The sequence below is a fragment of the Mustelus asterias genome, chromosome 13 (genome assembly GCF_964213995.1).
Source record: "Mustelus asterias chromosome 13, sMusAst1.hap1.1, whole genome shotgun sequence".
Classification (NCBI taxonomy): Eukaryota; Metazoa; Chordata; class Chondrichthyes; order Carcharhiniformes; family Triakidae; genus Mustelus; species Mustelus asterias.
This window is the reverse complement of record NC_135813.1, coordinates 63426061-63714418: the sequence shown is the minus strand read 5'-3', so window position 1 is coordinate 63714418 and position 288358 is coordinate 63426061. Positions and strand designations below refer to the sequence as shown.

The 288358-nt window shown below is 44.6% G+C and overlaps 3 protein-coding genes and 1 non-coding gene across 18 annotated transcripts; 1 reads left to right on the top strand and 3 right to left on the bottom strand.

Moving 5' to 3' along the window:
- Positions 1 to 63356: 63356 nt before the first annotated feature.
- On the top strand, positions 63357 to 112791 carry LOC144502705 (transmembrane protein 233-like). Of its 3 annotated transcripts, none has more exons than XM_078226932.1 (3): positions 63357 to 63820; positions 84269 to 84403; positions 112634 to 112791. In XM_078226932.1, the coding sequence occupies exons 1-3, from the start codon at positions 63638 to 63640 to the stop codon at positions 112640 to 112642; spliced, it is 327 nt and encodes a 108-aa protein (XP_078083058.1). In that variant the 5' UTR covers positions 63357 to 63637; the 3' UTR covers positions 112643 to 112791. The 3 variants fall into 3 exon arrangements, with proteins under 3 accessions (XP_078083058.1, XP_078083057.1, XP_078083059.1); XM_078226931.1 differs by lacking the exon at positions 112634 to 112791 and adding an exon at positions 84557 to 84659 and having other exon boundaries at positions 63542 to 63820; XM_078226933.1 differs by having other exon boundaries at positions 63543 to 63820; positions 112637 to 112791.
- A 13429-nt stretch (positions 112792 to 126220) lies between these two features.
- Positions 126221 to 151366, bottom strand: LOC144502703 (5'-AMP-activated protein kinase subunit beta-1-like). 12 transcript variants are annotated; one of them, XM_078226929.1, is made up of 9 exons: positions 151297 to 151340; positions 146928 to 147007; positions 145930 to 146132; positions 145261 to 145427; positions 143786 to 143879; positions 142750 to 142864; positions 136330 to 136463; positions 133008 to 133076; positions 126221 to 130567 (listed from the first exon to the last, which is right to left on the bottom strand). In XM_078226929.1, the coding sequence occupies exons 3-9, from the start codon at positions 146101 to 146103 to the stop codon at positions 130490 to 130492; spliced, it is 831 nt and encodes a 276-aa protein (XP_078083055.1). In that variant the 5' UTR covers positions 146104 to 146132; positions 146928 to 147007; positions 151297 to 151340; the 3' UTR covers positions 126221 to 130489. The 12 variants fall into 12 exon arrangements, with proteins under 12 accessions (XP_078083055.1, XP_078083053.1, XP_078083052.1 ...); XM_078226927.1 differs by lacking the exon at positions 151297 to 151340 and adding an exon at positions 147108 to 147259 and having other exon boundaries at positions 126222 to 130567; positions 146979 to 147007; XM_078226919.1 differs by having other exon boundaries at positions 126223 to 130567; positions 145930 to 146136; positions 151297 to 151366.
- Positions 151367 to 155136: 3770 nt separating this feature from the next.
- LOC144502701 (ADP-ribose pyrophosphatase, mitochondrial-like) lies at positions 155137 to 191414 on the bottom strand. Of its 2 annotated transcripts, XM_078226917.1 has the most exons (8): positions 191335 to 191414; positions 180661 to 180915; positions 170466 to 170570; positions 167911 to 167997; positions 166007 to 166115; positions 164950 to 165093; positions 160161 to 160245; positions 155137 to 158273 (listed from the first exon to the last, which is right to left on the bottom strand). In XM_078226917.1, the coding sequence occupies exons 1-8, from the start codon at positions 191397 to 191399 to the stop codon at positions 158128 to 158130; spliced, it is 996 nt and encodes a 331-aa protein (XP_078083043.1). In that variant the 5' UTR covers positions 191400 to 191414; the 3' UTR covers positions 155137 to 158127. The 2 variants fall into 2 exon arrangements, with proteins under 2 accessions (XP_078083043.1, XP_078083044.1); XM_078226918.1 differs by lacking the exon at positions 164950 to 165093 and having other exon boundaries at positions 155800 to 158273; positions 191335 to 191375.
- A 19218-nt stretch (positions 191415 to 210632) lies between these two features.
- Positions 210633 to 210703, bottom strand: trnag-gcc (transfer RNA glycine (anticodon GCC)). Its single transcript has one exon. It is a non-coding gene; the product is annotated as a tRNA-Gly (tRNA).
- Between the last annotated feature and the right edge of the window lie 77655 nt (positions 210704 to 288358).

Sequence of the window (288358 nt, the reverse complement as noted above, 5' to 3'; positions counted from 1 at the left end):
CACTAGATACAGAGAGAGAGAGATTAATAAACACTCGATACAGAGAGAGAGAGATTAATAAACACTAGATACAGAGAGAGAGAGATTAATAAACACTAGATACAGAGAGAGAGAGATTAATAAACACTCGATACAGAGAGAGAGAGATTAATAAACACTCGATACAGAGAGAGAGAGATTAATAAACACTCGATACAGAGAGAGAGAGATTAATAAACACTAGATACAGAGAGAGAGAGATTAATAAACACTAGATACAGAGAGAGAGAGATTAATAAACACTAGATACAGAGAGAGAGAGATTAATAAACACTCGATACAGAGAGAGAGAGATTAATAAACACTCGATACAGAGAGAGAGAGATTAATAAACACTAGATACAGAGAGAGAGAGATTAATAAACACTAGAGACAGAGAGAGAGAGATTAATAAACACTCGATACAGAGAGAGAGAGATTAATAAACACTAGATACAGAGAGAGAGAGATTAATAAACACTAGATACAGAGAGAGAGAGATTAATAAACACTAGATACAGAGAGAGAGAGATTAATAAACACTCGATACAGAGAGAGAGAGATTAATAAACACTAGATACAGAGAGAGAGAGATTAATAAACACTCGATACAGAGAGAGAGAGATTAATAAACACTAGATACAGAGAGAGAGAGATTAATAAACACTAGATACAGAGAGAGAGAGATTAATAAACACTAGAGACAGAGAGAGAGAGATTAATAAACACTAGATACAGAGAGAGAGAGATTAATAAACACTAGATACAGAGAGAGAGAGATTAATAAACACTAGAGACAGAGAGAGAGAGATTAATAAACACTAGATACAGAGAGAGAGAGATTAATAAACACTAGAGACAGAGAGAGAGAGATTAATAAACACTAGAGACAGAGAGAGAGAGATTAATAAACACTAGAGACAGAGAGAGAGAGATTAATAAACACTAGATACAGAGAGAGAGAGATTAATAAACACTCGATACAGAGAGAGAGAGATTAATAAACACTAGAGACAGAGAGAGAGAGATTAATAAACACTAGATACAGAGAGAGAGAGATTAATAAACACTAGATACAGAGAGAGAGAGATTAATAAACACTAGAGACAGAGAGAGAGAGATTAATAAACACTAGATACAGAGAGAGAGAGATTAATAAACACTAGAGACAGAGAGAGAGAGATTAATAAACACTCGATACAGAGAGAGAGAGATTAATAAACACTAGAGACAGAGAGAGAGAGATTAATAAACACTAGATACAGAGAGAGAGAGATTAATAAACACTAGAGACAGAGAGAGAGAGATTAATAAACACTCGATACAGAGAGAGAGAGATTAATAAACACTAGATACAGAGAGAGAGAGATTAATAAACACTAGAGACAGAGAGAGAGATTAATAAACACTAGAGACAGAGAGAGAGAGATTAATAAACACTAGAGACAGAGAGAGAGAGATTAATAAACACTCGATACAGAGAGAGAGAGATTAATAAACACTAGATACAGAGAGAGAGAGATTAATAAACACTAGATACAGAGAGAGAGAGATTAATAAACACTCGATACAGAGAGAGAGAGATTAATAAACACTAGATACAGAGAGAGAGAGATTAATAAACACTAGAGACAGAGAGAGAGAGATTAATAAACACTAGAGACAGAGAGAGAGAGATTAATAAACACTAGAGACAGAGAGAGAGAGATTAATAAACACTAGATACAGAGAGAGAGAGATTAATAAACACTAGAGACAGAGAGAGAGAGATTAATAAACACTCGATACAGAGAGAGAGAGATTAATAAACACTAGATACAGAGAGAGAGAGATTAATAAACACTAGAGACAGAGAGAGAGAGATTAATAAACACTAGAGACAGAGAGAGAGAGATTAATAAACACTAGAGACAGAGAGAGAGAGATTAATAAACACTAGATACAGAGAGAGAGAGATTAATAAACACTAGATACAGAGAGAGAGAGATTAATAAACACTAGATACAGAGAGAGAGAGATTAATAAACACTAGATACAGAGAGAGAGAGATTAATAAACACTAGATACAGAGAGAGAGATTAATAAACACTCGATACAGAGAGAGAGAGATTAATAAACACTCGATACAGAGAGAGAGAGATTAATAAACACTCGATACAGAGAGAGAGAGATTAATAAACACTCGATACAGAGAGAGAGAGATTAATAAACACTAGATACAGAGAGAGAGAGATTAATAAACACTAGATACAGAGAGAGAGAGATTAATAAACACTAGATACAGAGAGAGAGAGATTAATAAACACTAGATACAGAGAGAGAGAGATTAATAAACACTAGATACAGAGAGAGAGAGATTAATAAACACTAGAGACAGAGAGAGAGAGATTAATAAACACTAGATACAGAGAGAGAGAGATTAATAAACACTCGATACAGAGAGAGAGAGATTAATAAACACTCGATACAGAGAGAGAGAGATTAATAAACACTCGATACAGAGAGAGAGAGATTAATAAACACTAGAGACAGAGAGAGAGAGATTAATAAACACTCGATACAGAGAGAGAGAGATTAATAAACACTAGATACAGAGAGAGAGAGATTAATAAACACTCGATACAGAGAGAGAGAGATTAATAAACACTAGATACAGAGAGAGAGAGATTAATAAACACTAGATACAGAGAGAGAGAGATTAATAAACACTCGATACAGAGAGAGAGAGATTAATAAACACTCGATACAGAGAGAGAGAGATTAATAAACACTCGATACAGAGAGAGAGAGATTAATAAACACTCGATACAGAGAGAGAGAGATTAATAAACACTAGAGACAGAGAGAGAGAGATTAATAAACACTAGATACAGAGAGAGAGAGATTAATAAACACTCAGATACAGAGAGAGAGAGATTAATAAACACTCGATACAGAGAGAGAGAGATTAATAAACACTAGATACAGAGAGAGAGAGATTAATAAACACTAGATACAGAGAGAGAGAGATTAATAAACACTCGATACAGAGAGAGAGAGATTAATAAACACTCGAGACAGAGAGAGAGATTAATAAACACTCGATACAGAGAGAGAGAGATTAATAAACACTCGATACAGAGAGAGAGAGATTAATAAACACTAGAGACAGAGAGAGAGAGATTAATAAACACTAGATACAGAGAGAGAGAGATTAATATACACTCGATACAGAGAGAGAGAGATTAATAAACACTAGAGACAGAGAGAGAGAGATTAATAAACACTCGATACAGAGAGAGAGAGATTAATAAACACTAGAGACAGAGAGAGAGAGATTAATAAACACTAGATACAGAGAGAGAGAGATTAATAAACACTAGAGACAGAGAGAGAGAGATTAATAAACACTAGATACAGAGAGGGAGAGATTAATAAACACTAGGGAGAGAGAGATTAATAAACACTAGATACAGAGAGAGAGAGATTAATAAACACTCGATACAGAGAGAGAGAGATTAATAAACACTAGAGACAGAGAGAGAGAGATTAATAAACACTAGAGACAGAGAGAGAGAGAGATTAATAAACACTAGATACAGAGAGAGAGAGATTAATAAACACTAGAGACAGAGAGAGAGAGATTAATAAACACTCGATACAGAGAGAGAGAGATTAATAAACACTAGATACAGAGAGAGAGAGATTAATAAACACTAGATACAGAGAGAGAGAGATTAATAAACACTAGAGACAGAGAGAGAGAGATTAATAAACACTAGAGACAGAGAGAGAGAGATTAATAAACACTAGAGACAGAGAGAGAGAGATTAATAAACACTAGAGACAGAGAGAGAGAGATTAATAAACACTAGATACAGAGAGAGAGAGATTAATAAACACTCGATACAGAGAGAGAGAGATTAATAAACACTAGATACAGAGAGAGAGAGATTAATAAACACTAGATACAGAGAGAGAGAGATTAATGAACACTAGAGACAGAGAGAGAGAGATTAATAAACACTAGAGACAGAGAGAGAGAGATTAATAAACACTAGAGACAGAGAGAGAGAGATTAATAAACACTAGATACAGAGAGAGAGAGATTAATAAACACTCGATACAGAGAGAGAGAGATTAATAAACACTCGAGACAGAGAGAGAGAGATTAATAAACACTCGATACAGAGAGAGAGAGATTAATAAACACTCGATACAGAGAGAGAGAGATTAATAAACACTAGAGACAGAGAGAGAGAGATTAATAAACACTAGATACAGAGAGAGAGAGATTAATATACACTCGATACAGAGAGAGAGAGATGAATAAACACTCGAGACAGAGAGAGAGAGATTAATAAACACTCGATACAGAGAGAGAGAGATTAATAAACACTAGAGACAGAGAGAGAGAGATTAATAAACACTAGATACAGAGAGAGAGAGATTAATAAACACTAGAGACAGAGAGAGAGAGATTAATAAACACTAGATACAGAGAGAGAGAGATTAATAAACACTAGAGAGAGAGAGATTAATAAACACTAGATACAGAGAGAGAGAGATTAATAAACACTCGATACAGAGAGAGAGAGATTAATAAACACTAGAGACAGAGAGAGAGAGAGATTAATAAACACTAGATACAGAGAGAGAGAGAGATTAATAAACACTAGAGACAGAGAGAGAGAGATTAATAAACACTCGATACAGAGAGAGAGAGATTAATAAACACTAGATACAGAGAGAGAGAGATTAATAAACACTAGATACAGAGAGAGAGAGATTAATAAACACTAGAGACAGAGAGAGAGAGAGATTAATAAACACTAGAGACAGAGAGAGAGAGATTAATAAACACTAGAGACAGAGAGAGAGAGATTAATAAACACTAGATACAGAGAGAGAGATTAATAAACACTCGATACAGAGAGAGAGAGATTAATAAACACTCGATACAGAGAGAGAGAGATTAATAAACACTCGATACAGAGAGAGAGAGATTAATAAACACTAGAGACAGAGAGAGAGAGATTAATAAACACTCGATACAGAGAGAGAGAGATTAATAAACACTAGATACAGAGAGAGAGAGATTAATAAACACTCGATACAGAGAGAGAGAGATTAATAAACACTAGATACAGAGAGAGAGAGATTAATAAACACTCGATACAGAGAGAGAGAGATTAATAAACACTCGATACAGAGAGAGAGAGATTAATAAACACTCGATACAGAGAGAGAGAGATTAATAAACACTCGATACAGAGAGAGAGAGATTAATAAACACTCGATACAGAGAGAGAGAGATTAATAAACACTAGAGACAGAGAGAGAGAGATTAATAAACACTAGATACAGAGAGAGAGAGATTAATAAACACTCGATACCGAGAGAGAGAGATTAATAAACACTCGATACAGAGAGAGAGAGATTAATAAACACTAGATACAGAGAGAGAGAGATTAATAAACACTAGATACAGAGAGAGAGAGATTAATAAATACTCGATACAGAGAGAGAGAGATTAATAAACACTCGATACAGAGAGAGAGAGATTAATAAACACTCGATACAGAGAGAGAGAGATTAATAAACACTCGATACAGAGAGAGAGAGATTAATAAACACTAGAGACAGAGAGAGAGAGATTAATAAACACTAGATACAGAGAGAGAGAGATTAATAAACACTAGAGACAGAGATAGAGATTAATAAACACTCGATACAGAGAGAGAGATTAATAAACACTAGAGACAGAGAGAGAGAGATTAATAAACACTAGATACAGAGAGAGAGAGATTAATAAACACTAGATACAGAGAGAGAGAGATTAATAAACACTAGATACAGAGAGAGAGAGATTAATAAACACTAGAGACAGAGATAGAGATTAATAAACACTCGATACAGAGAGAGAGAGATTAATAAACACTAGAGACAGAGAGAGAGAGATTAATAAACACTAGATACAGAGAGAGAGAGATTAATAAACACTAGATACAGAGAGAGAGAGATTAATAAACACTAGATACAGAGAGAGAGAGATTAATAAACACTAGAGACAGAGAGAGAGAGATTAATAAACACTAGAGACAGAGAGAGAGAGAGATTAATAAACACTCGATACAGAGGAGAGAGAGAGATTAATAAACACTAGAGACAGAGAGAGAGAGATTAATAAACACTAGATACAGAGAGAGAGAGATTAATAAACACTAGAGACAGAGAGAGAGAGATTAATAAACACTCGATACAGAGAGAGAGAGATTAATAAACACTAGATACAGAGAGAGAGAGAGATTAATAAACACTAGATACAGAGAGAGAGAGATTAATAAACACTAGAGACAGAGAGAGAGAGATTAATAAACACTAGATACAGAGAGAGAGAGATTAATAAACACTAGATACAGAGAGAGAGAGAGATTAATAAACACTAGAGACAGAGAGAGAGAGATTAATAAACACTAGAGACAGAGAGAGAGAGATTAATAAACACTAGAGACAGAGAGAGAGAGATTAATAAACACTAGATACAGAGAGAGAGAGATTAATAAACACTAGATACAGAGAGAGAGAGAGATTAATAAACACTCGATACAGAGAGAGAGAGATTAATAAACACTAGATACAGAGAGAGAGAGAGATTAATAAACACTAGAGACAGAGAGAGAGAGAATAATAAACACTGGAGACAGAGAGAGAGAGATTAATAAACACTAGAGACAGAGAGAGAGAGATTAATAAACACTAGATACAGAGAGAGAGAGATTAATAAACACTAGAGACAGAGAGGGAGAGAGATTAATAAACACTAGATACAGAGAGAGAGATTAATAAACACTCGATACAGAGAGAGAGAGATTAATAAACACTAGAGACAGAGAGAGAGAGATTAATAAACACTAGATACAGAGAGAGAGAGATTAATAAACACTAGAGACAGAGAGGGAGAGAGATTAATAAACACTAGATACAGAGAGAGAGATTAATAAACACTCGATACAGAGAGAGAGAGATTAATAAACACTAGAGACAGAGAGAGAGAGATTAATAAACACTAGAGACAGAGAGGGAGAGAGATTAATAAACACTAGAGACAGAGAGGGAGAGAGATTAATAAACACTAGATACAGAGAGAGAGAGAGATTAATAAACACTCGATACAGAGAGAGAGAGATTAATAAACACTAGATAAAGAGAGAGAGAGATTAATAAACACTCGATACAGAGAGAGAGAGATTTATAAACAGTAGATACAGAGAGAGAGAGATTAATAAACACTAGATACAGAGAGAGAGAGATTAATAAACACTAGATACAGAGAGAGAGAGATTAACAAACACTAGATACAGAGAGAGAGAGATTAATAAACACGAGATACAGAGAGGAGAGAGATTAATAAACACTCGATACAGAGAGAGAGAGATTAATAAACACTAGATACAGAGAGAGAGAGATTAATAAACACTAGATACAGAGAGAGAGAGATTAATAAACACTAGATACAGAGAGAGAGAGATTAATAAACACTAGATACAGAGAGAGAGAGATTAATAAACACTAGATACAGAGAGAGAGAGAGATTAATAAACACTCGATACAGAGAGAGAGAGATTAATAAACACTAGATACAGAGAGAGAGAGATTAATAAACACTAGATACAGAGAGAGAGAGATTAATAAACACTAGATACAGAGAGAGAGAGATTAATAAACACTAGAGACAGAGAGAGAGAGATTAATAAACACTAGATACAGAGAGAGAGAGATATATAAACACTAGATACAGAGAGAGAGAGATTAATAAACACTAGATACAGAGAGAGAGAGATTAATAAACACTAGAGACAGAGAGAGAGAGATTAATAAACACTAGAGACAGAGAGAGAGAGATTAATAAACACTAGATACAGAGAGAGAGAGATTAATAAACACTAGATACAGAGAGAGAGAGATTAATAAACACTAGATACAGAGAGAGAGAGATTAATAAACACTCGATACAGAGAGAGAGAGATTAATAAACACTCGATACAGAGAGAGAGAGATTAATAAACACTAGAGACAGAGAGAGAGAGATTAATAAACACTAGATACAGAGAGAGAGAGATTAATATACACTCGATACAGAGAGAGAGAGATGAATAAACACTCGAGACAGAGAGAGAGAGATTAATAAACACTCGATACAGAGAGAGAGAGATTAATAAACACTAGAGACAGAGAGAGAGAGATTAATAAACACTAGATACAGAGAGAGAGAGATTAATAAACACTAGAGACAGAGAGAGAGAGATTAATAAACACTAGATACAGAGAGAGAGAGATTAATAAACACTAGAGAGAGAGAGATTAATAAACACTAGATACAGAGAGAGAGAGATTAATAAACACTCGATACAGAGAGAGAGAGATTAATAAACACTAGAGACAGAGAGAGAGAGAGATTAATAAACACTAGATACAGAGAGAGAGAGAGATTAATAAACACTAGAGACAGAGAGAGAGAGATTAATAAACACTCGATACAGAGAGAGAGAGATTAATAAACACTAGATACAGAGAGAGAGAGATTAATAAACACTAGATACAGAGAGAGAGAGATTAATAAACACTAGAGACAGAGAGAGAGAGATTAATAAACACTAGAGACAGAGAGAGAGAGATTAATAAACACTAGAGACAGAGAGAGAGAGATTAATAAACACTAGATACAGAGAGAGAGATTAATAAACACTCGATACAGAGAGAGAGAGATTAATAAACACTCGATACAGAGAGAGAGAGATTAATAAACACTCGATACAGAGAGAGAGAGATTAATAAACACTAGAGACAGAGAGAGAGAGATTAATAAACACTCGATACAGAGAGAGAGAGATTAATAAACACTAGATACAGAGAGAGAGAGATTAATAAACACTCGATACAGAGAGAGAGAGATTAATAAACACTAGATACAGAGAGAGAGAGATTAATAAACACTCGATACAGAGAGAGAGAGATTAATAAACACTCGATACAGAGAGAGAGAGATTAATAAACACTCGATACAGAGAGAGAGAGATTAATAAACACTCGATACAGAGAGAGAGAGATTAATAAACACTCGATACAGAGAGAGAGAGATTAATAAACACTAGAGACAGAGAGAGAGAGATTAATAAACACTAGATACAGAGAGAGAGAGATTAATAAACACTAGATACAGAGAGAGAGAGATTAATAAACACTCGATACCGAGAGAGAGAGATTAATAAACACTCGATACAGAGAGAGAGAGATTAATAAACACTAGATACAGAGAGAGAGAGATTAATAAACACTAGATACAGAGAGAGAGAGATTAATAAATACTCGATACAGAGAGAGAGAGATTAATAAACACTCGATACAGAGAGAGAGAGATTAATAAACACTCGATACAGAGAGAGAGAGATTAATAAACACTCGATACAGAGAGAGAGAGATTAATAAACACTAGAGACAGAGAGAGAGAGATTAATAAACACTAGATACAGAGAGAGAGAGATTAATAAACACTAGAGACAGAGATAGAGATTAATAAACACTCGATACAGAGAGAGAGATTAATAAACACTAGAGACAGAGAGAGAGAGATTAATAAACACTAGATACAGAGAGAGAGAGATTAATAAACACTAGATACAGAGAGAGAGAGATTAATAAACACTAGATACAGAGAGAGAGAGATTAATAAACACTAGAGACAGAGATAGAGATTAATAAACACTCGATACAGAGAGAGAGAGATTAATAAACACTAGAGACAGAGAGAGAGAGATTAATAAACACTAGATACAGAGAGAGAGAGATTAATAAACACTAGATACAGAGAGAGAGAGATTAATAAACACTAGATACAGAGAGAGAGAGATTAATAAACACTAGAGACAGAGAGAGAGAGATTAATAAACACTAGAGACAGAGAGAGAGAGAGATTAATAAACACTCGATACAGAGAGAGAGAGAGAGATTAATAAACACTAGAGACAGAGAGAGAGAGATTAATAAACACTAGATACAGAGAGAGAGAGATTAATAAACACTAGAGACAGAGAGAGAGAGATTAATAAACACTCGATACAGAGAGAGAGAGATTAATAAACACTAGATACAGAGAGAGAGAGATTAATAAACACTAGATACAGAGAGAGAGAGATTAATAAACACTAGAGACAGAGAGAGAGAGATTAATAAACACTAGATACAGAGAGAGAGAGATTAATAAACACTAGATACAGAGAGAGAGAGAGATTAATAAACACTAGAGACAGAGAGAGAGAGATTAATAAACACTAGAGACAGAGAGAGAGAGATTAATAAACACTAGAGACAGAGAGAGAGAGATTATTAAACACTAGATACAGAGAGAGAGAGATTAATAAACACTAGATACAGAGAGAGAGAGATTAATAAACACTCGATACAGAGAGAGAGAGATTAATAAACACTAGATACAGAGAGAGAGAGAGATTAATAAACACTAGAGACAGAGAGAGAGAGAATAATAAACACTGGAGACAGAGAGAGAGAGATTAATAAACACTAGAGACAGAGAGAGAGAGATTAATAAACACTAGATACAGAGAGAGAGAGATTAATAAACACTAGAGACAGAGAGGGAGAGAGATTAATAAACACTAGATACAGAGAGAGAGAGAGATTAATAAACACTCGATACAGAGAGAGAGAGATTAATAAACACTAGAGACAGAGAGAGAGAGATTAATAAACACTAGAGACAGAGAGAGAGAGATTAATAAACACTAGAGACAGAGAGAGAGAGATTAATAAACACTAGATACAGAGAGAGAGAGATTAATAAACACTCGATACAGAGAGAGAGAGATTAATAAACACTAGATACAGAGAGAGAGAGATTAATAAACACTAGATACAGAGAGAGAGAGATTAATAAACACTAGAGACAGAGAGAGAGAGATTAATAAACACTAGAGACAGAGAGAGAGAGATTAATAAACACTAGAGACAGAGAGAGAGAGATTAATAAACACTAGATACAGAGAGAGAGAGATTAATAAACACTCGATACAGAGAGAGAGAGATTAATAAACACTCGAGACAGAGAGAGAGAGATTAATAAACACTCGATACAGAGAGAGAGAGATTAATAAACACTCGATACAGAGAGAGAGAGATTAATAAACACGAGAGACAGAGAGAGAGAGATTAATAAACACTAGATACAGAGAGAGAGAGATTAATAAACACTAGAGACAGAGAGAGAGAGATTAATAAACACTCGATACAGAGAGAGAGAGATTAATAAACACTAGAGACAGAGAGAGAGAGATTAATAAACACTAGATACAGAGAGCGAGAGATTAATAAACACTAGAGACAGAGAGAGAGAGATTAATAAACACTAGAGACAGAGAGAGAGAGATTAATAAACACTAGAAACAGAGAGAGAGAGATTAATAAACACTAGAGACAGAGAGAGAGAGATTAATAAACACTAGAGACAGAGAGAGAGAGATTAATAAACACTAGAGACAGAGAGAGAGAGATTAATAAACACTAGATACAGAGAGAGAGAGATTAATAAACACTCGATACAGAGAGAGAGAGATTAATAAACACTCGAGACAGAGAGAGAGAGATTAATAAACACTCGATACAGAGAGAGAGAGATTAATAAACACTAGATACAGAGAGAGAGAGATTAATAAACACGAGAGACAGAGAGAGAGAGATTAATAAACACTAGATACAGAGAGAGAGAGATTAATAAACACTAGAGACAGAGAGAGAGAGATTAATAAACACTCGATACAGAGAGAGAGAGATTAATAAACACTAGAGACAGAGAGAGAGAGATTAATAAACACTAGATACAGAGAGCGAGAGATTAATAAACACTAGAGACAGAGAGAGAGAGATTAATAAACACTCGATACAGAGAGAGAGAGATTAATAAACACTCGATACAGAGAGAGAGAGATTAATAAACACTAGAGACAGAGAGAGAGATTAATAAACACTAGAGACAGAGAGAGAGAGATTAATAAACACTAGAGACAGAGAGAGAGAGATTAATAAACACTCGATACAGAGAGAGAGAGATTAATAAACACTAGATACAGAGAGAGAGAGATTAATAAACACTAGATACAGAGAGAGAGAGATTAATAAACACTCGAAACAGAGAGAGAGAGATTAATAAACACTAGATACAGAGAGAGAGAGATTAATAAACACTAGAGACAGAGAGAGAGAGATTAATAAACACTAGAGACAGAGAGAGACAGATTAATAAACACTAGAGACAGAGAGAGAGAGATTAATAAACACTAGATACAGAGAGAGAGAGATTAATAAACACTAGAGACAGAGAGAGAGAGATTAATAAACACTCGATACAGAGAGAGAGAGATTAATAAACACTAGATACAGAGAGAGAGAGATTAATAAACACTAGAGACAGAGAGAGAGAGATTAATAAACACTAGAGACAGAGAGAGAGTGATTAATAAACACTAGAGACAGAGAGAGAGATTAATAAACACTAGATACAGAGAGAGAGAGATTAATAAACACTCGATACAGAGAGAGAGAGATTAATAAACACTAGATACAGAGGGAGAGAGATTAAAAAACACTAGATACAGAGAGAGAGAGATTAATAAACACTAGATACAGAGAGAGAGAGATTAATAAACACTCGATACAGAGAGAGAGAGATTAATAAACACTCGATACAGAGAGAGAGAGATTAATAAACACTCGATACAGAGACAGAGAGATTAATAAACACTCGATACAGAGGGAGAGAGATTAATAAACACTAGATACAGAGAGAGAGAGATTAATAAACACTAGAGACAGAGAGAGAGAGATTAATAAACACTAGATACAGAGAGAGAGAGATTAATAAACACTAGATACAGAGAGAGAGAGATTAATAAACACTAGAGACAGAGAGAGAGAGATTAATAAACACTAGAGACAGAGAGAGAGAGATTAATAAACACTAGATCCAGAGAGAGAGAGATTAATAAACACTCGATACAGAGAGAGAGAGATTAATAAACACTCGATACAGAGAGAGAGAGATTAATAAACACTCGATACAGAGAGAGAGAGATTAATAAACACTAGAGACAGAGAGAGAGAGATTAATAAACACTCGATACAGAGAGAGAGAGATGAATAGCACTAGATACAGAGAGAGAGAGATTAATAAACACTCGATACAGAGAGAGAGAGATTAATAAACACTAGATACAGAGAGAGAGAGATTAATAAACACTAGATACACAGAGAGAGAGATTAATAAACACTCGATACAGAGAGAGAGAGATTAATAAACACTCGATACAGAGAGAGAGAGATTAATAAACACTCGATACAGAGAGAGAGAGATTAATAAACACTCGATACAGAGAGAGAGAGATTAATAAACACTAGAGACAGAGAGAGAGAGATTAATAAACACTAGATACAGAGAGAGAGAGATTAATAAACACTCAATACAGAGAGAGAGAGAATAATAAACACTCGATACAGAGAGAGAGAGATTAATAAACACTAGATACAGAGAGAGAGAGATTAATAAACACTAGATACAGAGAGAGAGAGATTAATAAACACTCGATACAGAGAGAGAGAGATTAATAAACACTCGAGACAGAGAGAGAGAGATTAATAAACACTCGATACAGAGAGAGAGAGGATTAATAAAACACTCGATACAGAGAGAGAGAGATTAATAAACACTAGAGACAGAGAGAGAGAGATTAATAAACACTAGATACAGAGAGAGAGAGATTAATATACACTCGATACAGAGAGAGAGAGATGAATAAACACTAGAGACAGAGAGAGAGAGATTAATAAACACTCGATACAGAGAGAGAGAGATTAATAAACACTAGAGACAGAGAGAGAGAGATTAATAAACACTAGATACAGAGAGAGAGAGATTAATAAACACTAGAGACAGAGAGAGAGAGATTAATAAACACTAGATACAGAGAGGGAGAGATTAATAAACACTAGGGAGAGAGAGATTAATAAACACTAGATACAGAGAGAGAGAGATTAATAAACACTCGATACAGAGAGAGAGAGATTAATAAACACTAGAGACAGAGAGAGAGAGATTAATAAACACTAGAGACAGAGAGAGAGAGAGATTAATAAACACTAGATACAGAGAGAGAGAGAGATTAATAAACACTAGAGACAGAGAGAGAGAGATTAATAAACACTCGATACAGAGAGAGAGAGATTAATAAACACTAGATACAGAGAGAGAGAGATTAATAAACACTAGATACAGAGAGAGAGAGATTAATAAACACTAGAGACAGAGAGAGAGAGATTAATAAACACTAGAGACAGAGAGAGAGAGATTAATAAACACTAGAGACAGAGAGAGAGAGATTAATAAACACTAGAGACAGAGAGAGAGAGATTAATAAACACTAGATACAGAGAGAGAGAGATTAATAAACACTCGATACAGAGAGAGAGAGATTAATAAACACTAGATACAGAGAGAGAGAGATTAATAAACACTAGATACAGAGAGAGAGAGATTAATGAACACTAGAGACAGAGAGAGAGAGATTAATAAACACTAGAGACAGAGAGAGAGAGATTAATAAACACTAGAGGACAGAGAGAGAGATTAATAAACACTAGATACAGAGAGAGAGAGATTAATAAACACTCGATACAGAGAGAGAGAGATTAATAAACACTCGAGACAGAGAGAGAGAGATTAATAAACACTCGATACAGAGAGAGAGAGATTAATAAACACTCGATACAGAGAGAGAGAGATTAATAAACACTAGAGACAGAGAGAGAGAGATTAATAAACACTAGATACAGAGAGAGAGAGATTAATATACACTCGATACAGAGAGAGAGAGATGAATAAACACTCGAGACAGAGAGAGAGAGATTAATAAACACTCGATACAGAGAGAGAGAGATTAATAAACACTAGAGACAGAGAGAGAGAGATTAATAAACACTAGATACAGAGAGAGAGAGATTAATAAACACTACAGACAGAGAGAGAGAGATTAATAAACACTAGATACAGAGAGAGAGAGATTAATTAAACACTAGAGAGAGAGAGATTAATAAACACTAGATACAGAGAGAGAGAGATTAATAAACACTCGATACAGAGAGAGAGAGATTAATAAACACTAGAGACAGAGAGAGAGAGAGATTAATAAACACTAGATACAGAGAGAGAGAGAGATTAATAAACACTTAGAGACGAGAGAGAGAGAGATTAATAAACACTAGATACAGAGAGAGAGAGATTAATAAACACTAGATACAGAGAGAGGGAGATTAATAAACACTAGATACAGAGAGAGAGAGATTAATAAACACTAGAGACAGAGAGAGAGAGAGATTAATAAACACTAGAGACAGAGAGAGAGAGATTAATAAACACTAGAGACAGAGAGAGAGAGATTAATAAACACTAGATACAGAGAGAGAGATTAATAAACACTCGATACAGAAGAGAGAGAGATTAATAAACACTCGATACAGAGAGAGAGAGATTAATAAACACTCGATACAGAGAGAGAGAGATTAATAAACACTAGAGACAGAGAGAGAGAGATTAATAAACACTCGATACAGAGAGAGAGAGATTAATAAACACTAGATACAGAGAGAGAGAGATTAATAAACACTCGATACAGAGAGAGAGAGATTAATAAACACTAGATACAGAGAGAGAGAGATTAATAAACACTCGATACAGAGAGAGAGAGATTAATAAACACTCGATACAGAGAGAGAGAGATTAATAAAACACTCGATACAGAGAGAGAGAGATTAATAAACACTCGATACAGAGAGAGAGAGATTAATAAACACTCGATACAGAGAGAGAGAGATTAATAAACACTAGAGACAGAGAGAGAGAGATTAATAAACACTAGATACAGAGAGAGAGAGATTAATAAACACTCGATACCGAGAGAGAGAGATTAATAAACACTCGATACAGAGAGAGAGAGATTAATAAACACTAGATACAGAGAGAGAGAGATTAATAAACACTAGATACAGAGAGAGAGAGATATAATACTCGATACAGAGAGAGAGAGATTAATAAACACTCGATACAGAGAGAGAGAGATTAATAAACACTCGATACAGAGAGAGAGAGATTAATAAACACTCGATACAGAGAGAGAGAGATTAATAAACACTAGAGACAGAGAGAGAGAGATTAATAAACACTAGATACAGAGAGAGAGAGATTAATAAAACACTAGAGACAGAGATAGAGATTAATAAACACTCGATACAGAGAGAGAGATTAATAAACACTAGAGACAGAGAGAGAGAGATTAATAAACACTAGATACAGAGAGAGAGAGATTAATAAACACTAGATACAGAGAGAGAGAGATTAATAAACACTAGATACAGAGAGAGAGAGATTAATAAACACTAGAGACAGAGATAGAGATTAATAAACACTCGATACAGAGAGAGAGAGATTAATAAACACTAGAGACAGAGAGAGAGAGATTAATAAACACTAGATACAGAGAGAGAGAGATTAATAAACACTAGATACAGAGAGAGAGAGATTAATAAACACTAGATACAGAGAGAGAGAGATTAATAAACACTAGAGACAGAGAGAGAGAGATTAATAAACACTAGAGACAGAGAGAGAGAGAGATTAATAAACACTCGATACAGAGAGAGAGAGAGAGATTAATAAACACTAGAGACAGAGAGAGAGAGATTAATAAACACTAGATACAGAGAGAGAGAGATTAATAAACACTAGAGACAGAGAGAGAGAGATTAATAAACACTCGATACAGAGAGAGAGAGATTAATAAACACTAGATACAGAGAGAGAGAGATTAATAAACACTAGATACAGAGAGAGAGAGATTAATAAACACTAGAGGACAGAGAGAGAGAGATTAATAAAACACTAGATACAGAGAGAGAGAGATTAATAAACACTAGATACAGAGAGAGAGAGAGATTAATAAACACTAGAGACAGAGAGAGAGAGATTAATAAACACTAGAGACAGAGAGAGAGAGATTAATAAACACTAGAGACAGAGAGAGAGAGATTAATAAACACTAGATACAGAGAGAGAGAGATTAATAAACACTAGATACAGAGAGAGAGAGAGATTAATAAACACTCGATACAGAGAGAGAGAGATTAATAAACACTAGATACAGAGAGAGAGAGAGATTAATAAACACTAGAGACAGAGAGAGAGAGAATAATAAACACTGGAGACAGAGAGAGAGAGATTAATAAACACTAGAGACAGAGAGAGAGAGATTAATAAACACTAGATACAGAGAGAGAGAGATTAATAAACACTAGAGACAGAGAGGGAGAGAGATTAATAAACACTAGATACAGAGAGAGAGATTAATAAACACTCGATACAGAGAGAGAGAGATTAATAAACACTAGAGACAGAGAGAGAGAGATTAATAAACACTAGAGACAGAGAGGGAGAGAGATTAATAAACACTAGAGACAGAGAGGGAGAGAGATTAATAAACACTAGATACAGAGAGAGAGAGAGATTAATAAACACTCGATACAGAGAGAGAGAGATTAATAAACACTAGATAAAGAGAGAGAGAGATTAATAAACACTCGATACAGAGAGAGAGAGATTTATAAACAGTAGATACAGAGAGAGAGAGATTAATAAACACTAGATACAGAGAGAGAGAGATTAATAAACACTAGATACAGAGAGAGAGAGATTAACAAACACGAGATACAGAGAGAGAGAGATTAATAAACACGAGATACAGAGAGAGAGAGAGATTAATAAACACTCGATACAGAGAGAGAGAGATTAATAAACACTAGATACAGAGAGAGAGAGATTAATAAACACTAGATACAGAGAGAGAGAGATTAATAAACACTAGATACAGAGAGAGAGAGATTAATAAACACTAGATACAGAGAGAGAGAGAGATTAATAAACACTCGATACAGAGAGAGAGAGATTAATAAACACTAGATACAGAGAGAGAGAGATTAATAAACACTAGATACAGAGAGAGAGAGATTAATAAACACTAGATACAGAGAGAGAGAGATTAATAAACACTAGAGACAGAGAGAGAGAGATTAATAAACACTAGATACAGAGAGAGAGAGATATATAAACACTAGATACAGAGAGAGAGAGATTAATAAACACTAGATACAGAGAGAGAGAGATTAATAAACACTAGAGACAGAGAGAGAGAGATTAATAAACACTAGAGACAGAGAGAGAGAGATTAATAAACACTAGATACAGAGAGAGAGAGATTAATAAACACTAGATACAGAGAGAGAGAGATTAATAAACACTAGATACAGAGAGAGAGAGATTAATAAACACTCGATACAGAGAGAGAGAGATTAATAAACACTCGATACAGAGAGAGAGAGATTAATAAACACTAGAGACAGAGAGAGAGAGATTAATAAACACTAGATACAGAGAGAGAGAGATTAATATACACTCGATACAGAGAGAGAGAGATGAATAAACACTCGAGACAGAGAGAGAGAGATTAATAAACACTCGATACAGAGAGAGAGAGATTAATAAACACTAGAGACAGAGAGAGAGAGATTAATAAACACTAGATACAGAGAGAGAGAGATTAATAAACACTAGAGACAGAGAGAGAGAGATTAATAAACACTAGATACAGAGAGAGAGAGATTAATAAACACTAGAGAGAGAGAGATTAATAAACACTAGATACAGAGAGAGAGAGATTAATAAACACTCGATACAGAGAGAGAGAGATTAATAAACACTAGAGACAGAGAGAGAGAGAGATTAATAAACACTAGATACAGAGAGAGAGAGAGATTAATAAACACTAGAGACAGAGAGAGAGAGATTAATAAACACTCGATACAGAGAGAGAGAGATTAATAAACACTAGATACAGAGAGAGAGAGATTAATAAACACTAGATACAGAGAGAGAGAGATTAATAAACACTAGAGACAGAGAGAGAGAGATTAATAAACACTAGAGACAGAGAGAGAGAGATTAATAAACACTAGAGACAGAGAGAGAGAGATTAATAAACACTAGATACAGAGAGAGAGATTAATAAACACTCGATACAGAGAGAGAGAGATTAATAAACACTCGATACAGAGAGAGAGAGATTAATAAACACTCGATACAGAGAGAGAGAGATTAATAAACACTAGAGACAGAGAGAGAGAGATTAATAAACACTCGATACAGAGAGAGAGAGATTAATAAACACTAGATACAGAGAGAGAGAGATTAATAAACACTCGATACAGAGAGAGAGAGATTAATAAACACTAGATACAGAGAGAGAGAGATTAATAAACACTCGATACAGAGAGAGAGAGATTAATAAACACTCGATACAGAGAGAGAGAGATTAATAAACACTCGATACAGAGAGAGAGAGATTAATAAACACTCGATACAGAGAGAGAGAGATTAATAAACACTCGATACAGAGAGAGAGAGATTAATAAACACTAGAGACAGAGAGAGAGAGATTAATAAACACTAGATACAGAGAGAGAGAGATTAATAAACACTCGATACCGAGAGAGAGAGATTAATAAACACTCGATACAGAGAGAGAGAGATTAATAAACACTAGATACAGAGAGAGAGAGATTAATAAACACTAGATACAGAGAGAGAGAGATTAATAAATACTCGATACAGAGAGAGAGAGATTAATAAACACTCGATACAGAGAGAGAGAGATTAATAAACACTCGATACAGAGAGAGAGAGATTAATAAACACTCGATACAGAGAGAGAGAGATTAATAAACACTAGAGACAGAGAGAGAGAGATTAATAAACACTAGATACAGAGAGAGAGAGATTAATAAACACTAGAGACAGAGATAGAGATTAATAAACACTCGATACAGAGAGAGAGATTAATAAACACTAGAGACAGAGAGAGAGAGATTAATAAACACTAGATACAGAGAGAGAGAGATTAATAAACACTAGATACAGAGAGAGAGAGATTAATAAACACTAGATACAGAGAGAGAGAGATTAATAAACACTAGAGACAGAGATAGAGATTAATAAACACTCGATACAGAGAGAGAGAGATTAATAAACACTAGAGACAGAGAGAGAGAGATTAATAAACACTAGATACAGAGAGAGAGAGATTAATAAACACTAGATACAGAGAGAGAGAGATTAATAAACACTAGATACAGAGAGAGAGAGATTAATAAACACTAGAGACAGAGAGAGAGAGATTAATAAACACTAGAGACAGAGAGAGAGAGAGATTAATAAACACTCGATACAGAGAGAGAGAGAGAGATTAATAAACACTAGAGACAGAGAGAGAGAGATTAATAAACACTAGATACAGAGAGAGAGAGATTAATAAACACTAGAGACAGAGAGAGAGAGATTAATAAACACTCGATACAGAGAGAGAGAGATTAATAAACACTAGATACAGAGAGAGAGAGATTAATAAACACTAGATACAGAGAGAGAGAGATTAATAAACACTAGAGACAGAGAGAGAGAGATTAATAAACACTAGATACAGAGAGAGAGAGATTAATAAACACTAGATACAGAGAGAGAGAGAGATTAATAAACACTAGAGACAGAGAGAGAGAGATTAATAAACACTAGAGACAGAGAGAGAGAGATTAATAAACACTAGAGACAGAGAGAGAGAGATTATTAAACACTAGATACAGAGAGAGAGAGATTAATAAACACTAGATACAGAGAGAGAGAGAGATTAATAAACACTCGATACAGAGAGAGAGAGATTAATAAACACTAGATACAGAGAGAGAGAGAGATTAATAAACACTAGAGACAGAGAGAGAGAGAATAATAAACACTGGAGACAGAGAGAGAGAGATTAATAAACACTAGAGACAGAGAGAGAGAGATTAATAAACACTAGATACAGAGAGAGAGAGATTAATAAACACTAGAGACAGAGAGGGAGAGAGATTAATAAACACTAGATACAGAGAGAGAGAGAGATTAATAAACACTCGATACAGAGAGAGAGAGATTAATAAACACTAGAGACAGAGAGAGAGAGATTAATAAACACTAGAGACAGAGAGGGAGAGAGATTAATAAACACTAGAGACAGAGAGGGAGAGAGATTAATAAACACTAGATACAGAGAGAGAGAGAGATTAATAAACACTCGATACAGAGAGAGAGAGATTAATAAACACTAGATAAAGAGAGAGAGAGATTAATAAACACTCGATACAGAGAGAGAGAGATTTATAAACAGTAGATACAGAGAGAGAGAGATTAATAAACACTAGATACAGAGAGAGAGAGATTAATAAACACTAGATACAGAGAGAGAGAGATTAACAAACACTAGATACAGAGAGAGAGAGATTAATAAACACGAGATACAGAGAGAGAGAGAGATTAATAAACACTCGATACAGAGAGAGAGAGATTAATAAACACTAGATACAGAGAGAGAGAGATTAATAAACACTAGATACAGAGAGAGAGAGATTAATAAACACTAGATACAGAGAGAGAGAGATTAATAAACACTAGATACAGAGAGAGAGAGATTAATAAACACTAGATACAGAGAGAGAGAGAGATTAATAAACACTCGATACAGAGAGAGAGAGATTAATAAACACTAGATAAAGAGAGAGAGAGATTAATAAACACTCGATACAGAGAGAGAGAGATTTATAAACAGTAGATACAGAGAGAGAGAGATTAATAAACACTAGATACAGAGAGAGAGAGATTAATAAACACTAGATACAGAGAGAGAGAGATTAACAAACACTAGATACAGAGAGAGAGAGATTAATAAACACGAGATACAGAGAGAGAGAGAGATTAATAAACACTCGATACAGAGAGAGAGAGATTAATAAACACTAGATACAGAGAGAGAGAGATTAATAAACACTAGATACAGAGAGAGAGAGATTAATAAACACTAGATACAGAGAGAGAGAGATTAATAAACACTAGATACAGAGAGAGAGAGATTAATAAACACTAGATACAGAGAGAGAGAGAGATTAATAAACACTCGATACAGAGAGAGAGAGATTAATAAACACTAGATACCGAGAGAGAGAGATTAATAAACACTAGATACAGAGAGAGAGAGATTAATAAACACTAGATACAGAGAGAGAGAGATTAATAAACACTAGAGACAGAGAGAGAGATTAATAAACACTAGATACAGAGAGAGAGAGATTTATAAACACTAGATACAGAGAGAGAGAGATTAATAAACACTAGATACAGAGAGAGAGAGATTAATAAACACTAGAGACAGAGAGAGAGAGATTAATAAACACTAGAGACAGAGAGAGAGAGATTAATAAACACTAGATACAGAGAGAGAGAGATTAATAAACACTAGATACAGAGAGAGAGAGATTAATAAACACTAGATACAGAGAGAGAGAGATTAATAAACACTCGATACAGAGAGAGAGAGATTAATAAACACTCGATACAGAGAGAGAGAGATTAATAAACACTAGAGACAGAGAGAGAGAGATTAATAAACACTAGATACAGAGAGAGAGAGATTAATATACACTCGATACAGAGAGAGAGAGATGAATAAACACTCGAGACAGAGAGAGAGAGATTAATAAACACTCGATACAGAGAGAGAGAGATTAATAAACACTAGAGACAGAGAGAGAGAGATTAATAAACACTAGATACAGAGAGAGAGAGATTAATAAACACTAGAGACAGAGAGAGAGAGATTAATAAACACTAGATACAGAGAGAGAGAGATTAATAAACACTAGAGAGAGAGAGATTAATAAACACTAGATACAGAGAGAGAGAGATTAATAAACACTCGATACAGAGAGAGAGAGATTAATAAACACTAGAGACAGAGAGAGAGAGAGATTAATAAACACTAGATACAGAGAGAGAGAGAGATTAATAAACACTAGAGACAGAGAGAGAGAGATTAATAAACACTCGATACAGAGAGAGAGAGATTAATAAACACTAGATACAGAGAGAGAGAGATTAATAAACACTAGATACAGAGAGAGAGAGATTAATAAACACTAGAGACAGAGAGAGAGAGATTAATAAACACTAGAGACAGAGAGAGAGAGATTAATAAACACTAGAGACAGAGAGAGAGAGATTAATAAACACTAGATACAGAGAGAGAGATTAATAAACACTCGATACAGAGAGAGAGAGATTAATAAACACTCGATACAGAGAGAGAGAGATTAATAAACACTCGATACAGAGAGAGAGAGATTAATAAACACTAGAGACAGAGAGAGAGAGATTAATAAACACTCGATACAGAGAGAGAGAGATTAATAAACACTAGATACAGAGAGAGAGAGATTAATAAACACTCGATACAGAGAGAGAGAGATTAATAAACACTAGATACAGAGAGAGAGAGATTAATAAACACTCGATACAGAGAGAGAGAGATTAATAAACACTCGATACAGAGAGAGAGAGATTAATAAACACTCGATACAGAGAGAGAGAGATTAATAAACACTCGATACAGAGAGAGAGAGATTAATAAACACTCGATACAGAGAGAGAGAGATTAATAAACACTAGAGACAGAGAGAGAGAGATTAATAAACACTAGATACAGAGAGAGAGAGATTAATAAACACTCGATACCGAGAGAGAGAGATTAATAAACACTCGATACAGAGAGAGAGAGATTAATAAACACTAGATACAGAGAGAGAGAGATTAATAAACACTAGATACAGAGAGAGAGAGATTAATAAATACTCGATACAGAGAGAGAGAGATTAATAAACACTCGATACAGAGAGAGAGAGATTAATAAACACTCGATACAGAGAGAGAGAGATTAATAAACACTCGATACAGAGAGAGAGAGATTAATAAACACTAGAGACAGAGAGAGAGAGATTAATAAACACTAGATACAGAGAGAGAGAGATTAATAAACACTAGAGACAGAGATAGAGATTAATAAACACTCGATACAGAGAGAGAGATTAATAAACACTAGAGACAGAGAGAGAGAGATTAATAAACACTAGATACAGAGAGAGAGAGATTAATAAACACTAGATACAGAGAGAGAGAGATTAATAAACACTAGATACAGAGAGAGAGAGATTAATAAACACTAGAGACAGAGATAGAGATTAATAAACACTCGATACAGAGAGAGAGAGATTAATAAACACTAGAGACAGAGAGAGAGAGATTAATAAACACTAGATACAGAGAGAGAGAGATTAATAAACACTAGATACAGAGAGAGAGAGATTAATAAACACTAGATACAGAGAGAGAGAGATTAATAAACACTAGAGACAGAGAGAGAGAGATTAATAAACACTAGAGACAGAGAGAGAGAGAGATTAATAAACACTCGATACAGAGAGAGAGAGAGAGATTAATAAACACTAGAGACAGAGAGAGAGAGATTAATAAACACTAGATACAGAGAGAGAGAGATTAATAAACACTAGAGACAGAGAGAGAGAGATTAATAAACACTCGATACAGAGAGAGAGAGATTAATAAACACTAGATACAGAGAGAGAGAGATTAATAAACACTAGATACAGAGAGAGAGAGATTAATAAACACTAGAGACAGAGAGAGAGAGATTAATAAACACTAGATACAGAGAGAGAGAGATTAATAAACACTAGATACAGAGAGAGAGAGAGATTAATAAACACTAGAGACAGAGAGAGAGAGATTAATAAACACTAGAGACAGAGAGAGAGAGATTAATAAACACTAGAGACAGAGAGAGAGAGATTATTAAACACTAGATACAGAGAGAGAGAGATTAATAAACACTAGATACAGAGAGAGAGAGAGATTAATAAACACTCGATACAGAGAGAGAGAGATTAATAAACACTAGATACAGAGAGAGAGAGAGATTAATAAACACTAGAGACAGAGAGAGAGAGAATAATAAACACTGGAGACAGAGAGAGAGAGATTAATAAACACTAGAGACAGAGAGAGAGAGATTAATAAACACTAGATACAGAGAGAGAGAGATTAATAAACACTAGAGACAGAGAGGGAGAGAGATTAATAAACACTAGATACAGAGAGAGAGAGAGATTAATAAACACTCGATACAGAGAGAGAGAGATTAATAAACACTAGAGACAGAGAGAGAGAGATTAATAAACACTAGAGACAGAGAGGGAGAGAGATTAATAAACAGTAGAGACAGAGAGGGAGAGAGATTAATAAACACTAGATACAGAGAGAGAGAGAGATTAATAAACACTCGATACAGAGAGAGAGAGATTAATAAACACTAGATAAAGAGAGAGAGAGATTAATAAACACTCGATACAGAGAGAGAGAGATTTATAAACAGTAGATACAGAGAGAGAGAGATTAATAAACACTAGATACAGAGAGAGAGAGATTAATAAACACTAGATACAGAGAGAGAGAGATTAACAAACACTAGATACAGAGAGAGAGAGATTAATAAACACGAGATACAGAGAGAGAGAGAGATTAATAAACACTCGATACAGAGAGAGAGAGATTAATAAACACTAGATACAGAGAGAGAGAGATTAATAAACACTAGATACAGAGAGAGAGAGATTAATAAACACTAGATACAGAGAGAGAGAGATTAATAAACACTAGATACAGAGAGAGAGAGATTAATAAACACTAGATACAGAGAGAGAGAGAGATTAATAAACACTCGATACAGAGAGAGAGAGATTAATAAACACTAGATACAGAGAGAGAGAGATTAATAAACACTAGATACAGATAGAGAGAGATTAATAAACACTAGATACAGAGAGAGAGAGATTAATAAACACTAGAGACAGAGAGAGAGAGATTAATAAACACTAGATACAGAGAGAGAGAGATTAATAAACACTAGATACAGAGAGAGAGAGATTAATAAACACTAGATACAGAGAGAGAGAGATTAATAAACACTAGAGACAGAGAGAGAGAGATTAATAAACACTAGAGACAGAGAGAGAGAGATTAATAAACACTAGATACAGAGAGAGAGAGATTAATAAACACTAGATACAGAGAGAGAGAGATTAATAAACACTAGATACAGAGAGAGAGAGATTAATAAACACTCGATACAGAGAGAGAGAGATTAATAAACACTAGAGACAGTGAGAGAGAGATTAATAAACACTAGATACAGAGAGAGAGAGATTAATAAACACTAGATACAGAGAGAGAGAGATTAATAAACACTAGATACAGAGAGAGAGAGATTAATAAACACTAGAGACAGAGAGAGAGAGATTAATAAACACTAGAGACAGAGAGAGAGAGATTAATAAACACTAGATACAGAGAGAGAGAGATTAATAAACACTAGATACAGAGAGAGAGAGATTAATAAACACTGGAGACAGAGAGAGAGAGAGTAATAAACACTAGAGACAGAGAGAGAGAGATTAATAAACACTAGATACAGAGAGAGAGAGATTAATAAACACTAGATACAGAGAGAGAGAGATTAATAAACACTAGAGACAGAGAGAGAGAGATTAATAAACACTAGAGACAGAGATAGAGATTAATAAACACTCGATACAGAGAGAGAGATTAATAAACACTAGAGACAGAGAGAGAGAGATTAATAAACACTAGATACAGAGAGAGAGAGATTAATAAACACTAGATACAGAGAGAGAGAGATTAATAAACACTAGATACAGAGAGAGAGAGATTAATAAACACTAGAGACAGAGATAGAGATTAATAAACACTCGATACAGAGAGAGAGAGATTAATAAACACTAGAGACAGAGAGAGAGAGATTAATAAACACTAGATACAGAGAGAGAGAGATTAATAAACACTAGATACAGAGAGAGAGAGATTAATAAACACTAGATACAGAGAGAGAGAGATTAATAAACACTAGAGACAGAGAGAGAGAGATTAATAAACACTAGATACAGAGAGAGAGAGAGATTAATAAACACTAGAGACAGAGAGAGAGAGATTAATAAACACTAGAGACAGAGAGAGAGAGATTAATAAACACTAGAGACAGAGAGAGAGAGATTAATAAACACTAGATACAGAGAGAGAGAGATTAATAAACACTAGAGACAGAGATAGAAATTAATAAACACTCGATACAGAGAGAGAGAGATTAATAAACACTAGATACAGAGAGAGAGAGATTAATAAACACTCGATACAGAGAGAGAGAGATTAATAAACACTAGATACAGAGAGAGAGAGATTAATAAACACTAGATACAGAGAGAGAGAGATTAATAAACACTAGAGACAGAGAGAGAGAGATTAATAAACACTCGATACAGAGAGAGAGAGATTAATAAACACTAGAGACAGAGAGAGAGAGATTAATAAACACTAGAGACAGAGAGAGAGAGATTACTAAACACTAGATACAGAGAGAGAGAGATTAATAAACACTAGATACAGAGAGAGAGAGATTAATAAACACTAGAGACAGAGAGAGAGAGATTAATAAACACTAGAGACAGAGAGAGAGAGATTAATAAACACTAGAGACAGAGGAAGAGAGATTAATAAACACTAGATACAGAGAGAGAGAGATTAATAAACACGAGAGACAGAGAGAGAGAGATTAATAAACACTAGAGACAGAGATAGAGATTAATAAACACTCGATACAGAGAGAGAGAGATTAATAAACACTAGATACAGAGAGAGAGAGATTAATAAACACTAGATACAGAGAGAGAGAGATTAATAAACACTAGATACAGAGAGAGAGAGATTAATAAACACTAGAGACAGAGAGAGAGATTAATAAACACTAGAGACAGAGATAGAGATTAATAAACACTCGATACAGAGAGAGAGAGATTAATAAACACTAGATACAGAGAGAGAGAGATTAATAAACACTCGATACAGAGAGAGAGAGATTAATAAACACTAGATACAGAGAGAGAGAGATTAATAAACACTAGAGACAGAGAGAGAGATTAATAAACACTAGATAAAGAGAGAGAGAGATTAATAAACACTCGATACAGAGAGAGAGAGATTTATAAACACTAGATACAGAGAGAGAGAGATTAACAAACACTAGATACAGAGAGAGAGAGATTAATAAACACGAGATACAGAGAGAGAGAGAGATTAATAAACACTCGATACAGAGAGAGAGAGATTAATAAACACTAGATACAGAGAGAGAGAGATTAATAAACACTAGATACAGAGAGAGAGAGATTAATAAACACTAGATACAGAGAGAGAGAGATTAATAAACACTAGATACAGAGAGAGAGAGATTAATAAACACTCGATACAGAGAGAGAGAGAGATTAATAAACACTCGATACAGAGAGAGAGAGATTAATAAACACTAGATACAGAGAGAGAGAGATTAATAAACACTAGATACAGAGAGAGAGAGATTAATAAACACTAGATACAGAGAGAGAGAGATTAATAAACACTAGAGACAGAGAGAGAGAGATTAATAAACACTAGATACAGAGAGAGAGAGATTAATAAACACTAGATACAGAGAGAGAGAGATTAATAAACACTAGATACAGAGAGAGAGAGATTAATAAACACTAGAGACAGAGAGAGAGAGATTAATAAACACTAGAGACAGAGAGAGAGAGATTAATAAACACTAGATACAGAGAGAGAGAGATTAATAAACACTAGATACAGAGAGAGAGAGATTAATAAACACTAGATACAGAGAGAGAGAGATTAATAAACACTCGATACAGAGAGAGAGAGATTAATAAACACTAGAGACAGTGAGAGAGAGATTAATAAACACTAGATACAGAGAGAGAGAGATTAATAAACACTAGATACAGAGAGAGAGAGATTAATAAACACTAGATACAGAGAGAGAGAGATTAATAAACACTAGAGACAGAGAGAGAGAGATTAATAAACACTAGAGACAGAGAGAGAGAGATTAATAAACACTAGATACAGAGAGAGAGAGATTAATAAACACTAGATACAGAGAGAGAGAGATTAATAAACACTGGAGACAGAGAGAGAGAGAGTAATAAACACTAGAGACAGAGAGAGAGAGATTAATAAACACTAGATACAGAGAGAGAGAGATTAATAAACACTAGATACAGAGAGAGAGAGATTAATAAACACTAGATACAGAGAGAGAGAGATTAATAAACACTAGAGACAGAGATAGAGATTAATAAACACTCGATACAGAGAGAGAGATTAATAAACACTAGAGACAGAGAGAGAGAGATTAATAAACACTAGATACAGAGAGAGAGAGATTAATAAACACTAGATACAGAGAGAGAGAGATTAATAAACACTAGATACAGAGAGAGAGAGATTAATAAACACTAGAGACAGAGATAGAGATTAATAAACACTCGATACAGAGAGAGAGAGATTAATAAACACTAGAGACAGAGAGAGAGAGATTAATAAACACTAGATACAGAGAGAGAGAGATTAATAAACACTAGATACAGAGAGAGAGAGATTAATAAACACTAGATACAGAGAGAGAGAGATTAATAAACACTAGAGACAGAGAGAGAGAGATTAATAAACACTAGATACAGAGAGAGAGAGAGATTAATAAACACTAGAGACAGAGAGAGAGAGATTAATAAACACTAGAGACAGAGAGAGAGAGATTAATAAACACTAGAGACAGAGAGAGAGAGATTAATAAACACTAGATACAGAGAGAGAGAGATTAATAAACACTAGAGACAGAGATAGAAATTAATAAACACTCGATACAGAGAGAGAGAGATTAATAAACACTAGATACAGAGAGAGAGAGATTAATAAACACTCGATACAGAGAGAGAGAGATTAATAAACACTAGATACAGAGAGAGAGAGATTAATAAACACTAGATACAGAGAGAGAGAGATTAATAAACACTAGAGACAGAGAGAGAGAGATTAATAAACACTCGATACAGAGAGAGAGAGATTAATAAACACTAGAGACAGAGAGAGAGAGATTAATAAACACTAGAGACAGAGAGAGAGAGATTACTAAACACTAGATACAGAGAGAGAGAGATTAATAAACACTAGATACAGAGAGAGAGAGATTAATAAACACTAGAGACAGAGAGAGAGAGATTAATAAACACTAGAGACAGAGAGAGAGAGATTAATAAACACTAGAGACAGAGGAAGAGAGATTAATAAACACTAGATACAGAGAGAGAGAGATTAATAAACACGAGAGACAGAGAGAGAGAGATTAATAAACACTAGAGACAGAGATAGAGATTAATAAACACTCGATACAGAGAGAGAGAGATTAATAAACACTAGATACAGAGAGAGAGAGATTAATAAACACTAGATACAGAGAGAGAGAGATTAATAAACACTAGATACAGAGAGAGAGAGATTAATAAACACTAGAGACAGAGAGAGAGATTAATAAACACTAGAGACAGAGATAGAGATTAATAAACACTCGATACAGAGAGAGAGAGATTAATAAACACTAGATACAGAGAGAGAGAGATTAATAAACACTCGATACAGAGAGAGAGAGATTAATAAACACTAGATACAGAGAGAGAGAGATTAATAAACACTAGAGACAGAGAGAGAGAGATTAATAAACACTAGAGACAGAGAGAGAGAGATTAATAAACACTCGATACAGAGAGAGAGAGATTAATAAACACTAGAGACAGAGAGAGAGAGATTAATAAACACTCGATACAGAGAGAGAGAGATTAATAAACACTCGATACAGAGAGAGAGAGATTAATAAACACTAGATACAGAGAGAGAGAGATTAATAAACACTAGAGACAGAGAGAGAGAGATTAATAAACACTCGATACAGAGAGAGAGATTAATAAACACTCGATACAGAGAGAGAGAGATTAATAAACACTAGATACAGAGAGAGAGAGATTAATAAACACTAGAGACAGAGAGAGAGAGATTAATAAACACTAGATACAGAGAGAGAGAGATTAATAAACACTAGAGACAGAGAGAGAGAGATTAATAAACACTCGATACAGAGAGAGAGAGATTAATAAACACTCGATACAGAGAGAGAGAGATTAATAAACACTAGAGACAGAGTGAGAGAGATTAATAAACACTAGATACAGAGAGAGAGAGATTAATAAACACTAGAGATAGAGAGAGAGAGATTAATAAACACTAGAGACAGAGAGAGAGAGATTAATAAACACTAGAGACAGAGAGAGAGAGATTAATAAACACTAGATACAGAGAGAGAGAGATTAATAAACACTAGAGACAGAGAGAGAGAGATTAATAAACACTCGATACAGAGAGAGAGAGATTCATAAACACTAGAGACAGAGAGAGAGAGATTAATAAACACTAGAGACAGAGAGAGAGAGATTAATAAACACTCGATACAGAGAGAGAGAGATTAATAAACACTAGATACAGAGAGAGAGAGATTAATAAACACTAGAGACAGAGAGAGAGAGATTAATAAACACTAGATACAGAGAGAGAGAGATTAATAAACACTAGAGACAGAGAGAGAGAGATTAATAAACACTCGATACAGAGAGAGAGAGATTAATAAACACTAGAGACAGAGAGAGAGAGATTAATAAACACTAGAGACAGAGAGAGAGAGATTAATAAACACTCGATACAGAGAGAGAGAGATTAATAAACACTAGATACAGAGAGAGAGAGATTAATAAACACTAGAGACAGAGAGAGAGAGATTAATAAACACTAGACACAGAGAGAGAGAAATTAATAAACACTCGATACAGAGAGAGAGAGATTAATAAACACTAGAGACAGAGAGAGAGAGATTAATAAACACTAGATACAGAGAGAGAGAGAGAGATTAATAAACACTTGAGACAGAGAGAGAGAGATTAATAAACACTAGAGACAGAGAGAGATTAATAAACACTAGAGACAGAGAGAGAGAGATTAATAAACACTAGAGACAGAGAGAGAGAGAAAAATAAACACTAGATACAGAGAGAGAGAGATTAATAAACACTAGAGACAGAGAGAGAGAGATTAATAAACACTAGATACAGAGAGAGAGAGAGATTAATAAACACTAGAGACAGAGAGAGAGAGATTAATAAACACTAGAGACAGAGAGAGAGAGATTAATAAACACTAGAGACAGAGAGAGAGAGATTAATAAACACTAGAGACAGAGAGAGAGAGATTAATAAACACTCGAGACAGAGAGAGAGAGATTAATAAACACTAGAGACAGAGAGAGAGATTAATAAACACTCGAGACAGAGAGAGAGATTAATAAACACTAGAGACAGAGAGAGAGAGATTAATAAACACTAGAGACAGAGAGAGAGAGGTTAATAAACACTCGAGACAGAGAGAGAGATTAATAAACACTAGATACAGAGAGAGAGAGATTAATAAACACTAGATACAGAGAGAGAGAGATTAATAAACACGAGATACAGAGAGAGAGAGATTAATAAACACTAGAGACAGAGAGAGAGAGATTAATAAACACTCGATACAGAGAGAGAGAGATTAATAAACACTAGATACAGAGAGAGAGAGATTAATAAACACTAGAGACAGAGAGAGAGAGATTAATAAACACTAGAGACAGAGAGAGAGAGATTAATAAACACTAGAGACAGAGAGAGAGAGATTAATAAACACTAGATACAGAGAGAGAGAGATTAATAAACACTAGAGACAGAGAGAGAGAGATTAATAAACACTAGATACAGAGAGAGAGAGATTAATAAACACTAGAGACAGAGAGAGAGAGAGAATAATAAACACTAGAGACAGAGAGAGAGAGATTAATAAACACTAGAGACAGAGAGAGAGAGATTAATAAACACTAGATACAGAGAGAGAGAGATTAATAAACACTCGATACAGAGAGAGAGAGATTAATAAACACTAGAGACAGAGAGAGAGAGATTAATAAACACTAGATACAGAGAGAGAGAGATTAATAAACACTAGATACAGAGAGAGAGAGATTAATAAACACGAGAGACAGAGAGAGAGAGATTAATAAACACTAGATACAGAGAGAGAGAGATTAATAAACACTAGAGACAGAGAGAGAGAGATTAATAAACACTCGATACAGAGAGAGAGAGATTAACAAACACTAGAGACAGAGAGAGAGAGATTAATAAACACTAGATACAGAGAGCGAGAGATTAATAAACACTAGAGACAGAGAGAGAGAGATTATAAACACTCGATACAGAGAGAGAGAGATTAATAAACACTCGATACAGAGAGAGAGAGATTAATAAACACTAGAGACAGAGAGAGAGATTAATAAACACTAGAGACAGAGAGAGAGAGATTAATAAACACTAGAGACAGAGAGAGAGAGATTAATAAACACTCGATACAGAGAGAGAGAGATTAATAAACACTAGATACAGAGAGAGAGAGATTAATAAACACTAGATACAGAGAGAGAGAGATTAATAAACACTCGAAACAGAGAGAGAGAGATTAATAAACACTAGATACAAGACCTACAGAGAGAGAGATTAATAAACACTAGAGACAGAGAGAGAGAGATTAATAAACACTAGAGACAGAGAGAGACAGATTAATAAACACTAGAGACAGAGAGAGAGAGATTAATAAACACTAGATACAGAGAGAGAGAGATTAATAAACACTAGAGACAGAGAGAGAGAGATTAATAAACACTCGATACAGAGAGAGAGAGATTAATAAACACTAGATACAGAGAGAGAGAGATTAATAAACACTAGAGACAGAGAGAGAGAGATTAATAAACACTAGAGACAGAGAGAGAGTGATTAATAAACACTAGAGACAGAGAGAGAGATTAATAAACACTAGATACAGAGAGAGAGAGATTAATAAACACTCGATACAGAGAGAGAGAGATTAATAAACACTAGATACAGAGGGAGAGAGATTAAAAAACACTAGATACAGAGAGAGAGAGATTAATAAACACTAGATACAGAGAGAGAGAGATTAATAAACACTCGATACAGAGAGAGAGAGATTAATAAACACTCGATACAGAGAGAGAGAGATTAATAAACACTCGATACAGAGAGAGAGAGATTAATAAACACTCGATACAGAGGGAGAGAGATTAATAAACACTAGATACAGAGAGAGAGAGATTAATAAACACTAGAGACAGAGAGAGAGAGATTAATAAACACTAGATACAGAGAGAGAGAGATTAATAAACACTAGATACAGAGAGAGAGAGATTAATAAACACTAGAGACAGAGAGAGAGAGATTAATAAACACTAGAGACAGAGAGAGAGAGATTAATAAACACTAGATCCAGAGAGAGAGAGATTAATAAACACTCGATACAGAGAGAGAGAGATTAATAAACACTCGATACAGAGAGAGAGAGATTAATAAACACCCGATACAGAGAGAGAGAGATTAATAAACACTAGAGACAGAGAGAGAGAGATTAATAAACACTCGATACAGAGAGAGAGAGATGAATAGCACTAGATACAGAGAGAGTGAGATTAATAAACACTCGATACAGAGAGAGAGAGATTAATAAACACTAGATACAGAGAGAGAGAGATTAATAAACACTAGATACAGAGAGAGAGAGATTAATAAACACTCGATACAGAGAGAGAGAGATTAATAAACACTCGATACAGAGAGAGAGAGATTAATAAACACTCGATACAGAGAGAGAGAGATTAATAAACACTCGATACAGAGAGAGAGAGATTAATAAACACTAGAGACAGAGAGAGAGAGATTAATAAACACTAGATACAGAGAGAGAGAGATTAATAAACAGTCAATACAGAGAGAGAGAGATTAATAAACACTCGATACAGAGAGAGAGAGATTAATAAACACTAGATACAGAGAGAGAGAGATTAATAAACACTAGATACAGAGAGAGAGAGATTAATAAACACTCGATACAGAGAGAGAGAGATTAATAAACACTCGAGACAGAGAGAGAGAGATTAATAAACACTCGATACAGAGAGAGAGAGATTAATAAACACTCGATACAGAGAGAGAGAGATTAATAAACACTAGAGACAGAGAGAGAGAGATTAATAAACACTAGATACAGAGAGAGAGAGATTAATATACACTCGATACAGAGAGAGAGAGATGAACAAACACTAGAGACAGAGAGAGAGAGATTAATAAACACTCGATACAGAGAGAGAGAGATTAATGAACACTAGAGACAGAGAGAGAGAGATTAATAAACACTAGATACAGAGAGAGAGAGATTAATAAACACTAGAGACAGAGAGAGAGAGATTAATAAACACTAGATACAGAGAGAGAGAGATTAATAAACACTAGAGAGAGAGAGATTAATAAACACTAGATACAGAGAGAGAGAGATTAATAAACACTCGATACAGAGAGAGAGAGATTAATAAACACTAGAGACAGAGAGAGAGAGATTAGTAAACACTAGAGACAGAGAGAGAGAGAGATTAATAAACACTAGATACAGAGAGAGAGAGAGATTAATAAACACTAGAGACAGAGAGAGAGAGATTAATAAACACTCGATACAGAGAGAGAGAGATTAATAAACACTAGATACAGAGAGAGAGAGATTAATAAACACTAGATACAGAGAGAGAGAGATTAATAAACACTAGAGACAGGGAGAGAGAGATTAATAAACACTAGAGACAGAGAGAGAGAGATTAATAAACACTAGAGACAGAGAGAGAGAGATTAATAAACACTAGATACAGAGAGAGAGAGATTAATAAACACTCGATACAGAGAGAGAGAGATTAATAAACACTCGATACAGAGAGAGAGAGATTAATAAACACTAGATACAGAGAGAGAGAGATTAATAAACACTAGATACAGAGAGAGAGAGATTAATAAACACTAGAGACAGAGAGAGAGAGATTAATAAACACTAGAGACAGAGAGAGAGAGATTAATAAACACTAGAGACAGAGAGAGAGAGATTAATAAACACTAGATACAGAGAGAGAGAGATTAATAAACACTCGATACAGAGAGAGAGAGATTAATAAACACTCGAGACAGAGAGAGAGAGATTAATAAACACTCGATACAGAGAGAGAGAGATTAATAAACACTCGATACAGAGAGAGAGAGATTAATAAACACTAGAGACAGAGAGAGAGAGATTAATAAACACTAGATACAGAGAGAGAGAGATTAATATACACTCGATACAGAGAGAGAGAGATGAATAAACACTCGAGACAGAGAGAGAGAGATTAATAAACACTCGATACAGAGAGAGAGAGATTAATAAACACTAGAGACAGAGAGAGAGAGATTAATAAACACTAGATACAGAGAGAGAGAGATTAATAAACACTAGAGACAGAGAGAGAGATTAATAAACACTAGATACAGAGAGAGAGAGATTAATAAACACTAGAGAGAGAGAGATTAATAAACACTAGATACAGAGAGAGAGAGATTAATAAACACTCGATACAGAGAGAGAGAGATTAATAAACACTAGAGACAGAGAGAGAGAGAGATTAATAAACACTAGATACAGAGAGAGAGAGAGATTAATAAACACTAGAGACAGAGAGAGAGAGATTAATAAACACTCGATACAGAGAGAGAGAGATTAATAAACACTAGATACAGAGAGAGAGAGATTAATAAACACTAGATACAGAGAGAGAGAGATTAATAAACACTAGAGACAGAGAGAGAGAGATTAATAAACACTAGAGAAAGAGAGAGAGAGATTAATAAACACTAGAGACAGAGAGAGAGAGATTAATAAACACTAGATACAGAGAGAGAGATTAATAAACACTCGATACAGAGAGAGAGAGATTAATAAACACTCGATACAGAGAGAGAGAGATTAATAAACACTCGATACAGAGAGAGAGAGATTAATAAACACTAGAGACAGAGAGAGAGAGATTAATAAACACTCGATACAGAGAGAGAGAGATTAATAAACACTAGATACAGAGAGAGAGAGATTAATAAACACTCGATACAGAGAGAGAGAGATTAATAAACACTAGATACAGAGAGAGAGAGATTAATAAACACTAGATACAGAGAGAGAGAGATTAATAAACACTCGATACAGAGAGAGAGAGATTAATAAACACTCGATACAGAGAGAGAGAGATTAATAAACACTCGATACAGAGAGAGAGAGATTAATAAACACTCGATACAGAGAGAGAGAGATTAATAAACACTAGAGACAGAGAGAGAGAGATTAATAAACACTAGATACAGAGAGAGAGAGATTAATAAACACTCGATACCGAGAGAGAGAGATTAATAAACACTCGATACAGAGAGAGAGAGATTAATAAACACTAGATACAGAGAGAGAGAGATTAATAAACACTAGATACAGAGAGAGAGAGATTAATAAATACTCGATACAGAGAGAGAGAGATTAATAAACACTCGATACAGAGAGAGAGAGATTAATAAACACTCGATACAGAGAGAGAGAGATTAATAAACACTCGATACAGAGAGAGAGAGATTAATAAACACTAGAGACAGAGAGATAGAGATTAATAAACACTAGATACAGAGAGAGAGAGATTAATAAACACTCGATACAGAGAGAGAGAGATTAATAAACACTAGAGACAGAGAGAGAGAGATTAATAAACACTCGATACAGAGAGAGAGAGATTAATAAACACTAGAGGCAGAGAGAGAGAGATTAATAAACACTAGATACAGAGAGAGAGAGAGATTAATAAACACTAGAGACAGAGAGAGAGAGATTAATAAACACTAGATACAGAGAGAGAGAGATTAATAAACACCAGAGAGAGAGAGATTAATAAACACTAGATACAGAGAGAGAGAGATTAATAAACACTCGATACAGAGAGAGAGAGATTAATAAACACTAGAGACAGAGAGAGAGAGATTAATAAACACTAGAGACAGAGAGAGAGAGAGATTAATAAACACTAGAGACAGAGAGAGAGAGATTAATAAACACTAGAGACAGAGAGAGAGAGATTAATAAACACTCGATACAGAGAGAGAGAGATTAATAAACACTAGATACAGAGAGAGAGAGATTAATAAACACTAGAGACAGAGAGAGAGAGATTAATAAACACTAGAGACAGAGAGAGAGAGATTAATAAACACTCGATACAGAGAGAGAGAGATTAATAAACACTAGAGACAGAGAGAGAGAGATTAATAAACACTAGAGACAGAGAGAGAGAGATTAATAAACACTAGATACAGAGAGAGAGAGAGATTAATAAACACTAGATACAGAGAGAGAGAGATTAATAAACACTAGAGACAGAGAGAGAGAGATTAATAAACACTAGATACAGAGAGAGAGAGATTAATAAACACTAGAGACAGAGAGAGAGAGAGATTAATAAACACTAGATACAGAGAGAGAGAGATTAATAAACACTAGAGACAGAGAGAGAGAGAGATTAATAAACACTAGAGACAGAGAGAGAGAGATTAATAAACCCTAGATACAGAGAGAGAGAGATTAATAAACACTAGAGACAGAGAGAGAGAGAAATTAATAAACACTAGAGACAGAGAGAGAGAGATTAATAAACACTAGAGACAGAGAGAGAGAGATTAATAAACACTAGATACAGAGAGAGAGAGAGATTAATAAACACTAGAGACAGAGAGAGAGAGAGATTAATAAACACTAGAGACAGAGAGAGAGAGATTAATAAACACTAGAGACAGAGAGAGAGAGATTAATAAACACTAGATACAGAGAGAGAGAGATTAATAAACACTAGATACAGAGAGAGAGAGATTAATAAACACGAGATACAGAGAGAGAGAGATTAATAAACACTAGATACAGAGAGAGAGAGATTAATAAACACTCGATACAGAGAGAGAGAGATTAATAAACACTAGAGACAGAGAGAGAGAGATTAATAAACACTCGATACAGAGAGAGAGAGATTAATAAACACTAGATACAGAGAGAGAGAGATTAATAAACACTAGAGACAGAGAGAGAGAGATTAATAAACACTAGAGACAGAGAGAGAGAGATTAATAAACACTAGAGACAGAGAGAGAGAGATTAATAAACACTAGATACAGAGAGAGAGAGATTAATAAACACTAGAGACAGAGAGAGAGAGATTAATAAACACTAGATACAGAGAGAGAGAGATTAATAAACACTAGAGACAGAGAGAGAGAGAGATTAATAAACACTAGAGACAGAGAGAGAGAGATTAATAAACACTAGAGACAGAGAGAGAGAGATTAATAAACACTAGATAAAGAGAGAGAGAGATTAATAAACACTCGATACAGAGAGAGAGATTAATAAACACTAGAGACAGAGAGAGAGAGATTAATAAACACTAGATACAGAGAGAGAGAGATTAATAAACACTAGATACAGAGAGAGAGAGATTAATAAACACGAGATACAGAGAGAGAGAGATTAATAAACACTAGATACAGAGAGAGAGAGATTAATAAACACTAGATACAGAGAGAGAGAGATTAATAAACACTCGATACAGAGAGAGAGAGATTAATAAACACTAGAGACAGAGAGAGAGAGATTAATAAACACTAGAGACAGAGAGAGAGAGATTAATAAACACTAGATACAGAGAGAGAGAGATTAATAAACACTCGATACAGAGAGAGAGAGATTAATAAACACTAGAGACAGAGAGAGAGAGATTAATAAACACTAGATACGGAGAGAGAGAGATTAATAAACACTAGAGACAGAGAGAGAGAGATGAATAAATACTCGATACAGAGAGAGAGAGATTAATAAACACTAGAGACAGAGAGAGAGAGATTAATAAACACTCGATACAGAGAGAGAGAGATTAATAAACACTAGAGACAGAGAGAGAGAGATTAATAAACACTAGATACAGAGAGAGAGAGATTAATAAACACTAGAGACAGAGAGAGAGAGATTAATAAACACTAGATACAGAGAGAGAGAGATTAATAAACACTAGAGACAGAGAGAGAGAGATTAATAAACACTAGATACAGAGAGAGAGAGATTAATAAACACTAGAGACAGAGAGAGAGAGAGATTAGTAAACACTAGAGACAGAGAGAGAGAGATTAATAAACACTAGAGACAGAGAGAGAGAGATTAATAAACACTAGAGACAGAGAGAGAGAGATTAATAAACACTAGAGACAGAGAGAGAGAGATTAATAAACACTAGATACAGAGAGAGAGAGATTAATAAACACTCGATACAGAGAGAGAGAGATTAATAAACACTAGAGACAGAGAGAGAGAGATTAATAAACACTAGATACAGAGAGAGAGAGATTAATAAACACTCGATACAGAGAGAGAGAGATTAATAAACACTAGAGACAGAGAGAGAGAGATTAATAAACACTAGAGACAGAGAGAGAGAGATTAATAAACACTGGATACAGAGAGAGAGAGATTAATAAACACTAGATACAGAGAGAGAGAGATTAATAAACACTAGAGACAGAGAGAGAGAGATTAATAAACACTCGATACAGAGAGAGAGAGATTAATAAACACTCGATACAGAGAGAGAGAGATTAATAAACACTAGAGACAGAGACAGAGAGATTAATAAACACTCGATACAGAGAGAGAGAGATTAATAAACACTAGAGACAGAGAGAGAGAGATTAATAAACACTTGATACAGAGAGAGAGAGATTAATAAACACTCGATACAGAGAGAGAGAGATTAATAAACACTGGATACAGAGAGAGAGAGATTAATAAACACTCGATACAGAGAGAGAGAGATTAATAAACACTCGATACAGAGAGAGAGAGATTAATAAACACTAGAGACAGAGAGAGAGAGATTAATAAACACTAGATACAGAGAGAGAGAGATTAATAAACACGAGATACAGAGAGAGAGAGATTAATAAACACTAGATACAGAGAGAGAGAGATTAATAAACACTAGAGACAGAGAGAGAGAGATTAATAAACACTCGATACAGAGAGAGAGAGATTAATAAACACTAGAGACAGAGAGAGAGATTAATAAACACTCGATACAGAGAGAGAGAGATTAATAAACACTGGATACAGAGAGAGAGAGATTAATAAACACTAGATACAGAGAGAGAGAGATTAATAAACACTAGAGACAGAGAGAGAGAGATTAATAAACACTCGATACAGAGAGAGAGAGATTAATAAACACTAGATACAGAGAGAGAGAGATTAATAAACACTAGAGACAGAGAGAGAGAGATTAATAAACACGAGAGACAGAGAGAGAGAGATTAATAAACACTAGAGACAGAGAGAGAGAGATTAATAAACACTAGAGACAGAGAGAGAGAGATTAATAAACACTAGAGACAGAGAGAGAGAGATTAATAAACACTAGAGACAGAGAGAGAGAGATTAATAAACACTAGATACAGAGAGAGAGAGATTAATAAACACTCGATACAGAGAGAGAGAGATTAATAAACACTAGATACAGAGAGAGAGAGATTAATAAACACTCGATACAGAGAGAGAGAGATTAATAAACACTCGATACAGAGAGAGAGAGATTAATAAACACTAGAGACAGAGAGAGAGAGATTAATAAACACTAGAGACAGAGAGAGAGAGATTAATAAACACTAGATACAGAGAGAGAGAGAGATTAATAAACACTAGAGACAGAGAGAGAGAGATTAATAAACACTAGAGACAGAGAGAGAGAGATTAATAAACACTAGAGACAGAGAGAGAGAGATTAATAAACACTAGATACAGAGAGAGAGAGATTAATAAACACTAGAGACAGAGAGAGAGATTAACAAACACTCGATACAGAGAGAGAGAGATTAATAAACACTAGATACAGAGAGAGAGAGATTAATAAACACTAGAGACAGAGAGAGAGAGATTAATAAACACTCGATACAGAGAGAGAGAGATTAATAAACACTAGATACAGAGAGAGAGAGATTAATAAACACTCGATACAGAGAGAGAGAGATTAATAAACACTAGATACAGAGAGAGAGAGATTAATAAACACTAGAGACAGAGAGAGAGAGATTAATAAACACTAGAGACAGAGAGAGAGAGATTAATAAACACTAGATACAGAGAGAGAGAGATTAATAAACACTAGATACAGAGAGAGAGATTAATAAACACTAGAGACAGAGAGAGAGAGATTAATAAACACTAGAGACAGAGAGAGAGAGATTAATAAACACTAGAGACAGAGAGAGAGAGATTAATAAACACTCGATACAGAGAGAGAGAGATTAATAAACACTAGAGACAGAGAGAGAGAGATTAATAAACACTAGATACAGAGAGAGAGAGATTAATAAACACTAGAGACAGAGAGAGAGAGATTAATAAACACTCGATACAGAGAGAGAGAGATTAATAAACACTAGATACAGAGAGAGAGAGATTAATAAACACGAGATACCGAGAGAGAGAGATTAATAAACACTAGATACAGAGAGAGAGAGATTAATAAACACTCGATACAGAGAGAGAGAGATTAATAAACACTCGATACAGAGAGAGAGAGATTAATAAACACGAGATACAGAGAGAGAGAAATTAATAAACACTAGATACAGAGAGAGAGAGATTAATAAACACTAGAGACAGAGAGAGAGAGATTAATAAACACTCTATACAGAGAGAGAGAGATTAATAAACACTAGAGACAGAGAGAGAGATTAATAAACACTAGATACAGAGAGAGAGAGATTAATAAACACTCGATACAGAGAGAGAGAGATTAATAAACACTGGATACAGAGAGAGAGAGATTAATAAACACTAGATACAGAGAGAGAGAGATTAATAAACACTAGAGACAGAGAGAGAGAGATTAATAAACACTCGATACAGAGAGAGAGAGATTAATAAACACTCGATACAGAGAGAGAGAGATTAATAAACACGAGAGACAGAGAGAGAGAGATTAATAAACACTAGATACAGAGAGAGAGAGATTAATAAACACTAGAGACAGAGAGAGAGAGATTAATAAACACTCGATACAGAGAGAGAGAGATTAATAAACACTAGAGACAGAGAGAGAGAGATTAATAAACACTAGATACAGAGAGAGAGAGATTAATAAACACTAGAGACAGAGAGAGAGAGATTAATAAACACTCGATACAGAGAGAGAGAGATTAATAAACACTAGATACAGAGAGAGAGAGATTAATAAACACGAGATACCGAGAGAGAGAGATTAATAAACACTAGATACAGAGAGAGAGAGATTAATAAACACTCGATACAGAGAGAGAGAGATTAATAAACACTCGATACAGAGAGAGAGAGATTAATAAACACTCGATACAGAGAGAGAGAGATTAATAAACACTCGATACAGAGAGTGAGAGATTAATAAACACTAGAGACAGAGAGAGAGAGATTAATAAACACTAGATACAGAGAGAGAGAGATTAATAAAGACTCGATACAGAGAGAGAGAGATTAATAAACACTAGAGACAGAGAGAGAGAGATTAGTAAACACTCGATACAGAGAGAGAGAGATTAATAAACACTAGAGACAGAGAGAGAGAGATTAATAAACACTAGATACAGAGAGAGAGAGATTAATAAACACTAGAGACAGAGAGAGAGAGATTAATAAACACTAGATACAGAGAGAGAGAGATTAATAAACACTAGAGAGAGAGAGATTAATAAACACTAGATACAGAGAGAGAGAGATTAATAAACACTCGATACAGAGAGAGAGAGATTAATAAACACTCGATACAGAGAGAGAGAAATTAATAAACACTAGATACAGAGAGAGAGAGATTAATAAACACTAGATACAGAGAGAGAGAGATTAATAAACACTCGATACAGAGAGAGAGAGATTAATAAACACTAGATACAGAGAGAGAGAGATTAATAAACACTAGATACAGAGAGAGAGATTAATAAACACTAGAGACAGAGAGAGAGAGATTAATAAACACTAGAGACAGAGAGAGAGAGATTAATAAACACTAGATACAGAGAGAGAGAGATTAATAAACACTAGAGACAGAGAGAGAGAGATTAATAAACACTAGAGACAGAGAGAGAGTGATTAATAAACACTAGATACAGAGAGAGAGAGAGATTAATAAACACTAGAGACAGAGAGAGAGAGATTAATAAACACTCGATACAGAGAGAGAGAGATTAATAAACACTAGATACAGAGAGAGAGAGATTAATAAACACTAGATACAGAGAGAGAGAGATTAATAAACACTAGAGACAGAGAGAGAGAGATTAATAAACACTAGAGACAGAGAGAGAGAGATTAATAAACACTCGATACAGAGAGAGAGAGATTAATAAACACTAGAGACAGAGAGAGAGAGATTAATAAACACTAGAGACAGAGAGAGAGAGATTAATAAACACTAGATACAGAGAGAGAGAGAGATTAATAAACACTAGATACAGAGAGAGAGAGATTAATAAACACTAGAGACAGAGAGAGAGAGATTAATAAACACTAGATACAGAGAGAGAGAGATTAATAAACACTAGAGACAGAGAGAGAGAGATTAATAAACACTAGATACAGAGAGAGAGAGATTAATAAACACTAGAGACAGAGAGAGAGAGAGATTAGTAAACACTAGAGACAGAGAGAGAGAGATTAATAAACACTAGAGACAGAGAGAGAGAGATTAATAAACACTAGAGACAGAGAGAGAGAGATTAATAAACACTAGAGACAGAGAGAGAGAGATTAATAAACACTAGATACAGAGAGTGAGAGATTAATAAACACTCGATACAGAGAGAGAGAGATTAATAAACACTAGAGACAGAGAGAGAGAGATTAATAAACACTAGATACAGAGAGAGAGAGATTAATAAACACTCGATACAGAGAGAGAGAGATTAATAAACACTAGAGACAGAGAGAGAGAGATTAATAAACACTAGAGACAGAGAGAGAGAGATTAATAAACACTGGATACAGAGAGAGAGAGATTAATAAACACTAGATACAGAGAGAGAGAGATTAATAAACACTAGAGACAGAGAGAGAGAGATTAATAAACACTCGATACAGAGAGAGAGAGATTAATAAACACTAGATACAGAGAGAGAGAGATTAATAAACACTCGATACAGAGAGAGAGAGATTAATAAACACTAGAGACAGAGAGAGAGAGATTAATAAACACTCGATACAGAGAGAGAGAGATTAATAAACACTCGATACAGAGAGAGAGAGATTAATAAACACTCGATACAGAGAGAGAGAGATTAATAAACACTAGAGACAGAGAGAGAGAGATTAATAAACACTCGATACAGAGAGAGAGAGATTAATAAACACTCGATACAGAGAGAGAGAGATTAATAAACACTAGAGACAGAGAGAGAGAGATTAATAAACACTCGATACAGAGAGAGAGAGATTAATAAACACTAGAGACAGAGAGAGAGAGATTAATAAACACTCGATACAGAGAGAGAGAGATTAATAAACACTCGATACAGAGAGAGAGAGATTAATAAACACTGGATCCAGAGAGAGAGAGATTAATAAACACTCGATACAGAGAGAGAGAGATTAATAAACACTAGAGACAGAGAGAGAGATTAATAAACACTAGATACAGAGAGAGAGAGATTAATAAACACTAGAGACAGAGAGAGAGAGATTAATAAACACTGGATACAGAGAGAGAGAGATTAATAAACACTAGATACAGAGAGAGAGAGATTAATAAACACTAGAGACAGAGAGAGAGAGATTAATAAACACTAGATACAGAGAGAGAGAGATTAATAAACACTAGAGACAGAGAGAGAGAGATTAATAAACACTAGATACAGAGAGAGAGAGATTAATAAACACTAGAGACAGAGAGAGAGAGAGATTAGTAAACACTAGAGACAGAGAGAGAGAGATTAATAAACACTAGAGACAGAGAGAGAGAGATTAATAAACACTAGATACAGAGAGAGAGAGATTAATAAACACTCGATACAGAGAGAGAGAGATTAATAAACACTAGATACAGAGAGAGAGAGATTAATAAACACTCGATACAGAGAGAGAGAGATTAATAAACACTCGATACAGAGAGAGAGAGATTAATAAACACTAGAGACAGAGAGAGAGAGATTAATAAACACTAGAGACAGAGAGAGAGAGATTAATAAACACTAGATACAGAGAGAGAGAGAGATTAATAAACACTAGAGACAGAGAGAGAGAGATTAATAAACACTAGAGACAGAGAGAGAGAGATTAATAAACACTAGAGACAGAGAGAGAGAGATTAATAAACACTAGATACAGAGAGAGAGAGATTAATAAACACTAGAGACAGAGAGAGAGATTAACAAACACTCGATACAGAGAGAGAGAGATTAATAAACACTAGATACAGAGAGAGAGAGATTAATAAACACTAGAGACAGAGAGAGAGAGATTAATAAACACTCGATACAGAGAGAGAGAGATTAATAAACACTAGATACAGAGAGAGAGAGATTAATAAACACTCGATACAGAGAGAGAGAGATTAATAAACACTAGATACAGAGAGAGAGAGATTAATAAACACTAGAGACAGAGAGAGAGAGATTAATAAACACTAGAGACAGAGAGAGAGAGATTAATAAACACTAGATACAGAGAGAGAGAGATTAATAAACACTAGATACAGAGAGAGAGATTAATAAACACTAGAGACAGAGAGAGAGAGATTAATAAACACTAGAGACAGAGAGAGAGAGATTAATAAACACTAGAGACAGAGAGAGAGAGATTAATAAACACTCGATACAGAGAGAGAGAGATTAATAAACACTAGAGACAGAGAGAGAGAGATTAATAAACACTAGATACAGAGAGAGAGAGATTAATAAACACTAGAGACAGAGAGAGAGAGATTAATAAACACTCGATACAGAGAGAGAGAGATTAATAAACACTAGATACAGAGAGAGAGAGATTAATAAACACGAGATACCGAGAGAGAGAGATTAATAAACACTAGATACAGAGAGAGAGAGATTAATAAACACTCGATACAGAGAGAGAGAGATTAATAAACACTCGATACAGAGAGAGAGAGATTAATAAACACGAGATACAGAGAGAGAGAAATTAATAAACACTAGATACAGAGAGAGAGAGATTAATAAACACTAGAGACAGAGAGAGAGAGATTAATAAACACTCTATACAGAGAGAGAGAGATTAATAAACACTAGAGACAGAGAGAGAGATTAATAAACACTAGATACAGAGAGAGAGAGATTAATAAACACTCGATACAGAGAGAGAGAGATTAATAAACACTGGATACAGAGAGAGAGAGATTAATAAACACTAGATACAGAGAGAGAGAGATTAATAAACACTAGAGACAGAGAGAGAGAGATTAATAAACACTCGATACAGAGAGAGAGAGATTAATAAACACTCGATACAGAGAGAGAGAGATTAATAAACACGAGAGACAGAGAGAGAGAGATTAATAAACACTAGATACAGAGAGAGAGAGATTAATAAACACTAGAGACAGAGAGAGAGAGATTAATAAACACTCGATACAGAGAGAGAGAGATTAATAAACACTAGAGACAGAGAGAGAGAGATTAATAAACACTAGATACAGAGAGAGAGAGATTAATAAACACTAGAGACAGAGAGAGAGAGATTAATAAACACTCGATACAGAGAGAGAGAGATTAATAAACACTAGATACAGAGAGAGAGAGATTAATAAACACGAGATACCGAGAGAGAGAGATTAATAAACACTAGATACAGAGAGAGAGAGATTAATAAACACTCGATACAGAGAGAGAGAGATTAATAAACACTCGATACAGAGAGAGAGAGATTAATAAACACTCGATACAGAGAGAGAGAGATTAATAAACACTCGATACAGAGAGTGAGAGATTAATAAACACTAGAGACAGAGAGAGAGAGATTAATAAACACTAGATACAGAGAGAGAGAGATTAATAAAGACTCGATACAGAGAGAGAGAGATTAATAAACACTAGAGACAGAGAGAGAGAGATTAGTAAACACTCGATACAGAGAGAGAGAGATTAATAAACACTAGAGACAGAGAGAGAGAGATTAATAAACACTAGATACAGAGAGAGAGAGATTAATAAACACTAGAGACAGAGAGAGAGAGATTAATAAACACTAGATACAGAGAGAGAGAGATTAATAAACACTAGAGAGAGAGAGATTAATAAACACTAGATACAGAGAGAGAGAGATTAATAAACACTCGATACAGAGAGAGAGAGATTAATAAACACTCGATACAGAGAGAGAGAAATTAATAAACACTAGATACAGAGAGAGAGAGATTAATAAACACTAGATACAGAGAGAGAGAGATTAATAAACACTCGATACAGAGAGAGAGAGATTAATAAACACTAGATACAGAGAGAGAGAGATTAATAAACACTAGATACAGAGAGAGAGATTAATAAACACTAGAGACAGAGAGAGAGAGATTAATAAACACTAGAGACAGAGAGAGAGAGATTAATAAACACTAGATACAGAGAGAGAGAGATTAATAAACACTAGAGACAGAGAGAGAGAGATTAATAAACACTAGAGACAGAGAGAGAGTGATTAATAAACACTAGATACAGAGAGAGAGAGAGATTAATAAACACTAGAGACAGAGAGAGAGAGATTAATAAACACTCGATACAGAGAGAGAGAGATTAATAAACACTAGATACAGAGAGAGAGAGATTAATAAACACTAGATACAGAGAGAGAGAGATTAATAAACACTAGAGACAGAGAGAGAGAGATTAATAAACACTAGAGACAGAGAGAGAGAGATTAATAAACACTCGATACAGAGAGAGAGAGATTAATAAACACTAGAGACAGAGAGAGAGAGATTAATAAACACTAGAGACAGAGAGAGAGAGATTAATAAACACTAGATACAGAGAGAGAGAGAGATTAATAAACACTAGATACAGAGAGAGAGAGATTAATAAACACTAGAGACAGAGAGAGAGAGATTAATAAACACTAGATACAGAGAGAGAGAGATTAATAAACACTAGAGACAGAGAGAGAGAGATTAATAAACACTAGATACAGAGAGAGAGAGATTAATAAACACTAGAGACAGAGAGAGAGAGAGATTAGTAAACACTAGAGACAGAGAGAGAGAGATTAATAAACACTAGAGACAGAGAGAGAGAGATTAATAAACACTAGAGACAGAGAGAGAGAGATTAATAAACACTAGAGACAGAGAGAGAGAGATTAATAAACACTAGATACAGAGAGTGAGAGATTAATAAACACTCGATACAGAGAGAGAGAGATTAATAAACACTAGAGACAGAGAGAGAGAGATTAATAAACACTAGATACAGAGAGAGAGAGATTAATAAACACTCGATACAGAGAGAGAGAGATTAATAAACACTAGAGACAGAGAGAGAGAGATTAATAAACACTAGAGACAGAGAGAGAGAGATTAATAAACACTGGATACAGAGAGAGAGAGATTAATAAACACTAGATACAGAGAGAGAGAGATTAATAAACACTAGAGACAGAGAGAGAGAGATTAATAAACACTCGATACAGAGAGAGAGAGATTAATAAACACTAGATACAGAGAGAGAGAGATTAATAAACACTCGATACAGAGAGAGAGAGATTAATAAACACTAGAGACAGAGAGAGAGAGATTAATAAACACTCGATACAGAGAGAGAGAGATTAATAAACACTCGATACAGAGAGAGAGAGATTAATAAACACTCGATACAGAGAGAGAGAGATTAATAAACACTAGAGACAGAGAGAGAGAGATTAATAAACACTCGATACAGAGAGAGAGAGATTAATAAACACTCGATACAGAGAGAGAGAGATTAATAAACACTAGAGACAGAGAGAGAGAGATTAATAAACACTCGATACAGAGAGAGAGAGATTAATAAACACTAGAGACAGAGAGAGAGAGATTAATAAACACTCGATACAGAGAGAGAGAGATTAATAAACACTCGATACAGAGAGAGAGAGATTAATAAACACTGGATCCAGAGAGAGAGAGATTAATAAACACTCGATACAGAGAGAGAGAGATTAATAAACACTAGAGACAGAGAGAGAGATTAATAAACACTAGATACAGAGAGAGAGAGATTAATAAACACTAGAGACAGAGAGAGAGAGATTAATAAACACTGGATACAGAGAGAGAGAGATTAATAAACACTAGATACAGAGAGAGAGAGATTAATAAACACTAGAGACAGAGAGAGAGAGAGATTAATAAACACTCGATACAGAGAGAGAGAGATTAATAAACACTAGATACAGAGAGAGAGAGATTAATAAACACTAGAGACAGAGACAGAGAGATTAATAAACACGAGAGACAGGAGAGAGAGATTAATAAACACTAGAGACAGAGAGAGCGAGATTAATAAACACTAGAGACAGAGAGAGAGAGATTAATAAACACTAGAGACAGAGAGAGAGAGATTAATAAACACTAGAGACAGAGAGAGAGAGATTAATAAACACTAGATACAGAGAGAGAGAGATTAATAAACACTCGATACAGAGAGAGAGAGATTAATAAACACTAGATACAGAGAGAGAGAGATTAATAAACACTCGATACAGAGAGAGAGAGATTAATAAACACTCGATACAGAGAGAGAGAGATTAATAAACACTAGAGACAGAGAGAGAGAGATTAATAAACACTAGAGACAGAGAGAGAGAGATTAATAAACACTAGATACAGAGAGAGAGAGAGATTAATAAACACTAGAGACAGAGAGAGAGAGATTAATAAACACTAGAGACAGAGAGAGAGAGATTAATAAACACTAGAGACAGAGAGAGAGAGATTAATAAACACTAGATACAGAGAGAGAGAGATTAATAAACACTAGAGACAGAGAGAGAGATTAACAAACACTCGATACAGAGAGGGAGAGATTAATAAACACTAGAGACAGAGAGAGAGAGATTAATAAACACTCGATACAGAGAGAGAGAGATTAATAAACACTCGATACAGAGAGTGAGAGATTAATAAACACTAGGTACAGAGAGAGAGAGATTAATAAACACTCGATACAGAGAGAGAGAGATTAATAAACTCTCGATACAGAGAGAGAGAGATTAATAAACACTAGATACAGAGAGAAAGAGATTAATAAACACTCGATACAGAGAGAGAGAGATTAATAAACACTAGATACAGAGAGAGAGAGATTAATAAACACTAGAGACAGTGAGAGAGAGATTAATAAACACTAGATACAGAGAGAGAGAGATTAATAAACACTCGATAGAGAGAGAGAGAGATTAATAAACACTAGATACAGAGAGAGAGAGATTAATAAACACTCGATACAGAGAGAGAGAGATTAATAAACACTAGATACAGAGAGAGAGAGATTAATAAACACTAGAGACAGAGAGAGATTAATAAACACTAGATACAGAGAGAGAGAGATTAATAAACACTAGATACAGAGAGAGAGAGATTAATAAACACTAGATACAGAGAGAGATATATTAATAAACACTAGATACAGAGAGAGAGAGATTAATAAACACTAGATACAGAGAGAGAGAGATTAATAAACACTAGATACAGAGAGAGAGAGATTAATAAACACTCGATACAGAGAGAGAGAGATTAATAAACACTAGATACAGAGAGAGAGAGATTAATAAACACTAGATACAGAGAGAGAGAGATTAATAAACACTAGATCCAGAGAGAGCGAGATTAATAAACACTAGATACAGAGAGAGAGAGATTAATAAACACTAGATACAGAGAGAGAGAGATTAATAAACACTCGATACAGAGAGAGAGAGATTAATAAACACTAGATACAGAGAGAGAGAGATTAATAAACACTCGATACAGAGAGAGAGAGATTAATAAACACTAGAGACAGAGAGAGAGAGATTAATAAACACTCGATACAGAGAGAGAGAGATTAATAAACACTCGATACAGAGAGAGAGAGATTAATAAACACGAGAGACAGAGAGAGAGAGATTAATAAACACTCGATACAGAGAGAGAGAGATTAATAAACACTAGATACAGAGAGAGAGAGATTAATAAACACTAGATACAGAGAGAGAGAGATTAATAAACACTCGATACAGAGAGAGAGAGATTAATAAACACTAGAGACAGAGAGAGAGAGATTAATAAACACTAGATACAGAGAGAGAGAGATTAATAAACACTAGAGACAGAGAGAGAGAGATTAATAAACACTAGAGACAGAGAGAGAGAGATTAATAAACACTGGATACAGAGAGAGAGAGATTAATAAACACTAGAGACAGAGAGAGAGAGATTAATAAACACTAGAGACAGAGAGAGAGAGTTTAATAAACACTAGAGACAGAGAGAGAGAGATTAATAAACACTCGATACAGAGAGAGAGAGATTAATAAACACTCGATACAGAGAGAGAGAGATTAATAAACACTCGATACAGAGAGAGAGAGATTAATAAACACTAGAGACAGAGAGAGAGAGATTAATAAACACTCGATACAGAGAGAGAGAGATTAATAAACACTCGATACAGAGAGAGAGTTTAATAAACACTAGAGACAGAGAGAGAGAGATTAATAAACACTCGATACAGAGAGAGAGAGATTAATAAACACTCGATACAGAGAGAGAGATTAATAAACACTAGATAAAGAGAGAGAGAGATTAATAAACACTCGATACAGAGAGAGAGAGATTAATAAACACTAGAGACAGAGAGAGAGAGATTAATAAACACTCGATACAGAGAGAGAGAGATTAATAAACACTAGATACAGAGAGAGAGAGATTAATAAACACTAGATACAGAGAGAGAGAGATTAATAAACACTCGATACAGAGAGAGAGAGATTAATAAACACTCGATACAGAGAGAGAGAGATTAATAAACACTAGAGACAGAGAGAGAGAGATTAATAAACACTCGATACAGAGAGAGAGAGATTAATAAACACTAGATACAGAGAGAGATAGATTAATAAACACTAGAGACAGAGAGAGAGAGATTAATAAACACTCGATACAGAGAGAGAGAGATTAATGAACACTAGATACAGAGAGAGAGAGATTAATAAACACTCGATACAGAGAGAGAGAGATTAATAAACACTCGATACAGAGAGAGAGAGATTAATAAACACTAGATACAGAGAGAGAGAGATTAATAAACACTCGATACAGAGAGAGAGAGATTAATAAACACTTGAGACAGAGAGAGAGAGATTAATAAACACTAGATACAGTGAGAGATTAATAAACACTAGAGACAGAGAGAGAGAGATTAATAAACACTTGAGACAGAGAGAGAGAGATTAATAAACACTCGATACAGAGGGAGAGAGATTAATAAACACTCGATACAGAGGGAGAGATTACTAAACACTGAGCACACCTCACACTGCAATCCGACAGCCCAATACCACCCAGTTAACACTGAGCATCATTCACACTGCAATCCCAGAGTGCATTGTCACCCAGTGAACACTGAGCATCTTCCACACTGCAACCCACAGCCCAGTGTCACCCAGTGAACACTGAGCACCCCCCACACTGCAATCCCAGAGCACAGTGTCACCCACTGAACACTGAGCACGCCTCACACTGCAACCCACAGCCCAGTGTCGCCCACTGAACACTGAGCACCCCCCACACTGCAATCCCAGAGCCCAGTGTCACCCAGTGAACACTGAGCATCCCCCACACTGCAATCCCACAGCCCAGTGTCACCCAGTGAACACTGAGCATCCCCCACACTGCAATCCCACAGCCCAGTGTCACCCAGTGAACACTGAGCATCCCCCACACTGCAACCCACAGCCCAGTGTCACCCAGTGAACACTGAGCATCTTCCACACTGCAACCCACAGCCCAGTGTCACCCAGTGAACACTGAGCGCCGCCCACACTGCAATCCCAGAGCCCAAACCACCCAGCGAACACTGAGCACCCCTCACACTGCAATCCCAGAGCCCAGTGTCACCCAGTGAACACTGAGCACCCCCCACACTGCAATCCCAGAGCCCAAACCACCCAGCGAACACTGAGCACCCCTCACACTGCAATCCCAGAGCCCAAACCACCCAGTGAACACTGAGCACCCCCCACACTGCAGTCCCAGAGCCCAGTGTCACCCAGTGAACACAGAGCACCCCACACACTGCAATCCCAGAGCCCAGTGTCACCCAGTGAACACTGAGCACCCCCCACACTGCAGTCCCAGAGCCCAGTGTCACCCAGTGAACACAGAGCACCCCCCACACTGCAGTCCCAGAGCCCAGTGTCACCCAGTGAACACTGAGCACCCCCCACACTGCAGTCCCAGAGCCCAGTGTCACCCAGTGAACACTGAGCACCCCTCACGCTGCAATCCCATAGCTCAGTGACACCCAGTGAACACAGAGCACCCCTGATGCACCATCAATCAAGCAAAGACTAGTTTGTATGCAAGAACAAATGGTCTTTTATTCGCAAAAGACTTGGAGCACACCCATGCTGATGAACTGGTCCAGAGACTGAGGCAGGGGGTGGGGAGCAGTCGCCTTTATACCTGGACCAGTGGGGGGGAGGAGTCCCGGGCAGGGCCGGCAGGGGCATGCCCAGGCATGTCACATATACAGGTAATAAGCTAACAGTGGTTTACCACATTCACCCCCTGTATAAAAAAGAGTCCGGCTGGGGTGAGGTGGGTGGAACGATATTTACAGAATTACAAATTTAGTCTCTCTGGGGGCTTGATCTGCCGCTGCGACCGCGGTAGTGCCGGTTGTGGTGTTGGTTCAGGTGGCCGCGGTGTTGGTTCAGGCGCCAGGTCGTAGTTGCTTGAGTCGTCTGTAGCCCCTTCAGATTGTCAGGTGCGTGGTGGCGGCTCCTGGGGCTCAGGCGTGCTGTATATGGGGGCTAGGGGAGCGTGCTGTGGCCCTGGTGCTGTATGGACAACGTTGGGGGCTGGGGGTGTGGGGTTGTGGGTCGTAGTGGTCCCTGGGGCACCAGCGGGTGCCAGGTCTCGAATAGAGACCGTGTCCTCCCGCCCGTCGGGGTACGCCACATAGGCGTATTGGGGGTTGGCGTGGAGGAGTTGGACCCTTTCAACCAAGGGGTCTGACTTATGGGTCCTCGCGTGCTTCCGGAGCAGGACAGGGCCTGGGGACGTCAGCCACGACGGTAGTGAGGTCCCCGAGGAGGACTTCCTGGGGAAAACAAACATTCTTTCATGAGGGGTAGCATTGGTAGCTGTGCAAAGGAGTGATCTAATCGAGTGTAGTGCATCAGGGAGGACCTCTTGCCAGCGGGTGACTGGAAGACCTTTAGATCTCAGAGCTAGTAAAACAGCCTTCCAGACTGTCGCGTTCTCCCTCTCTACCTGTCCGTTCCCCCTGGGGTTGTAGCTGGTGGTGCTACTTGAGGCTATGCCTTTGGAGAGCAGGTACTGTCGCAGCTCATCACTCATAAAGGAGGATCCAGTCGCTATGGATATAGCTAGGGAAACCGAACAGGGTGAAGAGGCTGTGCAGGGCCCTGACGACCGTGGCCGAGGTCATATCCGGGCAGGGAATAGCGAAGGGGAAACGTGAATATTTGTCAATGACGTTGAGGAAGTATATGTTGGGGTCAGAAGAGGGGAGGGGGCCTTTGAAGTCGACGCTTAGGCGTTCGAAAGGGCGCGTGGCCTTTATGAGATGTGCTCTGTCTGGCCGATAGAAGTGTGGCTTGCACTCTGCGCAGACCTGGCAGTGTCTGGTTATAGACCTGACTTCCTCAATGGAGTAGGGCAGGTTACGGGCTTTAATGAAGTGAAAAAACCTGGTGACCCCCGGGTGGCAGAGGTCATTGTGGAGAGTCTGCAATTGGACTATTTGTGCGCTGACACATATTCCCGGGGACAGGGCGTCTGGGGGCTCATTGAGCTTCCCGGGCCGGTATAAGATGTCGTAATTGTAAGTGGAAAGCTCGATTCTCCATCTCAATATTTTATCATTTTTGATCTTGCCCCGCTGCGTGTTGTTAAACATGAATGCAACTGACCATTGGTCCGTGAGTAGGGTGAATCGTTTACCAGCTAAGTAGTGGCGCCAGTGCCGTACAGCTTCCACTATGGCTTGGGCCTCCTTCTCGACAGAGGAGTGTCGAATTTCAGGGCCTTGGAGGGTGCGTGAGAAGAAGGCCACGGGTCTGCCCGCCTGGTTAAGGGTGGCGGCTAGGGCAAAGTCAGACGCATCGGTCTCCACCTGGAACGGGATGGATTCGTCTACAGCGTGCATCGTGGCCTTCGCGATGTCCGCTTTGATGCGGTTGAAGGCCAGGCGGGCCTCTGCCGTCAGGGGACAAGAGGTGGATTTGATGAGCGGACGGGCTTTAGCCGCATAATTGGGGACCCACTGGGTGTAATACGAGAAGAAGTCCAGGCATCTCCTCAGTGCTTTGAGGCTGGTGGGGAGGGGAAGTTCCAGGAGGGGACGCATGCGGTCGGGATTGGGACCGATGACCCCGTTTTCCACAACACAACCAAGGATGGCGAGGCGGCGTGTGCGGAATACGCACTTCTCCTTATTATAGGTCAGATTTAGGAGTGTGGCGGTGTGGAGGAATTTGTGGAGGTTGGCATCGTGGTCCTGCTGATCATGGCCGCAGATGGTGACGTTATCCAGGTACGGGAAGGTGGCCCGCAGCCCGTTCTGGTCCACCATTCGGTCCATCTCACGCTGGAAAACCGAGACCCCGTTGGTGACGCCGAAGGGGACCCTAAGGAAGTGATAGAGGCGGCCATCCGCCTCGAAGGCACTATATTGGCGGTCTTCCGGGCGGATAGGGAGCTGGTGGTATGCAGATTTTAAGTCGATGGTGGAGAACACCTGATATTGCGCAATCTGATTAACCATGTCAGATATGCGGGGGAGGGGGTACGTGTCCAGCTGCGTGTAGCGGTTAATGGTCTGACTGTAGTCAATGACCATGCGATGTTTCTCCCCAGTCTTAACAACTACTACTTGGGCTCTCCAGGGGCTGGTACTGGCCTCAATGATCCCCTCCCCTAGGAGCCATTGTACTTCGGACCTGATAAAAGCCCTGTCTCCACCACAGTCTGCTCTTGGTGGCAATGGGCTTGCAGTCGGGGGTGAGATTTTCAAACAGTGAGGGGAGGGGCGACTTTAAGGGTCGAGAGGCTGCAGGTGGTACGCGGTGGGCGATCTAAGAACTGCTGATTGCAAACGGAGAGCGGGGGAAAAGGCCCATTAAACTCCATGGTGACGCTCTTAAGGTAACACAGGAAATCTAGCCCCAGGAGTACGGCAGCGCAGAGTTGTGGCAGCACGAGGAGCCTGAAGTTTTTGTACACTGTGCCCCGTACAGTCAGGGTCGCCACGCAGTACTCGAGGACATCCACCGAGTGGGACTTTGAAGCCATGGAGATCGTTTGCTTCACTGGCAGTACTGAAAGGGCGTAGCGACTGTGGGGAACCATCGTTGGTTCCCACTGGATAGTACTGAGCCAGGGTCTGGCCAGTACTACATGTATGTACATATGTTGCTGTTGGGTTATGCTACTTGTTGCTGTTGGGGTTAGGGTGGGGTTGTTACACCTTTGTATTGTAGTGTTGTGGCACATCCCAGTCGGGCTCCGCCTCCTGGGAGAGGTATAAAGGTCCCTGCTCTGGCTGGGACCCCTCAGTCTGGGATCGTGTACATAATTGTTAGCTGCTTTGTTACAGCAAATAAAAGCCTTTATTTCCTGAGCATCAAGCCTCGTGTATGATAACGCGCATCAATTTTATTTGCTGTTGTTAAACTCTCGTTGAAGAAAAAAAAAGAGAGTATGGAGCAGATACTGAAGCCGGAACGCCTTACACTAGATCCACGTGCGGTGGGCGCCTCTAACACCTTCGACCACTGGCTGAAGTGTTTCGAAGATTACCTGGCAGCCTCCGCAGCGGTCACCACAGATGATGACAGACTCCGGGTCCTCCATGCGAGGGTAAGCGACACTGTCTACCTCGCGATCCGTGCGGCCACCGATTACACAAAGGCCCTCGAGCTTCTGAAGAAGCGTTATATCAAACCGCCCAACGAAATACACGCTCGTTACCTCTTAGCCACTCGACGATGGCAGTCTGGCGAAACGATGGAGGAATACGCAAACGAGCTCCTACAGCTAGCCAGGGGCTGTAACTGCAAAGCTGTGTCGGCTGAGCAGAGTATGAACGACCTCGCCCGAGATGCGTTTGTGGTGGGAGTCGGATCGTCGTACATTCGACTTAAGCTACTGGAGAAAGGTAACCTTGACCTTACCCAGGCAATCGAGCTAGCGGAGATGCTGGAGACGGCCTCCAAAAGCCTAGTATTGTATCCTGAAGACCACGTGGAGACAACGTGGCAGGAGCAGTCGCCAATCCCTCCTCGTCCCTCGGGTTCGAAATGCTGCGTAATGGCGTGCTCACACTCGGGCCAGACGACAGCAGCAGCCCCGGGCGGCCCGCGGTGCTGCTTCTGTGGGGGAGCGAAGCATACTCGGCAACGGTGTCCCGCTAAGGCTGTGTTGTGCTCCACCTGCGGTAAGAAGGGGCACTATTCGAAAGTGTGCCGATCTAAATCTAGGAACGGCAGCGCGGCCTGCGATTCTTCAGAGCCCAGTTCTTCGTCGTCGAAATCATCGAGGGGTTCGTCCACGTGCGAGGCCAGGACGGCGCCATTACGGTCGACGGAGTCGGAGGTGTGTGACCACCAGGGGTCACTGAGTTTGGCGCCATCACCCACGTGCGACCTATGGGAGCGGCCATGTTGGTCAGCACCGACCGCGAACGACCAGCAGGGGTCATCCTCGTCAATTTCAGCTGCCTGCAGTGGCGCTCATGAACCAACAGTGGCATCGATCATCCTGAACCAGGCCAAGCCTCATAGACTTGACAAATCTATGATGAACATCCAGGTAAATGACCACTTGATTTATTGTCTGTTTGACAGCGGGAGCACTGAGAGCTTTATCCACCCAGACACTGTGAAGCGGTGTGGACTCCGGATTCAACCTGCCAAACAGACAATTTCTATGGCATCGAGGTCCCGGTCTGTCACCGTGCTAGGGAGTTGCGTGGTAACTTTGACGGTGCAAGGCACAGTTTACGAGCGTTTCAAGCTCCTAGTGTTGCCATACCTTTGCGCGCCAATACTTCTCGGACTAAACTTCATGGTCCACTTGAGGAGTGTAACCCTACAGTACGGTGGGCCACTCCCTTCACAGTCAGTGGGAGAACAGCAGCCTCCAAATTGCCCAACGTGCCCCGCCTGTAGCCTCTCGACGCTGAAGATCACCACACCCTCCCTGTTCCAGAATCTTGTGCCAGGCTGCAAGCCCATTGTGACTAAAAGTAGGCGTCAGAGCGCTGAGGATCAGATCTTCATTCGATCTGAGGTTCAGCGGCTCCTCAAAGAAAGGATCATACAACCCAGCGCGAGTCCGTGGTTGTGGTGGTCAAGAGCGGGAACAAACCCCGGATGGTCATTGACTACAGTCAGACCATTAATCGATACACGCAGCTGGATGCGTATCCCCTCCCGCGCATATCTGATATGGTCAATCAGATTGCGCAGTACCGGATGTTCTCCACCATAGACCTCAAGTCTGCCTACCACCAACTCCCCATTCGCCCAGAGGACCGACAATACACAGCTTTTGAGGCGGATGGTCGCTTGTATCACTTTCTCAGGGTTCCCTTTGGTGTCACCAATGGGGTCTCGGTCTTCCAGCGTGCTATGGAACGAATGGTGGACCAGAACGGGCTGCGGGCTACCTTCCCGTACCTGGATAATGTCACCATCTGCGGCCATGACCAGCAGGACCACGACACGAATCTCCTGAATTTCCTACACACTGCATCTCGCCTGAACCTGACCTACAACAGGGAGAAGTGTGTGTTTCATATGCGCCGTTTAGCCATCCTAGGATACGTGGTGGAAAACGGGGTCATTGGCCCTGATCCAGACCGTATGCGCCCCCTTTCTGAACTTCCCTTGCCCACTAGTGCAAAAGCACTGAGAAGATGCTTAGGCTTCTTCTCTTATTATGCACAGTGGGTTCCCAATTACGCGGACAAAGCCCGTCCGCTCATTAAGTCCACTACTTTTCCCCTAACGCCAGAGGCCCAATTGGCCTTCGATAAATTAAAAGCCGACATCGCAAAAGCTACGATGCACGCTGTTGATGAGTCCATCCCCTTTCAGGTGGAGAGCGATGCATCTGATTTCGCCCTGGCCGCCACACTTAACCAGGCGGACAGGCCCGTCGCATTTTTTTCCCGCACCCTCCAAGGCCCCGAAATCCGGCATTCAGCGGTGGAAAAGGAGGCCCAGGCCATTGTGGAGGCCGTCAGGCACTGGCGCCATTACTTGGCGGAAAAACGGTTCACTCTGATCACGGACCAGCGGTCCGTGGCGTTCCATGTTTAATAACACGCAGAGGGGCAAGATCAAGAATGACAAGATCTTGTGGTGGAGAATTGAACTCTCCACCTATAACTATGACATCATGTATCGTCCAGGGAAACTCAATGAGCCCTCGGATGCCCTCTCGCGTGGAACATGCGCCAGTATACAGGAGGACCGTTTGCAGGCTCTCCATAATGACCTATGCCATCCTGGGGTCACTCAGCTCTACCACTTTATAAAAGCCCGCAATCTGCCCTACTCGGTGGAGGACGTCAGGTCCGTAACAAGAAGCTGTCGGGTTTGCGCGGAATGCAAACCGCACTTTTACCGACCTTGACCGGGTACATTTAGTCAAGGCCACTCGTCCCTTCGAAAGACTGAGTGTCGATTTTAAGGGCCCCTTCCCTCAACAGATCGGCATGTGTGCTTCCTCATCATCATTGACGAGTACTCTAGGTTCCCTTTTGTTGTTCCCTGCTCTGATACATCCGCTGCCACGGTTATCAAGGCATTCCGTGATCTCTTTACCCTGTTCGGGTACCCCGGCTACATTCACAGCGACAGGGGCTCGTCGTTCATGAGCGATGACTTGAGGCAATTCCTGCTCTCATACGGGATTGCCTCTAGTAGGACCACGAGCTACAACCCTAGGGGTAACGGACAGGTGGAACGTGAGAACGCTACAGTCTGGAAGGCTGTCTTACTGGCATTGAAGTCAAAAAGCCTTCCAGTCTCCCGTTGGCAAGAGGTGCTCCCTGATGCGCTCCATTCTATTCGCTCACTCCTGTGTACGGCAACCAATGCTACTCCCCATGAGAGGATGTTTTCATTCCCTCGGAAGTCTTCCTCGGGGACCTCATTACCGTCTTGGTTGACGTACTCAGGACCCGTCCTCCTGCGGCGACATGTAAGGGCCCGCAAGTCCGACCTGTTGGTCGAACAGGTCCATCTCCTCCACGCCAACCCTCGGTATGCCTATGTGGCATACCCTGACGGGCGAGAGGACACGGTCTCGATCCGAGACCTGGCGCCAGCAGGGGGCGTAGCAACCCCTGTCGCTCCCATACCCCCTGTTACAAACCCCTTAACTCTTGTTTCTCCCGCGGACATGGCCCTGCCAAATGCTCGCAACGCACGCAGGAATTGATCATCCTATCCTCCTGGCTGTTGTCTGCGAGTAGCCAGAAGATGTCTGGCGTAGATTACATTTGTCTGTTTGTTGTACTGGCCTTTTAAAAGTTCGATCGCATCCTCGTAAGTTTCAGCGTCTCTAATCATTGAGAATACTTGATCGCTTGCCCGGGCGTGGAGCACGTGTAGCTTGTCGGTTTCGGTTCGGACGACGGAGGAGGCGGTGGGGAAAGTTTCGAAACAGCGCAGCCAGTGATCGAAGCTGTTAGAGGCTCCTACAGCTTGAGGGTCCACTTCGAGTTTGTCGGGTTTCAGTATCTGCTCCATCCCAAAACTTTTGCTCATAAAATTGATGCACCATCAATCGAGCAAAGACTAGTTTGTATGCAAGAACAAATAGGCTTTTATTAGCAAAAGACTTGGAGCACACCCATGCTGATGAACTGGTCCAGAGACTGAGGCAGGGGGGTGGGGAGCAGTCGCCTTTATACCTGGACCGGGGGGGTGGAGCCCCGGGCGGGGCCGGCATGTCCAGACATGACACACACACAGGCAATAAGCTAACAGTGGTTTACCACAACCCCTCACACTGTAACCCCACAGCCCAGTGTCACCGAGTGAACACTGAGCACCCCCGACACTGCAATCCCACAGCCCAATACGACCCAGTGAACACTGAGCACCCCTCACACTGCAATCCCAGAGCCCAGTGTCACCCAGTGAACACTGAGCACCCCCCACACTGCAATCCCAGAGCCCAGTGTCACCCAGTGAACACTGAGCATCCCTCACACTGCAATCCCAGAGCCACCCACACTGGGTGACACTGGGCTCTGGGATTGCAGTGTGAGGGGTGCTCAATGTTCACTGGGTGACACTGGCTGTGGGATTGCAGTGTGAGGGGTGCTCAGTGTTCACTGGGTGACACTGGGCTGTGGGATTGCAGTGTGAGGGGTGCTCAATGTTCACTGGGTGACACTGGGCTGTGGGATTGCAGTGTGAGGGGTGCTCAGTGTTCACTGGGTGACACTGGGCTCTGGGATTGCAGTGTGAGGGGTGTTCAGTGTTCACTGGGTGACACTGGGCTCTGGGATTGCAGTGTGAGGGGTGCTCAGTGTTCACTGGGTGACACTGGGCAGTGGGATTCCAGTGTGGGGGGTGTTTAGTGTTCACTGGGTGACACATTGGCTCTGGGATTGCAGTGTGGGGGGTGCTCTGTGTTCACTGGGTGACACTGGGCTGTGGGATTGCAGTGTGGGGGGTGTTTAGTGTTCACTGGGCGACACTGGGCTGTGGGATTGCAGTGTGGGGGGTGCTCAGTGTTCACTGGGTGACACTGGGCTGTGGGATTGCAGTGTGGGGGGTGCTCTGTGTTCACTGGGTGACACTGGGCTGTGGGATTGCAGTGTGGGGGGTGTTTAGTGTTCACTGGGCGACACTGGGCTGTGGGATTGCAGTGTGGGGGGTGCTCTGTGTTCACTGGGTGACACTGGGCTGTGGGATTGCAGTGTGAGGGGTGCTCAGTGTTCACTGGGTGACACTTGGCTCTGGGATTGCAGTGTGGGGGGTGCTCTGTGTTCACTGGGTGACACTGGGCGACACTGGGCTCTGGGATTGCAGTGTGAGGGGTGCTCTGTGTTCACTGGGTGACACTGGGCGACACTGGGCTCTGGGATTGCAGTGTGAGGGGTGCTCAGTGTTCACTGGGTGACACTGGGCAGTGGGATTCCAGTGTGGGGGGTGTTTACTGTTCACTGGGTGGTATTGGGCAATCAGGGGCTGTGACTCCAGGCTGACACCCGGTAAATTTAGGTCAGTGCTGATCTGCTGCCAGTTAGTAGGACTGCCCAGTCCTCAGTGCGAGCTGGAGCCAGGCACTGAAATCTCCCAACCGTCCTGATGTCTGATCCAGTCAGCAAGTCTGTTCTGAAGGAATCTTTAGAAGGGGGTCCGGAGACGGATATTGAAAATGAAGTTCAGCCGCAGGAAGAAATGCCACGGAAATATATCTTTCTCACCATATTCTCCTGTCTCTGCCCATCTTATCCCATCAACATCGTGGCGTTCGTGTTTTCGATGATGGTGAGTTAAATGGGGAAGGAATCTGCGATAAGCAACAGTTATTAACCAGCATGAGCTTCTTTACATTGCCTGTTAAATACAAACTGTGTCATTCCTGTAATGATGTGGAGATGCCGGCGTTGGACTGGGGTAAACACAGTAAGAAGTTTAACAACACCAGGTTAAAGTCCAACAGATTTATTTGGTAGCAAAAGCCACACGGCTTTTGCTACCAAATAAACCTGTTGGACTTTAGCCTGGTGTTGTTAAACTCCTTACTGTCATTCCTGTAAAGCAGAGTTTAAAAGTTTTCACTTTGCAAACAGGAAAGTTTGATATCAGGACGGGAGATTGCTGTGATCTGTTGGTGTGAGTTTCACAGGCAGGAAGCCAGCTCCTGGAGTCTGGATTTAAGGTTTGGAGCACTCTGACTGCATGTGTTCAGGCAGCTGAGGACTCCCTCTCCTCTTGATCTGTTTAGTGTTCACCAACCAACCAACCATCAATAAAAGGCCACTGTCCACATTTCCCCGAAAATTCAACCCGACTAGTTTGTGCTGGCCTTGTCCAGGGAGCAGACCCATTCTAAAACTGTCTCACTCACTTATTCACCTCCCCTTTATTGCCAATTCCAAATAGCGGTCTCTGGAAGCTGTTAAAAGTCGATCAAGCGTCAGATCACGCCCAAGGTGCCTTATCTTGTCAGCTTGGATCTTGTTTGTCTCCCTTGTGGGGACCTTGAATTGGATTCAATTGGATTTTGAATTTGGTTTTTGGAGCAAGCAAGGAATGGAGTTGGGTTTGCCTGGTCCACTCTGAGCACTGGCTTTGTAACTTTAAGAATGGAGTAAAAATTAAAAAATTAAAATTCTGAAACATGTGCTAGTTAGGTGTACTGACCTGAACAGGCGCCGGAGTGTGGTGACTAGGGGATTTTCACAGTAACTTCATTGCAGTGTTAATGTAAGCCTACTTGTGACTAATAAATAAACTTTAACTTTAACTTTAAAAAAATCTTGTGGGAACCATGAATTGGATTCAGTTTGAATTGGATTTGGTTTTTGGAGCAAGCAAGGAGATGGGTTAAGTTCTCTCCCAGTCCGCTCGGTGCATTGGCTTTATAACTTTAAGAATGGAATTAAAAAGTTGACTGTATTAGTGTGGGACTGGAATAATATATAAAGACCTGCATCCATATTGTGCTTTTACCTCAGGAAGCCTCTACATGCTATAGGCAGTTTTAAAAAAATGAAATTTGAAACTACTTCAAGGTGTAGTCATTGTTGTGACAGTATGATGTTTCAGGTGAGGTGAAAGTGTCTCCTCCGGATATCAGGACCGTATTTGACCCGGATGTGTAATCAAGCAGCATGAGCAAACATTCAAACCATTGGGGTCAGGACTCACAACTGTTGTAGTCATACCTGGCACAGACAAGTTGGTTGTGGTGGTTGGGGATCAATCAATAAGGGCGGCACGGTAGCACAGTGGTTAGCACTGCTGCTTCACAGCTCCAGGGTCCCGGGTTCGATTCCCGGCTCAGGTCACTGTCTGTGTGGAGTTTGCACATTCTCCTCGTGTCTGCGTGGGTTTCCTCCGGGTGCTCCGGTTTCCTCCCACAGTCCAAAGATGTGCGGGTTAGGTTGATTGGCCAGGTTAAAAATTGTCCCTTAGAGTCCTGGGATGCAGAGGTTAGAGGGATTAGCGGGTAAAATATGTGGGGGTAGGGCCTGGGTGGGATTGTGGTCGGTGCAGACTCGATGGGCCGAATGGCCTCCTTCTGCACTGTAGGGTTTCTATGATTAAATCATCTCAGTTCCAGGACACCTCTGCAGGAGTTCCTCAGGGTAGTGTCCTCAGCCCAACCATCTTCAGCTTCTTCATCAATCACCTTCCCTCCATCATAAGGTCAGAAGTGGGGATGTTCGCTGATGACTGCGTAATGTTCAGTACCATTCGTGACTCCCCAGGTACTGGGGCAGTCCATGTGCAAATGCAGCGGCAACATTCAGGCTTGGGTTGCTAAATCGCAAATAACCTGGCACTTGTGTGGTGTGAATGTTATAACCTTCTCCAACAAGAGAGGATTGTCTTTTGACAATCAATGGCATTACCATTGCTGAATCCCCCACTATCAATATCCCGGGGTTACTATTGACCAGAAAGTTGGCTGGACCATCCATGTAGATCCTGTAGTTACAAGGGCAGGTCAGAGGCTGGGAATCCTGTAGAGAGTAACTCACCTCCTGACTCCACAAAGCCTGTCCACCGTCTACAAGGCACAAGTCAGGAGTGTGATGGAATACTCTCCACTTTTCTGGAGAGACTTTCCAGCTGCAACAACTCTCAGAAAACTCAACACGATCCAGGACAAATCAGCACATTTGATTGTCAGCTTATCCAGCATCTTAAACATTCACTCCCTCCACCACTGACACACACCAGCAGCAGTGTGAACCATCTACGAGATGCACTGCAGCAACTCACCAAGGCTCTTTCAATAGCACCTTCCAAACCTCAACCATCTAGCAGGACAAGGGCAGTAGGTGCAAGGAAACACCACCACCTGAAAGGTCCCTTCCAAGTCACTCAGCATCTTGATTTAGAAATATTCTGTTGTTCCTTCACTGTCGCTGGGTCAAAATCCTGGAACTTCCTCCCTAACAGCGCTGTGTGGATGTACCTGCATTACGGGAACTGCAACTGTTCCCAAGAGGATGACTCACCGCCACCTTCTTAGGGGCAATTAGGGATGGGCAATAAATGCTGGCTAGCCAACCAGCACATTGACGTCACATTCCACATCCTGTGAACAAGTAAGAAACAATTACAACAGCCGGATTGTACACAGCCGGGTTCCACACAAAAAAACATAAATGATCAGACATTTGGTGATGTCCATTAAAGGATAAACATTGGTCAGAACACCAAAACATCTCCCTTGATCTACTTCAAAAATTGCTATGTGATCTTTCACACCCAGCTGAGTGGTCAGGCAGTTTAGCGAACACGTCACCTGAACAACACTCTCAGCATTGATTGGAATGTCAGCCTATGCTTCAATTGCTGGAGTGGACTTGAATTCACAACCTTCTGGTACAGTGTCACAGTGGTTAGCACTGCTGCCTCACAGCGCCAGGGACCCGGGTTCAATTCCCAGCTTGGGTCACTGTCTGTGCGGAGTCTGCACGTTCTCCCTGTGTCTGCATGCGTTTCCTCCGGGTGCTCCGGTTTTCTCCCACAGTCCGAAAGACCTGCTGGTTAGGTGGATTGGCCATCCTAAATTCTCCCTCAGTGTTACCCAAACAGGTGCCGGAGTGTGGCGACTAGGGGATTTTCACAGTAACTTCATTGCAGTGTTAATGTAAGCCTTACTTGTGACACTAATAAATAAACTTTCTAACACAGAGTATAGAGCGCTACCACAGAGCTAAACCTGAGACAAAATATAGATGGTAGTCATGATGTGGAGATGCCGGCGTTGGATTGAGGTAAACACAGTAAGAAGTTTAACAACACCAGGTTAAAGCCCAACAGGTTTATTTGGTAGCAAAAGCCACACAAGCTTTCGGAGCTCTTAGCCCCTTCTTCAGGTGAGTGGGAATTCTGTTCACAAACAGAGCTTATAAAGACACAGACTCAATTTACATGAATAATGGTTGGAATGCGAATACTTACAACTAATCAAGTCTCGGGGATGTCCCGAGGCATGGTACATTGGGGAAACTATGCAGACGCTGTGACAACGGATGAATGAACACCGCTCGACAATCACCAGGCAAGACTGTTCTCTTCCTGTTGGGGAGCACTTCAGCGGTCACGGGCATTCGGCCTCTGATATTCGGGTAAGCGTTCTCCAAGGCGGCCTTCGCGACACACGACAACGCAGAGTCGCTGAGCAGAAACTGATAGCCAAGTTCCGCACACACGAGGACGGCCTCAACCGGGATATTGGGTTCATGTCACACTATTTGTAACTCCCACAGTTGCGTGGACCTGCAGAGTTTCACTGGCTGTCTTGTCTGGAGACAATACACATCTTTTTAGCCTGTCTTGATGCTCTCTCCACTCACATTGTTTCGTTTCTTAAAGGCTTGATTAGTTGTAAGTATTCGCATTCAAACCATTATTCATGATGCGCGTCAATAAGCACATGGAATCAAGGCTTCGGTATTGAAGGCTTTAATAAAGTAACAAGGGAACTACTAACACGAATACACCAGTTCAGACTGAAGGGGTCCTGCCGGAGCAGGGGGTCTTATACCCTGCCACCGGAGGCGGGACCCCACTGGAATGTGCCACGATAACTCTCATAACAGGTAAACACCCTAACCCAACAACATAGTACAACCCCCACAGTAATAACACCCTAGCCCAACAGTAACATGGTAACAAACCCCAGTGGTGAACCAACGATGGTTCACCACATTCACCCCTCCTTTAAGAACAAAAGGTGGCGGGGTGGACGAAAAACAGGTCATATAACAGACAATAACAGAAAAGTCACAGGATTCACAAGTCCAGACGGTCTGGAGGACCGCACCGACGCTGCGATCTCCTCAACACCGGTTGCGAAACCGGAGCAGGTGCCGATCTCTTCAACACCGGTTGCGAAAACGGAGCAGGTGCTTGTGGTGGCGCTCTTAAAGTAACGTCTGGCTGTCCCCTCAAGGACTCCCGGGCCGGCCGGCCCTGGTGAGGCGATGGTGCAGGGGATCCTGGAACGTTTGGTGGTAGTGGTGGTGGTGATGATGATGGTGGTGCCGATCTCCGAGTCTCAGGCAAGCTGTACATGGGAGTAAAAGTGTTATGCACTGGTCCCGGTGCTGACCGCGCCACGTCTGGGGAAGTAATGAGGAGTAGTGGATTTGTGACTGGGGGAATAGGAGCGACAGGGGTTGCTACGTCCCCTGCGGGCGCCAGGTCTCTAATGGAGACAGTGTCCTCTCGCCCGTCAGGATATGCCACATAGGCATACTGAGGGTTGGCGTGGAGGAGTTGGACCGGTTCGACCAAGGGGTCGGACTTGCGAGCCCTCACATGGCGCCGCAGAAGGACGGGTCCTGGGTACGTCAACCAGGCTGGCAATGAGGTCCCCGAGGACGACTTCCGAGGGAATGAGAACATCCTCTCGTGGGGAGTAGCATTGGTTGCCGTACACAGGAGGGAGCGGATAGCATGGAGCGCATTTGGAAGGACCTCCTGCCAACGGGAGACTGGAAGGCCCCTGGATTTCAGTGCCAGTAGGACAGCCTTCCAGACTGTAGCATTCTCCCTTTCCACCTGTCCGTTACCCCTAGGGTTGTAGCTCGTGGTTCTACTAGAGGCAATCCTGAATGAGAGCAGGAATTGCCTCAAGTCGTTGCTCATGAACGACGAGCCCCTGTCGCTATGAATGTAGCAGGGGTACCCGAACAGGGTAAAAAGTTCACTGAAAACTTTGATGACGGTGGCAGTTGACGTGTCCGCACAGGGGAAAACAAACGGAAACCGGGAATACTCGTCTATTATATTGAGAAAATAGACATTCCGGTCCGTTGAGGGAAGGGGGCCCTTAAAATCCACACTCAGCCTCTCAAAAGGGCGAGTGGCCTTGACCAATTGTGCCCGGTCTGGTCGATAAAAGTGTGGTTTGCATTCTGCGCAAATCCGACAGCTTCTAGTTACTGACCTGACATCCTCCACCGAGTAGGGCAGGTTGCGGGCTTTGATGAAGTGGTAGAGTCTGGTGACTCCAGGATGACACAGATCATTGTGGAGAGCCTTCAAGCGGTCCTCCTGCATGATGGCGCATGTTCCGCGCGAGAGGGCATCCGAGGGCTCATTGAGCTTCCCTGGACGATACATAATATCGTAATTATAGGTGGAGAGCTCAATTCTCCACCGCAAGATCTTATCGTTCTTGATCTTGCCCCTCTGCGTGTTACTGAACATAAACGCCACGGATCGTTGATCCGTGATCAGGGTGAACCGCTTACCTGCCAGGTAATGGCGCCAGTGTCTGACTGCCTCCACAATGGCCTGAGCCTCCTTTTCCACCGCTGAGTGCCGAATTTCTGGGCCTTGAAGGGTGCGGGAAAAGAACGCGACGGGCCTGCCTGCCTGGTTTAGTGTGGCGGCTAGGGCGAAGTCAGATGCATCACTCTCCACCTGGAAAGGGATGGATTCATCCACCGCGTGCATCGTGGCTTTCGAGATGTCGCTCTTCAAAACCTTGAAGGCCAATTGGGCCTCCGGCGTAAGTGGGAAGGTCGTGGACTTAATGAGCGGACGAGCTTTGTCCGCGTAGTTGGGGACCCACTGTGCATAATATGAAAAGAACCCGAGGCATCTCCTCAGTGCCTTCGTGCTAGCGGGCAAGGGAAGTTCAGTGAGTGGGCGCATACGGTCTGGATCAGGGCCAATGACCCCGTTTTCCACCACGTATCCGAGGATGGCTAACCTACGCGTACGGAATACGCACTTCTCCCTGTTATAGGTCAGATTCAGGCGAGATGCAGTGCGCAGAAAGTGTTGGAGATTCGTGTCGTGGTCCTGCTGGTCATGGCCGCAGATGGTGACGTTATCCAGGTACGGGAAGGTAGCCCGCAACCCGTTCTGGTCCACCATTCGGTCCATAGCACGCTGGAAGACCGAGACCCCATTGGTGACACCAAATGGAACCCTGAGGAATTGGTATAGACGACCATCCGCCTCAAAAGCCGTATATTGTCGGTCCTCTGGGCGGATGGGGAGTTGATGGTAGGCGGACTTAAGGTCTATGGTAGAAAACACTCGGTACTGCGCAATCTGATTGACCATATCAGAAATGCGCGGGAGAGGATACGCATCCAGCTGCGTGTATCTATTAATGGTCTGACTATAGTCGATGACCATCCGAGGTTTGTTCCCGCTTTTGACTACCACGACCTGCGCTCTCCACGGACTAGCACTGGCCTGTATGATCCCTTCCTTGAGGAGCCGCTGAACCTCAGATCTAATAAAGATCCGGTCCTCAGCGCTGTAACGCCTACTTTTAGTAGCGATGGGCTTGCAGCCAGGTACCAGATTTTTAAAAAGGGATGGTGTCGTGATCTTCAGGGTGGATAAATTGCACGCGGGGCGCTTTGGGCAATTTGGAGGCTGCGGCTGATTCCCTACTGCCAGTGAAGGGAGTGGCCCACCGTACTGTAGGATCACACTCTTCATGTGGACCATAAAGTTTAGTCCAAGGAGAATTGGCGCGCAAAGTTGAGGTAGCACAAGGAGCCTGTATTGCTCGTAAACTGTGCCCTGTACCTCAAGAGTTACCATACATCGTCCTTGGATCGGTACAGACCGGGACTGTGATGCCATGGAAATTGTCTGTTTGGCAGGGAGAACCCGGAGTCCACACCTTTTAGCAGTTTCAGGGTGTATGAAACTTTCGGTGCTCCCACTGTCAAACAGACAATTCACAGTTCTGCCACTAACCTTTACCTCCATCATAGAATGTTCCAGTCTGTAATGCCTGGTCTGATCCAGAGAGATCGACGCCACCGTTGGCCCCTGGGCGTCACTGCATGCTGCCGATGTGGATGCTGAGGACCCCTGCTGGTCGCTGCTGCATGCTGCCGATGTGGTTGCTGAGGACCCCTGCTGGTCGCTCCTAGTCGTCGTGGACCATGATGGCCGCCCCCATGGATCGCACGTGGGCGAGGGCGCCAAGCGCAGCGACTCCTGGTGGTCTTCCTCCTCCTCTGTCTGCCACGATGGCGCCGTCCTGAGATCGCACGTGGTCGGACCTCGTGGGTACTGCGACGCCGAAAGAGATGGTCTCCGTTCTGGAGGGTTACAAGCTGCACTGCCGTTTTTAGGTTTGGACCTGCAGACTTTGCCGTAGTGGCCTTTTTTACCGCACTGGCTGCAGATTGCCGTTCTTGCCGGACACTGTTGCCGTGGATGCTTGGCCCCTCCACAAAAATAGCATCGCTGGCCACCTGGAGCTGCCGCCGTCGTCGAATCGGTCTGGGAGCGCGGGTTCGTGGGGCGAGGAGGGAGCAGAGCTTGCTCCAACCACGTTGACTGCACGTGGTCCTCGGGGTACAGCGCCAAGCTCTTCGACGCCGCCTCCAACCTCACGGCCATCCCCATTGCCTGGGTCAAGTTGAGTTTCCCCTTTTCTAGCAATTTAAGCCTGATGTACGAGGACCCTACCCCTGCTACGAACGCGTCTCGGGCGAGGTCGTACATATACTGCTCGGCGGAGACGTCCTTACAGTCGCAACCCCTGGCAAGCTGCAGGAGCTCATTGGCATAATCCTCTATGGTTTCGCCCGACTGCCGACGTCGTGTAGCGAGGAGGTAACGAGCATGTATCTCGTTGGGTGGCATAATGTACCTATTCTTTAGGAGCTCGACGGCACCCTGGTAAGTGGGAGCTGCACGAATGGCTAGGTAAATCGTGTCGCTTACCCTCGCGTGGAGGACCTGGAGTCTATCACTGTCCGTAGTGATAGCTACCGAGGCTGCCAGGTAGTCCTCAAAGCACTTCCACCAATGGTCGAATGTGTTAGCTGCACCGACCGCACGTGGGTCCAGTGTCAGACGATCCGGTTTTAGGATCTGTTCCATACTCTCTGTTTTTTTTTTCTTCTTGTTGCACAGTTGTGAGTTTTCTGTTTACTTTATTAAATTGATGCGCGTCAATAAGCACATGGAATCAAGGCTTCGGTATTGAAGGCTTTAATAAAGTAACAAGGGAACTACTAACACGAATACACCAGTTCAGACTGAAGGGGTCCTGCCGGAGCAGGGGGTCTTATACCCTGCCACCGGAGGCGGGACCCCACTGGAATGTGCCACGATAACTCTCATAACAGGTAAACACCCTAACCCAACAACATAGTACAACCCCCACAGTAATAACACCCTAGCCCAACAGTAACATGGTAACAAACCCCAGTGGTGAACCAACGATGGTTCACCACAATTCATGTAAATTGAGTCTGTGTCTTTATAAGCTCTGTTTGTGAACAGAATTCCCACTCACCTGAAGAAGGGGCTAAGAGCTCCGAAAGCTTGTGTGGCTTTTGCTACCAAATAAACCTGTTGGACTTTAACCTGGTGTTGTTAAACTTCTTACAAAATATAGAGCCACACCAGGTAAGGATGAAAAGTGTCCCTTTCAGAATGGGCTTTTACAACAGTCTGACAGTCACTCTCACTGCTATCTGCATTTTTTTTCATTTCCAGAGTTTTTTAAAGACTGAATTCAAATTCTCAAATAACTAAAGTGGGATATGAATTTACATTGAATCTTCTGGACTGTTGAATTCTCAAATTCAAATTCTCAAATTACCCAGGTGGAATGTGAATTCACTTTGAATCTTTGAGATTATTAGTCTGGCAACATAACTAGTTATCATAAACTGAGGCACAAGTTGGTGAAAACCAGTTAACCAGTGCATCATCAGTGGGGTGCTGTGTGCTGCAAAGCTGTCAACTCAAGAATGGGATTACTGAAGCTGAACATCACCTGCAGTGACTTGATGAAAAAAGAGTGAACATATGTAGATACAATCGCCATACAATAGGGCGGCACGGTGGCACCGTGGTTGGCACTGCTGACTCACAGCGTCAAGGACCCGGGTTCAATTCCAGCCTCGGGTCACTGTCTGTGCAGAGTCTGCACATTCTCCCTGTGTCTGCGTGGGTTTCCTCCGGGTGCTCCGGTTTCCTCCCGCAGTCCGAAAGATGTGCTGGTTAGGTGCATTGGCCATGCTAAATTCTCAGTGTACCTGAACAGGCGCTGGAGTGTGGCGACTAGGGGATTTTCACAGTAACTTCATTGCAGTGTTAATGTAAGCCTACTTGTGACACTAATAAATACATAAACAAACTTTAAATAAAATAAATAAAAATACCAGCAGCAGTTTGCAGTACCGAAGCTCTGTGCTCTACTGGGTGCCTCGTATGGTTTCTGATATCTGCACAGGTCAGCTCGATATTACATCTCTCCATTCCAATCCAGCGAGTCTTTCCACCTTCAGTCACCTTTCCCAGACAGAAACAAGTCCGCAACCTCCCTGTGATTCTCATTATAACATCTCCAATCCTCCACCTCATTATAATCAGCCTCAGTGTTCCTCACTTTGCTTCCAGTTGAAGGTTTTGTCCGTCAGTTATTATCTTGCCCAATGGATTTTCACTACCTTTTGAACAGCTTCTGCCCACTTCAATGTTTAGTTTCCATCTGGGTACAACTTGGCTGAGCAGGAGTGATTTTTAGATATTCTCCTTTTTAACATCAGCAGGATTTTAGAGCAGATTAATAATACTCCATGACTGTGTGTATCTGAGTGTTATATACTCACATCTCCATTTGCACAAGTGCTGTTAGCCTGTATCTGACTCAGTGCTGTTTGTCTGTTCTGGAACCATCAAAACAGAAACTAGAAGCTGCAGAAGGCCATTCGGCCCTTCAAGCCTGCTCCACCATTCATTTTGACCATGGCTGATCATCGAATTCAATTTCCTGATCCCGCCTACTTCCATATCCCTTGATCCCTTTTGTCCCAAGAGCTATATCTAATTTCTTCTTGAAATCAGACAATGTTTTGGCCTCAGCTACTTTCTGTGGCAGTGAATTCCACACATTCACCACCCTCTGGGTGAAGAAATTTCTCCTCACCTCAGTCCTAAAAGGTTTACCCCTTATCCTCAAACTATGACCCCTAGTCCTGGACTCCCCCACCATTGGGAACATTCTTTCTGAATCTACCCTGCCTAACCCTGTTAGAATTTTATAAGTTTCTATGAGATCTCAGTGCCATGAGATCTCCCATGACTTTATCTGTTTGATTCAGTATTATTGACCTAGTTGTCAGACTGTATATTTACTCAGTGTTAGGCAGCAGCCTGTGTCTCTGTCTGCCTGACTTGGTGCTGTTCACCTGTCTCGTTCTGACTGTACTATCTGCTTGTGTCTCTGTCTGACTCAGATCTGCCTGTCGCTGACACATGCTGTCTGCTTGTGTCTTTGATTGGTGCAGTATTATCCGCCTGTGTCTGCCGGTGTGAATCATCGCTAACCACGGTGTCTCTGTCTGCCTGACTCAGTGCTGTGTTTTGTAGGTGGTTCCCAGCTATCCAATGTTATTGACAGGCTGCGTAGCTGCTAGGAGGCACAACTGATGCTGAAGCTGATGAATATTTCTGAACTTAAATTTTCTCTTTAATGTCCACTTATTTTTATTACTCGGTTTAGCTCAGTTGGCTGGACAGCTGGTTCGCGGGGGTTCAATTCCCGTACCGGCTGAGGTTCTTCATGAAGGTCCCGCTTTCTCAACCTTGCCCCACACCTGAGGTGTGGTGACCCTCAGGTTAAATCACCACCAGCCACCCCTCCCCCTCAAAGGGGAGAACAGCTTATGGTCATCTGGAACAATGGTGACTTTACCTTATCTATTTTCATTACTCTCTCTCCCAACCTTCTCGCACCCTGATGGTGCACATGTCAGACTTTTGTCTGTTTCTGGAGTTAATTATTCCCGGAACAGGTCACTAGTCTGTCGCCAAGGGCTCATAGCTTGAGGGGCATTACACAACACACACACACATAGATACACACACACACACATATATACACACACACATATATATACACACACCCACATTTACACACATATACACACACCCACGTATATACACACACGTACACACACACACAAACAAACTAAGGGGCAATTTATTGTCCCACATACTTGGACTGTGGGAGGAAACCGGAGCACCCGGAGGAAACCCACGCAGACACGGGGAGAACGTGCAAACTGCACACAGTGACCCAAAGCGGAATTGAACCTGGTTCCCCGGCGTTGTGAGGCAGCAGTGCTAACCACTGTGCCACCGCGCCGCCCATTTTTATTACCATAAGATGCTGATTAATACTCCAGTTTACAACACAAATTAGGAAATGCTAATTACATATTAACACTTGACATCCATTCCCTTTTTGGGTCCATGCACTTTCTCACAAGAAGTATGAGTTCCCTTGAAAGAATTATAGCATCATCGAATCATATGGCGCAGAAGAGGTCCTTCGGCCTATTTAGTCTGTGCTGACATGTGTGAAACACCTGACCTCCCACCTCACCCCATCTCCCAGCACTTGGCCCATACCTTGAATGTTATGATGTGCCAAGTGCTCATCCAGGTACTTTTTAAAGGATGTAAGGCGACCAGGCTCTACCACCCTCCCAGGCAGCACATTCCAAACCGTCACCACCCTCTGGGTAAAAAACATTTTCCTCACATCCCCCCTAAACCACCTGCCCCTCACCTTGAACCTACATCCTCTCATGACTGACCCTTCAACAAAGGGGAACAGCTGCTCCTTTTCCACTCTATCATTCCCCTCTTAATAGAGTGGGCACCTCAATCAGGTCAACCCTCAGTCTTCCCTGCTCCAACAAAAACAACTCAAGCCTACTCAACCTCTTTTCATAACTTAAATGTTGCATCCCAGGCAGCATCCTGGTGAATCTCCTCTGCACCCTCTCCAGTGCAATCACATCCTTCCTATAATGTGGCGATCAGAACTGCACACAGTACTCCAGCTGTGGCCTCACCAAAGTTCTATACAATTCCCATCCTGACCTCTCTGCTTTTGTAATCTATGCAAGTGTCTAGGAAGTGTCTCATATGCCTTTTTCACCACCCCTCTAACAAGCCCTTCCGTCTTCAGAGATTTATGTACAAACACACCAAGGTCCCTTTGTTCCACAGAACTTCCCAGTGTCATGCCATTCACTGAATACTTCCTTGCCAAAATACTCCTTCCAAAGTGTTTTTGGACTTTTCAGGTTTAAATTCCATCTGCCCATTTGATCATCCTGTAACCCAAGACACTCTGCCTCACTGTTAACCACCAGCCAATTGTTTGTTTCATCTGCAAATTTACTAATCCTACTCCCCACATAGTCATCCATGTCATTTATATAAGTGATGAATAATAGGGGACCTGTAGTACGCCACTGGACACTGGCTTCCAGTCACTAAAGCAGCCTTTTGTCATCACCCTCTGTCTCCGACAACTGAGCCAATTTTGAAACCAATTTGTCAAATTACCCTGTATCCCATGTGCATTTGCCTTCTTTATAAGTCTCTCATGTGGAACCTTGTCAAAGGCTTTGCTGAAATCCATATAAAGTATATCAACTGCACTACCCTCATCTGCACACCCGGTCACCTCCTCAAAAAATTCAATGAAATTTGTTAGACACAACCTCCCTCTGACGAAGCTGTGCTGATTATCCCTAATCAGGCCTTGTCTCTCCAAGTGGAGGTAGATGCTCTCCTTCAGAATTGTCTCCAATAGTTTCCCTACCACTGATGTGAGACTCACTGGTCTGTAGTTCCCTGGCTTATCTCTACAGCCATCTTATTGGAGTGACTCCAATAGCGTGCACTGTTGAGAGAAAGTTGACAACACAACTCCCTGAATGTGAATGACAGAACTAGTGCACTCCAGACACAAATGAGAATGCAACATGGTGGTTATGTTACTGGACTAGTATTCCAGAAGCCAGGACTAATGCTCCAGATACACGAGTTCAAATCCCACAATAGCAACTGGGGGAATTTAAACTGAATTAAATCAATAGATCTTGAATAAAAAACTCTCGTCTCAATTATATTAATTATGAAACTACCAGATCATCATCAAAACGTTTTGGTTCCCGAATGTCCTTTAGGGAAGAAAATCTGCCAGCCTTACCTGGTTTGGCCTACGTGTGACTCCAGGCCCACAGCAATGTGGCTGTCCTTTACAAAGTCCTAGTAAACCACTCACTCCCAAACAGAATAGCCAAAAAGGGATAAAATTAAAGAGACCACCTGACATCGACCTAGATACTGGATATGACAAAGGCATAGTTGTCCCTGCAAAGTCCTCCTCACTAACATCTGGGTACTTGTGCCAAAAAGGGACAGCTGTCCCACCAGACCGGTTAAACAACAAACTAACATGGTCATATCCACCATATCATATCTTCCAGCAAATGCCCCAAGCTCATCCATCACCATCCTTCGGTATGCCCTTTCTCACTGGCAGGATAGGGCCATCAGAGGTGGCAGCACAGTGGGGAGGGAGTGGCCCTGGGGATTCTCAACATTGACTCGGGACCATAAAGTCTCATGGCACCAAGTCAAACATGGGCAAGGAACCCTCCTGTTGATTACAACTTACTGCCCACCCTCAGCTGATGAATCAGTACTCCTCCGTGTCAAACACCACTTGGAAGAAGTACTGAGGGTGGCAAGGGTAGAGAATGTCCTTTGGTGGGGACTTCAATATCCATCACCGAGAGTTGCCCGGCAGCAGCACTACAGACTGAGCTGGCCAAGTCCTAAAGGCCATAGCTGCTAGATTGGGACTGCGAAAGGTGCCGAGAGAATACAAGAGGGAAAAAGCTACTTGATGTCATCGTCACCAACATAATGGCCCAGCACGTCCCTCAAACTAACACTACCATCAAGCCAGGGGATCAATACATAAAGCAAAATACTGCAAACATTGGAAATCTGAAATAAAAACAGAAATACTCTGCAGGTCGAGCAGCATCTGTGGAGAGAAACAGAATTAAAGTGTCAAGTTGATGAACCTTCATCAGAACTGTTGAGTTCCATTTGCAATTCTTTCGATGCAGTGCGATCTGGATGATATTTATGCCAAGGCTAGCTAGTGGTAAGTAACATGAAGTGTCATTGACCTGAAATGTTAACTCTATGGTTCTCTCCATGAATGCTGCCAGATCGACTGAGGTCCAACACTTCCTGTTTTAAGCTAGGAGGCCAACCCATGTTAAATGAGGAGTGTAGGAGAGAATGCCAGGATCAAAACCAGGCATACTAATCCAAAGATGGTGAATTGGCCATGCTAAATTTCCCCTTAGTGTCCTAAGATGTGTAGGTTGGAATAATGAGTCATGATAAATGTGTGAGGTTACGATGACAGGGCAGGGGAGAGGGCCTGGGTAAGATAATCTGTCAGAGATTCAGTGCAGACTCAATGGGCCAAATGGCCTCCTTCTGCACTGTAGGGATTCTCTGATTCTACCTAACCATGAGGTGCTAACCCAGTGAAGCTACAATAGAGGGACATCATACATGTTAAACGACAGAAGCAACTGGCTCTAGAGCAATCTCAGTTCCAAACAATCCTGCCACGTACAGTCAAGCATAATGTTGGACAATTAACTAATTAATCGGAGGAGAAAGTTCCACAGACATTCCCAGCTTTATTACTGACAGACCTTAGAACTTCATTGCAAAAGGCAAGGTTGAAGCACTTGCAACCATCTCTAACTCAAGTTGGCTGATCCATCTCAGCCTCCTCCTGAGGTTCCCGCATCACAGATAACAGTCACCAACCAACTCAGTTCACTCCACCTGATATCAAAAAATGTCTAAAAGCCCTGAGTACTGTGAAGGCCATGGACCCCGACAACAGTTCAACTGTGGAACTGAAGACTTGTGCTCCAGAAATAGCTGCCCCCCCAGCCAAGCTGTTCCAGTACAGCTAGAAATCTGGCATCTACCCAACAATTTGGAAAGTTGCCCAGATTTATTCTGTACACAAAAAGTAGAACAAATCCAATCTGGCAAATTACTGCCCCATTGGTCTACTTAAAATTCTCAGCAAAGCAATGGAAGGGTTTATTGACAGTGTTATTAAACGGCTCTGACTCAGCAATAACCTGCTCACTGACACTCAGTTTGGGTTCTAGCTTGGGTTATACAGCTTCAGAACTCATTATAACCTTAGTTCAAACTCGGACAGAGTAGTTGATTTCCAGAGATGAGGCTCTTGGCATCAGGCAACATTTGACTGAGTGTGACATCACGGAGCCGCAGTAAAATTGAAATCATTGGGGATCAGGGGGAAAAGGATGGCACGGTGGCACAGTGGTGAGCACCGCTGCCTCACAGCGCCAGGGACCCGGGTTCGATTCCCAGCTTGGGTCACTGTCTGTGTGGAGTTTGCACGTTCTCCCCATATCAACATGGGTTTCCTCCGGGTGCTCCGGTTTCCATCCACAGGCTGAAAGATGCGCTGGTTAGGTGCATTGGCCATGCTAAATTCTCCCTCAGTGTACCCGAACAGGCGCCGGAGTGTGGCGACTAGGGGATTGTCACAGTAACTTCATTGCAGTGTTAATGTAAACCTACTTGTGACACTAATAAATAAACTAAAACTAAGTCCCCACTGGTTGGAAATCATACCGAGCACAAAGGAAGATTGTTGTGGGCGTTGGAGGAGAATTATCATTGCTCACAGATCACTGCAGGGATTCCTCAGGATAGTGTCCTGGACCCGACCATCTCCAACCGCTTCACCAATCACCTCCATCATTAGCTCAGAAGTGGGGATGTTTGCTTATGATTGCACAAAGGTGAGCACCATTCACACCATTCCCAATGCATCAAGACTTGGACAATATTTAGATTTGGGCTGATAAGTGACAAGTACCATTTATGCCACACAAGTGCCAGGCAATAACCATCTCCAACAAGAGAGAACCTAACCACCTCACATTGGCACTTAGTGGCTCTGCCATCACTGAATCTCCACTCTTGGGGCTTACCATTGACCAGAAACTTAGCTGAACCAGTCACATAAATACAGTGCTTACAAGAGCAGAATTCGGAAGTGAGTAACTCCCCTATGGTCTCCCCAATGTCTGTCCACCATCAACAAGGCACAAAGCAGGAGTGTGATGGAATACTCCGCATTTGCCTGGATGAGCCCACCTGCAACACTCAAAAAGTGTGACATTATCCAGGACAAAGCAACCCAATTGATTGGCACTCTATCCCGCCAACTTAAACATGCACTCTCTCCGGCACTGATGCATAGTGGCAGCAGCGTGCACCATCTACCATTTGTATTGCAGCAATTCAACAAGGATCCTTTAAAAGCTGCTCCCAAACCTGTGACCTCTACCACTTCGAACTAAAGGGCAACCAATTCTGCTCATTGGAGCACCATCACCTGCCAGTTCCCCTCCAAACCACTCACCAGCCTGACCTGGAGCTCTATCACAGTTCCTTCACTGTTGCTGGTTGCTGGAGCTCCTTTCCTGGCCGTATTATAGGTCTACCTACACCAAATGGACTGAAGCTCTTCAAGGAGAGCGTCCATTCCCAAGGGCAAATCCAAATGAACAATAAATGCCAGAAATGCTCCCGCCCCATGAATGAATAAAAAACACCTTGTGGATCCATTGACCCCACAACCAATTCCATCAAATAACTCTATTGCACTCCCAAATGGAAACAATAGAAATGTAATACTTGATAATTAATACTTGTCAGCAAGGATGAGCTGTCTAAGAATGGAAATCCAGAGGATTGAACCTCCAATGTTTCAAGTAAATTCACTGGCAAATGCTGACAGGTTTCAACATTGAATCCTGGTGATAAATGGGACTATCTGTTAGCACAACATTCTCCAGCCAAGATAAAAGGAGTGATTTGAGTTTGATATTTCGCTAATTGTAGCAATGAGCAGGATTGGTTACCCTGAAAATCGCTGAATTGCCAAGGTATGTGCACATGATTTCCAAATGGTGGCACAGTGGCACAGTGGTTAGCACTGCTGCCTCACAGCACCAGGGACCTGGTTCAATTCCTGCTTCGGTCACTGTCTGTGCGGAGTCTGCACATTCTCCCCGTGCCTACGTGGGTTTCCTCCAGGTTCTCCGGTTTCCTCCCAAAGTCCGAATGATCATCATAGAAACCATAGAAATCATAGAAACCCTCCAGTGCAGAAAGAGGCCATTCGGCCCATCGAGTCTGCACTGACCACAATCTCACCCAGGCCCTACCCCTACATCCCTACATATTTACCCACTAATCCCTCTAATCTACGCATCCCAGGACACTAAGGGGCAATTTTAGCATGGCCAATCAATCTAACCCGCACATCTTTGGACTGTGGGAGGAAACCGGAGCACCCGGAGGAAACCCACGCAGACACGGGGAGAATGTGCAGACTCCACACACACAGTGACCCAAGCCGGGAATCGAACCCAGGTCCCTGGAGCTGTGAAGCAGCAGTGCTAACCACTGTGCTACCGTGCCGCCTGGTGTGCTGGTTAGGTGCATTGGCTGTACTAAATTCTCCCTCAGTGTACCCATACAGGCGCCGGAGTGTGTTGACTAAGGGATTTTCACAGTAACTTCATTGAAGTGTTAATGTAAGCCTACTTGTGACACTTTAATCCAATTGCAGGCTGGACCATGGGGCCTGAGGGACTGTTCTGTGATGATGTGGCGTTCATTAAGTAGCAAATGAGGTTTGCGCCGTGATATGCTGTTATACTCCATATCACATTGCATAATTACTTTTCCTTGTGGTTTTAAAGGGATATCGTCCTAATAAAAAATAGATCTGGCAAACTGATTTCATTTCAGAAGAAAGGGTTGTATTGACTGCGATCGTGTTAAGTGGGGAGTCAGCAGAAATAATCAAGAGAGATGCAAATGTTTATTTGCTATCTTGCCTCTCACAGTATAATGCATGAATACAGCGCCTTTGACATAATAACACTCTTCGAGACACTTCATAGGAGCATTGTCAGACAGAATTTCACACAGACCCACATCGTGACATAGCAGGAGAGGTGACCCATAGCTTGCTCAGAGAAGTTTCAGAAGCATCTTAATGTGCGAGAGAGGTCGCGAGCCAGGGAGATTTAGGGAGGAAATTCCAGAGATTACTGGCCTAGGCAGCTGAAGGCAGGTCTGCCAATAATGGCCAATGACATTGAAAGAAAAGCAGCAGAGCAGAATTGGAGGAGGACGGGGAGTTGTAGGGCTGAGGAGGAGGTTAGAGAGATGGGGAGAGGCGAGGCCATGGAGGGACTTGAATACAAAGATGTGTTGCTGGACTAGGCGCCAGTGTAGGTCAGTGGGCACTGGGTGATCAGTGTAGGTTAGTGGGCACTGGGTGATCAGTGCAGATTAGTGGGCACTGGGTGATCAGTGCAGATTAGTGGGCACTGGGTGATCAGTGTAGGTTAGCGGACACTGGGTGATCAGTGTGGGTTAGTGGCCACTGGGCGCCAGTGTAGGTTAGTGGGCACTGAGTGCCAGTGTAGTTTAGTGGCCACTGGGTGATCAGTGTAGGTTAGTGGCCACTGGGTGATCAGTGTCAGTTAGCGGCCACTGGGTGCCAGTGTAATTTAGTGGGCACTGGGTGATCAGTGTCGGTTAGTGGGCACTGGGTGATCAGTGTCGGTTAGTGGGCACTGGGTGATCAGTGTCGGTTAGTGGGCACTGGGTGATCAGTGTCGGTTAGTGGGCACTGGGTGATCAGTGTCGGTTAGTGGCCACTGGGTGATCAGTGTAGGTTAGTGGCCACTGGGTGATCAGTGTCAGTTAGTGGCCACTGGGTGCCAGTGTAATTTAGTGGGCACTGGGTGATCAGTGTCGGTTAGTGGGCACTGGGTGATCAGTGTAGGTTAGCGGACACTGGGTGCCAGTGTAATTTAGTGGGCACTGGGTGATCAGTGTAGGTTATTGTGCACTGGGTGATCAGTGTCGGTTAGCGGACGCTGGGTGCCAGTGTAATTTAGTGGGCACTGGGTGCCAGTGTAGATTATTGGGCACTGGGTGATCAGTGTAGTTTAGTGGGCACTGGGTTATCAGTGTAGGTTAGTGGGTGCTGGGTGCCAGTGTAGGTTAGTGGGCACTGGGTGTCAGTGTAGCTTAGTGGGTGCTGGGTGCCAGCATAGGTTAGTGGGTGCTGGGTGCCAGTGTAGGTTAGTGGGCACTGGGTGCCAGTGTAGGTTAGTGGGCACTGGGTGTTGTGTAGGTTAGTGGGCACTGGGTGATCAATGAACTTGGTGTGAGGAATGATGGTGGCAGCACAGCTTTGGATGAGCTCAGGTTTCTGGTGACTGGATGGTGGATGGCCAGCCAGTGGAGTATTGGAATAGTCAGGATTTACAGGTAACAATTATATAGATGTGTTTTAGCAATGGCTGAGTTGATGCAGGCATGGGGATAGGTGATACAGTATTACAGAGGTTGTAGGGTGAGACCTTGTTGATGCAGAGCGTATAGCTGAATTCACAGTGTTCAGTACATGGGCGGCATGGCGACACAGTGGCACGGTGGTTAGCACTGCTGCCTCACAGCGCCAGGGACCCAGGTTCAATTCCCGGCTTGGGTCACTGTCTGTGTGGAGTCTGCACATTCACCCCGTGTCTGCGTGGGTTTCCTCCAGGCCCTCCGATTTCCTCCCACAGTCCAAAGAAGTGTAGGTTAGGTGCATTGGCCATGCTAAATTCTCCCTCAGTGTACCCGAGCAGGTGCTGGAGTGTGGCTTCATTGCAGTGTTAATTTAAGCCTACTTGTGACACTAATAAATAAACTTTAAAACCATGCTAATCGCTAAGTTACAGTAAACATGATTTGGACTAACGGTTGTTCTCTGTTCTTCAGGCTCTACAGAGCTATAACGAGGGGAATATTGATGGAGCCAAAAAGCTGGCACACATAGCGATGTTAGTTGCCATAGCAGCCATTATTGTTGGATTATTAATTATCGCAATCTCTTGCATCGTTCACTTCTCTATGGTAGGCTCTTTTCACTTTATTTCTTTTAACCTGTCCATGTTTGAAGTAGATCTGATATTTGAAAGTTGATGATACCAATTGAATTCCGACAGCTTTGACAAAAGTGATTCAGAGTTATCAGCTGCCACTTTCTGCATCTTCTCTCATTCACAGAAATGGGTGACGTTTTTTTGAAAAGGTTTACCAAAGACGTCTTTGATTTTAGGATAGATGGAAAAAATAATAAGAACATCGGGATTCAGATGTAACTGTAAAGGTAACGGTCTTAGGCTGGTGAATCCGGAGCTTGATTGAGAAGATGTGAAGCTGAGATTGGGAATGTTTACAGGGTTCAGGCCCTGGTCTGTGCTGAGTTAGCTGTCTTCAACTCTAGGTTATAATTAGGGGAGATGGCGACATGGTGGTAGTGTCGGTAATGTCACTGGGTTGGTAATCCAGAGGCCCAGGCTCATGCTTTGGGGAGTCATTATGGCAGCTGGTGCAACTTCTATTCAATTAATAAATCTAGAAGCTAATGGTGACCATCAAACTATCATCAACTGTCTTAAAAACCCATCTGCTTCACTAATGTCCTTTAGGGAAGGAAATCTGCCATCCTTACCTGGTCTGGCCTACTTTGTGTCTCTGCACTGTTTGAGAGCACATTTCCACTCCATCTGACGAAGGAGCAGCGCTCCGAAAGCTTATGGTATTTGCTACCAAATAAACCTGTTGGACTTTAACCTGGTGTTGTGAGACTTCTTACTGTGTTCACCCCAGTCCAACGTCGGCATCTCCACTATATGTGACTCCAGATCCTCAGCAATGCGGTTAACTCTTAATTATCCTCTGTAATGAGCTAGTTAGCCACTCAGCCACTGGGTGGCACGATGGCACAGTGGTTAACACTGATGTCTCACAGCGCCAGGGACATGGGTTCGATTCCTGGCTTGGGTTACTGTCTGTGTGGAGTTTGCACATTCTCCCCGTGTCTGCGTGGGTTTCCTCCGGGTGCTCCGGTTTCCTCCCACAGTCCGAAAGACGTGCTGGTTAGGGGCATTGGCCATGCTAAATTCTCTCTCAGTGTACCCGAACGGGTGGCAGCTAGGAGATTTTCACTGTAACTTCATTGCAGTGTTAATGTAAATTCACTTGTGACTAATAAATAAACTTTACTGACTTTACAGTTCCAGGGCAATTAGGGATGGGTATCAAATGCTGGTCTTGCCACTGGTGTCCACATTCCATCAAAGAATATATTTTAAAAAGTAAGCTTCAGTGCTCCTGGGTTAGAGGAGGTTGGCTATCCAGTAACCCTTACTCTAAAGTACATGTTTGTGAAAGGACAAGTTCAAGTATGGTAGTGAAACCTGCCACACTTTTTTTTATTCATTCGTGGGACATGGGCATCGCTGGTTGGCCAGCATTTATTTCCCATCCCTAGTTGAGAGTTAACCACATTGCTGTGGCTCTGGAGTCACAAGCAGGCCAGACCGGGTAAGGACAGCAGATTTCCTTCCCTAAAGGACAAGAGTGAACCAGATGGGTTTTTCTGACAATCGGCAATGGCTTCACGGTTATCAGTAGATTCTTAATTCCAGATATTTGTTTTTATTGAAATCAAATTCCACCATCTGCCGTGGCGGGATTCGAACGTTAGCTGAGTTTCTGGATTAATAGTCTCATATAATAATTGGGCGGCACGGTAGCACAGTGGTTAGCACTGCTGCTTCACAGCTCCAGGGACCTGGGTTCGAATCCCGGCTCGGGTCGCTGTCTGTGTGGAGTCTGCACATTCTCCCCGTGTCTGTGGGTTTCCTCCAGGTGCTCCGGTTTCCTCCCACAGTCCAAAGATGTGCGGGCTAGGTTGATTGGCCATTCTAAATTGCCCCTTAGTGTCCCGGGATGCATAGGTTAGAGGGGTTAGTGGGTAAATATGTAGGGATACGTGGATAGGGCCTGGGTGGGATTGTGGTTGGTGCAGACTCGATGGGCCGAATGGCCTCTTTCTGCACTGTAGGATTCTATGATTCTAGCAATAATACCACTCGGCCGCCACCTCCCCTGAATAGTGTTGAGACACTTGCTGTCCAGGCTCATACATGATGGGTGATTACTATACCCAAGGACTTGAGGGAGACAATGGCATCATGGTAATGTCACGGATCTAGTAATCCAAAGATTCAGGCTGAGCTGTGGGGATATGGGTTCAAGCCCCAGAACCACAGCTAGCGGAATTTAAATTTAATTTGTAAGTCTGGAATTAAAAGCTAGTCTTAGCAATGATGACAATTGTTATCTGGTTCACTAATGTCTTTTAGGGAGGGAAATCTGCCATCCTTACCCGGTCTGGCTTATAAGTGACTCCAGACCCATGACAATGTAATTGCCTTCTGAGCAAGCTGCTCAGTTTAAGCACAGTTAGCGATGGGCACCACGTGCCAGCAAAGCCCACAGCCCTGAAGGATTTCTATTTGTATTTCTTGCTGCACTGTTCAGGAGATTAATCCTGAATTCCAGGAGATTCCAGGATTGTTGACAAATCTAATTCCTGGCCATTGATCTGGAGTTGAAGCACTGGGGCCAATTGTGCCAGAATTTGGCAGAGCACTGATTCCGGTGAGAAAAATGGCATGAATGATCCTCCCATTCAGGCCATGGAGGTCTCAGGGGCATACCCTCCCTCCACTCCCCCACCTCCCCGATTCACTCCCCCACCCCTCTGATCGGACTCGGCACTTCCTAGCACTGCCAGGTAGACACTGCCAGGTTGGCATGGTGCCAACCTGCCAATGCCAACCTGGCTGTTCTAACCTGTACCGGGGAGGCTAGGCCACTGCCATGTCCCTCTCTCCTGGGGACTATACTCACCTTTATGCCCCTGGGGAGATCCCCACGACAGGTTCAGGTTTGGGTGAACCTGCTGTAAACCGCTCCAATAGACGGCGAGGGGGCGTGCCAATTATATTCAAATCCATTCAAACGTATTTAAATCTGGTTCACACCAGCATTCTAACGAACAGCGAGAGTAGGCTCAAGATCTCACTCAACGTCTTCCTGAAATGTGACTTTTTAAAGAATTAACAAAATGGTGGAATAATACCAAACAATTGTCTTTTCTTCCATTTGAAAATGCTCCAATATTTCTTGAAGTTCATTCAGTTCAAATGTGAATGTTTGTGATTGGAAGAAGCAGGTCTAAGGAACATAATAGCAGAGGCCTCAGTGACTCCACAGCAGAGGGCACGATGTTATTTTTGGAAAGCTGGCTGTTCATGTGTCGAAATATTCGGAGGTTGCATTCTGTGATCCTGCGCTCCTAACAGGAAGTCATATTTAAAGAAGGTGCAGTTCAGAGAATCAGAGTCCTCACCTGGTACTGGTCTGAACTGGAGTTCCGTGTTAAGGTATACAAGACCAGTTCAGACCAGACTGGCCAATTCCTGAGTTTTCCTGGTTTTTCTATCTTCTTAGAAATGTCTTGAGATGAAGAAGGGTTTAAAGAGGGAATTCTGGAGTGTGCAGCTAGAGTTTCACTGTTTATGGGACTATCTAACAGGATTTCCTTCTCTGTGAATGCTGAGTGGTGCCAAGGTACAAGTTGGTACTGGCTTACAAACAAGACTGAAAATAGAATAAAATATAGGATACACCTCTCATTCTGCTGTGTAGCATCCTGACTGACAGCTGGTCAGCACATAACAGTCTGTGAGAACTCTGACGTGGAGATGCCGGTGTTGGACTGGGGTAAGCACAGTAAGAAGTCTCACTGTTGGATTTTAACCTGGTGTTGTGAGACTTCTTACAGAACTCTGACCCACAGCACTAAAACAATGTCAAAAATCTAGGCTTAGTTAAACTTAGTTCCTCTGGTCCCATGTGGGAGAATAGGCAGCAAGACTCCACCAATTAGAGGAGGTGATGGTATTATTGCTAGACTATTAATCCAGAAACTCAGCTAATGCTCTGGGAACCCGGGTTCGAATCTTGCCATGGCAGATGGTGGAATTGAATTCAGTAAAAAATATCTGGAATTAAGAATCTACTGATAATCATGAAACCATTGTCAATTGTCAGGGAAAACCCATCTGGTTCACTAATATCCTTTAGGGAAGGAAATCTGTTGTCCTTACCCAGTCTGGCCTACATGTGACTCCAAAGCCACTCAACTTCCCTTGGGCAATGAGGGATGGGCAATGAGGGACGGGCAATGGGGCCAGCCAGCGACACCCATTTTGCATGAATGAAGAAAAAGTGGCCCCGGTTCATCACAATCTCTTTCGCTCCAACCCAGGAGGTGTCCCATTCTTGAAGATCATACTTTGCCAGGTCTCCTTTGGCTATCAGTTTCTGCTCAGCGACTCTGCGCTGTCGTGTGTCGTGAAGGCCGCCTTGGAGAATGCTTACCTGAAGATCCAAGGCTGAATGCCCGTGACTGCTGAAGTGCTCCCCCACAGGAAGAGAACAGTTCCGACGCGCCACAGCGAAAAACCGCACCGACCTCCTCAGAAGACAAACACGGGACACGGTGGACAGAGTACCCTTCGTCGTCCAGTACTTCCCCGGAGCGGAGAAGCTACGGCATCTCCTCCGGAGCCTTCAACATGTCATTGATGAAGACGAACATCTCGCCAAGGCCATCCCCACACCCCCACTTCTTGCCTTCAAACAACCGCACAACCTCAAACAGACCATTGTCCGCAGCAAACTACCCAGCCTTCAGGAGAACAGTGACCATGACACCACACAACCCTGCCACAGCAACCTCTGCAAGACGTGCTGGATCATCGACACGGATGCCATCATCTCACGTGAGAACACCATCTACCAGGTACACGGTACATACTCTTGCAACTCGGCCAACGTTGTCTACCTGATACGCTGCAGGAAAGGATGTCCCGAGGCATGGTACATTGGGGAAACCATGCAGACGCTACGACAACGGATGAATGAACACCGCTCGACAATCACCAGGCAAGACTGTTCTCTTCCTGTGGGGGAGCACTTCAGCAGTCACGGGCATTCAGCCTTGGATCTTCAGGTAAGCGTTCTCCAAGGCGGCCTTCACGACACACGACAGCGCAGAGTCGCTGAGCAGAAACTGATAGCCAAGTTCCGCACACATGAGGACGGCCTAAACCGGGATGTTGGATTTATGTCACATTATCAGTAACCCCCACAGCTTGCCCCTGGTCTTGCATAATCTCACCAGCTGTTCTGTCTGGAGACAATACACATCTCTTTAACCTGTGTTTAATGTTCCCTCCAACCACATTATCTGTACCTTTTAAGACCTGGCTGGCTGTAGAGATTTGCATTCTAATTAGTATTCTGTAACTTGATTTCTGTGTCTGTGCACTGTTGGAGAACAGAGACCACTCCATCTGACGAAGGAGCAGCAAGCTCCGAAAGCTTATGGTATTTGCTACCAAATAAACCTGTTGGACTTTAACCTGGTGTTGTGAGACTTCTTACTGTCTCTATGTGATAACCAGGACCTTATATAGGAGCACTGGTGAAAGATGTCCAGCTTATGTGACACCTTTTCTGTTCTCCTCTGTGTCTCGCTGGCATACATTGGGGATGGTGGGTTGGTTGAGGCTTCCATTCGAAAGGAATTTTTGACTCCATCAAATAAATTCTTTGCATCCAAGAGCCAGAGGGCTCATAGAAACCATAGGAACATAGAATCCCTACAGTGCAGGAGGAGGCCATTCAGCCCATCGAGTCTGCACCCACAACAATCCCATCCTAGGCCCTACCCACAACCCCACACATTTACCCTGCTAACCTAACACATCCTGGGACACTAAGGGGCAATTCAGCATGGCCAATCAACCTAACCCACACATCTTTGGACTGTGGGTGGAAGCCGGAGCACCCGGAGGAAATCCACACAGACACGGGGAGAATGTGCAAACTCCACACAGACAGTGACCCGAGCCGGGAACCGAACCCAGGACCCTGGAGCTGTGAGGCAACAGTGCTAACCACTGTGCAACAGTGCTAACCACTGTGCCACCGTGCCACACTACATACCGCAGTAAAATACGTGAATGCCCTCGCAGTGTCCCATCCTCCTATAGACAAGCCCACCTAGTCAAAGAAATACAGGTTCTTCAGCGTATCTTGTTGGAAGATTTTGTGAGAATTTTTACAGATTTGAGTTGAAGCTTCAACACCCCGAGGTCCAACCCTGGCTCTGAATTCCAGAGACTGCTCCCTGGTTTTCATATCTGTAAGCCAGAGGGTGGTTGTAGAGAGTTGTTTTTCAAACTGGAGGCCTGTGACCAGCGGTGTGCCTCAGGGATCAGTGCTGGGCCCACTGTTATTTGTCATTTATATTAATGATTTGAATGAAAATATAGGGGGCATGGTTAGTAAGTTTGTAGATGACACCAAGATTGATGGCATAGTGGACAGTGAGGAAGGTTATCTCCAATTGCAATGGGATCTTGATCAATTGGGCCAGTGGGCTGACGAATGGCAGATGGAGTTTAATTTAGACAAATGCGAGGTGATGCATTTTGGTAGATTGAACCAGGGCAGGACTTACTCAGTTAATGGTAGGGCGTTGGGGAGAGTTACAGAACAAAGAGATCGAGGGGTACAGGTTCATAGCTCCTTGAAAGTGGAGTCACAGGTGGACAGAGTGGTGAAGAAGGCATTCTGCATGCTTGGTTTCATCAGTCAGAACATTGAATACAGGAGTTGGAATGTCTTGTTGAAGTTGTACAAGACATTGGTAAGGCCACACTTGGAATACTGTGTGCAATTCTGGTCACCCTATTATAGAAAGGATATTATTAAACTAGAAAGAGTGCAGAAAAGATTTACCAGGATGCTACCAGGACTTGATGGATTGAGTTATAAGGAGAGGCTGAATAGACTGGGACTTTTCTCTCTGGAGCATAGGAGGCTGAGGGGTGACCTTTATAGAGGTCTATAAAATAATGAGGGGCATAGACAAGGTAGATAGTCAATATATTTTCCCAAAGGTAGGGGAGTCTAAAACTAGAGGGCATAGGTTTAAGGTGAGGGGGGAGAGATACAAAAGTGTCCAGAGGGGCACTTTTTTCACACAGAGGGTGGTGAGTGTCTGGAACAAGCTGCCAGAGGTGGTAGTAGAGGCAGATACAATTTTATCTTTTAAAAAGTATTTAGATAGTTACATGGGTACGATGGGTATAGAGGGATATGGGCCAAATGCGGGCAATTGGGATTAGCTTAGGAGTTTTAAAAAAAAGGGCTGCATGGACAAGTTGGGTCGAAGGGCCTGTTTCCATGCTGTAAACCTCAAAGAAAAGTCCTTCCTTAGCTGCAGTAACCACATGTCCCACACCTCTCTCTCCTCCGTTAAGACTCTGCTTAATAATTGACCTCCGTGAGGAAGATTCTAGTCACGTTTTTTCCTCCTTTCGCCTGGTGACAATTTTTGTTCATCTTCAAAACTGTGAACCAGCTTGGCATGTTTTCCAAAGTTAAAGGTGCTACTCAAATGCAAGTTGTTGTAATCCTTGGTTTTAGTTTTCATGGGTTCACCTCTGATTTTTAGGTCCATCCTAACCCACAAAGGTCTTGTGGTGCAGTCCCTGCCTCTGAGCCCAAGGCTCCAGGTACGAGTCCCACCCAACGACTTGGTGGCCATGGAAGGTTCCTTCATAACACGGCCAAACAACCTGAAATATCCTTCCAATATGGCAGGCGGTAAGAGCGGGACCTGGTCAACCACTCTTGATGTGAAATGGTGCACCTTAAGCTATAAGCCTCTGGCGACAGACTAACAACTTGTTTCAGGAACACCATCACTCTGGGAACAGATGCAAGTCTGCCTTATGTGCCACTAGGTGTGGGAACAACTATAACCCACAGTGTAAGGGTAAAAGTGAATCTTAACATCGACAGCAGCAGAGCAAACCTTTTCATTTGTCTGATTGGACACTGTGTCTGTGTGGGTTTCCTCTGGGTGCTCTGGTTTCCTCCCACAGTCTGAAAGATGGTCAGGTGAATTGGCCATGCTAAATTCTCCCTCAGTGTGTCCAAACAGGTGCTGGAGTGTGGCGACTAGGGGATTTTCACAGTAACTTCATTGCAGTGTTAATGTAAGCCTACTTGTGACTAATAAATAAACTTTAAGCTTAAACTTGGTGGGGGTTCCTGTGTGTGCCAGTACTTGGAGGGAGTTTCTAAAGAGTGCACCAGTATTTGGAGGGACGTGTCAGTTTGTAGTGAGCTTCGGAGACTTATACAGTGTTTTCAGACAAAGTTCCTGTGTGTTTCTCAGCGTTTGCAAGGCCTGTGTTCATGGTCTGAGACAATACACATCTCTTTAACCTGTGTTTAATGTTCCCTCCACCCACATTGTCTGTACCTTTAAGACCTGGCTGGTTGTAGGGATTCGCATTCTAATTAGTATTCTGTAACTTGATTTTGTGTCTCTGTGCACTGTTTGAGAGCACATTTCCACTCCATCTGACGAAGGAGCAGCGCTCCGAAAGCTAATGGTATTTGCTACCAAATAAACCTGTTGGACTTTAACCTGGTGTTGTGAGACTTCTTACTCATGAGGGCTATCAGTATTGGTGGGGGAGGGGGGCAGAGGTGGGGGGGAGGGGGTGTCCTGAGTGGAGAGGGGAGTTCCTTGGAAGATGTCAGACTGGTAGACACAGAGCAGCCGATGCTATCATTTATTGTCAAAGGATCCATCGCCACTTGTCCGTGGAGGGAACCTGCTCAGCATTCCCCTCTGTAATATGAGCCTTGAACGAATGCCACTGGATTGGGAATTATCCAGGGAGGTTAATCCCAGAAGGAAGACAGGTGCAGTGTTATAGTGAGGGGGAATTACAGCACGCACAGCAATGCTGATTACCAGCTAAGTGTTCAGTTATCAGGAAAAACTGCGTGTTTGAAATGCTCTGTAATCATCTTGACAACTTGAAAGAGTTTTGTTTTGTAAAGCTACATGCTGCATCTCAGTAGTATTGTGTATAGGAGGAGGGCTTACGCAGTGATTCACTGCCCACCAGCAGATAAGTAGCCTTTGAAATAAACTAAACTTGCGTGATCTTGCTATGTTTAATAAAAACAACTTTAAAAATATCAACTCAAAATGAGCATTTGTTGTTTAACTTTATGTAGTTATTTTGGAAACATGTAACCTACAATTATCTGGGTAGAGCTTTCCAATAGAGCTGTCCAGCCAAAGTTTTAAAATAGTGGTTTCCAGACCTTTCGGAACCCATAAAAACGATCACCAGTGTTCTGCTTGTCCATGTGGAAGATGATTTTGTGTTTCCTGATAAACTAGAATGTTTGTGGCTGCACCCTCACAGAATGCAGCAATGGCAACATCTTCAGTCTGTTTATATTTTCAGGGGTCCTCGAGCATGTCTTAGAAATTTTAGGGAGTTTCTAAAGAGTGCGCCAATATTTAGAGGGAAAGTTTTAAAGTTTATTCATTAGTGTCACAAGTAGGCCACACTCCGGCGCCTGTTTGGGGACACTGAGGGAGAATTCAGCATGGCCAATGCACCTAACCAGCACGTCTTTCAGACTGTGGGAGGAAACCGGAGCACCCAGAGGAAACCCACACAGGCACGGGGAGAACGTGCAAACTCCACACAGACAGTGACCCAAGCCGGGAATTGAACTCAGATCCCTGGTGCTGTGAGGCAGCTGTGCTAACCCACTGTGCCACTGTGCTGCCCCAAATACTGGTGCACACACAGGAGCTTCTGGCTTGGCACACTGCATGTTCTCCTCGTGTCTGTGTGGGTTTCCTCTGGGTGCTCTGGTTTCCTCCCACAGTCTGAAAGATGGTTAGGTGAATTGGCCATGCTAAATTCTCCCTCAGTGTATCCAAACAGGTGCTGGAGTGTGGCGACTAGGGGATTTTCACAGTAACTTCATTGCAGTGTTAATGTAAGCTTACTTGTGACACTAATAAATAAACTTTAAGCTTAAACTTGGTGGGAGCTCCTGTGTGTGCCAGTACTTGGAGGGAGTTTCTAAAGAGTGCACCAGTATTTGGAGGGACGTGTCAGTTTGCAGTGAGCTTCGGAGACTTATACAGTGTTTTCAGACAAAGTTCCTGTGTGTTTCTCAGCGTTTGCAAGGCCTGTGTTCATGAGAGCTATCAGCATTGGTGGGGGAGGGGGGGGGGGAGAAGTGGGGGGGAGGGGGTGTACTGGGTGGAGAGGGGAGTTCCTTGGAAGATGTCAGACTGGTAGAGGTAATGACCTGGGCATCTATCAGCATTAATAGAGATGAGTTCCTGAGAGATTTTTGGGGTCAAACAGAGAGAGGACTTTTCCTCTTTTCTTCATGCTCTGCCACTTTTCTTTCGGCTCACGTCCAACCCTTGTTGCCCCCTGTGATGCCTTGCCGTTATCTTGTGGCTTGTTGTCTTTTTGTCTCCTGGGCCTTTTTCTTTTTATATATTATATATTATTATTCCTGTTAGCTTTTTCGTATATAGGGTGGTGTACCCCTGTGTGGCAGAAGAGAAAGATTAGGTGGAGTGGGGGAGAAAAACAATGGAAAACAGGGTGATGGTTTGCTTCTGTGTATTTTAGGTATTTGGGGGGAGGTGGGTGTTAGCGTTGGGAGAGGCAGGTGTTCCTTGGAAGATGAGGAACGGTTGAGGACTCTGGGTCTGTACTCATTGGAGTTTAGAAGGGCGAGGGGGGATCTTATTGAAACTTACAGGATACTGCGAGGCCTGATAGAGTGGACGTGGAGAGGATGTTTCCACTAGTAGGACAAACTAGAACCAGAGGGCACAACCTCAGGCTGAAGGGACAATCCTTTAAAACAGAGATGAGGAGGAATTTCTTCAGCCAGAGAGTGGTGAATCCGTGGAACTCTTTGCCGCAGAAGGCTGTGGAGGCCAGGTCATTGAGTGTCTTTAAGACTGAGATAGATAGGTTCTTGATTAATAAGGGGATCAGGGGTTATGGGGAAAAGACAGGAGAATGGGGATGAGAAAAGTATCAGCCATGACTGAATTGGGGAGCAGACTCGATGGGCCGAGTGGCCTAATTCTGCTCCTATGGTCTTATGTCAGTACTGGCAGATGGTTGGAGATGTCCTGGAGCAGGGGTGGGGGTGGACATTATTGGTAGAGGGGAAGTTCTAGGCTGGGATATTGCTGCAGGAGTTTCTCAGGGTAGTATCCAGCTATCTTCAGCTGCTTCATCACCTTCCCTCCATCATATGGTGAGAAGTGAGGATGATTGCACAATGTTCAGCTCCATTTGTGACTCCTCAGATACTGAAGCAGTCGTGTCCAAATGCAGCAAGACCTGGACAACATTCAACTTTGGACTGATGAGTGGCAAGTAACATTCACGCCACACACGTGTCAGGCAATGATCATCTCCAACAAGAGAGAATCTAACCATCTGCCATGACATTCAATGGCATTACCATTTCTAAGTTCCCCACTATCAACATCCTGGGGGTTACCATTGACCAGAAACTGAACTAGACTAGCCATATAAATACTGTGGCTACCAGAGCAGGTCAGAAGCTAGGGATTCTGTGGCAAATAACTCACCGCCTATCCACCATCTACATGGCACAAGTCAGGAGTATGATGGAATACTCTCCATTTGCCTGGAAGAATGCAGCCCCAACAACACTTAAGAAACTTGAAATCATCCAGGACAAAACAGCCCGCTTGATTGGCACTCCATTGACCACATAGAGTAGCAGTGCTAATTACTGAAACAGATGCTTCCACAATCATGAGGAAAGATGCAGGGAAAGCACTGGGAAAACCTCCTAAAAGAGGTGGTCAGAGGGGTAAAGAGAGAATGAGCAGCCCTGTACAAATAAAATGCAGTAAGAAGTTTAACAACACCAGGTTAAAGTCCAACAGGTTTATTTGGTAGCAAAAGCCACACAAGCTTTCGGAGCTGCAAGCCCCTTCTTCAGGTGAGTGGGAATTCTGTTCACAAACAGAGCTTATAAAGACACAAACTCAATTTACATGAATAATGGTTGGAATGCGAATACTTCCAACTAATCAAGTCTTTAAGAAACAAAACAGCATGAGTGGAGAGAGCATCAAGACAGGCTAAAAAGATGTGTATTGTCTCCAGACAAGACAGCCAGTGAAACTCTGTGGGAGTTACAAATAGTGTGACATGAACCCAATATCCCGGTTGAGGCCGTCCTCGTGTGTGCGGAATTTGGCTATCAGTTTCTGCTCAGCGACTCTGCGCCATCGTGTGTCGCGAAGGTCGCCTTGGAGAACGCTTACCCGAATATCAGAGGCCGAATGCCCGTGACCGCTGAAGTGCTCCCCAACAGGAAGAGAACAGTCTTGCCTGGTGATTGTCGAGCGACAATCACCAGGCAAGACTGTTCTCTTCATGTTGGGGAGCACTTCAGCAGTCACGGGCATTCGGCCTCTGATATTCGGGTAAGCGTTCTCCAAGGCGGCCTTCGCGACACACGACAACGCAGAGTCGCTTAGCAGAAACTGATAGCCAAGTTCCGCACACATGAGGACGGCCTCAACCGGGATATTGGGTTCATGTCACACTATTTGTAACTCCCACAGTTGCGTGGACCTGCAGAGTTTCACTGGCTGTCTTGTCTGGAGACAATACACATCTTTTTAGCCTGTCTTGATGCTCTCTCCACTCACATTGTTTCGTTTCTTAAAGACTTGATTAGTTGTAAGTATTCGCATTCCAACCATTATTCATGTAAATTGAGTCTGTGTCTTTATAAGCTCTGTTTGTGAACAGAATTCCCACTCACCTGAAGAAGGGGCTTGCAGCTCCGAAAGCTTGTGTGGCTTTTGCTACCAAATAAACCTGTTGGACTTTAACCTGGTGTTGTTAAACTTCTTACTGTGTTTACCCCAGTCCAACGCCGGCATCTCCACATCACAAATAAAATGCAACAGGAATAAATGAATGAAGTGTTATTACAGCTAAAGGAAGATTCAAATTCCTTTAGGACATGAACAGGTTTGAAAGTGAGGATGAATTATTAGTGTACGGAATGATAATACCCAGGTAAGTATTCACTGACGGGGATTTTAGATGAGTGATATCTACAGTTGAACCTGATATCATTAACAGCACTGGCAAGGAAGCCCGAGATAGATGTGATATTAATGATAGTAATGTAACTGGGCGCGTGATCCAGCCTAATGCTCTGGGGGCATGGGTTCAAATCTCAGCATGGGAATTTAAATTAAATTAATAAATCTGGAATTGAAAGCTAGTCGCAAGTGAGGATAACCATGATTGTTGGAAAACCCCACCTGGTTCACTGGTGCCCTTCAGGGAGGTAAATCTGCCGTCCTTACCCGGTCTGGCCTACATGTGACTCCAGACTGACAGCAATGTGGTTGACTCTTAACTGCCCTCTGAAATGTCCTCTCAGTTTTTAAGGGCAATTAGGGATGGACAACAAATGCTGGCCCAGCCAGTGACACCCACATCCCATGAAATAATAAAGGAAGGAACATTTAATATCCAAAGGACGGAATCTAACAGAATTAGTTTGGGATCAGGTATGGGAAGTGCTGACATTGTCTTGGGGGTGTCATTAGGTAGCTCTATGGTGCAATGGATAGTGCATTGGACTTCTAGTTGGGGCAGCACGGTGGCACAGTGGTTAGCACTGCTGGCTCACCGTGCCAGGGACTCGGGTTTGATTCCTGGCTTGGGTCACTGTCTATGTGGAGTTTGCATGTTCTCCCCATGTCTGTGTGGGTTTCCTCCGGGTCCTTCAGTTTCCTCCCACACTCCGAAAGCCGTGCTGGTTAGGTGCATTGACCCAAACAGGTGCCGGACTGTGGCGACTAAGGGAATTTCACAGTAACTTAATTGCAGCGTTAATGTAAGCCTTAATTGTGACTAATAAATAAACTTTAAACTTTTAGTTGATTGCAAAGACATTTAAAGGTTCTGGGTTCAAGTCCTGGTGGAGTAATTGCTTTACATTTGCCTGACAGCGCCAGGGTTCGATTCCAGCCTTGTGGTGTGTCTATCTGTGTGGAGTCTGCACGTTCTCCCCGTGTCTGCGTGGGTTTCCTCTGGGTGCTCTGGTTTCCTCCCACACTCCAAAGATATGCAGATTAGGTAGATTACTCCTTAGCATCCAAAGATCTCTGAGTTAGGGGGATTAGCAGGGTAAATGTGTGGGATTATGGGGAGAGGGCCTGGGTAAGGTGCAGTGTCGAAGAGTTGGTGAAGACTCGATGGGCCAAATGGCCTCTTTCTGCACTGTAAGGATTGTATGATTGAATACACAGGAGCTCCCACTGCGTTGTAAACACGTTGACATGGTGCTTCTTGTCATAAACATTTTTTAAAAACCTCAAATAATTTGAGATTTATTAGTCTTACAAGAGACACAGGCACAATACTGGAATTGATCATTCGAAGCAAACATGGCAATTATCCACAGGAAAATGAAATGACTTGAGGAAATTATCAACACACTTTCACCAGGGGCTGGGGAGACCTACTGAGACCAGTTTCTGTGACTCCTTCAGGAAACTAACCTTCCAAATAGCTGTTGGAAAGTTATAGAGTAAAAACAATTAGACAAAGTGCAGATGATGGAAAATGATGGATGGAAAGACTGTTCAATCTGATGATGAAGGAATTGTATTAAAGATAAAATATAGATGTACGAGGCAGATTTTTTACGCAGAGGGTGGTGGGTGCCTGGAACTCACTACTGGGGGAGGTAATGGAAGCAGATACGATAGTGACTTTTAAGGGGCTTCTTGACAAATACATGAATAGGATGGGAATAGAGGGATGTGGTCCCCGGAAGGGTAGGGGGTTTAAGTTCAGTCAGGCAGCATGGCCGGTGCAGGCTTGAAGGGCCAAAGGGCCTGTTCCTGTGCTGTAATTTTCTTTATTCTTTGTTCTTAGATAAAGTATAGAGTATATCCAGAATATAGTCACACCCCAGCACATATTCAGTGTGACTGATGGGGAGCGGAGTAGCAGGGATTTAGTGGGGATTGGAAAGGAGGCCCCTCAGACATGGCTCCGGTCCAACAGTACGAGGCAGTCACAGCTTGTGGGGACATGGAGAAAGGCTGTAGGGATCCCTAAAGGGTACAATAGAAGCATAGATTGCCTACAGTGCAGAAGGAGGCCATCTGTCCCATCGAGTCTGCACCGACTCCCCAAAAGAGCATCTTACTCAGACTCACCCCCTGCCCTATCCCCATAACCCCACACATTTCCCTTGGCCAATCCACCTAACTCACACTTCTTTACACACTAAGGGACAATTTAGCATGACCAAACCATTTAACCTGCACATCTTTGGACTGTGGGAGGAAGCCAGAGCACCCGGAGGAAACCCATGCAGGCATGGGAAGAACGTACGAACTCCACACACAGAAAGTCACCCAAGGCTGGAATCGAACCTGGCTCCCTGGTGCTATGAGGTGGCAGTGCTAACCACTGTGCCATTGTGCTGCCCCATAGTTAAACATAAAGAGAGAGTGTGGTAAACCACTGTTAAGCTATTGCCTGTGTGTGTGTGTGAGACATGCCTGGGCATGCCCCTGCCAGCCCTGCCTGAGACTCCTCCCCCCCTGGTCCAGGTATAAAGGTGACTGCTTCCCACCCCCTGCCTCAGTCTCGGGACCAGTTCATCGGCATGGGTGTGCTCCAAGTCTTTGCGAATAAAAGCCTATTTGTTCTTGTATACAAACTAGTCTTTGCTTGATTGATAGTGCATCAGAGAGGAAACTCTGCTATGCACAAAATGTCTTATAAAATAGGGGAGTTGGGTGCAATCATGCTTTCAGAGGAACCAGACATAATCGGGATTACAGAGAGGCATGGCTACAGGGAATCAGAACTGGGAATTGAATACTGCAGGGTACATTATATTTAGAAAAGATACTCACTTGATGAAGGAGCAGCACTCTGAAAGCTCGTCATACCAAATAAACCTGTTGGGCTTTAACCTGGTGTTGTGAGAGTTCTTACTTAGAAAAGATGGAGAGGGAATAGAGGGAGCTGGAGCAGTCCTTATTCAGGATAACATAATGCCTAATAGAAAGGGATACAGCTATCAGCAGAACAGAAATAGATTTCATAAGGATAGAGATAAAATATAATAAAGGATCAATCACACTAAAAGCTGTAATCTGCTGGTCATCTAATAGTGGAATGTATTCAAGAAGCAGCTGGATATAGCACTTGGGGCGAATGGCATCAAAGGTTATGGGGAGAAAGCAGGATTAGGCTATTGAGTTGGACGATCAGCCATGTTCGTGATGAATGGCAGAGTAGGCTCGAAGGGCCGAATGGCCTCCTCCTGCTCCTATCTTCTACATTTCTATGGAAGGGAGGCGGCAGTAGAAAAAAGCAATTTCCCTCTGACTGTTTTGAGGTTTATAATATGCTCCACGCAGTTATTTACTCCTTTTTCGTTCCTCAGCTAAACCCAAATGACCTCATTTGATGATCCTCCTAGCTTATCCCTCCTCGCCGCTGTGATTGTTTCTCTAACCAATATTGCAATCTTCCTCTTGTTTTATCCTGCTCTCTACCTCGATTGCAAACTCAGTTGCTTGGAATATTGAGCTGCCATTCTGCTGTTCTTTAAAGCATATTTCTGTAATAACTACAATATCACACTTCCAAATCTCTAACTGCGCCCTCAGCTCATCTGCTTCTTTCATTTTGGCATGGATTGAAGATTGGCTGGTTAACAGGAAACACGATCAGCATGGTGGCACAGTGGTTAGCACTGCTGCCTCGCAGCGCCAGGGAGCCGGGTTCAATTCCCGGCTTGGGTCACTGTCTGTGCGGAGTCTGCATGTTCTCCCTGTGTTTGCGTGGGTTTCCTCCGGGTGCTCTGATTTCCTCCCACAACCCAAAGGTGTGTGGGTTAGGTGAATTGGCCATGCTAAATTGACCCTTAGTGTCAGGGGGATTATCAAGGTAAATACATGGATTATCAGGGTAAATACATAGGGTTATGGGGATAGGGCCTGGGTGGGATTGATTTGATTTGATTTACTATTGTCACATGTATTGAGATACAGTGAAAAATATTGTTTCTTGCGCACTATACGGACAAAGCATACCATTCATAGAGAAGGAAAGGAGAGAGTGCAGAATGTAGTGTTACAGTAATAACTAGGGTGTAGAGAAAGATCAACTTAATGTGAGGTAGGTCCATTCAAAAGTCTGATAGCAGCAGGGAAGAAGCTGTTCTTGAGTCGGTTGATATGCGACCTCAGACTTTTGTATCTTTTTTCTGACGGAAGAATGTGTAGGAGATTATGTCCGGGCAGGCTCACTGGGCCGAATGGCCTCCTCCTGCACTGTAGGGATTCTATGATTCTAGAGAGTTGGCATAAATGGGTCTATTTCTGGTTGTCAGGATGCAATGAGTGGGGTTTCCCAGAGATCAGTGCTGTAGCCTCAACTTTTCACAATTTATATCAATGATTTGGATGAAGGGGCCAGAGGTATGGTTGTGAAATTTGCTGATGACACAAAGGTAGATAGGAAAGTAAATTGTGAAGTGGACATAGGAAGACTACAAAGTGCCATTGATAGGTTAAGTGAGTGGGCAAAGATCTGACAAATGGAGTATAATGTAGGCAAATATAAAATGGTCTATTTTGGCAGGAAGAATAAAAAATAAACTTTATCTAATGGTGAGAGTCAGAGGGATCTGGGTGTCCCCACACACACTCTGTTCCCGAGCCACCCGACTCCATCCTTTGACCCAGTGAATGTGTGAGGCTGAACCAGACTGTTTGTAACCTCACTGTCACATTTAACCCCAAGATCAGCTTTCAACCACATATCCACACTGTCGCTTAACATACCCTCTTTCCACACTGACTCTGCCCCAGCCTCAGCTCATTGGCTGCTGAAACCCCCATCGATGCCTCTGTTACCTTCAGACTTGACCGTCCCAACACACTCTGGCAGAGCTGCCACATTCTACACTCTGTAAACCTGAGGTCATCCAAAGTTCAGCCACCCATGTCCAAAATGGAACCAAATCCCATTCAATCATCACCTCCGTCAGTTTCTGGTTAAGGAGCATCTTGGTTTTAAAATTCCCATCCTTGTTTTCAAATCCCTTCACGATCTGGCATCTACCTATCTGTGTCGGGAATCTCCTCTAACCCTACAATCCTCCGGCATGTCTGTTCACCTCTAATTCTGGCTGCTTGAGCATCCCAGATTTTAACCATGGGTGACCATGCCTTCCGTAGCCTCGACCTCGAGAATTCAATCCCTAAACTTCTCTGCCTCATTTTAAGACACTCCGTAAAACCTACTTCCTTAATGTGGCTTTAGATCACATTTTGTGACTATCTGATGCACTTTGAGATGTTTTACTAAGTTAAAGATGCTACAAGTTGCTGCTTTATTGTTGAAGCGACTATCACTGACCTTCCTCCCCCCGCTGAACTGTTGAGCCAGCTGTGTGGACTTGACCCAGGCTGCACTCAGTCCACCGCAGTCATGACGTCCACAGCAGTCGCCTCACCTCTTGAATTCAGCTCTTTAGGTCATGTTTGTAGCAAGTCTGTAAGAGGCAACCCTGGCAGAACGCAAACTGAGCGTCAGTGAATAAGTTATTGATGTGTAAGTGCCGTTTGATAGCACTGTTAACTCCACCTTAAATCATTTTGATGTTAACTGAGATAGATTGATGGGGCAGTAATTATAGACTCATAGAATCCTACAGAGCAGAAGGAGGCCATTCGGCCCATCAAATCTGCACCGGCCACAATCCCACCCAGGCCCTATCCCCATAACCCCATGCATTTACCCTAGCTAGTCCCCCTGACACTAAGGGTCAATTTACCATGGCCAATCCATCTAACCCGCACATCTTCGGATGTGGGAGGAAACGGGAGCACCCGGAGGAAACCCAGGCTGACACAGGGAGAATGTGCAGACTCCACACAGACAGTGACCCAAGCCAGGAATCGAACCCGGGTCCCTGGCGCTGTGAGGCAGCAGTGCGAACCACTTAATGTAAGCCGATTTGTGACACAAATTAGATTGGGTTGGATTTGTCCTGCTTTTTGTGTACAGGTCAATTCTTCACATTGAACACAAGCCCCCCGATGTTAGTGAGGGGGACTTTGCTGGGTTAGCTGTCATTTTAATCTCCAGTGCTGAGCTCAACGCCAGGTGATCATTTGGATTCAGTTATTTTTGTCTTTTCTGTAGCTGAGGGCGATTAATTGTGAAGCATAATCCGTGTGGGCCTGGGGTCACATATCGATAACGTAAAGATGGCAAATTTCATTCCCTAAAGGGGCATTAGTGAAGCAGATGGTTTATTACAAGAACCAGTAGTCTCATGGTCACCATTAGAGATTGGTTTTTCAACCCAGATTTAGGATGGCACAGTGGTTAGCACTGCTGCCTCACAGTGGTTAGTGCTGCTGCCTCACAGTGGTTAGTGCTGCTGCCTCACACTGGTTAGTGCTGCTGCCTCACAGCGGTTAGTGCTGCTGCCTCACAGTGGTTAGTGCTGCTGCCTCACAGCGGTTAGTGCTGCTGCCTCACAGTGGTTAGTGCTGCTGCCTCACAGTGGTTAGTGCTGCTGCCTCACAGTGGTTAGCACTGCTGCCTCACAGTGGTTAGTGCTGCTGCCTCACAGTGGTTAGTGCTGCTGCCTCACAGTGGTTAGTGCTGCTGCCTCACAGTGGTTAGTGCTGCTGCCTCACAGTGGTTAGCACTGCTGCCTCACAGTGGTTAGCACTGCTGCCTCACAGTGGTTAGTGCTGCTGCCTCACAGCGGTTAGTGCTGCTGCCTCACAGTGGTTAGTGCTGCTGCCTCACAGTGGTTAGTGCTGCTGCCTCACAGTGGTTAGCACTGCTGCCTCACAGTGGTTAGTGCTGCTGCCTCACAGCGGTTAGTGCTGCTGCCTCACAGCGGTTAGCACTGCTGCCTCACAGCGGTTAGTGCTGCTGCCTCACAGTGGTTAGTGCTGCTGCCTCACAGTGGTTAGCACTGCTGCCTCACAGTGGTTAGTGCTGCTGCCTCACAGTGGTTAGTGCTGCTGCCTCACAGTGGTTAGTGCTGCTGCCTCACAGTGGTTAGTGCTGCTGCCTCACAGCGGTTAGTGCTGCTGCCTCACAGTGGTTAGTGCTGCTGCCTCACAGTGGTTAGTGCTGCTGCCTCACAGTGGTTAGTGCTGCTGCCTCACAGTGGTTAGCACTGCTGCCTCACACTGGTTAGTGCTGCTGCCTCACAGTGGTTAGTGCTGCTGCCTCACAGTGGTTAGTGCTGCTGCCTCACAGTGGTTAGTGCTGCTGCCTCACAGCGGTTAGTGCTGCTGCCTCACAGTGGTTAGTGCTGCTGCCTCACAGTGGTTAGTGCTGCTGCCTCACAGTGGTTAGTGCTGCTGCCTCACAGTGGTTAGCACTGCTGCCTCACACTGGTTAGTGCTGCTGCCTCACAGTGGTTAGTGCTGCTGCCTCACAGTGGTTAGTGCTGCTGCCTCACAGCGGTTAGTGCTGCTGCCTCACAGTGGTTAGTGCTGCTGCCTCACAGTGGTTAGTGCTGCTGCCTCACAGTGGTTAGTGCTGCTGCCTCACAGTGGTTAGTGCTGCTGCCTCACAGTGGTTAGTGCTGCTGCCTCACAGTGGTTAGTGCTGCTGCCTCACAGTGGTTAGTGCTGCTGCCTCACAGCGGTTAGTGCTGCTGCCTCACAGTGGTTAGTGCTGCTGCCTCACAGTGGTTAGTGCTGCTGCCTCACAGTGGTTAGTGCTGCTGCCTCACAGAGGTTAGTGCTGCTGCCTCACAGCGGTTAGTGCTGCTGCCTCACAGTGGTTAGTGCTGCTGCCTCACAGCGGTTAGTGCTGCTGCCTCACAGTGGTTAGTGCTGCTGCCTCACAGTGGTTAGTGCTGCTGCCTCACAGTGGTTAATGCTGCTGCCTCACAGTGGTTAGCACTGCTGCCTCACAGTGGTTAGTGCTGCTGCCTCACAGTGGTTAGTGCTGCTGCCTCACAGTGGTTAGTGCTGCTGCCTCACAGTGGTTAGTGCTGCTGCCTCACAGCGGTTAGTGCTGCTGCCTCACAGTGGTTAGCACTGCTGCCTCACAGTGGTTAGTGCTGCTGCCTCACAGTGGTTAGTGCTGCTGCCTCACAGCGGTTAGTGCTGCTGCCTCACAGTGGTTAGTGCTGCTGCCTCACAGCGGTTAGTGCTGCTGCCTCACAGTGGTTAGCACTGCTGCCTCACAGTGGTTAGTGCTGCTGCCTCACAGTGGTTAGTGCTGCTGCCTCACAGCGGTTAGTGCTGCTGCCTCACAGCGGTTAGCACTGCTGCCTCACAGTGGTTAGCACTGCTGCCTCACAGCGGTTAGTGCTGCTGCCTCACAGTGGTTAGTGCTGCTGCCTCACAGTGGTTAGTGCTGCTGCCTCACAGTGGTTAGTGCTGCTGCCTCACACTGGTTAGCACTGCTGCCTCACAGCGGTTAGTGCTGCTGCCTCACAGTGGTTAGCACTGCTGCCTCACAGCGGTTAGTGCTGCTGCCTCACAGCGGTTAGTGCTGCTGCCTCACACTGGTTAGTGCTGCTGCCTCACAGCGGTTAGTGCTGCTGCCTCACACTGGTTAGTGCTGCTGCCTCACAGCGGTTAGTGCTGCTGCCTCACAGTGGTTAGTGCTGCTGCCTCACAGTGGTTAGTGCTGCTGCCTCACAGCGGTTAGTGCTGCTGCCTCACAGCGGTTAGTGCTGCTGCCTCTAGTGAAAAAGGTTGGATCCCATGGGATAAAGGGGGAGGTGGCTAGATGGGTGGAGAACTGGCTTGGTCACAGAAGACAGAGGGTGGTAGTGGAAGGGTCTTTTTCCGGCTGGAGGCCTGTGACTAGTGGTGTACCGCAGGGCTCTGTATTGGGACCTCTGATGTTTGTGATTTATATAAATGATCTGGAAGAAGGAGTAACTGGGGTGATCAGTAAGTTTGCGGACGACACAAAACTGGCAGGACTTGCAGATAGTGAGGAACATTGTCAGAGGCTACAGAAGGATATAGATAGGCTCGAAATTTGGGCAAGGAAATGGCAGATGGAGTTCAATCCTGATAAATGCGAAGTGATGCATTTTGGTGGGAATAATGTAGGGAGGAGCTACACGATAAATGGAAGAACCATAAAGGTTGTAGAGACGCAGAGGGACCTGGGTGTGCAAGTCCACAGATCTTTGAAGGTGACGTCACAGGTGGAGAAGGTGGTGAAGAAGGCATATGGCATGCTTGCCTTTATAGGACGGGGCATAGAGTATAAAAGTTGGGGTCTGATGTTGCAGATGTATAGAACGTTGGTTCGGCCGCATTTGGAATACTGCGTCCAGTTCTGGTCGCCACACTACCAGAAGGACGTGGAGGCTTTGGAGAGAGTACAGAGGAGGTTTACCAGGATGTTGCCTGGTATGGAGGGGTTTGGTTATGAGGAGAGATTGGGGAAACTGGGGTTGTTCTCCTTGGAAAGACGGAGGATGAGGGGAGACTTAATAGAGGTGTATAAAATTATGAAAGGCATAGATAGGGTGAACGGTGGGAAGCTTTTCCCCGGGTCGGTGGTGACGTTCATGAGGGGTCATAGGTTCAAGGTGAAGGGGGGGAGGTTTAACACAGATATCAGAAGGACATATTTCACACAGAGGGTCGTGGGGGCCTGGAATGTGTTGCCGGGCAAGGTGGTGGAGGCGGACACACTGGGAACGTTTAAGACTTATCTAGACAGCTGTATGAACGGAGTGGGAATGGAGGGATACAAAAGAGTGGTCTAGTTTGGACCAGGGAGCGGCGCGGGCTAATTGTTCCTGGTTTCTCGTTTCAAGGCTTCATTCTATGATCATCTTGCTGGTGCCAGTACAGAGTGAGACTGCGGATAGTTGGGAACCTGTCTCGGGGGCAGGGAATTCATATGGTGTTCGTGGAAGTGGAAATGACTAGGGTTGGGAAACATTTTCCGATCGGGGCCATTGTGATCTCCTGGACTCGTTTCGATCGCCTCAGGGGGTCGGAGAGGAATTTCCCAGATTTTTTTTTCCCCATATTGGCCCTGGGGTTTTTCACTCTGGGTTTTCGCCTCTCCCTGGAGATCACATGGTCTGGAATGGGGGGGGGTGGGGGTAAGTTAATAGGTTGTAATGAACAAAGCATCGTAGCTGTGAGGGACAGCTCGGTGGATAGGATATTGGTATGTAGATAGGCTGGAAAATTGGGCGGGGATCCTGGATTCAGGATTCAATCCTGGACCGGGGAGCGGCGCGGGCTTGGAGGGCCGAAGGGCCTGTTCCTGTGCTGTATTGTTCTTTGTTCTTTGTTCTTTGTTAGTGCTGCTGCCTCACAGCGCCAGAGACCCGCATTCGATTCCCGGCTTGGATCTGTGCGGAGTCTGCAGGTTCTCCCCTTGTATGTGTGGGTTTCCTCCCACAGTCCAAAAGATGTTTTGGTTAGATGCATTGTCCATGCTAAATTCTCCCTCAGTGTACCCGAGCAGTCTGCTGGAGTGTGGCGACTAGGGGATTTGCACAGTAATTTCATGGCAGTGTTAATGTAAGGCTACTTGTGACACTAATAAATAAACTTTAACTTTAAATACCTAATTGAATTTAAATGCCACCAGTTGCCACAGGGGGATTTGAACCTGTGTTTCCAGAGGGTTAGCCTGGGAGTCTGGATTACTCGCCTCTGTCACTACACTTTCTCCAGACACATCTTATGTCCTTTTGCCCTTTGCCTTGTGCCAACATCCCTATTGACCTTGAATCTCTGCTGCTTCCACTTTATCATAGACTTCTTCTTTTATTCTTTGCCCCTTCCTTTTCCCGCCTCCGCGTTTCGCTTCAAACCTGTGATATCTTCACTTTTCCCAGTTCTGATGAAAGGTCATCGAGCAGAAATGTTAACTCTTTCCCTCCCCAGAGATGCTGCCTGACCTGCTGATTGCTTCCAGCACTTTCTCAGTAGATTATCCACATTCTTGAACTAGTAATATTTAACCTCCATCATTAAGCATTCTCCTTAACTGATTGTGATCAGATTATACAGAATCGGAGTCTAGTCTGACTGCTCAGTGGGAAAGACACTGCGCTGAGCTGAGCTCTTTGGACAGTGGTGGAGTTACATGAGCTAATGCAGTTATGGACTGTGTTGAAGTCTTACAGAAAGGGTCAGTGCCAAAGATAACACAGACATGAATTGGATTAATGATGTTAAATGTTTGATGCAAATGTAACAAGGTCAATACAGTTGATGTATTGTTATATCAGGCACACTAAAACAGGGTCAATATTAAATGTAAAACGCATAAAACAGGTCAAAGCCGTGGAAATCTCGATTAAAAGCTCCACGTAAAACAGGAAATGCAATGTAAAATGTTAAATTGATCAGACACGTGAAGAATGTCAGTGCCACGGGGGTATTAAATATGAGACACAAACAAAATGGCCAATACCACAGAACCATTAAAAATATGAAACGTGAACAGGTCTGTTCCGAGGATATATTCCATCTACTGGAAAGGCTTCATGAAGTGGGTTCAATGTCATGCACACAAAACAGAGCGATGAAAGAAATTTACAGACATTTTAGACTGAAGCTGACCACTCAGACCATTGTGTCTGTGATAGCCAAAGAAGACCAATCCAACCTCACTCAGCGACTGCTCCCTAGTCCTGTAGCTAATAACGCTCCGAATAAACATAGAATACTTTGATGAGGATTTCCATCTCAGCCACCATCCCAAGCAGGAACATCTCTGGCAAGATTTAACTTGGTGCTTTGGTTATTGACCTTGCTGCTAAGGATAAATAGGTTCTTCCTATCCCTCTATCTTCATCCCTGGTAAGGTAGACATGTCAATCCAATTTCCCCTCAGCCTTCTCTTTCCCAAAGGAAAAAAACCCAATCTATCCAATCTGTCCTCATAGCTAAAACTGACAGCATCCTTGCAAATCTCCGTTGTACCTTCTGGGCAGCACGGTGGCGCAGTGGTTAGCACTGCTGCCTCACAGAGCCAGGGATCTGGGTTTGATTCCTGGATTGTGCCACTGTATGGAGTTTGCACATTCTCCCTGTATCTGTGTGGGTTTCCTCCCACAGTCTGAAAGATGTGCTGGTTAGGTGCATTGTCCAGGCTAAATTCTCCCTCAGTGTACCCGAACAGGTGCCGGAGTGTGACGGCTAGGGGATTTTCACAGTAACTTCACTGCCATGTTAATGTAAGCCTACTTGTGACACTAATAAATAAGCTTTAAAAAACTTTCTCTCGTGCGATCACATACTACCTGTGGGGGGCAGAAATGTGCACCATATTCTAGCTGTGGCATAGCTAGTGCTTCATACAGTCCCGCGTAATCTCTCTGTTCTTACATCCTGGGCCTCAGCGAATAAAGGAAAGGTTTCCTTTGAGCCTTCATAACCACAATATCTGCCTTTATCCACATTCCTGCTCCCATCGCGTGGATATGTAGTTTGAGGTCTCCCTATTCCTCTACACCTCTCACTATCCTACCATTTATTGTGTATTCCATTGCCTCGCTTGTGATATTAAATATATTGGACACATCTCATGAAGTAGGCCAGTGTCACAGGTATATTAAACAAATGAAATATGAATATAAAACACATCAGTGAAATGGGAATATTAAATATTTCACAATGTATAAAATTGAAATGCCGCCACACATGGCCAGATTATATTTCGAATTGTAGCTGAAAATAAATCACTGTTGAAAGAGGAACAGTTGAGCATCATTTTGTTTCTAATATAAGAAGCAATGAAGAATATAAATGTACAAACAGATATTGAGAATCAAATTATCTGGAATGATGCTCACTGTTTTAAGAAGCTGCGGAGATGAAAGCTTTTAAAAACTGGTTTACTGTAATCTTACGATGAAATATTCTACAAACTGGCCATGAACTTAAAATGCTGAATGTTTATAATGAAGTTTGAAAGTTCCACAAATGTCCCAAGCTTCTGACCTGTTATTAATGATGTGGAGATGCCGGCGTTGGACTGGGGTAAGCACAGTAAGAACTCTCACAACACCAGGTTAAAGTCCACCAGGTTTATTTGGTAGCAAATACCATAAGTTTCGGAGCACAGCTCCTTCGTCAGATGGAGTGGATATCTGTTCCCAAACAGTGCAAACAGACACAGAAATCAAATTACAGAATACTGATTAGAATGCAAATCTCTACAGCCAGCCAGGTCTTAAATGTACAGACAATGTGGGTGGAGGGAGCATTCAACACAGGTTAAAGAGATGTGTATTGTCTCCAGACAGAACAGCTAGTGAAATTCTGCAAGTCCAGGAGGCAAGCTGTGGGGGTTACTGATAATGTGACATCAATCCAACATCCCGGTTTAGGCCGTCCTCATGTGTGCGGAACTTGGCTATCAGTTTCTGCTCAGCGACTCTGCGCTGTCGTGTGTCGTGAAGGCCGCCTTGGAGAACGCTTACCTGAAGATCCAAGGCTGAATGCCCGTGACTGCTGAAGTGCTCCCCCACAGGAAGAGAACAGTCTTGCCTGGTGATTGCCAAGCGGTGTTCATTCATCCATTGTCATAGCGTCTGCATGGTTTCCCCAATGTACCATGCCTCGGGACATCCTTTCTTGCAGCGTATCAGGTATCAGGTATCAGGTACCTGATACGCTGCAGGAAAGGATGTCCCGAGGCATGGTACATTGGGGAAACCATGCAGACGCTACGACAACGGATGAATGAACACCGCTCGACAATCACCAGGCAAGACTGTTCTCTTCCTGTGGGGGAGCACTTCAGCAGTCACGGGCATTCAGCCTTGGATCTTCAGGTAAGCGTTCTCCAAGGCGGCCTTCACGACACACGACAGCGCAGAGTCGCTGAGCAGAAACTGATAGCCAAGTTCCGCACACATGAGGACGGCCTAAACCGGGATGTTGGATTTATGTCACATTATCAGTAACCCCCACAGCTTGCCTCCTGGACTTGCAGAATTTCACTAGCTGTTCTGTCTGGAGACAATACACATCTCTTTAACCTGTGTTGAATGCTCCCGCCACCCACATTGTCTGTACATTTAAGACCTGGCTGGCTGTAAAGATTTGCATTCTAATCAGTATTCTGTAATTTGATTTCTGTGTCTGTTTGCACTGTTTGAGAACAGATATCCACTCCATCTGACGAAGGAGCTGTGCTCCGAAAGTTTATGGTATTTGCTACCAAATAAACCTGTTGGACTTTAACCTGGTGTTGTGAGACTTCTTACTGTTATTAATGGACAATGTTGCTAGATCAACAGACTTAGAATGTGTTTCATTCAAGGGATGTGGCAGTCACTGGCTAGACCAATATTCATTGCCCATCCTTAATTGCCTTTGAGAAGGTGGTGGTGAGCTGCCTTCTTGAACCGCTGCAGTCCATGTGGTGTAGGTACACCCACAGTGCTGTTAGGGAGGGTGTTCCAGGATTTTAACCCAGCGACAATGAAGAAATGGTGATATATTTGCAAGTCAGGATGGTGTTTGGCTTGGAAGGGAACCTCCAGGTGAGTTTTGCCCCTGTATCTGCTGCCCTTGTCCTTCTAGGTGGCAGTGGTTGTGGGTTTGGAAGGAGCTGTGTCAGGAACCTTGGTGAGTTCCTGCAGTGCATTTTGTAGATGGTACACAGCATTTAACAGTTCTTTGGCAGCTTTGATAGTTCTTTAACAGTTTAGGCAGTACGTGGACCTGCTCTTGTAGTCACAGTATTTATATAGCTGGTCCAGTGCAGTTTCTGGTCACTGGTGACCCCCAGGATACTGATAGACTTAAAGAGGCATATTTAGGACTAGTCAGGGGGTTCTATGTACAACAATGATCAATAAATGGGCCTAGGGGGTTGAGTAGTGGAGAATCAAATACTGGATTAATTTTTGAAACAATGGAATGGAGCCAATAGGGTTTGGCTGGTTGGGCTGAATGGCTACCTTTACTCTTGAATATCTTGAACCTTTTATTAATAAGTAGGTAAATGTGTGTGGAAATATAATTTATTTCTAACTGGTTTGTTAATATTACAATTTATAATCTAATAAAAGCAAATGCCCAGTAGGCGTATTAGTAGGAGGCAAGGTTCCTGCTTAGTAATAGCCCTGTGACACATCGCAATCCTGACTGGCTTGCTGTGATTTTCTGTTTTAATGTCAGATTTCCAATATTTGTATGTTGTTTCTTCCTCCTCCATTTATTTCATCTGTTTGTTTTGTCTTTGTTTGCAGCAGCAGTGATCGGGCACCAAGGAGAACGACCTGATTCGGAAATTCACCAGCAAGAAGCTGTGAGGAAGGGAGTTACGTGTAATTAGTGCCAACCATGTACAGATTATATTGTAATTGACGTGTCTGTCTTACTCAGCTGGCTCGAGGTCAGATTTTTTTTTTAAGTCTTAAAAACCAGTCACGTCTTTTCATCAGGGAAAATTGAAACTATTTCAAAGCTTCCTGCTAACAGGGAGTTCGAGAGAGAGACTTCTCCATCAAATCTGGCAGCTGGATTAACACAGAAACACCTGGGCAGCAACTCGGGAAGTTATTTTAAAATGTATCAGACCTCACCTTTAGGCTCCAGAATTAATTTGGCGCAGAAACAGATTCCCAAGTGCAGGCGATCACATCAGTTCTCAGTGTGACCCACTCTATGTTTACCGTATGGCTAGACGCCATCACATAGGTTATTAATCATTTTATTAGAAAGATAATCCTTTGAAAGTCAGCTCTCACAATATTAGCTCATGGCATTACACACATTTCTACCAAGCTCCTGTCAATCTTTTAGCAGAGGTATTTGAAGATAGATGCTGGGAAGATAGCAGAGGAAGTGATTTCTTAGATTTGATTTGATTTATTGTTGTCACACGTATCAGTGAACAGTGAAAAGTATTGTTTCTTGTGCGCTATACAGACAAAACACACCATTCATAGAGAAGAAAAGGTGAGGGTGCAGAATGTAGTGTTACAGTCATAGCTAGGTTGTAGAGAAAGATCAACTTAATGCGAGGTAGGTCCATTCAAAAGTCGCAGGGAAGAAGCTGTCCTTGAGTCCGTTGGTACATGACCTCAGACTTTTGTATCTTTTTCTCGATGGAAGAAGGTGGAGGAGAGAATGTCCGGGCTGTATGGGGTCCTTGATTATGCTGGCTGTTTTTCCGAGGCAGCGGGAAGTGTAGACAGAGTCAATGGATGGGAGGCTGGTTTGAGTGATGGACTGGGCTTCGTTCACGACCCTTTGTCAGGTACAATTTCAGGTACAAATCAGAAAGAGCTCAATCTCAAGGTGTGTATGTTTGTGTGACTATATTGTAGTTGATGATTTAATGAGGTGCGTCACTCACATTCTGGTGTCAACACTCACCAGAAAACACCAAAACCACCCAATACCCTGCAACATGAGCATGTGCACCATGCTCAACTCATCAGCTCCAACCGTTCTCAGTGTGATACTTTAGAATTCATTCTCGGGATATGAGCGTTGCCAGGATGGCCTTTCCTAGTTGTCCTTGAAAAAGTGGTGGCGGACCTTCGTCTTGCACCACTGCGATCCAAGTTGGTGAACCTACAGCCAACGCTAGTAACCATCCTGTAATCGTCAACACACCTCCCCAGTGTCAGACAGTGGCAACCACTCTTTGCAGCCATGTTTAGAAAGACAAAGGACAATATCATTTCACTGATAGGGGTTTGTGGTTCAAAAGGGCATTATGTGGAAGTTTCACGCAGTCACCACCGTGTTTTACTGAAATGTTAGTGACTCGATGCAATTAGTAATCCTGTATAAAGTCAGATCCTGCTGTGTGGGACAAATTCATCCATCTACACAGATAACTACTGCTCTTAACTTACATAGCGAATATATTCGCCATTGACATTCTGCAACTGTCACGTTCTTTGCAGTGAGAAAAACATTTATAACAGGGAATGGAGTTGCCGGCCTTTATTCTTGTTTCATGTTTACAAATTAGATTCTCTTCCAGTGTCTGATGATGCGATATTTATCTACATTTTCAAAGCTGTCTTTTGTAAATAAAACGGTGACTCTGGTACATGTTAGAAAAGGGTGTACAGTTCAGTGAGAATGAAATAAAGAACATTTTAAGAGATGAGTCCTTTCTTTCAAAATTAATATTGTACGTTTGAGCCATGGAGTTGCCTATCACTTGGGCCTAATTGCCTGGTCTGGTGAGTCCTAAGGATGCCTGTTGTTCTGATCTATTTACCTCAGTTACGTTTGAAATAAAGGGTTGTTTTCTCTTGGCCGCCCTCCATTGGTACCTTTGCCACCAAGAATGTTCTAATGGCTGCAGGTTAATGAGCGGCCACTGGCAATGAGCAGGGAAGTGAACAGTCTGAAGGATTATCCTACCCCGTCCCCCACCTCCCCAAGTTATCCGAGGAAAGTAAATTGCTCCCTGACTTGGTGAGTTTACCCAATCAATAAGTAAGCCACATAGAAGTATGAGGGCCTCAATCCTGGTCTGTCAATCTTTTTTTTAATGGAATCACGGAATCATACAATCCCTATAGCGCAGAAGGAGGCCATTCAGCCCATCAAGTCTGCACTGACCACAATCACACCAAGGCCCTATCCCCATAACCCCACCTATTTACCCTAGCTAGTCCCCCTGACACAGGGCCAATCAACCTAACCCGCCCATCTTTGGACAAATCGTGGGACATGGGCATCGCTGGCCGTTCAACATTTATTGCCCATCCCTAGTCACCCTTGAGAAGGTGGTAGTGAGCTGCCTTCTTGAAACGCTGCTGTCCACATGCTGTGGGTTGACCCACAATGCCGTTAGGGAAGGAATTCCAGGATTTTGACCCAGTGACAGCGAAGGAATGACGATATATTTCCAAGTCAGGACAATGAGTGGCTTGGAGGGGAACTTGCAAGTGGTGGTCTTCCCATGTATCTGCTGCCCTTGTCCTGCTGGATGGAAGTAGTTGTGGGTTTGGAAGGTGCCGTGTAAGGATCTTTGGTAAGGCAACTGCAGCCATGGGGCTACTGCAGTTAAACTTTAGCACTTAGTGAGTTACTCTGGTTTTCAGCTTCATTTCCAAGAACAAAAATCACTGAAGTGGTTTAATGGTTGACAGCCAGGCCCAGGAAAAAGACACTTTGCGCTGTACTGAAAAATGGCTGCTAATAAAGAAAATATACACACTATTTCTATTTACATGTTGGATAGATATATATATATATTATATCTTGTCTTTTACAACTTTAGCGCATCTTAAAACACATGTCAGCCAATACAATTACTATTCTGAAGTGTTCTCTTCGCTGTCATGTCGGAATGTTACAGCCAGTTTGCACACACTCAATTAGGTGCAACAAGCAGCAATATAATGGGCGGCACGGTGGCACAGTGGTTAGCACTGCTGCCTCACAGCTCCAGAGACCTGAGTTCAATTCCCGGCTTGGGTCACTGTCTGTGCAGACTCTGCATGGTCTCCCCATGTCTGCCTGGGTTTCCTCCGGGCGCTCCCATTTCCTCCAACACTGCAAGGATGTGCGGGTTAGGTGCGTTAACCATACTAAATTGCCCCTTAGTGTTCCGGGATGTGTAGGTTAGAGGGATTAGCAGGATAAATAGGTGGGATTACGGGGATAGGGCCTGGGTGGGATTGTGGTCAGTGCAGACTCGATGGGCTGAATGGCCTCTTGCTGCACTGTAGGGATTCTATGATCTGCTGTGATCTGGTACTTCCTTTGAATGCACTGAATAATAATGGCCAGAGAATCAGGCTGATTGAGAGATAAGCGTTCTCCAAGCACCAGAGAACTCTCTTGCTCTTCTTCGAAACAGTGTTTTGGGATCTTCACGTCCTTAACAGAAGGCCTCTGTTCACTGTCACATCTGGAAGGCGGTGCTCCCAGCAGCGCAGCACCCCATCAGCGCCCCGTGCCAGCCTAGCATGATGTTCTCAAACCTCTGGACCGAGACTCGAACTCCTGACCTTCTGACTCAGAGCTGAGAGAGCCATTGCTCAGCCACAGCTGACAGTTCCGTGGCTAGCGAAGTGACTGCGGGGCCTGATTTTGTGAAAGGAGAAACTACAGGGGAGAGCGGCGGTTTAAAAATGTGCAGACTCTCGGAGTGGCAGGGGTGGGGAAGGGGGCATGTGTTCTGTTCTCCTGTTACTGACATTAACAGATGCAGAACTGCTGCTCTCAGCATGTGCAGCGGTGTCAGTGACTGCAGCCTGGGGGTGAAGACAGGTGCATTCTGCACATGTTCAAATCTGTATTTTGATATGTAATCCTATCATTGACTCAGCTAATTATAGGGAAAAATGTCCCCTGTGCAAAAAAAATTCAACAACTCATAAACTGAAAGCAAACAGCAATAGTCAGCATGTATCCAAATTGTAAACATTCAAACTTAAGAGTTAGTGCAATTTTACAGGATTAAAAAAAAAGCAAACACGTGAATATACACAGAGATACTGGTATCTAAGCAAAAAAGTGTAACATTTCAACATTGGCAGGTTTGATGTAGTGAGTTTTGTTCAGAGTATTTCAATTTTAACACCAGTTATTAGCTGAAGAGTCTTTGGAAAGAAAAAGAGTGGAGAGATTAAAAGAGGGAGAATCTATACCCTTGGTTCCTCGCTTCTATGTCCCCTGTTTCTCTCTGTCCAATATTAATCTGGGAAAATGGATCGTGTAACACTGGCCCCCAGATTCAGAACATTTCACCAAAGCGCCTAAATATATCCCCCCTCTCTGGTGGCGAATTCATTTCTACACTTTGTGTAGAGTTTGGCAATTGCAGGTCATCGTGGGGCGGTATGGAGGCACACTGGTTAGCACTGCTGCCTCACAGCGCCAGGGACCTGGGTTCAATTCCGGCCTTGGGTCACTGTCTGTGTGGAGTTTGCACATTCTCCCCGTGTCTGCGTGCGTTTCCTCTGGGCTTTCCGGTTCCTCCCACAGTCCAAAGATGTACAGGTTAGGTGGGATTGTGGTCGGTGCAGACTCGATGGGCTGAATGGCCTCCTTCTGCACTGTAGGGATTCTATGATAAGCCTGTTGATGTTGCTGGTCTCCGAAAGCATTTCCTGCTGAAATGCTGATACTTGAACTGATGAAAGGAAGCTGCCAATTTCTTTTCTGACTCACTGTGTAACATCGAAAGGTTGATGAGGTGCCACAGGAAAGAGTGTTCCAGTGATGCCAAGCCGGAAAGCTGTTGGGGTGAAAGAAGGAGCGTGTATTTATATTGCATCCTTCAAATCTTCAGGTCTCTCCAGGAGGCTTTCGTAATGAAGTACTTTGGGAGTGCAGCTAATGCTGTTTTCTGGCACAGTGTGGAGTCTGCATGTTTTCCCCGTGTCTGCGTGGGTTTCCTCTGGGTGCTCCGGTTTCCTCCCACAGTCCAAAAGACTTGCCGGTTAGATGCATTGACCATGCTAAAAAGGGGGAGATTATGGCCTAGTGGTGATATCGCTAGACTATTAATCCAGAAATGCAGCTAATGTTCTGGGGGACCCGGGTTCGAATCCCGCCCCGGCAGATGGTGGAATTTGAGTTCAATAAAAAAAAGTCTGGAATTAAGAATCTACTGGTGACCATGAAACATTGTCGATTGTTGGAAAATGGTTCACTAATGTCCTTTAGAGATGGAAATCTGCCGCCCTTATCTGATCTGGCCTACATGTGACTCCAGAGCCACAGCAATGTGGTTGACTCTTAACTGCCCCTCGAAGGGCAATTAAAGATGGGCAATAAATGCTGGCCAGCCAGCGACGTCTGTGACTCACAAATGAATAAAAAATATTCCCCCTCAGTGTACCCGAACAGGCATTGGTGTGTGGCGACAAGGGGATTTTCACAGTAACTTCATTGCAGTGTTACTGTAAGCCTACTTGTGACACTAATAAAATAAAAATAAACTTTAACTGATGGGAGGTCTGAGAAAGATTATTATTTCGGCAGTTCTATACTCTGGGGAAAGAAGTGAGCTTTTTGCAGGGGGCAAGAAAAATGAGCCTGAATAGTGAGGAGGCAGAGAGAATGGTGTTCGATGACGCTACCCAGCTTTGTCATCACTGAATCCCTACAGTGCACAAGGAGGCCATTCGGCCCATCGAGCCTGCACTGACTCTCCGACAGTGCATCTAACCCAGGCCCACTCCCCTGTCCCATTCCATTAACCCCACAAATTTACCCCACAAATTCCCCTAACCTACACATCTTGGAACACTAAGGGACAATTTAGCGTATCAAGACCACTAATTCTTTTAGCCTGTGATTTGCCCCCCTGAATTTATCTTGTACTTTCTCCACCTCGGAAAGCCCTAACTTGTGCCCCATGAGGCAGGTCTATATGAAGAAGCTCCCTAAAACTTCACCAAAGGGGCCCATCCATCGTGTGTGACATTGAAACCACCAAACTGAGAATTAGATGAAAAAACAGCTTGTATCATGGCAAACATCTGCAAAGGAACAGTAGCTTTCAATTCTTAAATGGGCCAATGCTGTGCCAACTGCCCATGGTGAGGATGTATCTAACGTCCATCACCACAGTTCAAAGGTCACAAAGAAACATAGGCGTCGCTGGCTGGCCAGCATTTATTGCCCATCCCTAGTTGCCCTTGAGAAGGTGGTGGTGAGCTGCCTTCTTGAATCGCTGCAGTCCATGTGCTGTGGGTTGACCCACAATGCCGATAGAGAGGGAATTCCAGGATTTTGATCCAGCAACTGCGAAGGAACGGCGATATATTTCCAAGTCAGGATGGTGAATGGCTTGGAGGGGAACTTGGAGGTAATGGTGTTCCCATGTATCTGCTGCCCTTATCCTTCTAGATGGAGATGGTCGTGGGTTTGGAAGGTGCTGTCTAAGGACTTTTGGTGAATTGCTGCAGTGCAGCTTGTAGATAGTACACACTGCTGCTACTGAGCGTTGGTGGTGGGGGGAGTGGATGTTTGTGGATGTGGTGCTAATCAAGTGAGCTGCTTTGTCCTGGGACACAAGTGAGGTCCCAGAGGATTGGAGGATAGCAAATGTGGTCCCATTATTTAAGAAGGGTAGCAAGGATAACCCGGGTAATTATAGGCCAGTGAGCTTGACGTCCGTGGTAGGGAAATTGTTGGAGAAGATTCTTAGAGATAGGATATATGCGCAGTTAGAACTGAATAATCTCATTAGCGATAGACAGCATGGTTTTGTATGAGGGAGGTCATGCCTCACAAATTTGGTTGAGTTTTTTGAGGAGGTGACAAAAACGATTGACGAGGGAAGGGCCGTGGATGTCGTCTATATGGATTTTAGTAAAGCGTTTGACAAGATCCATCATGGCAGGCTGGTGCAAAAGGTTAAATCTCACAGGATAAAAGGTGAGCTAGCTAGATGGGTGGAGAACTGGCTTAGCCATAGAAGACAGAGGGTAACAGTGGAGGGGTCTTTTTCCGGTTGAAGGTCTGTGACTAGTGGTGTTCCGCAGGGCTCTGTACTGGGACCTCTGCTGTTTGTGATATATATAAATGATTTGGAGGAAGATGTAGCTGGTGTGATCAGTAAGTTTGCGGACGACACAAAGATTGCTGGAGTTGCGGATAGTGATGAACATTGTCAGAGAATACAGCAGGATATAGATAGGCTGGAACATTGGGCGGAGAATTGGCAGATGGAATTTAATCCAGTTAAATGCGAAGTGATGCATTTCGGTAGATCTAATGTAAGAGTGAGCTATACAATAAATGGCAGAACCATCAGGAGTATAGACACACAGAGGGACCTGGGTGTACAAGTCCACAGATCCTTAAAGGTGGCAGCATAGGTGGAGAGGGTGGTCAAGAAGACATATGGCATGCTTGCCTTTATTGGACGGGGCATAGAATATAAAAGTTGGCATATGATGTTGCAGCTGTATAGAACGTTGGTTAGGCCACATTTGGAATACTGCGTCCAGTTCTGATCGCCACACTACCAGAAGGGCGGGGAGGCTTTGGAGAGAGTGCAGAGGAGGTTTACCAGGATGTTGCCTGGTATGGAGGGTCTTAGCTATGAGAAGAGATTGGGTAAACTGGGGTTGTTCTCCCTGGAAAGACGGAGGATGAGGGGCGACCTAATAGAAGTGTATAAAATTATGAAGGGCATAGATAGGGTGAACAGTGGGAAGCTTTTTCCCAGGTTGGAGGTGACGAACACAAGGGGCCATGGGTTCAAGGTGAGGGGGGCAAGGTTCAACACAGATGTCAGAGGGACGTATTTTACACAGAGGGTGGTGGGGGCCTGGAATGCACTGCCAAGCAAGGTGATTGAAGCGGACACACTGGGATCGTTTAAGACTTATCTAGATAGCCACATGAATAGACTGGGAATAGAGGGATACAAACGAATGGTCTAGTTGGGCACATGAGCGGCGCAGGCTTGGAAGGCTGAAGGGCCTGTTCCTGTGCTGTATTGTTCTTTGTTAGATGGTGTCAAGCTTCTTGAGTGTTGTTGGAGCTGCACCAATCCAGGCAAGTGGGGAATATTCCATCACACTCCTGACTTGTGCCTTGTAGATGGTGGACAGGCTTTGGTGAGTCAGGAGGTGAGTTGCTTGCTGCAGTATTCCTAGCCTCTGACCTGCTCTTGTAGCCACTGTGTTTATGTGGTGAGTCCAGTTGAGTTTTTGGTCAATGGTAATCCCAAGGATGTTGACAGTGGGGGATTCAGTGATGGTTACACCATTGAATGTCAAGAGGCAGTAGTTAGAGTGTCTCTTTTGGTGATTGCCTTGCCTGGCATTTGTGTGGTGTGAATGTTACTTGCCACTTGCCAGCCTAAGTGCGGATATTGTCCAGATCATGTTGCATTTGAACATGGACTACTTCAGTATCTAAGGAATCACGAATGGTGCGGAACATTGTGCAATCATCGGCAAACATCCCCACTTCTGACCTTATGACGGAGGGAAGATCATTGATGAAGCAGCTGAAGATTGTTGGGCCTAGGACACTACCCTGAGATACTTTTGCAGAGATGTCCTGGAGCTGAGATGACTGACTCTCCACAACCACAACCATCTTCCTATGTATGACTCCAACCAGCGAAGACTTTGTCCCGATACCCATTGATTCCAGTTTTGCGAGGGCTCCTTGATGCCACACTCGGTCGAATGAGGCCTTGGTGTCAAGGGCTGTCACTCTCGCCTCACCTCTGGAATTCAACTCTTTTGTCCATGTTTGAACCAAGGCTGTAATGAGGTCAGGAGCTGAGTGACCCGGGCAGAACCCAAACTGGGAGTCACTGAGCAGGTTATTGCTGAGCAGGTGCTGCTTGATAGCACTGTGGATGACCCCTTCCATCACTTTACTGATGATTGAGAGTAGACTGATTGGGCGGTAATTGGCCGGGTTGGATTTGTCCTGCTTTATTTTGTGTACAGGACATACCTGGGCAATTTTCCACATTGTCGGGGAGATGGCGGTCTTGTAACTGTACTAGAAGAAGCAAATTTTCTTTTAATTTCAAAAATATACTTTATTCATAAAAATAACTCTCAAATAAGCCATTGCAAAACATATCCGATACTTACAAACAGTGCAAAAAAACCCCACTCATTTTTACAGTACTTTATGATGCTTAGTTACAAGACATTACATTTAAATCTTAAAACTATATACATTCATTGGATTTCACTGTGTGCTGTTATTTTTCAGATTAGCACACAGTTACGCAGGCCGAGTGTATTCTGCAGTTACCGGGCCCTCGGTCTGCCTCGGTTGAAAGGCTTTACACGGTGGCCTTTCCCCATTGTGCCTTTGCGGCGGCTGCCCCAAGCTTGAGCGCGTCCCTGAGCACGTAGTCCTGGACCTTGGAATGTGCCAGTCTGCAACACTCAGTTGAGGACAAATCTTCCAATTGGAAGATCAGCAAGTTTCGGGCGGACCAAAGTGCGTCCTTCACCGAGTTGATGACCCTCCAGCAGCAGTAGATATTTGTCTCGGTGTGCGTCCCTGGAAACAGCCCATAGAGCACAGAGTCCTGCGTCACCGAGCTGCTCGGGACGAACCTCAACAAATACCACTGCATCTCACTCCAGACCTTCTTTGCAAAGGCACATTCCACAAGGAGGTGTGTGACCGTCTCATCACCCCCGCAGCCGCTTTGCGGGCAGCGTGCATAAAAGATCTCACCACCAGCCAAGCCAGGTCTTGGTGCTTGTTTGTGAGTTCTGGTGATGAGACGTTCTGCCAGATGACTCTGACAGTCTGCACAGGGAACCATCCGACAGGATCCACCATCTCCTTTTCTCTCAGGGCCTCGAGGACATTACGTGCTGACCACTGCTTGATTGCCGTGTGGCCAAAGGTGTGTTGCCGGAAAAAAATTTCCATGAAGGACAAGTGCTGCGGTACGGTCCAACTACTTGGAGCGTTCCGCGGCAGTGTGGCTAGACCCATCCTCTGCAACACTTGGGACAGGTAGAACCTCAAAAGGAAGAAGCAAATTACTGCAGATGCTGGAATCTGAAACCAAAAGAGAAAATGCTGGAAAATCTCAGCAGGTTTGGCAACATCTGTGGGGAGAGAATAGAGCTGACATTTCAAGTCCAGACGACCCTTTGTCAAAGCTAAAAGGCATAGAAAGTGGGAGATATTTATACTGCAGGGGGAGGGAATGAAAGATGAGTCATAGCCACAGAAACCAGGGAAACCAGTTAATGGCGGCCCATAGAGAGAATAAAGGGTGTGAACGGCCAAACGGCAGAGAAGCTAAAATGAAGATGCTGGGGGAGGGAGGGGAGGAAAATGGATGGGACATAGGTAAGATTTAGAAAAGGAGAAGCAATGGGGGAGAAAAGGTAAGGGAAGGGGAGTAAAGTAGGGGAAAAGAGTGGGGAAAAAATGAAGAAAGACAATGAAGAAAGAAAAGGTAGAGAACAGTAAAAAATTAAATAAAATAGAATAAAAACAGAGGGGTTGAGAAGGGGTAGAGCAAATCATCTGAAGTTGTTGAATTCGATGTTGAGACCAGAAGGCTGTAAAGTGCCTAGCCGGAAGATGAGATGCTGCTCCTCCAGTTTGTGTTGAGCTTCACTGGAACATTGCAGCAGGCCAAGGACAGACATGTGGGCATGGGAGCAGGATCGTGTGTTAAAATGGCAAGGAACCGGAAGGTCAGGGTCCTGATTGCACACAGACCAAAGGTGCTCAGAAAAGCGATCACCCAGTCTATGCTTGGTCTCTCCAATATAGAGACCACATTGGGAGCAGTACCTCCGGGATAACCTAGTACACTCCTCCCCTATACCCAACACCTCTCCCGTCACTCATGGCACTTTCCCATGTAATTGCAGAAGGTGTAACACCTGTCCCTTTACCGCTTCCATGCTGACCATCCAAGGTCCAAAACACTCATTCCAGCTTAAGCAGCGTTTCGCTTGTACCTCTTTCAATTTGGTCTATTGCATTCGCTGCTCCCAATGGGGTCTCCTCTATATCGGAGAGACCATGCGTAGACTGGGTGATCGCTTTGCTGAGCACCTTCGGTCTGTGTGCAATCAGGACCCTGACCTTCTGGTTGCTTGCCATTTTAACACACGATCCTGCTCCCATGCCCACATGTCTGTCCTTGTCTTGCTGCAATGTCCCAGTGAAGCTCAACACAAACTGGAGGAACAGCATCTCATCTTCCGGCTAGGCACTTTACAACCTTCCGATCTCAACATCGAATTCAGCAACTTCAGATGATTTGCTCTACCCCACCTCGACCCCTTTGTCTTCATTCTATTTTATTAAATTTTTTACTGTTCTCTACCTTTTCTTTCTTTAATGTCTTTCTTCATTTTTCCCCCACTATTTTCCCCTACTTTACGCCCCTTCCCTTACCTTTTCTCCCCCTTCGCTTCTCCTTTTCTAAATCTTACCTCTGTCCCATCCATTTTCCTCCTCCCCTTCCCCCAACATCTTCATTTTAGCTTCTCTGCTGTTTGGCCGTTCACACCCTTTATTCTCTCTATGGGCCGCCATTACCAGTCTTTTCCCCTGGTATTTGTGGCTATGACTCACCTTTCATTCCCTCACCCTGCAGTTTAAATATCTCCCACTTTCTATACATTTTAGCTTTGACAAAGGGTTATCTGGACTCGAAACGTCAGCTCTTTTCTCTCCTTACAGATGCTGCCAGGCCTGCTGAGAGTTTCCAGCATTTTCTCTTTTGGTTACTGTACTGGAAGAGCTTGGCTGGGGGAGTGGCAAGTTCTGGAGCACAAGTCTTCAGTACTATTGCCGGAATGTTATCAGGGCCCATTGCCTTTGCAGTCTCCTGTGCCTCCAACCGTTTCTTGATATCATGTGGAGTGAATCGACTGGCATCTGAGATGCTGGGGACCACTGGAGGAGGCCGTCATGGATCATCCGTTCGGCACTCTTGGCTGAAGATTGCTGCGAATGCTTTAGCCTTATCTTTGCACTGATGTGATGGGCTCCTCCATCACTGAGGATGGGGATATTTGTGGAGCCTCCTCTTCCAGTGAGTTGTTTAATTGTCCACCACCATTCATGACTGGATGTGGAAGGACTGCAGAGCTTAGATCTGATCCGTTGGTTGTGGGATCGCTTAGCTCTATCACTTCCTGTTTGGCATGCAAGTAATCCTGTTTGGTAGCTTCACCAGGTTGACACCTCATTGTTAGGTATGCCTGGCATACCCTCCTGCACTCTTCATTGAACCAGGGTTGAATCCCTGGCTGGATGGTAATGGCTGAGTGGGGGATATGCCAGGCCATGAGGTTGCAGATTGTGCTGGAGTACAATTCCGCTGCTGTTGATGGCCCACAGCGCCTCATGGATGCCCAGTCTTGAGTTGCTAGATCTGTTCGAAGTCTATCTCATTTAGCACAGTGATAGTGCCACACAACACGATGGAGGTTATTCTCAACGTGAAGGCCGGACTTTGTCTCCACAAGGACTGTGGAGATTGGTAAGAATGAGGTCAAGTATATTTTTACCACTTATTGGTTCCTTCCCCACCTGCTGCAGACCCAGTCTAGTCGTTATATCCTTTAGGACCCATCCAGCTCTATCAATAGTGCTGCTGCCGAGCCACTCTTGGTGGTGGACATCAAAATGCCGCACCCAGAGTACATTTTGCGTCCTTGCCACCCTCAGTGCTTCCTCCAAGTGTTGTTCAACATGGAGGAATACTGATTCATCAGCCGAAGGAGGACGGTACGTGGTAACGATTAACCAGTTTGTGAACCTCTTGTGGGAGACATGTCCACATGCCCCTTAAACAGGAAAGTGAATTTGTATTGATCTTGCCATCTTAATGGAGTGGACCAAAACCCATTGGCTATGTCCAACACAGTGCGGCCTTCACAGGGATATTCCCTATTAAATCAGCCACTTGCTGCTACCATGGGTACACAGGCAGGGATGTTCTTATTGAGCGCTCGGTAATCCACCGTGGCTCTTCACATCTGTTCGGGCTTCCTAACTGGCTACGGGAGAGTTTACACGGGTCACAATCGTTCCCACCCCCCCCCCCCCCTCCATGGAGTTTAAGCTATTTTCAGGCCCCTCTCTGCTTCCCTGGAGAAACTGTGCTGTTCCTGAGATTGCAACATCACATTTTCCTGTACCCTCAATTTTCCGCCTGTTTCCTGCAGTTTCAGCTCTGAAGAACTCCACTCTTCCTAGTTCAGCCCCCCTCGCCCTTCCCCCCGCCCCATCCCTCCTGGCTCACCCACCTCCGCAATCCCTCATTCCATTCCCTCTCTAGCTGTTCAATCAGTTTGATTGGTTAGTTTGAAATCTCAGCCCACAAGACAGATTCAACATGCTGCTCTTTGCGGGATCTTGCTGTGTGCAAAGTGTTGCACTGCAAATAACTACACTTTAAAAAATTTTATTGGTTGTGAAGCACTTTGGCACATCCTTTCACTTTGTGAAAGATGTCAGAGTCATAGAATGTTATAGCACAGCAAGAGGCCCATTCAGCCCATTGTGTATGTGCCAGACATCAAACGTCTATCTATTCTAATTCCATTTCCACTTGTTCTGTAGCCTTGCGTGCTTTAGCGTTTCAAGTGCTCATCTAAATGCTTCTTACATAAACACCAGTTCTTCCTTCCTTTATAAATTCTGTACTAATGTAACTTGCTCAAGCTAATCTGAGCTGGAACAAAAGTAAGCTCAGCCCAATCGGCTTGAGAGCCCCAAGTTAGGGGAAAAGCCTCTTGCCTCAGTGCCCTTCCTGGGAGCATTTACATGGAAATTAACTGAGGGCAGATCCCTGGATGTCTTCAGATGAGAACTAAAGAAACACATTTGTAATTTCAAAAAATTCAGTGTGCTCAGTGCCTCGTGTGGCTAGTCACTTCCACATTGCACTGGATCAGGCCTTTAGTTACTCATTTTTGTTGTAAATGCATCATTATAGGTCAGATGCATCTTATTACACAGGGCCTTCATTTCAGGTCTGCAGTGTCGATTTCCCTTCCACCTACAACCTATCGACTAAAACAAATCCAAGATCAGCATCACCCGAGCCCGACTTCCATCCTATTCAATCTTGGTGGTATTACACGGTGCTGGCTTTCTTCACTCAACCACAGACTGGTTACAGTACAGGAGGCGGCTAGTTGGTCCATCACAAACAATGCTGGCCCTCTGTCAGAGCAACTCTGCTGATCCCTCTGCCTCGTTCTTTCCCTGTCAATGTTGTATGTTCATGCCCTCTTCCAGTTCCCCTTTGAGTATCATGATTCTGGGCAGTGCATTCCAGATCCTAACCACTCACTGCCGCTTTTGTCAATTACCTTAAATGGGCATCCTCTGGTTCTGGACCGTTTGGGCAATGGGAAACAGGTTCTTTCCATTTACTGTCTTGATGCTTTGTGATTTTGAACAGCTTTATTGAACTTCTCCAACAAGAACAAACCCAGCTTCTCCAATCTATCCACCAAACTAAAGTCCTTCAGTCTCAGCACCTTCTCACAAATCTTTTATTGAATTATTTGTTCACGGGATGTGGACGGCGCTGGTTAGGCCAGTATTTATTCCCCATCTTTAATTGCCCTTCTGTAAAACCTTCACATCCTGTGTAGAATATGATGCCCAGAATTAGGCACAGTATCTAGAGCAGTGGAAACTGGGTCAATGAATATATTCAGGTCTCAGGCAGGTTTATGGTTGACAAGAGAGTCAAGGGTTATGGGGAAAGGGCAGGAAAGTGGAGTTGAGGTCAGCCATGAATTTACTGACGGCAGACTAGGCTTGAGGGGCTGAATGGCCTACTGCTGCTTCTATTTCTTATGCAGTTTTTGTGCCAGGTCTCTATTATTGCCAGGACACACTATTCCCAGGTGCAGTTCATCACCCACATTTCACACCTTCTTTCACTGGAAGCTACCAGGGGACACGATGATGATGAGACTATGAGATGAAGGGCGGCACGATGGCACAGTGGTTAGCACTGCTGCCTTACAGCACCAGGGGCCCGAGTTCAAGTCCCGGCTTAGGTCACTGTCTGTGTGGAGATTGCACATGTTCCCTGTGTCTGCCTGGGTTTCCTCCGGGTGCTCTGGTTTCCTCCCACAGTCTGAAAGACGTGCTGGTTAGGTGCATTGGCTATGCTAAATTCTCCCTCAGTGTACCTGAACAGGCACCGGAGTGTGGCGACAAAGGAATTTTCACAGTAACTTCATTGCAGTGTTAATGTAAGCCTACTTGTGACTAATAAATAAACTTTAAAATTAGCATGGTACATTAATACAGAGCAGCTCTTATAACATGATGTTTGTTACAACCTAACTGGGCCCAAGTCTCCAATCAGAACATTTATTGATTGTCAGAAGAATGCCAGGGATACAAGAAACCCAAAGAACTCCTGGGAAACCGCCTGAGAGTTTCACTGTTACCATGAAGAGTACACTAACATCTCATCTTAGTGGTCTATGATATTGCATAACAGGTGAGGAGTTGCCAGACAGGATGAATTTAATTTACTTGACATTTCAGGAATTTATTCGACAGAGAAAGCCTGGTTGGCATAAAAACTGAAAATCGCTTGAAGCCGAGCAGTGTAACTGGCTTAATCATCCGTTTGAACAAGTGAGTCACAGTCCCAGAGCGCTGCCATGTGGTGCAGACTTCAAACAGCAACCCATCTGACAATTCCACATTCCTCCTCCCACCCTGAACTTAAAGGGGTTTAAGCTGCACAGACATTAACTAACGGGCTGACATGGAGACCCTCTGAACTGGGATGGGCTTAAACACAAATGTGCCAAGTGGTGTGGGGAGAGAGAAGCAAAAAAGGTGGTCGTGAGACGGAGAGTGTTCTTTCAGATCTCTTCCAATGACTCAAAGGATTAAACATCTTATCCAATACAATGCTGAAGCAGGGAGGATCCCAGACCTACTCCCATCTGTGCTAAATTAGCTGATCTCAGCTAGGACAGGGCCGAAGACAGGGGTAAGAGATCGACATCTGCAACAATGGTCTAACCCATGGAGACGGGGGGGGGGGGGGGGGGGGGCGGGGGGAAAGAGGACCGTTTGGAGTCCTGCTCCTGACAGCTGACCAGCGAGCACTTCTGATGCCTGTAAGGACGGAATGAGGACAGAGCTTTCCGCCTGAAATGCAGAGGAGGGAGCACAAATCAAGAGGCAGCATTTGAATAAATACAGGATCAGGCACTCCAGTAACCGTGGGGTTGGGTAGGTGCCGACAACAGACTATCACAACAGCAACTGAGACTCAGACATAAAGAGTGGCCCCTCGTTACTGGTGGGATAGCGATTGGTGGGGAGAAAGGACTAAAGATTCACTTTCATAAGTTAGGTTAGACTTGATGTGGCTGAAGAAACTCGATTGCGACATGAGCATTGCTGTAAAAGGACAGAAAGAACGTGTACACACATTGCACCTGTTTCAACTGCACAAAATAGATGAAAGCCAGTCTCAGGTTCATTCCTCAGGGCAAGGACTTGACCAATCAGAATCAGCCTGCCTGGTATGAATTTAACAAAATTTGGCAGTTAACCTGTCAGCCATCAGTTAACTGGTGCATTCTCCATGGTAACATGTCTACCAGAATCCTCTTGCCAAACAATCAGCACTCTCTTCTCATGAAGTATAAATTGTTGTTCCCATTACATTTGGTATCCTTGAGAATAGTCCTGATGAGTGCAAGGCAAAAGGTTTCTACAATGTGTCTTTTTTCAGCAATACTCAGGTGCAATATTACCATACGGCGATTTCTATTGCATCTTTGTGACTGGGAGAGTTACAGAGTGTTAATGAATGCAACTGCATGATTAAAAAGTGCCAAATTGAAACTGTTGAAATACATCATGGTACAATACCCAAGGACAACACCCAGAGCACCAAACCCTCCCTAATCCACAACCATCAGTCAAGTCCTCGCAGCACCAGGGACAGAATGGAAATCCATAACTCTGATAAGGAAATCTGACTGTTGCCACATACACCATGTGTGTACATTGAGCACTGTTTTGTGCAGCAGTCGTTACAATTCTAGTGGACCCACAGACGTAAAGAAACCTGAGATTCCAGTCAGTTCCCCATTACGTTACAATTCACACACTTTTGCTTTTGTTCCCTTAATAATCATGAATGTTCCACCCGGAGCCGATTAGCAGGGTCCCCATGATATAGCTTTAACATGCTGAAAACGTCATCACGCAGTCTGTTGGGGACGGGGATGTGGGGAGAGTTTGGGTGATTCTGGTTGGGGAGGTGGGGAGACTCCTTCACACGAAAGATCTGTGAAACAACAGAGCACTCTGAGCAGAGGCTGAAGAAACTCTTACATTGGTAAAATGGAGTTAGACATGCTGCAGTAAGGGGCATGGATTCACGGTCAGGAACTAGCTTGAGTGAGGGGGACCGGGAGGAGAGCACTTTGCTTGGCTTTAGATTACTGATTTCCCTTTTCTAATCAGGAAGCAACAAGTGAAGCAAGTTCTCAATTGCTGAAGAGGGTTCTGGAAATTACCATCCGATTCAATCTTCCTGAGCACATCCGGGACAATAGCTGGTGAGTGGAGAGTGATTGCAGAAGGAAATGCAGCTTCCTGATCGGATGAGAGCGGAATGTCGCTTTGAGAGATCATATGGGCTTGTAGAGGAGAGTGGTGACATACTTCTTCTTGTAGCGATGTGTGGCACTCAGCACCATAACACCATCCTGTGAACAATTCAAAATACTTTCAATACAGAAATCAAACTCTGTCACTGGACAATTAAAAAAGGATGGGTTTAGACACCGTGGTACCTGGTTACATCACCTCTGGCAATGGACCATGAATCTGCTTGGATGTGAACTGAATGGTCTCCTTCCTCAGACAACTGCAAAGTGCTCAGTGTTAAGCTTCATTCAGCGACATTGACTCCAATCGGAGATGTACGCATAGGTGCAGAATCGAATAGAAAGCATCAAAAAGGGGACGTGGAGTACAGAATGGGGGGGGGGGGGGGGGGGTGGAAAGAACAAGAAATGTGAGAGAGGGGAGATTGTGCAGAATTGGACACAGGTCTGTGAAAGCTGCAGTGAGCCACATAACGAGAGGGTGGAGGAGGAGCACTTATCATTGGATCATTGTCGCTATCTGTGGGATGTCCTGAAATACTTTACAGATAGAGGACTATTGATGTGTGGTTGTAGATGAATAAGTAAATCCAGTAGTCAATATGCTTGCAGCAAGATTCCACAAACAGCAATGAGATAAATAAGCAATGAACCTGTTTAGCTGGTGCTGCCCGAGGGATGATGTATTGGTCAGGACATTTGGGAGCATTTCCTGCTTTTCTCCAAAATGTGCCTGAAACTTTTATGTTCACCTGAACAGTTAGAGAAGGCCTCGGTTTAATGCCGTATCCAAACAGCGCAGCAAAGAATATCAGCTTTGATGCTAAAGGTCTGCGGTTGAAGCTTTGAATCTCTGATATTCTGAGTCAAAGGTGGCATGGTGGCACAGTGGTTGGCACTGCTGCCTCACAGTGCCAGGGACCCGAGTTCGATTCCCGGCTTGGGTCATTGTCTGTGTGGAGTCTGTACATTCTCCCCGTGTCTGCGTGGGTTTCCTCCGGGTGCTCCGGTTTCCTCCCACAGTCCAAAGATATGCGGGTTAGGTTGATTGGCCATGCTAAATTGCCCCTTAGTGACAGAGGATTAGCAGGGTAAATATATGGGGTTACGGCAATAGGGTTTGGGTGGGATTGTGATTGGTGCAGACTCGGTGGGCCGACTGGCCTCCTCCAGCACTGAAGGGATTCTAAATTCCACATTAAATAACACTCGAGAGCAAAAAGCATGTGTGTATAATGGGAGAGGTGTACAAACTGGAGGAGAGGGTGGACGGAATATAGAATGGGAGAAGCTAAGTGTGTAAGGGAGTTTGGTATAGAATGGTGATATGAGGGAGTCAGTGGGGTAGGCAGGAGAGGTTTATCAAAATCTCTCAGTATTTCTTTTACCAAGCCTGTCAAAAGAACATGCCTTAGATCAACTGACAGAACTCAAAACGATGGATGATGAGTCAGTTCCATAATCTAATCAGTGAAACTTGATTAGTTGGGTTCATTGGAATAGAGTCAGAGTTTTACAGCACAGAGAGAGGCCCTTCAGCCCATCATGTCTGCGCCAGCCATCAAGCACCTATTTGTTCTAATCCCATTTTCCAGAACTTGGTCCATAGCCTTGTATGTTACGACATTTCAAGTGATCTTTGAAATGCTTCTTTAATGTTGTGGGGGTTCCTGCCTCCACCGCCCTTCAGGTAGTGAGTTCCAGATTCCCACCACCCTCTGGATGAACAGGTTTTTCCTCAAATCCCCTCTACATCTTCTGTTCCTTACCCTAAATCTATTCCCCCCTGATTATTGACGGCTCTACTAAGGGGAAAAGTTTCTTCCTATCTCTCCTATTCATGTCCCTCATGATTTTGTACATTACTGCAGTGCGGGGCACGGTGGTTAGCACTGCTGCCACACAGCGCCAGGGATCTGGGTTCAATTCTGGCCTTGGGTCACTGTCAATGTGGAGTTTGCACGTTCTCCCCGTGTCTGCGTGGGTTTCCTCCGGGTGCTCCAGTTTCCTCCCACAGTCCAAGGATGTGCAGGCTGGGGGGATTGGCCATGATCAATACGTGGGCCACAGGGGAGTGTGGGCCTAGGCAGAGTGCTCCTCGGAGGGTTGGTGCAGATCCGATGGGCTGAATGGCCTCCTTCTGCACTGTAGGAATTCTATGATAATAATCAAGTTATCAAGAGACCAGTAAGATTGTGGTCTTCAGGTTTCAAAGATTTTGACCAGCAAATCTAATTTTTCCTTTTGTTTGCATTATTTGAGTTGTCAGATTAATGGAAACAAAACGTGCTTTCACTGGAACCCCACGGTAAGATTTACATTAAAAAAAGAGACATTTTGAAGTACTTCGGTTCATTCTGATGAACTCGTAACCGGACATCCGCACGTCCAGTGCTCCCCAAGAACAAAGTATCCGGAAAAAGACAGTGCGTTACAGGATGAAAGGAGGGATAGGAAATGAATGAAGTGGAGGCTGGAAGTGAGCAGACAGCAGTAAGAGTATTAAATGGATGGGTTAAATAGATGGCACAATACTGACCTTAATGGACAAAGCATACAGATGGTTCAACATGACGTGGTTTGGTTCCGGCAGCAAGGCAGGATCACACTGTAAGAGCAAAGAGAATAGGCTGAGAACCAGGCCTCCTGCACAACAGCCTGTTCTCTAACCTTGATTATCAGAGTGCTGTGACTCACAGCTTTCCTCCACTCAGCAGCTAAACTAACTTTACCAGCTCCTTAGTCCAGCACAGGCAATCAGAACAGAGCAGAGGGAATGCAAGCCTTTCTGGGTAGGTTCAAAACATTCACTGGATACTAGGCCAGAATGAGCAGACAGCTTCCAGGGGTGACAGTGGGGTGGAGGGAGGGGGGTGGCATTGCCCGGGATGCTCAGAGCAGACAGACAGCACTCAGGGAGCTAGGTCAGAGCAGATAGCACCCAGGGAAGGTGGGGATGGTCAGGGTACATAGCTCCTGGGGATGTGGGGGTGTCAGAGCACACAGGAAGAGGGGGTGATCAGAGTAGAATGCTCCGGAGAAGTGGGGATGGTCAGAGCAGACAGCTCCGGGGGAGAGGGGAGGCGGCGGGTCAAAGCATTGGTATTCTGGGGGAGGGGGGGGGGGGGGGGGTGGAGGCAGCAGCAGCATTGCTCTGGATGATGGGCCACTCCTGCTCTCTAATAATTACTGATTTGGCAAGTGTACAATGATTGCTTCATAGCTTTTCAACGTGGGAGAGGATGGTATGGTATTGTAGATAATGCTAACTCAGCGATGGACAAAGCTGTTCCCCAGTTAGCACAGAAAATGATGATGGCTGTGCTGGATGAAAAACGAAACCAAAATCCTGGGTTCTGCAAACAGATGAAAGGATCCAATGGAATCACGGTTTCTCATGTGAGATAATAGATGGATTCTGTGAATTTAATGGTCGGATTGGTCAACTATTTAAGTTACAATGGAATGATTCCAGAATGTCCTTGAAGGATTAGAAACCAAAGTGACACCTGCAAACATTAGGATACAGACTGCAGGATGGATTTAGCACATGGCAACTCGGTTCGTATGTTCACACCGGTGATAAACATAAACAGACAAGCTCGTACACACAATGCCCAGCGGGTGTGCACAGGTTCAGGCGCATTCAGTGGTCACACACGCACACAATCTGAGATACCCAGTTTCCACAGGCTGGACCCAGCACACATATATAGTATTGTGTAATTGTGCAAATGTAGACATACATAACACTGGACAATGTCAGACAATAATGGGGGACGTTTGGGGGGGGGACGATATAAGCCACCCATGTGAGAGAAGGCGAGTAGGTTAAGCTCACCCAGGATCTTACTCTCATCAATTCTAACCCGCTTCTTTCAGTGAACAGTGAGGACATATTTCAAAGAACAAAGAAAAGTACAACACAGGAACAGGCCCTTCGGCCCTCCAAGCCTGTGCCAGTCATAATGCCCTAACTAGACTAAAAAACCTTCTGCCCTTACTCGGTCCATATCCCTCTATTTCCTCCCTCATGGACCCATCTAGATGTCTCTTAAATGTTGCTAATGTGGCTACTTCCACCACCACCTCTGGCAGTGTGTTCCAGGCACCCATCATTCTCTGTGTGAAAAAATCCCCCCGCACATCTCCCTTAAACTTTCCCCTTCTCACCCTGAACCTGTGCCCCCTTGTAATTGACCCTGGGAAAAATCCTCCAACTATCCATCCTGTCTATGCCTTCATAGACCTCCATCAGGTCTCCCTTCAGCCTCCGTCTTTCCAGTGAAAACAATCCCAGTTTATTCAACCTCTCCTCATAGCCAACACCCTCGAGACCAGGCAACATCCTGGTGAACCTTCTTTGCACTGTTGCCAAAGCTTCCATGTCCTTCTGGTAGTGTGGTGACCAGGACTACATGCAATACTCCAAATACAGCCTAACCAAGGTTTTAGCTGCAACATGATTTCCGAACTCATGTACTCAATGCCCCAGCTGATAAAGGCAAGCATGCCATAAGCCTTCTAAAACACCCTGGCCACCTGTGTTGCCACTTTTAGGGAACTGTGGACCTGCACGCCCAGATCCCTCTGTATGTTAATGTTACGTTTCCTCCAGTGATTACATTTCAAAACAGGCACAACATGGGCGGTACAATGGTTAGCACTGCTGCCTCACGGCACCAGGGACCCAGGTTCAATTGCAGCCTTAGGTCTTTGTCTGTGTGGAGTTTGCATTCTCCGTGTATATGTGGATTTCCTCAGGTGCTCTGGTTTTGTCCCACAGTCCCAAGATGAGTAGGTTGTGGACAAGCCATGTCCAATGTTCGGAGATAGGGCAGAGGGGATGTTCTTTCCGAGTCAGTGCAGACTCGATGGGCCGAATGGCCTCTTTCTGCACTGTGGGGATTCTATGATACTTTAGGACATGCTGGTGATGAGTCATTCCATCGATATTCAATCTGCATGTTGGGTCAGAGTGGAGAAGTCACTGCAGTTTTCACAGCAGGAGAAGACCAGTCAGCAAGAAGAGACCTTTGTTGGAAGGATGGGTGCTCCTCTGGGCCCCATTGGGAAAGCCTAGGCCTCCACAGGTCTGGATGCAACCTAGAAGCTGATCGCCTCCTAACCACCTTGTGTCTGAGGACCACCCTACAATTAACCATCTCTTCCCACTGACCAGGTGGCCCTGAGTTAAGATATCCTAGGCCTAATTTCTGGAGCAGTGAGTCTTTAACACATCTCATTCCCTGCAATTAAAATCAGGACAGCTGTATACAGCTTCTGGCTCGTGCACATAGCGTCAGGCTCAGAGACATTGGCTTGTGCATTAACTAGACATAGATTCCCTACAATGCAGAAGGAGACCATTTGGCCCATCTAGTCTGCACTGACCAAAATTCCACCCAGGCCCTATTCCTGTAACCTCATATATATACCCTGCTAAACCCCTGACACTAGGGTCAATTTAGCATGGCCAATCAACCTAACCTGCACATCTTTGGAGTGTGGGAGGAAACCAGAGCACCCGGAGGAAACCCACACAGACACGGGGAGAACGTGCAAACTCCACACAGACGGTGACCCGAGGCTGGAATTGAACCTGAGTCCCTGGCACTGTGAGGCAGCAGTGCTAACCACTGTGTCACCGTGCGCACTATACACATTTACTCCAGATATCCAGGTCTGTTACTAGGATATTTGATAGAAAGCTGACCCATCAGATTATGGTTGTTAAGCAAACCCAGCAATACAGAGCTAAAACTTATCTACAATTGCTGCTGTAAAGGATTATCCACATCGACAGACTCAAATATCCCATCACTGCAAATGAAAGAAAGGGGACAGTGGTTTTTACTCACGGAAATGCCTGTGTCCTTGTTCAGAATGACCTGGAGCAGGTGTGGCGGCAGAATAGGAGGCGTTTTAATCCTCTCCTCAGATTTGTACACATAAGGATCCTGATGATATGGGCCAGGGGGAGAGCTTGATAGATCTGAGGAAAGTTAATTGTCTCAATTACACCAGCACCGAGATGGATGAGGGAAGCTGTGCACGGATCTAAATTAGAGAGCAGAAACAAAGTGCACATAGGGCGAGGAGAGTAAAGAATAGTGCACAAATAGGGTGATTAAAGAGGGGCAAATGCAGAACAGTCCAAGATCAGTTGGTGTCCGTGCATGTAAATACACTGAACATGGTAAATAAAACTGGCTAGCTACAGTCACAAATGACCACATAGAACTATGATATGATGTGGAGATGCCGGCGTTAGACTGGGATGGGCACAGTAAGAAGTCTCACAACACCAGGTTAAAGTTTATTTGGAATCACCAGCTTTCGGAATGCTGCTCCTTCATCGTGGAGCGCAGTGAAGGAGCAGCGCTCCAAAGGCTGGTGATTCCAAATAAACCTGTTGGACTTTAACCTGGTGTTGTGAGATTTCTTACTATGATATGATAGGGACTGCAGAGACCGGGCTCAAAGGAGGGGAGGATTGGGAACTTAATATTCCTAGTTACAAGTCTTTCAGGAAATAGAAGGAAGAATGAGAGGAGGGACAGTGGCAGTATTGACTAAATAAACTACTGTAGCACTGAGGAGCGATGGCCTAGTGGTATTATCGCTAGGCTATTAATCCAGAAACTCAGCTAATGTTCTGGGAACCCAGGTTCGAATCCCGTCACGGCAGATGGTGAAATTTCAATTCAATAAAAATATCTGGAATTAAGAATCTACTGATGACCGTGAAATGATTGTCGGAAAAACCCATCTGGTTTATTAATATCCTTCAGGGAAGGAAATCTGTCATCCTTACCTAGTCTGGCCGACATGCGACTCCAGAGCCACAGCAATGTGGTTGTCTCTCAGCTGCCCTCTGAAAAGGCCTAGCAAGCCACTCAGTTCAAGGGCAACAGGAATGGGTAATAAATGCTGGACTAGCCAGCGAACACCATGTCCCACAAATTAATATTAAAAAAAGTTTAGGATTTGAATCAAGGAAAAGCAAATTTTCAGACAACTTCTAGAGTAGTGATACTGGGGAACTTCAATTATTCAAATATAGACCAGGATAGTAACAAGGTGAGGGGCAAGGAGGGGGGGAGTAATTATTGGAATGTGTACTCGAGAACTTTATTGATTAGTGTGTTTCTAGCAGAATGAGGAAGTGGGGCAAATGAAGCATGTTTCAGTGGAAGAGTATTTGGGAAATAGTGATCATAATATCAGGATTCAAATAGTTGTGGAAAAGGGACAAAGAACAATCGAGCATAAAGATACTAATAGGAGGAGGGTTGACTCTAAGTTTAAAAGGGATCTGGCAGGTGAACTGAAATCAAAAATTGGCAGGCAGAAACAGTAATTGAGCAACAGAGGATCACCAAAGTGGAAATGGTTTGGGTACAGAGTAGCATAGTGTAAAAGATGTACTCCAGCAACTCGTCAAAGCTCCTTCAACAGCGTCTTCCAAACCTGTGACCTCTACTATCTGGAAGGAAAAAGCAGCTAGTTCCCTTCCGGTTCACACACCATCCTGACTTGGAACTATGGCTCCTTTACTGACATCGGGTCAAAATCCTGGAACTCCCTTCCTAACGGCACTGTGGGTTGAGCTGTACCAGATGGGCTGTAGCAACCAAGATGACCTCCACTTTCTCGAGGGCAATTAGGGATGGGCAACAAATGCTGGCCTCGGCAGCAACGCTCACATCCTAGAAATGATTTGATTTATCATCACATGTATTAACATACAGTGAAAAGTATTGTTTCTTGCGCGCTATACAGACAAAGCATACCATTCATAGAGAAGGAAACGAGAGAGAGCAGAATGTAGTGTTACAATCATAGCTAGGGTGTAGAGAAAGATCAACTTAATGCAAGATAAGTCCATTCAAAAGTCTGACAGCAGCAGGGAAGAAACTGTTCTTGAGTCGGTTGGTACGTGACCTCAGACTTCTGTATCTTTTTCCCAAAGGAAGAAGGTGGAGGAGAATATGTCCAGAGTGCGTGGGTCCTGGTAAGTGGCATGTTTTCAAAAGTGTGTTAACCAGGGTTCAGGGTAAACACATTCCTCTTAGAGTGAAGGGCAAGTCTGGCAGAAGTCGGGAACCCTGGATGACTCAGGATATTGAGGCCCTGGTCAAGAAGAAGAAAGAGGCACATGATGTGCATAGGCAGCTGGGATCAAGTGAATCTCTTGAAGAGTATAGGGGGTGTAGGAGTAGAGTTAAGAGAGAAATCAGGAGGGCAAAAAGGGGACAAAATTGTTTTGGCAGATAAGGCAAAGGAGAATCCAAAGAGCTTCTACAAATACATAAAGGGCAAAAGAGTAACAAGGGACAGAGTAGGGCCTCTTAAGGACCAACAAGGTAATCTATGTGCGGATTCACAAGAGATGGGTGAGATCCTAAATGAATATTTCTCATCAGTATTTACTGTTGAGAAAAGCATGGATGTTAGGGAACTTGGAGAATTAAATATTGATGTCTTGAGGAGTGTACATATTACAGAGAAGGAGGTGCTGGAAGTCTTAAAGCGCATCAAGGTAGATAAATCTGCGGGACCTGATGAGGTATATCCCAGGACGTTGTGGGAGGCTAGGGAGGAAATTGCGGATCCCCTAGCCGAGATATTTGAATCGATAGACATGGGTGAGGTGCCTGAAGATTGGAGAGCGGCAAATGTTGTGCCTTTGTTTAAAAAGGGCTGCAGGGAAAAGCCTGGGAACTACAGGCCAGTTAGTCTCACATCTGTGGTGGGTAAATTGTTGGATAGTATTTTGAGAGACAGGATCTACAGGCATTTAGAGATGCAAGGACTGATTAGGGACAGTCAGCATGGCTTTGTGATTGAAAAATCATGTCTCACAAATTTAATTGAGTTTATTGAAGGGATAACCAAGAAGGTAGATGAGGGCAGTGCAGTTGATATTGTCTACATGGACTTTAGCAAGGTCTTTGACAAGGTACCGCATGGTAGGTTGTTGCATAAAGTTAAATCTCACGGGATCCAGGATGAGGTATCTAAATGGATACAAAATTGGCTTCTTGACAGAAGCCAGAGGGTGGTTGTAGAGAGTTGTTTTTCAAACTGGAGGCCTGTGACCAGCCTCAGGGATCATTGCTGGGCCCACTGTTATTTGTCATTTATATTAATGATTTGGATGAGAATATAGGGGGCATAGTTAGTAAGTTTGCAGATGACACTAAGATTGAATATAGAATTATATTGAATTATAGAAAGGATATTATTAAACTAGAAAAAGTGCAGAAAAGTGCAGGATGCTACCCGGACTTGATGGATTGAGTTATAAGGAGACGCTGAATAGGTTGGGACTTTTTTCTCTGGAGTGTAGGAGGCTGAGGGGTGACCTTATAGAGGTCTATAAAATAATGAGGGGCATAGACCAGCTAGATAGTCAATATCTTTTCCCAAAGGTAGGGGAGTCTAAAACTAGAGGGCATAGGTTTAAGGTGAGAGGGGAGAGATACAAAAGTGTCCAGAGGGGCAATTTTTTCACACAGAGGGTGGTGAGTGTCTGGAACAAGCTGCCAGAGGTAGTAGTAGAGGCGGGTACAATTTTATCTTTTAAAAAGCATTTAGACAGTTACATGGGTACGATGGGTATAGAGGGATATGGGCCAAATGCGGGCAATTGGGATTAGCTTAGGGGTTTAAAAAAAAAAATAAGGGCGGCATGGACAAGTTGGGCCGAAGGGCCTGTTTCCATGCTGTAAACCTCTGTGACTCTAAGTCAATGACAATCTCCTTCGTTTATTGACTGAGGGAGAGTTTATTGTTGCCGCACCAGTTCACCAGATTCTCTGTCTCATCATTGTTTGAGATCCGACCCAGTACGATGGTGTCGTCAGTAAACTTGAAAATCGACTTGGAGGGGAATTTGGCCGCACAGTCATAGGTGTATAAGGAGTATAGTCGGGGGCTGAGAACACAGCCTTGTGGGGCACCGGTGTTGAGGATGATCGTGGAAGAGGTGTTGGTACCTATCCTATTGCCTATTTTGAATACAAAACAAAAGAGGGGAAAGGAAGGGCATCCAAGTTTATAGCTCTCTGGATGACTAAAGATATCGAGGTTATAAATAAAACAGATAAAGGAGGCTGATGACAATTGTAAGCTTCATAATGCAATAGAAAGTCAAATGGGAAACAGAATGTACAGCAGATACCTAAAAGAGGATAAGAGGGGCAAAGGGAGAACACGAGAAAAAATAAGCAACTAACATAAAAGGGAACGCAGAAATGTTTCGTCAACATATAAATTGTAAAAATACAGACAAAGGAAGAATGGGATTGATGAGGTATCAAAAAGGAGATTTTCTTATAAGAATGGCTGAGGTATTAAAGGAGCAATTTATCACTGTCTTCATTCTAGCAGAAAATGCTGTCAATGTCGTAATAAAGGAGGCAATCGTATTATTAGATAGGATAAAAGTAGATAAAAAGGAGGCACTTAAAATATTGGTAGACCTTGACAGTCCCAAATTCTAGCTTACTCCATTCATGGGATGTGGGCATTGCTGGCAGGGCCAGGATATATTGCCCATCCCTAATTGTCCATGAACTGAGTGGGCTTACTACGCATTTCAGACAGCATTCAGTCAATGTGCATGTAGGCTAGACTAGGTAAGGAAGGCAGATTTTCTTCCCTAATGAACATCAGTGAACCAGATGGATTTTTACAACAACTGACAATTAGACTTTTAATTCCCAATTTTTATTGAATTCAAATTTCACCATCTGCTGCAGTGGGATTCAAACCTAGGTCCCATGAGCGCTACCCTGTATCTCTGGATTACTGGTCCAGTGACAACACCACTACACTGCCTCCTCCCCTTCCAGCTGACTGAGGAAACGCAGAATCTGGCCACGATCTTCTATTCCTCCTTGTATATAGAAGTGGTGCTGGAGGACTGAAGGATTGCAAGTGGTAACAAAATAAAGAGATGAACCCAACAAATACCAGCTGGTCAGCTTGTGGTGGGTAAACTTAGAGGAACAAAATTAATTGGAAACGTGTGGGCTAATACATGAAAGTTAGCACTGATTTGTTAAAGGTAAACCTTGTTTGACTAACTTGACTGAGCTTTTTGATGAAGTAACGGGGAAGGTTGATATCAGAGACGAATGTGGTTGATGTGTACGTACTTTCAAAAGCTGTTTGACAAAATGCCACATAATAGACTTGGTAGCAATATTAAAGCTACTGAGTATTAAAGGGATAGTGACAGCATGGATATAAAAATGGCTATGGTGTTGAGAGTGGAGGTGAATCAGAAGGCGGTGTACCTATTATTAGACGATAATGTTTTGATATATATCGATTTCCTGGACTTGTGCAATTTCAAGTTTGCAGATGACACAAGAATAGTTAAGAGGATTAAGAGGATAAACAGGCAGGTGAACTGGGCAGGCACATGGCAGATTTAATTTAATGGAGAGGACCGTGAAGTGATTTTGGTAAGAGGAATGAGGCGAGGCAGTATAAACGGAAAGGAACATTTTTAAAGTGGTTTCCATGCACAGCAAGACCAGGGACTGTATGTACACAAATCTTTGATGGTGGTGGATGGCTCGTGATAAAGCCTAGGATCCAATGTGGTTTTATTAAACGAGGCATAGAGTACACAAGCTAGAAAGCTATGTTAAATCATGATAAAACACCGGTTAGGCCTCAACTGAAGTACCATGTTCAATTCCGGGCACCACACACTTTAAGAACATTATAGAGAACGCAGAAGACATTTACTGGAAGATCGGGCTGTCAGTTAAATGGAGTGACTGGAAAAGCTGGGGTTGCTCTCCTCGGGAGAGATGGTTAAGAGAAGATTTGACAGAGATTTCAAAGTTATGAATGGGGTTTTGATGGAGTAAATAAGGAGAAACTATTTCTAGTAGCAGAAGGGTTGCTAACCAGAGGACACAAATTTCCATCGACTGGCAAAAGAACAAGAGGCAACTTGAAGAAATTTATTTTTTTTCCAAATAGTGAGTTGTTGTGTTCTGGAATGCACTGCCTGAAAGGGATGGTGGGAGCAGATTCATTAGTAACGTTCATAAGAGCACTTGCTAAATACTTAATGGGGAAAACATTACAAGGCCATAGGAAAAGAGCAGGGAGTTGAATAAAGTGGGTGCCTCTACCAAAGAGTTAGCATAAACACGACTGGGCCAAATGGCCTCCATCTGTGCTGCATGATTCTATGACCATATTCAATGACTCTTATTATTGACATTTTGCCCATTGTACTTGTGACCCACCTGACATGTCGGAGCTTTTCTGTGAATCCACCATCAGGGCATCAAAAACTTCAAAATCAGTCCGAGTCACCTGGATGACATTATTGATGGTACCAAGCTGGCTGGTGGTAACGGGCTGGGGACAAGGCAGCACATGTTACAACTGTTAGGAATCACAGCTATGGAGCATTTGAGTGTTACCACTTCCAGACAGCAGAGGCCTTTGACACCATCATCCTTGCCAAGCTAGTGTGTGTTCCACGTGTAGGAATCACATCATGGTCCAGTGCCAAGCCCAGCATCATTAGTGACCTAAACAGTTGAACACATAAACCATACAGCCTGTTTTCCATGGCCAACTGCTCTGTAGACAGACAGTAATTGCAAGGGCAGTAAGTTCCTGCTCTGGGAATGAGGTCCTGTGGTCTATCTGGCAGGAAGCAAATCCACAAGATCCAGCACAGCAATGGCTTTCCGTTCATCTGTTCCTGCCTCCAGGGCCACAAGATACACTTGGGAATCTCTTCACATTAGAAAACAAAAAGGCTGGCAACAGGAATTATTTCTACAATTCCCCCATCAGGACGGGCACGGTGACACAGTGGTTAGCCTCACCAGGGTTCCATTCCCGGCTTGGGTGACTGTGTGGAGTTTGCAAGTTCTCCCAGTGTCTGCGTGGGTTTCCTCCGGGTGCTCCAGATTCCTCCTGCACATCTTTGGACTGTGGGTCATGTTAAATTGCCCCTTACGTCCCAAGATGTGCAGGTTAGGGGGAATTGGTGGGGTAAATATGTGGGGTCACGGGGATAGGGCCTGGGTGTGATGCTCTATTGGAGAGTCGGTGCAGACTTGATGGGCCAAATGGCTTCCTTCTGCACTGTAAGGATCCTATGATTTTCCCCCCATGTCATAAACATGACTCATTACAGCCCCAACCCTATAGTTAGGACACAGGACACCATTACGTCCACATTCATCAGGGCACATGCAACAAAACAATGTATATCATATGTCTAAGTAGGAAACTAAAATTGCAGTTGTCAACACCATCTTATACCTCTGATGTATCATGGGTCCACTGACCATCCACATAGAACTTATACTGATGTTCACCCTCTGGGAGGTCCAGAATGGCCACAAAGTTATTGTGACTGCAGAAAGAGAGAGGGAGAGAAGAAAGTTAACGTGGTCAGTACGTAATGTCCTCCTATGCAGTGAATTAGGCAGTGGACAGTGTAGGAAACACACCGCACTCCACCTGTTTAAAAAGTCTCTATGGCTAACCCTGGTATTGATGGCTGGATTGTCAGGAAGTTGTCGCGCCCTCTGGTGGGGAAGAACAGACCTTCCCTCCCTCGTTCCAGTGTGGAATGTTCCAGATGCAGTTGGTGACACACTTGAGGGATTTCTGTAGGGATTTCTCCAGTAGATTGGTGGAACCCTCTGGTTAGGACAGCTGCCTCACAGCGCCAGATATAACCTCAGATATAATGCACCTTTGTGTCCACAGACTCCAACAATACATTTCATAACTGTCCACTGCACAGGAATCCCCCAACAAGGCATTTGTGAACCAGATGAGTTTTTGTAACAATCCTGTAGTTTCACCATCGTCATTGCTGAGACTAACTTCATCCCAGATTTATCTAATTAATGGATTTTAAATTCTAATAGTTGCCATTGGTGGGATCTGAACTCCTGTCTTGGAGCATTAGTACAATAGTCCAGGCCCCTGGATTATCTGCCTTGGTGTACATTATCCAAAGAAATACATCCTATCCTGTATCTAATCACTGCATACATTCCAGTGAAAAATATTCTTGTCTGTTACTACGTCTGCTATCCAATATTATATGTATTTACACACCTCAGTTTACAACACTGTGTATATTAAACAATGACATTTATCTCTCCAAAACTATATATGCAAACCAATTAAATATGTCCATGTCTGTAACTGTGAATTTTATCCAAAATGTCCCAGTACACAGCAATATGCATTCGAAACAGCATAACCCCACATGTCCCACTCTATATATGAACTAATTTTTGTCACTACTCTAATACCATACATCCGTGTCATTATCTATACCAACCAACAAAATATACCCAGTGCCTGTCGTTCTTTTCATTATGTAATACAATATACCCAGTGTCTGTTACTGTGTTCATTACGTATTACAATATATCTGCATTAAGCAATGCAATATACTTATGTCTCTTATCCTTTAATGTATTGAAACATACCCATGACTTACCAATGAAATATACTCCAGTAGCTTAGGAATGTGCCTTACTGCAAGGGAACGCAGTGTGTGGATGCTGCGTGCAAACACCGTGCATCACTCGCTCCAAGCTTACTATAAGCAGTGTGCTAGATTTCAGTAGCATGTGAACATTTGCTTTCCCCCAATCTGAGGCTGTTTTGTACAGAGTGTACATTGCCTGTCTGGTAGTCTATCAGAGACGCCAGCCTGGACTCGTGCCGAGCTGATAATGAGAAACTCAGGGAAGGTTACAAAGAACACCTACCTTCTGGTGAGTGGAATTTTGTTGGTCCACCCATTGAAGGACCCAGAGATGAAAACCTCCTTCCCACCCCCTTTCCACCGAAACACTGTTGGACGAGCCTGTTTGGACAATTTGTCAGAAACTTCCAGGTCCTGCTGCCAGGCAAAGAACTCCTTCTCCATTGGGGCCTGGAAAACAGAAGATAATACTGAAACTTAATTCAGTCGCTGGCTTTTTTCACACTATACCTCTCCAACTTGTTTTATAGTTCAAGTCATTTAAGATGAGGAAAATTACAACAGTTCACGGAAAAATCCAACTGCCCAAGTGATTTCAAACAGTGGTGAGCCACACAGTGGGAAGGTCCCACATTCCAACTTCAGTGTGTGAGCTGATAACAATTGGAGAGGCAATAACAGTGAAACCATTGGTCTTATCAAGCTATAAAGGAGGGATAAATCAGACAAGCTTTTGGCTGTCAACCCTTACTCACTGTATGTACACTGTTCAAAGGACACAGGCTGACTTTCGACATGCTGTTCTCCCCCCGGGTTGATAGCCTGCCAACATTCATTACCCAGACTCAAAGACCTTTGGGACAAGTTACACATAGCAAATTGGAACAAGACCAGTTTATACAGCAGTGCAGTACCAGGAATGGATAAACACTAGAATCCGTTGTAAAGATACCATTACTTTGATTTCCTCAGCGTGAAAGATGTCTGCATCCTCTGGACTGTCCATCAGAATCTTTGGCCGATCGTGTTCTTTGGTATGAATAGCGCTGCCGGTGCTGTCCCTCCGAGGGGGCTTGTGAACCCCCTGGCGGTCCATCGCTGCACGTTCACTGCTTGTGTTTCCCATCTTTCCTTTCTCGGCGCACTAACAAATTTCTAACTGAGGCAAATGAAAAGAGCAAAAAAAGGTCACTCTGAGAAAATGCAATCAATTAGTCATGGACACAACAGTTACTGTTGGGTCGGGGGCTGGGAGAGGAGGGCAAAGGGGTGGTGGGGAAATGGGAAAGGGAGGGAAATAGAGAGAAAGGGCGCAAGCCTGAAACATTCATTCTGTTTCTCTCTCCACATCCTCTTACCCAACCCGAGGGGTTAATCAAGGCAGACAGGTTCAACAGGAACTCTGAAGCAGCTGCCTAACATGGGTGGTGAAAACTTGGACAGCAGTGGGGTGGCACGGTAGCACAGTGGTTAGCACTGCTTTCTCACAGAGCCAGGGACCTGGATTCGATTCCCGGCTTGGGTCACTGTCTGTGCGGAGTTTGCACATTCTCCCCGTGTCAGCAAGCGTTTCCTCCGGGTGCTCCGGTTTCCTCCCACACTCCAAAAATGTGCGGGTTAGGTTGATTGGCCATGCTAAATTGACCCTAATTTCAGGGGGATTAGTAACGTAAATATGTGGAGTTATGGGGATAGGGTGGGATTGTTGTCGGTGCAGGCTTGATGGGCTGAATGGCCTCCCTCTATACTGTAGGGATTCTATGATTCAGTGGAATTTTCTGGTCACTGACTGGGCGGATGACCACAGTTAAAGTGGCAACGAGCAACCTGTGCCAAAAGGAATACAGATGTCCAGTATAAGTGGAGAATGGCTTCCTCACTGTGAGCTGGAAAGACAAGAGGCCGAACATCTTATTTACCCGAACCTTAGATACAAAGCGGATTTCATACCGGCTCGGATGGCACTCAGTGAACCAAGGTCCGTGTCGCCTGTTGACTCACCAGGGCAGAATTGGATTGGAAATGTGCTTCTGGAAGAAAAGGAAAAAGAACATTATTATCAGCATCAAACAGCCAAGAAAGTGATCACCTGATGTCAGTTAAACTTCATAAAAAGTTTAGAGTTGGAACTTGGAATGTGTGTAGGATGCTTCAGCTTGGCAAAGCACAGTTGCTTACAAAGGAAATGGAGAGAATTGGCGCGGGTACGTGTGGGCTGGCAGAAGTGCTTTGGGAAGGACAAGGTCACTTCACAACATTAGAAGGGCACATCATAGTTTACTCTGCAGGATAAACAATTGGATATAAATCAGTAATAGGGTCATAGTTGTGAGCCTTAATGCAAAACCAGGTTTGGTTCAAACTTACAGACCAACATCAACTGCCGCAGGAGATGCTGCAGTCCTTTTACATGACATGTTAAAGTCCATGTAACAAACTCCAAAGAAAAGCATTCTGGTCGTTATGGGTGATTTCAATACCAAGGTTGATGCATGATTCCAGATAGCAAATTGCCCATCTGTATTCGGAGAGACTAATAAAGCCAGAGAGTGCCTTTGGGACTTTTGTGAAGAACTTGGTTTGGTTCTGGCCAACACACGCTCAAAGGCATTTGAATTATAGAATCATAGAATCCTACAGTGCAGAAGGAGGCTATTCGGCCCATTGAGTCTGCACCGACCACAATTCCACCCAGGTCCTATCCTCATAACCCCATGTATATACCTTAGCCAGTCCCCCTGACACTCAGGGGCAATTTAGCATGGCCAATCCCCCTAACCCGCACATCTTAGGTTAGGTTGATTGGCCAGGTTAAAAATTGCCCCTTAGAGTCCTGGGATGGGTAGGTTAGAGGGATTAGCGGGTAAATATGTGGGGATAGGGCCTGGGTGGGATTGTGGTCGGTGCAGACTCGATGGGCCGAATGGCCTCCTTCTGCACTGTAGGGTTTCTATGATTTTCTATGATTTTCTATCTTTGGCCTGTGGGAGGAAACCCACACAGACACGGGGAGAACGTGCAAACTCCACACAGACAGTTATCCAAGCTGGGAATCGAACCCAGGTCCCTGGCACTGTGAGGCAGCATGGCTAACCACTGTGCCACTATGCTGCCCCAAAAGCTTGACTAATGTTTCTGCCCGGTTATGAACCGGGGACCTTTTGTGTGTTAGGCGAATGTGATAATCACTACACGGGACCTCACCACATGGACAAACTAAGAATCAGACTGATTATATTCTAGTAGCAAAACGATGAGAGATCCTGTGTAAGGATTTGCACGACATATCCAGCAGCAGACTGTGATACTGATCATCATTTACTACTGGCAATATTGAAGGTCAGAGTGGACTAAAGGGTGCACAAGAACTCTCCAGAAGGTAGCTGATGAGAGAACAGCACAAGAGTTTTGGCAAACCACAAAATCTGTTCTGGATGTAGCAAAGGAAATAGTGAGATTTGGACAGACTGAGACAGAAAGGATGAATGTCTGAGGAGACTTTTTTCCTGATTGAAGTCGAGAGACAGGCAAAGAGGGAAAAGGACGTGGATTGTTACAAAGGTTTAAAGGCAGGAATTCAAAAAAAGCCGTGGATAAGAAAAACAGCTAAATGACAGAATCCCTACAGCGCAGAAAGAGGCCATTTAGCCCATCGAGTCTGCACTGATCACAATCCCACCCAGGCCCTTTCCCATAACCCTACCTATTTATCCTGCTCGCCCCCTGACACTAAGGGGCAATTTAGCAAAGCCAATCAACTTAACCCGCTGGACTGAGACAGAAAACTGAAACATCCGGAGGAAATCCACGCAGACACGGGAAGAACGTGCAGACTCCATACAGACATCACATGCGATGAATTAGAAAGGCAATATACAGAAAACTTTCCAAACAGTTTGATCAATTACACAAAAAAGTTTCAACCATGCCTGCACTGCATTCAACAAGTTTTTGGCAAGAATAAAGTGGAAGTGAAGAAAATGGATGCACGATGGCGTGAAAATCGTGGGTACCTTTACAAGGATGTTGGTGAATTGGAATTTAAAGGCCAAGTTGAATGTGAGCCTCCTCCGCTTCAAGCTGAGATACAATGAGTCATTCATCAGACAGGCCAGCCGTAAGGCCATGGGCTCACACAATATACAGGCAGGGTGACTTAAGATGGAAGGAGAATTGGAGCAGGGCAAGATGTGTGGAAAATGTTTGTCACTGAGGGAGACCGGCGAGTGCTCAGAGGACTGGACTGATTCTACCTTTATCCCACCTCTGAAGAAAGGAGACCTGAAACAATGCTCAAATAATAGGACAATTGCTTTGATCAAGTCACCAATCTTAGAATCATAATGTGTAAAGTTGAAGAAAACCAGCAGCAAATATGCACGTGCTTCGCTGACTTTGAGAAGGAATTTGATTTTGGCTCTGCTGGAAGCTCTGGTTGACAACAATGAGACACCCGCCACATTGAATCAACTTGCCAGCCAAGCTTTATTGCAAACAACGAACTCGAGTCAGAGTTGCCAGCAGCCTATCAGAATGGTTGAGTCAAAAAGGAATGCAAGACAGGAGGGTGTCCTCTCACCATATTTATTCAACATCCGAGCAGAAATGGTTATGAGAAAAACTTCATGAATATAAAAGGTGGGATACTGATCGGTAGATGGCGAGTTTTGAATCTTCAATATGCTGATGACATTATTCTACTCATTAACTCAGTCGAGAAGCTACAGCAGTTGGTGGATCATCTTGATCAAGTTAACCAGTTGTGATCTCCTGATCAACATCGACAAGACAAAGGTGATGGGGCCAGATGGAAAGACCTGCAAGATCCTGATAATAGAGTTCAGCTTGAACAGGTTGATAGCTTCCACTATCTTGGGTCACTCATCATGTTTTTTTAAAATTCATTCATGGGAATTGGGTGCCGCTGACTGGGCCAGCATTTATTGCCCATCCCTAATTTCCCTTGAACTGAATGGCTTTCTGGGCCACTTCAGAAGGCAGTTGAGAGTCAACCACATTACTGTAGCTCTGGAATCATACGTAGGCCAGATCAGGTAAGGACGGCAGATTTCCTTTCCTAAAGGACATTAGTGAACCAGATGGGTTTTTTCAACAATCGGCAATGGTTTCGTGGCCATCAGTAGATTCTTAATTCAAGATTTTAAAAAAAATTGAATTCAAATTCCACAATCTGCCGTGGTGGGATTCGAACCCAGATCATGAGCTAAATTTCTGGATTAATAGTCCAGCGATAATACCACTAGACCATCACCTCTAAGATGTAAGACGCAGAGTCTACCAAGAGAATTCAAGCTAGATTTAGCAAGGGTTGTGAACTCACTGAAAAAAGAGTATGGAATAGCCACAGCATCTCAATTACAACAAAAATTCATCTTCTAAAAGCCTGGGTGTGACTGGTGACAATGTGTGGCTGTGAAAGTTGGACCATCAAGAAGAGTGATGAGGCTCGAATAAGAGTATCAGAAATGTTTGGACTCAGATGGATATGATGTATGTTGTGGGTGGCCAAGCGGGCAAACGAGTGGGTGCTTGAGAAAGTGGTGTTGAGGACCTACTCTGAGGCAGTGATATGAAGGACACTCCTATATTTTGGATGTGTCATGTGAATAGGAGGGGAGTGTTTGGAAAAAGATAATATAAGGTACAACACCTGGAAAATGTTGGATAACATCAGAACGTGAACTGGTTTCCCTGTGGGACAGGCAGTGAGGGCAGCAGAGAGTGGAAACCAACAGAGAAAGATTATTCATAGTACGGCCAACCTTCTGAACGAGGATGGATGGAAGGCACACAGAGGACGCCTGACACTCTGAGTATATCAGACGTGTGGGATTTTACTTTTGTTTTGTGTGGATTGGGTGAAGATGTGCTGGTTAGATGCATTGGCCATGCTAAATTCTCCCTCAATGTATCCAAAGAGGCGCCGGAGTGTGGCGGACTCGGGGATTTTCACAGTAACTTCATTGCAGTGTTAATGTAAGCCTACTTGTGACACTGATAAATAAACTTTAAACATAAGCCAGAGTAGTCGAGAGAACAAACAGCAGAAGCCTGGAGAAAGAGAGCAGCCGCTCCCCTCAGGCCGCTGTCGAGGATGAAGGAGCGGGGGACAAAGCGGCCGCGCAGCCCCGGCCTCCCCCAGACCAGACCCCCGCCCGGCCCAGGGGCTCAGACCAGACCCCCGCCCGGCCCAGGCCGCCCCCCGCCCGGCCCAGGCCGCCCCCCGCCCGGCCCAGGCCGCCCCCCGCCCGGCCCAGGCCGCCCCCCGCCCAGCTCAGGGGCTCTGAAGGTCACTCACCCGCTACCGTTCCGGGTCTCTCCCCCCGGATTGTTTATACCGGAACACAGCTTCCCCAGTCCACCAATTAGAATCGGCCAAGCGGTCCGTCCAAATATCTCGTCCCCGGAACAATGAATCGTCTGATCCAGGGCCGGACAGTCACTCTGTCAGTGTGCGGATACAGTAAGAAGTCTCACAACACCAGGTTAAAGTCCAACAGGTTTATTTGGCAGCACACACCACCAAAAGTGTGCAGATAAACAGACTGAGCTGTTATTGCTCTAACCAGAACCACACTGACATTCTATTACTCTGATGATAATCATCCTGAGGGTTTATTACTCTGATGATCATCATCCTGAGGGTTTATTACTCTGATGAGAATCAGTCTGAGGTTTTATTACACTGATAATAATCAGTATGAGGGTTTATTACTCATAATAATCAGTCTGAGGGTTTATTACTCTGATGACAATCAGTCTGTGGATTTATTACTCTGATAATAATCAGTCTGAGGGTTTATTACTCTGATGATAATCAGTCTGAGGGTTTATTACTCTGATAATCAGTCTGAGGGTTTATTACTCTGATGATAATCAGTCTGAGGGTTTATTAGTGATAATAATCAGTCTGAGGGTTCATTACTCTGATAATCAGTCTGTTTATTACTCTGATGATAATCAGTCTGAGGGTTTATTACACTGATAATAATCAGTCTGAGGGTTTATTACTCTGATAATAATCAGTCTGAGGGTTTATTACTCTGATAATAATCAGCCTGAGGGTTTATTACTCTGATGATAATCAGTCTAAGGGTTTATTACTCTGATAATCAGTCTGAAGGTTTATTACTCTGATGCCAATCAGTCTGAGGGTTTATTACCCTGGTAATAATCAGTCTGAGGGTTTATTACTCTGATAATAATCAGCCTGAGGGTTTATTACTCTGATATTAATCAGTCTGAGGGTTTATTACTCTGATGATAATCAACCTGTGGATTTATTACTCTGATGATAATCGGTTTGTGGGTTTATTATCCTGATGACGATCAGTTAAAGTTTATCACACGAATGGTAATCAATCTGTGGGTTTATTGTTCCAATGATATCAGATTAAAGGTTTTTTACTCTAATAATAATCAGGAAAGCCCCGCCCACCACCACCACCCTCTTCTGGGTGACTGAATGTTCTTTTATTGAACAATTTCTCCTTGAATTTGATTCCCCCGACTTTACTTCCCCACACCATGCTTTCTGTAATTATTCCATTCCAATCTCCCGGTTTCTCCATTGTATCTGTCCTGATGTTGCCGCCTGGCACTTCCACAATGTCCTCCTTTTTCTGAATGTGGATTTCCCCCCCAACATGTGATTGACAGGGTCCTCAACCATATCCCCCCATTTCCCGCACTGCTTTCCTCAGCCCTCCCTTCCTTCCCAGAACTACAATAGAGTTTCCCTTGTCCTCACTTTCCACCCCACCAGCCTCAATATTTAAAGGATCATCCACCTTTACCACCTCCATCATAATTCCAGCAGCAAACACATCTTCCCTCCCCTCCTGTCGGCATTCCAAAGGTGTAGTTCCCTCTGTGCAGTTAGGAAGGGTGTTCTGGGATTTTGAATGAACGACAGTGGAGGAAAGGCGATTAATATGGGGTGGCACAGTGGTTAGCACTGCTGCCTCACAGCTCCAGGGACCCGGGTTCAATTCCAACCTTGGGTGACTGTGGTGTGTGGAGTTTGCGCATTCTCCCCGTGTCTGCGTGGGTTTCCTCTGGTTTCCATCCAAAGATGTGCGGGTTAGGTAGATTGGCTGTGCCAAATTCTCCCTTAGGTTAGATAGATTAGCCATGGGAAAGGTGTGATGGGGCATGGGTAAGATGCTCTGTCAGAGAGTCGGTGCAGATTTGATGGGCTGAATGGCCTCTTCTGCACTTTAGGAATTCTATAATTCCCAAGTCAGGGTGGTGGGTGCCATGGAGACGATCTTGCTGTTGGTGGCATTCTTATGCATCTGCCGCCCTTGTCCTTCGAGATGGTAGAGATGGCAAGTTTGGAAGGTGCTGTCGAAGGAACCTTGGTGAGCAGCTGCAGTGCCTCTTATAGCCTATTGTGCTGCCACTGTGCCATATGCATGAGCTTGAAGTGAACACAGTAGATTGTACATGGAAAATACAAGTAAATCGCTGCTTCACCTGGGGCTTTGGATGGTGGAATGGAGGAACCAGGGTTTGAATCCCACCACGGGATTCGGTGATGACATTGAAACCATTGTCAATTGTCATCATCCATCTGTAATGCCCTGTACAGAAGGAAATCTTCCATCCTTACCCGGTCTTGCCTACATGTGAATCCAGACCCACAGCAGTGTGGTTGATTGTGTCTGTGTGGAGTTTGCACGTTCTCCCTGTGTCTGCGTGGGTTTCCTCCCAGTGTCCAAAGATGTGCGGGTTAGGTTGATTAGCCACACTAAATTTTCCCTTAGGAGGCACGGTAGCACAGTGGTTAGCACTGCTGCTTCACAGCTCCAGGGACCTGGGTTCGATTCCCGGCTTGGGTCACTGTCTGTGTGGAGTTTGCACATTCTCCTCGTGTCTGCGTGGGTTTCCTCCGGGTGCTCCGGTTTCCTCCCACAGTCCAAAAATGTGCGGGTTAGGTTGATAGGCCATGCTAAAAATTGCCCTTAGTGTCCTGGGATGCGTAGGTTAGAGGATTAGTGGGTAGGATATGGGGGTAGGGCCTGGGCGGGATTGTGGTTGGTGCAGACTCGATGGGCCGAATGGCCTCTTTCTGTGCTGTGGGGTTTCTAAGATTTTCAAATTGCCCCTTAGTGTCCCAGGATGTGTAGGTCAGAGGGATTAGCGGAATAAATGTTTGGCATTGTGGGGAAAGGATCGGGGGTAGGATTGTAGTCAGTCAGACTTGATGGGCTGAATAGCCTCCTTCTGCACTGTAGGATTTTATGATCTATGACTCTCTTAACTGCTGTCTGTAATGGACTAGGAAACCCTTTGGTTCAAGGGCAATTGGAGATGGGCAATAAATGTTGGCCCAGCCAACGATGTCCATCCACATCCCATAAATGAATAAAAAAATAACAGGTGTTTCCAGAGGAGCTCGCCCATAACGCCCCAACCCCAAAACATCCATTTCTGTTTATTCAATAGCTGAATGCTGCCTCCTGACAGTCACTTATTTATATTCACATTCCCAGATCTATTTCTCTTTACTCTCAAACCAAGGCTTAGCTGTCCTTTAATCTGCCCGCATTGCACAGTATATGTTAATACACATCATTGAGTTTCCTTGGCTGATATATCTCCGGCTGGGCTATTGTACTGTGGAATCTTTGCAGCTTTAGTGCGATCTTCCTGAGAGTTAACTGTGCGAAAGGGGCAAACGAAAACCATGCAAACCGCTTCTAAATCTCGCAACACCTTTGCTTTGCTGTGTAATATTTTTATCTGTTTCTGTTGGCTCAATTACTTATCAATAAATCTGCTGATAGCTTTGTTTCTGCAAAGTGGTCTTGGTGTCAATTTCCTCGGCATCCTTTGCACCAACAACAAGGAACAGATGAAGGCAGGTTGCATTTTGCATCTTGCTGATAGAAATTGTATTCATGGCATTTGCTTTTTGAGTGATTCTATTCCATCCTCCCCCCAGTGGTTTTCTCCCCCTCTCCCACTGTATCCAGCAGGGGGGGTCAATGGATAACAAACCCAGAACAGGAACTCCAAATTACTTCCCCCTCTTGGTTCCAAGAATTACTGGTCCAATTTCTTTCAACCAAGCAGTCATCTGTAAGCCCTATCCCAGACTGAAACAGAGTAATCAGGGTCAGGAATGAGGAGGAATGTTTAACTATCGTTTTAATTCATAACCTGGTTACAGTACGGCAATGTGGCCAATTCCCAAGTACAGGTGTGAATATATACTGCCCAGATGTGCAGGACACAGCCAAGATTTCAGCATGTGACCTCATCTACAAGGCACTCGGTTTACAGATGGATTCAAGTTTATTTCTTAGTAACACAAGTAGACTTGTACTAACACTGCAATGAAGTTACTGTGAAAATCCCCAAGTCGCCACACTCCGACGTCTGTTCAGGTACATTGAGGGAGAATTTAGCATGGCCAATGCACCTAACCAGCACGTCTTTCAGACTGTGGGAGGAAACCAGAGCAAACCCACGCAGACACGGGAGAACGTGCAGACTCCGCACAGACAGTGACCCAAGCCAGGAATCAAACCCAAGTCCCTGGCAACAGTGCTAACCACTGTGCCACCCGGGATTGATGATAAAACCAGGCCCAGATCCTCAAAGTGACAATCTCATGGATATCCACATATCCCCAAGTTTCCGCCTCATGCAATGGTTACAGTACTCTGGGAGACACTAAACCCAGGCTGCCAACTCTCCAGGGGAAATCCTGGAGTCACCAGGAATTAAAGATTAATCTCCAGGACGCTGCTGTGAATAACTCCGGGCGGGAGATTCCATAGAGACATTTAAAACATTTCCCACAACACTTTTATTTATTAATGAAACAATCAGAGACGGGACAAGGCTATTCAACTGGGTGGGGAGATCGGAGGCTGGAGTCATGCAATGAATCCTTCAGGAACATAACCAAGCAGAGTTGACAACCTAACGCTGAGTGGAATCCAAGCGCTTTTACATTTCAGCCAGTACAACACACGGGAGACCAGAGTTACTGTAGGTGACAAATTAGTGTTTAAAATCTCATATTGTGTTTCATGGACTGTAGTACCAACATGATCTGAGAGATCTCCCCTTCATCCTGTTTAATGCAGAGACATCCACACATTATCAATTTGAAATGTCTAAGACCTTTAATTGTGGGACACAAGCACAGTTGCCTTTCCTTTATTCGCTGCTTATATTGTCCACAGAGTAACACTGCCACCTGCTGACAGATAAATGCAAAGTGCATGTGCCTGAAAATACCCTCATACAGCAGAGAGGGGCACACAGGTACATCACGATTGGTAGATGAAAAAAAGGCCAAGGTCTAACTAGTTCGCCGTCTCCCATCCCGGTACTCTGCACGTCCTCCCCGTGTCTGCGTGGGTTTCCACCAGGTGCTCCGGTTTCCCTCCACAGTCCGAAAGACGTGCTGGTTAGGTGCATTGGCCGTGCTAAATTCTCCCTCAGTGTACTCATTAGTTGTTGACTAATCGTAGTGCGCAATCACACAACACTGTGGCTATACCCACACCAACTGAACGACAACCGTTCAAGAAGGCAGCTCGCCACCATCTCAAGAGCAATTAGGGACAGACAATAAATGATGGCCTAGCCAGCGACACCCACACCCTGTGAAAAATTACATTAAAAACTTCTATGACAAGAATAATAATTGGAGATCAGATGCATTTTGAATCGTGAGGGGTTTGGACTGGGTAGGCAGCGAGAAACTGTTCCCAACGGTGGGAGGGTCTAAAACAAGAGAACACAGACTTAGGGTAATCGGCAAAAGGAGCAACAGAGACATGAGAAGGAAATATTTCACGTGTGATTGGCTAAGATCTGGAAGCGCTGCCTGAGTGTGTGGTGGAGGCACATTTAATTGAGGCATTGAAGAGGGAATTGGAATATCTGAAAAGGAAGAATGTGCAGGCTTACAGGGAAAGGGCACTTGGTGAATTGTTCAAGTGGAGAGCTGGTGCATGCATGATGGGCTGAACGGCCACCTCCTGTGGTGCAACAATTCTGAGATTCGGAGAGAGTTTAGGACAGAAACAGGCATGAGCCCCCCAGTGGTGGACAGCTTTCAGAACCATAGCTCCCAAATCACCTGATCCTCCTAAACGTTACTCCACTCACCACGGCCTGGTCCTTGTATGATGTCCTGATCGACAGAAGCAGACGCCAAGTGTTGCTGCTTAAGCTCAAAGCTCCAGTGTAATCCATTGTGAAGGGCTCCTACCCACTTTCAAACTGATCTCCCAATTGCAACCATGATGTCCCTGGGAGGCTTTGAATAGAGGGTAGAACAGCTCTCGACAGAACAGGCAACAACGTACGGGGAAAATGACACTGGGCCAGTTATAAATACTTCGTCATGCCCAAGCAAGGCTGTGCACAGGCTGTGGCTGGGATTCAGCCATCTGTTTGATCCTGTTGAGGATTGGGGAATGGTCGTGGGGCAAACAACAAACTTCAAAAGATTGTGAACGAAGCCCAGTCCATCACTCAAACCAGCCTCCCATCCATTGACTCTGTCTACACTTCCTGCTGCCTCGGAAAAGCAGCCGGCATAATCAAGGACCCCACGCACCCCAGACATTCTCTATTCCACCTTCTTCCAATCGGGAAAAAGATACAAAAGTCTGAGGTCACGTACCAACCGACTCAAGAACAGTTTCTTCCCTGCTGCTGTCAGACATTTGAATGGACCTACCTTGCATTAAGTTGATCTTTCTCTACACCCTAGCTATGACTGTAACACTACATTCTGCACTCTCCTTTCCTTCTCTATGAACGGAATGCTTTGTACAGCGCGCAAGAAACAATATTTTTCACTGTATGTTAATACATGTGACAATAATAAATCAAATCAAAACAAGGGGAAGAAGGACTACAAGCCATCATCTTCCAAATGCAAAGCCAGCCCAATGCCATTCCAAAGTGCAGCTTGAGCAGCATCGTTAAAGCTGCTCTCCCAATGCCTCCTGAAAGGGGGTTTTCTCCAGGTTCTGTAGTGATCATCTGACGGAGTCGCTGTTTCAAAAGGGATAGTCAAAACACAACTTCATGAATGGTGTTAGCACGCCCTGCTGTCACTGCCTCTCATGGTGTGGGAAATGTTCAGCGAGCGTTACCAGTGAGAGTTCCTCATCTGTGCTACCTGGTGAAGCAGCGCCGTGTGGCTGGCATACAGCTTCTGCTGCTGGTCGATGTCCATCCATTTCACTGCACCCGCATCGTCCCCTGCTTGAAGATTCAGCTTTCCCACACTGTCGCCTGCGGCGAGAGAGAGGCAGAAGAAGTTTTTTAAAAAGTTTATTTTAGTGTCACAAGTAGGCTTACAGTAACACTGCAATGAAGTTATTGTGAAAATCTCCCAGTCGCCACACTCCGGTGCCTGTTCGGGTACACTGAGGGAGAATTTAGCATGGCCAATGTACCTAACCAGCACGTCTTTCGGACTGTGGGGGGAAACCGGAGCACCCGGAGGAAACCTACGCAGACACGGGGAGGACGTGCAGACTCCACACAGACAGTGACCCAAAGCTGGGAAATCGAACCCGGGTCCCTAGCGTCATGAGGTAGTGCTAACCACCGTGCTGCCCCTCAACTCAGCAAAGGCGATGGAGAGTTATACCGTTTGAGGTAGGGAGATTGTGGTGTTTGGGGAGGGTATAGCACACAGGACAGGCACAGAGAAAGGGGCAGATGCCATACTGATTGACCCCATCACAATTTACTGCTGAAGATTGGCCTGTGTGACAAGAGGCTGAGGAGAGAGCGAGTGAACCATCACCAGAGGAAATATTCCCCAGCGAGAGTCATCACCACCCGGACAGATAAGACAGAAAACTGACAAAGGCTAAATACATAATACATCCAACAATACCCAGGCCAAGGTAACCAACCATCCTGGATTTTCCAGGACTGTCCCAGGATTCAGCTTTCTGTCCCGTGTCCGAGCTTCCAGGGATGCCATGTGTCCCGGGATAGCTCTTGTGTCTGTATGTTTTGTGTCCTGTCCTGCTCCACCTGCAAAGATCTGAGTCCACACCACCCCGCGGGAGCACAGGGAGTCAGCGTTAATCCACTGAATATCTTTTTGGCACTGCAGGAAGCTGGAGTCAATCTGTCCTCATTAGGGTCACAAAACCCTAAGTGCAGACTACTTTGCCCTTCCACACAGTCTTCCCTTCCACAGGCAGAAACTGGTTCTTATTTAAGTGCCCAAACCTTTCCCCACTTTGGACCAGCTGCTCTGAATGACGAGTGCAGCATACACTCAGTTATCACGGTATTTGCAGCCAGTACTCTTCGGAGAGGTGCTCAGCTTTGATGGCTGGTTGGGTTTGAAGAAGGGGTTCACAGAGTTGTCCAAATCTCACCACCACCCCACTCCCTGGCCAACTCCTACGGGTCACATGTCAGCATCTCCTCTACCCCACTCTACCTCTTGGCCAAGTGCCCCAATATTTGTTTTAACCCCAGAGTCGGTCACCCTGACCCAGGCTGCTATGAAATTTTCCCAGGATTGGGCACCTCCTGAATTGTCTACCTGCCCCAACCCTGGGCCCAGCCAGTCACTGAAATGGAGATGGGAGAGTCTCATTGTTCCTTCCACCAGGAGGGGAGCTCTGGGGAGGGGCAGGGGGGGGGGGGGGGGGGGGGGGAGGGGACACCGGGCACCCGGTTTCTGTTGAGCTGCAGGTTCAAGGAAACGTTAGGTGTCAGCCGTGTCTCAGTAGCAGAATGCTCACCCAAGACCGGGAGTTCAAGTCTCACATCCGAGACTTGGGAACACATTCCAGGCTAACACTCCAGTGCAGTACTGAGGGAGTGCTACATCGCTGTTTGTGGGATCTTGCTATGGATAAACAGCTGCTACGTTTTGTACATAAGTGAGAGCCCTTCAAAAGGTGGCTAAAGCACTTTGCGACATTCTGATGTTGTGAAAGGTGCTGTAAGTCTAGATCTTAAAAGCAATAATATTTATAATGTAAGAGGGCCAACAAGGGAGAATGGGGAGTGAAACTCTCTGCACAAAGGCCTGAGGTTGGAAGATTAGGATCAGTACAAGCGAACCTGAGCGCACACAGAAGTTACAATGGAGCCTTCACCTCCCAGGATAACATCCACTAACACAGCCAAGGCAAAAATCATTACCCTTCTCATCGTGGAAATTCATAGCCACCGTCTCAATCCAAGCATTATCAGTGTTCCGGGGATCATCAACATATCCTTTGTAGACCTGAGGGTGCAGAACTCAGTTAATATTCAAGCAGATGTGTAGTTTGAATTCTGGTATCAATAGCTGCATTCCCCTCCCACCCCCACCTCGAGAATTAACCAGATGATGCACGGTACGGTGAGTACTCAAAAGCTACGCCATTATTTCTTGTGCACAAGGAGAACAAATAGTGGGTCTCACTATGATGTAAAACAGTTTCAATTACAGCATTTTGCAGCCAATACGTGCCAGTTAAAACACCAAGAGCATTACAGTTTGGTGTGCACTTTCAACCAATACAATTCAGCATCTTTTCAATCCTTGGTTTGCATATTTATTGCGATACACGCAGACGTACTGAGTCCTTGACATTTTAGCACACAACGTTCAGTAAACATCCTTATCCTCCCTAACCACAAACCCCACCCAGAAGTGGGTCTCAAAACTTACTTATACTGATCAAGCAGACCTACATCTTTCACCTGCCGACGGCTGCCTCCAACTCCTCCCCCCCCCCACACCCACACACTGTACTGAGCCAAATTGGCTTGTAGTTTGACCGAGAAATTCTCCACCTACAGAAGATACTGAAAAAGTGTGATCGAGAGGGAGGAGTGAGAGGCAGATAAGAACAGATCCGAGATGCCAGACTGATGGAGGAATAGGGCAGTGTGAAGGTAGGGAGGCAGAATGACATTGTGAGGAGACTAAAAGCTCACGCTGTATATTTTTATCAAATATATATAAGTATGCTCATCACTATTTCGAAAATTGTTTATAACTGACCTGTAAAATGGCCAAAACTGTATCGATCTAAGACTCCTGAACAAAAGAAGCCACCTTGCAGTTTCAGGGACACTCACACCTTGTTATCACTGAAGAGCTACCTGTGGACTGCACAGCCCAATTACAAAGGGAGCTACATGAAGGCCATTTGTATTTGATAAGCCAGGTTGGCCACTGAAGACTGAGGCAATGGCCAATCAACGTTCACTTTAGCCCATAATGGCTGAGAGGTTATCAGCCTGGAACACAAAGCCAATTCCCAGAAACTGGGCAAACATCCTTTGTTGAAAACATTGTGGCAAGGTAAAGTCATGTCACATGTGCCTCTGACTTGTGGGATGAGTAATATGGCCTTGCTGAACTGCATAGTTCACTCTGCTGTTTAACATCTGACTAGCAGGCCACACTGAAAGAGCTCTGGCCCAGTGTGGACACCTGGCCCCAGCGACCCTGTTTCTGCTGAAAGTCTGTACCATCACTTGCAAACTGATTAATCTCTGCATGTCTATCTCATCGTATGAAGTCAACACCACTGGAAAAGTGAATTTACTTGTGTTGTTTTTTAGCCTACCGACCTCCGTGAAGAAATACCTCACTGGACTTTGATTCTGGACTCTGGAACCCACGGGAAACAATATTTTGTTTCCCTGTGGTCTCTGCACTGTAAATCTCCCTTTTCTCCATCTCCGTCTTTCATATCTGAATGTGAGGGGGATGTTGCTGATCCTCTTTCACAATGAGCATGTGTACAAATAAACTAACCCTTCGAGTTCATCCTTTCACGAGTTTGATGTGGGTTATCAATAGAAAATTGGGTCACACCAAAACAGAGGGATTGGGAAATATGCCATTATTTAAAAAGAGGGAAACAAATCAAGACATCTTTCTATTTCTGGTTGGGTGGTGAGCGGAGAAATTAATGTTGTTTAAATTAACCTTCCTCCTGTCTGTCATAACATGCTGCCTAGAATAAAGTTAGAGGACATGGCAATGGGGCGGGGCGGGGGGGGGGGGGGGGGGGGGGTGGAGGTGACATGGATGGGATGGAGAGTGGCTGTGGGTTTAGCAGGGGTCCCAGAGGGAGAGAACGACAGATGGCGACAGTGTCTTGGTTTGTGGGCAGCAATTGAAGGGACAGAGTGGCATGGAGAGCAGAGCTGTGTGTGTTGCAGAGTAGCCAACAGATCTTGTAACTGAAGCACATTACAAATAATCCATTCCTATTGATGTAAAGTCACTAAATTCAAATTACTGGATTATAAAGAAATCAGGATTTAAGTCTACTGGTGACCATGAAACCATTATCAATTGTTACAAAAACCCAGCTGGTTCACTAATGTCCTTCAGGGAAGGAAATCTGCCATTCTTACTTGGTCTGGCCTACACGTGTCTCCAGATCCACAGCGATGTGGTTGACTCTTTATAATTGCCCTCTCAAGGGTCATTAGGGAAAGGCAATGATGGCCGAGGCCAGTGACACCCTCATCCCATCAAAAATGAATTTAAAAAATAAAGCTTCTTTGGACAAATCTTTCCACCACTGGAGTTTTCCACACCTCATTTATTGATATCTTGTAGCATAATTGACAGAATTTGAGGGTGGCACAGTGGTTAGCACTGCTGCCTCATAGTGTCAGGGACCCGGGTTCAATTCCAGCCTCGGGTCACTGTCTGTGCGAAGTCTGCACGTTCTCCCCGTGTCTGCGTGGGTTTCCTCCGAGTGCTCCGGTTTCCTCCCACACTTCAAAGATGTGCAGGTTAGGGGATTGGCCGTGCTAAATTGCCCCTTAGTGTCCCAGGATGTGTAGGTTAGGTGGATTAGCCATGGTAATTGTGTGGGGTTATGGGGATAGGGTAGGGGAGAGGACCTGTGTAAGACACTCGGTCAAAGACTCAGTGCAGACCTGATGGGACAAATGGCCTCCTTCTGCGTAGAGATTCTATGATTCTTCCAATCTATCAGCAACTCTAGATATAGCTCTAGGGGATCAAGGGATATTGGGGCCGGATGGCCTCTTCCTAGTTTATTTGTTAATTCCATAATCATTCTAACATGTGACTGCCAGGGAGGTGAACTAGAAGCAGCTTGCTGTTTCTCCATCCAAGATTCCTCCTTTCCTATGAATTATCAGGAGTAGACTTCACTTCCAGGAAGTATGTGATCCAATCCCTGGTGGTCTATTCGGATGCCAAAAGCTCCACCACCTACACCAGTTACTCATGTAATTATACATCTGAGCACAAAGGCTTGTGTGAGCTGAATGTTTATAATACAAATATCTTTTATCCATTATGTACTGGGATAATTAATAAAGTTTTCACACATGAAGTACACACAGTTGATTAAGGAAGAATAGGATGTACCATTCAGTAAACATTTTCATTAAACAGTCAGCCTTGCTCACACTGTTAGATTTGTGAAGCTGAATAAGGAATAAGAATTCTTCTGCCCCCCCTGGCTCTGCAATGGCTTGGCGCACCCCCCCCACACTTTATTAGTGCCTTTATGTGCACATTCTCATTGCCATCTAGTGAACCTCAGAGTGGCCTCTTTCTGTGCTGTTCTGATTCTAGGATTGTTCAGGAGAGTCTGAATGTGAAACATTCCGAATTGTTATATCCACCTCTGCAGGGAGGTGTGCCACAGTTTGAGGATCCCTGAAGTTAGGCGATGTTTCCATAGAATCCTATAGTGCAAAAGGAGGCCATTCGGCCCATTGAGACTCGATGGGCTGAATGGCCTCCTTCTGTGAGTCTGCACCGGCCACAATCCCACCCAGGCCCTATCCCCATAACCCATGCATTTACCCTAGCTAATCCCCCTGACACTAAGCGGCAATTTAGCATGGCCAATTCACCTAACCTGCACACATCTCTCCTCATATGGTCATTGCATTGGTTATATTTACTCTCAATGTTTCTTCTCTGTTTAGTACAGGAGAACTGACCAGTCTTTCACAAACATCTCCCATTCTCTCCCTCTCGCACACAGTATAATACCTCATTCTTTTTCCTAATAGGAAATACAGCACAGAAACAGGCCATTCAGCCCAAGCCGGTGTTTCTGCTCCACTTGTGTTTCCTCCCATTAACCTATCATCATAATCATCTATCTCCTTCTCCCTCATCTGAGAGAGATAAAGGTACAGCTTCCTTAATCATCTCGTGCATATGGACACTGCAGAGCGCTGCACTGACCAACGATCCCAGGTTTAATTCCCAGGCTGTTTAATGTTGGAAATCAGGTGGATCTCTCCAATGGGTCTCAAGGAACCTGCTGACACTCACATTCTGGGCTCATACCATCGAGAACCACCACTTGGGGAGGATGTGGAATTCTGACAGACAGCCAACGGAACAGTACCCAAGCAAAAGTCAACACCTTTCTAGATTGAGCATGTGTTCACTGCAGCATAAAACTTCCTCTGCACATTCCTTTGACAGACCTTCCAAACCGGAGATCGCTGCCATCTAGAAGGACAACGGTTGCAGACACATGGGAACGCCGCCACCTGCAAGTTCCCCTCCAAGCCACTCACCATTCTGACTTGGAAATATATCGCCGTTACATCACTGTCATTGGGTCAAAATCCTGGAATCTCTAACAGCACTGTGGGTGTACCTACACCATAGGGACTGCAGCTGTTCAAGAAGGCCGCTCACCACCAGCTTCTCGAGGGCAATTAGGGAAGGGCAATAAATGCTGACCCATATCGCATGAATGAATTTTTAAAAACTGCCTCAACAACATATAAAATCAAAACATTGGACAATGAAGTGCCTACTCAGAGTGTGACCTGCCTGAGATTCCAAACCCCATAGAGAAAACTGCTCACAAAAAATTCCAAATGAAATGACTACACTATAGATATCGTGTGTGGAGGGATAGGCTGCATGTTTTGAGCCTCCATTATGCATAATTAGGATATAAATACTGACCATCTCTCCAGCTTGGAACAGGGAGTCAATTAATAATTTCATCTTTTGTCTCTCGGCTTCTGGTAGCTGCAAGGAGTTCAATGTTTCTTCCCCAAACTCTCTCCTGAGAGTGACTGATACTTTCTCACCCGGGTCTATCATTCCCTGGAAGGAAAATACAAAGGAGAAAACATCCTGAGAGGACATCACCTGGTTTGTCCCCATCCTTATAACCTTTTAGACATTGACCCAGCTCCTATCAAAGGTACCAATTCAGCCAGCAGAGACTCTTTACCCTAGGCCGAATCCCCAGAACGGAGTGGGTGGCAATCCCAGGTTGAGTGCTTTCACATCACATCTCAAAGTCAATATCAGACTAAAGAACTACTGAGTCCAACACAGTGACAGTCTGAGCCACATGAGATTTCCAGTTTGTGTTGCACTGGGAAATGGGCTGTGCCTGCCCAAGCAGCAGTAAGAGGGGACCTTTTGCCCCACTTGTTAGAACTGGAGGCCAATCTGAGACAAAGGAAACATGTCGATTCAAAATGAAATGGATCGATATGGGACGTGTACAGGCGGTGCTGTGGACTCCTCACAATGCTGAGTGCTCCGTGGCATAGTCCTCGGAGCAGAGCAAAGGAACTGAAAAGGGATTCGGCTCCTAATTCCATCACGTAAGCTTTCCCCAGCAGAGGAATATCAGGACTTTGTGGGCACCTTTCAATGTCAAACACCAGTGAATGCTCACCGTGCACGTGAAGAACAGCACTTCTGGGGAGGAACTGTTGGGGTTGTGGAGGTGGTAGTGGGGGGGGGGGGGGGGGGGGGGTGGTGATGTTGGGGAGGGTGGTGGGGGGGGGGGGGTGGTGGGAGGGTGGTGATGGGGGGGATGGTGATGGGGGGGTGGTGAAGAGGGGCGCGGACGAGAGGAACACTGGAGAGGGAAAGAGCATCAATAATGATCAACATCTGACAAGAGTTCGAGAGGCTGTTTTTTTAAGCCACCAGGGAGCAGGTTGGGATCTGATTAAGGTCAGTTAGACATGAGGTCAGTGCTTCCTGCACCCTTACTTACCCCTGGAATTGCCCACTCCTCATTGTCCTTTCTACAGATTGCTACAAACTGCAACACAGGCTTCCCAGAGTGACTGTGAGTGACTGTTTTTCCAGCCTCCCTCTTCCACCTGTGTGAGATAGATAAGAAGAGTGCTTAATATTAAATGGTGGTATCACCAGCAACAAACAGTGCCTGACACCACCGGCCCTGTCAGTCCCATTGAGCCTTCTGAGTCTTGCTTTATATATCCAAATTGTGGAGGAGCCACAGTTACACGTCTCTACACCCCAAGTATTGAGGATTATTATATTTATCCCTTCCCTCCCGTTCGGGCTCTGACATCCAAAATTTAACACATTGCTTCCTCAGTAACGATTCTGTGAAATGAATGCATAGTTTTTAAACATCAAAACCTTAAACAAACAGGGCGGCACAGTGGTTAGCACAGCGCCAGGGAGCTGAGTTCAATTCCAGCCTTGGGTGACTGTCTGTGTGGAGTCTGCACGTTCTCCCCGTGTCTGCATGGGTTTCCTCCAGGTGCTCCAGTTTCCTCCCGCAGTCAAAAGATGTGAAAGTTAGGTGGATTGGCCATGATAAATTACCCCTTAGTGTCAGGCGATTAGCAGCGTAAATAGGTAGGATTAAGGGATAGGACCATGGGTGGGAGTATTGTCGGTGTACGCTCGATGAGCCAAATGGCCTCCTTCTGCACTGTAGGGATTCTATGAAAGACACACATGTATATATATATATCTATCTATCTCTCACAGGGATACCCAGTTCCCTGGTTCTTCCATTAGCTACCCTGGAATATTTTCCAATGTGTTCCCCACCAATTGAACCAATTTACAGGGTCTACTTCAATGGTTGTGTATGACTCAACAACACTCAGTGAAAACTTGCCTTCTTACTTCTAATTTCAGCACTTATAATTTGTCTCCTTGGTATTTTAACCTATTGTCACAGAGACTGATTTGGGTTAACTTCTTTTGTCATCTCAAAGGTTTCAATTATGTTAGCTAGAAGTCTCCTTTCCAAAGAAAGTTTTCCTTATAACTTAAACTCCCCAAAATCCAGAGGGATTAGGTCAGAGGGATATCTCTGCATCCCTCTCAAGAGCAATAATATACCTCTTGTGAACTGGCATCATTAGGGTTAAGTATTTAGATTGAGTTAAGGTAGGTTTAAGGGAAGTTAACATCCGATTCATTATAAAGAAAATTACTTTTCCAATTCAATCAAATCAAATCCAATTCAGAGTCTCAACAAGTTGAGACATTTCAGATCCAGGCTGACAAGACAGGGCAAGCGACCAAACCACCCTGTCCTGGGCCTGATCTACAAGAGCCAAGCTGATTGGAGAAGGGGGAGGTTCCTCCTCCAAGACTTGAGCTCATTTGCATCTTAGCCAAAAGGCCGAGATGCCGAATCATTATAGGGGTAGTTTAACATGATTAAAGGATTTGATTGGATAGATGGAGAGAAACTATTTGCTCTGGCAGGGGAGTCCAGAACAACCTTAAAGTTAGAGTGGGGCTTTTCAGGGGTGGTTATCAGGAAGTGCTTGCTCACAAAGGGTGACACAAATCTAGAACGATCCCTCCCCAAAATTTGTCGAGGCTGGTGAGTCAGTTGAAAATTTCCAAACAGAGATTGATAAATTTTTGCTTGGCGAGGATATTGGATATGGAATCAGGGAGGGCAAATGAGAGTTAAGATGCAGATCAGCCACGATTGAACCGCACAGCAGAACAGCCCGGAGGGATTGAACAGCCTACACCTACTTCTATGAACCTGCCTCAAAGTAGAGTGTGCCAGCTGTTGAGTGCCATTGCATTGCAAGTCCTTACCATACAGCCTCATCCTCCAATCTCATTGTCCTGAAATGCAGGGAGATTCCCGAATGAACAAAGAGAACATACCTTGTCACAATAGGGTCTGCTGCATGATTTGGGCCCCATCTTCCCAGGAGTCCTCTGCCCCTCAGTCCAGTCCGCCCACAAGGATTTCTGAGGCACAGAATAAAAGACAGAAGCAATTTATTTTGTACATCAGCCAAACACTCAGGCAGTAGGAAATAGCTATCCTAGAACTGAGTCAATCGGAAGAATAATTGAGCATTCACCTCACTCTAATTCAGGACACTCTGTGGGGATACCGCATTAGATTAAAGCTGAAATACTTCACTGAGTAAAACGGATGTCATAACTTGCAATTGACAAAAACAATCACCTCTAAACACAGCTTCTCATTAATCCTGTCACACTGCTCCCTCTTTTGTCTTCTTTGTCCAAATTGATTTTGCGTTCCATCATTTTACTAGTGAGAAGGTACATTGGCAATCTGCAAATTGAGCACTTTCAAAAATGTTCTAAAAGCAACTGCTAAGATTCATGGTGCTCTCCCTTCACATCTCCCTGCTTAAAAGGAAACTCCTGGTCTCTACTTGCTGCCTCCCCACAACAATGCATAGAAACCCAACCCAGTAGTGTGGCAACTGGAGAAGCAAACTCACAACCTATTACACTGCCCTACGCACAATGGTGGGTTGTAAATACTTTGTGCACGTATGGAGGGATGAACAAAGATGTAATGAACAGCTTATGCAGAAAGTCATCACAATTTGTGACACCAGAGCCTTTTCTTGATCTTTGTGTGTTCTGCTTTCAGAGTCCCTTGGTACCCTCCCAGAGGTTTTTGTTACAGCTCACCGCCTATTCATTAAGAGGAGGATTTGGAGCCAGACTTTCCCTAACATAGGTTTATTCACAAAACCTCAGCAGAGATACAGACTTCTTCCCCCACCCCCACGCAGTGTTGTTTAAGGGGAGTTGGTGGCATAGAGGCCCAGTAATCCAGAGGGGAGGTGATGGCTATGGTATTATCGCTCGACTATTAATCCAGAAACTCAGCAAATGTTCTGGGGACCTGGGTTCAAATCCCACCACAGCAGATGGTGGAATCTGAATTCAGTAAAAACATCTGGAATTAAGAATCTACTGATGACCATGAAACCATTGTCGATTGTCGGAAAAACCCATCTGATTCACTTACATCCTTTCGGGAAGGAAATCTGCTGTCCTTACCCGGTCTGGCCTACATGTGACTCCAGACCCACAGCAATGTGGTTGACTCTCAACTGATTTGGGCAACTAGGGATGGGTAATAAATGCTGGCCAGCCAGCGACACCCATGTCCCATGAATGAATTTTTAAAAAGGCCCAGGGTAATGCTCTGGGGACCAAGGTTCAAATTCAACTATGCCAAATGGTGGAATCTGAATTCAATAAAAATCTGGAACTCAAAAGTCTTAAATTGACCATTAAACCATTGTCGGTTCTCATAAAAACCCATCTGGTTCCGCTCGAGGGAAGGAAATCTGCCATCTTTACCTGGTGTGGACTAATATGTCCCCAGACCCACAGCACGACTCTTAACTGTGCTCCAAAATGGCCTGGCAAGTCACTCAGTTCAAGGGCCACACGATACAGCCTTAGTGATATTCATAGTTAGGAGCACTGTAAGCTCACACTCACTGGATTCAGACTATTGACACTGTGCCAACCAATTTCACCAAGTCCCTCACAGCCAGTAGACGGTGCAGACACTCACCCCATTGGAATGCATTTAGACCAATGAGTACAAAGTCCACGTCTAACTTACTGCACCACCAGACGCCCCAGAAAAATACTTTCTACTGCTTTATTCTGGGGCGGCATGGTGGCTCTACAGCTGCCTCACAGCATGGCCAATGCACCTAACCAGCACGTCTTTCGGACCGTGGGAGGAAACCGGAGCATCCGGTTCGATTCCCGGCTTGGGTCACTATCCGTGTGGAGTCTGCACGTTCTCCCTGTATCTGCATGGGTTTCCTCCGGATGCTCCGGTTTCCTCCCACGGTCCGAAAGACGTGCTGGTTAGGTGCATTGGCCATGCTAAATTCTCCTTCAGTGTACCCCAACAGGCGCGCCGGACTGTGGCGACTAGAGGATTTTCACAGTAACTTCATTGCAATGTTAATGTAAGCCTACTTGTGACACTAATCAATAAACTTTAAATGGAAATATCTACGTTTTGTCACATTGAGTTGGTGGTGAGATGATCAGGAAACACATGTATACATCCCTCATGTGTTACTCCAGTGAGGCCATGAATGGAAACAGCACTTCTCCCCGTCACTGCAGAGGGAAGTCAGTAACACGTCAGCGTCAGCTGTTCCCGGTCTGTAATGAGCAGCTCAGCAACTACGAGGGGCCAAGTCAAAGACGTGTGTACACAGGTGTACAATTACCAGCAGATTATTACTCTCTCAGCTGTATTGTAATATTATCTATACATAAGCACGGTGACCAGTATTGAACATGAAGTCTCAAAGGTTGAAAATGGCATTATATTATGGGAGGAATGGGATCAAGTAGGCGGAGGTATTGCACGGACATGCTTATCTGCATTCATGGTTAGAGAGAGGAAGCCTCACCGTGGGAATCCATTTACCACATTATATGAAACAATATGGGACGTTCTGTCCACTCCACCATCCAAATGATTGAACTTCAATGGCGCGTCCAGCTCCCCTTCATCACTAAGTGAAAACAAAAAGAACAGTCCAGTTACTGTGCTGTGACATGAGAAAAGAGAAGGCTGTGTAATTAAAGCACGGGAAGAGGGAGGAGACATGTCACGGTTTCAACAGCACGCACTCCATAAATTACAGGCTCAAGTGAGTTACGCAAGCCACAACGTCATGAGTTGCACTCTCACCTCGGAAAGGATCCAGGTTCAAGTCCAACTCCAAGGATTGAGCACAAACATCAAAGCTCGCACTCCAGTGCAATACTGAGGGGGAGCTGCACTGTCAGAGGTGCCGTCTTTCAGATAGAACATAGAACAGTACAGCACAGAACAGGCCCTTCGGCCCACGATGTTGTGCCGAGCTTTATCTGAAACCAAGATCAAGCTATCCCACTCCCTATCATCCTGGTGTGCTCCATGTGCCTATCCAATAACCGCTTAAATGTTCCTAAAGTGTCCGACTCCACTATCACTGCAGGCAGTCCATTCCACACCCCAACCACTCTCTGCGTAAAGAACCTACCTCTGATATCCTTCCTATATCTCCCACCATGAACCCTATAGTTATGCCCCCTTGTAATAGCTCCATCCACCCAAGGAAATAGTCTTTGAACGTTCACTCTATCTATCCCCTTCATCATTTTATAATAGTAAGGCGTTTGATAAGGTCCTATTAAGTCTACCCTCAGCCTCCTCCGCTCCAGAGAGAACAGCCCTCGCTCCCTCAACTTTTCCTCATAAGACCTACCCTCCAAACCAGGCAGCATCCTGGTAAATCTCCACTGCACTCTTTCCAGCGCTTCCACATCCTTCTTATAGTGAGGTGACCAGAACTGCACACAATATTCCAAATGTGGTCTCACCAAGGTCCTGTACAGTTGCAGCATAACCCCACGGCTCTTAAACTCCAACCCCCTGTTAATAAAAGCTAACACACTATAGGCCTTCTTCACAGCTCTATCCACTTGAGTGGCAACCTTTAGAGATCTGTGGATATGGACCCCAAGATCTCTCTGTTCCTCCACAGTCTTCAGAACCCTACCTTTGACCCTGTAATCCACATTTAAATTAGTCCTACCAAAATGAATCACCTCACATTTATCAGGGTTAAACTCCATTTGCCATTTTTCAGCCCAGCTTTGCATCCTATCTATGTCTCTTTGCAGCCTACAACAGCCCTCCACCTCATCCACTACTCCACCAATCTTGGTGTCATCAGCAAATTTACTGATCCACCCTTCAGCCCCCTCCTCTAAGTCATTAATAAAAATCACAAAGAGCAGAGGACCAAGCACTGATCCCTGTGGCACTCCGCTAGCAACCTGCCTCCAGTCCGAAAATTTTCCATCCACCACCACCCTCCGTCTTCAATCAGACAGCCAGTTACCTATCCAATCGGCCAACTTTCCCTCTATCCCACACCTCCTCACTTTCATCATAAGCCGACCATGGGGGACCTTGTCAAACGCCTTACTAAAATCCATGTATATGACATCAACTGCCCTACCTTCATCAACACACTTAGTTACCTCCTCAAAAAATTCAATCAAATTTGTGAGGCACGACTTGCCCTTCACGAATCCGTGCTGACTATCCCGGATTAATGCGCATCTTTCTAAATGGTCATAAATCCCATCCCTAAGGACCTTTTCCATCAATTTACCAACCACCGAAGTAAGACTAACCGGTCTATAATTACCAGGCTCATTTCTATTCCCTTTCTAAAAAACAGAGGAACAACATTCACCACTCTCCAGTCCTCTGGCACCATCCCCGTGGACAGTGAGGACCCAAAGATCAAAGGCTCTGCAATCTCATCCCTTGTCTCCCAAAGAATCCTAGGATATATTTCATCAGGCCCAGGGGACTTATCAACCTTCAGTTTATTCAAAACTGCCAGTACATCCTCCCTCCGAACATCTATTTCCTCCAGCCTATTAGCCTGTAACACCTTCTCTTCCTCAAAATGATATGTTAAACAGAGGACCCACTTGCCTGCTCGGGTGGATCCCACGGCACTATTTCAAGGAACAGCAGGGGAAATATCCTTCGTGCCCTGGCCAAATTTGTCCCTCAGTTAACATTTAAAAAAAACATTATCGAGTCATTATCACATTGCTGTTTGTGGGAATTTGCAGAGTATAAATTAAATGCCACGTTCCCAACATTACAACTGCAAGGCCTGTGAGCAAATGGCAGCTCCCAACTCCATCTGTCCATTTTTCAGTCACCACTTTATCCTCAGAGGGTTGAGGCAAGCCCAAGCCAACATTATATTCTTATTTAATTCTTAACATTTAAAAATGTGTACTGAGCTTATCAAAAGTCAGCCTTCTTTCCAGGTCACATTGACTACATGGTACAATGTGCACAGATATAATATATCTAAGTATGTGCATTGTGTAGTAACCATAACAACCACCATAGAACTAGCATTCAGCCATTGGTTCCATGTATTTCTTTAGTCCAGATGAATCATTGGAAAGAATGGGTCGATTCTTAATTCCTTTGAAGAGACAATCTCAATGTGGCCCTTTGTGACCACACTTCAAAATGTACTGCATTGGCTGCAAAGCACTTTGAGACGTCTGGTGGTCGCGAAAGGCGCTAAGTAAATGCAAGTCTTACTTCTGTTAAAGCAAAATATTGCAGATGCTGGAAATCAGAAATAAAAACAGAAAATGCTGGATTAACTCAGTGGGTCTGGAGTATCTGTGGAGAGAGAAACAGAGTTAACGTTTCGTGCCTGTATGATCCCAAGTTAACTCTGTTTCTCTCTCCACAGATGAGCTGGGCCCACTGGCTGGAATTTTACCGTCCGTCCTACCACGGGAATCGGAGCGGGCGAGGGACGGACCATGGAAAGGTCCGTTGACCTCGGGTGGGTTTTACAGTTTCGGGATGAGTGAGGCAGTAAATTCCCGCTCACTGAGTTAATGCAGCATTTTCTGTTTATATTACATTTTAAAAATTCTCATTCAATAGGAAAGATGCACTATGGTCTGTTTTGTTGGTGTTTATTTTGCACTCTTGTTTTCTTTACTCCCTTTTCAAGTGAATGAGAGATGAATATATTTTTGGACTGGTTGAGTGGTTTATATAAGTGGCAGGTAAGACTCAGCTGCATCCCAGACGCTCATGAGTCAGTTCAGAGAATTGACATTATTTTCCATTGAGACACTAAACTGAGGCCCCATCTGCCCTGTCAGATGGAGACCAAATATCCCACAGCAGTATTTCGACAAAAAGCACGGTGGTTCTTGCCAGCATTGGAATTTAGAAGAATGAGAGGTAATCTCATTGAAATATATAGGATTCCTAAGGTGCTTGACAGAGTAAATGCTGAGAGGATGTTTCCCCTCATGGGAGAGTCTAGGACCAGAGGGCATAGTCTCAGAATAAGGAGGTGCCAAATTAAGACTAGATGAGGAGGAATTTCTTCTCTCAGGTTGAGTGCCTTTGGAACACTTGCCACAGAGAGCTGTGAGGATAGAGTCCTTGTGTATATTTAAGGCTAAGATGGATAGATTCTTGATTAGTAAGGGAATCAAGGGTTTTGGGAAAGGGCAGGAAAGTGGACTGAGGAATATCGGATCAGCCATGATACTATTCGAGTGGCGGAGCAGGTTCAAGGGGTCGAATGACCTACTCCTGTTCCTATTTCTTACGATCTGATAGTATCCTGGTCAATGTTTATCCTTCAACCAACGTCACTAAGGACAGATTATCTAGCGATTGCTGTTTCTGGGTTCTGTGCTGTTTGCAAATTGCCTGCTGTGTTGAGACATTATAACACTGAATATACTTCAAATGCATTTTTAACTTTTTTCCATTCTGATGAAAAGTCAGTGATCTGAAATGCTAACTTTGTTATGAATGCTGGACTTTAGAAAAATGGCCAAATTTTAAAGTGTCGCCTTTAATTCAAGGTAAATTAGAGTAGTGGGTAAATTGGGGAAAATGTAACCTCTTATAAAATCTACATGGAGACAAACCATGTTGTCTAATTGTCATGGGGAAAGAGACGCAGGTCAAAACTTTAAGGTGCAAATTTTAACTCCTGGACACAAAACAAACAGTAACTGATCTTGCTGTCCCCAGACTCTCAAAGTCAATTGGAGAGATTTGGGGAAAGGTTCACAATAGGTGCTGCTATACCTATCATAAGAAAAGGACTGTTTATGAGTTAACCACCAGCAGAGGGTTAGTGAGGATAGATTCCCAATTGAAGAAACAGTAATTCTGGAGAGCGAAAGACCAGGAGTTGCAGAGGGTGCTTTGGTACTGAAAATCCATTTGATTATACTCAGCAGATTGATTTATTTTCTTTTTAAAGGGACATTTGAAGATTTATCCTGTGGGGCATGGAGAAGATACCCTGTTCAAGACAGGAGGAACTTGAGACTTTAAACACAAGACTACGTTTCTTCTATAAGACCATATGACATAGGAGCAGAATTAGGCCACTCGGCCCATCGAGTCTGCTTCACCACTCAATCATAGCTGATTTTTTTTCTCATCCCCATTCTCCGCCTTTTCCCTATAACCCCTGATCCCCTTATCAATCAAGAACCTATCTATCTCTGTCTTAAAGACACTCAATGACCTGGCCTCCACAGCTTTCTGTGGCAAAGAGTTCCACAGATTCACCACTCTCTGGCTGAAGAAATTCCTCCTCATCTCTGTTTTAAAGGATCGTCTCTTCAGCCTGAGTTGTGCCCTCTGGTTCTAGTTTTCCTACTAGTGGAAACATCCTCTCCATGTTCACTCTAGCCAGGCCTCGCAGTATGCTGTAAGTTTCAATAAGATCCCCCCTCATCCTTCTAAACTCCAACGCGTACAGACCCAGAGTCCTCAACCATTCCTCAAACAAGCTCTTCATTCCAGGGATCATTCTTGTGAACCTCCTCTGAACCCTTTCCAAGGCTAGCACATCCTTAGGTATGGAGTCAAAAACTGATAACAATACTCCAAATGGGGTCTGACCAGGGCCTTATACAGCCTCAGAAGTACATCCCTGCTCTTGTATTCTAGCCCTCTCGACATGAATGCTAACATTGCATTTGCCTTCCTAACTGCTAACTGAACCTGCACGTTAACTTGAAGAGAATCTTGAACAATGACTCCCAAGTTCCCGTGTTTCTGATTTCCTAAGCATTTTTAGAAAATAGTCTATGCCTCCATTCCTCCTTCCAAAGTGCATAATCTCACACTTTTCCACATTGTATTCCATTTGCTACTTCTTTGCCCACTTTCCTAACCTGTCCAAGTCCTTCTGCAGCCCCCCTGCTTCCTCAATACTACCAGTCCCTCTACATATCTTTGTATCATCTGCAAACCTAGCAACAGTGCCTTCAGTTCCTTCCTCCGAATTGTTAATGTATATTGTGAAAAGTTGTGGTTCCAGCACTGACCCCTGAGGCACACCACTAGTCACCGGCTGCCACCTTGAGAAAGACCCCTTTATCCCCACTCTCTGCCTTCTGCCAGTCAACCAATCCTCTATCCATACCAGGATCGTACCCTTAACACTATGCGCACTTAACTTATTTAACAGTCTCCTATGCGGCACCTTGTCAAAGGTCTTCTGGAAATCTAAATAAATCACGTCCACTGGCTCTCCTTTATCCAACTTCCTTGTTACCTCCTCAAAGAACTCTAACAGATTTGGCAGACATGACCTCCCCTTGATGAAGCCGTGCTGACTCAGTCCTATTTTATCATGCACTTCCAAGTACTCTGCGATCTCATCTTTAGTAATGGACTCTAAAATCTTGCCAATGACCGAAGTCAGGCTAACCGGCCTATAATTTACCCGTCTGCTGCCTCCCTCCCTTCTTAAACAGCGGTGCTACATTAGCTACTTTCCAGTCCTCTGGTGCGTTCCCTGCCTCCAGTGATTCCCGAAAGGTCACCACCAATGCCTCCACAATTCCCTCAGCTATCTCTTTTAGAACCCTGGGGTGTAGTCCATCCAGTCCAGGTAATTTATCCACCTTTAGACCTTTCAGTTTCCCCAGAACCTTCTCCTTAGTGATGGCCACTACACTCACCTGTGCCCCCTGACTCTCCTGGAGCTCTGGCATCCCACTGGTGTCTTCCACCGTGCAGACTGATGCAAAGTAACTATTCAGTTCCTCTGCCATCGATTTGTTTCCTATGATTACTTCTCCAGCCTCATTTTCCAGTGGTCCAATGGCTATTTTTGCCTCTCTCTTACCTTTTATATATTGAAAAAAACTCTATCATCTTTTATATTACTAGCTAGCTTACACTCATATTTCATCTTCTCCCCCCTTATTGCTTTTTTACTTGTCCTCTGCTCGCTTTTAAAGGCTTCCCAATCCTCTGACTTCCCATTAATCCTCGCCACTTTGTATGCTTCTTCTTGTGCTTTTATGCTGTCCTTGACTTCCCTCGTCAGCTATGGATGCCTCGTCCTCCCCTTAACATGTTTCCTCCTCCTTGGGATGAATTTCTGTTGTGCCTCCCGAATAACTCTCAAAAACTCCTGCCATTGCTGTTCCACTGTCTTCCCTGCCAGGCTCCCTTTCCAATCAACTCTAGCTAGCTCTTCCCCCATGACTTTGTAGTTACCTTTATTTAACTGTAATATCTTACATCTGAGTCCAGCTTCTTCCTCTCAAACTGCAGGGTAACTCTATCATATTGTGGCCACTGCTCCCTAAGGGTTCCTTCACCTTAAGTTCCCTAATCAAGTCTGCCTCATCACACATCACCAAATCCAGAATTGCCTGTTCCTAGTAGGCTCTGTCAGAAGCTGCTCCAAAAAAACCATCTCTTAGACATTCCACAAATTCCTTTTCTTGGGATCCACTACCTACCTGATTTTCCCAGTCCACCTGCATATTGAAGTCCCCCATGATTATTGTAATATTGCCTTTTTTATATGCCCTTTCTATCTCCTGATTTATTTTTTGCCCCACATTCTGACGACTGCTAGGTGGCCTGTACATAACTCCCATCAGGGTCTTTTCATCTTTGCAATTTCTCAGCTCTACCCACAGAGATTCTATGCCTCTGATCCTATATCACTTCCTGCTATCGATTTAACTTCATTCATTACTAACAATGCAACCCTGCCGCCTTTGACATCTGCCTGTCCTTAACTCACTCTGCTGCCTAAGTTGTGTAATTCCATCAGTTTTTGTTCTTATTACAAGAGTATTACATTGGCTGTAAAGTGCTTTGATAAGTTTTCCGGTTGTGAAATGCACTAATAAATGCAAATATTTATCCCATGTTTCTATGCTCTTAACTGAAGTAACAAGAAACAGGAGGGGTAAGTCATACAACCCCTTGGGTCTGCTCTGCCATTCAGTAAGCTCTTCGCTGAATTTACATCAGCTCCATTTTGCTCTTCTATCTCCATATCCTTTGATTCCATTAGTCACCATATATCCATCATTCTTCACCTAGAAAATATACATTGACTGAGCATCCACAGTTTCATGGTGGCACAGTAGTTAGCACTGCTGCCTCACAGCACCAGGGATCCGGGTTTGATTCTCGGTTTGGATCACTGTGTAGAGTCTGCACATTCTCCCCGTGTCTGCGTGGGTTTCCTCTGGGTGCTCCAGTTTCCTCCCTCAGTCTGAAAGATGTGTTGGTTAGGTGCATTGGCCATGCTAAATTCTCCCTCAATGTACCTGAACCGGCGCCGGAGTGCGGCGACCAGGGGATTTTCACAGTAACTTCATTGCAGTATTAATGTAAGCCTACTTGTGACACTAATGAATAAGCTTTAAACTTCTCCAAAGATTTCAAAACCTTTTTGAGTAAAGAAGATTCTCCTTGTCTTAACCCTAAATTACCAACCATCCATCCTGAGACTATGACGGTCTTGCTCAGCCAGGGAAAAGCAGCTTTTCAATCATCTACCCTGTCAATCCTCTTCAGAATTTTATATGTTTCCATTAGATTAACTCTCATTCTTCTCAATTTTAGAGAATTTAGACCCATTCTACTCAATCTCTGCTTATAGGACAGCCTTTTCATCCCAGGAATCAATCTACTGAACATTCATTACGTCCCCTCCATGACAAGTACATGTTTCCTTAGGTAAAGAGACCAAACTGTACATAGCCCAAGCGTGGTCCGACCAAAAGCCCCATATAATTACAGAAGACTTTATTATCCTTACACAAACCTTCTTGCAAAGAAAGGCCAACATACCACTTGTTTCTTAATTGCTTGTTATATTTTTCTCAATTTCCTCTAAAAGGACGTCTAAATCTGACTTAAGACTAAGATAAAGAGGAGTTTTTCACTCCGTATTTTCTATCACAGGGGGCTACGAGTATACTCAAAGTTGAGATTTATTTTTGGACTTTGGCAGAATCAAGGGATAAGGGGATTGGACAGGAAAGTAGATTTGAGGGTCAAAGGTCAGCCATGATCTGACTGAATAGTGGAGCAGGTGCGAGGATCCATAAGCCCCCCACCGCCCCCACCCCTCCCCCTTCTTATTCCTAATGCACTAGGAGGGAGGTGAGGAAGCAAAAGGATTTTGGGTGAGGATTCCAAAGCACGACACCTAGGTGGCTGAAAGCATGGCCTCCTTTAATAGTTTAAATTAATAGTTTATTCATTGTCACGAGTAGGCTTACATTAACGCTGCAATGAAGTTACCTCTTTTGCATCCCTGATGTTAATCACTCCACCATCGGTGGCCATGGGTCCATTTGCCTCGGCCCCAAGCTCTGGAATTCCCTCCTACACCTCGCCGCCTCTCTATCCTTTTTTAACCTACCTCTTTGACCAAGCTTTAGGTCATGTGACCTAACATCTCCTTTGGAAGGTTAAGTGTCCGACTCTGTTTTCTAATGCTCCAAAGTCCAAGTGCTCAGATCATTAAGATCTCATGAACAGGTACAGAAAATAATCAGGAAGCGACTGGAATGTTTATATCCGGAGAGCGAAAATACGAGGGGAAGAGAATGCTTCAGCTGTATAAAGCCCTCACTAAACCACGCCCTGAGGAATGTGAGCGATTCTGGGCCCCACAGTGTACCTTCAGCAAACTAACACCCGGACTTCGAGGGATAAATGGTGGGAAGAGAAGTTATTAGGTCATAAGATGTTGGAGCAGAAATCGGCCATTTGGCCTACCGAGTCTGCTCTGCCACTATTCAATGAGAGCGTGACTGATCCGATGTAATCCTCAACTCCACTTTCCCGCCATTTCCCCATAACCCTTAATTCCCTTACTGTTTAAAAATCTATTTTAGCCTTCTACATACGTAATGACTCCGGCTCTACAGCACTCGGCAGTAAAGAATTCCACAGATTCACTCCCCTCTGAAAAGACATTCCACCTCATTGGTTTGAAATGGGCAACCCCTTACTGAGATTATGCAATCTCTGGTCCTTGACTCTCCCATAAGGGGAGACAATCTCTCAGCCTCGAGCCTGTCAAGTCCTTGAGAATCCTATATGGCTCAATATGGTCACACCTCATTCCTCTAAACTCCAATGAGTACAGGCCCAACCTCTCCTCATAAGAAAATCCCCCATAGAATCCCCATAGTGCAGAAGGAGGCCATTCGGCCCATCGAGTTCGCACTGACCACAATTCCACCCGGGCCCTGTAACACCACATATTTACCCTGCTAATCCCCCTGACACTAGGGTCAATTTAGCATGGCCAATCCACCTAGCCCACACATCCTTGGACTGTGGGAGGAAATCAGAGCACCCGGAGGAAACCCACGCAGGCACAGGGAGAATGTGCAAACTCCACACAGACAGTGACCCGAGGCCGGAATTGAACCCGGGTCCCTGGCACTGTGAGGTAGCAGTGCTAACCACTGTGCCTCCATACCCGGGATCAACCTAGTGAACCTTCCCTGGATTGCCTCCAAAGCCAATATATCTTTCCTTAGACAAGGGGATTGTGGTAGATGCTCTGGCCATGACTGGATAGATGAGAGTGGAACAAAATGCAGGTAGCTGGGCAATGAAAGATGGACAGTGAAGGAGCATGGTGTAATTGACCATGTTAAGGCAACAAAATGCTTGATGTGCAGATTATTTGCTGGAGAGCGAGATCACATATCACACTCATCCCATCAGCATACCTGTAAGGCGGGTCTGCCCAGGGTGGTCGTCTGAACAGCGAGGGGGCAGTGTAATCGACTGGCTTATAATCTGCCCACGGCACTGCCCAATCAACCTTTTCATCGGGGACAGGGAAACGTCGGGTTTCAGAGCCTGGGTACACCTCACAGCGCGCCTTCACATGGAGGCACTTGCGAAAATCCATGGGCAGCACAAACCCCACTGATGCAGACTTGAATAGACAAGGGTGATGGGACAGTCGCACTGCAGCCAACCTGCAAAACAGAGTCACATGTTGTATTCCATTGAAATGGCATGAATTAAAACATTTTTAAATGACCTGTATTTAAATATTGCCTTTAACATAAGGTATTAAACCAAGCTTTCAATGCAGAAATTGCTTGGTAATGTTAAGACTGGAGAAGGTGGAAACACTTCACATCTTGACTAGTGGGCAGTCATCTTCCTCTCAGCGGCAGTGACAGAGTGACAGAGAGACACCACAGAAACTGCCAATAGCGGATACAAGAAGCATTGATCAATATAGATCATAGAATCATAGAAACCCTACAGTGCAGAAGGAGGCCATTTGGCCCACCGAGTCTGCACCGACCACAATCCCACCCAGGCCCTATCCCCACATATTTTTACCCGCTAATCCCTCTAACCTACACATCCCAGGACTCTAAGGGGCAATTTTTAACCTGGCCAATCAACCTAACCCGCACATCTTTGGACTGTGGGAGGAAACCGGAGCACCCGGAGGAAACCCACGCAGACACGAGGAGAATGTGTAAACTCCACACAGACAGTGACCCAAGCCAGGAATCGAACCTGGGACCCTGGAGCTGTGAAGCAGCAGTGCTAACCACTGTGCTACCGTACCGCCCCTTCTGTGGTAGCAGTCAATACAACAGGCAGACATCACAGACAAAGAACAAAGAACAATACAGCACAGGAACAGGCCCTTCGGCCCTCCAAGCCCGCGCCGCTCCCCGGTCCAGGATTGAATCCTGAATCCAGGATCCCCGCCCAATTTTCCAGCCTATCTACATACCAATATCCTATCCACCGAGCTGTCCCTCACAGCTACGATGCTTTGTTCATTACAACCTATTAACTCACCCCCACCCCCCTATTCCAGACCATGTGATCCCCAGGGAGAGGCGAAAACCCAGAGTGAAAAACCCCAGGGCCAATATGGGGAAAAAAAAAATCTGGGAAATTCCTCTCCGACCCCCTGAGGCGATCGAAACGAGTCCAGGAGATCACAATGGCCCTGATCGGAAAATGCTTCCCAACCCTAGTCATTTCCACTTCCATGAACACCATATGAATTCCCTGCCCCCGAGACAGGTTCCCAACTATCCGCAGTCTCGCTCTGTACTGGCACCAGCAAGATGATCATAGAATGAAGCCTTGAAACGAGAAACAAGGAACAATTAGCCCGCGCCGCTCCCTGGTCCAAACTAGACCACTCTTTTGTATCCCTCCATTCCCACTCCGGTCATATAGCTGTCTAGATAAGTCTTAAACGTTCCCAGTGTGTCCGCCTCCACCACCTTGCCCGGCAACACATTCCAGGCCCCCACGACCCTCTGTGTGAAATATGTCCTTCTGATATCTGTGTTAAACCTCCCCCCCTTCAAAGAACAAAGAACAAAGAACAGTACAGCACAGGAAACAGGCCTTCGGCCCTCCAAGCCTGTGCCGCTCCTTGGTCCAACTAGACCAATCGTTTGTATCCCTCCATTCCCAGGCTGCTCATGTGACTATCCAGGTAAGTCTTAAACGATGTCAGCGTGCCTGCCTCCACCACCCTACTTGGCAGCGCATTCCAGGCCCCCACCACCCTCTGTGTAAAAAACGTCCCTCTGATGTCTGAGTTATACTTCGCCCCTCTCAGCTTGAGCCCGTGACCCCTCGTGATCGTCACCTCCGACCTGGGAAAAAGCTTCCCACTGTTCACCCTATCTATACCCTTCATAATCTTGTATACCTCTATTAGATCTCCCCTCATTCTCCGTCTTTCCAAGGAGAACAACCCCAGTCTACCCAATCTCTCCTCATAGCTAAGACCCTCCATACCAGGCAACATCCTGGTAAACCTTCTCTGCACTCTCTCCAATGCCTCCACGTCCTTCTGGTAGTGCGGCGACCAGAACTGGACGCAGTACTCCAAATGCGGCCTAACCAGCGTTCTATACAGCTGCATCATCAGACTCCAGCTTTTATACTCTATACCCCGTCCTATAAAGGCAAGCATACCATATGCCTTCTTCACCACCTTCTCCACCTGTGTTGCCACCTTCAAGGATTTGTGGACTTGCACACCTAGGTCCCTCTGTGTTTCTATACTCCTGATGACTCTGCCATTTATTGCATAACTCCTCCCTACATTATTTCTTCCAAAATGCATCACTTCGCATTTATCCGGATTAAATTCCATCTGCCACCTCTCCGCCCAATTTTCCAGCCTATCTATATCCTGCTGTATTGCCCGACAATGCTCTTCGCTATCCGCAATTCCAGCCATCTTTGTGTCATCCGCAAACTTGCTGATTACACCAGTTACACCTTCTTCCAAATCATTTATATATATCACAAATAGCAGAGGTCCCAGTACAGAGCCCTGCGGAACACCACTGGTCACAGACCTCCAGCCGGAAAAAGACCCTTCGACCACTACCCTCTGTCTCCTATGGCCAAGCCAGTTCTCCACCCATCGAGCCACTTCTCCTTGTATCCCATGAGCCTTAACCTTCTTAACCAACCTGCCATGTGGGACTTTGTCAAATGCCTTACTGAAATCCATATAGACGACATCCACGGCCCTTCCTTCATCAACCGTTTTTGTCACTTCCTCAAAAAACTCCACCAAATTTGTAAGGCACGACCTCCCTCTTACAAAACCATGCTGTCTGTCACTAATGAGATTGTTCCGTTCTAAATGCACATACATCCTGTCTCTAAGAATCCTCTCCAACAACTTCCCTACCACGGACGTCAAGCTCACCGGCCTATAATTTCCTGGGTTATCCCTGCTACCCTTCTTAAACAACGGGACCACATTCGCTATCCTCCAATCCTCAGGGACCTCACCCGTGTCCAAAGAAGCGACAAAGATTTCCGTCAGAGGCCCAGCAATTTCCTCTCTCGTCTCCCTGAGCAGTCGAGGATAGATGCCATCAGGCCCTGGGGCTTTGTCAGTTTTAATGTTCCCTAAAAAACCTAACACTTCCTCTCTCGTAATGGAGATTTTCTCTAACGGGTCAACACCTCCCTTCGAGACACTCCCGGTTAACACGCCCCTCTCCTTCGTGAATACCGATGCAAAGTATTCATTTAGGATCTCCCCTATTCCCTTGGGTTCTAAGCATAATTCCCCTCCTTTGTCCCTGAGAGGTCCGATTTTCTCCCTGACAACTCTTTTGTTCCTAACGTATGAATAGAATGCCTTAGGATTCTCCTTAATCCTGCCTGCCAAGAACATCTCGTGCCCTCTTTTTGCCCTTCTAACTCCCCGTTTGAGATCTTTCCTACTCTCTCTGTATTCCTCCAGAGCTCCATCTGTTTTCAGTTGCCTGGACTTAACGTACGCCTCCCTTTTCATTTTAATCAGATCCTCAATTTCCCTGGTTATCCACGGCTCTCGAATCCTACCTTTCCTATCTTTCCTTTTTACAGGCACATGCCTATCCTGCAGCCTTATCAATAGTTCCTTAAAAGACTCCCACATGCCAGACGCGGACTTGTATTTAAATATTGGGGTCACGAAAAGTTATTGCCCAGCAGGATTAAGGAAAATCCCAAGGCTTTGTATACATATATAAAGAGCAAGAGGGTATGGAGACAATACACATCTCTTTAACCTGTGCTTAATGCTCCCTCCACTCACATTGTCTGTATCTTTAAGACCTGGTTGGTTGTAGGGATTCGCATTCTAATCAGTATTCTGTAACTTGATTTTGTGTCTCTGTGCCCTGTGAGAGCAGATTTCCACTCCATCTGATGAAGGAGCAGCGCTCCGAAAGCTAATGGTATTTGCTGCCAAATAAACCTGTTGGACTTTAACCTGGTGTTGTTAAAACTCTTACAGGGGAGATCCCAGAGGATTGGAGAATAGTCAATGTTGTTCTTTTGTTTAAGAAGGGTAGCAAGGATAATCCAGGTAATTACAGGCCGGTGAGCCTTACGTCAGTGCTAGGGTAATTATTGGAGCGGATTCTTTGAAACAGGATTTACTCCCACTTGGAAATAAGTGGACACATTAGCGAGAGGCAACATGGTTTTGTGAAGGAGAGGTCATGTCTCACGAACTTGATCGAGTTTTTCAAGTGATGAAGATGATTGATGAGGGTAGGGCACTGGATGTTGTCTACATGGACCTCAGTAAGGCCTTTGACAAGGTCCCTCATGGCAGACTGGTGCAGAAGATGAAGTCGCATGGGATCTGAGGTGAGCTGGCAAGGTGGATACACAACTGGCTCAGTCAAAGAAGACAGAGGGTAGCAGTGGGTGTGTCTCTGAATGGAGGGCTGTGACAAGTGGCGTTCCTCGGGGATCAGTGCTGGGACCTTTGCTGTTTGTTATATATATATATATAGAAATGATTTGGAGGAAAATGTAACTGGTTTGATTAGTAAGTTTGTGGACGACACAAAGGTTGTTGGATTTGCGGATAGTGATGAGGACCGTCAGAGGATACAGCAGGATACAGATGGGTTGGAGATTTGGGCGGAGGAATGGCAGATGGAGTTTAATCCGGACAAATGTGAGGTAATGCATTTTGGAAGGTCTAATAAAGATAGGAAATATACAGTAAATGGCAGAACCCTTAAGAATATTGAAAGGTAAAGGGATCTGGGTGTACAGGTACAGAGGTCACTGAAAGTGGCAACGCAGGTGGAGAAGGCAGTCAAGAAGACATGCGGCATGCTTGTCTTCATCGGCCGGGGCATTGAGTTTAAAAATTGCAAGTCATGTTGCAGCTTTACAGAACCTTAGTTTGGCCACACTAGGAATATAGTGTTCAATTCTGGTCACCACACTACCAGAAGGATGTGGAAGCTTTGGAGAGGGTACACAAAAGATTTACCAGGATGTTGCCTGGCATGGAGAGCATTAGCTACGAGGAGACGTTGGAGAAACTTGGTTTGTTCTCATTGGAATGACGGAGGTTGAGGGACAATCTGATAGAAGTCTACAAGATTATGAGGGGCATGGACAGAATGGATAGTCAGAAGCTTTTTCCCAGGATGGAAGATTCAATTACTAGGGGGCATAGGTTTAAGGTGCAAGGGGCAATGTTTAAAGGAGATGTACCTGGCAAGTTTTTTTTTACACAGAGGATTGTGGGTGCCTGGGACTCGCTGCCCGGGGAGATAGTGGAAATAGATATGATAGTGACTTTTAAGGAGCGTCTGGACAAATACATACATAGGATGGGAATACAGGGATATGGTCCAAGTCCCACTCCCTCTCCCAGTCGTCTCTCCCACTCCCCCTCCCACTCTCTCTCTCTCTCTATCCCAGTCTCTCTTTCTCTCTCTATCCCAGTCTCTCTTTCTCTCTCTATCCCAGTCTCTCTCTCTCTCTCTATCCCAGTCTCTCTCTCTCTCTCTCTATCCCAGTCTCTCTCTCTCTCTATCCCAGTCTCTCTCTCTCTCTCTATCCCAGTCTCTCTCTCTCTCTCTCTATCCCAGTCTCTCTCTCTCTCTCTATCCCAGTCTCTCTCTCTCTCTCTATCCCAGTCTCTCTCTCTCTCTCTCTCTCTATCCCAGTCTCTCTCTCTCTCTCTATCCCAATCTCTCTCTCTCTCTCGATCCCAGTCTCTCTCTCTCTATCCGATTCTCTCTCTCTCTATCCGATTCTCTCTCTCTCTCTCTATCCGATTCTCTCTCTCTATCCCAGATTCTCTCTCTCTCTCTATCCCAGATTCTCGCTCTCTCTCTATCCCAGATTCTCGCTCTCTCTCTATCCCAGATTCTCTCTCTCTCTCTATCCCAGATTCTCTCTCTCTCTCTATCCCAGATTCTCTCTCTCTCTATCCCAGATTCTCTCTCTCTCTATCCCAGATTCTCTCTCTCTCTATCCCAGATTCTCTCTCTCTCTATCCCAGATTCTCTCTCTCTCTATCCCAGATTCTCTCTCTCTCTATCCCAGATTCTCTCTCTCTCTATCCCAGATTCTCTCTCTCTATCCCAGATTCTCTCTCTCTCTATCCCAGATTCTCTCTCTCTCTATCCCAGATTCTCTCTCTCTCTATCCCAGATTCTCTCTCTCTATCCCAGATTCTCTCTCACTCTATCCCAGATTCTCTCTCACTCTATCCCAGATTCTCTCTCACTCTATCCCAGATTCTCTCTCACTCTATCCCAGATTCTCTCTCACTCTATCCCAGATTCTCTCTCACTCTATCCCAGATTCTCTCTCACTCTATCCCAGATTCTCTCTCACTCTATCCCAGATTCTCTCTCACTCTATCCCAGTCTCTCTCACTCTATCCCAGTCTCTCTCACTCTATCCCAGTCTCTCTCACTCTATCCCAGTCTCTCTATCCCAGTCTCTCTCTCTCTCTATCCCAGTCTCTCTCTCTCTCTCTCTATCCCAGTCTCTCTCTCTCTATCCCAGTCTCTCTCTCTCTCTCTCCCTCTCTATCCCTCTCTCTCTATCCCAGTCTCTCTCTCTCTCTCTCTATCCCAGTCTCTCTCTCTCTCTCTCTATCCCAGTCTCTCTCTCTCTCTCTATCCCAGTCTCTCTCTCTCTCTCTATCCCAGTCTCTCTCTCTCTCTCTCTCTATCCCAGTCTCTCTCTCTCTCTCTATCCCAGTCTCTCTCTCTCTCTCTCTATCCCAGTCTCTCTCTCTCTCTCTCTATCCCAGTCTCTCTCTCTCTATCCGATTCTCTCTCTCTCTATCCGATTCTCTCTCTCTCTATCCGATTCTCTCTCTCTCTCTCTATCCCAGATTCTCTCTCTCTCTCTATCCCAGATTCTCGCTCTCTCTCTATCCCAGATTCTCTCTCTCTCTCTATCCCAGATTCTCTCTCTCTCTATCCCAGATTCTCTCTCTCTCTATCCCAGATTCTCTCTCTCTCTATCCCAGATTCTCTCTCTCTCTATCCCAGATTCTCTCTCTCTCTATCCCAGATTCTCTCTCACTCTATCCCAGATTCTCTCTCACTCTATCCCAGATTCTCTCTCACTCTATCCCAGATTCTCTCTCACTCTATCCCAGATTCTCTCTCACTCTATCCCAGATTCTCTCTCACTCTATCCCAGATTCTCTCTCACTCTATCCCAGATTCTCTCTCACTCTATCCCAGTCTCTCTCACTCTATCCCAGTCTCTCTCACTCTATCCCAGTCTCTCTCACTCTATCCCAGTCTCTCTCACTCTATCCCAGTCTCTCTCACTCTATCCCAGTCTCTCTCTCTCTCTCTCTATCCCAGTCTCTCTCTCTCTCTCTCTATCCCAGTCTCTCTCTCTCTATCCCAGTCTCTCTCTCTCTATCCCAGTCTCTCTCTCTCTCTCTCTCTCTATCCCTCTCTCTCTATCCCAGTCTCTCTCTCTCTCTCTATCCCAGTCTCTCTCTCTCTCTCTCTATCCCAGTCTCTCCCTCTCTCTCTCTATCCCAGTCTCTCTCTCTCTATCCCAGTCTCTCTCTCTCTATCCCAGTCTCTCTCTCTCTATCCCAGTCTCTCTCTCTCTATCCCAGTCTCTCTCTCTCTCTCTCTCTATCCCAGTCTCTCTCTCTCTCTCTCTCTCTCTATCTCTCTCTATCCCAGTCTCTCTCTCTCTCTCTATCCCAGTCTCTCTCTCTCTCTCTCTCTCCCAGTCTCTATCCCAGTCTCTCTCTCTCTATCCCAGTCTCTCTCTCTCTATCCCAGTCTCTCTCTCTCTATCCCAGTCTCTCTCTCTCTATCCCAGTCTCTCTCTCTCTATCCCAGTCTCTCTCTCTCTATCCCAGTCTCTCTCTCTCTATCCCAGTCTCTCTCTCTCTATCCCAGTCTCTCTCTCTCTCTATCCCAGTCTCTCTCTCTCTCTATCCCAGTCTCTCTCTCTCTCTATCCCAGTCTCTCTCTCTCTCTATCCCAGTCTCTCTCTCTCTCTATCCCAGTCTCTCTCTCTCTCTATCCCAGTCTCTCTCTCTCTCTATCCCAGTCTCTCTCTCTCTCTATCCCAGTCTCTCTCTCTCTCTATCCCAGTCTCTCTCTCTCTATCCCAGTCTCTCTCTCTCTATCCCAGTCTCTCTCTCTCTATCCCAGTCTCTCTCTCTCTATCCCAGTCTCTCTCTCTCTATCCCAGTCTCTCTCTCTCTATCCCAGTCTCTCTCTCTCTATCCCAGTCTCTCTCTCTCTCTCTATCCCAGTCTCTCTCTCTCTATCCCAGTCTCTCTCTCTCTATCCCAGTCTCTCTCTCTCTCTATCCCAGTCTCTCTCTCTCTATCCCAGTCTCTCTCTCTCTATCCCAGTCTCTCTCTCTCTCTATCCCAGTCTCTCTCTCTCTATCCCAGTCTCTCTCTCTCTATCCCAGTCTCTCTCTCTATCCCAGTCTCTCTCTCTCTATCCCAGTCTCTCTCTCTCTATCCCAGTCTCTCTCTCTCTATCCCAGTCTCTCTCTCTCTATCCCAGTCTCTCTCTCTCTATCCCAGTCTCTCTCTCTCTATCCCAGTCTCTCTCTCTCTATCCCAGTCTCTCTCTCTCTATCCCAGTCTCTCTCTCTCTATCCCAGTCTCTCTCTCTCTATCCCAGTCTCTCTCTCTCTATCCCAGTCTCTCTCTCTCTATCCCAGTCTCTCTCTCTCTATCCCAGTCTCTCTCTCTCTATCCCAGTCTCTCTCTCTCTATCCCAGTCTCTCTCTCTCTATCCCAGTCTCTCTCTCTCTATCCCAGTCTCTCTCTCTCTATCCCAGTCTCTCTCTCTCTATCCCAGTCTCTCTCTCTCTATCCCAGTCTCTCTCTCTCTATCCCAGTCTCTCTCTCTCTATCCCAGTCTCTCTCTCTCTATCCCAGTCTCTCTCTCTCTATCCCAGTCTCTCTCTCTCTATCCCAGTCTCTCTCTCTCTATCCCAGTCTCTCTCTCTCTCTCTCTGTCTCTCTATCCCAGTCTCTCTCTCTCTATCCCAGTCTCTCTCTCTCTATCCCAGTCTCTCTCTCTCTATCCCAGTCTCTCTCTCTCTATCCCAGTCTCTCTCTCTCTATCCCAGTCTCTCTCTCTCTATCCCAGTCTCTCTCTCTCTATCCCAGTCTCTCTCTCTCTCTCTCTATCCCAGTCTCTCTCTCTCTCTCTCTATCTCCCAGTCTCTCTCTCTCTATCCCAGTCTCTCTCTCTCTCTCTCTATCCCAGTCTCTCTCTCTCTCTCTCTATCCCAGTCTCTCTCTCTCTCTCTCTATCCCAGTCTCTCTCTCTCTCTCTCTATCCCAGTCTCTCTCTCTCTCTCTCTATCCCAGTCTCTCTCTCTCTCTCTATCCCAGTTTCTCTCTCTCTCTCTCTCCCAGTCTCTCTCTCTCTCTCTCTCTATCCCAGTCTCTCTCTCTCTATCCCAGTTTCTCTCTCTCTATCCCAGTCTCTCTCTCTCTATCCCAGTCTCTCTCTCTCTCTCTCTCTATCCCAGTCTCTCTCTCTCTCTCTCTCTATCCCAGTCTCTCTCTCTATCCCAGTCTCTCTCTCTATCCCAGTCTCTCTCTCTATCCCAGTCTCTCTCTCTCTCTATCCCAGTCTCTCTCTCTCTCTCTCTCTCTATCCCAGTCTCTCTCTCTCTCTCTCTCTATCCCAGTCTCTCTCTCTCTCTATCCCAGTCTCTCTCTCTCTCTATCCCAGTCTCTCTCTCTCTCTATCCCAGTCTCTCTCTCTCTCTATCCCAGTCTCTCTCTCTCTCTATCCCAGTCTCTCTCTCTCTCTATCCCAGTCTCTCTCTCTCTCTATCCCAGTCTCTCTCTCTCTCTATCCCAGTCTCTCTCTCTCTCTATCCCAGTCTCTCTCTCTCTATCCCAGTCTCTCTCTCTCTATCCCAGTCTCTCTCTCTATCCCAGTCTCTCTCTCTATCCCAGTCTCTCTCTCTCTCTCTATCCCAGTCTCTCTCTCTATCCCAGTCTCTCTCTCTATCCCAGTCTCTCTCTCTCTCTATCCCAGTCTCTCTCTCTCTCTCTCTATCCCAGTCTCTCTCTCTCTCTATCCCAGTCTCTCTCTCTCTCTCTCTCTATCCCATCTCTCTCTATCCCAGTCTCTCTCTCTCTATCCCAGTCTCTCTCTCTCTCTCTATCCCATCTCTCTCTCTCTCTCTATCCCATCTCTCTCTATCCCAGTCTCTCTCTCTATCCCAGTCTCTCTCTATCCCAGTCTCTCTCTCTATCCCAGTCTCTCTCTATCCCAGTCTCTCTCTCTATCCCAGTCTCTCTCTCTATCCCAGTCTCTCTCTATCCCAGTCTCTCTCTCTATCCCAGTCTCTCTCTATCCCAGTCTCTCTCTATCCCAGTCTCTCTCTCTCTCTCTATCCCAGTCTCTCTCTATCCCAGTCTCTCTCTCTATCCCAGTCTCTCTCTATCCCAGTCTCTCTCTCTATCCCAGTCTCTCTCTCTATCCCAGTCTCTCTCTCTCTATCCCAGTCTCTCTCTCTCTCTATCCCAGTCTCTCTCTATCCCAGTCTCTCTCTCTATCCCAGTCTCTCTCTCTTTCTGTATTCCAGGCCTTTACCTGACAAGCAGCTTTCCCAGTCGGTTCCACATCCGGGTGTCCGTTGCCCCAGTAACCAATTGCATGCAAATGATGTGCGCACGCGCAGTGACTGCCTTGCGGGCGTGTGACTGATTGGGCGGCCATCTTTGAGACTGGCACAGGGCTGACAGAAACTTGGCAAAGTTCCATTCAAACTCATTGTCCAGGAAAGAAACTCTTTTTAACCAAATTCAAATCCCAGTAAAGTCAATAATTCAAAGCAACAAACTGATGAATAAAAAACCTTGGAGGCACTCAAACAACATTTTGGTTCATGCCTCCAGAGTTCCTGTTTCCAATTTGCAGCATCAACAATATTTTACTTTCCTCTTTTGTGAATTGTAAATGATGGCACTTTGACGATTATTCAATATAATTAAAACATTAGCAAGGGGAGCTGGTTTATTGGGGTAAGGCCGAGATATGGTCATGGTGAGAGTGCAGCTAGTGTTTGCCGCCCATGCTGTTTAATTCCATATTCAATCATTTTCTTCAATTTCTCTGTATTTCATTTCTTTATAAATTTATTTAGTAGTGTCACAAGTAGGCTTACCTTAACACTGCAATGAAGTTACTGTGAAAATCCCCTAGTTGCCACACTCCGGCACCTGTTCAGGTACACTGAGGAGAATTTAGCATGGCCAATGCACCTAACCAGCACGTCTTTCAGACTGTGGGAGGATACCGGAGAACCCGGAGGAAACCCATGCAGACATGGGGAGAACATGCAGAGTCCACACAGACAGTGACCCAAGGATGGAATTGAACCTGGGTCTTTGATGCTATGAGGCAGCAATGTTAAACAGTGTGCCACCATGCCGACCCATGGTTAACTGAGCGGTTAATTAAACATACGGGAATAGGGCATAAGAGCATTATGTTAAACTTGTATAAAACATCAGTTTGGCTTCAGCTGGAATACTGTGGCCAGTTTTGGGCTCATACCTTAGGAGGATGTGAAGGCATTAGAGAGGGTGCAGAAAAGATTCATGGGAATAGTTCCAGGAATGAGGAACTTCAGTAACATAGATAGACTGGAGAAGTAGGGACTCTTTTCCTTGGAGAAGGTTGGGAGGAGATTTGATAGAGGTATTCAAATCATGAGGAGGCTGGACAGAGTGGAAAATCTTTTCCCATTGCTGGAAGGATAGCAAGGGTAGCAAGGAGTAAGAAGGGCTAAAAGGGGTCATGAAAAAGCATTGACCAGCAGGATTAAGGAAAATCCCAAGGCTTTTTATGCATATATAAAGAGCAAGAGGGTAGCCAGGGAGAGGGTTGGCCCACTCAAGAACAAGGGAGGGAATCTATGCGTGGAGCCAGAGGAAATGGGTGAGGTATTAAATGAGTGCTTTGCATCAGTATTCACCAAAGAGAAGGACTTGGTGGATGATGAGTCTGGGAAAGGGTGTGTAGGTAGTTTGAGTCATGTTGAGATCAAAAAGGAGGCGGTATTGGGGTTCTTGAGAAACATTAAGGTAGACAAGTCCCCAGGGCCTGATGGGATATACCCCAGAAAACTGAGAGAGGCAAGAGAGGAAATTGCTGGGGCCTTGAGAGAAATCTTTGTATCCTCACTGGCTACAGGGGAGGTCACACAGTAAGAGTTTTAACAACACCAAGTTAAAGTCCAACAGGTTTATTTGGTAGCAAATGCCATTAGCTTTCGGAGTGCTGCTCCTTCGCCAGATGGAGTGGAAATCTGCTCTCAAACAGGGCACAGAGACACAAAATCAAGTTACAGAATACTGATTAGAATGTGAATCTCTACAGCCAACCAGGTCTTAAAGATACAGACAATGTGAGTGGAGGGAGAATTAAGTACAGGTTAAAGAGATGTGTATTGTCTCCAGACAGGACAGCCAGTGAGATTCTGCAAGTCCAGGAGGCAAGCTGTGGGGGTTACTGATAGTGTGACATAAATCCAAGATCCCGGTTTAGGCCATCCTCATGTATGCGGAACTTGGCTATCAGTGTCTGCTCAGCGACTCTGCGCTGTAGTGTGTCGTGAAGGCCGCCTTGGAGAACGCTTACCTGAAGATCAGAGGCTGAATGCCTGTGACCGCTGAAGTGTTCCCCAACAGGAAGAGAACAAACTGAACAATGAGGAACACTACAGACAGTTACCCACAGATCCGACCAAAGAACACACCCGTCAACTCAACTCTCTGATCAAGACCTTTGATTCGGACCTTCAGAGCACCCTCCGTGCTCTCATCCCACATACTCCCCGCGTTGGAGATCTCTACTGCCTCCCGAAGATACACAAGGCAAACACACCCGGCTGTCCCATCGTATCGGGCAATGGGACCCTGTGCGAGAACCTCTCCGGCTATGTCGAGGGCATCCTGAAACCCATTGTACAAAGAACCTCCAGCTTTTGTCACGACACGACGGACTTCCTACAGAAACTCGGCACACATGGAGCAGTTGAACCAGGAGCGCTCCTCGTCACAATGGATGTCTCGGCACTCTACACCAGCATCCCCCACGACGATGGCATTGCTGCAACGGCCTCAGTACTCAACACCGACAACTGCCAGTTTCCAGATGCAATTTTACAACTCATCCGCTTCATCCTGGATCACAATGTCTTCACCTTCAACAACCAGTTCTTCATCCAGACACATGGAACAGCCATGGGGACCAAATTCGCACCTCAATATGCCAACATCTTCATGCACAGGTTCGAACAAGACTTCTTCACCGCACAGGACCTTCAACCGATGCTATACACTAGATACATCGATGACATTTTCTTCCTTTGGACTCATGGTGAACAATCACTGAAACAACTATATGATGACATCAACAAGTTCCATCCCACCATCAAACTCACCATGGACTACTCTCCGGAATCGGTTGCATTCTTGGACACACGCATCTCAATTAAGGACGGTCACCTCAGTACCTCACTGTTCCGCAAGCCCACGGATAACCTCACGATGCTCCACTTATCCAGCTTCTACCCTAAACACGTTAAAGAAGCCATCCCCTATGGACAAGCCCTCTGTAGACACAGGATCTGCTCGGATGAGGAGGATCGCAACAGACACCTCCAGACGCTGAAAGATGCCCTCATAAGAACAGGATATGGCGCTCGACTCATCGATCAACAGTTCCGACGCGCCACAGCGAAAAACCGCACCGACCTCCTCAGAAGACAAACACGGGACACGGTGGACAGAGTACCCTTCGTCGTCCAGTACTTCCCCGGAGCAGAGAAGCTACGGCATCTCCTCCGGAGCCTTCAACATGTCATTGATGAAGAAGAACATCTCGCCAAGGCCATTCCCACAACCCCACTTCTTGCCTTCAAACAACCGCACAACCTCAAACAGACCATTGTCCGCAGCAAACTACCCAGCCTTCAGAAGAACAGTGACCACGACACCACACAACCTTGCCACAGCAACCTCTGCAAGACGTGCCGGATCATCGACACGGATGCCATCATTTCACGTGAAAACACCGTCTACCAGGTACACGGTACCTACTCTTGCAACTCGGCCAACGTTGTCTACCTGATATGCTGCAGGAAAGGATGTCCTGAGGCATGGTACACTTGGGAGACCATGCAGACGCTACGATAACGGATGAATGAACACCACTCGACAATCACCAGGCAAGACTGTTCTCTTCCTGTGGGGGAGCACTTCAGCATTCAGTCTCTGATCTTCGGGTAAGCGTTCTCCAAGGCGGCCTTCACGACACACTACAGCGCAGAGTCGCTGAGCAGAAACTGATAGCCAAGTTCCGCACACATGAGGACGGCCTAAACCGGGATCTTGGGTTTATGTCACACTATCTGTAACCCCCACAGCTTGCCTCCTGGACTTGCAGAATCTCACTGGCTGTCCTGTCTGGAGACAATACACATCTCTTTACCCTATACTTAATGCTCCCTCCACTCACATTGTCTGTATCTTTAAGACCTGGTTGGCTGTAGAGATTCACATTCTAATCAGTATTCTGTAACTTGATTTTGTGTCTCTGTATGCCCTGTTTGAGAGCAGATATCCACTCCATCTGACGAAGGAGCAGCGCTCCGAAAGCTAATGACATTTGCTATCAAATAAACCTGTTGGACTTTAACCTGGTATTGTTAAAACTCTTACTGTGTTTACCCCAGTCCAACGCCGGCATCTCCACATCATGACTACAGGGGAGGTCCCAGAGGTTTGGAGAATAGCCAGTGTTGTTCCTTTGTTTAAGAAGGGTAGCAAGAATAATCCAGGTAATTACAGGCCGGTGAGCCTTACGTCAGTGGTAGGTAAATTATTGGAGAGTATTCTTCGAGACAGGATTTATTCCCACTTGGAAATAAGTGGACGTATTAGTGAGAGGCAACATGGTTTTGTGAAGGGGAGGTCGTGTCTCACGAAATTCATCAAGTTTTTCGAGGAAGTGACGAAGATGATTGATGAGGGTAGGGCAGTGGATGTTGTCTACATGGACTTCAGTAAGACCTTTGACAAGGTCCCTCATGGCAGACTGGTGCAGAAGATGAAGTCGCATGGGATCAGAGGTGAGCTAGCAAGGTGGTTACAAAACTGGCTCGGTCAAAGAAGACAGAGGGTAGCAGTGAAAGGGTGTGTTTCTGAATGGAGGGCTGTGACAAGTGGTGTTCCTCAGGGATCAGTGCTGGAACCTTTGCTGTTTGTAATATATGTAAATGATTTGGAGGAAAATGTAACTGGATTGATTAGTAAGTTTGCGAACGACACAAAGGTTGGTGGATTTGTGGATAGCGATGAGGACCATCAGAGGATACAGCAGAATATAGATCAGTTGGAGACTTGGGCGGAGAGATGGAGATGGAGTTTAATCTGGACAAATGTGAGGTAATGCATTTTGGAAGGTCTAATACAGATAGGGAATATACAGTAAATGGCAGAACCCTTAAGAGTATTGATAGGCAAAGGGATCTGAGTGTACAGGTACAGGTCACTGAAAGTGGCAATGCTGGTGGAGAAGGTAGTCAAGAAGGCTTGCTTGCCTTCATCGGCCAGGGCATTGAGTTTAAAAATTGGCAAGTCATGTTGCAGCTTTATAGAACCTTAGTTAGGCCGCACTTGGAATATAGTGTTCAATCTGGTCGCCACACTACCAGAAGGATGTGGAGGCTTTGGAGAGGGTACAGAAAAGATTTACCAGGATGTTGCCTGGTATGGAGGGCATTAGCTCTGAGGAGAGGTTGGAGAAACTTGGTTTGTTCTCTCTGGAGCGACGGAGGTTGAGGGGAGACCTGATAGAAGTCTACAAGATTATGAGAGGCATGGACAGAGTGGATAGTCAGAAGTTTTTTCCCAGGGTGGAAGAGTCAATTACTAGGGGGCATAGGTTTAAGGTGTGAGGGGCAATGTTTAAAGGAGATGTACGAGGCAGATTTTTTACACAGAGAGTAGTGGGTGCCTGGAACCCGTTGCCGTGGGAGGTAGTGGAAGCGGATACAGTAGTGACTTTTAAGGGGCATCTTGACAAGTACATGAATAGGATGGCAATAGAGGGATATGGTCCCCGGAAGGGTAGGGGTTTTTAGTTCAGTCAGGCAGCATGGTCAGTGCAGGCTTGGAGGGCCGAAGGGCCTGTTCCTGTGCTGTAATGTTCTTTGTTCCTTGTTCTTTGCTAGAGAACCAGAAGGCACAGATTTAACGTAATTGTCAAAAGAAGTAATGGAGACATGAAGAGAAACTTGTTCATGCATCAAGTGGTTTGGTTCTGGAAGTGCTGCCTGAAATTTGTGGTGGAAGCAGGTTTAATCGAAACATTCAAGAGGGAATTGGCGGCCAGAATTGTACATAATATTCCAAATGAGGCCTAACTAAGATTCTGTACAGCTGCAGCATGACTTGCCAATTTTTATACCCAATGCCCCAACTGATGAAGGCAAGCATGCTGTATGCTTTCTTGATAACCTTATCCACCTGCGTTGCCACTTTTGGTATGCCAAGATCTCTCTGCCTTTGAATACTCCTAAGGGTTCTACCATTTACTGTATAATTCCTACATGCATTGGACCTTCCAAAATGCATTACCTCACATTTGTCTGGATTAAACTCCATGTGCCATTTCTCCACCCAAGTCTCCAACAGATCTCTATCTTGCTGTATCCTCTGACAATCCTCTTCCATCTCCGCAATTCCACCAATTTTTGTGCTGTCTGCGAACTTACCATGAACAAATTTTTAAAAAGTAGCCATGTCCACAATTATAATGTAAGTTGCTCATTTAATCTCGCGTTCACTGGTATTGCACCCTTGTGTCACTGGTGGTGTTGTCGTGAATGTGCAGGGTCACGGGAAAAAGGCGAAGGCTGAGGGATGATGGTGACAGTATCATAGAATCATAGAATCCTACAGTGCATAAGGAGGACATTTGGCCCATCGAGTCTGTACCGACAACAATCCCACCCAGACCCCATCCCGTCACCGCACATTTTTACTATCCCAATCCCCCTGACGCTAAGGGGCTATTTCTCATGGCCGATTAGTCTAACCTACACATCTTTGGACTGTGGGAGGAAACCGGAGCATCTGGAGGAAACCCACGCAGACAAGGGGAGAACGTGCAAACTCCACACAAACAGTGACCCAAGCCAGGAATCGAACCCGGGTCCCTGGCGCTGTGGGCAGCAGTGCTAACCACTGTGCCACCGTCAACTGACCGTCAAACCTGGAGAGTTACAGGTGCATCACTCATTCAGACAGCCAGCACAGATACAGAATGGACTCCTTCTGTACTGTAATAATTCTGTGCTAGTCGAGGCTCCAACTTTCTTTCCTCCGCGTAGCTGACCAGGAATCTCTCCAACTCTCAAAACCCGCCACTGACCTGAAAGGGAAGGATTTGCAGATTGACACTCAATCTGCTTGGCAAAGTTATGAATGCACCTTCCTTGGCCTTCATGTCCTGGGGTGAACTTTGAAACCAGAGCTTCTGGCTCAGAGGTAGGAACGCTACCCACTGCACCACAGGACCTCCTATAAGGAAGGTGCAAGGTGGTGGTGTAGTGGTGTTATAGCTGGACTAGTAATCCAGAGACCCAGGGTAATGCTCTGGGGATCTGGGTTCGAATCTCATCATGGCAGGTGGTGAAATTTGAATCCAATAAAAAATCCAGAATTAAAAGTCTAATGATAACCATGAAACCATTGCCGATTGTCCGAAAAACCCATCTGGTTCACTAATGTCCTTTAGGGAAGGAAATCTGCTATCCTTACCTGGTCTGGCCTACGTGTGACTCCAGATCCACAGCAATGTGGGTGACTCTCAACTGCCCTCAGGTAATAAATGCTGACCAGCCAGCGACGCCTACATCCCATAAACAAAGAACAAAGAACAGTACAGCACAGGAACAGGCCCTTCAGCCCTCCAAGCCTGCACCGATCATGATGCCTGCCTAAACTAAAACTGTATTCATGTATTCATCTAGTTGCTCCTTAAATGCCGCTGTTGTACCTGCTTCCACCACCTCCATGGGAAGCACGTTCCCGACATTCATCAGCCTCTGCGAAAAAAACTTGCCTTGCACATCTCCTCTAAACTTTTCCCCACGCACCTTAAACCTATGATCCCTAGTACTTGACTTTTCTACTCCAGGAAAGAGCATCTGACTTTCCACTCTGTCCGTGCCCCTCATAATCTTGTAAATCTCTATCAGGACACCCCTCAACCTCCGTCGTTCCAGTGAGAACAAACCAAGTTTATCCAACCTCTCCTCATAGCTATTACCCTCCAGACCAGGCAACATCCTGGTAAGCCACTTCTGTACCCTCTCCAAAGCATCCTTCTGGTAGTGTGCGGCCAGAATTGTACATAATATTCCAAATGAGGCCTAACTAAGATTCTGTACAGCTGCAGCATGACTTGCCAATTTTTATACCCAATGCCCCAACTGATGAAGGCAAGCATGCTGTATGCTTTCTTGATAACCTTATCCACCTGCGTTGCCACTTTTGGTATGCCAAGATCTCTCTGCCTTTGAATACTCCTAAGGGTTCTACCATTTACTGTATAATTCCTACATGCATTGGACCTTCCAAAATGCATTACCTCACATTTGTCTGGATTAAACTCCATGTGCCATTTCTCCACCCAAGTCTCCAACAGATCTCTATCTTGCTGTATCCTCTGACAATCCTCTTCCATCTCCGCAACTCCACCAATTTTTGTGCTGTCTGCGAACTTACCATGAACAAATTTTTAAAAAGTAGCCATGTCCACAATTATAATGTAAGTTGCTCATTTAATCTCGCGTTCACTGGTATTGCACCCTTGTGTCACTGGTGGTGTTGTAGTGCCTCAGTTTTGTACTTTCCAGCCTCCCAACCTGTAGTCCAGAGAAATCTCCACATGTTCTAACCAACTCAACTTTGTTGCCCTTTGGCAAGTTGGGAAACAAAATATGTTACATAAAAATAAGGGTAGAATTACTTGAAAACGAGGACTGAATAACATCTGTGCACCCTGCTCCAATTATCCTTTGCCCTATAACTGCTTCACTCCAAGACTTCACTGCGCTGTGCCTCCTGTATAGAATGCCACAAAATCAACTCGTGCAGAAAGGTGAAGGTTGGAAGCCAGGGGGGAGGAAAAATCAAACAGAAAACTAAAATCCTAGCACCAATTATGAAAATTGACAGAAAGCAAATGTAAATTGGTGGGGTGTGATTACCTTCTGATGTTCACAGAGTCTAAACCAGCGAAAGAATGAAGTGAACGTGTGGGTACACGTTACCTTCCTACCAAAGAGGAAAATAAGCCCGGCTTTGGCATTGTCATTTCCCATAAGAAGTAAAATCAGAAGTTTATTTTATGAGCTGCATGCCTGACTGTTGGTGAAGGTTTGGACTTTCTATTAGAGTTCTTGAATCACGTTTACGGCAAAGATAATCTATTAAATGCCTCTGACACATGATTAGATTTTAATAGATTTTGATATTATATATATATAATTTCTTCACTTAACCGCTTACTCCAGTTCAGGGTCACTGGGAGTTGGAGCCTAACAGATACTGGGTACTAGGCAGGATACACCCTGGACGGGCCGCCAGTCTATCACAGGGTACACACTAACACCCACAGACAAACTGAAGGGCAATTTACCCTGGCTAATCCTGAGGAATTTCACTTAATTGCAATGTTAATGTAACCCTTACTTATGACTAATAAATAAACTTTAACTTTAATCCATCTAACCTGCATGTCTTTGGACTGTGGGAGGAAACCGGAGGAAACCCACGCAGACACGGGGAGAATGTTCAGACTCTACACAGACAGTCATCCAAGGCTGGAATCGAATCCGGGTCCTTGGTGCTGTGAGGCAGCAGCAGAGCTAACTGCTGTGCCACCATGTCACCCTGTCATATATACTTACAAAATGATATAAAAAGGTAGATCAGTCTGTGGATTGCTGGATCAGTCCTATAGTTTCAATTACTGGATTGTGCTGAGATGGTTCATGTGCTGAGGAGCAGCGCTCCGAAAGCTAATGGCATTTGCTACCAAATAAACCTGTTGGACTTTAACCTGGTGTTGTTAAAACTCTTACAATGGTTAATTTGCACAGGTTCTTGCTTCAAACTGATTCGATTCTCTGAGAGGGAGACCCCGGCAGATCAGATATCTGCTATCTTGCCAGGTAAGGGAAAGGTTTTCTTTGGTTCATATAGCCAAGTTGAGAGATGCATTTGTAGCACAAAGGGATGGGGAGGTAAAGGGGGAAGAATTCTGACCTACACTAACTCACCAACATCTTTGGTACAACCTCACCAATTAAGCTCTTCCGAAAGAATAACATAGAACCCACATCTAATCAAGAACATGAGATCAGCGCCCAAAGATCCTACCCCATGTTCACAAACAGTGAAGTTCCTTGAAACCCGTTGATATAAAAGTTCAATTTATCAATTTATTTCTGTGTCTGCAGACTTTAGTTATAAGGTTCATTAGCACAAAAACAAATAACAGAACTCTCTGTCATAATCCAATCAAACCCTGCCCAACCGTACCCTGTCCCATTCTATCCTGCCAAAATCTGTTACATCCATTCTGAACCTACATATTTCTATCCTACCCATCTTTAGCCTGCCCATACATAGCCTACACCTTATCCTACTCAACGCTGTCTTTCCCAACCCTATCCTGCTCAACACAAACCTGCAATCCTAACCTACCCAGAACTACACTGCCCATCACTATTGTACCCAATCCTATTCCACTCATTCCTGTCCTGCCCATCTCTATCCCTAACCAACTGCATCCTATCTCCCTATCAAACAGCATCTCCTACCTGTGTGATAGGAGCAGGTGTGGGGCTAAGGGAAAGGCAGTGAGCTGCCCATTGCTAGCCCAGTACAATTTCTTCAAGCCTTTCTGTGCCCCCTACAAAGTTAAAGTTTATCTATTAGTGTCACGTGAAGGCTTACATTAACACTGCAATAAATCCCCTAGTCGTCACACTCTGGCGCCTGTTAGGGTACACTGAGGGAGGATTTAGCATGGTCAATGCACTTAACCAGCACATCGTTTGGACTGTGGGAGGAAACCGAAGCACCCGGAGGAAACCCACACAGACATGGGGAGAACTTGTAGACTCCACACAGACAATGACCCAAGCTGGGAATCGAACCTGGGTCCCTGGCTCTGTGAGGCAGCAGTGCTAACCACTGTGCCACCAGGCAGCTGTGCTGAATCCATTAGCTCTCTGTCCCTGACTGGACTGCAGGGGGTCAGTTAGATCAGTTGGCTTGATGGCTAGAGTTCAATGCAGAATGATGCCAACCCCCATTGGAGTCCAATCCCTCTACCAACGCTGGTAGCTCATGGAGGCTGACCTTCTTGCCTTGCTCCTCAAGCTATATACAACCAATCGTCTCTCTCTAATGGAGACAGGGGCCTACAATCCCTTTGTTGGATGGTGGCTGGACAATGGTCACTGCTATAACAATATAAAAGTGCTGTAACATCCTGTGTTCACTCAGTGGCGCTATGCAACAGGCAATACTGGAGTGACACTGTTACACTCTGGCCACTTGGTGTCTCTGTGTTTCCACTTTCCACTATAGAGCTGGCTAGAAGGTGCCCCATTATACATTCCCTTATCAACCCTGACAGTTCATCATTTGTGTAATCCCAAACATATATCTTCTTCCACATCCCATAATACTCTTACTTCCCAAGCAAAACTCTATCTCCTGTCGATTCATTTTCGATGTGGACCAGTGCATCCCACATAACCCTCTGTGTGAAGGAGTTTTAATTGGATTTATCCTTTCCCTGGTTTAATTCTAAGATTAATTAACCTTCTTAAATAATTAATTGATGTGACATCTGTTACCTCAGTGACTGAAAGAACACAACAAGCTGATTTGGTCATGACCGACCATTCACATAGAATTGTTAGCTCTCCCATGACTCATGCAATCAGAAGCTTTTGGTTTAAACTCCATTCCTGCCTAAGCATATAGTCTGTTGTCGATATTTCGGTGCAGTACTGAGGGAATGCGAAGCTGTCCTTGATTGGGATATTACACTCAGACCCCATCCGGAGGATACAAAACATCCAGTGGTACCATTCGGGAAAGATCGGTGGATTTCTCCCAGTGTCCTGTCCAATATGCATCCCTCAAATGACCTGCCACTAACAAACTAACTGTCCATTTATCTAACTTGCTGCTCATGGGTCATCGCTAAGGGCATCACATTCCCTTCATTACTCAAAATTCAGAAACAATTCATTGGCTGTGAAGTGCTTTGAGGTGGCCTGAGGGTGTGAAAGGTGCTAGCTAAAAGAAAATATCTTTGTTTCTAATCAGCTTCCATGCGATTGAAAATCTGGAGAAATATATCACAGGTGGCAGATCCAATATCACCTATTTGCCAATATCACCTCAAATCATAATCACCTCCCGCAAAATTCCACCAGTGCAGTATTGTCAGCATGCAATGTATCACTAATCCAGTATTGTGTGCACGTATGGTGTACCACTAATCCAGTATTGTGTGCAGAGTGTACCACTAATCCAGTTTCGTGCGCACACAGAGTGTACCAGTAATCCAGTATTGTGTGCACATATAGTTTACCACTAATCCAGTATTGTGTGCAGAGTGTACCACTAATCCAGTATTGTGCGCGCACAGAGTGTACCACTAATCCAGTATTGTGTGCACACGGAGTGTACCACTAATCCAGTATTGTATGTATGCTGAATGTACCACTAATCCAGAATTGTGTGCATGCTCAGTGTATACCACTAATCCAGTATTGTGTGCACACAGTGTACCACCAATGCAGTATTGTGTATTCACAGAGTATACCACTAATCCAATATTGTGTGCACGCAGTGCACCACTAATGCAGTTTAGTGTGCAGAGTGTGCAGTATTTTGTGCACAATGTACCACCAGTACAGCATTGTGTGCACACAATATACCATCAATGCAGTATTGTTTGCATAGTGTGCCATCAGTGCAATATAGTGTACTTACACAGTGACTCAAGAATATAGTGCATAAAAAGGGGGTTTGTTCATTGGAATTCTATACGTTGTGCACACAGTGTACCACTAATCCAGTATTGTGTGCAAAATGTACCACTAATCCAGGACTGTGTGCACACAGGGTGTAACACTAATTCAGTATTGTATGCACACAGAGTGTGCCACTTATCCAGTAATGTGTGCACACAGAGTATACCATTAATCCAGTATTACGTGCACAGTGTTGTACCACTAATCCAGTATTGTGTGCACAGTGTACCACCAATGCAGTAATGTGTTGGGTGTCTGTTACCTTTTTTGTGGTATTGCACTGTGAGTGTTGATTGATTTGATTTGATTTATTATTGTCACATATATTGGGATCCAGTGAAAAGTATTGTTTCTTGTGCGCTACACAGACAAAACATATCGTTCATTGAGTACATAGGGGAGAAGGAAAGGATAGGGTGCAGAATATAGTGTTGCAGCTACACATAGGGTGAGGAGAAAGATCAGTTTAATATGTGATAGGACCATTCAAAAGTCTGATGACAACAGGAAAGAAGCTGTTCTTGAGTCAATTGGTACGTTTTTTCAGTCCTTTGTATCTTTTTCCTGACGGAAGAAGATGGAAGAGAGAATGTCCGGGATGCATGGGGTCCTTGATCATGCTGGCTACTTTCCTGGAGCAGCGAGAAATATAGACAGAGTCAATAGATGGAAGGCTGGTTTGCATGATGGTCTAGGCTACATTCACAACTCTGTAGTTTTTTGGGGGTCTTGGGCAGAGCAGGAGCCATACCAAGCTGTGATACAACTTGAAAGAATGCTTTCTATGGTGCATTTGTAAACATTGGTGAGAGTCGTAGTGGACATGCTGAATTTCCTTAATCTTCTGAGAAAATAGAGGTGTTGGTGGGCTTTCTTAACTATTGAGTCGGCGTGGAATGTGTTGAATATCTCGTGTCTTTCACAATGACTGTCTTGAATTGGGTATCTGAGGATTCTCCCTCATTTGCCTGTGGGGACACATTGGAAGAGTTTTAACAACAGCAGGTTAAAGTCCAACAGGTTTATTTGGTAGCAAATACCATTGGAGCAGGGGACACATTGGAGCAGGGTTTCTGCTTTCTCTGCAACCGGTGACCCAAAGTTGCCCTACTTTGGGGGAATGTTTTACCTCCTTAATTTTCCGCTCAGCTTCCCTTGTGAATCACCAAACATTGAGGGATAAATATTGGCTGGGGCAGAGGGGTGGGAGAGAGAACTTCCCTGTTCATTGTGAGTGTGAGTTGGTGCCACGTTTGTGAACGGGGATGAATATTTTTCATCCAGCGGTGAGCTGGCAAGCGAACTGCCCATTGTTCAAGGTGTAAATGGAGTTTGTGACTGTTGATCATGAGGAGGGTGACATTTGTGGACATTTCAGCTGAGTCTTGTCTATAGTCTGTAAATTCTGAGTGTGTGTTCGTTCTCAAACCCCACAGCTTTCCACTTGGGAGTTTGTACGGAATAAAAACAGAAGAGGCAGCCACAAAAAAACTCAGCAAGTCTGACAGCATCTGGGCAGAGAGAAAGTTAACTTGTACTCTCTCTCCAAAGATGCTGCCAGACCTGCTGAGCTTCCCCAGCATTTCTCTGTCTTTATTTCAGATTTACAGCATCCGGAGTTGTGTTGCTTTGAGTTAAGTTCCCAATGGGCAACACAGTGGCACAGTAGTTAGCACTGCTGCCTCATAGCACCCAGGTTCGATTCCTTGGTTCGAACCTGGATTCGATTCCTGGCAGCACGATAGCACAGTGGTTAGCATTGCTGCTTCACAGCTCCAGGGTCCCAGGTTCGATTCCCGGCTCGGGTCACTGTCTGTGTGGAGTTTGCACATTCTCCTTGTGTCTGCATGGGTTTCCTCTGGGTGCTCCGGTTTCCTCCCACAGTCCAAAGATGTGCGAGTTAGGTTGATTGGCCAGGTTAAAAATTGCCCCTTAGAGTCCTGAGATGCGTAGGTTAGAGGGATTAGCGGGTGAAATATGTGGGGGTAGGGCCTGGGTGGGATTGTGGTCGGTGCAGACTCGATGGGCTGAATGGCCTCCTTCTGCACTGTAGGGTTTCTATGATTTCTGTGATGATTCCCGGCTTGGGTCACTGTCTGTGCAGAACTTGCACGTTCTCCCCATAAACACATGGTCTGCATAGTGAAAAGCGCACTCTGCATGCAGACAGTGAATAACAGAGCCCATCTATATTACATATATTACATAAATAGGAAGGTGATGGCCTAGTGGTATTATCGCTAGACTATTAATCCAGGAAATTCAACTAATGTTCTTGGGACCCCGGTTCAAATCCCACCACGGCAGATGGTGGAATTTGAATTCAATAAAAATTATTTGGAGGGCTGAAGGGCCTGTTTCCTGTGCTGTACAATTCATATTGAGAATAGGGTGGCACTGTGGGACAGTGGTTAGCGCTGCTGCCTCACAGCGCCAGAGACCCAGGTTTGATTCCCGGCTTGGGTCACTGTCTGTGCAGAACTTGCACGTTCTCCCCATAAACACATGGTCTGCATAGTGAAAAGCGCACTCTGCATGCAGACAGTGAATAACAGAGCCCATCTATATTACATATATTACATAAATAGGAAGGTGATGGCCTAGTGGTATTATCGCTAGACTATTAATCCAGGAAATTCAACTAATGTTCTTGGGACCCCGGTTCAAATCCCACCACGGCAGATGGTGGAATTTGAATTCAATAAAAATTATTTGGAGGGCTGAAGGGCCTGTTTCCTGTGCTGTACAATTCATATTGAGAATAGGGTGGCACTGTGGGACAGTGGTTAGCGCTGCTGCCTCACAGCGCCAGAGACCCAGGTTTGATTCCCGGCTTGGGTCACTGTCTGTGCGGAGTCTGCACGTTCCCCCTCGTGTCTGTGTGGGTTTCCTCCGGGTGCTCCGGTTTCCTCCCACAATCCGAAATACGTGTTGGTTAGGTGCATTAGCCATGCTAAATTCTCCCTCAGTGTACCCAAACTGTGGTGACTAGGGGATTTTCACAGTAACTTCATTGCAGTGTTAATGTAAGCCTACTTGTGACACTAATAAATAAACTAAACTAAGTGCCTGTGCTTGGTTTGTAATTGTGTGTGTGTGTTTATGGGAGTCTTCCTCCTGTGAGTGTGAGCTTGTGTGTTGAATGTGTGGGTTGGTGCAGTGAGTGTGGCCATGTTGGGGTGTTCGCTGAGTGCTGTGTGAGGGTAAGCTTTTCCTTTCAATGGAAGGGCTGCTTTTCATGTGAGTGAGGGCTGGAAGGGGCCTTGGAAGTGTGGGAATGTGTCTGGGGAATGTGAGCGTTTGTTTTCTGGATGATTTAGTTCTTGTGAGCGGTGATATCCTCTGCAGAAATTCACAGGATGGCTGTGGGGAGTGGGAGTATGTGTTTAAAAGGGGTGGGGATGGAGGGAGGGTGGGGGTTGGTGTTGCAGTTTGATCAGCATTAAGGAGGGTGAGGGGCGGGTTGGGTAGCTTTTGTAGCTTCAATGTATAGGCCTATGTTTGTAGTTTACAGGATAGGTCCTCTGGCCAAAGTCTGGCGCCTTTCAGCCTGGGAACTCCAGCCATTTTCAACTTGTTCACCCAGCGGAACATCTGCTCAGTTCCAGGGCACTGACCTCAAGGTGAGAGGTCAGGGCCCCTAATAGTTAGCTTCCCTCTTGTGCACAGATTCAGAAGCCTCGGCAGCGCAGAGGACGAGAGAGAGAAAAAAAAGGAGCAAGCAGTTCAAACAAGCCTTAAATAGCACCAACACGCCGGAGCTCTCACTGCCCCGAATACTCTGCATTGCTGAATTTCCCTGCATAACTGCACTCAAAAAGAATCCAAAGACACAATGTACACCACTCCATACATTCATCTTGTCTTTGAACGAGAGAGCCCAGTGCAGCCGCTGAGCCAGTGGAAGGGTGCTTTTTTATATTTCAAATTGCAGAACATGCACCATTTCCTATTTTAGTTGCAGCCCCATTTGTTAAAATTTTTTTTAAAGCCGCAAAGCGCTGCAGAGATGGAAATTAAAAACGGCAGAGTGCGTTGCAACTTTCTGAGCAGTGTGACGGCCCCACGCTCTTAGCCTGAGAAAGCAAAAACCTCCCCAAAATGTTAATCTGGCCAAACTCCCACTTTTGCCATCTTTAGATGGTGGGGGAGCTTTTTTTTAAATCATCAATGACCAGTGACGGGATCACTGAGAATGTAGCATGTGGCGGGAGATACTTTTTGCAGATAATTCGACATAGTCTGAACGCTTTGGTCTGAAGAGACAGCGTGACAGGGTGACCCCACAGTAGCACAGCCTTCAAAGTGTCCGGTGGGGTCATCGATCTGATCCCCAGTTTTGAATGAACTAAGATCTCATTCAATGAATCTGCTTTTGCGGGGAGTGCTGCAACTCACATAATCCCCCTACACCTTCAAAGGAACGTCCTTCATGTGTGGGATATATTTTACACGCTTTTCTTTTAAACTAAATACAAAACTTTTGGGCGTGAGCTACCTGAAAACATAAGGCTGCTTCGGTGCTTTGTGGCAAAACTGCTCTTTCCATTTCTAGGGGGAAAAAATTAGTGTTCCGTCAAATTTCTTCTCGTGGCATTTCAAACAAAATTGCATAATTGTCTGAAAATAAAACTAATTTAGAGAGTTACAGGGCAAGGACAGGGGAGTGGGAGTTGCTCTTGTAGAGGGCTAGCACAGACAAGTCGGGTCGATTGGCTTCCTCCTGTGTTGTAATTATTCTCTGATTCATCTCGGGCGAGTTACTGAGTCCTGGGTTGTGGGTCACTATCTCCACTCCCTGGTGTAAGCCCCTCTCCACCACCCTGTCTGGTTAATGTTCCCACTGAACTGTGTACAGCAGCTTAAATAGGTACTGCTCAGGCCTTGTTCTATGGTCAAATATGTGTGTGCTCAGCCTTGCAAAAATAAATCTAAAGGGGACACGCACAGCAAAGGCAATATTGCTCTCTAGTCATAGAGCTTTACAACAGAGAGAGAGGCCCTTTGGCCCATCGTGCCTGCACCAGCCATCAAGCTTCTATCCTCAACCCATTATCCAGCAGTTGGCCCATATCCTTGTATACTATAGCATTTCAAGTGCTCATCTAAATGCCTCTCTGGGCGGCACGGTGGCACAATGGCTAGCACTCCTGCCTCACAGCGCCCTAGGGACCCGGGTTCAATTCCCGGCTTGGGTCACTGTCTGTGAATTTGTACGTTCTCTCCGTGCTTGTGTGGGTTTCCTCCGGGTGCTCCGGTTTCCCCCCACAGTCTGAAAGACGTGCTGGTTAGGTGCATTGGCCATGCTCAATTCTCCCTCAGTGTACCCGAACAGGCACCGGAATGTGGCGACAAGGGGATTTTCACAGTAACTTCATTGCAATGTTAATTTAAGCCTGCTTGTAACACTAATAAATAAACTTTAAACTTAAATATGAGTGTTTCCACCTCTACCACCTTTTGAGGCAGAGAGTTTCAGATTCCCACCACCTCCAGGATGAAAAATAATCTTCAAATCCCCTCCAAATCTCTTGCCCCTGACCTTACAACTATGCTACCTGGTTATTGTCCCCTCTACTGTGGAGAAAAGTTTCTCTCTATCTATGTCCCTCATAATTTTGTACACCTCAATCAGGTCAGAGCAGAAACAGATATACATATATGTATATCTAGTACCTGTCTTTTGAGCAACATTTCATTATCATGTACCTTGATTACGTGGTCATTTAGGCTCCTCAACTACAATCAGGCTCCTCAACAATCAGGCTACCAAGCCTCATATAACATCGGGCTCAAGTGGCCACTTCAAGTTCGGATTGTCATACTCTCCAGGATTAACCTGGAGTCTCCAGGAATTGAAAACCAATCCCCACAACAATTCTGAGTGCAACACTGGAGATAACTTTTCAGGGTATTAAAAAAAGACTTTTATTTATAATTATCATAGAATCCCTACAGTACAAAAGGAGGCCATTCAGCCCATCGAGTCTGCACCGACCGCAATCCCACCCAGACCCTATTCCCATAGCCCCACACATTTACCCACCTGACACTAATGGTCAATTTACCATTTACCATCAACCTAACCCGCACACCTTTGGACTGTGGGAGGAAACCGGAGCACCCGGAGGAAACCCACGCAGACACAGGGAGAATGTGCAAACTCTGCACAGACAGTAACTGAGACCGGAATTGAACCTGGGTCCCTAGCACTGTGAGGCAGCAATGCTAATCATTGTGCCGCCATCTTAATGTTTTATCTTTGAACCTTTCTCTTTACCAGATATAAAGAATATTGAAAATGGGGGAAAATAGGGCTGTCTGGCTGACAATCAAACATCATCCAATTGGGTAATGAGTCTTTTCGCTTTCCGATTAGCCTAGGAACGCAATGCATCGCAGAGGTGGATATGTTTATAGAATCATACAATCCTTCAGTGCAGAAGGAGGCCATTTGGCCCATTGAGACTGCACTGACCACAATCCCAGCCAGGCCCCATTCCCATAACCCCATGCATTTACTCTAGCTAGAGCCCTTGACACTAAGGGGCAATTTAGCATGGTCAATCCACCTAACCCGCACATCTTTGGACTGTGGGAGGAAACTGGAGCTCCTGGAGGAAACATGGGGAGAACGTGCAGACTCTGCACAGACAGTGACCCAAGCTAGGAATCGAATCTGGGTCCCTGGTGCTGTGAGGCAGCAGTGCTAACCACTGTGCCACCATGCCGCCCAGAAAAGGGGCTTTGCATTGTCCAGGAATCGAACCCGGGCCTCCCGCGTGGCAGGCGAGATCTCTACCACTGAACCACCAATGCACACAATGCACAATGCTGGCTGACTAATGGCTGGAGTGTGAGGGAAATTCGTGCGATGGAACCTCCAGGAATACATTTGCTAGCAAGTCTACTTCAGGTGTAAACCTGGACACTGTTGGCCAGCTGTCCAAGCTTCTCAGCAACCTTTGCAACAAGAAATAGCAATTCAGAGCAGGAACACAAACTGATTTCCTTTGCTCCCCCCATTCCAGACCCAGTGGCACTGAGGCTAACCTAGTGCTCCTACTGTCTCCCAGGCACAGCTCAATGTGCATGAAAAGAGGTTCAGTAAAAATTCATACATGGTAAGATCTTAACAAACGCATAAAACATAACAGACACTGTTTCAGAACAACGCTTCTTAATGATTGAGGGGTTTGATTAAGGGTGTCCAGAGGTAGATATAGAGCAGACTCTTAGAAGTGCCTGCCATTTCCTCGGATGAATGTTAATCCCCTTAACTATTTCCAGGTTTCTATACTCCATCTTTCCAGCAGGCTCTGTGTTATTTATCCAGCTTTCATTTTATAAACCCCCTTTTTCATTAGGATCCTAGTGTTCACACTTCCTGGATATCCGCAGAATCCAGTGGGATCTGTGCTGCAGAATCACAATTTTATTTAATTCTTTGCCGGGATCGGTCTTCATGTAAAATCCATTTGGCAAATCTTTCTTTTCGATTTGGTTCGTTTGCAGAAGCATCATTTATTTGCCACAGAAACACAGTGCTGTAGCTGCGATCTACAAACTCCTCCTTGCTGAAATTAGGCAAAATATCTGTGGGTTTCTCCCTCAATAAAGAAAATAAGATATGCTAAACACTTATTCATGGAAACGCCTGGAAACATGCAGTGAGTGACATTCCCCCCTGCTTTTTGTCCCTGTGGAATATAGAAGACAGGAGCAGTCAGGAACCACACACTCCTGCACACACATACACACACACAAATAGATACACAAGCAAAGGCACACACACACAGCCATACAAATAAACATGTGCAAGCATGGACATACACACAAGGAAAGATATACACACCCATACAAATAGACATGTACAAACACAAATAGATACACATGCATGGGCACACACACTATTACATGCACACATGTTAATAGACGCACACACCCAAAGGACACATATGCACAAACATACACACACAGACTGCTAGCACGGTGGCACTGTAGTTAGCATCGCTGCCTCACAGCGCCAGGGACCTGGGTTCGATTCCCGGCTTGGGCCACTGTCTGTGTGGAGTCTGCACGTTCTCCCCGTGTCTGCGTGGGTTTCCTCCAGGTGCTCCGGTTTCCTCCCACAGTCTGAAAAACGTGCGGGTTAGGTGCATTGGCAATGTTAAGTTCTTCCTCAGTGTACCCAAACAGGCTTCAGAGTGTGGCAACTAGGGGATTTTCACAGTAACTTCATTGCAGTCTTAATGTAAGCCTACACGTGACACTAATAAATAAACTTAAACTTAAACGCACAAATAGACACACAAGCAGAGGCACAAGAATAGACACCAATACACACACACAAATGCACGCAGAGAGACGTATGCCCACACAGGTTACATGAACAGACATTCACTGCATGTACATAGACACACATTCAAATATGCAGATATCCTACAGGCACACACGCGAACATGCATGACAATGGGAGCAGATACACTGCGCACACACATGCACAGGCATTTGCATTCCTGCAAAAAAAAACCAAGCATATATTCTAAACTCACACAACATTTGTTCTCAAACCTGAAGGTTCAAAACAGCTAGAAGATGAATGAGATTAATTTTCAGCCTAGCCCACCAATTCCCCAGATGCATGTTTACCCCACTGAATACATTCAGTCTTCTTCATTCCAGCTTCACTTCAGGTTCCCAAGCTTCCACTTTATACATTCCAATTTTGAATGAGGTGCTAGTTTTCATGAACCCTGACTGGATTCAACTATTCCCAGATTGAATGAGATCTACACTCTTTGTAATGAAAACTTTATTAGGTTCCTTCCGCAAATGTTCAAATCATTGACCTTAACAATTACAAGGCTCTAACAGGATAGTAAAAGTATTTCTTGCCTTTCATTAACAGCAGTGTGAAACTGATTTCTTCCTTGTGTTAATTACCACAAATTTCACCCCCCCCCCCTCCTGACTTCTGCCAATACAGTTCTCATATCTTGTGCATCATTTACTGAGTTGAAGTTTTCATCATTTATTCTGATCTATCGCCGTGTTTTATATTTGTTTGGGAGCTTGTGGCAAGTTGCACTGTGTTATTGCTGAGGATAGCTCCAATCTGTAAATGAGATTAAAATTAACCTACTGCTCAGTAATATACACAGTAACTGTAATTCACAATGCTGTGTGTTATTATATAATATATACTGGGTCTGTCATTTATTTTGCTGTGTAATATGTTATGATATAACATACATGGTTTGTTATTCATTGTGTTGTGTGTTATATATACAGGGACTATTATTCACTGCCCTCTATGTTGTATACGGGCAGCACGGTGACACAGTGGTTCGCACTGCTGCCTCACAGTGCCAGGGGCCCGGGTTCAATTTTGCCCTTGGGCGATTGTCTGTGTGGAGTTTACACGTTCTCACCGTGTCTGCGCGGATTTCCTCCGGGTGCTCTGGTTTCCTCCCACAGTCTGAAGATGTGAGGGCATGGGATCCAAGGGGCTGTTGCCTTGTGGATCCAGAACTGGCTTGCCTGCAGAAGGCAGAGAGTGGCTGTGGAGGGGTCTTTCTCTGCATGGAGGTCAGTGACCAGTGGAGTGCCCCAGGGATCTGTTCTGGGACCCTTGCTGTTTGTCATTTTCATAAATGACCTGGATGAGGAAGTGGAGGGATGGGTTGGTAAGTTTGCTGACGACACCAAGGTAGGTGGTGTTGTGGATAGTTTGGAGGGATGTCAGAAGTTGCAGCGAGACATAGATAGAATGCAAGACTGGGCGGAGAAGTGGCAGATGGACTTCAACCCGGATAAGTGTGTGGTGATCCATTTTGGCAGATCCAATGGGATGAAGCAGCAGTATAATATGAAGGGTACCATTCTTAGCAGTGTAGAGGATCAGAAGGACCTTGGGGTCCGGGTCCATAGGACTCTTAAATCGGCCTCGCAGGTGGAGGATGCGGTCAAGAAGGCGTACGGCGTACTGGCCTTCATTAATCGAGGGATTGAGTTTAGGAGTCGGGAGATAATGCTGCAGCTTTATAGGACCCTGGTTAGACCCCACTTGGAGTACTGCGCGCAGTTCTGGTCACCTCATTACAGGAAAGATGTTGAAGCCATTGAAAGGGTGCAGAGGAGATTTACAAGGATGTTGCCTGGATTGGGGGGCATGCCTTATGAGGATAGGTTGAGGGAGCTTGGTCTCTTCTCCCTGGAGAGACGAAGGATGAGAGGTGACCTGATAGAGGTTTACAAGATGTTGAGAGGTCTGGATAGGGTAGACTCTCAGAGGCTATTTCCAAGGGCTGAAATGGTTGCTACGAGAGGACACAGGTTTAAGGTGCTGGGGGGTAGGTACAGAGGAGATGTCAGGGGTAAGTTTTTCACTCAGAGGGTGGTGGGTGAGTGGAATCGGCTGGCGTCGGTGGTGGTGGAGGCAAACTCGTTGGGGTCTTTTAAGAGACTTCTGGATGAGTACATGGGATTTAATGGGATTGAGGGCTATAGATAGGCCTAGAGGTGGGGATGTGATCGGTGCAACTTGTGGGCCGAAGGGCCTGTTTGTGCTGTGGCTTTCTATGTTCTATGTTCTATATTCTATGTGCAGGTTAGGTGGATTGGCTATGCTAAATTGTCCCTTAGTGTCCCAAGATGTGTAGGTTAGGTGGATTAGCAAGATAAAATATGTGGGGTTATGGGGATAGGGCTGGGGTGGGATGCTCTGTTAGAAGGTCGGTGCAGACTTGATGAGCCGAATGGCCTCCTCCTGCACTGTAGGAATTCTATGATCAGCACTAAATTCTCCCTCAGAACAGGCGTCAGTGTGGGGACTAGGGGATTTTTACAGTAACTTCATTGCAGTGTTAATGTTAGCCTACTTGTGACTAATAAATAAATAAAGCATAAAACGAAACTCTTATTTCTTTTGATATAACATACACTGAGCCTATGGCTAGTATTTTACAACCTCGCTTGTGTGAGGCTCGTAAAATCCCACCCGAGGCCAACAGAGAATTCCGTTCTGTGAGTCTCGCCAGGCCCGATTCTGGAGCGGGCGTGCCGGTAAAATTCCGACATTTTTCCCTAATTGTGCATTATGACCAAATAAACACAGGCACTGTATATAAATTACACTCCAATACTCTAGAAAACCAAATGGTGAAGGACAGAACGGGAGCCAATCTTTACACAATTCTATCAGCTTTTATTTACAAAGGTATCCATTACAAGTAGGTACCTCCTAACCAAACAACCATAGTTTCAGTCTGTTCCTATTGATGGGGAAACAAGTGAATCTACAGTTAATGTCCCCCACCTGCATACAATTAAACACAATTCATATACAATTAAATTATTCCCTTCTTTCTCTTAAACTGAGAATTAGAGTTTATATCTACAACCAAAACTTCAAAACAATTTTAATTAAAGACCTCCATATCCTATGCAACGCATTACATTGTGAGATGCCCCTCCTCTTGGACCAGTAACAATTTCTCCGTCCATGCATTTCTTTTTGTTAAACAAGTTGAAATCTTAGAAATCATTGAAACCCTACAGTACAGAAAGAGGCCATTCGGCCCATCGAGTCTGCACTGACCACAATCCCACCCAGGCCCTACCCCCATATCCCTAAATATTTTACCCGCTAATCCCTCTAATCTACGCATCTCAGGACACTAAGGGGCAATTTTAGCATGGCCAATCAACCTAACCCGCACATCTTTGGACTGTGGGAGGAAACCGGAGCACCCGGAGGAAACCCACGCAGACACGAGAAGAATGTGCAAACTCCACACAGACAGTGACCCAAGCCGGGAATCGAACCCAGGTTCCTGGAGCTGTGAAGCAGCAGTGCTAACCACTGTGCCACTCACTTAACTTTAGAGATTTCATCGAAACATGGTGTAATAAGTTTTTGGAGGCAGACATCTCTTCACCCTTTATTTACGATTCCAACAGCAGTACACAGAGTGCTATCAGTCAGCAGTCTACCTTCAGGAGTGCCAGAGGAACTGGCACTCCCGGTTAAATACAAGGAAAGGACTCCCTGATTGGCCCATCAATTGACTCCTTAATCAGGGAGTTCAGATTCCAATAGGCCAACTTCAATGGCCTGATTGAAGTCATTATACATGGAACCATAGAATGGTGACAAAAGAGTATATTCAGCCCTTCATGCACATACCAGGCATTCCTTCCATTCCAGCGTTTGTTTCAAGCTAGTAACATATTACAACCTATTCTAACTCACACCTTTTGGAGAGTATAAGTTATCCAGCATGAATGATTATCTATATAAAACTCAATGGGTAAACCATCTTCAGCCCCAACATAGTACAGAATCTCTTCTAAAATATTATCCTCAACTTATTAGTAACACATTTCTCAAATTGACCAGTACCATCCCATAAGAAATCATCAACCTGGATCATGAAAAATGCTTTACGTTTCCCATTTTGCTGCCAATAAAACATTGCGGGATCAGTTGAAGACAATGGATGGGATGTTCATGCACCTCCCCCTCCTCCGCGTGGTGGGCTTTCCGTCAGCAGAAGGGGCTCGCCATTGGTCGCCAGCAGATCTTCTGGTCTAGTGAATGCCTACGCTGTTTTGCATAGGGCCAGGGAGCCGTGGGGGATCACCTTTGGCAGGCCCAGAATATCCCACTGGTGAGAAGGGACCAAAGATCCCACCCAATATATTTTCAGCAAAACAAACGGCAGTAAAAAATACCACAACCCACAGCGGCATCATAGAATCCCTACAGTGCAGAAGGAGGCCATTCGGCCCATCAATTCTGCACTGACCACACTCCCACCCAGGCTCTATCCCCATAACCCCTTTGCATTTACCCTAGCTAATCCCCCTGACACTAAGAGGCAATTTAGCATGGCCAATCCACCTAACCCACACAGCCTTGAACTGTGGGAGGAAACTGGAGCACCCGGAGGAAACCCACGTAGACACAGGGAGAATGTGCAAACTCCACACAGACAGTGACCCAAGCTGGGAATCGAACTCGGGCCCCTGGCGCTGTAAGGCAGCAGTGCTAACCACCGTGCCACTGTGCCGCTTCATTCAGATCGTAGAGGCATTTATTTTGTTTCCATAGTTTCCCTTCTGCACTTGCTGCCTCTTTAGTTGGTTGCTCAGAAGAGTATTGCCCTGTAGAAATGTGGATTTTTGTAGATTGACATCTCTATGAATATGGGGCCAAAAGAGCTGAAATGATTTTTCATCTTACTGTTCCAGCTACAGGGAAAGTCCATTCTAACATCTGTAACGCTCAGTGCTCCTTTAAAACCCTTAGCTTTCCTTTTGTCTTGCAAGCCCCATCTGCAAGATATTTTTCAGTGTCACGTTAAGTGAAGGCATGCCATATTCATAACTACAAACTTTATTCAATGTGGACTCTGAAATGAACTTTCTCTTTTTAACATGAACTAGGTGCTGCTGCAAAAAAATGGAGGTTGAAGGTCAGCAGATCTTGCTTGTGTATTCAAAAACTGTCTCACTGTCTGACAGAGAAGGGTACACCTCAAGACAAAAAGATGTGGTCAACACCCATCCAGAAACCATGGGAAGACATTCCCGAATTAAATGGGTTTTTCTGAAACAAGCGGATCATAAGCCCCTCAGGATGAATGTCTTAAAATAATAAACCAGGATGCAGCTAATCAACCCAAGACCACCACCGTATTTGGGAAAGGAACTGCAGTTGTGGGGATTCATATGGTGAGGCAGCCACATTTGTCCCTTTGTAATCTCTACATGCTGACTGCAGGAAGTAAGAAGCAATGGTATCAGAAAGGGCAATAACATCTATGGCTCATGAACAGTGTTAAAGTGTAAGTTCTCCAAGCTGATTGCTTTTCGGGTATGCCAATACAGCAAACTGACCTCTTGGTAAAATGAATAGAAACAACAAACATTATAATCTGCTCCCTACAAGAGAATCCTGAAACGACTTTGGTGATGATTTTGGCTATTCATTTCACCTAAATTACCCTTCAGGAGTGAAGACGTTATCTTCATCAGGTCTGCAATGCATGTTTTCCAGAATAAGACATTCGAGTCAATTATGACCCATTCTTTCTTCTCACATAGTGCACTATTCTCTTTAACTGTACTTTCCTTACGTGTGTTTGTGTGTCTGATTGTATCGGTATGTGCTGTAGCTTTAGATATCAGAGCGAGCATGTTAATAAACTATCCTCTTTCTTTTTTTAAATACACAAAAAATGTGCTATTGGTTATTCAAATTGTCCACACGCACAGTGTAAAGGACAGGCACACATTTCCATCTCAAAATTTTAGTTTATTTATTAGTTACAAGTAGGCTTACATTAACACTGTAATTATGTTACTGTGAAGTTGCCACACTCCAGCGCCTGTTCGGGTGCACTGAGGGAGAATTTAGCATGGCCAATGCACCTAATCAGCACGTCTTTTGGACTGTGGGAGGAAACCAGAGCATCCAGAGGAAACCCACGCAGATACGGGGAGAATGTGCAGACTCCGCACAGACAGTGACCCAAGCCAGGAATTGAACCCGGGTCCCTGATGCTGTGAGGCAGCAGTGCTAACCACTGTGCCAGCTTACTGGTGGCAGACAGTTCGGGAGGGAACAAGGAGTTCTCTCTCACCCTGTCTGAAATCAGTATAAATCTATCCGTGACAAAGTTGGTTCACCCTTATCTAGAACCTCAAAATACACTCAAAATCTCTTCGATCATTTAATTCTCTTTATTTTGACTCTTATTAGTTTATCCTGAAGTTTATTGGCAGTCACTAAAACCTCACTAACATCAAGACTTCTGCTTCTAGTTATGTTATGTGACTTTTCTGTGGCCTTTATTTTATCACCTAATCTATTCAAGTTAAAGCCTCTACTTCTATTTTTATGTCTGTTGGGACTGCTGCTGTGAGACCTCCCTATTACACTATTGGAGGCTCTTTTTCTGATATATAATCATTTCCTGACGCAAGAGTCACTTCTGGATGCACTATTAGTACTTGCACGAGACTTTCTTACTGCTACCTTTTCATCCTATTCAGTCTATCCACAGATCTTACTTCCTGGCTATCGCCCTGAACATTCAACCATTATTTAAATCCGCCGTTAGCTTTTGTTGCACATCCCACAATTGTCACATCCCTCCATCCACCAGATCCCTCTGGAATATATGTCACTTGAAGACCCAATCATGGCTATTATCCTGCTTCCTGCCATGGCCAATATTAGTTTTCTGTCTGACATTTTTTGCCTTCACTTTTAGGCAACTATCCCCTGCTGCTATGTTATAACCCACAAAGCCAGGTAATGAAGGATAGATCTGGAGTAAATCTTTACACAATTTTATAAGTATGTATTTACAGAGATGCACATTGCAAGCACGTATCTCCAAACCCAACGACCAACATTTCAGTCTGTTATGAGAGCATAAGTGCATCCCCAATTAATACCCACCTTTTATATGAATTAAATAAAATTAACATGCATAGGGTGTGTTATCCATTGCACTGTGTTTTTATTCTCTGCTGTATTATGACATATTACATACAGGGTTTGCTATTACTGTGCTGTGTTATTATATAAGATACTATTCATTGTACTGTTTTGTTATATACAACAGATTTGTTAATTATTGTTCTGTGTATTGTGTTTCTACATGCACAGGCTGTTTAATTCACACCCTCGTTTCTTATGGCATACTATATACAGAGTGTAATATTCGTCGTGCTGTGCTATGTATTATATAATATGCAAAAAATCTGTTTTTCATTGTGCTGTATAATATATAATATTGTGATAATCAATGGTTTATTACAAATATTTTTGTGAATATGGTGGTATTCTGTAAAGAAGGCAGTGTGTATGTGTGTGTCCATGATTAATTAAACTGGGGGAAGGTTAACAAAGACAACTGTTCTGGGAGATCTGAGAGATCTAAGGGATAAAGGTGTTAGATTCATGCATTTGTAATGAGAGGTTATGGTGAGGTTGGATTTATAAGTAAATTTGTTAAGTTTAAAATTTGTATTACGGAATTGGTTATTCAGCTGTTGAATTTCAAAGAGAAATTCCAAAGTGACAACGAACTTTACAACTTACAAAGGTTTCATCAGTAAACAGGGGAAGGTATATTCCATTTTATTGACCCAAAAGTGGAGGCAATAGGAAAGCATGAAAGATGTTTATACTTTGGGTCCCACCTGCCACGGGAATTGTAGTGGGATTTTCCGACATTGGGGCAGGCGTGGCCAGAAAATCACACCCGATGTGTTTGAGGACAATGGAATTTTAAGGATATTTAAGGTAAGTTGTTTCACTGAGTTATTTTCTAAAGTGCCAGCAACTTTTTGCCTTACTGGGTATTTATAGTTAAAAATCTATAAGGGGGTTGTTGCCAAGAAGATAGGCTACTTGTGTGTTCTGACCAAGTGGGCTTTTGGTGGTGGTTGTTCTGTGTTAACTGAGCAACTTATGTGCTTATGTTTTTTTCTTGTTAATAAATCTTTCAATTTTTAAAATCCAAAATGTGTTAATGGAGTTCTCTGCTTTTGGGATCAGTAACTTTTCCTTCTGGTTTTACAAAATGCAAAAATCAGTAAGACGGGTTCCCGCTGGGCTCTGGTTTGCTCTACAAATCACGTTTGCTGTGGTCATCATTACACTATCAACAGGATTTGTTACTCACGATACTGTTCTGTGTTATTGTATTATAAAATAGTGGGGATCTGTTATGCACTGAGCTGTATTTTATTATGTGTAATATATACAGAGTCTGTTATTCACAGAGCTGTGTGTTATTAGGTTAGTTTGTTTATTAGTGTCACAAGTAGGCTTACATTAACATTGCAATGAAGTTACTGTGAAAATCCCCTAGTCGCCACACTCTGGCGCCTGTTCGGGTACACTGAGGGAGAATTTAGCATGGCTAATGCCCCTAACTAGCACACCTTTCAGACTATGGGAGGAAACCAGAGTGCCCGGAGGAAACCCATGCAGACTTGGGGAGAATGTGCAGACTCCACACAGACAGTGACCACGAGCTGGGAATTGAACCTGGATCCCTGGCGCTATGAGGTAATAATGCTAACCACTGTGCCATCGTGCCGCCCTAAACTAACCAAACTAAAACTAAACTAAACAGAGATGGTCGGCAGGCCTGGGGCCATCCAGAGAAGCTGGACACAGTGCCCTGATCACCACAGTGACCTCAATTTGTCTGTCAGGGTGAGTATGCCAGACCTCCTTTCCCTTTGACCACTCTCATGTGTAAATACAAGGGGGGTGCATTCAGTGCAGAGGGAGTGACCACCCAGTCTGTAGCAAGGGGGTGGTGGGGTTGGGGAAGGGGGGGGCGGGAGGGAATGGTGTGTTGGTGTCAGAAAACAGCAGATCCTGTCAGAGACATGGCTGCATCTCAGTGAGAGGCACCCGTCTGTCTTGCCAACCCCACACACAAAGCCCGTTGAGGGTAACTGTACGCAGGTGGCATTCGTGGGAGGACAAACGTTTTTACTTTGGTGCTTGAGGAGAAGACAGCAAGTGGCGTCGGAGACAGGCAGAGTGGTGCCACAGTAACTTCATTGCAGTGTTAATGTAAGCGTACTTGTGACACTGATAAATAAAGTTTAAAAAATGCTTGTGGTGGTGGAGTAAGCCATATGTTGCTGATCTCCTCAGCCTTGCCATCCTGAGCACTGGCCAATGGAATACAGAATGAAGAAGACGACAGTGAGCCTGATCATTTATTGCAATCTTTCTGAAGGGGTTTAAAGGTCACAGGAAATGGCTCTGTATTGGGGTGTCCCAAGTTTCCCTTGTGTGTACCTCATTTTACCCTGCCTGTTGTCCAGGGGGTCCCTGATCTTGCATCATTTCCTGGCCAGCAGCCTCCCTCACACCCTCCTCATCGTAGTGGGCATCATGATCAATGATGCCCTCATTGTTCACTCTCCCCCTGCCCCGCAGTGTTAGGGCACAGCAGACCACATTGCCGCACGAGATCCTTGTAAGGTATGCTGACCAGATCGATCAAGGAATCTTCAGAAGTCCAGTGGCTCACTTGATGGTTATTTGGGTTGGCCAATGGGAACTGTTGGATATTTCACCTGCAACTTAGTATGGGTTCCACGCAGGTAAGAGTGGTCATGGCTGTTGTGGGTAAGGCTTGTCTCCGGGAATCTATCTGGAGGCTAGGCGTGGGGCGGGTGGTGGGGGGGGGGGGGGGGGGGGTGGTTGGTGGCAAGCGGCAGCGGGGGGAACAAAAACACTGTGACACTTGCTTGGCCAGCATTTATTGCCCATCCCTAATTGACCTCCAGAAGGTGGTGATGAGCGACCTTCTTGAGCTGTTGCAGTCCCTGTGGTGTAGATACATCGTGATGTGTAGATGCCGGCGTTGGACTGGGGTAAACACAGTAAGAAGTTTAACAAAAGCCACAAGCTTTCGGAGCGCTGCTCCTGACGAAGCAGCAGCGCTCTGAAAGCTTGTGGCTTTTGCTACAAAATAAACCTTTGGACTTTAACCTGGTGTTGTTAAACTTCTTACTGTGTAGGTGCATCCACAGTGCTATTAGGGAGGGAGTTCCAGGATTTTGACCCAGCGGCAGTGAAGAAACAGCGATATATCTCCAAGTCAGGATGGACTGTGACTTGGACGGGAACTTACAGATGCTGATGTTCCTGGGTATCTGCTGCCCTTGTCCTTCTTGGTGGATATGGTTGTGAGTTTGGAAGGTGCTGTCAAAGGAACCTTGATGCAGTGCATCTTGTAGATGGTACACAACTGCTGCTACTGTGAAAAGATTGTGGAGAGATTGAATGTTGGTGAAATGCGATACTAATGGAACGGATTGCTTTGTACTGGACATGCCATATAGCCACTGGACTGTGCGGTTTAGTTTCAGTTTTGCTTCTCCTTCGACTGAACCAGGAAACCTGGTGCCTCCAGTGCACTCACCCACTCCTCATTCTTCTGATGTGAGTCTAAGCAGTGAGTGTGACCAGATTCTTTGACAGTGTGGATATCAGAGTCAAGTCGATGCTGGCCCTCACTCTGACCTGCATGCTGGGGGTGGGAGGGAATCTCAGGCTACTGATCAAGAGCAGAAACACCAGCTTACTCCATGAACACAAGGCCATGGCTTGTGCCACAGGCTGTCTACCAGAAAATCCACTGCCAGCCAGGAGAACAAGCCAGAGCCTCCCGTTACCACATGGCTGGAACGCATAATGTGAGGACTCCCTCACCCCAGTTTTGAGAGTTCAATAAAAACTCATGCAGGTGTGTGCCCTTATATGTTTGTATGCCTGTGTACATGTGTTTTTGTCTGTGTGTGTCCCTTTGTGTGTGTCTGTCTGTCTTTGTGTCTGTGTGTGTGCATGTGTGTCTGTCTTTGTGTGTGTGTCAGTGTGTCTGTCTTTGAGTGTGACAGTGCTGATTTGTATGTATCTGTAAATGTGTGTATGTGCATCTGTGTCTTTGTGAGTGGCAGTGTGCATGTGTCTGTGTTCATTTGTATGTCAGTGTGTGTGTGTATGTGTGCATCTGTGTGTGTGTCTTTTAATGTGCCTGTGTATCAATCTGTGTGTATGTGTGTGTGAGTGTATGTGTGTGTGTGTGTATGTGAGTGTGTGTGTATGTGAGTGTGTGTGTGTGTATCTTTGTATGTGACTGTGTATCAATGTGTGTGTGTGTGTCTGTGTGTATGTCTGTGTGTGTGTCTTTGTGTGTGACTGTGTATCGATCTGTGTGAGTGTGTGTATCTTTGTATGTGACTGTGTATCAATCTGTGTGTGTGTGTGTGAGTGTATGTGTGTGTGAGTGTATGTGTGTGTGTGAGTGTGTGTGTGTCTTTGAGTGTGCCTGTGTATCGATCAGTGTGAGTGTGTATGTGTGTGTGTATGTGTGTGTCTTTGTGTGTGCCTGTGTATCGATCAGTGTGAGTGTGTGTGTGTGTGTATGTATGTGTGTGTCTTTGTGTGTGCCTGTGTATCGATCAGTGTGTGTGTGTGTATGAGTGTATGTGTGTGTCTTTGTGTGTGCCTGTGTATCGATCAGTGTGTGTGGGCTGCACATAAGGCACACCTCAGAGGAATGATGTTGGAGATGGGGGTGGTGGGGGCAGGAAAGGAATGAGGAAACACTGCCGTTGGAAAGAGGAATGCTACCAGGAGAGTGCAGCATGTGAATTGAGCAGCCTCCTGTACAGAAGCAGCTAATCACCAACAAATGTCTGTCGGGGCAGTCAGACCCACAGCAGGGCTGCCAGCAAATGTTGTACTTCAATCAGGATTCCTCTCAACTTCAGGAAACAATAAATCTTTTGTCCCCGGCTCTAGTCATTCATTGACTCTTTTAGCAATTCTTAAAACAGGAGTGCAAACATGTATTTTCAAACAAAATACATTGGAAGCTGTAGGTACGATGCGAGACTGTCTCACACTCTGAGGCTTTTCTTGCTCAGAGCTAGGGTTTTTTAATGTGTTTTATGGTCAGGATGAGATATCCTGCAGAATAAGATCTGGAAAAAGCTTTTGCTCTGATGAGGTCTGGTGTTGTGAGACTTCTTACGAGGTTTTGTACAGCAGGCGAGAATAAGGAGGGAGATTCAGCCCAACAAGGGCGGGGGGGGGGGGGGGGGAAGCATTTTCGATTATTACAAAACCTACACAGTGGAGGTGAGTGGGAAAGGAGTTCAGTCGCTGGAACCGGAATTTCTGGCCAGTCGGAGGGATTGGGAAGAGGATTTGGACCATTGGAATTTTATTTGGAGCAGGCCACATTTATCTGGAGTCGACTCTGTTCGGACTAACAGAGCAGAAGGGCAGAGTTTGCCCTTTTCGCTTAAGGTTGGCGTGTCACGAGGAACGGAGAGGAAACTCTTTTGGTCTCTGCCTCTTTGAAAAGGCAAGCGGCTAAATCTAAATTGATGGCATGTGGCCGGGGGATGGGGGAACTGTGTACACCAGCAGATAAAATCAGTGAGGCCTTGGAGGTTAGGTAATGTTAATAAGCCCCACCTTGAGTCATTTGACCTTTGCTTTATTATGTGCTCTTTTAAATACTTCAGAGTGGTATCTACCGGATGAAGAATCAAACTGCTATCCCCACATCTCTTTACCATACTGTTTCAAGTCAATCTCTTTTCATCCCACGAATTGGAATAATTAGGGGACTTCTGATTAGATTCATTGCTTTAGTGAAAATTAAACCACCTAATGCTGTCAGGCGCATAATTGGCCGCCTTGGTTCTCACTCACTGCTGGTTTTATTATCCCCAAAACTTATCTTTACTGTCTAGTAACAACTTCTCTCCTTATCCCCTGTATTGAAATAATTAGAGGATTTCTCAGCATCTTATTGCTTTTGTGAATCACATCACTGGGCTTCTGAACTTTTGTGGGGCTCAGTCACCTGTGCTCCGTTTTATCATCAGCCCAAAGCCCTGTCATATTTCTTGTTGAGATTGAATTTTTGAGGTAACTTTTTAAAAATGTATTAGTGTCACAAGTAGGTTTACATTAACACTGGAATGAAGTTACTGTGAAAAACCCCTAGTCGCCACACTCCGGCGCCTGTTTGGGTACACTGAGAGAGAATTTAGCATGGCCAATGCACCCTAACCAGCACGTCTTCCGGACTGTGGGAGGAAACCCACACAGACACGGGGAGAATGTGCAAACTCCGCACAGACAGTCATCTAAGCCGGGAATCGAACCCAAGTCCCTGGTGCTGTGAGGCAGCAGTGCTAACCATGGTGCCCTTTTATTTGATGCGGTGATGTGATGTCTTCATTCTATCGGGACGTTAATTCCTAAAGCAGGAGGCTACTGTGTATTGTTTACAGTTTAAGGTTACCAATCCTTTGGGACTGTCCTGGGTTCCAAGTTTAATCTCCAGCTACAGAGAAACATGGGAGTTAAACAGAAATCATGCTTTCTCTGAACATTATATAGGAAATGGGGAGACAATTGTTTGACCAAGAAACACTCAAGATTCAATCGGATCACGCAGGGTTCATCCTTTTCCCAATGGACGTGCAAAGGCAAATGAACAAAAAGTGTGGACGTGTCGGACAGATAATGCCACGAGTGTGGGGGAGGGGGCAAGTGGAGGTCAAATGATGAAACTTCCCAGAATATGTCCCAAGAAAGTTGGGATTCCGCAGGCAGAGTTAATGTGGTGGTACAGCCGCATTGAGGTAGTTGGGTGAACTGTTGGCGCAGCTGGATGTTGTGATACAGTTGTGTTGAGATGGTCGGGTACACAGTTGGCAGAGCTAGATGTTGTGGGAAGATGGCCAACACTAATACTTAAATAATGTTAATACTCCAACAGTGGATTTTGCAATAACTGGGATGAGGTAGAGAAGTCGACTAGATTGCCACCATTTTAAGCACACACTGGATCGCGCAACATACTGACAGCCTTGAGGGATTAGTGATGTGTCAAGAGGTTATAGGCTACAAATAAAGCATCAATGTGCATAAGTGTGACACAATAAAATTGTCAGCATGTGCCCGAATGTTAAGTGGGGAGGCTACATTAATCTGCCCTCTGACCTTTTATCTGAGTGTGGTCCCGGTTCTCCAGTTGGCTGGCAATGGCTTTTCATTAGATTTTCTTTGTAAATGGCTTGTTTGCTTCTGTATTGGTGATGTGCAGGTGCAGTGGTGTAGGGAGGGCAATAGCAATGCAGGGGATGGATGAGGGTTTGGAGGTTATCTGTAGGATTAAGATTCTGTTTTTATTCTCCACCCCACCCCCTCCTGAAGGAAACGAGTACAGTTCCATAGACTCCCACCAACCTCTCCCCAGTCCCTTCATGTGCAAGCCCAGGCAGACAATAGGGGCGGGATTTTCCGGCCACGCTCACCCCAAGATCGGAAAATCCCGCCCAAAGGTCAATGGCCCTTTGCATGGAGAACATTCCAGATTTCCACTAGCCTTAATGTGAAAAAGTGTGTCCTGATTTCATTCCTGAATCATAGAATCCCTACAGTGCAGAAGGAGGCCATTTGACTCATCAAGTCTGCACCGTCTACAATCCCACCCAGGCCCTATCCCCGTAACCCCCACATATTTACCCTGCTAATCCCTCTAAACTACGCATTCCGAGACAGTAAGGGGCAATTTAGCATGGCCAATCAACCTAGCCCGCACATCTTTGGACTGTGGGAGGAAACCGGAGCAAACCCACGCAGGCACGGGGAGGACGTGCACACTCCACACAGGTAGTGACCCAACCGGGATTCGAACCCGGGTCCCTGGAGCTGTGAAGCAGCAACGTTAACCACTGTGCCACCGTGCTGCGGTGTTAGCGCTGTATTTAAGATTTTGCACATTTGTTTAGGATCAAAGGAAGTAGTTTCTCAGTATTGATTCCATCAAATCCTTTTGTAATTTTAAACACCTCGATCGTGTACTTTCCCAGCTTCCTCAGCTCAAGGGGAAAACAAGCCACGTTTATACAAGCAGTCCTCATGATTTAACCCTTGAAGCTCTGGTATTTGTTTTGATGAACGTATCACTGTTGACGAACCTCCCAGAGTGCACATTGTGAATGTGATAATGGGGTGATTCCTTTACAGGCCCACACTGCCACTCTGGAGCCTTGCCTTTGGGCAACGCAAATCAAGCGTTTGGGTGCCCAGCACCCAGCGTTTTCAGATTGTTTTGAAGGCTGGAATATAATGGGCACTACATGGTCAAATTTCCAATTTATGCCAGCAGTAGACAATCATAGAATCATGGAATCATACAGTGCAGAGGAGGCCCTTTGGCCCATCAAGTCTGCACTGACTAACGGGAAACATCTGACCTCCCACCTAATCTCATTTACCAGCACTAGGTCCATAGCCCTGAATGTTATGGCGTGCCAAGTGCTTATCCAGATACTTTTTAAAGGATGTGAGGCAACCCACCTCCCAGGCAGCACATTCCAAACCGTCACCACACTCTGGGTAAAAAAGCTTTTCCTCAATTCCCCCTAAACCTCCTGCCCCTCACCTTGAACCTATTCCCCCTCCTGACTGACCCTTCAACTAAGCAGCAGGGATGAGGTTTGTTAGGGTACCAGATCAGAAACCCCAAGGTATATTATGAAGTCAGACTAGACCCCAACTATTTGCTATTTTGGCATTAGTGTGAGGATATGACATTTCACTCCAGGTGTGATTCTACTGATAAACTGGGAAGCCTTTACCAAAACAAACTTCATTTAACAACATAGTTTAACTATAACAAATGAATTAGCTCAACATTTAACCACTGAATAATACCTAAACATGACAAGATACAATTCTTAACTGCTAACCTATCTCTATGAGTTCCAATTCAAGCAATATTCCTCCTACAGATTTAACCCTCTCTTCAGAATCAGTTAGCAAAATACAGACTTACATGTTTGTACTTAGGTTGCCGCCCTGGAGCTCCAAGATGACCTCCAGGGAGAGAAACACACATCTTGCTTCTTTCAGAATGAAAAGAATGAAAGAGAAACTGTGTTTTCCCGTGCAAGCTTATCTCCTCCCATTAAGCACATGACCCTGTCAATCAACCTATTCAAAACTCTACTCTGAAACCCCAGGAGAAAAAGACAAGTAAACACAAATGCATTAACTCTGTTTAGACAAACACACCATTAGCTAAAAGGAGTTATTATCCTGCAGTCTCAGCATGGAGCTGCATCTACTTACAAACAAATCGATTCCTTTCAACAAAACACTGCCTCTTACAAGAAACATGATATAAATATCTTTCTCAAAGGCACAGTACCATCCCAGTTAGTGCTTGGACATGGAGACTAGGGAGTCTTAAGAGATTAATACAATGTCCTAGCTCTGATACCTGGGCTCAAATGCAAACCAGACCATAGGGTGATTATTGCCTCTGTTAGTTGGCTCACTTCGATGAAATGGTGTAGCTATTAACACCGTGTGATTTAGGGTTTAGGGAAGTGAATGCTAGGCTAACGAATGGGCCACATGAGTGATCCCTCCTTCATCTCAGTGGGCCACAAGACTGAAATCGGGCTTGTTCACTAATCACAACTCCGTGAATAAGATTAAATACATTTAATACATCCCAAATATTCTATAGCAAGTTATAGAAAATGCTTAATCATTTATATATTAATAGAACTGTCATCAACTGCCTTTGGCAAAAGCAAAAGATATATTTACACATTGGACACAGAGGGAGCGCATGGCTCTCACAGTCAGTGTTGTGAGCAATCCGCACACACCTACCTCACTTCACTTGCCCCCCTTGTTTTACGTGCGAATCACTTCAGTCACACACGGCTGGAAATCAGCAGAATGCAGCAGCCCTGCGCATGGGCAACAGTCAACAAAGTGTGTGGTGGGCCACACTCAGGATGTAGAATGGCCATTGATTGCCCACCACTGGTTTAGGATTAAGTCTAGAGTTTGTGCTTAGGTTAGGGTGTTAGTGTTACAACATGTGGTTAAAGTTCGCTCCTTTGGTTAGAATTAAGGTTAGGAGTTCAGGGTGTTGGGATATTCAGGTTAGTGGTCAGGGTTTTTAAAGCTTAGGGGTTGTCTTTAGAAGTATATGACTCCACTTTCTGTACCGGAGCTTCTGAAATAATCCTTTACACGTTGTGTAAAAGCACCTTGATGGCATTTGTCCCATTTCCCACATGTTGTGTTTCGATGTTGCTATCTTGGCTTTCCTTTGTAACACTAACTCACTGGGAGTAACCATGAGCAATGAATCCAATCTTCAGATTTACTTCTCCCCAAACAAAAGTTTTTTTAAAAAGTTTATTTATTAGTCACAAGTAAGGCTTGCATTAACACTGCAATGAAGTTACTGTGAAATTCCCCGAGTCGCCGCACTCCGGCGCCTGTTCGGGTCAATGCGAACACGTCTTTCGGACTGTGGGAGGAAACCGGAGCACCCGGAGGAAACCCACGCAGACACGGGGAGGACGTGCAAACTCCACACAGACCGTGACTCAAGCTGGGATTCGAACCCGGGTCCCTGGTGCTGGGAGGCAGCAGTGCTAACCACTGTGCCGCCGTGTCAGCCAAGGTGATTGGTCAGGACAATAATAAAATGGTGAATTTCTCGTGATTTCTTCTGAGCAGTGGTTTAACCAGTGAAAGTTTTGTCCGCTAGCTTTAGAAAGCAAATTTCAGCCTGAAATCAAGGGCTTGAATGTCAGCAACGGCAGCAGAAAACTTCATTACCCTGTCCACCCATCTTGCCCATCATGGAGTCTGGAGTCAGAAGATCGTGCGTTCAAGCCTCACTCACTGTGCAGAAAATCTGAGCTGATGCTCCATTGCAATACTGAGGGAGTGCCGCACTCTCAGAGGTGCCACCTTTCAGAATGAGAAATAAGCCCAGGCCCTGCATGTCCTGTCAGATAGACATAAAAAATTCCAAGGCACTATTTCAAAGATTAAGAGGGTTGTCCTGGCCAATAATTATCCACAGGACACTGCCTAGTGATTGGTATTTTTGGGTGCGTGCAGTGCATAGTTGAGCTGCCGTATTTCCAGTCATTGGAACGGTGACAAAAGCTTCAAAAAGCTGCATGTCAGCTGTAAAATGCTTTAGAACGTTCTGAGGTTCGAAAAGGTGCTATATAAATGCAAGTCCTTATTTTCTAAAGTCTTTGCCACAATGGAAATTTGAGCTTTTGAAGGGTATTTGATTAAGAGTTAAAGTGCACATCTTCACTTGAAAGCACTTTCTATCCGATGAATTACCATTAAAGCGGGGTTTTAAATGTCCCGCCAGTTAATCATGTGGTTTCAAATGGAAGATAGATCACAAACATCCTCAAGGGTAGTCAGTTAGTGTTGTGAGTAGCTGAGGTGTGGAGATGAGCAGGACAGCTGCTCTTTAGTGTTGCTGACTGAGCCACCAGCCGGTACTGAAAGGAGCTGCTCAGTTCTAATCTTCATGTTCCAGCCATGAGGTGAATCACTCGAGACTGCCTGACTGTCCTGCACCGTAAATTACACCCGTGACAAATACACTCAACACAGGCAACTACTTGCTGCTTCTGGCCTCATCTCTGAGAAATCAGTTCAGTTTGGTTGCATTTTAAACATGGTGTGTGTGTCTGAGAGAATCTGGGTGTCTGTGTGTACATTTGTGGATGGCGATGGTATCTACATGTATGTGCACGTGTGTGTGTGTGTGTGTGAATCTGGATGTCTATATGTGTGTTTGTGGATGGCGATGGTATTTGCTTGTAACTGTGTGCATGGGGGTGTGTGTGTGTGAGTATTTGTCTACGTTTGGTTGAATGAGAATATTGACTATTCTGATTTTTAAAAATACTTTTCCACTTCCACAAGTGTATTTGTTTTAAGGGAGACAGAGGAGGAGACGTCACAAACAGAGTTTTCTCAGCTCCACGGGGCTGGAGAGGCAGGACTGGGAGGAAGCTTGGGAACTCACATGTCAAGTCACTGCCTGAGCCAATCCCACCTCCTGACAGAGGCAGAGTCAGTGCAGCACCATTGAGGGCCAGGGAAGGAGCATGGTGCTGCTGGGGGGGGGGGGCTCCCTGAGGGGGAACAGCCAACCAATGAGACTGGAGACCACCACATCATCATCGCCCGGCTCCCCCCCTCCCCCCCCTCCCCCCCCCCCCCCCCCCCCACATCACCAGCTACTCCCCCCCCCGCCCCCCCACCATCACCCGGCTTCACCACCTCCACCACCCCCCACCATCGCCCAGCTCCCCCTCCCCCTACATCAGTGCATATTAATGTGATGCAAGAATAGATGAGGGAGGACAGGTTACTCCAACATAAAGAAGGGGAAAGCACGGTGAACAATCCAACACCAATGGAAGAGACAGAGCTGGAAATTCTGAGGGTGCCATTCGCTGTTGCCATGGCGAGACTGGAAGCAGTAAAGAAAAATCATTTGATGGCTCTAGCTTCAGGTGAAGGGCATGGAGGAGATGCCTGTCTGATACATGCTGTGGCTCTTTGATCGCTATGATGTGGAGGTGCTGTCGTTGGACTGGGATAAACACAGTAAGAAGTCTCACAACACCAGGTTAAAGTCCAACAGGTTTATTTGGTAGCAAAAGCCACTAGCTTTCGGAGCGCTGCTCCTTCGTCAGGTAAGTGGGAGTTCTGTTCACAAACAGGGCATATAAAGACACATATGAAGTTTGTGTCTTTATATGCCCTGTTTGTGAACAGAACTCCCACTTACCTGACGAAGGAGCAGCGCTCCGAAAGCTAGTGGCTTGTGCTACCAAATAAACCTGTTGGACTTTAACCTGGTGTTGTGAGACTTCTTACTGTCTTTGATTACTGCCATCCATTGGGTCGGTTTAGCTCTGGCACCTGCTGAGTAGCCTGAGTTCTCATCACCACCGTCTTGTGTTTCCACGGTGCCTGTAGCGAAAGGAGAGCTGAGTGTCCCTGTGCTGTCATCATCCATCCCCTCGGTGGGGGTGAGACTCCACAAAGGATGTACTATCACTCCCCTGAACCAAGCACCAACGCAGACACACTCACCTCAGTGGGGCCACCATCCAGTGTAGAATGGGGAGCACCGAGTAATCAGGAGGAGAAGAGTGAGACAGAGCCAGCTGTGTGCAGTCCCCCTCCGAGGATGGTGGGTAGTCACAGCTCTGCTCCATAGGGTGAGGATGTTGGGCCTCAGGTGTCACTCACAAGGAGGGTTTTCCTGAAGCATCCCAGATGGATGAGTACCCAAATATCTTGATCCTTGAGGAACAATCAGCAGACAATGGAGGAGCTGGCATACAGTGCCAGGGACGTGGGTTCACTTTCCAGCCTCGGGTGACTGTCTGTGTGGAGTTTGCACATTCTCCCCGTGTCTGTGTGGGTTTCCTCCGGGTGCTCCGGTTTCCTCCCGCAGTCCAAAGACGTGCGGGTTAGGTGCATTGGCCATGCTAAATTGGCCCTTAGTGTCGGGGAGACTAGATAGAATAAATGCATGGGTTTATGGAGTTAGGGCCTGATTGGGATTGTGGTCGGTGCAGACTTGATGGGCCAAATGGCCTCTTTCTGCACTGTAGATTCTATGATTCTATGAATCTATGAGCCAATGCAGTAGATGTTCTACGTACAGAGATTTGAACACACGAGCTCCTCCATTGAGAAAGTAGCCAACCTCTTGGAGAGCCCAACATTCTGCGTGGATGTAGGCACAGTGGGAGACATGCTCTGAACAAGTGAGACTGACTAGCATGGGCCTCTCAGTGTTGCTTGGAGGGGATGTCAGCTGGAACCCAACCACTGGCCCTGTCAGCATGCTGGAGCACCATGCAAGGGCTGAGGCAATGAGGCTGATGAGAGAGGGGTGGGTCATCCCTCAGAGGGAACTAGTCTCATCTCTTGCAATCTCAGTCCTTCCAATTCTGGACCCACCCATGTTGCAAGATCCTGTGACAGACGCTGCCCCAGTCATGACAGAGGTGGGGGTCTGTGGAGGAGTCCCCACGGCCACCACCGAGACAAGGACAGAAGCCACAAGCACCCCAGCCGGATGCAGATTGAATGGAGTTGCCTGTCCCCACCCCATACTCAGCAATGGGGGGATCTCATGGAAGTGGGCATGAGCACAAGATACCACACAGTCACTTACACCTAATGAGTCACCTGAGTGATGTTTTCTATGTTTTTCACATGTTTGATGTCTCCTATAGGAATTCTAGTTGATTATGAAATTATCACGGCCATTGTGTTACTGAGGTTTGATATCAAAAGTGAGATGAGGGTTAAGTGGGGAAGAGTCTTGACTTGGTGTAGATGCATGTTCTGTGGGTCAATGGGATCACATTCTCGATGAATTTGGTTGGCAATGGGATGATTTATTTTGTGTGCTTGCTGGATAATTTCTCTCTTTGATGTGTTACAGAGTAATCTGTCATCGGGCGAGAGCCATTCAAGTGAAGCGTTGCTGAGTCAGTGTGACCCTCACGGCCATGCCATCCTGCTGATCACCCGTAAGGCCTGGGACAGCTCCAGTTGTCTTCCCCCAGTGGATGGGCACTGGGTTCCTCTGGAGTGCCCCCATTATCCTCCTCTGAGTGTTCCTGGTCTTCCTCTTCATCTCGATCCAGTCCTCTTTCTATATCATGTTGTGCAGTGTGCAGCACATGACCACAAGACGAGATACTCTGACTGGCAACAGAAATATATCTTCAGATACTGATGGTTTGTTTGAGCTATTTATATTAGTAGATGGCTTTTTTTGAAGTGTGTCTCTGCTTCTGTATCTGGGTACCTCATGGCATCAGGAGCCCTGTCCTCAGAGGATAATCCTTCTTCCCTCAATAATCCCCATGAAGTCTGGATGTCAGCCTGAGGAGGTGCAGTAACTCCCGAACGATAATGGAATCATGGCGGCCACACGGACACCGAGTGTTTCACTTCCTGTGGTCACAGTCCAGCTGCACATTCAACAATTGGAAGCATTTCCTGTTCAGGAATCAGGCAGCTGGTCTGCTGGTGCCTGACAGCCCCATGGGTGCGATCGATGACCCACCCTGGACCTGAGAGGAACCATCGATTCGCAAACCCCAAAGCCCTCTGTGACTTTCCTGACTAATCTCTTTCAAAATCGATGCATTCCCCCACCCTCTGGAATAGGGCTCCTGCCTGATGCTGTGCTGAGCTGCAGACTGGGAAATGCCACCCAGCTATGTCACTGACCCTTGGGACAAGGTGGAAGTGTAAACATTCAGGGCGACCTCGGCAGCTGCTGGTGGAGGACTACCCTGCTGTCTACAAGGCCTCAGGACATCACTGTGGACCAGGTCATCTGCCTGGATAGGTGCAGTCTGCTCTAGCACTGGCACTCTGTCACCTGTGAGTAGCTGATTCTTGGGGGGGTATACTCGATGTCTTGGGCAAACACATTTTTCCTCTTGAAGCTCCCCCACGGAGTCACTCACTCTGCTCCTCTGGCCTCCTCCTGACCAGGAAGATGCCTGTGCTGAAGCTCCTCCTTGCTCCTCTGCCCAATGTCAGAATAAGCTGATACAGGTTTTAGGGATGGGCAATAGATGCTGGCCTAGCTGCTGAAGTTTTTAAGTTTTAAAGACTGCTATTAGGTCACCCCTCAGATTTCTTTTTCCAAGTGCTAAGAGAGCGGCCAGTCACTCTTTTCCCAGTGTGTGTACCCATCTATTTCTGGTACCATCATCATAAATCTTCTCTGTACCCTCTCCAGTGCCGCAACATCCTTTTTATAAAATGGCAACCAGAAGTGTATGCAGTACTCTGAATGTGGTCTAATCAAAGTTTAGCATGAATTCGCTATTCCCTCTAAAAATGAAGCCTAGTGCTTGGTTTGCTCTTTCATGGCCTTGCTTAACCAATGGCACAATTTTTAGTGATTAGTGTATTTGTATCCTGAGATCTTCCTCTATCGCAACTAGGCTCATACCTTCCAAGTCGTAAGTAATATTTTTCTTAACAAAATGTGCTACCTCGCATGTATCAATGTTGAAGTTCTTTTGCCAGTTATTTGCCCATTCAGTAAGTATTTTGATGTCTTGCAATTTGTTGCCACACCCCTTAATATTGACTAGGTCCCCAATTTGATGCCATCCACAAATTTAAAAATTGTGGTTTTGATTTTCAGGTACAAATCATTAATATACATTGTAAACTGGAGTGGATTCAGCACTGATCCTTGTGGAACACCATTTCCCACCACCTGCCACTCTGAATAACTACCCTTTACTCCCACTCTCTACTTTCTGTCTTGAAGCCATTTAGCAATCCATGTCCCCAGCCTCCACATTCCCTGCTCTTATTCATTAGTCTATTATTAGGCACCTTATCCAAGGTCTTTGGAAAATCCAGATACATTACATCTACTGCATTCCATTTTCTACTCTCTCTGTTACCGCGTCAAAAGTTTCAATATGGTTGGTTAATCAAGAAGGTCCATGTACTGATTGTTTTTTTTTAAAGAAATTAAATTAGAATGAAGAAAAAAACCTCTCTGGCTCATTGTTGTATGTGGTTGGTATTGATCATTTCAAACTCTGAATTTACCAGAGTAATCACTGGAGAGTGAAGGGTTAACATCAGAAGAATCCAATGTGGATATAATTATGGTGCAATGTTACATGAATAAGTAACAGAGATCTGGAGGGAAGGAATGGTCCAATCTTGTGTAGAGTTACTGAGATGTTCATAGAGTTGTAAATAAATAATAATGGTTTTTACAAACTACAGTCTTAAGTGGCTTTCTTAAGGAAATGGTCAAACCCCAAAGAACCCCATCTAGACCTTAATGCCCAATGAAACACGGTGGCAGGGGACAGTGAGCTAAAGACCCAGAAAATCTCCAAGAAAAGACCATAGACTTAACAGACCCTTGAAAGAGGGATAAAAAATAAAATAGATTGAAGACTCACTTGAAGAACTCAGAGCATCGCAGCAGATGCAAGCTGAGATCCAGAGTCCTGGCAGCAATGAGCGCAGATCAGAATCCACAAGCCAGACCAGTGAAGCAGCAACAAGTCCAGACCTTGGGGCGAGCATGGATTCTACATTGCCACTTCTAGAAGCACTGAAGGCTCACAACAAGCCCAGCACTGAGATAACTTTAAAAAGATATTTAACAACTTCAGGTTTGCACAAGAAGGAACAAAAGGACTAGGTCAATACTTTACTATATGCAGTTGGACCTATCGCTGATGGCGTAATCACCAGACAGAGAGAATCAATGAAGCTTGAAGAGGTTTGTACAATAAGGAACAAAAGGATCAGGTCAGTACTTTACTATATGCAGTTGGAACTATTGCTGATAGTGTAATCACCAGATAGAAAGAATCAATGAGGCTTGAAGACCCTACAGTGATGTCGTCCAGGCATTTGATTTGTACTTCAATATTCAAAAATGTAATTATTGAATGAGAAAAATTTTATGAGAGAAAACAAAATCTCAGTGAATGCATGGATTCATTCATCAAGAATCTATACCAGCTGGCAGAAAATAGTGATTATGGAACATTGAGGGACAAATTAATTCATGATCGCATTGTATTTGGGATCTTAGATGGAATTCTATCAGATCTCATGCAAATGAGGGATGATCTAACGATAATTAATGTAGCAAAAATTTCATGACAGTCTGAGCTCAGAAAGCAAAGTGATGTCCCTTAGAAATGAATCAGTGAGGGCATTCAATATATCGGGCAGGGAAGAGAAAGCACGCTGAATCAGAAACCCAAAAAACCGGGAAAATTCGACCAACTGCCATCTTGAAATGCTCTCAATGTGGCGGGGAAAACCGGCACAAGCAGGAAGAATAACGAGCCTGTGGAGCAGAGTGCCACAACTGTGGGAAGTCGGGCCACTTTAAAATTGCCTGCTAATTTAAGGCACAGACAGCCTTCAAAAAGGAAGGAAAAATAACAAGGTCAAACCAGCTTAAAGAAGTGGAGGAACCACTTAGGGTGGTACGGTGGCACAGTGGTTAGCACTGCTGCCTCTCAGCACCAGGAACCCGGGTTCGAATCCTGGTTGGGTCACTGTCTGCACGAAGACTGCACATTCTCCCCGTGTCTACGTGGGTTTCCTCCGGGTACTCCGGTTTCCTCCCACAGTCCGAAAGGCGTGCTGGTTAGGGTGCATTGACCATGCTACATTCTCCCTCAGTGTACCCAAACAGGCGCCAGAGTGTGGCGACTGGGGGATTTTCACTGTAATTTCATTGCAGTGTTAATGTAAGCGACTCATCACACCAATAAATAATCTTTAAAAAAGAACAAGCCCATAACATTCCTAGGGGAATTGAATGAAACAGAATATAAATCCTGGTGCATTAAACTAGAAGTGGACGGACACCCCACAGAGTGTAAAATAGATGCAGGAGCAGGTGTTTCAGTCTTCTCTGATAACCTAAAGTGGACTAAACATATTGCACTTCAGCCATCATCCATCCAGTTACAAGTTCTGAGTGGGACTGCACTGAAAGTCAGAGGGCAACACCTGACAAGGTTGAAGTACAAGGGTAGAGAAATTATTGAACATCTGTGCATCGTACAGGACAAAGAAGCATCATTATTAAGCAGGAAGGCATGTTTACAATTGAGACTGGTTTACACAGTTGAAGTAAGAAGTCTCACAACACCAGGTTAAAGTCCAACAGGTTTATTTGGTAGCACAAGCCACTAGCTTTCGAAGCGCTGCTCCTTCATCAGGTAAGTGGGAGTTCTTTTCACAAACAGGGCATATAAAGACACAAACTCAATTTACAAAATAAGGGTTGGAATGCGAGTCTTTACAGGTAATCAAGTCTTAAAGGTACAGACAATGTGAGTGGAGAGAGGGTTAAGCGCAGGTTAAAGAGATGTGCATTGTCACCAGCCAGGACAGTTAGTGAGATTTTGCAACCCCAGGCAAGTCGTGGGGATTGCAGATAGTGTAACGTGAACCCAAGATCCCGGTTTAGGCCGTCCTCATGTGTGCGGAACTTGGCTATCAGTCTCTGCTCAGCGACTCTGCGTTGTCGTGTGTCGTGAAGGCCGCCTTGGAGAACGCTTACCCGAAGATCAGAGGCCGAATGCCCATGACCGCTGAAGTGTTCCCCAACAGAAGAGAACACTCTTGCCTGGTGATTGTCGAGCGGTGTTCATTTATCCATTGTCGTAGCGTCTGCATGGTTTCCCCAATGTACCATGCCTCGGGACATCCTTTCCTGCAGCGTATCAGGTAGACAACATTGGCCGAGTTGCAAGTGTATATACCGTGTACTTGGTGGATGGGGTTCTCACGTGAGATGATGGCATCCGTGTCGATGATCAGGCATGTCTTGCAGAGGTTGCTGTGGCAGGGTTGTATGGTGCCGTGGTCACTGTTCTCCTGAAGGCTGGGTAGTTTGAGGTTGTGCGGTTGTTTGAAGGCAAGAAGTGGGGGTGTGGGGATGGTCTTGGCGAGATGTTTGTTTTCATCAATGACATGTTGAAGGCTCCGGAGAAGATGTCGTAGCTTCTCCGCTCCAGGGAAGTACTTGATGATGAAGGGTACTCTGTCCGCCGTGTTCCGTGTTTGTCTTCTGAGGAGGTCGGTGTGGTTTTTCGCTGTGGCGCGTCGGAACTGTTGATCGATGAGTCAAGCGCCATATCCTGTTCTTATGAGGGCATCTTTCAGCATCTGGAGGTGTCTGTGGCGATCCTCCTCATCCGAGCAGATCCTGTGTATACGGAGGGCTTGTCCGTAGGGGATGGCTTCTTCAATGTGTTTAGGGTGGAAGCTGGAGAAGTGGAGCATCGTGAGGTTATCCGTGGGCTTGCGGTACAGTGAGGTGCTGAGGTGACCGTCCTTAATGGAGATGAAACCTGATTCCACTCACCTGAAACCACTCACTTGATGAAGGGGCAGCGCTCCAAAAGCTAGTGGCTTTTGCTACCAAAGGAACCTGTTGGACTTTAACCTGGTGTTGTGAGACTTCTTACCATGTTTACTATGCCAGTCGTTACTGCTGTAATAAAGTAATGACAGTGCAATGAAGTTACTATGAAAATCCCCTAGTCACCACACTCTGGCCCCTGTTTGGGCCAATGCACCTAACCTGCATGTCTTTCAGTGGTTTGCTATTGGGAAGACATGCTCATGCGTGGTTCCTCAAGTGAAGAACATACAATCATAGAATCCTACAGTGCAGAAGGAGGCCATTCGGCCCATAGAGTCTGCACCGACCACAATCCCACCCAGACCCTATCCCCACAATCCCATGTATTTACCCTAGCTAGTCCCCCTGACACTAAATGTCAATTTATCATGGCCAATCCACCTAACCCGCACATCTTTGGAATGTGGGAGGAAACCGGAGCACCCGAAGGAAACTCACGCAGACATGGGGAGAGTGTGCAAACTCCACACAGACAGTGACCCAAGTCGGGAATCGAACCCGAGTCCCTGGCGCTGTGAGGCAGCAGTGCTAACTACTGTGCTACCGTGTCGCCCAGTGACCGTCAAGTGAGTGCAGTCCTCAAAATTCGACAGGAAGCAGATTTGACATTGAATGAACACGGTGAATTTGTAAAGCAAATGCTGAAATTCCGAGGGCAAATCGTGCAAAGCTTCAGAAATAACAGCTAACCCCCAGAAAACTAAGGTGATTAGAGGGTTCCCAAACCTAAGAACAGTGACCACGACACCACACAACCCTGCCACAGCAACCTCTGCAAGACGTGCCGGATCGTCGACACAGCTGCCATCATCTCATGTGAGAACACCATCCACCAGGTACACAGTACATACACTTGCAACTCGGCCAATGTTGTCTACCTGATACACTGCAGGAAAGAATGTCCTGAGACATGCAGACGCTACGACAATGGATGAATGAACACCACTCGACAATCACCAGGCAAGAGTGTTCTCTTCCTGTTGGGGAACACTTCAGTGGTCACGGGCATTCGGCCTCTGATCTTCGGGTAAGCGTTCTCCAAGGAGGCCTTCACGTACGAGCTGCAACAATTCCTCGGGATGGTCAAAGAAGCAGGTATGTTCCTACCAAATTTGGTAAAATACAATGAGTTGTTGAGACAAGGCCAACATTGCTGCTGGTATGTGGAACAGCAAAATGCTTTTGAAAAGATCAAAAACCTTCTATTTTCACCTGAAATTCGAACATACTTTGATCTAGAACTGCTGGCCATAGTTATGCATCGTCTACAGCTCTACAGAGTCAATGATGGGAGGCTGGTTTGCGTGATGGATTGGGCTACATTCACGACCCTTTGTAGATTTTTGTGGTCTTGGACAGAGCAGGAGCCATACCAAGCTGCGATACAACCAGAAAGAATGCTTTCTATGATGCATCTGTAAAAGTTGATGAGAGTCGTAGCAGACATGCCAAATTTCCTTAGTGTCCTGAGAAAGTAGAGGCGTTGATGGGTTTTCTTAACTATAGCATTGGCATGAAGGGACCAGAACAGGTTGTTGGTGATCTGGACACCTAGAAACTTGAAGCTCTTGACCCTTTCTACTTCGTCCCTGTTGATGAAGACAGGGGCATGTTCTCCTTTACGCTTCCTGAAGTCGATGATCATCTCCTTCGTTTTGTTGACATTGAGGGAAAGATTATTGTCGCTGCACCAGTTCACAGATTCTCTATCTCTTTTCTGTACTCTGTCTCGTCATTGTTTCAGATCCGACCCACTACGGAGGTATCATCAGTAAACTTAAAAATCATGTTGGAGGGGAATTTAGCCACACTATCATAAGTGTATAAGGAGTATAGTAGGGGACACAGCCTTGTGGGGCACCGGTGTTGAGGATGATCGTGGAGGAGGTGTTGTTGTCTATCCTCATTGACCGTGGTCTGTGGGTTAGGAAGTTCAGGATCCAGTCACAGAGGGAGGTGCCAAGCCCCAGGCCACGGAGTTTGGAGATGAGTTTTGTATTTTCCATATTGTCCAAACATTAAAAATGGATATAAAACATGAGTATCTCTTGAGGGGGCAGTGACGTAGTGGTATTGTCACCATAATAGTAATTCAGAGACCCAAGGTTATGGTCGGAGGATCTAGGTTCGAATCCCACAATGCAGGTGGTGAAATTAGAATTCAACACAAATCTGGAATTAAAAGTCTGATGATGATCACAAAACCACTGGTGATTATTGCAAAAACCCATCTGGTTCACTAATGTCCTTTAGGGAAGGAAATCTGACGTCTTTACCTGGTCTGGCCTACACGTGACTCCAGAGCCACAGCAATGTGGGTGACTCTTAACTGCCCTCTGAAATGGCTGAGCAAGCCAGTCAGTTCAAAGGCAACTAGGGATGGGCAATAAATGCTGGCCTTGCCAGTTGACACATGCATCCCTTGAAGGAATAATAAAAATTCCCGTTTCAGTTTCACATAGAATTGCATCAGATGCACGCTGAAATCTTGCTGCCATTCACACCGGCGGGATCTTTTGGTTCTGCCAGCAGTGCACCCCCTCCACGGGTTTCCCGGCAGTGAGGAGTGCCTTTAATAGGAAGGCCTGTTGACAATGGCAGGACCATAAGATCCCGTCTCCAGTGAGTGGCGCACTGCCTCCTGCCGCCGTGAACCACACTGTGAAAGGGCTTGATTTTGATTTGATTTGATTTGATTTATTATTGTCACATGTATTAACATACAGTGAAAAGTATTGTTTCTTGTGCGCTATACAGACAAAGCATACCATTCATAGAGAAGGAAAGGAGAGAGTGCAGAATGTAGTGTTACAGTCATAGCTAAAGTGTAGGGAAAGATCAACTTAATGCAGGTTAGTCCATTCAAAAGTCTGACAGCAGCAAGGAAGAAGCTGTTCTTGAGTCGGTTGGTACGTGACCTCAGACTTTTGTATCTTTTTCCCATTGGAAGAAGGTGGAAGAGAGAATGTCCGGGGTGCGTGGGGTCCTTAATTATGCTGGCTGTTTTTCCAAGGCATAGAAATCATAGAAACCCTACAGTGCAGAAGGAGGCCATTCGGCCCATCGAGTCTGCACCGACCACAATCCCACCCAGGCCCTACCCCCACATATTTACCCGCTAATCCCTCTAACCTATGCATCTCAGGACTCTAGGGGGCAATTTTTAACCTGGCCAATCAGCCTAACCCGCACATCTTTGGACATCGGGAAGTGTAGACAGAGTCAATGGATGAGAGGCTGGTTTGTGTGATGGACTGGACTACATTCACAACCTTTTGTAGTTCCTTGCGGTCTTGAGCAGAGCAGGAGCCATACCAAGCTGTGATACAACCAGAAAGAATGCTTTCTATGATGCATCTGTAAAAGATGATGAGAGGCGTAGCTGACATGCCAAATTTCCTTAGTCTTCTGAGAAAGTAGAGGCATTGGTGAGTTTTCATAACTATAGTGTCGGCATGGGGGGACCAGGACAGGTTGTTGGTGATCTGGAAACCTAAAAACTAGAAGCTCTTGACCTTTTCTAATTCGTCCCCATTGATGTCGACAGGGGCATGTTCTCCTTTACACTTCCTGAAGTCGATGACAATCTCCTTCATTTTGTTGACATTGAAAGGGGAGGGAAATCCTGTCATTACGCTGCAAAAGCAAACCATTCAACCCAACTCATCCCTACAGGTGTTTGTGCTCTTTAGCAGCCCCTCGACCCTCTCTGCTTTTTCTATCACAATCAGCACAATCTTCCATTCCTCCCGCCAGCACTTATCTCATTTCCCCATGACTGTATCTCTGCTATCACCTCAACCACTTCAAGTCACAGAATCACACAGAGAAGGTGGAGATCATTGAATCCATAGAATCCTACAGTGCAGAAGGAGGCCATTCAGCCCATCAAGACTGCACTGACTCTGTGACAGAGTGTCTTACCTAGGCCCTCTCCCTCGCCTCAATCCCATAACCCCATGCATTTCCCATGGCTGATGCATCTAAGCTACACATCCTGAGACTAAATGGCAATTTAGCATGGCCAATCCACCTAACCAATGCATCTTTGAACTGTGGGAGGAAACCAGAGCACCCGAAGGAAACCCACGCAGACAAGGGGAGAACACACAGACTCCTCACAGACAGTGATCCAAGGCCAGAATTGAACCCGGGTCCCTGGAACTGTGAGGCAGAGGTGCTAACCACTGTGCCACCATGCTGCCCTTTTGGCCTATTCATATAGCAAGTTCCACCTTCTAACCAATCTCTCATTGAAAGATGTGTGGATTAGGTTGATTGGACTTGATAGTTTGCCCCTTAGTGTCAAAGAGATTAGGAGGGTAAATACATAGGGTCATGGGGATAGGGCCTGGGTGGGATTGTTGTCGGTGCAGGCTCGATGGGCCGAATGGCCTCTTCTGCACTATGATTTTATGATTCTATAAAGATCCCAAGACACTGTTTGAAGAAGAGCAAGGGAGTTCTCTCTGAGTCTGTGCAAATGTTTCTGCCTTATCCCACACCCAAAGCAGATTACCCAGTCATTTCTTCCATTGCTTTTTGCTGGACCTTGCTGCGTGCAAATTGGCTCCAGAGTTTACTTTTCAAAAAATATGATTAAATGCTTTAGGATGTGAAAGAAGTTATATCAAAAATACAAGTTGTTCTTCCTTCATGTGAAAAGAAAGAAAGACTTGCATTTAGAAAGTTCTTTTCACCAGCACTGAATGTCACCAAACACTTGAATGAAGTACATTCAAAGAGTGGTCACTGTTGGAATGTAAGGAATATGGGAACCAATTTACACACAGCAAACTCCCACAAACAGCACTGATAATGACCAGCTCATCTGTTTTTGTGATGTCGATTGAGGGATAATTCAGGGCGTCGGGAGAACTCCCTTGCTTCGAGTCAAAGGGTGGGGTTTTTCCAAAAAGTAAGTGTTGGCCGGAACGTTCTGGCCGTTCAGGATTTTCCGGTTCCGCTGCAGTGAATGGGGATTTGGCTGAGTGCCAAATTCTCCATCCTTGTTTGCAGCAGCGGGGTCATTCTGAGTGAGAAAACTGGTGCAATTCGCGCCGGACTCGAATCGCGATCTTCCCACACTGTATCATGTTTTGGGAGAGGGGCGAGTTTTGCACCAGTTCACAGAAAGGCGGGGCCTAAACACACCGGCAAACATGGCTTCACAGGGATTGGGTGCTGTTTGCAAAGAGGTCCTGAGCTCAAAATGAAGTTGTAGAGCCTCTCCCTCCTCCCATGGGCATTGGGACTACCAACCTCTCTCATTGAAAACATGTTTCCCCTTACCCCATCCCAACATAGATCCCTGGCCTGATCACCCCCTCCCCGAACATAGATCACCAGCATTGGGGAACTGGGGCCCTCTCAATGGGTTCCCCCTCATTTCCCTCTGCATCTTCTCGCTAATGCCCCACTCACTTCATGCCCCCCTCCATGCTGCAGCCCCTTCGTAGCATGCCCCCTTGCACCCTGGCGGTGCCACCTGGCCAGGTGGGTACTGCTCAGCCATGTCCCCAGCCACCCAAGGATTTCAATGGCCTCTGAGCCTCCTGGCATTGCCATCAGGCCTGGTCTCCGTTTGTGCAGCCCAGTGGTGATTCACACCAGGCTCCCACTGCGCCCGAGGGTTGGAGAATCCCGGGAGAAGGGAGAATCCGGTTTGAAATTGACTGGGCATATTTAAATGAATATTTAAATGTGCTAATCTGGTTCCTGCCCTCACAGGGTGGGGACCAGATTACATCCGGGTGCAGGAGCTGGAAGAAGCCCAAAGGGGTTTCTTGCCAGCGCTCAACCTTCCTCACAATTCCCTGACCCCGTGCATTCCCAGCGTGGTCTGCACCAGGCCCAACACAGCCGGAAAATGGCCCCCATAGAGTTTTACAGCACAAAAAGAGGCCCTTCAGCCCATTATGTCTGCACTGGCCATCAAGCACGTATCTGTTCTATTTCCAGCACTTGGTCTTGTAGCCTTGTATACTATGGTGTTTCAAGTATTTGTTTGTGGAATAGAGCTGTGGACTCTTTTACATCTGTCAGAGCAGGCAGATGGGATCTTGGTTTAACATCTATTCTGGAACACAGCATTCTGACAGCATAGCATTCCCTCAATGCTGCACTGGAGGGTCTGCCTTGATTCTGATGCTCCAACCCTGGGGTGGGACTTGAACCCAGCATCTTATGATTCAGTGACTAACTGAACCACGGAAAAGAAGGACAGAGAACATTTTTTTCTGGTGCATGAGAGTCTCCACAGCAGAATTTTTGCCTGCTGCCTGAGTGACATGTCAGGAAAACTCCACATTCCCTCTATGGGCTGAGGGGCAGCTGCATTTAAACTGTGCTGGCAGCTCAGCACCAGTATTGAACTGAGGCCCAATCACGAGAATTGAACCCTGCATCCTGTAGGCATCTCCAGAAGCAACGTCCTGCCATCGACCAGTCCCAAAATTGAGAACTGACCCATCTAGTGTTGGCGATCAGTCACCAATTACATTTACCAGCTCACGTTTTGCTCCACACTTCCATTCCGAGTTAATATCGGGCTGGCCGATCACACCTATTATTACAGTCAGAAGTCCCACGACACCAGGTTAAAGTCCAACAGGTTTATTTGCACTTTAACCTGGTGTTGCGAGATTTCTTACTGTGTCCACCCCAGTCCAACACCAGCATCTCCACATCATGGCTCCCTATTATTACAGTATTATTAACGGTGCCCCTTCTAATTTCGTCAAATGACTTTTTTTTTTATGTGCCCTGGGAATCTGAAGCAGAAATGATTGGTTAACCGGCCTTCTGCTGGCATTTTATTTTTATTTAATTTTAAATGATTCCACCAGTTTTATCTTTAAGAGATGTAACTTCCTCACTTTTATCGTTCTGACATTTAAAGTAATTTTTATTGCAAGGCTCCTGCTGGGAGAGCAAGGTAGGAGAATTACGCACTGTATTTTTCTTTGCGTCCACTCTAATTTCTCTGAGCATTAACAAAACTTGCTACATTTGGCTAACAGAGTAGAATAGGCGCGGGCTTGAGGGAAAAGCTCCCTCCAATCTGAGAACAGTATCTTTGCTTTGGTTGAGTGACATTCACACAGGAACATAGGGATTAGGAGCAAAAGTCGGCAAATTCAGCCCTTTGAACCTGCTCCACCATTCAATCAGATCATGGCTGATCTCTCCCTGGTCTCAAATCCACCTCTCTTCCTGTTCCCCATAACCCTTTAACCTATTTTTAATTAGAAATACATCTATCTCCTTCTTGAAACCATTCAACGATTCGGACTCCACCGTGCTATAGGGCAGTGAGTTCCACAAATTCACCACCTTCTGCGAGAAGTAGTTCCTCCTCATCACAGTTTTAAATCTACTGGCTCTCAACCCATACCAGTGACCTCTTGTTCTAGATTGCCCCATAAGAGGAAACATTTGGTCTATGTTTACTTTTTCAATCCCTTTTAGTACTTTATATACTTCAATCAGATCCCCTTTCATCCTTCTAAACTCCAGCGAGTACCAGTCCAAACTATTTAATCTCTCCTCATACACAGGTATGAGTTGAACGGATTTGTGACAGTGGATTGTTCGTCATTTGAAGACATTTCAATTAGCCAATCCAAATTTATTGGCACTCTGGGCAGTTGCCCAAGCAGTTCCGTGGAGTGGCACGGTGGCACAGTGGTTAGCACTGCTGCCTCACAATGCCACCGATCTGGGTTTAATCCCTGGCTTGGGTCACTGTCTGTGTGGAGTCCACACATTGTGTGGGTTTCCTCCGGGTGCTCCGGTTTCCTCCCACAGTCCGAAAGATGGTTAGGTGGATTGGCCATGCTAAATTCTCCCTCAGTGTACCCGAACAGGCGCAGGAGTCTGGTGACTAGGGGATTTTCACAGTAACTTCATTGCAATGTCAATGTAAGCTCTCTCGTGATACTAAGAAATATACTTTAAACTGCAGGGGAAGGTTTGATTGGTTGGGTAAATTGGCTATAAGTCACTGATGGACCTGTGGTGGGTGCAAATTCACCCTGATATTACCGAGGCAAAGGCAGATAAGTGTGGGGGGTTTTGTCAGACTCCACCTTGATAAGGAATGAGAGTGGTGACTGGTGAACAGGTGCGTTCAGAGGGAGTGATGCAAACGCACCCCTCAGACGTGCGCCCCCAGAACTTTGCCCAATGTGTGCTGATATTAATCTTTTGGAAGGAGAGAATTGACATTGCGCCTTTACTGAACTCAATTTTGGAGGAGCTTTAATCACATCCCTGACTCGAGGTCCAAGGTCTGCTGTGTTTACACCCTTCAGGCCTCTGACTCTCCAAATCTGATTATCCAGGTGTTGAGTGAGGACTTTGACACGGTGACTTCAATCTCCAATCGAGTGTTTTTTGTGACTGGAATCTACACACAGTACATCAAAGAGCTTTGTTTGTCTGACTATTATACCAGTGTCATGCTGGTGTAAATGGGCTGGAATTACATTAAAAGCAAATATTTATTCTCTCTTACTCTCCGCTAACATTCCAGTGGCACTAAGAAGAATACAATGGCTGCCTCTGTTCCCACATAACTCAATACTTATCAGCAGCAATGGAATTTAAAGCAATCTTCAAGCAACAGGGAAGGTCTTCCCATTTGTGACTCAATGAAATCATTTCAAAGACACAACTGGGGGTATTTGAAATGGTTTGGGCCACTCGAACGGAGAACTGAAGGGTCATCATGCCAATCCTTTTTCTCCCACTGTTGGTTACCCACAAACCTTACATAGAACTCACAGAAAGAGGCCATTCAGCCTGACCCATCCATGCTGACATTTCTGTTCTACACACAATGCCTCCTGAGAATGAGTATTAAAACAGGTGGTGCATATACTTTATTTGCTGGTTGATGTAACATCAATTTACAGTGCTCAGGAGCAAGGTCTCTGCCATACAGATCATGCATGACAAAAGAGGGAAGGGATATCATATAAGGCCATAAGATATAGAAGCAGAATTAGGCCATTTGGCCCATCAAGTCTGCTCCCCCGCCATTCAATCATGGCTGATAAGTTTCTCAACTCCGTTCTCCCGCTGTTCCCCTGTAACCCTTGGTCCCTTTACCAATCAAGAACCTATCTATCTCTGTCTTAAATGCACTTAATGACCTGGCCTCCATTGCTTTCTGTGGCAATGAATTCCATAGATTCACCACTCTCTGGCTGAAGAAATTCCTCCTCATCTTTGTTCTTTACTCTGAGGCTGTGCCCTCGGATCCTAGTCTCTCCTACGAATGGAAACATCTTCCCCATGTCCACTCTATCCGGGCCTTTCAGTATTCTGTAAGTTTCAATGAGATTCCCCCCTCATCCTTCTAAACCCCATCGACTGTCGACTCAGAGTCCTCAGTCCTCATACATCAAGCTTTTCATTCCCAGGATGAACCTCCTCTGGACCCTCTCCAAGACCAGCACATCCCTTCCTTAGATGCAGGGCCCAAAATTGCTCACGATATTCCAAATGTGGTCTGACCAGAGCCTTACAAAGCCTCAGCAGGACATCCCTGCTCCTGTATTCTATATCTAAAAGAATGGTACAAAAATATCCAAATAGCATGCGGGAGATACAAAGAACCAAAAAAAGGTGACAGAACAGTTGCAAGAGCTACTAAAACTGTTTGGGAAAATAAACTTGAATGAAATATCAAAAAGAACGCAAGTTTTTTAAAATAATTACATTTAGAAATAGAAGGAGCAATGTGGGTCCCTTGAGGAACTGATAACAATTGTATTGCGAATCAAAATAAGAAATGATGGACATGTTGCATAATTATACAATGTTTAGAGTAGAGGAAGAGGAGAACATTCTGGACATCGAGGAGACTATTGGTGGGGAGGCGATAGCCCAGTGGAATTATCGCTAGAATATTAGTCCAGAAACTCAGCTAATGTTCTCAGGGACCCGGGTTCGAATCCCGCCATGACAGATAGCGGAATTTGAATTCAATAAAAAATATCTGGAATTAAGAACTTACTGATGACCATGAACCCATTGTCAGAAAAACCCATCTGGTTCACTAATGTCCTCTAGGGAAGGAAGTCTGCCGTTCTTACCCGGTCTGGCCTACATGTGACTCCAGAGCCACAGCAATGTGGTTGACTCTCAACTGTCCTTGGGTAACCCAGGGTGGGCAATAATTGCTGGCCAGCCAGCGACGCCCATGTTCCATGAATAAATAAATCTATTACTGAATCATGAACAGGGACTAAAATTAGCACAAGTAAGTTTAAGTTTATTTATTAGTGTCACAAACAGGCTTACATTAACACTGCAATGAAGTTACTGTGAAAATCTCCGAGTCGCCACACTCCGGCGCCTGTTCGGGTACACTGAGGGAGAATTTAGCACGGCCAATTCACATAACCAGCACGTCTTTCAGACTGTGGGGGGAGGCCGGAGCACCCAGAGGAAACCCACACAGACACGGGGAGAACGTGCAGACTCCGCACAGACAGAGACCCAAGTAATGAAGAAAATAATGGCACAAAAGGATGAAAATTCCTTAGATTGGATGGTTTCCACCCTAGGATTTTAAAGGAAGCAGGTGCGAGAACATTGTTCTTAACTTCAATCTTCCAACCTTCAGGAGCTCTCAGTCGGAATTCTGTAATCTTGCCTGCAGCTGGGATTCTCTGGTCGGGCTGCTGTGAATGGAGATTTGGCTGAGCGTCGAATTCTCCATTCTCGCCAGCAGTGGCAGCAGAGCGTGTGAGACCTGAGAATTCCAGCCCTCAGTTTAGATTGCGGAATTGCAAGTTTCATTGTACTATTTAAAAAAGGAGACAGAGGGAATCCAGGAAACTATAGTCTTCTGTTATCTGGAAATTACTAAATTTATGATTAAATTTTATTTATTAGTGTCACAAGTAGGCTTACATTAACACTGCAATGAAGTTACCGTGAAAATCCCCTAGTCGCCACACTCCGGCGCCTGTTCAGGTACACTGTGGGAGAATTTAGCATGGCTAATGCCCCTAACCAGCACGTCCTTCAGACTGTGGGAGGAAACCAGAGCATTCGGAGGAAACCCACGCAGACACGGGGAGAATGTGCAAACTCCACACAGGCAGTGACCCAAGACGGGAATCAAACCCGGGTCTCTGGCGCTGTGAGGCAGCAGTGCGAACCACTGTGCCGCTCTACTAGAGTCTTTAATTAAGGATAGAGTGACTGAATATCTTGAAAATGTTCAGTTGATGAATGAATTGGATTTTTTTGGAGAGGTAACTGGAATAGTGCACAGTGCAAGTTATTGATTGACTTCCAGAGGTATTCAATTAAGTCTTTCCGAAAAGACTTAAAATTTGCTAAAATTTAAGCTCATGGAATTGAAGGAAAATTATTGACAGGGTTAGGAAATTGGGTGAAAGGCAATAGCCAGAGTGGGATAATGGGCAGGACTATTGGAGTCTGTGTTGGGGCCTCATAGATTCGCTGTTTTTATTAGATGGTGGGATAGAGGGCACATATCCAAATTAGCTGCTCACACAAAGATAGGTGGCATTGTAAGCAACACAGATGGAAGAACAAAATGACAGAGATATTGATAGATTAAGTGAATGGGCAAAACTGTGCCAAATGGATTTCAATATAGATAAGAGTGAGGTCAGCCACCTTTAACCTTAAGAGGATTGATCAGAGCACGTTCTAAATGGTGAAAAGCTAGAAACTGTGGGAATCAAAAGAGCTGGTGCAAAGATTGTTAAAATGCCATGGGCAGAGGCAGAAAATAAAGAGACGAATGGTTTACAGCCTTCTTACCTGCAAGACTAGAATACAAGGAGATAGAATTTATACTACAGTTATGCAGAATCAAATTTAGAGCACACTTGGAATATTGTGTTCCGTTGTGGGCAGCTGGAAAAGGATATATTCACCTTGGAGAGAAGAGCATAAGTTTCCAAGAATGGTACCTGGACTCTAAGGGTTAGATTATGAGGTGAGATCACACAAACTGTGGTAATATTCCATGTAACCGAACAGGTTGAAAGATGATATGATCAAAGTTTTCAAGATTTGAGGGTCGAGGAGTTTAGTTCTTGGCCAGAGCCAGGCTTTTCCAAAATGAAATTATGAAATATGCAAATAAGGTTGGTAACAGTTTGGAACTCTCTTCCATAAATGGCAACTGCCATTTGGAATTTTGATTTGATTTATTATTGTCACATGTATTAGTATACAGTGAAAAGTATTATTTCTTGCGCATGTTATGGACAGAGCATACCGTTCATAGAGAAGGAAAGGAAAGGCTGCAGAATGTAGTGTTCCAGTCATAGCTAGGGTGTAGAGAAAGATCAACTTAATGAGAGATAGGTCCATTCAAAGGTCTGATGGCAGCAGGGACAAAGCTGCTCTTGAGTCAGTTGGTACATGACTTCACACATGGTACATGGGCTGCACGGTAGCACAGTGGTTAGCACTGCTGCTTCACAGCTCCAGGGTCCCGGGTTCGATTCCCGGCTCGGGTCACTGTCTGTGTGGAGTTTGCACATTCTCCTCGTGTCTGCATGGGTTTCCTCCGGGTGCTCCGGTTTCCTCCCACAGTCCAAAGATGTGTGGGTTAGGTTGATTGGCCAGGTTAAAAATTGTCCCTGAGATGTGTAGTTGGAGGGATTAGCAGGTAAATATGTGGGGGTAGGGCTTGGGTGGGATTGTGGTCGGTGCAGACTCAATGGGCCGAATGGCCTCCTTCTGCACTGTACATAGAACATAGAACATAGAACATTACAGCGCAGAACAGGCCCTTCGGCCCACGATGTTGCACCGACCAGTTAAAAAAAAAACTGTGACCCTCCAACCTAAACCAATTTCTTTTCGTCCATGAACCTATCTACGGATCTCTTAAACGCCCCCAAACTAGGCGCATTTACTACTGATGCTGGCAGGGCATTCCAATCCCTCACCACCCTCTGGGTAAAGAACCTACCCCTGACATCGGTTCTATAACTACCCCCCCTCAATTTAAAGCCATGCCCCCTCGTGCTGGATTTCTCCATCAGAGGAAAAAGGCTATCACTATCCACCCTATCTAAACCTCTAATCATCTTATATGTTTCAATAAGATCCCCTCTTAGCCGCCGCCTTTCCAGCGAAAACAACCCCAAATCCCTCAGCCTCTCCTCATAGGATCTCCCCTCCATACCAGGCAACATCCTGGTAAACCTCCTCTGCACCCCCTCCAAAGCCTCCACATCCTTCCTGTAATGTGGGGACCAGAACTGCACACAGTACTCCAAGTGCGGCCGCACCAGAGTTGTGTACAGTTGCAACATAACGCTACGACTCCTAAATTCAATCCCCCTACCAATAAACGCCAAGACACCATATGCCTTCTTAACAACCTTATCTACTTGATTCCCAACTTTCAGGGATCTATGCACACATACACCTAGATCCCTCTGCTCCTCCACACTATTCAAAGTCCTCCCGTTAGCCCTATACTCAACACATCTGTTATTCCTACCAAAGTGAATTACCTCACACTTCTCCGCATTAAACTCCATCCGCCACCTCTCGGCCCAACTTTGCAACCTGTCTAAGTCTTCCTGCAAACTACGACACCCTTCCTCACTGTCTACCACACCACCGACTTTGGTGTCATCAGCAAATTTGCTCATCCACCCAACTATACCCTCATCCAGATCATTAATAAATATTACAAACAGCAGTGGCCCCAAAACAGATCCCTGAGGTACACCACTTGTAACCGCACTCCATGATGAATATTTACTATCAACCACCACCCTCTGTTTCCTATCCGCTAGCCAATTCCTGATCCAATTTCCTAGATCACCCCCAATCCCATACATCTGCATTTTCTGCAGAAGCCTACCATGGTGAACCTTATCAAACGCCTTACTAAAATCCATATATACCACGTCCACTGCCTTGCCCCCATCCACCTCCTTGGTCACTTTCTCAAAAAACTCAATAAGGTTAGTAAGGCACGACCTACCTGCCACAAAACCATGCTGACTATCACCTATCAATTCATTACTCTCCAAATAACTATAAATCCTATCCCTTATAATTTTTTCCAACATCTTGCCGACAACAGAAGTGAGACTCACCGGTCTATAATTCCCGGGGAAGTCTCTGTTCCCCTTCTTAAACAATGGGACAACATTCGCTAACCTCCAATCTTCTGGTACTATACCAGAGGCCAACGACGACCTGAAGGGTTTCTATGTTCTATGTTTCAGACTTTTGTATATTTTTCCTGACAGAAGAAGGTGGAAGAGAGAATATCCAGGGTGCTTGGGGTCCTTAATTATGCTGGCTGCTTTTCCAAGGCAGCGGGAAATGTAGACAGAGTCAATGGATGGGAGGCTGGTTTGCGTGATGGACTGGGCTTCGTTCATGACCCTTTAGTAGTTCCTTGCGGCCTTGGGCTGAGCAAGAGCCATGCCAAGATGTGATACAACCAGAAAGAATGCTTTCTATGGTGCATCAGTAAACATTTATTTTAAATCTGAGATTGATAGATTTATGTTAACTAAAGGTATTTGTTCTACTCCATAAGTCATTTGTGAAGGATGCTATTGGAGGCGATCTTTATTCGGTCTTATATTTATTTACAAAGTGCAAGCATAGGCTTTCTTACTCAACCATGTGCACTTTCAATAAATAGAATTATAGAATCCTACAGTGCAGAAGGAGGCCATTCAGCCCATCAAGTCTGCACCGACCACAATCCCACCCAGGTCCTATACCTGTAACTCCACATATTTACCCTAGCTAGTCCACTGACACTAAGGGGCAATTTAGCATGGCCAATCCACCTAACCCGCACATCTTTGGACAGTGGGAGGAAACCGGAGCACCCGGAGGAAACCCACGCAGACACGGGGAGAATGTGCAAACTCCACACAGACAGTGGCCCAAGCCAGGAATCGAACCCGGGTCGCTGGTGCTGTGAGGCACAGTGCTACCCACTGTGCTACCGTGCTGCTCCCTTGTCTCCTTTGTCTCCCTCGCTGTCCAAGTGAAACCCCAAGTAATGCCCACCATCTGCATATAATTAAATACAATTGACACGTAATTAACAGGATGAGGGGATATGGGGCGCAAACTGATATATGGAATTCAGTCATTGATCAGTCATGAACTCACTGATGAGCTTAATAACCTACCCGTCTTCCTATGTTCCAATATTTGTCCCAAAGTAATTGCAGGTAACAAATCAACTGTTAAAATGCTTCTCTTAGAAATGTTTCCATTTTCCTCAGAAGAATTTTCCGGGTTGAGTCTGGATCTTGACTGCCGTGTTTCGGAAATAATCTTCATATGTCACATGTCCTACATTCAGGGCCATTGCACAGGAGGGCTTGTGGCACAGTGGCAGTGACCCTACCTTTAGACCAGAAGCTCTGGGTTCGAGTCCAATAACAGTTTTAACAACACCAGGTTAAAGTCCAACAGGTCCAACGAGTCCAATGCCAGGACTTGTTGGCCACAGAAGGAGTGTTCAACATGGTTCAACGCAGTGATAATCAGCTTGGGAATCCTTCGGCCATTCCCACCTCACCCTCTCCATCCCATTATTCCCCAGAGGGTAAAAAACAGGTGGATATGAAGATGTACTAAAAAAGGGGCCTTTGCAGCGTTTGTGGTGGTTTCTCAGTCCTCATGTCTTTTTTATATCTGGTTACTTGGCCAATTTTAGAATGCTGATTCACGACACAAAACAAACTGGAATGATGGTTGGTTGTGAAAGGAGCTCTGGGTTGTATAATTGAGAAATTATAAAGTGAAGGAAAGATTTTGCACTAATTTAGCAAATTCTACAACACCGGAATGTTCCAAATTGAATACTTGCAGTGTAAGCAATATGGTAACCAATTTGCACACATCAAGGTGGCAAAAACAGCAACCTGATTTAACCAGCTAATCTGTTTTAGTTATTTTCAGCTGGGGTTAAATATTCACCAGAACATAAGGAGAACTCACTTGCTTGTCCTTGGATTTTGCCCTGGGATTCTCCTATCACCCTGAGTTCAACATTTCATAGGAAAGATGGCAGCTCTGACAGTATGGCACTCCCTCAGTACTGCACTAGAGTGTCAACCTGAACATCTTAATTGTTTTTAAAATTTATTTATTAGTGTCACAGCAGGCTTACATTGACACTGCAATGAAGTTAATGTGCAAATCCCCTAGTCGCCACATCTGGTACCTGTCCGGGTACACTGAGGGAGAGTTTAGCATGGCCGATGCACATGACCAGCACGTCTTTCAGACTGTGGGAGGAAACTGGCGCACCCGGAGGAAACCCACGCAGACACGGGGAGAATGTGCAGACTCCACACTGACAATGACCCAAATCGGGAATCGAACCCAGGTCCCTGACTCTGTGAGGCATCAGTGCTCAAATGGGTTTGTTTGTAGTTTAAATGCAAAGAATGATGTCTCAGCAGTTCATTGTTAACTGTAACAATTGGATGAGATCAATTTCACTCAAACCACTCCACTGAATCTATTGTCCTGATATAATTGGCCATGTTACTCGGAATCACAGTGATTAAGTACGATCTACAATTGTCGTGTGGAAGTATCTCTTTAAAGCACCAGCTATCATGCTGATGATAACAGCCAGATTGCTCCATTCAGTTGGCATGTTATAGTGTTCTGAGTGTTCCCCCTGAGGCCGTGCACAGCAGAATGTATTCTTTCTATTCATTCTATGGCTTGAAGATATTGCTGGTAAGGCCTGCATTTATTGACTCTTCGAAATTGCTCCTGAGAAGATGATAGTTAATCTTCTTGAAGCATTTCAGTCTATTTGATGAAGATTCTCTCACAGTGCTGTTAGTTGCAGAGTTCCAGGATTTTGACCAAATAGTTGTGAAGGAATATTGCGCCCCATCTGTGATCTGGAACTCAAGATCTTCCGTCTTGCCATTGTACTGGGCTCTTAGACTGATTTGTTCTCTCAGTGTGAATATTGTGCCATCACATTTTCTCAATCCTACTTTTGCGGGCTTCATTTTTGGATCTCCAAGTTGAGGCGCTCCACACAGCCATGTGAAGGTCATGATGTACCAGTGTCTATCGGAATTTTCTTGTTCACTTAATACTTTTCCTCTGCGGTCCTTATTGTAACAGTCATAAACCATTTGTTGCCTTTAGACTTGAGTGAACCGATCTGTTTTATGGTATATAGTTCTTCATCAGACTTGTCTGCTGATATCTCTCCAGTGGCCACCTGCATAGGCTTGTTTTGTTCTTTTCTGGTCAAACACTTGTACGCAGAATGTTTCAGCTTCTTGCAGTGACAGAGTGATTAGTTAGCACTGCTACCTCACAGCATCAGGGACCCGGGTTCAATTCTGGCCTTGGGACACTGTCCGTGTGGAGTCTGCACATTCTCCCTGTGTCCGCGTGGGTTTCCTCTGGGTGCTCTGGTTTCGTCCCACAGGTCAAAGATGTGCTGGTTAGGTTGATTGGCCATGCTAAATTGCCCCTTAGAGTCAGGGGGATTGCAGGGTAAATATGTGGGGTTACGGGGATAGGGCCTGGGTGGGATTGTCGTTTGTGCACACTTGATGGGCCGAATGGCCTCCTCCTGCACTGTGGGGATTCTATGATTCTGTGAAAACACTGCTTCCCCCAGGCTGAGCAATCCTTCTTCTCCTGCAGATGCTGTCTTCTGTGGTGTTTGCATTCTGCGAATCCTGAATATATTTTGCTTGGACTGTCTCTAAGAATAATGTATCTCCTGGCCTGCACTACCACACATATTGTAACACCACCAAGGACGTCATGTTGTGCTGAGATCTCACAGGAGGGATGAGGTGGAGATGCTGGCGTTGGAATGGGGTGGGCGCAGTAAGTAGTCTCACAACACCAGGTTAAAGTCCAACAGGTTTATTTGGAATCACGAGCTTTTGGCGTGCCAATCCTTCAGTAGATGATCAAGGAGCAGTGTTCCGAAAGCTCGTGATTTCAAATAAACCTGTTGGACTTACAGGGGGGAGTTTAAGCACACTTTAACAGGGGGGTTCAGGTAAACAACATGTTGGTTTATTGTCGCAAAATCTGTTTCCAATATGCAAGTACTTCAGAACAAGGAAATAGAAGCAAACACAAATCCTCGCTCTTTGTTGGGTGCTATCTTTGCATTGATTATGTTCTCTACATATTTAACCAGATAGCTAAGCTATTTACTGGTGCCATCAAACCAACACAGAAAAAGTCTCTTAATCAGTGTCTGGAAAGTAAAGGTCCTACCAGGGTCAGGTTCTCGACCATTTCAATTTGTCTTCCAATTTGAGGTCACATGCCAAACAAAATTCCAAACTCAGATAGTCAAACTAATTTTCTCTCAGCTCACTCACCAGCTCCATGTCGGTGTGTCTCCGCAGGCACTCAGCCAGATGACAGTTCAATCGCCCTCTTTTTATACCCATCCCTTTGGTCACCTGTTCTTGTTTCAGTGTGATGCCTTCTGGGAAATACAGTGTATATGACCCATGTAGTTCTGGCTGAGAGGAAATGAGACACATGTGTAGGGAAGTACCGCTGTTAGAATGTAACCGGTGATAACATTTTGGATCTGTTGTAATGTGACCAATGGTAACAAGTTGTAAGAGTCGGCTGACCCAGTAAACCATGTGACCAATGACAGATGATGTGATGATCATCTGACCAGCTGGCTCAGGATAAATAAGAACCTGTTGGGAATTATGAGATTACTTGCAATGGTCCAGTGTGAGGCCTCAAGTTTGGAGTAATGAAGTTTCTTCATTAAACCTTTTCTTTGATTTATAAGTTAGAGTAAGTTTTGTTATATTTTTATTGTCTACACTGGAAAAGTTCCTTGTGGATTAACAACCATCCCTCAAAACTCTGCCCAATGTTGTGTTACAGTATGTTCTGGCTGTTGTTTCAAAACTTCTGCATTTTGACACACAATCTTTAGCACCAGTTTCTTATATTTCAGTAGACTTTCTCTCACCATAGGCTCTCTCACTCCTAGTAAAAATCCATCTTTAATCAGATCATCTGTTAGCTGTCCAAATTTACTTGATTGTGTTAGCTGGGTTACTGCTGTGACATACCATTCACTGGTCTTGTCTTCACTTTGAACTCTAGTGTTGAATATATATCTTTCATATTGTTACAAACACCACTGGTGTTGCATGCGAGGGTGTCCTAAAGCCCAAAATGGTAACTAGGAACTCTGGTTCTTAGTGGTTTATATGTTTTTTTAATATAATGTGAGGAATGATGTACAATCAATGAGGAACAGTCCAGTCATTGTGTGAACAATTAATAAAGAATATTTATTAATTTAAAACATGATGACAAGAAGGACTATAATACAATATGACACTTAAGTACACTGATGGCTATACAAAGATAATTTTACATGAAACTAACCCATGATCATCAAATACCTATCTTACCTGAACTCTGAGACAGCCCTTTTCCCAAACAACATCTAACATTAAGTAGCTCTATGAGCTAAATCTAGCAAAATTATTACCACACACTGGTTAAGATGACCAAGTCTAGGAAATAATCTTCAGGTTCAGCGAACGTGAAAAATGGCTACTTCTTATGGGAGATTTTAGCTGCAACATGCTGTAGTTCTGGTCTCAGCTGCCTTTCTCATGTTTCCCTTAGTTACTGTTCTACAGTTATACCATTTCTTTCCCTTTGATGTTACCCATCCTGTGGAGTCAACTTTTGGCAGGTGTGTGTCAATTTCATCATCTCTTCACTTTAAAGTTACCCGTTCTATAGCCCTAGTGTTTTCTCTGGTCACATATGTAAGCGCTTGTGTTTCCACTGATAGGCTAATTCGCATCTTATCATTTCTCCAGATGTCTGCCTCTAATCAACTCCCTGTTTTACGTTATTTTATCCATTGTTTCATCTTGTTTTAATTTTCCGCAATTCTTAATTTGTAAAAATCATTCAGTGTTCGAAATGTACATTCAAAGCTTTGAAAATCAGTTTTCTTTTTTCATCTGCTAGATTTAGCATGGTATAACCTTTGTAGCTGTCCCTCCCAGCAGTGTTACTCAGCACTCTTATTGGTTCAGGCTTATTAAGTCTATTGAAATCTCATATATTCTAACAGTCAATTTCTGGCTCAATGTATTTTGCTAGCTCAGTGTGTGTTTCTGATCCATGCAAATGTTCCTAACTCAAGGAGTGTTTTCCTAGCTCACTGACTGCATTCCTGATCTGTCATGCATGTTCCTAGCCTGGTGCATGTCTTCCTGGCTCAGCCATAGAACCATAGGAATGATACAGCACCGAAGCGGCCATTCGGGCATAGTGACCATGCTGACGCAAAGATACATTTCTAATCCCATCTTCCTCCACACGGCCCATAGCCCTGCAGCTCACAGCTTTTAAGGTGCAGATCCAGGTACCTTTTAAGAACAGTTTAGGATCTCCGTCTCCACCGCCATCTCAGGCAGCAAATTCCAGACACCCACCACCCTCAGTGTAAAAAGATTTTTCCTCATGTCTCCTCTAATCCTCCTGCCACTTAGCTTGAATCTATAACCCCTGGTTTTTGAACTCTCTGTCAAGGGAAACAGGTTCCTCCTGTCTACTCTTTCCCTGCCCCTCACAATTTTGTACAGCTCAATCATGTCACCCCCTCAGCCATTTCTGTTCCAAGGAAAACAACCTGGACCTCTCCAACTTTCTGGTAAATTGTCTCTCCCCAGAGCAATTGCATCCTCCTTGTAATATGGTGACCAGAACTACACACAAAACTCCAATTGTGCCCTCACCAGTGTCCTATACAGTTCCATCATTATAGAACATAGAACATAGAACATTACAGTGCAGTACAGGCCCTTCGGCCCTCGATGTTGCGCCGACCTGTGAAACCAATCTAAAGCCCATCTAACCTACACTATTCCAATATCATCCATATGTTTATACAATGACCATTTAAATGCCCTTAATGTTGACGAGTCCACTACCGTTGCAGGCAGGGCATTCCACACCCTTACTACTCTCTGAGTAAAGAACCTACCTCTGACATCTGTCCTATATCTATCACCCCTCAATTTAAAGCTATGTCCCCTCGTGCTAGCCATCACCATCCGAGGAAAAAGGCTCTCACTATCCACCCTATCTAATCTTCTGATTATCTTGTATGCCTCTCTTAAGTCACCTCTTAACCTTCTTCTCTCTAACGAAAACAACCTCAAGTCCCTCAGCCTTTCCTCATAAGACCTTCCCACCATACCAGGCAACATCCTGGTAAATCTCCTCTGCACCCTTTCCAATGCTTCCACATCCTTCCTATAATGCGGCGACCAGAACTGTACGCAATATTCCAAGTGCGGCCGCACCAGAGTTTTGTACAGCTGCAACATGACCTCACGGCTCCGAAACTCAATCCCTCTACCAATAAAAGCTAACACACCGAACGCCTTCCTAACAACCCTATCAACCTGGGTGCCAACTTTCAGGGATCTATGCACATGGACCTATGCACATTATATCCTTACTTTTGTATTCTGTATCTCTGCCAATGAAGGAGAGCATTTCTTATGCCTTTTTTTATCTACCTGTCCTGCTACCATTAGGGACCTGTGCACTTCCATGCTAAGATCCCTCTCTTCATCTACCCCTCTGAGTATATTCCCATTTATCGTGTATTCCCTTTTATTGTTCGACCTCCCTAAATGCATTACCTCACACTTATCAGAATTGAACTCCAGCTGCCTGTCCACTCCACCAGCACATCTATATCATTTTGGAGCTTACAACTATCCTCTACACTATCCACTACGTCTGCAAACTTCCCAATCATGCCCCCATGTCCAAGTCCAGATTGTTAATATATAAAACAAACAGCAAGGGTCCCAACACTGAGCCCTGCGGAACGTCACCTGAAACAGCTTCCCATTTGCAAGAACAGCCATTGACCATTACCCTTTGTTTCCTGTTGCTAAGCCAACATTGGATCCAATTTGCCACATTATCCAGCATCCCATGGGCTTTTTTGACATGTGGGAGCTTGTCAAATGCCTTACTAAAATCCAATATTGATTCATAGACACCCTCTCCGATCCTCCTTGTCACTTCCTCAAAGAGTTCAATCAAATTTGTAAGACAAGATCTTCCATTAACAAAGCCATGCTGACTATCCCTGACTAGTCCTTCCTTTCTAAGTAACAGTTTATCCGATCTGTCAGGATTGATTCTTGCCACCACCGAAATAAGACTAACTGGTCTATAATTGTTTGGCATTTTGTTCGTACACTCTTTAAACAATGGAACCACATTTGCATTTCTCCAGTCCTCCGGCACCTCCCCTTTGTCTAGTGAAGATTGGAAGATTGCAAAATAATCCTCAGAACATCTGCTATTTCCTCCCTGACCTCCTTCAACATCCTAGGGAACAATCCATCCGGTCCTGGCAACTTCTCCATTTTCAAGGATTCCAGCTCCTCGAAGACTTCCTCCCTCATTATGATTACTTTATCCGATATTTCACACTGTTCCTCTAATGATATCCACATCATTTCTTTCCTTTGTGAATATGAAGACAAAAAAATATTGTAAACTCTTTCTATGTCGTCTGCATCTTCACACAAGTTCCCTTCTTCATCTGAGTGGTCCCACCTTTTCCTTAACTATCCTTTTGCTCTTTATATACTGGTAAAACAACTTTGGGTTTTCCTTAATCTTGCTTGCTAATATTTTTCATGCCCTCTCTTTGATTTCCTTATTTCTTTTTGTACTTGATCCCTGTGCTTTCTACACTCCTCTAGGCTATCTGCAGTGTTGAGTTCTTTGTGACTATCATAAGCTTTCTTTTTCTGTTTATTCTTGTATTTTTCTAGACAACCATGGGGGTCTAGATTTGGCAGTACCATTCTTATCTTAGAGGGGACATGTCTGTTTTGTACCCTAAAGATCTCAGTTATTAGTGCCTCCCAGTGGATTACTGCTGATTTATCCTTCAACAGTCTTGTCCAGTCCACCTCAGCCAAATCACTTCTCTGTTTTGTGAAATTTGCCTTTCCCCATTTAAAACTTTTATTCCTCGTTTATCTCTGTCCATTTCCATAATAATACTAAATCTAACTGAATCACTTTCTCCTGATATGGTCACCCATTCTCACTTCACCCACTTGCCCATCTTCATTTCCCAAGAGTAAATCCAGAACTGTGTCTCCTCTCATTAGGCTTTTCATGTATTGTTTAAAAAGAATTTCCGAGACACATGACATGAAATTTTCACCCTCAATGCTCTTGTATTGTTCGAAACCAAGCTAGAGTCGCAGGCTAGCCACATGAACACCCCCAATTATGGCAAGATTGACATAACAGCGAGAAGGTGAAGGCATGTGAAATCGCCAGCACCAACGTACCCCTCCCCGATGAGCTCAACGCATTCGATGCTCGCTTTGAGCAAGTGGTCAGCCACCTGCTCCACCCTGGAAGCCTCTGTCGAAACGGAGTCCAAGGTCACCATCGCAGACGTCAGATCAGCCTTCTTGAAAGTTAACCCACAGAACGCGATTGATCAATCGTATTGTGAGAAATATTGATATGTCATCACAGGTATAAAAGAAGGGGGGGCAGTGGGACAAAAGGAGAGAGCAACTGCCACCTTCCACAGCTCACAGCTCTCAGGTCAAAGAAGCATCTAGATAGCAAAGGTAACAAAGAAGAAAGAAGAAAGACATTCCAAGCAGATGAATCAACAGAGAAGGCCCAGAATATTCCGGAAGGCACAAAACCTGGTTATAATTTAGAGAGTGACCAAATTCATTTTTTTGTTAATGAGTGGGAATTGTATTTATTTGAACAGAATTCCATTACAATTTTGTTTTATTCACTATCTTGTTTTATTAACTACTTGAATAGTTAATAGTTAGAAGGTATTTATTCGGTTTATTAATAGTTTGTTCACTGTTAGTTAGAGAAATAAATTGCTACGTGTTGATATTAGAGAGAGTGTCAGGGATTTATTTTGTATTTAACCACTAGGAGTTGCTGAAGAGCAGGTCACATCACTTCACACACAGTTTTTACACACCAGACGAAAAATGGGCGTAAATTCCCCAGCTTGAGTTGCCGATAGAATACAGACAGGAAGTATTGCGGGTAGCACACGAATTATATGTAGGAGGTCATCTAGGAGTGAGGAAGACTCAGGCTAAGATACAGAAGCATTTTTATTGGTCTGGATTACATAAAGATGTGGTTGAATTTTGCTGTATCTGTCATACATGTCAGATGGTAGGAAAGTCACAGGCAGTGATAAAACCGGCGTCTTTGATGGCAATTCCCGCATTTGAAGAACCTTTTACATGGGTTATAATTGATTGTGTAGCTCCCCTCCCTAAAACGAAAAGTGGGAACCAGTATTTGCTAACTGTAATGCATTTGACTACCAGGTTTCCAGAGGCAATTCCGTTACGGAATATCAAGGCAAACGAGGTTGTGGAGGAGCTGCTCACTTTCTTTACCCGTTATGGATTACCCAGGGTGATTCAGTCAGACCAAGGGTCCAATTTTACTGTCAAATTATTTAAGGAGGTCATGGATAATTTAGGCATCAAACATTTTATATCGGGTGCGTAGCCGAATCCCAGGGAGCATTGGAAAGGTGGCATCAGACCCTAAAGACTATGTTGAGGGCTTATTGCCAGGATTACCCAAATGATTGGGATAAAGGTATTCCATTTATATTATTTGCTATTAGAAATGCTCCAAATAAATCAACTCAGCTAATACCATTGGAATTGATATTTGGACACGAAGTAAGAGGACCTTTAAAATTAATTAAGGAAAAGTTGGCAGGTCCAAAGTCAGAGATCTCATACTTGGATTATGTATCTGAGGTGAGAAGAAGATTAAACAGAGTGGGTGAATTAGCTAGACAACAGTTGAAGGTAGCACAGCACCTAATCAAGCAAGAAGCAGATAAGAAATCTAAAATTTATAGGTTTGCCCATGGGGATAAAGTATTGGTGCTATTACTAGTGGTAGAAGATCCCTTCAAAGCAAGGTTTAGTCGTCCCTATCAGATTGAGAAGAAGTTAAATCAGGTGAATTATCTGGGAAAAATGCCAGATAGCAAAAAAATTTATAAGCTATGTCAAGTGAACATGCTGAAACAATACTACGACAGAGAAAGTGAACCGGAGGAACATGTATTAGTTACTGCCACTCAGCGTGAGGAATCAAATCCAGACGATTGGATTTTGATGTGCCTCAGAATAAATTGAATAATGAAGAAGTCCTTAAGGAATGGGATAGGGCAATGAGCTCTCCGCCTCAGGAGCGGAGAACTGAATTGAAAAACTTGTTACAGTGCTATGAAGACCTATGTGGAAATACAGTGGGGAGGACTAATGCTATAGTACATGAGATTGACATAGGAAATGCTGTTCCAATAAAACAACACCCCTATTGACTTAATCCTCTCAAAGCAGCGCAGGTTCAGAAGGAAGAGGAAGCGATGCTACAAGAAGACAGAGCCAAGTCAAAGTGAGTGGACTTCGCTAACCGTGTTGGTTCTCAAACCTGATGGTACTCAACAATTCTGCGTAGGTTATCGGAAGGTCAACGCTGTGACTAAATCTGACTTGTACTCAATTCCAAGGCTGGAGGATTGTATGGTAAAGGTAGGACAAGCTACTTACAGCACAAAGTTGGACTTATTTAACGGTTACTGGCAAGTTTGCTCTCTCCTGGCATTGGTCGGTCTGTCCACCGAAATTCCATGTTCTTGCTTAACAAATCCGCCAATGGTGCCATTACGCAACTAAAGTTTGATGCAAATTCCCTATGGAATCCACTCAATCCCAAAAATCATAGCACTTCCTTCTGCGAGGATGGTCTTGGGAATTCCACGATAGCCACAATAGTCTTCACATTTCTCGGTGTCATCCGTCCATATCCAGTGTTGTGCCCTCAGAATGTCACTCCCGCCTTCGTAAATTCAAGTTTATGACTGACCTTGCCTTCCATAGAGCAAAAAATGTTTCTGCTTTTGTAACCCCAAATGGCTGTTTGGGATGAAAAACGCACCAGCCACTTTTCGAAGGCTTATGAACAGAGTTGTTGCAGGATTGACTAATTGTGCTCTCGACATAGATGGCTTACTGATCTTTAGCCATTCATGGAAAGCACTTGGCAGAGCTCTTCAAGAGACTACGGAAGACGAAGTCAGTCATAAACTTGGCAAAAACAGAACTTGCGGAAGTGACATTCTGAGGGCACAACACTGGATATGGACGGATGACACCGAGAAACTTGAAGACTATTGTGGCGATTGTGGAGTTCCCAAGACCATCCTCGAAGGAGGAAGTGCTATGATTTTTGGGATTGAGCGGATTCCACAGGGAATTTGCATCAAATTAGTAGCGTAATGGAACCGTTGGCGGATTTGTTAAAAAACAACATGGAATTTGGGTGGACAGAACAATGCCAGGAAACACTTGAGAATTTAAAAGCACCCTACACCCGTTTTAACCATGCCAAATGTTTTGAAACCCTTCAAAGTTGCCATCGACGCAAGCGATGTAAATGTTGGAGCTGTGTTGTTACAGGAGGATGGTTGCAGAATTGAAAGGCCAATTGGTTATTTTTTAAAAACTCAATATTCACCAGAAAATATATTCAGCCATTGAAACAGAGTTTTATTGAGTTTGGTAATGGCCTTACAACATTTTAATGTTTACGTTGCAAATATACCTTTGACATTTCTGGAAAGATTTAAGGAAAAGAATAAGTGAAGTAATATTTTGGAAGGTCTAATACAGCTAGGAAATATACAGTAAATGGCAGAACCCTGAAGAGTATTGATAGGCAGAAGGATCTGCCTTAGTGCCTACCTGCTTCAAGAAGATGACCATCATCCCGGTACCAAAGAAAAGCCAGCGTGCCTTAATGACTATCGCCCAGTGGCTCTGACATCCATCATTCTGAAGTACTTCGAAAGGTTAGTCCTGGCACAAATCAATTCCTGCCTCCCAGATTGCCAGGATCCACTACAGTTCGCCTATCGCCACAAGAGGTCCACACCAGACTCCATCTCCCAGGCCCTACACTCAACACTGGAACACCTAGATAACAAAGGCACCTATGTCAGACTCCTATTCATAGACAACAGCTCAGCCTTCAACACCATTATTCCTATGAGACTCATCTCCAAACTTCGTGGCCTGGGACTCGTCTCCTCCCTCTGCGAATGGATCCTAGACTTCCTAACAGACCACAGTCAGTAAGGATAGGCAATAACCCCTTCTCCACAAACATCCTCAACACTGATGCCCTGCAAGGCTGTGTCCACAGCCCCTTACTATACACCTTATACACCTTTGACTGTATGGCCAAATTCCCCTCCAACTCAAAGTAGGCCTTGATTAGGTTGATTGGCAGGTAAGCTCATATGACTGGGTACAGCAAGGCTTTCGCAGAAAACTCAAGGCAGTCTGCTTTTGGGATTTTTGGAAAGAGGTTTGTTTCTTTGTATCTCTTCCTCTGTCTGAAGTGGAGACTGGAATCTGCTGAGAAATAAGTCTTTTCCTCTGAGGTTCTACTGTTTGGAGGAGGGGCTTTGTCTGGAAATTGCTGCATGTGATTTAGAAGACAAGTATCCGTCTGAATCACTCTCTAGGAGTGTCAAAAGGCTGGAAATCTAGTACCTACAGAAGCATCTTTGGTTTCTGTGCTAAAAGGGGGATTTGTGTCTATAGGAGTTGGGAGGGGGGGGGGATGCTGCTACATTGGAACAATGGAGATAGTTAGCTGGTAAGAATTACATCATGTTTAAGTATCTTAACTGGTAAAATCAATGCTAATTCTTTTTGTGAGATAATAAGAGCGTTCTGAAATAAAGTCTGTTTTGATTAAAGCTTCCCAGAGTGTCATTTGTATCATGCTTGGAGTGAAACACAATATACTCACCCTAATGCGAACATCAAATGTAAAAATTAAGAAATGTAAAATTAAGAAAACAACTTGGAGTTTCTGATCTGGGCCTTGATAGTTCCTAGCTCGCCGTACAGGTTACAAGTGAACATGGGCGGCACGGTAGCACAGTGGTTAGCACTACTGCTTCACAGCTCCAGGGACCTGAGTTCGATTCCCGGCTTGGGTCACTGTCTGTGTGGAGCTTGCACATTCTCCTCGTGTCTGCGTGGGTTTCCTCCGGGTGCTCCGGTTTCCTCCCACAGTCCAAAGATGTGCGGGTTAGGTTGATTGGCCATGCTAAAAAAATTGCCCCTTAGTGTCCTGGGATGTGTAGATTAGAGGGATTAGCGGGTAAAATATGTAGGGATATGGGGGTAGGGCCTGGGTGGGATTGTGGTCGGTGCAGACTCGATGGGCCGAATGGCCTCTTTCTGTACTGTAGGGATTCTATGATTCTATGATTTATCAAGTACATGTTCTTGGCTCAGTGAGTGTGTTACTAGCTCAGCAACTGCGTTCCCAACTCAGTGAGTGTGTTCCTAGCTCAGTGATTTTATTCCTAGCTCAGTGAGTGTGTCCCTAGCTTGGTGAGTGTGGTCCTCGTTCAGGGAGCATGTTCCGAGTGCGTCCATCGCTCAGTAAATGTGTTCCTAGATCAGGGAGTGTGTTCAGAGCTCAGGGAGTGTGTTCCTCGCTCAGTGAGTGTGTTCCTCGCTCAGTGAGTGTGTTCCTAGCTGAGTCAGTGTGTTCCTAGATCAGTAATTGGGATCCTAGCCCAGTGAGTGTGTTCCGAGATCTGTGAGTGTGTTCCTAGAAGGTTGAGTGTGTTCCTAGTTCACTGAATGTTTTCCTAGCTCAGTGAATGTATTCCTCACTCAGTGAGTCTGTTCCTAGCTCAGTGAATGTGATCTTAGCTCACCAAATGTGCTCCCAGCTGGGAGTGCGTTCCTCGCACAGGGAGCATGTTCCGAGCTTAGTGACTGCATGTCTAGCTCAGGAAGTGTGTTCCTGCCTCACTGCCTATGTTTTGAGCTCAGTGAGTGTGTTCCTAGCTCAGTGAGTGTGTCCCTCGCGCAGTGAGTTTGTTCCTAGCTCAGGGAGTGTGTTCCACACTCAGTGAGTGTGTTTGTAGCTCGTTGCGTGAGTTCCTAGCTCACTGAGAATGATCCTAGTTCATTACCTATGTTTTGAGATCAGTAAGTGTGTTCCTAGCTCAGTGAATGTGTCCCTCGTTCAGTGAGAGTGTTCCTTGCTCTGTGAGTGTGTTCCTCACTCTGTGAGTGTGTTTCTAGCTCAGTGAGAGTCTTCCTCACTCAGTGAGAATGATACTCACTCAGTGAGTGTGTTCCTAGCTCAGTGAGTGTGTTCCTAGCTCAGTGAGTGTGTTCCTAGCTCAGTGAGTGTGTTCCGAGCTAAGTGAGTGTGTTCCTAGCTCAGTGGGTGCGTTCCGAGCTCAGTGAGTGTGTTCCTAGCTCAGTGAGTGTGTTCCAAGCTCAGTGAGTGTGTTCCTCGCTCAGTGGGAGTGTTCATCACTCAGTAAGTCAGTTCCTAGCACAGTGAGTGTGTTCCCAGCTCAGTGAGTGTGTTCCAAGCTCTGTGAGTGTGTTCCTAGCTCAGTGAGTGTGTTCCTAGCTCAGTGAATGTGTTCCTCGCTCAGTGAATGTGTTCCTAGCTCAGTGAGTGTGTTCCAAGCTCAGTGAGTGTGTTCCTAGCTCAGTGAGTGTGTTCCTAGTTCAGTGAGTGCGTTCCGAACTCAATGAGTGTGTTCCTCGCTCAGTGAGTGTGTTCCTAGCTCAGTGAGAGTGTTCCTAGCTCAGTGAGTGTGTTCCTAGCTCAGTGAGTGTGTTCCCCACTCAGTGAGTGTGTTCCTTGCTCAGTGAATGTGTTCCAAGCTCAGTGAGTGTATTCCTAGCTCAGTGAGTGTGTTCCAAGCTCAGTGAGTGTGTTCCTAGTTCAGTGAGTGCGTTCCTGGCTCAGTGAGTGAGATCCTAGCTCAGTGAGTGTGTTCCTAGCTCAGTGAGTGAGTTCCTAGCTCAGTGAGTGTGTTTCTAGCTTAGTGAGTGTGTCCCTCGCTCAGTGAGTGTGTTCCTCACTCAGTGAGTGTCTTCCTAGCTCAGTGAGCGTGTTTCTAACTCAGTGAGTGTGTTCCAAGCTCAGTGAGTGTGTTCCTCACTCAGTGAGTGTGTTCCTAGTTCAGTGAGTGCGTTCCGAGCTCAGTGAGTGTGTTCCTCGCTCAGTGAGTGTGTTCCTCGCTCAGTGAGTGTGTTTCTACCTTAGTGAGTGTGTCCCTCTCTCAGTGAGTGTGTTCCTCGCTCAGTGAGTGTCTTCCTAGCTCAGTGAGCGTGTTTCTAACTCAGTGAGTGTGTTCCAAGCTCAGTGAGTGTGTTCCTAGCTCAGTGAGTGTGTTCCTCACTCTGTGAGTGTGTTCCTAGATCAGTGAGTGCATTCCGAGCTCAGTGAGTGTGTTCCGAGCTCAGTGAGTGTGTTCCTCGCTCAGTGAGTGTGTTCCTCGCTCAGTGTGTTCCAAGCTCAGTGAGTGTGTTTCTAGCTCAGTGAGGGTGTTCCTCGCTCAGTGAGTGTGTTCCTCGCTCAGTGGGTGTGTTCCTAGCTCAGTGAATGTGTTCCTAGCTCAGTGAGTGTGTTCCTCACTCAGTGAGTGTGTTCCCAGCTGAGTTGCGCATTCCAAGCTCAGTGAGTGTGTTCCTAGCTCAGTTGAGTGTGTTCCTCACTCAGTGAGCGTGTTCCTAGCTCAGTGACTTGTTTCCTAGCTCAGTGAGTGTGTTCCGAGCTCCATGAGTGTGTTCCTCATTCAGTGAATGTGTTCCTAGCTCTGTGTGTGTGTTCCTAGTGCAGTGAGTGTCTTCCTAAGTCAGAGCTTTTGTTCCCCACTTCGTGAGTGTGTCTTGCTGAGTGAGGGTGTTCCTAGCTGATTGTGTTCCAAGCTCACTGAGTATGTTCTGAGCTTGGTAAGTGTGTTCCCAGCTCCGTGAATATGTTCTTAGCTTAGTGTGTTCCTCGCTCAATTAAATCTTCCTTGCTCAGTGAGTGTGTTCCCAGCTCAATGAATATCTTCTTATCTCAGTGTGTTCCCAGCTCCATAAGTCATTTCCTTGCTCAATGAGTATGTTCCTGGCTCAGTGAGTGTGTTCCCAGATCAGTGAGTGTGTTCCTAGCTCAGTGAGTGTGTTCCGAGCTCAGTGAGTGTGTTTCTAGCTCAGTGAGTGTGTTCCTCGCTTAGTGAGTGTGATCCTCGCTCAGTGAGTGTGTTCCTCGCTCAGTGAGTGTGTTTCTAGCTCAGTGAGTGTGTTTCTAGCTCAGTGAGTGCGTTCCCAGCTCAGTGAGTATGTTCCTAGCTCAGTGAGTGTGTTCCTAGCTCTGTGAGTGTGTTTCGAGTTCAGTGAGTGTGTTCCTCACACAGTGAGTGTGTTCCTCACTTAGGTGAATGTGTCCCGAGCTCAGTGAGTGTGTTCCCAGCTCAGTGAGTGTGTTCCTCGCTCAGTGAGTGTGTTCCTAGCTCAGTCAGTGTGTTTCTAGCTTAGTGAGCGTTTGCCTATCTCAATGAGTGTGTTCCTAGCTCAGTGAATGCGTTCCTAGCTCAGTGAGTGTGATCCTCCCTCAGTGAGTGTGTCCCTCACTCAGTGAATGTGTTCCTAGCTCTGTGTGTGTGTTCCTAGTGCAGTGAGTGTCTTCCTAAGTCAGAGCTTTTGTTCCCCACTTCGTGAGTGTGTCTTGCTGAGTGAGGGTGTTCCTAGCTGATTGTGTTCCGAGCTCACTGAGTATGTTCTGAGCTTGGTAAGTGTGTTCCCAGTTCCGTGAATATGTTCTTAGCTGAGTGTGTTCCTCGCTCAATTAAATCTTCCTCACTCAGTGAGTGTGTTCCTAGCTCAATGAATGTCTTCTTAGCTCAGTGTGTTCCCAGCTCTGTAAGTCATTTCCTAGCTCAATGAGTATGTTCCTGGCTCAGTGAGTGTGTTCCCAGCTCAGTGAGTGTGTTCCTAGCTCAGTGAGTGTGCTCCGAGCTCAGTGAATGTGTTCCTAGCTCAGTGAGTGTGTTTCTAGCTCAGTGAGTGTGTTCCTAGCTCAGTGAGTGTGTTTCTAGCTCAGTGAGTGATTTTCTCGCTCAGGGAGTGTGTTCTTCGCTCAGAGAGTGTGTTCCTAGCTCAGTGAGTGTGTGCCTATCTCAGTGAGTGTTTTCCTCGCTCAGTGTGTGTGTTTCTCGCTCTGTGTTTTTTTTGCCCCGCCGGCCTTTGTTTTAAAGGAGGGGTGAATGTGGTGAACCATAGTTGGTTACTACTATGAGTACTGAACCATAGGTGGTCAGCACTATGGGTACTTGTAGATATGTTACTGTTGTTACTGTTGGGGTTAGGGTTGGGCTGTTCTACCTGTTGATATTGTTCTGTGGTACACTCCAGTTGGCTCCGCCTACCTGGAGGAGTATAAAGGTCACTGCACTGCCTGGTGACCCTTTAGTCTGGAATTGTATTGTATATAGTGTGCTCCATTCTTGTTAGAAATAAAAGCCTTTATTTCCCGGGTACAATCTAGCCTCCCGAGTGATTTAATCGCGCATCAATTTTATTACTAACAATTTTTGGTAAAAAAAAAAGACCATGGAGCAAATGCTGAAACCCGATCGGCTTACCTTAGATCCACGTGCAGCGGGAGCGTCGAACACTTTCGACCATTGGTTAAAGTGTTTTCAAGACTACATCGATGCCTCAATAGCCATTCAAAACGACGCCGATAGACTGCGGGTCCTCCACGCGAGGGTAAGCGACACTGTATACTCATCAATCCGCGATGCCCAAGACTACAAAGGGGCCATCGAACTACTTAAGAAACTGTACAACAAACCGCCAAACGAGATCCATGCTCGACACCTACTAGCCACTTGACGGCGGCTGCCTGGCGAAACGACAGGACAGTACCTGCGCGAACTTCAGCAGCTCGCCAGAGCCTGCAACTGCAAGCCTGTGTCGGCGGCCCAGTATACTAAGACTTGATCCGAGATGCGTTCGTGGCGGGAATCGGCTCATCGTATATTCGCCTGCGGCTGCTAGAGCAAGGTAACCTAGACCTCACTAAGATGGTGGAACTGGCTGATACGATGGAAACGGCCTCCAGAAGTCTAGAAACTTACCCCACCGACCACGTGGGAACATCGTGGCAAGTACAGCCACCGACTCGACTCTACCCAGCGGCTCCGCAACCTCGGACCTGACGACGGCGGCAGCTCCAGGAGGCCCGCGGTGCTATTTCTGTGGATTGGCGAAACACCCTCGGCAGTGATGTCCAGCCAGAACGGTATTTTGCTCCGCGTGTGGGAAGAAAGGGCATTATGCCAAAGCATGCAGGGCTAAACCACCCTCCAAATGTAGCAGCGTGGCGTGTGATTCTCCAGAGCCTGTCTCCTTGTCTCCAGCTTCTTCGAGATCTTCCACCACGTGCGATTCCAGAGCGCCGCCATTCCTGACGACGAAGACGCCAGACACGTGTGACCTGCAGGGGCCGCCACTTTTAGCACCACCGACCACGTGCAATCCATGGGCGCAGCCATTTTGGTCGGCACCGACCGCAGATGACCAGCAGGGGTCATCATCATCATCAACCATCTCAGCTGCCTGCTGTTGCACTCAAGACCCAACGGTGGCGTCAATCATCCTGGACCAGGCCAAGCCCCACAGACTCGACAGGTCCATGATGGGCATACAGGTAAATGGACGCCTAATTCATTGTTTGTTTGACAGCGGGAGCACGGACAGTTTCATTCACCCTGACACCGTGAAGCGGTGTGGTCTCTGAGTACGGACTGTCAGACAGACAATTTCGATGGCGTCGAGGTCCCGATCTGTTACCGTGCTTGGGAGCTGCGTGGTCAACCTTACGGTGCGGGGCACAGTTTATGAGAACTTCAGGCTCCTCGTGTTACCGCACCTTTGCGCTCCGACACTCCTAGGACTAGACTTTATGGTCCACCTGAGGAGTATAACCCTGCAGTACGATGGGCCACTCCCTCCACTTTCAGTGGGAGAACAGCAGCCTCCAAATTGCCCAGCGTGCTCCACGTGTAGCCTCTCGACACTCAGAATCACCGCACTATCTTTATTCGAGAATCTCGTGCCAGGCTGCAAGCCCATCGCAACTAAGAGCAGGCGTTACAGCGCTGAGGATCGGATCTTTATTCGATCTGAAGTTCAGCGGCTCCTCAGGGAAGGGATCATTCAACCTAGCACTAGTCCATGGAGAGCACAAGTCGTGGTGGTTAAAACTGGAGACAAACCCCGGATGGTCATAGACTATAGTCAGACCATTCATAGATACACGCAGCTGGACGCGTATCCTCTCCCGCGCACATCTGACATGGTCAACCAGATTGCGCAGTACCGGGTGTTCTCCACCATTGACTTGAAGTCAGCTTACCACCAGCTCCCCATTCGCCCAGAAGACCGAAAATATACAGCCTTTGAGGCGGATGGTCGCCTTTACCATTTTTTAAGGGTTCCCTTTGGCGTCACGAATGGGGTCTCGGTCTTCCAGCGTGCAATGGACCGAATGGTGGACCAGAACGGGCTGCGGGCTACCTTCCCGTACCTGGGCAACGTCACTATCTGCGGCCATGACCAGCAGGACCACGATGCCAATCTCCTTAGATTTTTACGCACTGCGTCTCGCCTGAATCTGACCTACAACAGGGAGAAGTGTGTAGTTAGCAAGCGCCGCCTAGCAATTCTCGGATACGTGGTGGAAAACGGGGTCCTTGGCCCTGATCCAGACCGTATGCATCCCCTCCTTGAACTCCCCCTACCCACTAGTATAAAAGCACTGAGAAGATGCTTAGGTTTCTTTTCATACTATGCACAGTGGGTTCCCAATTATGCGGACAAAGCCCGTCCGCTCATAAAGTCTACCTCTTTTCCCCCAGCAGCAGAGGCTCGCTTAGCCTTTGAAGGGATAAAAGCTAACATCGCGAAAGCCACGATGCATGCTGTCGATGAGTCCATCCCTTTTCAGCTGGAGAGTGATGCATCTGATTTCGCCCTGGCCGCCACACTTAACCAGGCGGTCAGGCCCATCGCCTTTTTCTCTCGCACCCTCCAAGGCCCTGAAATTCGGCACTCCACGGTGGAAAAAGAGGCTCAGGCCATTGTGGAGGCCGTCCGGCATTGGTGCCATTACTTGGCGGGAAAACGATTCACCCTGCTCACGGACCAGCGGTCCGTGGCGTTCATGTTCAACAACACGTTACGGGGTAAGATCAAAAATGATAAAATCTTGAGGTGGAGAATCGAACCTCCTGGAGTCCAGGAGATTGTCGCCACTTCGAGGCGTGCTCGAGTCCAGCAGATTGTCGCCACCTCGTGGTCCTCCTGTCCGTGAGGAACTGGAGGAGTCACTGGACACCGCCTTGGATAGAGGTGAATATATGGACAGTTCGTTCTGTTTTTTTTGCCCCGCCGGCCTTTGTTTTAAAGGAGGGGTGAATGTGGTGAAGCATAGTTGGTTACCACTATGAGTACTGAACCATAGATGGTCAGCACTATGGGTACTTGTAGATATGTTACTGTTGTCACCGTTGAGGTTAGGGTTGGGGTGTTCTACCTGTTGATATTGTTCTGTGGTACACTCCAGTTGGCTCCGCCTACCTGGGGAAGTATAAAGGTCACTGCACTGCCTGGTGACCCTTTAGTCTGGGATTGTATTGTATATAGTGTGCTCCATTCTTGTTAGAAATAAAAGCCTTTATTTCCCGGGTACGATCTAGCCTCCCGAGTGATTTAATCGCGCATCAGTCTGTAAGTGTGTTCCTCGCTCAGTGAATATGTTCCTCACTCAGTGAGTTTGTTCCTTGCACAGAATGTTTTCCTTGCTCAGTTTGTGTGTTCCTAGCTCATTGAGTGTGTTCATCAAATAGTGAGTATGTTGCTCACTCAGTGAGTGTGTTCCTAGCTCAGTGAGTGTGTTCCTAGCTCAGTGAGTGTGTTCCTAGCTCAGTGTGTGTGTTCATCACTCAGTGAGTATGTTGCTCGCTCAGTGAGTGTGTTCCTAGCTCAGTGAGTGTGTTCCTAGCTCAGTGAGTGTGTTCCTAGCTCAGTGAGTGTGTTCCTCGCTCAGTGAGTGTGTTCCTCGCTCAGTGAGTGTGTTCCTAGCTCAGTGAGTGTGTTCATCACTCAGTGAGTATGTTGCTCGTTCAGTGACTGTGTTCCCAGCTCAGTCAGTGTGTTCCTCGCTCAGGGAGAGTGTTCCTAGCTCAGTGAGTGTGTTCCGAGCTCAGTGAGTGTGTTCCTAGCTCAGTGAGTGTGTTCCGAGCTCAGTGAGTGAGTTCCTAGCTCAGTGGGAGTGTTCATCACTCAGTAAGTGAGTTCCTAGCACAGTGAGTGTGTTCCCAGCACAGTGAGTGTGTTCCAAGCTCTGTGAGTGTGTTCCTAGCTCATTGAGTGTGTTCCGAGCTCAGTGAGTGTGTTCTTAGCTCAGTGAGAGTATTCATCACTCAGTAAGTGAATTGCGAGCTCAATGAGTGTGTTCCTAGCGCAGTGAGTGTGTTCCTAGATCACTGAGTGTGTTCCGAGCTCATTGAGTGTTTTCGTCGCTCAGTGAGTATGTTCCTGGCTCAGTGAGTGTGTTCCCAGCTCAGTGAGTGTGTTCCTTGCTCAGAGAGTGTGTTCCGAGATCAGGGAGTGTGTTCCGAGCTCAGTGAGTGTGTTCCTCGCTCAGTGAGTGTTTGCCTATCTCAATGAGTGTGTTCCGAGCTCAGTGAATGTGTTCCTACCTCATTGAGTGCGTTCCTAGCTCAGTGAGTGTGTTCCTAGCTCAGTGAGTGTGTTCCTGGCTCAGTGAGTGAGATCCTAGCTCAGTGAGTGTGTTCCTAGCTCAGTGAGTGTGTTCCTAGCTCAGTGAGTGTTTACCGAGCTCGGTGGGTGTGTTCCTTGCTCAGTGAGTGTGTTCCATCTCAGTGAGTGTGTTCTTCGCTCAGTGAGTGTGTTCCTCGCTCAGTGAGTGTGTTCCGAGCTCGGTGAGTGTGTTCCTTGCTCAGTGACGGTGTTCCTCGCTCAGTGAGTGTGTTCCTCGCTCAGTGAGAGTGTTCCTAGCTCAGTGAGTGTGTTCCTTGCTCAGGAAATCTGTTCCTCACACAGTGAGTGTGTTTCTATCTCAGTGAGTGTGTTCCAATGTGCGTGAGTGTGTTGCTAGCTCAGTGGGTGTGTTCCTAGCTCAGTCAGTGTGTTCCTCACTCAGTGAGTGTGTTCCATCTCAGTGAGTGTGTTCCTCACTCAGTGAGTGTGTTCCTCGCTCAGTGAGTGTGTTCATCACTCAGTAAGTGAGTTCCGAGCTCAGTGAGTGTGTTCCTAGCTCAGTGAGTGTGGTACTCACTCAGTGAGTGTGTTCCTAGCTCAGTGAGTGTGTTCCTAGCTCAGTGAGTGTGTTCCTAGCTCAGGGAGTGTGTTCCTAGCTCAGTGAGTGTTTTCCGAGCTCGGTGAGTGTTTTTGTCACTCACTGAGTGTCTTCCTAGCTCAGTGAGTGTGTTCCTAGCTCAGTGAGTGTGTTACTCACTCAGTAAGTGAGTTCCTAGCTCAGTGAGTGTGTTCCTAGCTCAGTGAGTGTGTTCCTAGCTCAGTGGGTGTGTTCCATCTCAGTGAGTGTGTTCCTCGCTCAGTGAGTGTGTTCCTCGCTCAGTGAGTGTGTTCCTAGATCAGTGAGTGTGTAACTCACTCAGTAAGTGAGTTCCTAGCTCAGTGAGTGTGTTCCTAGCTCAGTGAGTGTGTTCCAAGCTCTGTGAGTGTGTTCCTAGCTCAGTGAGTGTGTTCCAAGCTCTGTGAGTGTGTTCCTCGCTCAGTGAGTGTTTGCCTATCTCAATGAGTGTGTTCCGAGCTCAGTGAATGTGTTCCTACCTCGTTGAGTGCGTTCCTAGCTCAGTGAGTGTGTTCCTAGCTCAGTGAGTGTGTTCCCAGCTCAGTGAGTGTGTTCCAAGCTCTGTGAGTGTGTTCCTAGCTCATTGAGTGTGTTCCGAGCTCAGTGAGTGTGTTCCTAGCTCAGTGAGAGTGTTCATCACTCAGTAAGTGAGTTGCAAGCTCAATGAGTGTGTTCCTAGCGCAGTGAGTGTGTTCCTAGATCACTGAGTGTGTTCCGAGCTCATTGAGTGTTTTCGTCGCTCAGTGAGTATGTTCCTGGCTCAGTGAGTGTGTTCCCAGCTCAGTGAGTGTGTTCCTTGCTCAGAGAGTGTGTTCCGAGATCAGGGAGTGTGTTCCGAGCTCAGTGAGTGTGTTCCTCGCTCAGTGAGTGTTTGCCTATCTCAATGAGTGTGTTCCGAGCTCAGTGAATGTGTTCCTACCTCATTGAGTGCGTTCCTAGCTCGGTGAGTGTGTTCCTAGCTCAGTGAGTGTGTTCCTAGCTCAGTGAGTGTGTTCCTGGCTCAGTGAGTGAGATCCTAGCTCAGTGAGTGTGTTCCTAGCTCAGTGAGTGAGTTCCTAGCTCAGTGAGTGTTTACCGAGCTCGGTGGGTGTGTTCCTTGCTCAGTGAGTGTGTTCCATCTCAGTGAGTGTGTTCTTCGCTCAGTGAGTGTGTTCCTCGCTCAGTGAGTGTGTTCCGAGCTCGGTGAGTGTGTTCCTTGCTCAGTGACGGTGTTCCTCGCTCAGTGAGTGTGTTCCTCGCTCAGTGAGAGTGTTCCTAGCTCAGTGAGTGCGTTCCTAGCTCAGTGAGTGTGTTCCTTGCTCAGGAAATCTGTTCCTCACACAGTGAGTGTGTTTCTATCTCAGTGAGTGTGTTCCAATGTGCGTGAGTGTGTTGCTAGCTCAGTGGGTGTGTTCCTAGCTCAGTCAGTCTGTTCCTGACTCAGTGAGTGTGTTCCATCTCAGTGAGTGTGTTCCTCACTCAGTGAGTGTGTTCCTCGCTCAGTGAGTGTGTTCATCACTCAGTAAGTGAGTTCCTAGCTCAGTGAGTGTGTTCCTAGCTCAGTGAGTGTGTTACTCACTCAGTGAGTGTGTTCCTAGCTCAGTGAGTGTGTTCCTAGCTCAGTGAGTGTGTTCCTAGCTCAGGGAGTGTGTTCCTAGCTCAGTGAGTGTTTTCCGAGCTCGGTGAGTGTTTTCGTCACTCACTGAGTGTCTTCCTAGCTCAGTGAGTGTGTTCCTAGCTCAGTGAGTGTGTGACTCACTCAGTAAGTGAGTTCCTAGCTCAGTGAGTGTGTTCCTCGCTCAGTGAGTGTGTTCCAAGCTCTGTGAGTGTGTTCCTAGCTCAGTGAGTGTGTTCCAAGCTCTGTGAGTGTGTTCCTCGCTCAGTGAGTGTTTGCCTATCTCAATGAGTGTGTTCCGAGCTCAGTGAATGTGTTCCTACCTCATTGAGTGCGTTCCTAGCTCAGTGAGTGTGTTCCTAGCTCAGTGAGTGTGTTCCTAGCTCAGTGAGTGTGTTCCTGGCTCAGTGAGTGAGATCCTAGCTCAGTGAGTGTGTTCCTAGCTCAGTGAGTGAGTTCCTAGCTCAGTGAGTGTTTACCGAGCTCGGTGGGTGTGTTCCTTGCTCAGTGAGTGTGTTCCATCTCAGTGAGTGTGTTCTTCGCTCAGTGAGTGTGTTCCTCGCTCAGTGAGTGTGTTCCGAGCTCAGTGAGTGTGTTCCTTGCTCAGTGACGGTGTTCCTCGCTCAGTGAGTGTGTTCCTCGCTCAGTGAGAGTATTCCTAGCTCAGTGAGTGTGTTCCTAGCTCAGTGAGTGTGTTCCTTGCTCAGGAAATCTGTTCCTCACACAGTGAGTGTGTTTCTATCTCAGTGAGTGTGTTCCAATGTGCGTGAGTGTGTTGCTAGCTCAGTGGGTGTGTTCCTAGCTCAGTCAGTGTGTTCCTCACTCAGTGAGTGTGTTCCATCTCAGTGAGTGTGTTCCTCACTCAGTGAGTGTGTTCCTAGCTCAGTGAGTGTGTTCCTAGCTCAGGGAGTGTGTTCCTAGCTCAGTGAGTGTTTTCCGAGCTCGGTGAGTGTTTTTGTCACTCACTGAGTGTCTTCCTAGCTCAGTGAGTGTGTTCCTAGCTCAGTGAGTGTGTTACACACTCAGTAAGTGAGTTCCTAGCTCAGTGAGTGTGTTCCTAGCTCAGTGAGTGTGTTCCTAGCTCAGTGGGTGTGTTCCATCTCAGTGAGTGTGTTCCTCGCTCAGTGAGTGTGTTCCTCGCTCAGTGAGTGTGTTCCTAGATCAGTGAGTGTGTAACTCACTCAGTAAGTGAGTTCCTAGCTCAGTGAGTGTGTTCCCAGCTCAGTGAGTGTGTTCCAATCTCTGTGAGTGTGTTCCTAGCTCAGTGAGTGTGTTCCTCGCTCAGTGAGTGTGTTCCTCGCTCAGTGAGTGTGTTCCTCGCTCAGTGAGAGTGTTCCTAGCTCAGTGAGTGTGTTCCTAGCTCAGTGTGCATGTTCCTAGCTCAGGAAGTGTGTTCATCACACAGTGAGTGTGTTTCTGGCTCAGTGAGTGTGTTCCAACGTCAGTGAGTGTGTTGCTCGCTCAGTGGGTGTGTTCCTAGCTCAGTCAGTGTGTTCCTCACTCAGTGAGTGTGTTCCATCTCAGTGAGTGTGTTCCTCGCTCAGTGAGTGTGTCCCTCACTCAGTGAGTGTGTTCCTAGCCCAGCGAGCAGGTCCCTCACTCAGTGAGTGTGTTCCTCGCTCAGTGAGTGTGTCCCTCACTCAGTGAGTGTGTTCCTAGCTCAGTGAGTGTGTCCCTCACTCAGTTAATGTGTTCCTAACTCTGTGAGTGTGTTCCTAGTGCAGTGAGTGTCTTCCTAAGTCAGAGCTTTTGTTCCCCACTTAGCGAGTGTGTCTTGCTGAGTGAGGGTGTTCCTAGCTGATTGTGTTCCGAGCTCACTGAGTATGTTCTGAGCTTGGTAAGTGTGTTCCCAGTTCCGTGAATATGTTCTTAGCAGAGTGTGTTCCTCGCTCAATTAAATCTACCTCGCTCATTGAGTGTGTTCCTAGCTCAATGAATGTCTTCTTAGCTCAGTGTGTTCCCAGCTCCGTAAGTCATTTCCGAGCTCAATGAGTATGCTCCTGGCTCAGTGAGTGTGTTCCCAGCTCAGTGAGTGTGTTCCTAGCTCAGTGAGTGTGTTCCTAGCTCAGTGAGTGTGTTTCTAGCTCAGTGAGTGTGATCCTCGCTCAGTGAGTGTGTTCCTTGCTCAGTGAGTGTGTTCCAAGTTCACTAAGTGTGTTCCTAGCTCAGTGAGTGTGTTCTTAGCTCAGTGAGTGTGTTCCTAGCTCAGTGAGTGTGTTCCTAGCTGAGTTGGTGTGTTTCTAGCATAGTGAGTGTTTGCCTATCTCAATGAGTGTGTTCCTAGCTCAGTGAGTGTGTTCCTTGCTCAGTGACGGTGTTCCTCGCTCAGTGAGTGTGTTCCTCGCTCAGTGAGTGTGTTCCTAGCTCAGTGAGTGTGTTCCTAGCTCAGTGAGTGCGTTCCTTGCTCAGCAAGTGTGTTTCTCACACTGTGAGTGTGTTTCTGGCTCAGTGAGTGTGTTCCAACGTCAGTGAGCGTGTTGCTAGCTCAGTGGGTGTGTTCCTAGCTCAGTCAGTGTGTTCCTCACTCAGTGAGTGTGTTCCATCTCAGTGAGTGTGTTCCTCGCTCAGTGAGTGTGTCCCTCACTCAGTGAGTGTGTTCCTAGCTCAGTGAGTGTGTCCCTCACTCAGTGAATGTGTTCCTAGCTCTGAGTGTGTTCCTAGTGCAGTGAGTGTCTTCCTAAGTCAGAGCTATTGTTCCCCACTAAGCGAGTGTGTCTTGCTGAGTGAGGGTGTTCCTAGCTGATTGTGTTCCGAGCTCACTGAGTATGTTCTGAGCTTGGTAAGTGTGTTCCCAGTTCCGTGAATATGTCCTTAGCAGAGTGTGTTCCTCGCTCAATTAAATCTACCTCGCTCATTGAGTGTGTTCCTAGCTCAATGAATGTCTTCTTAGCTCAGTGTGTTCCCAGCTCCGTTAGTCATTTCCGAGCTCAATGAGTATGCTCCTGGCTCAGTGAGTGTGTTCCCAGCTGAGTGAGTGTGTTCCTAACTCAGTGACTGTGCTCCGAGCTCAGTGAGTGTGTTCCTAGCTCAGTGAGTGTGTTTCTAGCTCAGTGAGTGTGATCCTCGCTCAGTGAGTGTGTTCCTTGCTCAGTGAGTGTGTTCCAGGTTCACTAAGTGTGTTCCTAGCTCAGTGAGTGTGTTCTTAGCTCAGTGAGTGTGTTCCTAGCTCAGTGAGTGTGTTCCTAGCTGAGTTGGTGTGTTTCTAGCCTAGTGAGTGTTTGCCTATCTCAATGAGTGTGTTCCTAGCTCAGTGAGTGTGTTCCTAGCTCAGTGAGTGTGTTCCCAGCTCAGTGAGTGTGTTCCTTGCTCAGCAAGTGTGTTTCTCACACTGTGAGTGTGTTTCCGGCTCAGTGAGTGTGTTCCAACGTCAGTGAGCGTGTTGCTAGCTCAGTGGGTGTGTTCCTAGCTCAGTCAGTGTGTTCCTCACTCAGTGAGTGTGTTCCATCTCAGTGAGTGTGTTCCTCGCTCAGTGGGTGTGTTCATCACTCAGTAAGTGTGTTCCTAGCTCAGTGAGTGTGTTCCTCGCTCTGTGAGTGTGCTCCTCGCTCAGTGAGTGTGTTCCTCACTCAGTGAGTGTGTTACTCACTCAGTAAGTGAGTTCCCAGCTCAGTGAGTGTGTTCCTAGCTCAGTGAGTGTGTTCCAAGCTCTGTGAGTGTGTTCCTAGCTCAGTGAGTGTGTTCCTAGCTCAGTGAGTGTTTTCGGAGCTCAGTGAGCGTTTTCGTCGCTCAGTGAGTATGTTCCGAGCTCCGTGAGTGTGTTGCTAGCTCAGTGAGTGTGTTCCTTGCTCAGTGAGTGTGTTCCTAGCTCAGTGAGTGTGTTCCCCACTCAGTGAGTGTGTTCCTAGCTCAGTGGGTGTGTTCTTAGCTCAGTGAGTGTGTTCCTAGCTCAGTGAGTGTGTTCCGAGCTCTAGTTGGTGTGTTTCTAGCTTAGTGAGTGTTTGCCTATCTCAATGAGTGTGTTCCTAGCTCAGTGAGTGTGTTCCTAGCTCAGTGGGTGTGTTCTTAGCTCAGTGAGTGTGTTCCTAGCTCAGTGAGTGTGTTCCTAGCTCTAGTTGGCGTGTTTCTAGCTTAGTGAGTGTTTGCCTATCTCAATGAGTGTGTTCCTAGCTCAGTGAGGGTGTTCCTAGCTGATTGTGTTCCGAGCTCACTGAGTATGTTCTGAGCTTGGTAAGTGTGTTCCCAGTTCCGTGAATATGTCCTTAGCAGAGTGTGTTCCTCGCTCAATTAAATCTACCTCGCTCATTGAGTGTGTTCCTAGCTCAATGAATGTCTTCTTAGCTCAGTGTGTTCCCAGCTCCGTAAGTCATTTCCGAGCTCAATGAGTATGCTCCTGGCTCAGTGAGTGTGTTCCCAGCTGAGTGAGTGTGTTCCTAACTCAGTGACTGTGCTCCGAGCTCAGTGAGTGTGTTCCTAGCTCAGTGAGTGTGTTTCTAGCTCAGTGAGTGTGATCCTCGCTCAGTGAGCGTGTTCCTTGCTCAGTGAGTGTGTTCCAAGTTCACTAAGTGTGTTCCTAGCTCAGTGAGTGTGTTCTTAGCTCAGTGAGTGTGTTCCTAGCTCAGTGAGTGTGTTCCTAGCTGAGTTGGTGTGTTTCTAGCCTAGTGAGTGTTTGCCTATCTCAATGAGTGTGTTCCTAGCTCAGTGAGTGTGTTCCTAGCTCAGTGAGTGTGTTCCCAGCTCAGTGAGTGTGTTCCTTGCTCAGCAAGTGTGTTTCTCACACTGTGAGTGTGTTTCCGGCTCAGTGAGTGTGTTCCAACGTCAGTGAGCGTGTTGCTAGCTCAGTGGGTGTGTTCCTAGCTCAGTCAGTGTGTTCCTCACTCAGTGAGTGTGTTCCATCTCAGTGAGTGTGTTCCTCGCTCAGTGGGTGTGTTCATCACTCAGTAAGTGTGTTCCTAGCTCAGTGAGTGTGTTCCTCGCTCTGTGAGTGTGCCCCTCGCTCAGTGAGTGTGTTCCTCACTCAGTGAGTGTGTTACTCACTCAGTAAGTGAGTTCCCAGCTCAGTGAGTGTGTTCCTAGCTCAGTGAGTGTGTTCCAAGCACTGTGAGTGAGTTCCTAGCTCAGTGAGTGTGTTCCTTGCTCAGTGACGGTGTTCCTCACTCAGTGAGTGTGTTCCTCGCTCAGTGAGAGTGTTCCTAGCTCAGTGAGTGTGTTCCTAGCTCAGTGAGTGTGTTCCTTGCTCAGGAAATCTGTTCCTCACACAGTGAGTGTGTTTCTATCTCAGTGAGTGTGTTCCAATGTGCGTGAGTGTGTTGCTCGCTCAGTGGGTGTGTTCCTAGCTCAGTCAGTGTGTTCCTCACTCAGTGAGTGTGTTCCATCTCAGTGAGTGTGTTCCTCACTCAGTGAGTGTGTTCCTCGCTCAGTGAGTGTGTTCATCACTCAGTAAGTGAGTTCCGAGCTCAGTGAGTGTGTTCCTAGCTCAGTGAGTGTGTTACTCACTCAGTGAGTGTGTTCCTAGCTCAGTGAGTGTGTTCCTAGCTCAGTGAGTGTGTTCCCAGCTCAGGGAGTGTGTTCCTAGCTCAGTGAGTGTTTTCCGAGCTCGGTGAGTGTTTTTGTCACTCACTGAGTGTCTTCCTAGCTCAGTGAGTGTGTTCCTAGCTCAGTGAGTGTGTTACTCACTCAGTAAGTGAGTTCCTAGCTCAGTGAGTGTGTTCCTAGCTCAGTGAGTGTGTTCCTAGCTCAGTGGGTGTGTTCCATCTCAGTGAGTGTGTTCCTCGCTCAGTGAGTGTGTTCCTCGCTCAGTGAGTGTGTTCCTAGATCAGTGAGTGTGTAACTCACTCAGTAAGTGAGTTCCTAGCTCAGTGAGTGTGTTCCTAGCTCAGTGAGTGTGTTCCAATCTCTGTGAGTGTGTTCCTAGCTCAGTGAGTGTGTTCCAAGCTCTGTGAGTGTGTTCCTCGCTCAGTGAGTGTGTTCCTCGCTCAGTGAGTGTGTTCCTCGCTCAGTGAGAGTGTTCCTAGCTCAGTGAGTGTGTTCCTAGCTCAGTGTGCATGTTCCTAGCTCAGGAAGTGTGTTCCTCACACAGTGAGTGTGTTTCTGGCTCAGTGAGTGTGTTCCAACGTCAGTGAGTGTGTTGCTCGCTCAGTGGGTGTGTTCCTAGCTCAGTCAGTGTGTTCCTCACTCAGTGAGTGTGTTCCATCTCAGTGAGTGTGTTCCTCGCTCAGTGAGTGTGTCCCTCACTCAGTGAGTGTGTTCCTAGCCCAGCGAGCAGGTCCCTCACTCAGTGAGTGTGTTCCTCGCTCAGTGAGTGTGTCCCTCACTCAGTGAGTGTGTTCCTAGCTCAGTGAGTGTGTCCCTCACTCAGTGAATGTGTTCCTAACTCTGTGAGTGTGTTCCTAGTGCAGTGAGTGTCTTCCTAAGTCAGAGCTTTTGTTCCCCACTTAGCGAGTGTGTCTTGCTGAGTGAGGGTGTTCCTAGCTGATTGTGTTCCGAGCTCACTGAGTATGTTCTGAGCTTGGTAAGTGTGTTCCCAGTTCCGTGAATATGTTCTTAGCAGAGTGTGTTCCTCTCTCAATTAAATCTACCTCGCTCATTGAGTGTGTTCCTAGCTCAATGAATGTCTTCTTAGCTCAGTGTGTTCCCAGCTCCGTAAGTCATTTCCGAGCTCAATGAGTATGCTCCTGGCTCAGTGAGTGTGTTCCCAGCTCAGTGAGTGTGTTCCTAGCTCAGTGAGTGTGCTCCGAGCTCAGTGAGTGTGTTCCTAGCTCAGTGAGTGTGTTTCTAGCTCAGTGAGTGTGATCCTCGCTCAGTGAGTGTGTTCCTTGCTCAGTGAGTGTGTTCCAAGTTCACTAAGTGTGTTCCTAGCTCAGTGAGTGTGTTCTTAGCTCAGTGAGTGTGTTCCTAGCTCAGTGAGTGTGTTTCTAGCATAGTGAGTGTTTGCCTATCTCAATGAGTGTGTTCCTAGCTCAGTGAGTGTGTTCCTTGCTCAGTGACGGTGTTCCTCGCTCAGTGAGTGTGTTCCTCGCTCAGTGAGTGTGTTCCCAGCTCAGTGAGTGTGTTCCTAGCTCAGTGAGTGCGTTCCTTGCTCAGCAAGTGTGTTTCTCACACTGTGAGTGTGTTTCTGGCTCAGTGAGTGTGTTCCAACGTCAGTGAGCGTGTTGCTAGCTCAGTGGGTGTGTTCCTAGCTCAGTCAGTGTGTTCCTCACTCAGTGAGTGTGTTCCATCTCAGTGAGTGTGTTCCTCGCTCAGTGAGTGTGTCCCTCACTCAGTGAGTGTGTTCCTAGCTCAGTGAGTGTGTCCCTCACTCAGTGAATGTGTTCCTAGCTCTGAGTGTGTTCCTAGTGCAGTGAGTGTCTTCCTAAGTCAGAGCTTTTGTTCCCCACTTAGCGAGTGTGTCTTGCTGAGTGAGGGTGTTCCTAGCTGATTGTGTTCCGAGCTCACTGAGTATGTTCTGAGCTTGGTAAGTGTGTTCCCAGTTCCGTGAATATGTCCTTAGCAGAGTGTGTTCCTCGCTCAATTAAATCTACCTCGCTCATTGAGTGTGTTCCTAGCTCAATGAATGTCTTCTTAGCTCAGTGTGTTCCCAGCTCCGTAAGTCATTTCCGAGCTCAATGAGTATGCTCCTGGCTCAGTGAGTGTGTTCCCAGCTGAGTGAGTGTGTTCCTAACTCAGTGACTGTGCTCCGAGCTCAGTGAGTGTGTTCCTAGCTCAGTGAGTGTGTTTCTAGCTCAGTGAGTGTGTTCCAAGTTCACTAAGTGTGTTCCTAGCTCAGTGAGTGTGTTCTTAGCTCAGTGAGTGTGTTCCTAGCTCAGTGAGTGTGTTCCTAGCTGAGTTGGTGTGTTTCTAGCCTAGTGAGTGTTTGCCTATCTCAATGAGTGTGTTCCTAGCTCAGTGAGTGTGTTCCTAGCTCAGTGAGTGTGTTCCCAGCTCAGTGAGTGTGTTCCTTGCTCAGCAAGTGTGTTTCTCGCACTGTGAGTGTGTTTCCGGCTCAGTGAGTGTGTTCCAACGTCAGTGAGCGTGTTGCTAGCTCAGTGGGTGTTTTCCTAGCTCAGTCAGAGTGTTCCTCACTCAGTGAGTGTGTTCCATCTCAGTGAGTGTGTTCCTCGCTCAGTGGGTGTGTTCATCACTCAGTCAGTGTGTTCCTAGCTCAGTGAGTGTGTTCCTCGCTCTGTGAGTGTGCTCCTCGCTCAGTGAGTGTGTTCCTCACTCAGTGAGTGTGTTACTCACTCAGTAAGTGAGTTCCCAGCTCAGTGAGTGTGTTCCTAGCTCAGTGAGTGTGTTCCAAGCTCTGTGAGTGTGTTCCTAGCTCAGTGAGTGTGTTCCTAGCTCAGTGAGTGTTTTCGGAGCTCAGTGAGCGTTTTCGTCGCTCAGTGAGTATGTTCCGAGCTCCGTGAGTGTGTTGCTAGCTCAGTGAGTGTGTTCCTTGCTCAGTGAGTGTGTTCCTAGCTCAGTGAGTGTGTTCCGAGCTCTAGTTGGTGTGTTTCTAGCTTAGTGAGTGTTTGCCTATCTCAATGAGTGTGTTCCTAGCTCAGTGAGTGTGTTCCTATCTCAGTGGGTGTGTTCTTAGCTCAGTGAGTGTGTTCCTAGCTCAGTGAGTGTGTTCCTAGCTCTAGTTGGCGTGTTTCTAGCTTAGTGAGTGTTTGCCTATCTCAATGAGTGTGTTCCTAGCTCAGTGAGTGTGTTCCTAGCTCAGTGGGTGTGTTCTTAGCTCAGTGAGTGTGTTCCTAGCTCAGTGAGTGTGTTCCTAGCTCTAGTTGGTGTGTTTCTAGCTTAGTGAGTGTTTGCCTATCTCAATGAGTGTGTTCCTAGCTCAGTGAGTGTTTTCCGAGCTCAGAGGGTGTTTCTGTCACTCGGTGAGCGTGTTCCTAGATCAGTGAGTGTGTTGCTCGCTCAGTGAGCGTGTTCCTGGCTCAGTGAGTGTGTTCCTTGCTCAGTGACGGTGTTTCTTGCTCAGTGAGTGTGTTCCTCGCTCAGTGAGTGTGTCCCTAGCTCAGTGAGTGTGTTCATCACTCAGTGAGTATGTACCTCGCTCAGTGAGTGTGTTCCTCGCTCAGTGAGTGTGTTCCTCGCTCAGTGAGTGTGTTCCTCGCTCAGTGAGTGTGTTCCTAGCACAGTGAGTGTGTTCCTAGCTCAGGAAGTCTGTTCCTCACACAGTGAGTGTGTTTCTGGCTCAGTGAGTGTGTTCCAACGTCAGTGAGCGTGTTGCATGCTCAGTGGGTGTGTTCCTAGCTCAGTCAGTGTGTTCCTCACTCAGTGAGTGTGTTCTATCTCAGTGAGTGTATTCCTCGCTCAGTGAGTGTGTTCCTCGCTCAGTGAGTGTGTCCCTCACTCAGTGAGTGTGTTCCTAGCTCAGTGAGTGTGTTCCAAGCTCTGTGAGTGTATTCCTAGCTCAGTGAGTGTGTTCCTCGCTCAGTGAGTGTGTTCCTAGCTCAGTGAGTGTGTTCGTCACTCAGTAACTGGGCTCCTAGCTCAGTGAGTGTGTTCCTAGCTCAGTGAGTGTGTTCCAAGCTCTGTGAGTGTATTCCTAGCTCCGTGAGTGTGTTCCGAGCTCAGTGAGTGTATTCCTAGCTCAGTGAGTGTGTTCCTAGCTCAGTGAGTGTGTTCCAAGCTCTGTGATTGTGTTCCTAGCTTAGTGAGTGTGTTCCAAGCTCTGTGAGTGTGTTCCTAGCTCAGTGAGTGTTTTCCGAGCTCGGTGAGTGTTTTTGTCACTCACTGAGTGTGTTCCTAGCTCAGTGAGTGTGTTCCTAGCTCAGTGAGTGTGTTACACACTCAGTAAGTGAGTTCCTAGCTCAGTGAGTGTGTTCCTAGCTCAGTGAGTGTGTTCCTAGCTCAGTGGGTGTGTTCCATCTCAGTGAGTGTGTTCCTCGCTCAGTGAGTGTGTTCCTCGCTCAGTGAGTGTGTTCCTAGATCAGTGAGTGTGTAACTCACTCAGTAAGTGAGTTCCTAGCTCAGTGAGTGTGTTCCCAGCTCAGTGAGTGTGTTCCAATCTCTGTGAGTGTGTTCCTAGCTCAGTGAGTGTGTTCCAAGCTCTGTGAGTGTGTTCCTCGCTCAGTGAGTGTGTTCCTCACTCAGTGAGTGTGTTCCTCGCTCAGTGAGAGTGTTCCTAGCTCAGTGAGTGTGTTCCTAGCTCAGTGTGCATGTTCCTAGCTCAGG

Coding starts and splice junctions, on each gene's coding strand:
- LOC144502703 (XM_078226919.1), bottom strand. CDS start 146,103: ATGGGAAACACAAGCAGTGAACGTGCAGCGATGGACCGCCAGGGGGTT. Junction 145,428..145,929: donor CTGAGGAAATCAAAGTAATG/GTATCTTTACAA, acceptor TCTGTTTTCCAG/GCCCCAATGGAGAAGGAGTT. Junction 142,865..143,785: donor GGACCCATGATACATCAGAG/GTATAAGATGGT, acceptor CCTTGTCCCCAG/CCCGTTACCACCAGCCAGCT.
- LOC144502701 (XM_078226917.1), bottom strand. CDS start 191,399: ATGCAATTGGTTACTGGGGCAACGGACACCCGGATGTGGAACCGACTG. Junction 170,571..180,660: donor TGGGCAGACCCGCCTTACAG/GTATGCTGATGG, acceptor GTTTTCACTTAG/TGATGAAGGGGAGCTGGACG. Junction 165,094..166,006: donor AGGAGTGGGCAATTCCAGGG/GTAAGTAAGGGT, acceptor TTTTCCTTCCAG/GGAATGATAGACCCGGGTGA.
- LOC144502705 (XM_078226931.1), top strand. CDS start 63,638: ATGTCTGATCCAGTCAGCAAGTCTGTTCTGAAGGAATCTTTAGAAGGG. Junction 63,821..84,268: donor CGTTCGTGTTTTCGATGATG/GTGAGTTAAATG, acceptor TCTGTTCTTCAG/GCTCTACAGAGCTATAACGA. Junction 84,404..84,556: donor GCATCGTTCACTTCTCTATG/GTAGGCTCTTTT, acceptor TCTCATTCACAG/AAATGGGTGACGTTTTTTTG.